This window comes from Dermochelys coriacea, chromosome 7 (genome assembly GCF_009764565.3).
Source record: "Dermochelys coriacea isolate rDerCor1 chromosome 7, rDerCor1.pri.v4, whole genome shotgun sequence".
NCBI lineage: Eukaryota > Metazoa > Chordata > Testudines > Dermochelyidae > Dermochelys > Dermochelys coriacea.
In genome coordinates this window covers 97,597,012-97,885,369 of record NC_050074.1, presented here as the reverse complement: position 1 = coordinate 97,885,369, position 288,358 = coordinate 97,597,012, and the positions used below count along the sequence as shown (strand labels likewise).

General features: G+C 40.7%; 2 protein-coding genes and 1 long non-coding RNA gene across 6 annotated transcripts; 1 reads left to right on the top strand and 2 right to left on the bottom strand.

The window, feature by feature from the left end:
* Positions 1-63,977: 63,977 nt before the first annotated feature.
* On the top strand, positions 63,978-87,375 carry LOC119858661 (vertebrate ancient opsin-like). Its single transcript, XM_038409807.2, has 5 exons — positions 63,978-64,341; positions 74,411-74,621; positions 75,960-76,077; positions 85,354-85,593; positions 87,116-87,375. Exons 1-5 carry the CDS (start codon positions 63,978-63,980, stop codon positions 87,344-87,346), a joined length of 1,164 nt encoding a protein of 387 aa, XP_038265735.1. The 3' UTR covers positions 87,347-87,375.
* Positions 87,376-120,404: 33,029 nt separating this feature from the next.
* Positions 120,405-281,374, bottom strand: CFAP46 (cilia and flagella associated protein 46). 4 transcript variants are annotated; one of them, XM_043519351.1, is made up of 60 exons: positions 281,021-281,374; positions 280,251-280,332; positions 279,532-279,656; positions 278,267-278,398; positions 272,976-273,040; positions 272,330-272,494; positions 260,471-260,594; positions 258,240-258,334; positions 256,758-256,868; positions 255,538-255,637; positions 250,973-251,071; positions 247,261-247,451; positions 239,335-239,563; positions 236,098-236,218; positions 234,708-234,831; positions 234,032-234,162; positions 229,570-229,715; positions 228,871-229,004; positions 223,505-223,717; positions 221,374-221,593; positions 220,938-221,087; positions 220,011-220,115; positions 215,119-215,300; positions 211,137-211,268; positions 209,226-209,391; positions 186,430-186,514; positions 186,186-186,324; positions 184,100-184,283; positions 183,089-183,248; positions 181,128-181,357; positions 178,108-178,224; positions 177,654-177,821; positions 170,618-170,766; positions 169,719-169,817; positions 169,252-169,381; positions 168,551-168,697; positions 166,845-167,045; positions 166,203-166,309; positions 159,546-159,728; positions 158,618-158,753; positions 153,207-153,395; positions 151,107-151,295; positions 149,019-149,153; positions 147,648-147,827; positions 146,525-146,695; positions 145,739-145,836; positions 144,861-144,940; positions 143,994-144,175; positions 141,484-141,605; positions 140,955-141,037; positions 138,770-138,934; positions 134,625-134,701; positions 133,036-133,096; positions 132,914-132,949; positions 130,045-130,147; positions 128,779-128,891; positions 126,269-126,350; positions 124,064-124,200; positions 123,113-123,199; positions 120,405-120,803 (listed from the first exon to the last, which is right to left on the bottom strand). In XM_043519351.1, the coding sequence occupies exons 1-60, from the start codon at positions 281,024-281,026 to the stop codon at positions 120,667-120,669; spliced, it is 8,010 nt and encodes a 2,669-aa protein (XP_043375286.1). In that variant the 5' UTR covers positions 281,027-281,374; the 3' UTR covers positions 120,405-120,666. The 4 variants fall into 4 exon arrangements, with proteins under 4 accessions (XP_043375286.1, XP_038267088.1, XP_043375287.1 ...); XM_038411160.2 differs by lacking the exon at positions 281,021-281,374 and adding an exon at positions 280,468-280,811; XM_043519352.1 differs by lacking the exon at positions 177,654-177,821.
* LOC122461130 lies at positions 252,286-252,551 on the bottom strand. The gene is made up of 2 exons (XR_006282882.1): positions 252,505-252,551; positions 252,286-252,422 (listed from the first exon to the last, which is right to left on the bottom strand). It is a non-coding gene; the product is annotated as an uncharacterized LOC122461130 (long non-coding RNA).
* Positions 281,375-288,358: the final 6,984 nt, after the last annotated feature.

Here is a 288,358-nt window from a genome sequence, read left to right as displayed (position 1 = left end):
GAGCGTTCCTTCAAAGTAGGGGACCAGGTCATGGTCTTAAAGACGCTCCAGGCCCATAAAATGGAAGCATCATGGGAAAGGTCATTCATGGTCCTGGGAGCTGTTAATTATCTCATAGCATTCCCCACCTCAAACCGAAAGCCTAAGGTGTACCATATTAATTCTCTAAAGCTCTTTTATTCCAGAGAATTAAAGGTTTGTCAGTTTACAGCCCAGGGAGGAGATGACGCTGAGTGGCCTGAAGGTGTCTACTGTGAAGGGAAAAGTGCTGGTGGCATGGAAGAGGTGAACCACTCCATGACCCTTGGGCGTATGCAGCAACAGCAGATCAGGGAGCTGTGCACTAGCTATGCGCCGACGTTCTCAGCCACCCCAGGACTGACTGAACGGACATACCACTCCATTGACACAGGTAATGCTCACCCAATTAAAGTCCAACCTTACCGGGTATCTCCTCAAGCTAAAACTGCTATAGAACAGGAGATTCAGGATATGCTACAGATAGGGGTAATCCGTCCCTCTGGCAGTGCATGGGCAACTCCAGTGGTTCTAGTTCCCAAACCAGATGGAGAGATACGTTTTTGCGTGGACTACCGTAAGTTAAATGCTGTAACTCACCCAGATGACTATCCAATGCCACGAACAGATGAATTATTAGAGAAACTGGGATGGGCCCAGTTCATCTCAACCTTGGACTTAACCAAGGGGTACTGGCAGGTACTGCTAGATGAATTCGCCAAGGAAAGATCAGCCTTCACCACACGTTGGGCTGTATGAATTTAATGTACTCCCTTTCAGGCTGCGGAATGCACCTGCCACCTTCCAAAGACTTGTAGATGGTCTCTTAGCGGGATTAGGAGAATATGCAGTCGCCTACCTTGTTGATGTGGCCATATTTTCGGATTCCTGGGCAAAACACCTGGAACATGGGAGGCAGGACTAACTGTTAAGGCTAAGAAGTGTCAAATAGGCCAAAACAGAGCGACTTACCTTGGACACCAGGTGGGTCAAGGAACTCTCAACCCCCTACAGGCCAAAGTGGATGCTATCCAAAAGTGGCCTGTCCCAAAGTCAAAGAAACAGGTTCAATCCTTATTAGGCTTGGCTGATTATTAGAGGCGATTTGTACCTCAATACAGCCAAATCCCCGCCCCACTGACAGACCTAACCAAAAAGAAACAGCCAAATGCCGTTCAGTGGACTGAAGAGTGTCAGAAGACCTTTAACCAGCTTAAAGCGACACTCATTCTGACCCTGTACTAAGGGCCCCAGACTTTGACAAACTGTTCCTAGTAACCACAGATGCATCTGAGCGTGGTGTGGGAGCAGTTTTAATGCAGGAAGGACCAGATCAAGAATTCCACCCTGTAGTGTTTCTCAGCAGGAAGCTGTCTGAGAGGGAAAGCAACTGGTCAGTCAGTGAAAAAGAATGTTACGCCATTGTCTAAGCTCTGGAAAAGCGACGCCCATATGTTTGGGGATGGCGTTTCCACCTGCAAACCAACCATGCTGTGCTACAATGGCTTCATACTGCCATGGGAAATAACAAAAAACGTATTCGGTGGAGTTTAGCTCTCCAAGATTTTTATTTCGACATCCAACACATCTCAGGAGCTTCTAACAAAGTGGCTGATGCACTCTCCCATGAAAGTTTCCGAGAATCAACTGGTTAAAATTGTCCTTGAGATGTGGAAAATATTGTTAGTCTTTATATACTTGGTAGTATATTTAGAGGTGCATGTGTCTTATTAACTCTGTTTTCTCCTAGAGCTCCAGGAAGAAATCACAGCCAGTGTTTCACCCTATCTGTGATTTGGGTGGCGTGTCATAAATATAAGGGGAAGGGTAAACACCTTTAAAATCCCTCCTGGCCGGAGGAAAAACCCTTTCACCTGTAAAGGGTTAAGAAGCTAGGATAACCTCGTTGGCACCTCACCAAAATGACCAATGAGGAGACAAGATACTTTCAAAGCTGGAAGGGGGGAAAAACAAAGGCTTTGTCTCTCTGTGTGATGCTTTTGCCGGGAACAGAACAGGAATGGAGTCTTAGAACTTAGTAAGCAATCTAGCTAGATATGCGTTAGATTCTGTTTTGTTTAAATGGCTGATAAAATAGCTGTGCTGAATGGAATGGATATTTCTGTTTTTGTGTCTTTTTGTAACTTAAGGTTTTGCCTAGCGGGATTCTCCATGTTTTGAATCTAATTACCTTGTAATTTACCATCCTGATTTTACAGAGGTGATTCTTTTACTTTTTATTCTATTAAAATTCTTCTTTTAAGAACCTGATTGCTTTTTCATTGTTCTTAAGATCCAAGGGTTTGGGTCTGTGTTCACCTATGCAAATTGGTGAGGATTTTTATTAAACCTTCCCCAGGAAAGAGGGTGTAGGGTTTGGGAGGATTTTGGGGGGAAAGACATTTCCAAGCGGGCTCTTTCCTGGTTTATATCTGTTAGATGCTTGGTGGTGGCAGCAATAAAGTCCAAGAGAAAAAGGAAAATAGTTTATACCTTGGGGAAGTTTTAACCTAAGCTGATAAAAATAAGCTTAGGAGGTTTTCATGCAGGTCCCCACATCTGTATCCTAGAGTTCAGAGTGGGGAAGGAACCTTGACAGATGTCAAATAGGATTTCTCCTCAGAGAAACAAGGAAACGTGGCTATGTTATTTTAATATGTGATATTTTCTTTTCAAATGCTAATATTTATGAAAGGGCAATATCAGCATGAAGAATATGAAAGGAAATTAAAATGAAAAATCAAAGCTGTCTGTAAAAATGAGGACCAGTGTATCTTTTAATGCATTTCAGAGGGAAAAATCATGTTATATTCTAATTAAAAAATAAAAATAAAGACAATTTCAAGATCATGAAAAGTGCCAAACTGAGAGCCCAGGAGAGCGACCTCCCACGTTACCCACAGCAGCTGCACTGCTGTATGTAGATGCTCCCTACACTGATGGGAAGGGGTTTTTCTGTCAATGTTGATCCACCATCTCTCTGAGAGGTAGTATGTAGGCTTCGGGAAGAATTCTTCCATTGAACCTAGCTGCCTCTACAGCGGGGATTAGGTTGACCGAACTAGCTCGAACAGGTTGTGAAATTTTTCACAGCCCTGATGTAGCTAAGCAGATCTATGTTTTGGGTGTAGACCAGGCCTAAATTTCCCCAAACTGTTGCACAAATATGCAAGCTTAAATGCCAAAATTTGGTGGTTCCCTTTGAAAAGGCAAGATATTTGGATGGCAAAGCTATTTTCTCCCAAAACTTTAAGGGTCCCTTTTCCTCTCCTTTGGCTCCACCTCCTTCACTACCATTCTCACTAAAGGCTCTCAGGAACTTGCAGACATCTTCAATTGATACTATTACTCACTTGCAGACAAAACTCAGCAACCTATTGCCTTCCAACTTCTATAATCCCTTCTTCATCCTGAACACAAACCTTGCAACCTCCCTTTCTCTGATTCCTAACACCCTCTTACACTGACTTCCTAGCCCTTCCCACAGGTTCCTTCCCACTGACCCCCAAGTAAGCTGAGAACTTCTGGACTTTAATGTTATGACTCTGCAGCTTTTACTGTCAGGGATGCTGCACATTTCACCCCCCAACTTTCTTAAAGAACCTTGGAGGAAAGAGGCATTTTATTTATTTAAACCTTTAGAAAAGTATGTCCAAAGATCAAGGATTGGTTTGAGTTTTTATTCCTGCCAATCTGCTTTCCTCTTCTGAGATATAGGAACAGTAGTTGTGAGTTATTAGGTTATACACTGTAGGTACTATCTTTGAGATGAAAAGTAAAACCATGACACAGACTATTAGTATTCAGGACAGAATTTGTAAGAGGAGGGGTGGCTAGTCCCATGGCCAGATTCTAATGCAGGTAATTAAATTCTGCTTACTAAATTCCTTCTGCAGTTTCAGTTTGATTTGGAGTTCTTCTTCATTGCCTGTTTCTAAATGTTGTGTAATGTTATTGTGCGTTATTAAACAACAACCTGTTTCATCTCAGAGGTGACTACATTTAACCGATGATTGAAATGATCATGATATGTAGTTTGCACAGAGAATAAGTTCCTGTAGCAATTTGATTTCCTCTCTTAAGAAAGAAATCACAATAAGTTATTTTATTATTAACAGGTGGGTATGAGAGATTTTTGAACAGGAAAATGGCAAGGTGTACTTAGCTTTCCTTTAATTTACAACTAAAGTATAAATTAAAAAAAAGCATTTTTTTTCTTAAACTAGCTACTTTTAGCTTGATAGTGAGAGACAAAATATTTTAATACATTAGTTATATTTAATGTGAATGCTTTAAAGCATTTTCTCTTTTGTATATTTTGCTATATGCTATACTTTACTCAGTGTATGTGATAAAGGTAATGTATAGGTGTTTGGATCAAGGTAAAAACTGCTAAACCCCAAAAATATATTACATTAGGGTTTGTTGACGCACTCTTTATAGCGATACTTGGGGTTTTGGATGCTTATGTGTGACCTAGGGGGTGGACTAGCTCGATGACATAGTCCATTAGAAACACTGATCAAGCAATCTATGTTTTTTCCTTAAATGGGAGGATCCAGCACATCCCATCTTCTGCTCATAAATTTCCAGAATTTTTTTTCCTCATCTCATCAAACTACAAACATTTCTAATTATTTAACAGCCAAAACCTAATTCACAAGGACAAGAGTGTACTTGAGTATGTGGATGAAAAGATTCTATGGTGTCAGTGAATTCAATCCCAGGTCATTATAAAGCTAAATGGAAGACTGAAGTATGAATTGTGATTGCTTAATTCTCTGGAAATATCTGGTTCAGCAAAATGGGTGCTATAATACAGGGTTGGGTGATTTCAGAGAACAAAATGGTTAAGGAAAGTAGGAATGCCCAATCTCCGCCTAAACTATAATCTGCGTTAAATAACAGTATTGGTGTGTAATATATAAATGCCATATATCAATGCCACTCACTCATTAATCTCTTGCCAGCTGCATTATTTTTTGTAAAACAATAATGGCTTTGGCAAGGGACTAATGAGTGGGTGGAGTTCATAGATGGAGCTATTTATAATTATATGTGGAGCTTGTACTGCTGCCTGTAGTTAAGATTACCTGTCACTTCCCATTAGAAGACCCTGTTTTCAATTGTTTATAACTTGACAAACTTTACCCATTTGGGCTTAAATTTCTATACAAGGTCTTTCCCTCAGGCTGAGTATTTAACTGGAATTTTTAAGCTAAAATAATTCAGCTTGGTGTCCCCCCTGTTTTCCTAACTGGGAAAGGGACTTTCATTAGACATTTGTGATGCTTGATCCTTATTTATAACAGTCCTTTTTATGGCCAATTTGTCACAGTAGTAGCATTTAACTGAACAGCCTCCCTTTGTTTTTGCAAACTATGTCCCTCGTTTTAGAATTATATTTTTTTCTAATTGTTTAAAAATGTTATGAACCAGATTATAATCCCCTTTTCCATTGTACATATTAGACACAGATCTGTATTTGTACGCTTCCCTCTTCCACCATAGCGGCTGCTTCCTCTTCTGGTGCACTGCTGCAAGGAAAGATTCAGGTTCTGTGGCAAATTCCATAACCTCTTGGACCGTCTTTAGCTTCCTTTTGCTGATTTTGATCTGCAAGTCCAAATCCAGCTAAGCATCTATAAATCAGTCCATGGCCAATTTATCCTTGAAGTCCTCGCTGGTCTCTGTGTATACCAGGAGCACAAGTCTCTGCAGGTTCTCTGCTTTTTCAGGTAAAGTCTCTTCTTTCCCTCTTTCTTGCTTTGAGTTGTGACCTGGCTAGCTCAGATTGAAGGCTGGCCCCAAATATATCAAGGGCTTGTACTAGATATGCAGAACCATCAAAGGTGTCAAGTTAGCTGCTAGAAATGCCGTCCTTTTGTCCACCTCCCCAACCATTCCTTTAGTCTGTGAGGTTGAACGGAGCCAAAAAAAACCCCAGTGAATCATTATTTGAGCTGGGACAACCCAAAGTCTCCAATCTTACTCAAGTCCTTCAGCTGACCCAATTCCACATCCAGGTGGCTGCCTTACGCTGTGGTCTGCAACCCTTTGATTTCCTGGTCAAGGTGACTTCTGAGCTTCTAAAGTTTCTACTGCAGCTCATCCATGTTAACAAGTGCCAAGCTGGTTAGGGCTTTCTGGGTCTTCCCTATTTCATGGAAAACCTTCTGATCTTTGGCAGTCAGGTTGCTAGTCACCTCATTGATTTGTCTTGTCATCTCTGACTGAAAACCCCAGTTTCAACACTTCCAATTTGTCTTGACACTTTGTAATTCCTGTCCCAAGAGAAATTTCATCTCTGTCTGCAAGTCATCTCTCAGCACATTCTAGGAAACCTCCAAATGCTACTTTAATTTCTTTTGTGAGGCCTCCAGCTCTTTTTTTTGGTTCTTATTTTAATTCCTTTTGCAAAGTCCCTAGCTATTTCAGGTCTTGTTTTACTTCTGTTTGGCCTCAGCTGATTTCTGTTACTATTATCTGTTCCATCCTAGTTCAACAGAAATACTAGCTCAGCACTTCTCTTTGGAAATTGGATCTCACTCTTAACACCAGCATTACCTCTTTTTGACCTGAGCAGTTAATAAGCGTTATGGGCCTTGTGTGTTGTTTCTGCTAGGAGAACAAACTGATGGAGAATGTATAAAGTCCAGTTTGCCTGAATACAGGAGGCATGAAGCAGCAGGAGATATTTTCTTTGCTCACAATTACAAGCCTCTTTTAGCCAATATTTAGTCCAAAGATCTCTCTAGGTTTTCTCAGGGCTATGCATCCAGTGTTTGACTGCATTCTTGGCTTTCTACACCATCTGTCTATTTCTGTGGGGTTCTCTGCTACTTATCCCTCTCTGTCTCTTTCACACCCACCCACCCCTCTAGTCAAACTGTATTTAGCAAAACCCCTTTGTTCACATGTGCCTTTGTTGTGGGTGGAGGCTGCTAGTGTTTCAGCTATCTGGTTCCATAAAGCAGTGGCTCTCAACCTTTCCAGATTCCTGTACCCCTTTCAGGAGTCTAATTAGTCTTGTGTACCCCCAAGTTTCACTTCACTTAAAAACTACTTACAAAATCAGACATAAAAATACAAAAGTATCACAGCACACTGTTACTGAAAAATTGCTCACTTTCTTATTTTTAACTACATAATAAAATAAATTAATTAGAATATAAATATTGTACTTACATTTCAGTGTATAGTATATAGAGAAGTATAAACAAGTCATTATCTAAGAAATTTTAGTTTGTACTGACTTCGCTAGTGCATTTTATCTAGCCTGTTGTAAAAGTAGGCAAATATCTAGATGAGTTGATTTACCCCCCTGGAAGACCTCTGTGTACCCCCACGGGTACATGTATCCCTGGTTGAGAGCCACAGACAAAGGAGCTTAGTGGTTTCTTATAACTATCTAAAATGAAGAACAGTGGTTACACCTGCTAGTTTCAAGTTGATTTAACACAAAGCATAACAATATGTGGAAACAGGGTTAAAGGATTTAAATATAGGCCTCTCTGCTGTAAGAAACAGAGCAACTGTCATGCTAAGTCTTAGCCTAATATCGCGGGACCTGTAGAAGCAGGGCTCACGTCAGAAGCGGGTGGGAAGACAGCAGAGTAGAGTCAGCATGACCCAGCCTTGAGATAGCGACATTTTGAGAACAGAAGTGAGAAAATACAGGAATGGTCAGGACATAACATAAACAAACTGCAGATGTTTCTAATTAATCCATGCCACTAAAATGTAGAAATGCTTGTGTGATATTCCTTGTACTTTGAAGAAACTGAGGCAGAGATGCTCTCTGTCAGCTGTGTTCTTCCCTTGCAATTGCATGTCCTGAATAAAGCGGTTTCTGATTTTGTTGCTTCCAACCTGAGAGTGAGGATTTAATTTTCTTCCACAAATATGACATGCTATATAATGCTATACACTTTGAAAAATTGGATCCTAGGCATGTCAAATTGGGCACTGAAAATTAGTGGATTTTTTGACCTTAGCTCTGTGCCTCAGTTTCTGATTGTAAAATAGGGCTAATAATACTCTCTCTCATTTCACAAGGTGTTGTTAAAATAACTTAATGTTTGTGAAGTACTAGGATACTAGTGATAAGCACCATAGAAAACCTCATGAGGAAATTAATAATTGTGTCTTCAGTGCAGGATTTGACTAGTGTGCAGTAAATAAGTCATGGTGGCACAAATTCAACAATGTTGAATCATTCTATATGCACAGTCTACACTCTGTTCTAAATGAGGCAGGGTCCTGTGTAAAAAACAGAATGTGATCATGTAATTAAAGTCTGTATCAGAATGCATATACACAAGGGGACTGAATTAATGTTGCATGGGCAGTCTTAATTCTGGCATTGCCACAGTGCTTGACTTTTAAACTTTAACATAAAAAGCTGTGTGTCAATATTATATATAATATAAAGTATTGGTACAGGATTAGTGAATAGGGTGGGGTTAATGGCCAGAGGCGGCATTACTAATTTCTCCCCCATCATCAGTTATAGCACCTCAGTCCCCCCCCACCTTCCCACCCCAGCCGCATTAAATTAATGTTCCCTTTCTCCAAAGAAGTTACAGAACTAAAGGGAACTTTACTTTAAACTTTACTTCTCAACTTCTTTCTTCATTTACATGGGGTTGGAGGTACTCAATTGTTTGTCACGCCTTTCTGTCCATGGCATGGGTTTGTAGGTCTCGGGAGTTCTAGCATCTCTCGCTTCAAACTTTGCTTGATAGAGTATCCTTGATCTTCCACAACATCTCTTACTGTCCTCTTCCTCTCACACTTTCTTTGCTCGCCTTTCTTGTCCCATTCTTATATCATGTTCAGCCTGTCTCAAATGTGCACTCCACAGCCTATTTATCACTGAGTGTTCCAAGTACATCTTCCCCTAATTTTTTTCATGTGTACTCTTGTCTGCCCTCTGTTTGATTGCCTTTCTCCTCAGCATATTATTTTCTACTAGCTATATCTTCTTTTCTTCTTTCTGTGTAAGACCCACCTTTTCTAAATCATACAGCAGGCAGGGACCAATGCATACAGCATACATCTTTCCTTTCAGTCTGTTACTTAACTGTCAGCCCCACAGGACTCTTGCCACCTTTTTCACTGCTGCCCATGCACTTTGGATTTTTCTTTTCAGATCTCTCTCTGATGGTCCTAAGTGTCCTTCCCAAATATACAAATTCAGCTTCTCTCCTGAAACTTCAAACAGCATTTCTTCCACCTTCCCTACTTGCATTACTTCAGTTTTCTTTGTATTTACCTTCAAATCATGATCTTCAAACACATATTTCCACTCTGATACTATGTTTACCAATGATGTGGTGAAGGCCAAAACTATAACAGGGTTCAAAAAAGAACTAAATAAATTCATGGAGGATAGGTCCATCAATGGATATTAGCCAGGATGGGCAGGGATGGTGTCCCTAGCCTCTGTTTACTAGAGGCTAGGAGTAGGTGACAGGGGATGGATCACTTGTTTATTCCCCTGGGCACTTGACATTGGCCACTGTCAGCAGACACGATACTGAGCTAGATGGACCTTTGGTCTGACCCAGTATGGCCATCCTTATGTTAATGCCTCTTGGCTGCCAGCCAAAAGGGTGAGATCAGCAGCATACATTAGTTTTCACTGTCTCTTCATAGGTTCTGTTCTCTTACTAACTAAAATCAATAACTAGGAGGAAGAGAAGTGGACTTAGCACATTGCATTGTCTCACTCCCACCTTCACCTCAAAACTCTGAAATTCACAGTATTGGTGCTATGCTAGCACTGTTGATTCAGCTCCTATGTCATCTCCACTTCTTGCAGTCCACTTCCCACTCATCTCAATACTCCAAACTCCCAGGGAACCAACTCATATGCTTTTTCAAGATCAATAAATGCTACACAGCAGTTACACCTTCCTTTCATCATTCTTTCAAACTTCTGTCTCATTGCAAATATTGTGTCTACAGTATTCCTTTCCTTCCTCCTCTCCTATATTTCCTCCCACTTTGCACCCCAACCTTGCCTCTAAAATTCTCTCAAGGACTTGAAGAAGCTGATTTAACAGACTGATGCCCCAGTTGGTGATTGGTAAGTGTGATGTAAGTGATCCAAAGAGGCACATTCAATCCCATTCTCCAGGCATCTGCTATCCTAGCTTGGTCCCAGTTGACATACAGTAATTTATGAAGCCATTTTACTCCAGTATATTCAACTGCTTTGATCATAACAACAGTTATTTGTTCTTCACAAGCTGCTTTACCATTCTTCATCTTATTCAGTGCTTCTTCTACCTTCTTAACAGAGATTGATACCTTTTGAGGCTTCCCTGTAATTGTCCACGCTGCTCAGACTTGCAACTCTCCCCTCATTTGGAAATATTTGTTTCCATACTTCTACCACCTCTTTCACGTTAGTTAGCAAACAGTTCCAATCTTTTACACAAAGATTTCTTCATATCTTGGATTTCATTGTTTCTCTTTTTTGCGAACCCCAAAGCAAATTTCTGACCATCACAGTCCTCCGCTTTTCTCTTTAATTCCTCTTCAGTCTCCGTTCTGACCTTACCAACTGCTTTTTTTAAGCTTCCTTTTTTGCCTGTTTATATGTATTTTTCACACTTTCATTAATATGACCTGCTTTCTTAAATTCTTTGAATAATTCTCTCTTTGTATTTTCTCTGGTATATCAGACTACCACCACCAGCTTGTTCTTTGAAAGGACCCCATTGAACCACTTATGCTGCCATGTGTTACCTCCACCATCTTAAAGAAACAATCTATAAAGTGGCTCCATTCTTCCTCCACTGACTTCTTTGTCACTGGCAAAGCTTTAAAGCCTTCCTTTCCTTTTTGGCAGAGCTCTGCTTTTCTCCCCCTGTGACAGAGTGCTGGGCAACAACAGCTGAGCCAGTACTCTGGTCACTGCAGTTCCAATTAAATAGTGCAGAAGAGACCTTGTTAAGAAAAGCAGTGCCTGACTGGTAGGTGGAGGAGAGCTGGAAGGCTAATTAAGTCATTAGGCAGAGGATACAAAAAGGCACAGGAAAGCAGTAGGAGAGAGGAAGCGAAAGATTACTCTTCCCGCCTTACCTCACGAGCGGAGGACCCCTAAGACCTGGAGAAAGGCTGTATAGTGTTTTAGGGTGGTGGGAACCAACCTCATAAATAAATCACACTAGGTGTTTTAGCAGCATAAAGCATGAGATTTGTGGACTTGAGGAGAGGCAGGAGCAAGTGGGCCCTGACACTCTTTCTCTGCCCTTACGTAATTACCAATGCAATATCATCCTCAATTTCCTTTCCTTTCCCATTTTCTCAGGTTGCAGTCAGATTTTAATGATTAATATCTTATGTGGTCTTCCACATATTCACTCAGTACAGCCTTTATCTTTCACCATTTTCATATTTCTCTTCTTATCAAAATATAGTCTCCTTGGACTTTACTTTTTCCTCTATAGCATACACCATGTCCAATTCTCTTCACCCCCCCCCAAACATGTATTCATCACTGAAAAACCAGTAAAAAACACCACCCATTTCTTTCTGTGGCGGGAGTCACTCACCTCACCACTGACTGGGGGTATTTGCACCTGTACTCCGTCTGCTTTGGGTGACCCCTAATGGCTGTTAATCTTCTAGACAGGCTTCAGTGACTCAGCCATCTGGCTGAGTGACACACAGTCTGTTAGTGTACAAACAAAACAGACCCCTTCCAAAATAGAAGTTCAACAGGGCCTATCATAGTGCCCTTCAGTTGCAGATTAGCCACTGGACCAACAGGGCCCATGTCCAGGGGCCCTGGCCAATCGGGGTGCCCCAGAAAAATGAGCACTCCTGCACCCTGACCTGCTTTGCCTGGTGCTCCTGCTGGGGAACGGGGCAAACCTCCATGCCCTGACCCCACTCCCTAACAGGAGCCGGGGGGGCAGAGGGAAATCTACAAGCAGAAGGGGCGGGGAGGGGACCCCACTTGCTCTGGCCCAGGGCCCCATGAAAGCTTAATTTGCCTCTGCACTGTGTCTATCTGTAGCCCTGTCCCTGGGCTTAGTTCTAGTCTAACAGGGCCTATTATAGTACCCTCGATTGGTATCTTTAGCCTCATCCCCAGCTCAGCTTTCAGTCAGTCTAACAGGGCCCATCATAATATCCTGATTATCCTTAGCCACTCCTGGGCTAGCTTCCAAGCTGTGTCTCAGCCTGACTTGGGCTAGCTTTCAATGGTCCCTGCTCTGTTATGGAGCAGTGCCCCAAGGGCTCCCTCGCTGATGACTCTTCACCCTGTTGTGAGACTTATTGACCCCAGATCTCCAGATGAACCACTAGTTCAGTTCAATCCCCTTCCAGGGGTAACAAGGTCAATTAAATGCTGACTCTCTTTGGGGTCTTATGCCCCCTTCTCTGGGTCCGGTTAAACTCCCTTTTCTGGGATGAGGCCCCCACTCTGCAATGTGGGAGGGGGCTGGAGAAGAGACCCAGGTCTGCCCACTACTCCATGTTCCAATCCAGTGACACTGTAAGTAGCAGCTGCCTGCTGCTTCATTTTAGCTACTTGTTGCTGCATTTCTATTGACCACTTCCCTTCTTAGCCCTGGTACTTCCAGTTTCACCCTTACACCTCAGGGATAAAATGTTGCTTGAGTACCAATAATCAGCCAGGAGCACTGTGCTTGGTCCTCTAGCTCTAGCCAGCAACTGTTCTGTCCAGGTACTGACGCTCCTGCACTTCGCTATGAGCACCTTTCTTACTCCCTTGGCTCCAGCCAGCAACTGATCTGGTCTGTCCAGCAGCTCCTTTTACATGAACCTGTTAGGCTCTGATTGGCTACTTCCCTGCAGCCTCTCTAGGTAGCCTGGAGGATCCACCTCTACTGTTCTTTCCTGGGGCAGGGCTGCAAGGCCTCCAGCAGGGGGCCTCCAAGGGCCTGATACACACCATCACACTCTCCTTCTGCATTTCCTTAGCCAAAACCAATTTCTGGGCTCCCTTCACCAGTACGGCAGTTTAAATAACCACCAACCACTAACAAGGTGTTACTCTCAACCATAACCACCAACTCTGCCAGCTCATTTCTAAAGCTCACCTTTTCTTCCATAGGTCAACCTTGTTGCAGAGCATGTGTTGACATCACACAAATAATCCTACTCTCTATCATTAACCATGCTGCTACAAGTTAGTCTCTTCTTTGATGATAATGACCCAATTCATTTTTTCCTTCAAACCAAATAATTTTAAATCCACCTCTCAAGATTTTACTTTTGTCTCCACAACATCTAGTTTCCTGTAGCTAGTATATGGATTTTCCTTTTAATTATTGCCTCAGTCACCTCTCCTGACCTACTTGTAAGTGAATTTCCAGGTTAAAAATTCTCAGATCTTTGCCAATTTGTTACTATTGCCCAGAAATTGGTGTGTTGGTTACCTCTAGTGTGGTAGCATGTTTTAAATGAAAAGAGCACAAAAAATCCATAATACACAAAGAACCTAGGAGCTAAATTGCCTGGTGGTGCTGCCCCACTTTGCTAACCCTGTGACTGTTTTCATTTGCAGTTTACTTTCTCCTAGATCAGCTCCATCCAAAGGTTCTAAGCCTGAACCATCTGAAGCGGAGAGTCATTTCCTGTTCTCAGGGCAAAAGCTGCCCTACATCTAAGTGCTCCTCCACCCAGTTAGCCATTGGCCCTTTTTGGGATTGACTGCTTACACCAGGCACACAGAGCCATATTTGCCACTCAGTGAGTGTTACCACCCTCTACCATGTGGAGTTTGTGGTTGGGATGTCTGTGATGAATATATTTATAACCCACACACCTCCTGGATGTGGTGTTCTGTCCCATCTAGTGGCACCGAGACTACTGAGAAAGAGACAGGTTCATGAGTCTGCTCTACAGCTTTAGCTAACAAGCAGTTGTTTTTAGCTCATGTGGTAGAGGCTCATGTGCTAAGCTCCAGGGGTCCCAGGTTTGATCCCATCTGCCAACGACAAGGGTCTGCCAATGTTACATATTTAAAATGATTTCCTTGGTTTTAATACATGGTAACAGAGCACCCAACAGAGGGAAACTTTCCCCATGAACCTCACAAGAGAAAAGTCTAGCACAAAGTATAAGATGTCTCACACGCTATCCTGTTCACAAATTCCATTTTGATTATTACATTCTACCTAACCTAAATTCATCCCATATTTTAATTGGATATGGTATTCTTAATCACTTCCTGTCCTAAATTGTTTTTGGAGCCAAGCTTTATCCCCGAGGTGCCTGCACTTCCAGCAGGAGATACAGTGATTCTTGTATCTATGCAGTTTATAAAATACTTTGGGGTTGTGTGGGATGAAAAGCACTATGTAAATGTAAGTTATTATAATTGGTTTTTTATTCATAACACACTAGGATAGTTTTGGTCTTTGACATAACATTAGATTGTTGCAGCAATGCCAAATGTAAAGTAAAACACTTGAGAATTCCATTAACAGAGACAAGAGAAGCACACATTTACATATGTGTCAGTGAGATGAACCTTACAATACTGTCCAAGGGCACAAATAATATGAATGAATAGAGCAGAATGTAAGCTCCTGGAGGAGTAACAACAAGAAAATGACAGCTGTTTCACTAGTGTTCCTTTCAATGCAGCTCATTTGACATATTAATTTATGGACTGTCAAACTTGAAAAAAACCTGCATGGTGAGCATGTTCCTCACTTAAAATAAAATAATCAAAAACCTGCCAGACACCTGATTGTATAAAACTGAAGATAAAACAAAAATCAAATCCTCTTATCACTACTGCAAAGAGAAGAAGTGGGGTTGAGGGAATTGGAAGCTTAACAAGAACATACAGCCAGGTTTGGGGTGGGCAGGGGGAGGGAGGGAATGGCAACAAAAAACTAAAACAGAATGAGTTAATGTTAACTAAAGGGATTTAGGAGATAAGAAGGGCTTTTACTAATATATCATAGGCAAGACAAGCAGTAGGTAGAAGGCAGGTGCATTAATAAATGAACTAGAGGAATGGAATTGATATGTCTTTTTTACCTCTCATCTAGGTCCCAATCCTGCAATAAATTCAGGTGCAGGGGATCCATCCCACAGAGCTCATTATCATATTGGGCTCTTAGGGCCAGATTCTGAAAGATATTTAAATGCATACAGATGCTGATAGATGCATTCTTTTAAGTAACTTTATTGAAATTACTCCTGATTCATAAATGAGAGGAAAATCAGGTCCACTAACTCAACAATGTTATAGTTATCTATCTTTAACAAGAAAAATAAGGAAAAGTTTGCACTATTACCAAGCAAAACATTCAAATATCATAAATCAACCCCTTTTTTCAATCCCCCTTCCAAATAATAGATTTTTGGATTCTTTTTATTTGCCATCAGGCTTTTGAGCCTTTAACGTTCACATTTTCAAGCTTGTCTCTGTAACTATGAAGGCTAGAAACTTACTTTTTTACCCTCTAGAGCTGGGGCTTGAAGAAAAACACCAAACACCATGAGACTCAAGATAAAATCCTGATAGTTGGCAAGATTGAGTTCAGACAATTATCTATTAAATTAATTAATATAGTTGTCATTGAGTCATTAAGAGAAGCAAGAAAAATTACAGCATACGTATTTGCATTAATAAAAAGAAAAGGAGTACTTGTGGCTCATCCATTCCAGTCTCTATACTAACAAATTTATTTGAGCATAAGCTTTTGTGAGCTACAGCTCACTTCATCGGATGTATTTGGTGGAAAATACAGAGGGGAGATTGATATACACACATAGAGAACATGAAACAATGGGTTTATCATACACACTGTAAGGAGAGTGATCACTTAAGATGAGCCATCACCAGCAGCGGGGGGGGGTGGGAAGGGAGGAAAACCTTTCATGGCGACAAGCAAGGTAGGCTATTTCCAGCAGTTAACAAGAACATCTGAGGAACAGTGGGGGGTGGGGTGGGGGGAGAAATAACATGGGGAAATAGTTTTACTTTGTGTAATGACTCATCCATTCCAGTCTCTATTCAAGCCTAAATTAATTGTATCCAGTTTGCAAATTAATTCCAATTCAGCAGTCTCTCGTTGGAGTCTGTTTTTGAAGTTTCATCCAGATCATACCACACGATCCATTGTCTACAGCCAAGCTCTACAATATAACCGCATTTGCTACAACCCCTCAGACAGAGACAAACACCTACAAAATCTCTATCATGCATTCCTACAACTACAATACCCACCTGCTGAAGTGAAGAAACAGATTGACACAGCGAGAGGAGTACCCAGAAGTCACCTACTACAGGACAGGCCCAACAAAGAAAATAACAGAACGCCACTAGCCATCACCTTCAGCCCCCAACTAAAACCTCTCCAACGCATCATCAAGGATCTACAACCTATCCTGAAGGACGACCCATCACTCTCACAGATCTTGGGAGATAGGCCACTCCTTGCTTACAGACAGCCCCCCAATCTGAAGCAAATACTCACCAGCAACCACACACCACACAACAGAACCACTAACCCAGGAACCTATCCTTGCAACAAAGCCCGTTGCCAACTCTGTCCACATATCTATTCAGGGGACACCATCATAGGGCCTAATCACATCAGCCACACTATCAGAGGCTCGTTCACCTGCGCATCTACCAATGTGATATATGCCATCATGTGCCAGCAATGCCCCTCTGCCATGTACATTGGTCAAACTGGATAGTCTGTACGTAAAAGAATAAATGGACACAAATCAGACATCAAGAATTATAACATTCAAAAAGCAATTGGAGAACACTTCAATCTCTCTGGTCACTCGATTACAGACCTGTAATCTGTAATCTGAGTGTGGCTATCCTTCAACAAAAAAACTTCAAAAACAGACTCCAACGAGAGACTGCTGAATTGGAATTAATTTGCAAACTGGATACAATTAATTTAGGTTTGAATAGAGACTGGGAATGGATGAGTCATTACACAAAGTAAAACTATTTCCCCATGTTATTTCTCCCCCCACCCCACCCCCCACTGTTCCTCAGATGTTCTTGTTAACTGCTGGAAATAGCCTACCTTGCTTGTCGCCATGAAAGGTTTTCCTCCCTTCCCCCCCCCCCCGCTGCTGGTGATGGCTCATCTTAAGTGATCACTCTCCTTACAGTGTGTATGATAAAACCCATTGTTTCATGTTCTCTGTGTGTGTATATAAATCTCCCCTCTGTATTTTCCACCAAATGCATCTGATGAAGTGAGCTGTAGCTCACGAAAGCTTATGCTCAAATAAATTTGTTAGTCTCTAAAGTGCCACAAGTACTCCTTTTCTTGTTGCGAATACAGACTAACATGGCTGCTACTCTGAAACCTGTCATTTGCATTAATGAATCTCTCTGTGTCATTTATTTCTAAAAATATTATACTTTTTGTTGGCTGCATAAACACACCCGGATTTTTTTTAGTGCTGGGCATCACCAGAATTATTATTTCTTTCTCAGAGCCAACTTCTTATCTAGATCTGGTAATAAATAAATAGAATTTCCCTATATTTAGAAAAAGTGTGCAATTTACAATCCTTAGTACTCACATGAGGAAATCTAAGTACTTTATTGCAAATTATGAATTTTAAAATGCACTTTTCTCAATCATCAAAGTGCTGTACAAAACCATGACATGAAGGCACAAAGGAACTGCATATGCTTCAAGCCTGCAGTGTACAAAACTTCACTGGGAGTTCCCTGGACGGAGGACCTGTATGATTGAACCTGATGTTACAAGATACTAACACCCTCATCATCCTTTCACTAGATAGTAAATTATGCAAGTCTGGTAAAGAACTCCACATCAATTAAAAAGCTCTCACAGATTTGGCAAAAATGCTGATATTAAAAGCAAACTAGAAGTTGAACAAAAATTCTGATTAGGTCTATATATAGAACCAAAACTAGACAGGTAAAAGGGCAAACGGGAATGAAAGACCTTAAGGGACCTAGAGGCAACTTCAGTAGGAGTTCAGCGCTTAGCAGAATCAGGTCCTAAATGCCCAGGTTCTGTATAAGAACTTTAAACTGTATACAAAGAGAAACATGACACTAGTGAAGGAGCTTAATGAAAGGAATCACATAAGAAAAATGAAAACAGTAAAAGGTGAAATGATTTTCAACAGGTTGGAAGTTGAATAGGATACATGCCAGCAGACCAGTGAAGAGTCTAGTCCAACAGTAATAGAATCAGGGCATGCAGCCAGGTATCAGTTATAGCAGTTTTCAACGTGAAATAGTGACAGGTCTTGACTACAGACTCTTTCCCCATAATGCATGTCCCAGTTAAGAGGATTATTCGATATTACTGTTAAGAGGAAGAGTTACAATAACATAATTAATCAGAGTAACTGATATTTAGAGAAAAAGGTTTTAAAGGATTTTCCTTCCCATACAAAACCAGTACTGAAGAAGACTACAAAACGCTTCTTGTTTTACACTCTCTTTTCCTGAATGAAATCTAGGCGCCTGAGGGCTTGTCTATATTCAGTGATTTAGTGTGCAACAATTTGGGATGTAAATCTACAGTGCACCAGACTGCCATTGCATGAAGTGACCATGTGTATCCTGCTGCTGTGCTCTAAAAGCTCCATTGTGCATTTTGACGCACTACTGTTTAGAGTAAAACACTCTGTGGAACTCAGTGCGCAGTAGCAGGGTCCATATGGCCACTTAGTGTGCCACAGGTCAGAGTGCTGTAGATTTACACCCCAACTTGCCATGCACTATGTGGCCTTAAATATAAGCCCTGAGTCCCCTTTGCAACTTGGGTATTTATTCATTTCCGCCTGTGCAAAACACAATGGTGAGTATGCATACATTCTGTATAGCTGTAAATACCATGCCAGGTACAGGCAGTGGAGAATCGGGCCTTGTCTGTTTTAAATTACCAGTGTCCAGCCTACTATCTCCCATCAGACCCTTAGAAGGAAGGTCTGTAGATAATTGTTAGTACTATATACTATCATCATCATTAAATACATTTAGATTTTAAAATAAAAATCTAGGATTCAAGTCCATGAAGACAGACATCTAACATCACTATGTATCATTCAAGATCTGTTTGTGCTAATAATATGTATGCCAAGGCTTATTAAAAAATATAATCAGATAAAACCAGGCATGCAGAAAATGTCTGTTTCACATGATTGCATACCCAAGCTTAATCCTATCATAAATATCTGAAGAAGTTACTAACTACTTGACAAAGTATGAAAATAATATCTCCAAGAATTCAAGGGCTACTCATAGACAGTTGAGGGCTTGGAAGAAACATACAATACACGCTACTGACCTATCTCTCGTCACCTCTCAAAAATGATCTTCCATATTAATTTTCCACATAAGAAACCTATCTGTAAAGTATAGTGTTGACAACTCTATTGCACAACTGTAACAATGTATTAATACTTAACTACAAGAACCAAAGGAAGAAAAATGATCTTTGAACTAAAATGTTCTGTAGTGCTTATTGAGTTTAAATATGATTATTTCAGTATAGTTTACAAAAAAAATTACACAAAAGAACAGTCTGCATTTTATTTATAGACCTCTTGAACCTGACAATATTAAACAATAATGTTTTTCTGACCATAGCCAATAGTCTGCAGGATACTTGAAGAATATTTACTTGTGAATGTGAGTGGAAAAATTATTTTGCATTAATAATCATTCCACTAAGTTTCTGTACACTAGTCTCAATATTGGAAAGGTCCAACTGAAGGATTATATGACATATAATTCAAGGTATGGTACAGTGTAATAGAAATACCACCGAATGAGTGCAATCCAGTTTCTGTGTGCATATCAATTTTCAGTTGACAATTCATTGGTTACCTGCTGGTGAGTTTAAAAGGGCTGGTACTGCAAGATGCTTAGCATCCTCAACGTGCTTTGAAATCACAGGGAACTGAGGGTGCTGCATATAACAAGAGGTGCTTACTGTGTCAGAGCATCAGGCTATGAGAAACTATAGTAGTTTCTAAACAAACTAAATGAGAACACCCAATTCCTCTAGTACCCATAAAAGTGAGAGATCATTATCTCAAGCTATGGTGAGATTCAGAATGGACATTGTTATTTTGTTTTAACTCTGCCTGTACACCTAATAATTGTGCTGTTTGCAATTATTTCTTACACCGAGCCCTTGCTATCTCCAGTTAGATATTATTAATTATTAAAACAATCACAATTAATAACAAACAACAACTGGACAATTTGTATTGTATAGCAGAAGCAAATTTATCTGAATTAAGTTTTAAAAAATGTATTTTTAGCTTCTTTTCACCTGCTGTCTATGGTATGAACAAATATTGTTGCATATGGGTACCTACCCCATAAAGTGCTGAGTACCTTTCAAGGGTTGCTGAGTGCCCTAAATTCCTACTGAAGTCAATTGGAGTTGAAAGGATGTGGATTTCTGCATTATTTTCCTCACCTAGGTTCCAATCCTGCAAACATTTAGACACATTGTTAATTTTACTATTATGAGTAGTCCCATTGAAGTCCAGAGGACTACTTGCAGTAGTAAAGTTAAGCATGTGTCTCAGTGTTTGCAGGATCAGGGCCAGAGGGCCTGCACTTTTAGAGAGAGGTAGGGATTGACTCTGTGTACACAAATTTGCAGAGGGACAATAGGGTTGAGGCCTGTTATTTCTCGCCTCTATATATTATTTAAAAACATTTTTGCTGTTAACAAGCATGTTATCTCTGGAGACACAAATCCACAGTTTGAGAACCGCAAAACTAAGCATAATGACAGGTTTCAGAGTAGCAGCCGTGTTAGTCTGTATTCGCAAAAAGAAAAGGAGTACTTGTGGCACCTTAGTGACTAGCTCACATAAGCTTATGCTCAAATAAATTTGCTAGTCTCTAAGGTGCCACAAGTACTCCTTTTCTTTTTGCAAAACTAAGCATCTCTGATGGTATCTTCTAGACAGAGCACTGAGTCCCATTGGGTAGATAGAAAGATTAACCTAAATAATCTATACAGAAGCCCCTGGAACCCCATAAGATTGGGTCCCTAATCCATGAACTCTTGGAACTCATTTACAAAACTTTTCTTAAACATTACATGAATATATTGTCTCATACTATAGAATTAGAATTTATAATCCCTATTCCATGATGAGATATCTTTGAGCTATATTGTATCTTTAGATAGGTTTTTTCCTCAAAAAAAGCACTTTATCAAAAAAATCCTATTTAAATACAAAAAATCCATTTTTTTAATTTTTTTTTTTAAATCATTGATTTTTATCCACCCTGCTTCCCCCCATGCTCAGCAGTCTTGCTTGCAATTCTCTGGCAATTTTTCCACTTACCACTAGCCCATCTCCAAGATACTTAAATGCAGAAAGCTTGTTTAGGTGCTGGCCCTCTTTGTTGATGTTCACCTAGCTTGGTTCTGCATGGGTCCTCCACATGACTTCAGTCTTTTCTTTACTCATTTTGAGGCCGTAGTTTGTTAGTTCCCTATTTCAGGCATCAATTGCCTGGACCAAATCTTCCTCAGTATGCACCATTAGCACAATATCATCTGCATAAAGCAACTTCATACCACCATCCATTTGGATTTGCTTACTTATGAAGTCCACCACAATTATGAATAGTAATGGACTAAGTGCAGATTCTTGGTGGACTCCAATGTTTATCTTGAAACTCTTCATTACACCAAAGGTTGTCCACACTTTTGTTATGGAACCATTATACAAACTCATCACCATCTGGAGAAGTTCCTCTGGTACCCCTTAGAATTGTAGCAAAGGCCTCAGAAGTAGCCTAGGTCCTTTGTTGTGTGCTTTCTCCAAATCAAGGAACGCCCATCTGTGCCCGACATTTCTCTATAGGTTCTTTTCCACCAACTGTCTAGTAATGAATGTACCATATGTCATAGGATTGGTTGTATATGTTACTCCTAAATGATAGGTACAATTTCAGCAGTTTAATTACTTAGGGCCTGATCCTGCTTAAGTGTTGAGCGTCACTGACTGCAATGGTATCTATGCATGCTCAGGACCTCTTAACATCAGGCTCTTGGTCAAGTAACTTCTGTGAATAAGGAAAGAAGATATTGTGCTGGTAAGAGACAGGAGTAAATTGAAGGGAGGATTAGACTGGATACACAAAAGCAGAGTTAGTGAACTATACAAGTGGATTTTTTTAAAATGTGAAAAAAAGTTTTATAATATACCTTGGTAATTGGGAAAACAGTTCCTCACCCCCTCATTCACCACCTCCTCCAAAAAAAGTGACAGCTTCTCGTATAAGTAAGAATAATTACTTAGGGCCCAGTTCTGTACTTCATGTTGCTGGCCCTGAATTCTATGATTCATGTTGTAATGCACAATCATAGGAGATGCTGTATAACTGCTGTAAGATGCTCCCATGTAAACCAATGGAGATAAAAGATACCCTATACCTTCTCAGATATACCCCTGCCTTGCGTGGCTGAGTCCCTAATCATTAATGGCCTGATCCTGTGAAGCTAATGAGTGCCTTCATTCCCCCTTGAAGTCACTAAGGGAGTTCGTGAATTCACAATAGGAGTTAAAGTTGTGCAGAACCTCTGTCCCCAGTGGATTTCATGTGAAGGCCTCATAATATACAATATAATTACTTCACACTGACACTTCTACAGAATTTGATTAGAAACTCTTCTTTCCACCATCTGGACTAAGCTTTCTCTTTTATATAACTATTTCGCCTTGTTCATCTGTTCCTTTTTCTCATGACATGTATATCTGAAAAGGAGGAAAAATTCACAAAAGGAGCCATAAAAAGAACAAAAAGTATTTGAGTGTGTCTAAAGTTAATGAATCCTTTGGCTTTCTGCGTAAAGTAGAAGCAGCAGCAGGGGAGGATGGAGAGGAGAGGGTATGTGAGGATTAATTGGACTGAGACTGACTTCGTGCAACTGCTCTGTGGTGTGCCAAGTCTTGCTGCTCAGTGATGTTGTTACTAAAAAGTAGCTTGTACATTTTGTCCCAGATGATGATCCGTGTTAAGATTCATTCTCACCACAGTCTGAATGAAAGGAGCATCAGACATTATTATTTTCAAATAACAGCATCGAACCAAAATGTTTTCTCTTTTGAGCTAGTGTTATATTTTCTCCCCTTCTCAGTCCGTAATACAATATTTCTTGTCCTGCACTAATTGTACATGCCCACTGCTAAGTTTTTAAAGTGAACCCCCCCACCCTTAGTGGTTTCAATGCAATAGCAAGACACGCTTTAATAACACAGATCAGGAGGGCCATAGCTGCAAGAGCAATGCAGCATTGTAGTATGAATAGTTTGGGGCTCAAGATTTACAAAAGTGATTAGCAACTATGGATGTCTCAGTTTTTGGGTGTTCAACTTGAGACACACAAGCACAAAAGATATTAGTAATTAAGCATGAGTAAAAATACTTCCTCTTTTCACAAGAAAATAAGAAAACATATCAGGATCCAAACTTCTGGGGCTTTTGTCCTTAGAAAATATTTTCCAAATATCAGTCATTCCTTACCTTAAATGAATTTAATTCCAATACTGCAGATTTTCACCTAAACAGGTTTTTATCCAGTTCTTAGTTCAGCCCAAAGTGATCTAATTAGATTAGATAGCAACTCAAAAGGGCAGTGGGGTGGGATTTTTCCTCCTCCTCTTTCTCTCTTTCTGAGCTTTAGACTGCTACTGCACTCACATCACATGGGATACAGGCAAAAGCTATGCCTCTACTATCGTAAGGGAATGTGATGATGATGATGGAGTCTCACGTTCATGTTGACATACGAAGGTTCAACAAACACTGTAGGTGAACATGTATAGGAGATCAGATCAATCCAAGAATCTCAAACAATCCCAAGTGGAGTAGACAAGATTGTCCATGGCCATTGCAGGCTGTTGTAGCTTTGTCTTGTGCTGTTCATGCTTTTCACATAAGGTGTTAATGTGCCTTGCTTCAAAGTGGTTAACAGTAACATGACAAATATGCCATTTAGGAACATGGACCTACATTAGGCTGAAGTAAATTATGATTTTAAATTGAGTTTGAATGTTCACATGATCAAGAAGCTCAAAGTGTGAGACCAAAAAGAATAAAATCATGAGAAAGAAAAAATGTGTTAAATTTGTATGATCCTGGAAATAGCAGCATCATTTTATGTAAGGCTTGTGAAATAAGTTAATTGCACCTGATTAATTGGAAACCAGGTGCAGATGTAGCCCTAATACTCCCTTTTTTATTTTTGGCTAGGGTTCAATAATGTCACTTGCTTGTTATAATATATTAAAAGCAAGACTTGTGGAAGTTTGTTTTGTCAGAGCTTTTTTCCTTACCCTGTTGGAGTAATATCCTGATGGGAAGGAATCTCCTGGGTCTGACGGTATTGTGAGTATTTTGGTCAATGTTTACAAGTGTATTGCTGTTAGGATATACAATACAAGTGTGTATATGCATATATAGATATTTTGGATGTAATCAATACCAAGTGACAGTTGAACTAATAAAGTAATGCTTGTATGGAAACTGAGTCATGGTAAACCTTAATAAACTTAAAAGGGAAATTATTTCCAACATGCCACCACATTGCTCTGTAATGGTCTGTTGCTTCCCAATTGCTGGGGTCAACCTGACATGCTTTCAAGTTTGACTTCAGTGTGTCTTTATATCATTTGTATTGGCCACCACAGGCACAGGTGCCTCATGTTTGCTGACCATAAAATATGGCCTCGGGTATTCTTGAGTCATCCATATGAAAGTGATGCCCAGACCAGTGCAGCTAAGCTTTCATGAGCATGCTTTGAATGCCAGACATCCAGCAAAGATTAACTATTTTGATATTGGGACTCTTGTCCCAACATAAGATTCTTCAAAGAGACCAAAGACAGCACCTATAGAACTGATAACATTTACTAATGTGGCAGTGATATGTTGTCCATATCTCACAACCATATAGAAGCATTGTAAGCATGACTTCCCAATAAATATTTACCTTAGTGCTTATTTTTATGCCCCTAACATTCCAAATGCAGAGCTGGCCTTGGCTACACAATGGATAATCTCATCATCAGTTGTGGCACTCTGTGACAGAATACTCCCTAGGTAGGAAAACTTCTTTCCAGACTTGAGAGGAGCCTTGCTTGCTTAATAATTGGGTAGACATGCATGGCCCCAGCACAGGTTGGTACAATGTTTCAGTTTTCTTTAGGTTGATTGTGAAACCAAAATGATTGACTGTACAAGTGAGGGAATCAGTTATAAATTGAAAGTCATCAATCAAGTGAGCTATCTGTGCAGTCATCAGCAAATAGAAGCTCCTTAATGTGTAAATCTGACACTTACATGCGAGCATGGAAGCGTTGCATATTGAACAACTTCCCATCACTGCCAAACTGGATAAATACTCCTTTGTCAATGTCATGAAATGCATTCATAAGGACAGCTGAAAAAAAGGATAGAAAAGCACGTGGGAGTCAGCATGCAACCTTGTTTGGTGCCATTGATGACAGGAAAGGGGTCCTACATCTTATCATTTTCCAGCGCTCTGGCCATTATCCTATTATGGAAGGACTGAATGACAGAAACAACCTTCACAGGACAAAATTTTCCCAAATCCCTCATTATTTACAGACTCAAAAGCTTTAGTGAAGTTGACGATCACGATATAAAGACCACGGTTTTGATCTCAGCATTTTTCCTGAAGCTGGAGGGCTGTTAAGATCATCTGTCTATTGCCTCTACCAGACTGAAATCCGTATGGAGATTCAGGAAAATAAGAAGAGGATAGGAAGGGACGATGGTTTCCAAAAGGTAGGTGTTATGTCTATTTAATATTACCTGTGAAATAATTTTCCCAGAAACAAAGAGTAGGGAAATGCCGTGATGATTATCACAGTTCGTGCTTTCACCTTTGCCCTGATAGGGGTGGACAGTGTTGGCATACTTGAAATCCTGTGGAACTGACTCTTGCTCCCAGAGAATGTGGAAGAGCCATGTGAGTGCCTTGCAGTGTGATAGCCACCCTGCTTATAGATCTCTGCTGGAGTGCCATCCAGTCCAGGCGCTTTCCCTTGTGACATCTGCTTGATTGTGTTATGGTCTTATATAAGGTGGGGACTAGTGTGAATTATTTTAACAGGTGTTGTGGAAGAACATTACCTGTAATTGCTTCCTTGAAAACGTTGGAAGGGTGATTAAGAAGCAAACTGAAATGTTCTATCCATTGGTCAAGTATTTCTTTTTTGTCAGTTAAAAGTTGATTGCCATTCAGTGTGCATATAGGTGTGATCCTGTGCACCTAGGGCCATTCACAGCCTGAAAGCCAGCAAAAGAGCTTTGGTGTCTTTGCGATCTGCTGCCATTTTTAACTGCCACTCTCTTGTCTTTCATTTGCAGAAGTCTGGTCTGAAGATTCTATTTTGCTTGAAGACATGTAGCTTTCCTAGTTGCCAAAACTTTGTCCGCTATGTAGGCTCTATGGGTGGCACGCAGTGAGTTCAAGAGCCTACGTGTTTCGGGGCCATTCTCATCAAGCCTGTCCTGATGTTTCCTCTTAATGAAGCCAAGAACTTTAGCAGCCATATTATGTCATGTAAACAAATATGTAAACTGGGTCCAATACAGTATAGTTCTAAAGTGGGCACTTAAATCATGAGGTTTCATAAAAAAAATAATGATCAAGCTATCTGGGGATCTTATTATTTCTCTTTCCTACAAAGTTCACATATCCCAAAGGACTTGTTAGTGGATACTAACTCCCTATAAGATTATGTAGATCTAGAGATGTTTTAAGACTTGAGAATCTTTTTGGATATTTCTGTTTGTATTAGAAAAAATGTTAACATAGAGGATATAGCGTTTGAACCTGCACGTGGAATATAAAATGTACAGTAATGGTTATAACAACACCTTCAAATGATTTATGATTATTTTCTTATTCTGGGGAATCCTATTTTAAGATTTTAACTAAGTTGTGTAAGGATGCAAGTATTTTACCAGGATGGTTACATATGTGCAGAAAATATTATGATGTATTTTAACTACAAATATTTTTATTTTGTAATGTTTGTAAACCATGCAGAATTGAAAGCCCTGGAGAGTGGAGTGTTGTGTATATCATCAAAGGGTCTGATCCTCTGGTCTGGTCAAACCATGCATGAGGCATGACTAGAGATTGGACAATGGTGGCTTTAAGATCTTCATGTCCCCCAGCCAGGGACAGGCTCATCCCTGGTAAAAGTTAGAGCAAGCTGAAGACTATGCTTATGTCTCGGGTTTGTTCTGAAGAGCCTGTTTTGGCATCTAGGGCCTTGTCTTCACTACAGCGTTAGCTGTAACTTTAGTGTTGCCCCAACTTGACTATTGTCATCACACAAAAATCTCTAGCTGGTATTAAGCTGACCCATGAGGGAACGTGGGTTGAAGCTTGAGTGCTGCCGACCCTTGAGCTAGTAATGCAGTGGGAATGCAGCTGCTCTGTGCTGCTAATCCAATCACACTATGCTGCGCAAGTGCTGCTTTCCAGTGCAGCTGCTCTCACTTGAGAGCTAGGCTAATACAAGAGACTTTAACTCAAGCAGTGATAACATGAGCTAACTCTGCAGTAACCAGGGACACTGTCAGGACATAGGGACATTCCTTGTTCATGCCCCTGCATTGGTGAAGCAGCCCTGACCACCTCCGGTTACCCCCAACATAATGGAAATTGTTAGGTGGGACTGATCTTCTGGGTTTATGGCTTAGCAGTGCAAAGCAGCTGGAGTGCACACAGAATCAGGCCGTCAGAGGTACAACATAAGCAGTGGCAGTGCACGCTGCTTCAGTAATGTGCTTCTGTCCTGACCAGGAGTGACCACCTCTTTCAACCGTTGGACGCTTTTCTGAGATTGCCAGTTGTGGTGGTGGTCTTGTGGTGTGGCACCTCTTCACTAGGACGTGTACTTAGTGAGATTCCATTTAATTTGTGTTGTGATCTGGCAGATCTTTCAGAATTGTGAAAAGTATAACATCTGTGGTAAGCCACAGCTGTTAGCTTGCACTATATAACAGCACACAACTGAGTATCTGAGATGCATTTTAATTCAGTATGCCATAGTGTAACTTTTTGAGCAAACTGCTGCAACATATATTGGTCAGATTTATTATATTGGTGGGTGACAGTCTGATTTTATGGATTTTTTGTCATATTTAGGATATGAGGTTTGGAGGACAAAAGATGTTTACTGACTATTAGGAGTGTAGCAAGGTCACGACTCACTGGTGCAGTGCCTCCTGCTGGTCGTCTTGGGAATTAGCTCTTTCAACACTCAGAGTGTCCTCTGTTGGCTGGTGTCTCGCCTGCCTCAGGCCCCGTGTCCCTCCTGGACCCCAGTGCCCCTTTACCTCAGGGCTCTGCCCCAGCAGCACCCACTCTCTAGGTCTCTCCTCCCAGGGGAACCCCCAACCCTCTAACCCACCTTGCCTCAGTGGCTACTGCCAGTCATCATCTAGCCCCCTTTCACTGGGGCAGACTGCAGTCTATAAAGGCCACTCATCATTGGCAAGGGGGGGTTGGACCAGCTGCCTCTGCCTAACCCTGGACTGCACTTCTGCAGACCCAGTACCTTCTTTAGGCCTTGCACAAGGCCTGCAGCCTTGGGAGTTGCCAGGCTGGAGTTCCCCAGCTCCTCTTGCCTTTCCCTAGCACTACTCTATCTCTGGTACCCTGCTCCCAGGCAGCTAGGTCTGTCTCTCTCTCTCTTTACCCACTAGAGAGAGATGGACCCAGCTCTTCCCTGAGCCCTTATAACAGGGCCAAGTGTGGCCTGATTGGGTTGTGTCCCCAGCTGTTGCTGCTTCCCCAAAAGGCCTAGCCTTTTCTCTCAGGAGTGGGGTAACTGCCCCGCTACAAGGAAGTATTGGCTTAGTTAGTCCTTTGTATATGGCAATTTCAGCTAAAAGTTTAATCATCTTATAATACCAATCACAGGTTCTAGAATGGTCTGTTATGTCCACACAAGATATGACTATAAAGCAGAGAGGGAATAGATCAGAGCCAAATTTCTGCAAATTGCTGAGACCAAACCAAAATATTGGAAAATATCAACCCCCACCACAATTTTGGGAGGCCGGGATGTGTTGATGCAGTTCTGAATATTGCAGCCTGGGCTATTACTTGTTATTAATTTTTGAATTTTGACTAGAATTTCTTAATTTCTATATACTACTTCTATACATACGAGAATTAATATGCATTACAAAGTTTATCATGTTAAATAAATGCATCATCTGTGTTCAGAGTCTATATTTCATATTAAATATAGCTAGACTGGGCTGTTCTTACTTCCAAAAGTGCTAGACTATTTCTCCAACTGATACCACAGTGTTAGCTGTGTGTGTCAAGTGAGATAAGAAAAATTAATAAAAAAGGCAAAATAAAACTTTCTCTGGCAGACATATTCATAAATATAGAAGACTGCTCTACCTAATATGCCATCCAAAACAGACATCAATTTTTTCTTAGTCAGTGAAGTGATGAAAGCATCCAGAGAGATTAAGACTTCCACAGATAGTGTCTAGAAGCAAATCACAAGCTAGGAAAAATTAGCAAATTGGGACAAAGTTTACTTTTTGATACAGAGACAAATATATTTGATACGCATTAAAACCTCCAATTTCTTTGTATTTTAATAAGCAATCCAATTACACTTAAGTGACAAAAAGGTTTCTATGACCCAGTTTCTATAACATAAATTAATGGGTAAATTGCCTTGCCACTAAGTTATCATATCAAGGCTCAATTTACTTCTTTTGCTTTGAATTTAATAATTTATAACAACAAACTGTGTTAAAAGGTCTTCCTTCTTATTCCTTTGCTTTACAAGTAAAAAAGCCTGCTTGATTTCCAATTCTAATTTATATTACATGATTGAAAACCTGTAAAATTACCATAACATGACCAAGGTCAGTTTAGGCAGAAGAGAAAGCAGCAGAACCATATTAATGGCTCTGTGCTATAATTGTTTTAATAGGGCTGTCAATTAATTGCAGTTAACTCATGTGATTAATGCAAAAAAAATTGCAATTAAAATAATTAATCACAGTTTTAATTGCACTGTTAAACAATAGAATACCAATTGAAATTTATTAAATATTTTTGGATGTTTTCTACATTTTCATATATATTGTATTCTGTGTTGTAATTGAAATCAAAGTGTATATTATTTTTGATTACAAATATTTGCACTGTAAAAATGATAAACAAAAGAAATAATATTTTGCAATTCACCTCATACAAGTACTGTAGTGCAAGCTCTTTATCATGAAATTGCAACTTACAAATGTAGATTTTGTTGTTGTTACAAAGCTGCACTCAAAAACAAAACAATGTACAACTTCACAGCCTACAAGTCCATGCAGTTCTTCTTCTTGTTCAGCCAATCGCTAAGAGAAACAAGTATCAGGGGGTAACCGTGTTAGTCTGTATTCACAAAAACAACAAGGAGTCCAGTGGCATCTTAAAGACTAACAGATTTATTTGGGCATAAGCTTTCATGGGTAAAAAAACCCACTTCTTCAGATGCAAGGTTTTTTACCCACAAAAGCATATGCCCAAATAAATCTGTTAGTCTTTAAGGTGCAACCGGACTCCTTGTTTTTTAAGAGAAACAAGTTTGTTTACATTTACAGGAGATAATGCTACCCTCTTCTTATTTACAATGTCACTAGAAAGCGAGAACAGAAATTTACATGGCATTTTTGTAGCTCTCATTGCAATGTATTTACATGTCAGATATGCTAACCCTTCATGCTTCGGCCACCATTCCAGAGGACATGCTTCCATGCCGATGATGCTCGTTAAAAAAATAATGTGTTAATTAAATTTGTGACTGAACTCCTTGGAGGAGAATTGTATGTCCCCTGCTCTGTTTTAACTGCATTCTGCCATATATTTCATGTTATAGCAGTCTCAGATGATGACCCAGCACATGTTGTTCATTTTAAGAACACTTTTACTGCAGATTTCACAAAACACAAAGAAGGTACCAATGTGATACCAATGTGAGATTTCTAAAGATGGCTACAGCACTTGGCCTCAGGTTTGAGAATCTGAAGTACCTTCCAAAATCTGAGAGGGACGAGGTGTGGAGGATGGTTTCAGAAGTCTTAAAAGAGCAATACTCCGCTGCAGAAACTACAGAACCCGAACCACCAAAAAAGAAAATCAACCTTCTGCTGGTGGCATCTGACTCAGATAATGAAAATGAACATGCGTTGGTTTGCACTGCTTTGGATTGTTATCGAGCAGAACCTGTCATCAGCATGGACGCATGTCCTCTGGAATGGTGGTTGAAGCATGAAGGGACATATGAATCTTTAGCACATCTGGCATGAAATTATCTTGCAACACTAGCAACAACAGTGCCATGAGAATGCCTGTTCTCACTTTCAGATTTCAGAGTAGCAGCCGTGTTAGTCTGTATTCGCAAAAAGAAAAGGAGTACTTGTGGCACCTTAGAGACTAACAAATTTATTTGAGCATAAGCTTTCGTGAGCTACAGCTCACTTCATCGGATGCATCTCAGATTTCCCCACTGTATTTTCCACTGAATGCATCCGATGAAGTGAGCTGTAGCTCACGAAAGCTTATGCTCAAATAAATTTGTTAGTCTCTAAGGTGCCACAAGTACTCCTTTTCACTTTCAGGTGACATTGTAAACAAGAAGTGGGCAGCATTATCTCCTGCCAATGTAAACAAACTTTTTTGTCTGAGTAATTGGCTGAACAAGAAGTAGGATTGAGTGAACTTGAAGGCTCTAAAATTTTACATTGTTTTATTTTTGAATGCAGTTTTTTTACATAATTCTACATTTCTAAGTTCAACTTTCATGATAAAGAGATTGCACTACAGTACTTGTATTAGGTGAACTGAAAAATACTATTCCTTTTGTTTTTTTACAGAGCAAATACATGTAATCAAAAATAAATATAAAGTGAGCACTGTACACTTTGTATTCTATATTGTAATTGAAATCAATATATTTGAAAATATCCACAAATATTTAAATAAATGGTATTCTATCATCATTTAACAGTGTGATTAATCGTGCACTTAATCATGATTAACTTTTTTAATCACATGATTAATCATGATTAATTTTTTTAATCACTTGTCAGCCCTAGTTTTAATAGTTGTATCTAACTACAGAAAAACTTGCAGTTTAGAAAAAAACCCTGTGGTAGAAATCATTTATATGTGACTAACAAAAGTATTCTTCTTATGAACATTCATTACTATTGCAAGGCTTTGTCCTTCTGTATTTGTAATGAAGGCATATTGGTAATCTCATGCTGTAACAACATAATTAGATCATTATGGCATCATACCAAGGTATTTTAATAATATACCATGTGGGAAGAGGAGTTCTTTAGACAACCTTATATTATAATAGCTCATAACCCTTCATAATCTCATACCATAACATAGCCTGCTATGGTCTGTTTAAGAAGCTTGCATTGAGACCATATTTTCATAAGAAGAATCATCAGGTCCAATAAATAAATTAGAATTGTAATAATGACTTTTCTAACTTAAATATCTTAGCTATTCTCCATTTTTCTGCTTACAGAAAAAGTTCTGTTTCTGTAAAATTATATGCAGAATTTAATGTTGTAAAATAAATTATTTTTTATTAGAATGTGACCGAATGTGTCTGAAACTGTGTTAAATATACTGTTTACCTGCTGACAAAATGTATACAACTTCTATTGTATACAACTTTATTGAAAAAACACCCTCATATGATAATATTTGAGATTTCATTTGGATATGATTATCAGAGAGAGAGATCACAGATGAGCTAGGCCTGAAAGATGCAGTACTTGCAGTTTATCATTGCCATTTCAAATTTACCTTGACTATCTGAAGACATACTAAACCTGTAAGAGACAATTGACATAACTTCTAGAATTATCATCTCCAGAATCAGAATGTGGTACTTCCAGAAATCATAAAATCAGGTGATCTATTTGGTCATTTAAGATACCCATTTGCCAGAGCCAAATAGTTCCTCATAGTATGTTTTCCAGTGATTTGTCTGGTTTAGTTTTAAAAATCACAATCTATGGGGCTGGGATGTACATAATAGTGTTGCCAGCTAGTATTCCATAATATTGTGACATCTGCATAATGTTGTGACATTACTGGAAAAAGATAGAGGCTTTTGTCATTAAACTTCCTAGAAAAGCCCACAATGCTAAATTAGATGAAACAAAACTATATACAAGAGGAAGTGGAGTGATCAGACTCTCATTCTTTGATTAAAGAATGTAGAAATTAAAAAAATAATTAATGATATTTCTCCTCATGTGTCTGATGAGATGTCTAAGTCTTCACCTGACTCTCCTTGGGAGCATTTAAGGTCTTATTCATAAGACCGATCATTTCATAAGCAAACAATAGAAGCATTAAATATGTCCATTAATTCTAGTGCAGATAACTACTTTGGGGAGGCTCTAGAATTTGTATCTGTATTTTGAGGGGAAGACAGAAATAAAAAGCTTTTATTACTACCTGTTCAATCAGCTATAAATTAGAAGAAGAATATTAAAAGATACCAGACTCCACAGTATAATTTTGTATGCATTTGGGAAATTATCTGTCCATGCATGAGTCTAGATTAGATATATCTAAATGCAGACTGATAAATGCAAGCTAAATAAATGCTTAAATCTCAATTGGATTCTATGGCATCACCTACATTAAGAATTAAGTGATGTGTCTGGACAGCTACATTTCTCCCGAAGATTTCTTTGATAAGAAATTAGTGGGTACTTCAAGAAAAGAATTTAAATTAGCAGTATGGCAATTAGGTTCAACTATTTACTCAGTTTCTTATGTCAGGGCACTGCAGAATAGATTTTACATTTGTTATCTGATCAAAAGATGTTATTACATTATCCCAGACACGTTTGAAAGACATTATACCTAATTCAGATGTAGAATTTCTTATGTGATTTTTCAGAAGCCACAATTAGACCATATGATAATGATCTGCCAACAAAATCAGACTGACCCCATGAGGGGCAAAGCTGGGGGAGGGATTGTGGGGGCTATAGCCACCCCAAAAGTTGATCACCTCTTCCAGCGCAAAGATCAAACGCAACACAGAAGTAAGGGTGGCACGGTATGGTATGGCCACTCTTACTTCTCCACCACTGCTGGTGGCGGTGGCACTGCTATCAGAGCTGGACGACTGGAGAGTGGTGGCTGCTGGCCAGCAACCAGCTCTGAAGGCAGCACTGCCACTCCAGCAGCAGCAGAGAAGAGACAGTGAGAGGAAGCAAACCAAACCTAGTTCTGCTGAGAAGGCACCAAGGGAGCCCTGGGAGCAGCTGCACTGTGAGACACACACCAAGCAGAAGTAGGTAGTTTGCAACTATGCTCACAGAGCTATGAACCTTTCAGGTGCCTGGAGGCTGGGAGTCATCTCACCTCTGCGGCTCCCAGCATCAGTGTCTAGGGGTGGGGGTTCGTAGACTGCAATCTACTGTCTGACTAACACAGAGGCACCTTGCTCAGGGATTTGTGGAGTGTCCAGAGGCAGAGCAACTGACAGTGGAGCTATTGGGATCCTCATGGTAAAATGCACACAGCTGCACTGCCCAGCTTTGCTCCGCTCTGTCTTCTTCACAGTTCAGCCACGACTGTGGGGTTTGTGCTTCTCCCCAACTCTGTGTCTCCAAAGGGCCCAGCAGCCTCCCACCCAGTTTTCTGTCTAGCCCACCTCAGTTCCCCCCACACCAATTGAGAAGAGGCTGGCACTGCTCCTGGACCCACCAAAGACAAGGTTATTTGGCAAAGGGTTAGATTCCATTCTTAAAGGTATTACCGAAAGCAAAGTCTCTCCTCCATCATAAAATAGATTAGAAGCTCCCATTAAAAACCAAATGCCAACATTTAAAAACCCAGTTAGGCTTCTAGAACTATAGTTAGGTGCCTCAATATATTTTCAGGAGCCTAGCATGATACACATTGAATTTAGCCCACAGATTTTTTTTCTCCCATCCCATTATAACAAAGTTACGAATTCAAGCCAAATTGCAGTGTAACCAAATTGTCACTTTTGTCCTTGTAGGTACACATCAAACAAGTGAAAAATGGAAGGGTAAATGTACAAAAATCAGCAGTCTGGCTGGTTTGTCACCACAAGGAAATAGGACATTTCTCATCTGGGAAGCATGGAAAACAGTAACATCAGACAGGTGGATTCAGCTTTAGAACCTGGATATTTAAAAGAACAATTGGATTCTTTTGATTTTAAACAATTGATTATTATAGAATTCATTCTCTCCTCCTAATATGACCATTTGGAAACTTCCCCTAAATATGAAAAGAAGGATCAATAAATCTATGATAACTATGGGGGAGGTGCTAGCGGTCATTTCAGAAATCAGGTTCCTGGGAGTTTGTGTGTGCTATTTTATAGTCCCCAAAAAGACAGGCAATACTATAAAAATGGCACTTTAATTTCTTGTCGCTGAAGGGCATCTAAGTTTTCCAAATTGAAACCCTACATTTCATATTGCAGTAGAACAAATGCAAAATCTCCTTTCCAGGAGATAACTTTAACAGACATTTATCTTCAAAGTCCCATAACAATAACATCAGAAGTTTCTTATGTTTGCAGTTGAAGATCAATATTTTCAATATGTTTCCCCAAAGCACTTCCCATTGACTTAGCAAAATGTATCAATGACTATCACAAAAATAAAGGCAGCCATACCACATTATAGAAACCAGGGTATAACAATATGGTCAAATTTATAAAATTTCAGTCACTGAAAAGTCTCAAAAGGGCAGTACAAAAGTTTAGGCCTGACTTTCATCTCACTTTGTTGTAAATAAGAAATAATTCCACTGGAGTCAATGGTGTTGCATCAGTATAAAACCACTCTGAGGAGAGTTCAGAATCAGGCTTACTAGCTTCTATTTATCTTTAGATTTAATAAATCAGCAAAAAAGCTCATAAGTTGCTTCTCAAACAATTAATGAATTCTTTCAAGAGCAGTAATAAATCCACCAAACTACGGTAAATAAAATACATAAGAAATTTAGAATAAGTGGGGGCAGGGAAGTTTAGACTCATTGACAAGTGGTAGAATGGGGTTATAGTATTTTTGTTTTAGGGTAGAAAGGGTCCATTAAAGTGAAAGGAGAAGGGGGTGGAGAGAGGGAAATAGGCTTTCTTCAGAGTCGAGTTCATTGAGTCTAGTTAAAACAAATTATAGAAACCAACACTAATCATTTTTACCATTTTTCTTAAACTAAAATTCAAAACAGATTATATGTAAAAAAAAATAATGGCAAGTGGAAAGGGCTAGTTAAAAAAAGAAATATTAGCCACATTAAAATGTGACAGATACTGCTTGCATTCTCAATAGGTCCCATCATACACAGTCAAGGGATATGCCTGCAAGATTTTGTATTCTCTCAGCTCCCTTTGACTTCAGCAGAAGGTAGGAATGCTGAGTACCTTCTGGAATTTGGCTCATAGGTATTAATTAATGCAAATGAAATACTAGCTGTGGTAAATGATGGATGGAAGATATTAAGAAGATTAGTCCCTGAGGGGTGTTTAATGCTAATCTTAGGGTATTAAAAAGTCCCATGCTTAACAACTGAGGGTTAAGAACAAGCACTTTTAATTAGAGTCTCATTTTACAGTTAACTTTTTAATTGACACTAGAGATCTACTACATGCTAATTAAGCTGCCAACAGTGCAAAAATTTTAATCTCCTTTCTCTTAGGTCAATTGTTGAAAATGACTGAAATTATTGTGATTGGTCCTTCTCTCTAGAGTTCTTTCTGCTGCCTGGTACCATAAATCAGTTTAATATGATAAAACCTGTCAGCAAAAGTTACTCTTCGCTTTTATTGACCCTAAAACCAGCTATATTAAATCATGTACAATAAGGGCCAGATCTTGCACTGGCCAAAAAAGTAGAAAGACACCTATAGAAAAGTCTTGTACCTTGCCTACACTGGGCTTCTAGCCACTGTTTTAGCTGCACTGGTCCAAACCCCTAGAGTAGACACAATTTACAGCAGAGCAGGTTATGAAAGTTTCCAACACAGTGTATATGCAAAATGTGCAGCTGGATATATCTAAATATGCTCTCTCTCTTTTCTGTAATACCTTGCTATTATATTGTATTCCTCTCTTACAAAAAGAGCAATATCAATTAATTCCTTTTCAATCTTTACATACACGGTCAACTTGCTGATTTTAAAAAAAGGGAATTTGTTCATAAATTCAATGAGGAATCATAACTTTTGGCAGTTTCAATAAAGAGCAAGAAGTATGGAATGGTGATTCAAAAGAACACTTTAGGACAATTTAAATCCCTTCTTAGAGGTCAATTGATACAGTTTTGGCTTATTTTTGTCTAACTATATTATATACTTAGGGTATTCTTTATTGCTTTTCCCATCAGCTCTCAGAGAAGAGCAAGTGACTAATAAAGCATTCTGTGGAATTCTCCATTCCTTCCTTCTACGTACACCCCTTAATCTATGATTTTACAAACAAGGGCACTTGTCTTTAACATCCTGAATAATTCTAGAAAGACCACCTCACTTTAATGTCATGTCAAAGGCTCTTGTGGAAAGGTCACTCAATCTTATCCATATGCAAAAATCTTCATAAATTAATATAAAATAAGGCAATAAACCCTTTAAAAATTATATTATACACTGAAACTAATTCTGAAGTGGTTTCACTGTATGCATACTGGTATCTACTCAACTCTAATGACAACTTTTCTTGTCCCTCCCATTTGATATATAAGCAGATTCGGCGGAACAAATGATTACACAGATCAAAAGAATTTTAAATTTTCAAGGGATTCAATTCTATTGACAGCAGGGAGTAAATGCCTAGACAACAGGGGAAATCCCACTGCTAGTTTTCAACTCTGGGACAATCCATGCGATTTTCAGGATAATCTCAGCGGGGAACATACAGGAAAACATATCTTCCATTTAGTTATGTGATACATAAAATGACTTGGATATTTATTTAAAATGTTATAAAACTGTCCTCCTTCTGTGATACTTCAGTTACAATAAAGGATGCATTTTTCAGAGATATACAGTTGGCAATTGCTTGACTATTTGGGCACAGGATTGCACTTGCTCATGCTTTAATGTTTTCCATATATGGCACCTACGAGCCCTAAAAATACTGTATAGCTCATATTCATTATAGTCAGGCCTAACTGGGCAGCTGCTATTAGATGATATGTAGGGTTTGCCCATGATTGCTTATTTAAAAATTCTCTGCTTATAACACTTTGCTGTCTAATACTTCCAAATAAAGGACCTGAGATGAACTCCAAAATACTTTAAAATAATCTGTTTCGGAGTAGCAACCGTGTTAGTCTGTATTCGCAAAAAGAAAAGGAGTACTTGTGGCACCTTAGAGACTAACAAATTTATTTGAGCATAAGCTTTCGTGAGCTACAGCTTATGCTCAAATAAATTTGTTAGTCTCTAAGGTGCCACAAGTACTCCTTTTCTTTTAAAATAACCTGTGTTACAATGTTGGAAAAATAAAACAAATACATGTTAGAGCAGCTGAAAAAAACTCACCAATGGAAATACCTCTGTGGTGTATCTTACAAAAGCTTTGGGAGTCTTGAATCCCATGTTTTTCCAAAGACTCATTTTTTTTTTCTTGGTGCAGGTTATATATTTTGAAGCATCATGTCAGGATGTCACAGGCTTTACTAAACTTCCTGGGGACATACTGCAAAATGACTGGACACAAACCAACATAACACTAAAAATGATACTAATAATTCATGTCTACTTATATTCACACTCCAGGACCCATTTTAAATAATTATATTTATAGCTTTTTAGGACAATGTATAAACTAGTACAGTTGAGAAGATTAGCAGCCACAGATGCTACTTAGATGTCATAGGCTAGCTATGAGACTTATGGCTCTAGGTGTTCAGTTATTGCCATACAGGATCCCAAAAATTGCACAGAGACCAATTTGGTCAAGTTTCAAATAGAAAATTTTAAAAGGGAAACCTTCTTCCTTTAAAACCTAATTCATACAGCTGCACTAATTAGTTTATTGGAACATTAGAACTGTGCTTCACTAATTGGAGCCCTGATGGTGGTACTCTCCCAAATTATGTACTGGTAGAAATATAATAAAACATAATAAATATGAATAGCAATATGCAATACTTTTATTTCTAAAATTGTCACTCCACTGTCATGCTCATGGGGCTGTACAAACAACTCAGGGGGAGATTTTTTAAAGGCATAAAGGGCAGTTACGCATCCAACTATCACTGGCTTTCAGTGCGGGTGGGGGCCCAGATCCTCAGAGGTATTTAGCCACCTAACTCCCATTGATTTCAAAGGGAGTTAGAGGCCTAAATACTTTTGAGGATCTGAGCCTAAATGCCTAGCTGCCTGTTGAGTTTTTGAAAAAACATTTAAGTAAAAGGCTACTGTGCTAAGCTTTGCACAACCAATCAGGGAGGTAGGTCTGCAAAAAGGGACAAACAGTCAGAAGGATCAGGGAGGTAATATAGAAGAGGGCCATCACTTATCAAATTGAAATGCACCTTTAAGTGGAAAAGTTTTATGCTTACACTTTTTAAAAAAAAAGTTGAGGAGATGTGAACTGAAATAGGTGTCAGGAAAGTACAGGTTTCACACCGCAGGGCACATCATAACACAGACTCGATCTTGGCCAATTTAAGATGTGATGGTGGGAACATAAATCAGTGGATTGTGACAGTGCAATTCCCCCATCAGATTTGGGCTGAAACCCAGCTAGTTTCAATAATAGCCAGCATTTAGACAAAAGTAAAAAGATGATTGAAGAGGATGGGAAACAGAGATTATGGCCTAAACCTGCTGTCCTAACTCAGGCAACACTTCTATTGAAATTGAGTCAATCTGCCCTGCAGCATCAAGGGCCCTTATTATCAGATACATGAGCACCTGGGACTCTCCTTGAAGTTCCTGAAGTTAGCAGTTCCTAAACTCTAGCAAACACACAATGAGTTAAGGTAAATGTTCTACTCTGGACAGAATTGAGAGTTGGAAGGAATATACAATCCGAGAAACACTTGCTTGAGAAGCTGAACAGAACTTAGCTACAGTAAGACTGAAACAGTCAGGTACACTAACTTCTCCTGATGAACAGAAAGGAAAGCTACTATCTTGGAGGTCAGAAAGTATAGTGATAAAGTGAAAAATGCCAAAAAGCCAAGCAGAGTTGGACTTCGCAAAGGAAATTAAAACCAATAGTAAGGGTAATAAAGACTGTAGGGGCAGTAGCAGGGAGGCTAAAGGGAATGAGGATATGGAAGTAGAATTTACCACATCTGAGGTGAAAGTCAAACTCAAATGGGACCAAATCAGGGGGCCCAGATAATCTCCACCCAAGAATATTAAAAGAACTAGCACATGGAATTACAAGCCCTCAGCAAGGATTTTCAATGACTCAGGGTTGGGGAGTCATATCCTATCACTGGAGAATTGCTAATATAGTGCCTATTTTTAAGGAGGGGGAAAAAGTGATCCAAGAAACTACAGGCTTTCTAGTTTGATCTCATTTGTATCAAGATCTTGGAACAAATTTTGAAAGGGAAAGTAGTTAAATACATAAAGGCAAATGGCAATTGGGATAAAATAAAACATGGTTTTACAAAAGGTAAATGTGCCTGACAAAAATGGCTTTTTGATCAAAATGAAAATTTGAAAATTAGTAAAAATTTTCCAGTTTTTCAACCAAACCTGGTAACATTTCTTTTCTGATAAACATTTTAATTTTGTAAAAATAATAATTTTTGGTTTGGTTTTAACCTCAAAATTTTGATGTTTGGTTTTGAAAAATCAAAAATGTTTCTAAACCAAACATTTTTTAACCTAAAAAGAAAATATTTTACTGAAAATGTTTTTCAAAAACTTTTTTTTTTCATTTTTCCCCCCCGTGGTTGAAAGCAAAACCATGGAAAATTGTGAAAACAATTATTTAAAAATTTTTGCCATGAAAAGAAATTAGTATTTTTAACCACCTCTGGAAAATCTTAATAATTAACATTTCTAAAACACTCTTAGATCCTTGGATGAAATTTTAAAGTATAAATTATTATTTAGTTATAGTGCAATTTCTTAAAGAAGCTGGTTTTGTACTCTTATACTTATTCAGATAGAATGTCTTCCTGAATATTTATTTAAACACTTTATAAAGGTTCAGAAGGTGAGAGGAGAGCAAAACTTGTTAATATTTTGACTTGCAGGTCTTTCTCAGAACATTGCAGAGCTATAAAAAAAAGCAATGCAATTGATAGCCAACCAATGTGATCATAGAGACAGCTTTCTGAAACAAACATACTCTTCTTCTGTGGAAGGTAGTTAGTAAATTACCTAACAGGTAAATTATGCCTATCTCATATAGCAATGACCTGGGCAAATAAAATAAAAAATAAAATAAAATAAGTTCTCAGGCAAATATACAATTCAAAACTCCAACCAGAATAAATATCAAAAGGTATGTCCTGATATATTTAAAAAGAAGACAGAAGACATTGTGGACATCTCAAAACATATATATCTGAACTCCAGTACTCAAAGTGAGATCAAATTCTTTCATAAGTTAATAAAGCAGAAAGATTGCCAAACAATAAGGTGGATCAAAAGGTCCAAAGACTAGCAATACTCCAGTGATTCTCAAATGCTCAGTGAAAATATCATTACATAGCAAGCTGAAAAGCCATCCCCATGGTACAAAAATAAAAATCTCTGATATTTAACTATTTCCTTCATTTCACAGTTAGGTCAAATGCAGCTTCTATTACAAGTTTCTCTGATGCACAGGGTTCTTTCATGTAGAATGAAAGAGGAGACACATATAGCTACAGTACTCGTTCTCAGTGAAGTTTAGTAGAGGTTGGGGGTTCTCCTTATTCATATCTGACTTTTAGAAAGAAATTTAATGAATGAAGTATCTGCCAGCACTTCAGGTATAATAGCATAGATCATAAAAATCTACCCAAACTCAGACCATGTTCTTTGTGACTATGCCTCCAATAAATCTTAATCCGCCTCTGACACAAACAAACAAGCATGTTACTCCATTTGATCCCTCAGACAAGGGTTACAGGCATCACAGCAGCAGTAGGTCTTGAGAAGGGATTTGCAGGAGCAGAGAGTAGAACTTTCCAGCTTTCTGTACTAATTTCAGGAATGGGCATCTGTGAGTTCAGCGGTCCAACACCTGGGTATCAAAGTCATTTGCTGCTCCTCCTTCAAATTTGTCCTCACCACTTCCTTTTACTGTGATGCCTACAAGGCATCAGCATCTTAGTTTATACTCATTTATTTAATAACTGGATTGTGGCCCAACCCTCTGTGGGGTTCCCTTTCATGGCCTACCTGCATCTCCACTGCAGGCATGGAGTGGTAGTCTGGGGTTGCACACCTAGTACTCCCATGCAGATGAACAGGGATTGCTAAAGCAGGATAGGGACATTCATTCACTGCCTCCAGTGGGCTGGCCAGCATAACTGAACCTGTGCAAGGATTAGTACTTTGGTACTGGTCAGGACCAATAGTCAATTACTACTTCTATGGAGCAAGGGGAGAACAGGGAAGGAATTGTGCCTTTGTGGGTACTTCCTGGGCTCCTGCTGGGGCAGCACAGCTATGAGCTACCCTTTTACATAGGCTTGTGCCTAAAAACATAACCCTTATGTATTTCTATTAAAAAACTCCCATGCTTTTTACTGAGAAGTTATGCACTGACATTCTGCACACTTCTGTTGTGAACTGGTTATTGTTACCCTTGTCCTCCCTTGCTGCTCCTCATCTACTGTTTGTCACACCTGTTTAATCTTTTCTTAAATTACATTGTAAGATCTTAGAGACATCAACTATTTCTACCTTTGTATTTCTCCAATGCCTGGAATAATGGTGGCCTGATCATAATTTAGGGTCTGAAATACAAACACAATACAAATGATAAATAATTAATACCAATCAAATGTTATCACACCACACCCATCATGTTAGGTTCAATCCATGATCTGGAGCCAAATTTCCCTGAAGTTCAGTCATATCTGGGTCAGAGTTTTTGGTTACAGTTCATCTTTATTAGGAACTACTTTTTAAATACTGATATGAGAGAGAGGCCCTGAACCAAAACCCTTGATCGAAACAGCCCTGAACTTTGGGGATGTTTGGATCTGGAGCTGAACTTCATGGCTCAGGCCCCTTTCCAAATGGGACACAAATTGACTCCCCTGCGCAGACATGTGGTCCAAATTGCAATGTAGCTCTGAATACTTCTGCTGCTCTGAGCCTTCACATTTGCTTCTGTCATCCCCACTAGTACGTTATTATGAAATAATTGGGATCTTTCTGTATGGAGGTGGTGTAGCTGTATTGGTTCTGATGTATGAAGCAGCTTGAATTTCCTGGGGGCTTGATAATGACTTTCTTGACACATTTTAAGTCTGGATTAAAAATGAGTTCAGTGAGTGAATGACAGATTGTTTGAGTTTTGTTTGGAGGCTTTTTATTCACTCTTTATTGTGAGCCTAACAGACCAATGAGCATGCAAACTAAAAGCTTGTGAACCCAGAGGGACTTTTTTGCTAGGTCTTGGCTTGTTGTGATTTAGAGCCAGCTGTAGATCCCACATATAAATCTCCATGAATCCAATTTTAAAAACACATATGTTTGATTGTTCCCCCTTGAACAAATAATAATAAACTGAAATGAATGTGTATATTACAGAAGCCTACATCTGTAAAATAAAAAAGTGTTGTCTCTACTGTGCCAAGAAAGCAAATTCTGCTTCGTGAGAGACTGCTGTTTCAAGCAGAGTCTGATCATAAAAATAATCTGACTTTGTTACAAAAGTCAATTAAAGTTACAATTGCATGTTGGAGAAAGAGCTTGTGATAATTACAGGAGAGATAGTGGAATAATTGTTTTTCTCCATATTTTGTCCTGGCGGTTGATAGCAGATTAATCACTGCCCACTGCCTCTTCCTCTGCAAAGGTTTAGTCACATAAATTGCTGAGTAGCCAGTTGCTATCACATTAAATATAGTCAATAACTCTTGTCTACCTGCAATATTTGTACTTTGAAGATGATAAAGACAGTCCTGTTTAACCATTGACTTTTAAACTCTGATCAAGATGGACATGGTTGAGAGGTAAATTTTGTCATTATATATTTTCACTGTAGGTAAATATGATGAAAAAATGCAATGTACTGATTTCTGACTCTGATTTTCACTTCTTCATAGCTTTGGTCTCAATATAATGCCAACATTTAGTGCAAATATCATATGCAATGCTTAGAGAATGTGAAATATAAAGCAATGTTTGAAGTATTTGCAAAGGATTGTAGATATCTAATGTCAAATTAAATACAGACAGTCTTTTTCTTTTTAAACACAACGAGGAACCTGACTAAGGATTAGATTCTACAACCCTTAGTCTTATGGAATCATACTGAACTCATGCATGTGATCTCACTGAAGTCAGTGGAACTTGAATGAGTAGGAACTATCTAGTGAAAGCGAGAATTCCAAAATCAGGCCTTAAAAAAGAACATGGTGTAAGTTTTGGAACTATATCTTAAATAAAAACCACCACATGAATAAAAACACATTTATTTACAGTTCAACGATTAAAAAGTAAATATAATTGATACAAACTCTTTCTGATCTTTTGGTGTTCTCTGTGTGTATGCTCTATGTCCTAATTCTTGCCTGCAATTTGATATGCACTATCAATTCTATCATATTTTGCGATCTTATTGATAAATCAAACATAATGCTGGGAACTGTGAAGTATCTACCTATGGAATTTATTCTCTATCTGATAGTGCATGATCTCAGGCTAGGTTCAGAGCTCTTGAAAATCTGCCATGTGAGGCAAAGACCTGGATTACAGAAAGCACCCTTTCATTTTGTTATCCATCTATTCTTTGCTTATCTTTAGTAGCAGATAAGTGGATTTTAACTGTATAACATGGACATCTGAATCCTCATAGAATATGAATCCAGGACAATGAGATCAGACATCAACAAGATGTGTACATGAGAATGCTCAGACAACCGGCTGATGCAGCATTAGAGCCAAACTGGGCTTTGAAAAAAATCAGTTTCCAATCCAATGATGCACATTTTCAAGTTTTGCCAGGAGTCAGAAGGTTGAGAGATGTCATGTTACAGAAGACTGGCCACCAGACTAGAAACCCGGAGCTCCTGAGTTCCAACCCAGCTCCAGTATTGCCTGGCAGCATGGCCTTTGGTAAGTCATTTAGGCCTTATCTACACTACACAGTTTTGTCAACAAAAGTCGACTTTCATCGACAAAACGTCTGAGGCCTTTAGTGAAAGCTGGCACTTGGCCTGCCAGCATCATAGTGTGCTCCTAAGAATCTCCCATCTCAGAGAATTATAAAGGGTAATTGTCACCCTATTGATTTGGAAAATGTAGCAATAGGAGCTGAACCCATTGTAGGTTAACATAGAATCATTAATTCAGTTCAAATAAAGAAAGGCTACATCTTCATGCAGACCATCTGCAGACTTCTCTCTCCTCAGCAGGACAACTCAGGAAGAAACAGTGATAACAGAGAGTGACTGTTTATGTGCTTCTCCTCAAAAACTGCAGAGCTCCCAAGGAGGGAGACAGCACCCTGGAGAAGGCACTCCTTGCCTCCATGTCCCAAGGAGGATTGCCACCTGTGTTAAGTCCCCTCTAGTTGCATAAAAGCAAAGGAGGTGATCTGGGCCCATGTGAGTTCAGTGAGCATTGATTAAGGATGAATTTAATCCACTCAGACTATATTTTAATAGGTGCAGATGGCTTTTTAGACGTATAAAAGCATTAGCATTATTATATTTTAATTCCATCCTCCCCATTAACCTACACATAGGCTCTTAATATATTTGTAGAACCTCCACTAGCTCTCTAAATAAGCAAAAGGACAAGATCCCTCTCCATCACTCAAGAGAATGTTAGGACTGAACCTAGTTCTGTGATGGCTGAGGCATCATTTTCTATAAGGTTGTGCTATGCCATATTTGATGGATACAGTGAATCCCTCAGCTGGCTGATGTGCATTCTGCAGTGGGTCAAATATTCTCACCAGGGAAGCATTTTTCCCCCACCAGAGGAGCAGCAGAGTTCACTGAACTTCCTCTCCTGCCCAACTAATCCCCACTCCATGAATTCCTACCCTGGCCAACACAATTTGAGGTGCAGATGTAGATGTATCTGCCAAAATCCCTGCTCTTCTAACAGTGTGGGCAAGGGTAAGATTTAGCCTTTATGGAACTTAGGACATGATCCTGTGAGGTGCTGAGAAGCTCCTGACTTCAAAGTGAGATGAGGGTGAAGGTTGTCTCACAGGACTGGGCCTTAAAGTAGACCTCATCAAATCCTATTAGAAATGTCTCCATGGGTTGAATACAGTATGAATTACAACTATAAGCTCCTAGAAAAATGAACTAAGGATCATAAGGTGAGACTGAAACAACAGATCACATATCAGTTGTGGATATTTGGCACATCTCTCTCTCTCTCTCTCTCTCTCTCCCTCTCTCTCAAACTCACACACACACACACACACACACACATATTTCAAAGAGGGCCCAATCCTGCTCCCATTGAAGTCAATGGCAGTCAGACTTCAGTGGGAGTCTCTGATGTACCCTTTACCTCTCCAGGGACATGTGACAGTTGAAGCACAGAAAACTTTGCAAAGCCTGTATGTTATAACACAATTACTCTTTAGATAGCGCAAGAAATGTACAAATCTGGGCAAAATAATAAACACCTATATGCTTTTCTCTGCTTCAGTTTCCTCACCACTCTTAAGCATTCTTTGGGCTCAGGTCAGAGTCTTTATAATGAGTCCAGAATTCTTCCTCTCCCCTCTCTTCGCAAATGGAACATGGAGTCTCCCCTCATGCCTTCTGGTCTCTTCTCCCTAAAATGGCCAGTGAGCGATCCTTTCTTTTATAACCTCCACTCCTATGTGTCAGGTGACCAGTGATTAGAGTCCTCCACTAGTGATCCATTGCTTAGTTACCTCCCCACTGGAGTTCAAGCTTGAAAAACTGGTTTGCCCTATGTGGTAGCCACCTTTGTCTCAGGGGGCTTCCATTGGAATGGAAGATTATCAAGGTTTAATGCTTCATTGTTAGCCTTCTTGGAATTTCAGTCCAGCACTGAGGTACCAAGACAAAAGAGACAACAGACAACCCCACATTCAAAATGGAGTTTGCAGTTGGACACAGATACAGTTAGAAAGTCCCCAATATAAAACAAGAATTCATAAACTGTACATAGATTCCCCAGACTGTCACACTGAGGTTTTGTTTTTGTTATTGTGATCTGTTTTTCCACACACTGTGTAGAATATAACAACCTCAGTGGCTAAAATCTAATATTAGCCCGACAGAATGCAATGTCAAAGAAATTTCAAATGAATAAAAACATTGTAAAACTATTACACATCAGCCTGAATATGGGTGATGTTTCTTTTTCTGCTGAACTTAGGAATTGTCACATTAGACTTTCAAAAGTATGACAAATGGCAAAAGTTTATGGCAGTTGTTTTCTAGGGTACATGTGGACACCCATTTTACACAAATCTTTATTTATAATCTTTTTATACTCATAAAAGAGCTTGGTGGACCCACACAAAAAGCCCAGGTGAAGCACACATGTATGATCAGTACACAATAACATATCTACATTTTAATTGCAACACACTTGAATTAGAAAACTTTCCAACCTCAACACACTTATACTGTACTTATATTTATTGCAAAAGGACTGAAAAAACCCAAACCAGTTCTTCATTCATCATACCCTTTGACGGCAGAGGAGCTAATTTTTAAAGTTAAAATGATTCTCTTTGAAATGAGAGATTCTGATGAACAGAGGCACAGATTGATGATATCCTGCTTCCATAAATGTTTTACTTTAGCTCAGAGTTCATACTAATTAATCTCGCTGTAGATTTTATAGTTTGAAATTAATTATGCCCTTCAGATTTTCTCCATAGATTTTTTCATTGTGGATTAGATAACAAATAATTTACTCATTCAAGCTTTAATGTGATCTTTAATTTGACATTCAAGGATGAAGGAATATGTTTTTACTGAAGATATTGGACCAAGTTCCGAGTTATAAAGTCACAGACATCTATTTTTTTTAGAACTTCTGAAAATCAACTCACTCCAATACATCTTCAGTATTTTGTGACAATCTGTAAGTAAATATAGTTTGTTTTCATTCTTAGTATGATATTTCGAGAGAGCATATTATATTCTTATCACTTTCGAGAATATTTTTAGTCTTCCTAAAGCCAGGTATATGTCCATTCACAAAGGTTAACAGCTTTTCCCCTTAACCTTTTTGTCACCTTTGGATTATTTCCCACAATTATTCCCTTTGGGTTTATTTTTCCCCACTCTAAGTGAAATTAAGTAATTTTTTCATATTTCACCTATCTCTGGCTGTTATTTAAAAACATCAGGTATTAGCACTGTTGTCAGCAGTGGAGTGTTCCCATCCTGAAGAGATGTTCCTTATTTTAAATTTAAAAAAATGCTGTGTTAGATCCCTGCCCCTCCTTCACCCATGCAGAAGCAACTGAAAGCTGCTCGACAGGAACAGCTGGAACTCCCCTGATATAGTAGAGTGGCTGTGATCAATACAGAATTAAAGGAGAGTAATATAATTAATGATGGTAGTATGGGCTTATGGAAAACAGATCCTGACAAACTAACTTGATATCTCTTTTTGATGAGATTTTAAGTATGGCTTATAAAAGCAATAATGTAGATGTAATATACTTAGATTTTGGTAAGGCATTTGACTTGTTGTCACATGATATTTTGATTAAAAAATTGAATGATATAAAATTAACATGGAACACATTAAATGGATTCAAAAATGGCTAATTGACAGTTCTCAGAATATAACTGTAAATCCATCATTGAGCAGATGTATTTCTAGTGGGGTCCTACAGAGATCAGTTCTTGTCCCTATGCTATTTAACATTTTCATCAATGACCGTGAAGAAAACATTAAAGCATCACTGATAAAGTTTGCGGATAACACAAAGACTGGGGGAGTGGTAAATAATGAAGAGGACTGGTCACTGATACAAAGTAATCTGGATTGTTTAGTAAACTGGACACATACAAACAATATGTGGTTGAATGAGGCCAAATGTAAAGACTGTAGGCCATACTTACATGGTGGGGGTCTCAATTCTGGGAAGCAGTGACTCTGAAAAAGATTAGGGGGTCACGGGTAGTGATCAATAGCTTGATGTCTAGTTGGCAGCTGGTATCAAGCGGAGTGCCCCAGTCGTTGGTCCTGGGGCCGGTTTTGTTCAACATCTTAATTAATGATCTGGATGATGGGATGGATTGCACCCTCAGCAAGTTTGTGGATGACACTAAGCTGGGGGGAGAGGCAGACATGCTGGAGGGTAGGGATAGGGTCCAGACTGACCTAGACAAATTGGAGGATTGGGCCAAAAGAAATCTGATGAGGTTCAACAAGGACAAGTGCAGAGTCCTGCACTTAGGACGGAAGAATCCCATGCACTGCTACAGGCTGGGGACCCACTGGCTAAGCAGCAGTTCTGCAGAAAAGGACTTGGGTATTACAGTGGATGAGAAGCTGGATATGAGTCAACAGTGTGCCCCTGTTGCCAAGAAGGCTAACGGCATATTGGGCTGCATTAGCAGGAGCATTGCCAGCAGATTGAGGGAAATGATTATTCCCCTCTATTCGGCTGGTGAGGCCACATCTGGAGTAGTGCGTCCAGTCTCGGGCCCCCACTACAGAAAGTATGTGGACAAATTGGAGAGAGAGTCCAGCAGAGGGCAACAAAAATGATTAGGGGTTAGGGCACATGACTTATGAGGAGTGGCTGAGGGAAATGGGCTTATTTAGTCTGCAAAGGGAAGAGTGAGTGGGGATCTGATAGCAGCCTTCAACTACCTGAAGGGAGGTTCCAAAGAGCATGGAGCTAGGCTGTTCTCAGTGGTGGTAGATGACAGAACAAGGAGCAATAGTCTCAAATTGCAGTAGGGGAGGTCTAGGTTGGATATTAGAAAAAACTATTTCACTAGGAGGGTGGTGAAGCACTGGAATGGGTTACCTAGGGAGGTGGTGGAATCTCCATCCTTAGAGGTTTTTAAGACCTGTCTTGACAAAGCCCTGTCTGGGATGCTTTAGTTGGGATTGGTCCTGTTTTGAGCAGGGGGTTGGACTAGATGACCTCCTGAGGTCTCTTCCAATCCAAATCTTCTATGATTTTATTCTATGATAGTCTGCTGAACAGGAGCTTACAGGGTGATGCTGTGGCCAAAAGGGCTAATGAGACACTTGTATGTATATATATGTAATGTTGTAGCTGTGTCAGTCCCAGGATATTAGAGAAATAAGGTAGGTAAGCTAATATCTTTTATTGGACCAACTTCTGTTGGTGAGAGAGACAAATTTCAAGCTTACACAGAGCTCTTCTTCAGGTCTGGGGAATGTACTCAGTGTGTCACAACTAAATAAATGTAGAAGCCCTCTACACCAACATTCCACACAAAGATGGACTACAAGCCGTCAGGAACAGTATCCCCGATAATGTCATGGCAAACCTAGTGGCTGAACTTTGTGACTTCGTCCTCACCCATAACTATTTCACATTTGGGGACAATGTATACCTTCAAATCAATGGCACTGCTATGGGTACCCGCATGGCCCCACAGTATGCCAACATTTTTATGGCTTTAGAACAATGCTTCCTCAGCTCTTGTCTCCTAATGCCCCTACTCTACTTGCGCTACATTGATGACATCTTCATCATCTGGACCCATGGAAAAGAAGCCCTTGAGGAATTCCACTATGATTTCAACAATTTCCATCCCACCATCAACCTCAGCCTGGACCAGTCCACACAAGAGATTCACTTCCTGGACACTACGGTGCTAATAAGCGATGGTCATATAAACACCACCCTATACCGGAAACCTACTGACCACTATTCCTACCTACATGCCTCCAGCTTTCATCCAGATCACACCACATGATCCATTGCCAAGCTCTATGATACAACCACATTTGCTCCAACCCCTCAGACAGAGACAAACACCTACAAGATCTCTATCAAGCATTCTTACAACTCCAATACCCACCTGCTGAAGTGAAGAAACAGATTGACAGAGCCAGAAGAGTACCCAGAAGTCACCTACTACAGGACAGGCCCAAAAAAGAAAATAACAGAACGCCACCAGCCATCACCTTCAGCCCCCAACTAAAACCTCTCCAACACATCATCAAGGATCTACAAACTATCCTGAAGGACGACCCATCACTCTAACAGATCTTGGGAGACAGGCCAGTCCTTGCCAACCTGAAGCAAATACTCACCAGCAACCACACACCACACAACAGAATCACTAACCCAGGAACCTATCCTTGCAACAAAGCTTGTTGCCAACAATGTCCACATATCTATTCAGGGGACACCATCATAGGACCTAATCACATCAGCCACACTATCAGAGGCTCGTTCACCTGCACATCTACCAATGTGATATGTGCCAGCAATGCCCCTCTGCCATGTACATTGGTCAAACTGGACTGTCTCTACATAAAAGAATAAATGGACACAAATCAGACATCAAGAATCATAACATTCAAAAACCAGTTAGAAAACACTTCAATCTCTCTGGTCACTCGATTACAGACCTAAAAATGGCAATACTTCAACAAAAAAACTTCAGAAACAGACTCCAACGAGACACTGATGAATTGGAATTAATTTGCAAACTTGATATAATTAACTTAGGCTTGAATAGAGTCTGGGAGTGGATGGGTCATTACAGAAAGTAAAATTATTTCCCCATATTTATCCCCTCCCCCACTGTTCCTCAGACTTTCTGGTCAACTGCTGGAAATGGCTCACCTTGATTATCACTACAGTAGGTTCCCTGCCCTCCTTCCCCCCCCACTCTCCTGCTGGTAATAGCTCACCTTAAGTGATCACTCTGGTTACAGTGTGTATGGTAATACCCATTGTTTCATGTTCTCTGTGTATATAAATCTCCCCACTGTATTTTCCACTGAATGCATCCGATGAAGTGAGCTGTAGCTCATGAAAGCTTATGCTCAAATAAATTTGTTAGTCTCTAAGGTGCCACAAGTACTCCTTTTCTTTTAGCTAAATACAAGGTGGAACAGATTGTTTATCATAAGTAGTTAACACACATTTCAAGGGATCATTCAAGGTGAAGTGGCTTGTTAACACCCCTTCATTCACAGGGGGGAAAGAAAGGTGGTGGAAGTCACCTGGGTGGCGGGGGGAGGGGTTGTTAGTGAACGATAGCCATAAATCCAGTGTTTCTATTCAGACTATGATTTTTAGTTATGAATTAAAGATCCCAGACTCATCTTTTGAAAGTTCTATCTTGGTTTCCTTTGAGGATTAGGGGAGTTAACCAGCAATTTCATCTTGAATGGTCCCTTGAAATATGTATTAACTACTTATGTTAAACTATCTGTTCCACCTTGTATTTCGCTGGGACACTGAGCACCTTTCCCACACCTGAAGAAAAGCTCTGTGTAATCTCGAAAGCTTGTCTCTCTCACCAATAGAAGTTGGTCCAATAAAAGATATTATCTCACCCACCTTGTCTCCCCTGTCGGTATAAACAGGGGAATATTGAGTAGGAATAAACAGGCTGTATTATCTCTGTATTTGGAACTGGTATGACTGCTACTGGAATACTGTGTACAGTTCTGGTGTCCACAATTAAAGAAGGATGGTGATAAATTGGATAGGATTCAGAGAAGAGCTACAATAATGATTAAAGGATTGGAAAACATGCCATATAGCGATAGACTCAAAGAGCTCAAATTGTTTATCTTAACAAAGAGAAGCATAAGGGGTGACTTAGATCACAGTCTATATGTATCTAGTTGGGGAACAGAAATTTGATAATGGGATATTCATTCTAACAGACAAAGATATAACAAGATCCAATGGCTAGAAGTTGAAGCTGGACAAATGCAGACTGGAAATAAAGATCCAAATTTTTAACACTTAGGATAATTAACTATTGGAAAAACATTCTTCATCACAGGAAATTTAAAAATTAAGATTATATGTTATTCTAAAAGATATGCTGTACTTTGAACAAGAATTAATTCAGGGAAGTCTTATTATGCTTTTTTCCATTGATTCTAATGGGAGCTTTGCCCATACAGGTTAAGTACTGCAGGACACACATTTTAAGAATGGGAAAAAGCTATCAAGACAAACAAAATTATCTTTTTATTTTTGCATTATTTTAGTTACACCTCCCTGCTTGTTCATAATTTTAGGACATAGGATGGTCATGTTTTCTGCCATTGTAGAATTTTATCAAACACAAATACAGTAACTGGATCGATTAATCCATGGAACAATAATACTGACTCAATGGATTTACATGAGGGTAAATTTATCCTTTGGTTGAACCAATGACATAATGGGGAAAGATCATCTCCTTAAAAACATCATATTGTTGACCATATGGAAACTGCTTGTAAGTCAGTTGTATTAGGCAACTATAAACAGAGCAATTGGCAATATTTTTCTGGTGAGATTACATATTTTATTTTAATGAAGAAACAGAGGGAAAAGAAAACAAATGGAAGCATGGACAAGAGGAAGGAGGAATATACCCAATATCAAACAAACTGCTGTAAATACCAGTTAAAAAACTGATCAAGTGAAAATACTGTAACATCTCAAAGAAAGATTAATTTAAATATGCATTATTGGGTATCTAGCTGGGCATATACTTCCAGAAACAATGTTCTTTCCTCCTAAAATACGATGGACAAAATACACTAGTAGAAGCCAGTGCAACCTAGGTTAGTCCTCTGCGGTAGTAAGTACAACTAGAGTAAGACAGCAGTTATTATAATTATGTATTTGTATTACTGTAGTGTCTAGGAGCTTCTTCTCATGGACCAGACACATTGTGCTAGGTGCTGTACAAACACAGAACAAAAAGATAGTCTTTGCCCCAAGAAGTTAACAATCTAAGCAGTGGCCAATCAATACATAACCTCTATTCTGCCAGGCATATGCCCCAAAAGTGGGTAGGTCTGACTCAGGAGTAGGTAGGGCCAGACTTATCAGACAAGGACCTGATTCAGCAAAATTCCCAGGAAGCTTCTGCCAGCAGATTTTATAGCTTCCCTTCTTCATGGGTGAATCCTTTCTTTGCTGAAGCTACCTCTCCATGCACAAATAGGCAAAATTTAGGACAGTGGAGGTAAATGTGGTTTTATAACTTTCCCCTTTGCATAATGTAAAATAACCCTCAGCTGTTGTAAATCAGCACAGCTCCAATGAAGTCCATCAATGTATGTTTATTTACATCAGCTGAGGATCAGGGCAAGGTTTTTAGACTTGCAAAGTAATCTATAACAATCTGAATCCAGGAAACACCACTCATTCTGCCATTAGATGCGTAAACAGCTTCCCTTTGTGTGTGCATTTGAGTGCAGACATTGACTTTACAGCTGCAGACATAATAAGATGTAGCCCCACTCTCTGCATTTCTTTAAAACACTTCATGAATATTCTCTCAATGAAGTATGTTGCTGTTTTCATACCAGGGATGCATGATAGGGAATGACATTATCAATATACTATTCTAGAAATTCATCATCAATATAATTATGTCAAACTCATTCATATTTCTTCCTTGATGCCTCTTCATATTGATATAAATGATGGTGTTTTATTTAACAATATCTCAATTAGTAAGGTTGATTTCTACCTGATGTTTAGTAGAATCACATTTTGGCTCCCAGTGGAAGGTTCCCCTTTGTGCTTGAGTGTTTTCTATCAATCTTCCCCTTGTCCCTTTGATCTTGTCCTCCTTTTTGTCCTTCTGAGGTGGAATCATCCATTCTGAGTAGCTAATAAAAAAAAATATCCTAGAATGCAGAGTCCTCTTTGCTTGACAATCATTGGAAGGGATTCAGAGACTGCAATCTGTTATTCCTGTTTAGAATACTACTTTGCTGTATCTTCTGTGGGTTATTATATCAATCCCACAGCAAAATTTGGGGCTTCCATGTAGACTTCATTATCTCTTCCCTTCTTCCCACCCCAATTCCTTTTTTATTTTTATTTTTCTCTACACCATAGACTTGTGGAAATTAGAGATAAAAAAGCCGTGTTAGAGTGTATACTTTGGTCCCTGCCAACAGTTTCCAATAGGGCATTGTGAAGTGCTATTCCCAGTGAGGTTTCCACAACATCTCTTAGGAAATAGGTCCACATTTTAGTTCCAAATGTCTGTTTTTACTGCATTATGTGTTTTACTTCATCTTTTTCACTTAATTCTTTACACAACATGTTTCTTAGTAACGGTAAGTCCAGGAACATTTGCGCAGCTCTTTTCCCCTATTGTCATATGTTTTGATAAACAAAAGTAAAAGTCACAGTTGAATATTCTTACACTTTCAGTCCTCTTGAGCAAACTGTTCTCAGATACTCAAGAAGAGATGAACTGTGACAAGTCAAATTTAAGGCCCCTCTTTGTTTCGCCCTATGTCAATGTATCTTGTATTTATGGTCCCCTATACTGATTAATGGATGAACTGGTGTTCAGTCCCCTTCAGTTTTAAGGAGGATGAGCATTCCGGCGGTTGTAAAAAATCTAGGAGGAGAATGGATGTTATTATTTTGCTAAGTCACTGTCCCTCAGTAAGACCCTGTGTGAGACACAGGATTCCTTCTGCCTCCATATATCACTGCAGATAGAAAACTGAGTTCTGCAGCATTTCTTTGTAAACCAGGTACTGCATCTACAATGAGTTCCCCTGGGTTAATAATTTGCTGTTTATTTCCAGACTAATCTTCTTACTGCACAAGAATGTTAAGCTTGAATGTCACTATTTTTCATATTCTATTTTTAGATAACGAAAAGCAAGGTCATGCTTGTGATGGTTCTCAGGGTACCCAGGTCTGCGAGTCACTTCGTTACCCCTGCCTCCAGAGTGAGGGAGTCTTGCTTGTTGTAAAAGAATGTTAGCTCCCTAACACCGGTAGCCTTTCAGCCACTCAAGCCCTCTCCTCCAGTCTATGCCAGCACTGTCATTGTCTGACAAGTTAACAAGAGGTGCACTCCAGTCCCTGACACCCTTGAATTGTTCCCCTATGATATCTAGCTGCTGCATTGGCTACCACAGAAATCCCAGCTCCTCTGCCTCCAAAGGAGCAGTGTATCCCAGTTTACCAGTTTTACCTTAAAACCACGGGTCCGGTATAACACACAGCACTTGTAATGAAACAAAAGAAGGAATAGAGATTCACTTAGAAATGAGAGAGTGATGGAAACAAATGCTTACAATACAAACCAAAATAATAAAATGCAAACTATGGCCTGTACTTATTAATAGTTAACTTTCCTATCTAATAAACTAGGGTTTCTCTCCAAAGTTCAGTCCATTGTAGAGTTGGCAGGCTTCATAGGAGCAAGGATCCAATCTTCCATGAAAAACACCTTGTTCAACAAAATGGCTCCTTGGTAAACAGATCCAGAGTTCTCTGTAATACTGAGACAGTCTTATCTTTTTTCATAGACAGGGTGATCTCTGTCTATTATAATGGTCCTTTTTAAAAAAAAACCTCCAAGTGGTTTCAATTGTTTGCAGTTGTCTTTGGTGGTTTTCCATTAGCAGTTCTGTGATAATGCAGCAACTCCTGCACAAACAAGCCATCACCAAGAAGTATCACTCCTTTGTGAATCCTTTTAACCTTAAGATCATAAGGGCATTAACTTCAATATAGTTACATTACCTGTACACACATCACAGTATGTTTATGAACTTGATAAGTTGCAAACTACGTTACCATTTTAGGACAAATGCTCTGTAAGCAATGTATTTGATGTTGTCAGTTTGCGAGGTTTGAGACAAGAGTTGTTTCAAAAGAATAGGGGACCCTTTTCCAAGGGCCCTCTGTATCAGTGTTCATCTCACCTTTTGCCATCTGTCAGGATGATAGGTATACAAGCAGGTGCACACCTCTGAAGACAGGTGAATACTGTCTAATGAAGTTGTATAGGTAATCATAGGGTTACAGAAGCTGCCATTGTCAGTTTCAGTGGTCCCAGCATTATTATGCCACTGGTATTTGGAATAATGGATTAGATGAAGGGTTATTGGAAACAAAATTCTTATACACATTATAAGGGCCAAATCCAGAGATAGTAAGCAGCTGATGAACATCAACAATTCTCATTGATTAAAATGAGGCTTATTAAATTAAATGCATACAAATCACCTACCAAATCTCTAAGCACTTATACAAATACATTGAAAATCCACAACTATCAAAAACAGTGTGTCTGGCTTGACCCCTTCATAGATTATAAATCAGTTAGACAGCTAATGATAAACTAACCCTTCCTTGAATGCCCAACGATCATGTACCCTGCAACTTACCACCTTATTAAAACTCTGGGACAATGAGAAAGCATTGCAGAACATCCAAAAATTGCACAATTTCAGGCTATTTCAGACTCAGATGGGTGATGACAGAATGGAGCATCCCTTATGGAAGTGGCCTGCCCACTAGGGAACTGGTACCTTAAGCTCCTCTATTAAATACAACTGAGGCATCACAGCACAAGGAGAAAAGTGGTCTATAAAAGAGGCAGGTCCCAAACCTTTTGCGTTGTTATAAACTAAAATCAACATCCTAAACTACACCCAGAAACTAATAGGCAGCCAGTATAGATACAGGGTACTGGTATAATGTATTCTAGACCAGAAACTTTACTTAACAGGCAGGCAGCCACATTCTGCATTTGCTTGAGTTTACAAATGGTCTGATGATACAGGAACATGTAGAGAGCATTCCAGAGTGTAATTTTAATTTGGAAAGGCACAGATAATTGTAGCGAGGTCCACATCCAAAAGAAAGGGTCATACCAGTCTCAACAAGCAAATTTGGAAAAAAAAAGCAGTCGATCACATTTGCTAACTGATCTTCCAGCTTTCAGAGTAGCAGTCGTGTTAGTCTGTATTCGCAAAAAGAAAAGGAGTGCTTGTGGCACCTTAGAGACTAACAAATTTATTTGAGCATAAGCTTTCGTGAGCTACAGCTCACTTCATCGGAGCTCCGAATTGTGAACTTGTATTAATCTTGACATGAAAGTGGTGTCCTGATTTGTCAGCATCACACTGGGGATGCCTACCTGAGAGAACATTTTTAGCAACTCATCAACAGTGGAATTACACTGGCTCTGCAAGGGGGCCTCCACATCCATGGAGCTGAAGAGTGGATTAGTCCCCCTGATGAAGCTTTGAAAATAAAAATTAACTAATGGGGTGGTGAGGGCATTCACTGACATGGTTAGCATCACCAACATTGTAAGTAGTTTGGTCCTATCAAAAGTAAATTCCTCCACTTTTTCCAGATTTACACTGAACCTCAGCAGAACTAGGAGCCCCACCTGCTTTCATAAACACTTGATTGGACAAAGTAAATGCTTCACAGCCACTTATGTGACTGAAGGCCATGGCTGTTTACAGAGTAGTATCCTGTGGGACTGACTTTCACAGACTCAATTTTAGCATACTGAAGTAATTCAAGGATACCATTACTAGTATCACATTGATTTAATATCCCATTTCCTTCTCTAGGTCTCCTGGGACTGGTAAATTTAACCCAAGTTCAAAAACTGCCATGTACAATTCCAGACAACAGACTTGATCTCAGGTAGCACAGTTCTTATCACCCTGAATTTGTTTTACAGTTGGAATTACTGAGCACATTTTACACAAATGTTATTTACATCCGCTCCTTACCTCTGACCTTATGTTACCTGCTCAAACCAACAGTAATTTAGCCACAGACTGAAGGTCTTGTCCTGCCTGCAATCTCCCCTCTTTGTTTACTTTATATAAGTAGTATTAGTCACCCGGGTCTTTGGTAAAGAAACAAGTCAGTCCCTAGCACTTATTCCAAGTAAAGCAAAGACTGCAGGAATGGGCTAAAAACCTGGAACATGATAAATTCTTAAATGGCAGGGCAGTTCACATTATGGTGGAAATGTTATCAGTTTATGTATACAGCAAAAGAAAAGACTCCTGAAAGGCCAGGAAGAAAAGACTGACCATTAACAGAAGTGGAAAAACCTAACATCAGGAAAAAAAAAACAAACAAACCCAGGAGTACTTGTGGCACCTTAGAGACTAACAAATTTATTAGAGCATAAACTTTCGTGGACTACAGCCCACTTCATCGGCTGCATTGAATGGAACATATAGTAAGAAGAAAAGGAGTACTTGTGGCACCTTAGAGACTAACAAGTACTCCTTTTCTTTTTGTGAATACAGACTAACATGGCTGCTACTCTGAAACCTGTCATATAGTAATAAGATATATGTATACATACAGAGAAGGTGGAATTTGCAATACAAACTGTAAGAGGCTGATTAATTAAGATGAGCTATTATCAGCAGGAGAAAAAAAAACCTTTTGTAGTGATAATCAAGATGGCCCATTTAGACAGTTGACAAGAAGGTGTGAGGATACTTAACATGTGAAAATAGATTCAATATGTGTAATGACCCAGCCACTCCCAGTCTCTATTCAACCCAGTGTGTGTGTGTATATAAATCTCTCCTCTGTTTTTTCCACCAAATGCATCCGATGAAGTGAGCTGTAGCTCACGAAAGCTTATGCTCTAATAAATTTGTTAGTCTCTAAGGTGCCACAAGTACTCCTTTTCTTTTTACAGTTTGTATGGCAGATTCCACCTTCTCTGTATGTGTGTGTATATATATAATCTTCTTACTATATGTTCCATTCAATGCATCCGATGAAGTGGGCTGTAGCCCTAATGCACTAAGTGAGCTGTAGCTCATGAAAGCTTATGCTCAAATAAATTTGTTAGTCTCTGAAGTGCCACAAATCCTCCTTTTCTTTTTGTGGATACAGACTTACACGGCTGCTACTCTGAAACCTAATAAATTTGTTAGTCTCTAAAATGCTATAAATACTCCTGGGTGATGGTGGTGGTTTTTTTTGTTTTTTTTTTCTGCGGATACAGACTACATGGCTTCTACTCTGAAACCTAACATCAGGAGAAAGGATTAAGGGTATTTGTTTTATAAAAGGAACTAAAAAATGTTGTACACTTTCTGGTTGTGTAAATATAAGTAAATAGCTGCATAACTGTCTCTTTAAATGACAACGATGAAGAACAGCCCCCTGCTGACCAGGGTTCTTAGAGCATCGCTTTGGCTTTTTAAATTTAATCATTATTAATTTTCAAGAAAAATAGTCTCACAAAAAAAACCAACAACAACAACAACAGAAAAAGCACATATAGCTGTGTTATTTGGATGAAAGCGTGATGTGCAAAATAACAGCCATAAGTAGAGCTGGATAAAATAATTTTATGAAAAAAAATTTCAGTGGAAAATGCAGACTTGGCAACACCAAATAGTTCTATGAATTTGTGTTGATGTTGCTGAATTGTTTTGGTAAAAACTAACCAACCAAAAAACAAAACAAAAAAACTCTAAAAACAAAAATCTAAAATTCAAAATGTTACATTTTGATAGTTTCTAAACAGAATGTTTTGCTTTTTCAATTCAAAACTACTTATTGCTTAGAAATTTTATTTTAAAAAATTTAAAATGCTCAAAAGTGCTCAGAATTGAAACAAAGTGTTTCTTTTTAGGTCAAACAAAACATTTTGCTGAAAATTTTAAAAAAATATTTTCAATTCTATCTGAAACTGTTTTTCCCACCAGAGAATTTCCAGTGACCAAAAATAAAATAAAATAATTTTAAAAAATCCAATATTTGCTCATCTCTTCCTGTAACACACCAAGACAGGAGAACCACTCCAGGATACAGCAAGTGTATATTGTAAAAATTAATAAAAATACACATCATGGGGAATCATATTCAGTCATAAAGTAGACGAACCAAAGAAGAACAAGACAAACAAAATATAGATAGCCAAGACAATGAGACATGTGAAACCAAATTTCTGAGAATGTTGAACAGAAAAGAGTAACACAATATCAAGATAGAAGAGAATACATTTAAACTGTAGCTAAAGTTACCAGTGATACAAATTAGCAGTACAATACAGCAACAGCATAAAAATGCCCAAACAGTGACGATCAACATATAGCCAAGGAATTTGTAACTGTCATGCAAATCTAGCTATGAACTAATTTCCTCCAATGTAAGTTAAATCTCACTTACAAAAATTACTTTTCAGGATAAAAACCTCACTCAGTATGAGGAACAGCATGCAGTGTGTGAAAAAGAGCTAAAGGACAGTATCAGGATTTGGTTTCATTCTCACAGCTAACAGCATTTAAAGTGATGTTACATCATTTTAAATAACATGATAATATGAAACATTAATTATAAATTCCTAGGCCAGATCTTCAGCTGTCATGAATTGGCATAGTCAATGGAGCTATGGTGATTTATACCAGCTGAGCACTTGGATCATCAGTTTTAACCAATGTATTTTTATTTTAATTATGCCACTTTTTGCTTTTTAATATTTTAGTTAGCTTTAAATTATTTATGATGTTTGTGCTATTAAATTCGATCTGTTTGTATATTGCCCAACCACTTCAACTGAGTGTATGCTGATGCTTTGTAAATAAAAATATTATTTTAAATGATGGAAGATGGCTTTGGTACTTTTGAGTTAAAAATATTCTAGTATCTTCCCCACCATCTTTCCATCATCATGTCCAGAAATTCTTATAATTCACTCTCTTAAAAAAATAAAAACCAGTTCTAATTGTTTTAGACAACAATATACAAAAATCCCACTGTGACCAGTAATGCCACATATGAAAATGCTATGAAAAAAGTGAATGGAAAAATGAAATGAAGTTAAACTTAAAATTCCAAATCCAATCTTCTGTGGCTTCTTCTGAGGAAAAGGCATAGAGAACCTCTTCCCTTGCATTACCTACAGGGAAGACTGTTTCCAGCACTTGCCAGTACAGACAGCTGACCCTTTTATCATGTCCTCCTGGGACTTAGACCCTCATATTCCTGTGACTACTGAAACCACTAACCTATGCAGATGCATTTTTATATTATTTTGTCCTCACTGCCCCCTAAACCTTGCCATTTATTCATGTTGTACAGTGTCAAAATCCTGCACTGTGAGCTCTTTAAGAAGAACTGTCTTTGCTTTTGGGTTTGTACATTGGTGCTCTGATTCCTGATTGGGATCCTTAGGCACTATCTCAGTAGAAACACTAATAAATAAATAATCTCTATATTCTCGGGCTGTTCAGGGGCATCCCAAACTGTGGTATAATTTAGAGCCGCTTCAGAGACCCATCCATATGGTACCAGATCACTGGCTTGAAATGGGGAACTGAGCAGGCCAGCCTGGAAAGAGTAACATAACTAATAAATAATCAAAATGGTGATGAATAAAGATGAATTAGAGACTGGGCATCTGATCATCTTTTTTAGAGGTATATGACTGATTATTAGGGTTCCTCTATATGCTACTGTTCAGTGGTCATGACATTTCAATTTCATTTGCTCATGTGTGTTTGTAAATTCTGTATTTGCAGTTACTAATGTGTGTATATGAGATTTGCTGTTTCTTTTTGCATATTGTATTAGAGCTTGAACTGGTATAAACTGACGTAGCTGCAGTGCCTCAAAGGAACTATGCCAATTCACAACAGTTGGGGAATCTGATCCATAGCATATGGTGATTGTGTCAAGTTATTTTCCCCAGTATTTTACAAAGTTAATGATTTTAAGCAATTAAATCATAAGTGTGTGACACACACAAGACATCCCGGTGCCACTTGCTAAAAATATCTGGGAAAAACATATATTCTTCTTGAGGAATAGAGTCTGCCACCCTTATTCCTGCTGAGTAGTAGCCTCACTTGTCAGGTAGCCTCAATGGGTGCAGGAGTATATTACTCAGGAAGTAAGATGCAACTCAGCGTGAGTAAGGGAGCAGAACTTGACCCTTAATTAGTATGTGCTGGTTTGGTGTTGAAAATATAACTTTTTGTATGTTTTTATTACAAAATCAGTAAAAACCCCTTACTGGAAAAAAAATGTGTACAGTACAGTGGAAAATGACTAAGGAAATTATGATGAATACTACGGGCAACTGGTCTGATGTCGCTTCAGTTTTAGGGAATGTAAGTTAGCAATCAGAGTATCTTAGATTTGGACAATTTTACACTGCAGTATCGTTGCCACACTTTACGCCTGCTCTGGCATTCCATGTAATGTTGTCAGGTCTGCCCTCTCTCGAGCAGAGGGAAGTAAGAAAGGAGGCTCCGCTCTGTTGTGCTTCCAGCAGAGAGAGATATGAGGAAGATCATCCCTCCCTCATTAACAAAGGGATTGTTTCATTTTTACTGTTGGCAGACAGGGATTGGCAGACAGGGATTCCAGCCACAGCCTCATCTTCCCCCACAGAACAGGGATGATCAGAGGTGTGTTTCTGTATTGCTGTTGGCTGTGTCAGAAGGAGAAATCCTGCTGCTCCTGTAGTTGGGCTTTATTGCAGACATGTTTACAGTAACAGCTGCCGTGAGAGGAAGACTACATTACTTGTCAGAGATCCCCCTGCTTGGACTTGTTCCCACTTCCCATGCACAGCACTAAACTTTCCTCTAGCCAAAACTTTTACTTCCTAGACTTCATTTGGAAAGGAAGATTCATGGAGCTTTTGTTTAAACGTCTGTTGGGGATGGCAAATTCCTCCTTTTAACCTGAATATCTACCCCTTATACGATCAAATACTATCTGAGATCCTTCCCTTCTCTGTCGAGGGAAAGAAATGGATGTGTTCAGAGCACCTGAAAATGAGTCTCTGCTCTCTGATTCCACTGCAAGCTCCACACCTTGGGATTCCTTCCACCACCCCCTGGAAATCATCCAGCCCTGGAACTTCCAGCTTCTAGCTGCATTAATGTTCTTGGTGACATTTCTATCACTCACCGAGAATTTTGCTGTCATACTGGTGACTTTTAAGTTCAAACAGTTGAGACAACCTATCAATTATGTCATAGTAAACCTGGCTATAGCTGATTTTCTGGTCTCATTGATTGGTGGCACGATCAGTTTTTTTACCAATTTAAAAGGCTATTTTTATATGGGACATTGGGCTTGTGTACTGGAGGGATTTGCCATCACATTCTTTGGTAAGCTTAACTTTGTTTATATTTTCATATTCATTTGTCTTAATATGAAGCCTTAAGAAAAGAAGTTTCCCTCAGGCTGAGGTCTGTGTTGTATAGGTTTAGAATCAAACAGGAACATCAAAGTGGTTGTGTACATTGCAACTTTATAAAGTCACTGCTTTTACATGCAAATGATTTCACTGGCTCTTTCCCATAAATTATGTTCTGTAGTTGCTGTGGCTTGCTGAGTGCATGTTGCTCATTGAATGTCTTCATCTTTAACATATGTTCAGTTATATTTTTCTGTAAAACAAGGATAGTAAAATATTTTAACAATATTTAACAATTTTCATGGTGTGTATGTGTGAGAGAGAGTGAGAGCAAGCACGCACCTGTTGTTCATAAAGTATGAAAAAATGTTTTGATAGTAAAACTCCTCTTATTTTATGAGGATCTTCCTACAGTTTGGGCAGGATTGTGATACTGCTGCAATAGTAATCTCTGACATACTATGCAGTGTTATAAACAAAGATCAGAAACTAATTTTGACATTATCTATTTCAAATCAGTCATTTTTCATGACCCTTTCTTGTTGTGTTACTTTACTAAATATAAGAAATATATTAAAAACTGAAAAAGAACAGTAAACCTAGCAAGTTATAGCCTTTCACCTCCCAGGTCTTCAGCCCAGATAGGAAATTAAAATGAGACATCCTATACAAAAAATAAATCAATTCCTGCATTCTAACTGGATTTTTCTCTTTTTGCTGTTTTATAGCTGGGTATCATTTTTTGGAAGTCACATAGCAGTGGTAATCTCCTAACCAGGTCAGCTCTCATACTCAAAGACAGTGCTAGAGAGTGAAGTCAGAAATATTGGTGTGTAGCCGTAACCATCCATACTGATGGATGAGAGCAGCTCGCATAAGGAAGGTCCCTTGAGTGACCCATAAAGAAGGTCCCTTGCCCTCCACTGACAGCTCGTCCATTCTAGAAGTTGCCAGATAGCATAAGGGAGACTGGAAATAGCTGAACCTGCCAACTTTCTTGGATTATTCTGAAATATTAAGTACCTCAAAGTGTGAAAATTATATAGTCAGGGGATTATATTTGTTTCTAGCAACCGTACTTAGTTGGGGATTGGTCCTGCTTTGAGCAGGGGGTTGGACTAGATGACCTCCTGAGGTTTCTTCCAAACCTGATATTCTATTATTCTATTTTGCCAAATAGAATAAGTCCAAACCCCACAAGATCATGTACAAGCCCTTAATAGGTAATTAGTACTATTATTTAGCAATTTTGTAATTTTTTTCTTCTTCCTCAAAGTGCTTTACAAAAATTGACTGATTAAACCTTTCCACATACCTCCCTATGAGGTATTATCACAGATGGGATAATGGGACAAGGAATGTCATGGCAGAGCAAATGTCATTAACTCAGGAGTTGGCTCCAGGTCTTGAGCTCAGATGAGGAGATATCGGAGGACTATGGCCTGCATTACAACTTAAAAAAAATCCATATATCTTTGGGCATAGAGTTCTGCAAACGTAATTGGCAGTGTGCGGGGAGTCAAAAGCTTTTGGGAAGGATTGCTGTGAATGTACAGGGCCAGACCCGTAGAGATGTATTTGTGCAAGATTACAATTTAGAAAGGCTCAGTCTTAAGAGACAGTATTATGAATATAGGAATTTTGAGATGTGCCCTGGAAAGAGATTTGAGGACACACTGTAGATGTGTACAGCAGTTCACTACAGACACTCTAGTTTTTTTAAATAGAAGTTGTATACCTTTCTCATTCACTGCTTTATTGTTTAATGAACCCCAAGATCATTACATGCTGTCAGAACTGCTGAATGAGAAAGAAACTGCAGTAATTTTAAGGTTAACTCCTGTGTTTGAAATGAAACCAGAGGAAAGGGGAGCACATGGAGAAGTAAACAGATAAGAACAAAGGCTTTTGGATGTATTTTATGAGCACAATAGTAGCTTGTCTAGCTTAAGAAGAGAAGAAAGCCAAATATGGGTGTGTTGCAACCTCCACCCAATCTACAATTGTCAGGAAATATTGCAGAGAACTGGAATCAATTCTGACAGAGATCTGAATTGTATTTGTCTTCCATAGGAGAAGATGAAAAAAATGATAAAGTGAAATCAATCTTTTTGCATGTTGTTATGGAAGAAGCACCGAATATTTATAACAACTTTAAGTTTGAAGAAGGTAAAAGCATGAAGTTAAGTAAAATGTTGACTACATTTGTGGAACATTGCATGCCAGAAAGGAATGAGACATTTAAAGAGAAATTTTTACCTATACGCAAAAACCTGATGACACCATAGAGCAATGTGTCACACAATTAAGTAAACTCAGTAAAACCTGTGTCTTTGGTGAGTTCACAGAGTCACTGCTTAGAAACAGGTTTCAGAGTAGCAGCCGTGTTAGTCTGTATTCGCAAAAAGAAAAGGAGTACTTGTGGCACCTTAGAGACTCTCTTTTTCTTTTTGCTTAGAAAACAGAATCATTTGTGGCACTAAAGACAATGTGTTAAGAGAGAGACTGCTCTGTGAAGGAGATTTAACTTGAAGAAAAGCCCTCCAGATATTCAGGGGGGCAGAAATTGTGAAACCAAACCAAAGAGCTGAATTCATCAAAAGGGGTTATCCACGTACTAAGTACAAAAGAATATAGCCAGAAAGGGTCAAATTAAAAAGTGGAACTACCCAGCTATGAAAACCACTGCTAGCAGGGAGACTGGGTACAGGTGGTTATGTGGAAGATTTGGATCTCAGAAAGACCCCAAACATTGTTTTGCCTTTGGGAAACTCTAGCATAAGTGTGAAAAAAATAATCATTTTGCAAAATGCTACAAATCCCAGAAAAGTCAAGTGCATGTAGTTGAAAACATGGTTGGGGAGTTTCACATAGACATGCCTGGATCAAGCAAAACTGATGAGATGGACTGGATGCTGCCAATGAAAGTGAATGAAGCAATTATTCCACTCATACTGGACAAGGGAGTTCAGGTTAATAGTCTGTCTGAACAAGATTATGAGAGAATGAAAATAGACCAACAAATATAAATATAATTGGTTATTCTGGAACAAATATACCAGTGAAGTGGAGGAGCATTGCTCGCATCAAATATAAAAGCACCACATACAGGCTCCCGTTCCTTGTAGTACCAAAGCAGGTGCACCAATTTTAGGTCTGGCTGCCTGTGAAAAACTCAGTCTGGTAGAATGGGTGCTCTCATTACAAGATCATACTGAACCTGGCTATGAGGTACTCATTCGGTAATATCATGATTTGTTTCAAGGATTGGTTGCTTGCAGGGTGACCATATAATCCAGATAAACAAGCTGATCCCTCCAGTTATCCATCCATGTAGAAAGGTGCCATTTCAACTCTGTGATAAATTTAAGGCGGAACTCATAAGAATGGAAGCAATGCACATAACACAAAAAACTGAGGAGCCAACAGAATGGGTGAGCTTCCTAGTCACTGTGAGAAAAAACAACAGCCAGCTACACATAGGCTTAGATCTGAGAGACTACAACAAAGCTATAAAAGGAGAACATATCAAACTGCCAGCCAGACAGGAGATTATCGCTCAATTAGCAAATGCACAATATTTCAGTAAATTGGATTCCTCCTCAGAATTTTGGCAGGAACAATTAATGGAAGAAAGCTCAACATTATGCATATTTAATATCTCATTTGGAAGATACAGATTCTTATGCCTACCATCAGCATAGCTTCAGCACCAGAAGTGTACCACAAAACCATGCCTATGATATATGAACATATGAATGGTCTCAACATGTCAATGGATGATATCATAATCTGGGGGTTCAAATAACGAAGAGTGTTATTTCAGGAAGTCTTGGATGCAGCTAGAGTTGCAAACTTGAAACTAAATAGGGAGAAACATGTTTTAGGGGTCCCAGAACTGACTTTTGTTGGAGATACTATTTCCAACAAAGGTGTAAAACCTGACAAGAGGAAGGTTTCAGCCACTGAAATAATGCCATGTCCCCAGTTAAAGAAAGATGTCCAACGGTTTCTGGGAATGTTCATGATCTTGGAAAATTCATATCTAATCTCTCTACAAAAGCAGCAGCTCTGAAGAAACTTCTAGAAAATAAAAATGAATGATACTGGGGTGCAGAACAGGAGGAATCATAGAGAAGGTTTGAAACAACAACTCATACAAGAGCCAGTGCTGAAGTTCTATGCACCAAGCAGGCCGATTAAAATTTCAGCAGATGCTTCATAATCTGGGTTAGGTGCAGTGATTTTATAGAAACACGATGATTGTTGGCAACCAGCGGTGTACACATCCAAGTCTCTGATTGATGTGGAAACCACATATGCCCAGATTGAGAACGAGCTTTTTAGGAATATTGTTTGCCTGTGAGAGATTCAAGCAATATATTTATGGCCAGACAGTGGATGTTGAAAGACAGGAAGCCTCTCATAGCATTATTTGGCAAACTGCTAAATTACTGTATCTTAAGTAGTCAAAGAATGATGATAAAGCAGCAAGACTATGATTTGGTTGTGACCTAAACACCCAGCAAATTCATGTATACTATGATGCACTTTCCTGAGTGGTGACTCTCATTATGAAGCCAGAGAAGACCTGAGCGATAGAGATGCAAGCCTGTGTAGATCTGATTGTAAAGTCAATTCCTGTAGCTAACAAAAACCTGCAAAAAAATCAGAGGGTAAACGATGAAAGATGAATCATTGGAGATCCTTAATGTGACAATTAAAGGGTGGCTTGAAGAAATATGCAGTTGCTGTCCAAGTATAAGAGACTATTGGTAGAGCCCTGCGCAGATACAAATTTATACTCACAGATGCAGATATCCACAGATATAAATCAATATCCATGGAACTGCAGGGCTCTCCTGGGAATCACAGTGGTGAAGGGAGCAGAACATGGGGCCACCATTCCCAGGAGCCATCGCTCTACATTGGCAGCTCCTCCAGCATGGCTGTACTGCCCCCAGCTCCGCTCACTGGGGTGGGCACCAGGCTCACCATCAGCTTTCCCTGGTCAAGTTAGTGTGTGCAAGCAGACAGCAGATGCAGACCCCCCAGCAGCATGGAAGGGACAAGGGCAGGGGTACAGCTGCACCGGAAGAGCTGCTGGCATGGGGCGCTGGCTCCTGGGATCAGCAGCCCCACGTTCTGCTCCTTTCACCGCGGCAGTTCCTGGGAGAGCCCTACGGTTCTGCGGATACCAATTTATATCCACAGATATCCGCATCCGCGGGTATAAATTTGTATCTGCGCAGGGCTCTAACTATTGGAACTGCAAATATGAACTTATTGTGATAGACTGAGTGATTTTCCAGGGCAGCAAGATTGTAATACCAATAAATCTTCAGAAAGAAATGCTATAGAAGATCCACAAGAGTCATTTAGGAATTGAGAAGTGCAATCAATGGGCATGAAAGGCAATGTTCCCTCTAATTTTTCCATCTAGGTACGGAATAAATTTTGTTATGTGCACTGAGGTAGAAGTGTGCATGTGCACCACCAGTAGAAACAAAAAAATCTAGATATATATAGGGATAATTACTTCAGCCAGGACAGGTTAGGCATTTTAGAACTCACTACTCAAAGAACTAAATTTAAGTGTAAGAGAGAAATAAAAATGATGAAATGCATAGACCAGTCAAAAAACTAAAATAATACACTTTGAAAGAATAAAATTACAGAGAATATATGTGCATTGCAGGAACTACCAACTACCAGATTCTGTGTGTGTGTGTGTATATATATAAAGAAAAGGAGTACTTGTGGCACTTTAGAGACTAACAAATTTATTAGAGCATTGTTAGTCTCTAAGGTGCCACAAGTACTCCTTTTCTTTTTGCGAATACAGACTAACACGGCTGCTACTCTGAAACCTGTGTATATATAGTCAGAGATACACACAGACTCTCTCTCTCTTTGTGTGTGTACAGAGACACACAGACTCTCTCTCTCTCTGTGTATAGACAGAGACACACACAGTGTGTATGTGTGTGTGCGTAAGAGAGAGAGAGAGAGAGAGTCAGAGATTATGTGTGCTGGGGAAGTCTGTGAGAGACTGAGCGCTGTCTCTTTAAGGTAAAGGCACTCACTCGCTGCCCAGTGTTCAGACCTCAGACCCTCTCTTGCTTGGAGTCCTGGGTGAGGCTGTTCTGTCTCCCCTGCTGGGGTACAAGGGCGGGTGTAGGGGAACACCCTGACATCAGCACCCCACACCCTCCGCTCTGCATAGCCAGCAGGAGGGTCCCAGGAGCAGCAGGGGCTCCAAGGCAGAGGGCAGGAGCAATGTGAAGCAGCAGGGGGAGGGGCACATGAATACACTCTGGCTCTGTTAATCAACTGCCCGGCACTTCAAACATTCCTGGGTGGCCACCCCAATGTGCAGTTTAGAGGGAACACAGACGAGAGGTGATGTATTGACTGTGGATCAAGCACAAGATTACTAATGCAGTAGGAAACTGCTTTTTGTGATTGAACTAAAAGCCATGCCTTGCACAGTGCCACAAAGGCCTTATGAGAAAGTAGGCACTGATTTATTTACTGAGCAAATCAAAGAATTATTCAATAGTCACAGATTATTATTCTCTGTATCCAGAAATTTGCACCCAGCACACTACTAGTAGTAAGTCAGTGATAGCCAGCATGAAGGGAATATTTTCAAGACACGTCATTTCAGATGAAGTGTTTAGAAATAATGGACTGCAATTTTCCAGAGCAGATTTTAGTCAATTTGCCACAAATTGGGATTTTCATCACAAAACATCAAGTTCAAATTATCCCCAATGAAATGGACTTGTGCAAAGGTCTATATGGATAGTAAAGAAGCTTATGAAAAAAGACTTTTGATAGTGGGGGCATTTGAATAGCTCTTCTTCTGCTCAGCTGTTAATGGGAAGGATCAGATCTAATTTACCAACCTCTGGTAACTTGCTGAAATCTCCTGACAATGAAACCATATGGATGAAAGAAAATGAGAAGTGGAAGCTGAAATATTTTGAGAAAAAAGCCCATGATCTCCCATCTCTTAACCTAGGTAGCAGAGAATGCCTGAGGAATTACACCTTTAATATTTGGAGCCAAAGGGATACCATTAAAAAACTGCTGCATCCAAGGTCTTACATAGTCCACACAGACTAAGGGGACATATTTTGGACTAATCAAAAGAATCTAAGATTAATTGCAGAAGTTTCCGAAACAGTGAATGTGAATTCTGGCATTTACTAACTGACTGATGGTTTATCATCAATGGACAAAGGACAAACTGGAAAGCAACAAGAGAACTCAGACACTAATGAAAGGCTGATACTGAGATGATTAGAGAGTGAGATCAAACAACCTGAAAGGCTCAAAGAGACTTGCTAACCTGGCTGGAGAAGGGGTTGTATCATTACCCTTTTTATAAGACTATGATAAATTTTGTACAAGGTATGCCTTGTGAGGTTTCATTTGGAAACTCATAATCTGCTGAACATTATTTTCCTGGTAAAATGTGTGTGGCAACATTGTATGTAAAGTTATAAGATTCTATTGTATAACTTTGCTATGGTAGGCTCCAAGTTTAAGACAAGCAGGCCCAAACTAGTTTTTCAGAGACAAAGACACACTTGTGTCCCATCAAATATCAGCATAATCAGATAAACTATTATAGACTATTACCTAGTTAAGCAGCCATTCTGTAGCAGGAAGAAGGGTGTCAGTGAGAACTTTACATATTGACAATGGAACAGCTGGGAACAGGGCTTAAATTCAGCAGCGCTTCGGTAAATATTTTCAAACCCACAGCAGCCCCGGTGCCTCCCACGGGGCTGATGCTCTGAGCCCTGGCATGCCCTTCCCACACAGGGCTGAAGCCCTGAGCCATAGCTCCCCCCCAGCTAAAGGCCCAAGAGACCCCCCTCCCAGAGCTGAAACCCAGAGCCGCAAATAGGATAGCACGTGTGGAGCTCCGGGAAATAGTCTCTGAGAATTTAAGTCTGGCTGGGATCTTCCTTGTAAACTGACTGCCTGTCACCTAAACCCCAACTGCAGATAATCCTCAAAGAGCAGAGAATGGTATAAGAATGGAGGTCACTCACAACACAAATTACATCTCTCCACCATCTCTACTCACAGCAGCTACAATGCTTGAAAGACAAAGGAAACATCATTGAACTGGGGAAGGGGTTATGGCTGGGAGGCTTTTCATCCAATACAGACGCTGTAAGCATATGGTGAGATTAAAACCTTTTCTTTGAATCTATTTAGTTTACTAAATTAGGTATTAGTTTGCATATTATCTTTTAATTTCTTTGTAACCAATTCTGATTTTATACCTCATTACACGTAGTCCCTTAAAATTCTTCTTTCTGTAGTTAATAAACTTCTTTTATTGTTTAACCTAAACCAGTGTGTGTTGGGATTGAAGTGTTTGGGAACCTCCACTTGCGATAACAAATCTGGTCCATATCATGTTCCATTAATGAAATGACAGACATTCTATGATCTTGTATTGTCCAGAAGGAGAGAGCTGGGCAGAACAGGATGCACATTTCTGGGGACAAGTCTGGGACTGGGAGTTTGCTGGTGTTGCTCTATATGTAATTCATGAGTGGCTGGTCAGAGCATTCATTTAATTTAGCTGGGAGTGATTTTGCATGCTAGAGGCTGTGTGTGAGCAGGACTAAGAGTGGTTTGTTCTCACAGCAAAGTGGTGTAAAAAGCACTCCAGGTTGGACACTTAAGGGGATACAGCTGTTCAGCATTCCAGATTGTACCCTGTGTAATGTCACAAGGGTATTTGAGGAAAGTGAGTGGTAAAGAGTCATGTCAGAGTGATATGCAGGTAACCCTTCTCTCTAGATAGTTGATACATTTTGTATACGGATTATAGTTTATGGAAACATATTAGTTGGGTCAAATTTAATGTATGTGTTATTAGATAGTTCTTCTATATACAAGAAATAAGAGTTAATTTTCTTTTAGGAGGGAAGATGTAGAAATAAGTTTGTGCAACATTATAATTTAGAGAAGCTCTCTCATGAGGGACAGTATTATGAAATAAGAAAAGGAGTACTTGTGGCACCTTAGAGACTAACAAATTTATTAGAGCATAAGCTTTCGTGAGCTACAGCTCACTTCATCGGATGCATCCGATGAAGTGAGCTGTAGCTCACGAAAGCTTATGCTCTAATAAATTTGTTAGTCTCTAAGGTGCCACAAGTACTCCTTTTCTTTTTGCGAATACAGACTAACACGGCTGCTACTCTGAAACCTGTTATTATGAAATAGGAATTCTGAGATGTGCCCTGGAAGCAGGTGGTCTGAGAACACAGTGCAGCACTGTACAGCAGTTCATCACAGACACTCTCTAGTTTTGTTAATAAAAGTTTTATTGCTTTCTCATTCACTAGTTTGTGACTTACTGAATCCCAAGATCACTACAAGACCCTCAGCCCAACCAAGACTGGTTTAACTGGCAAGCATGGGGGGAAGCTCTGCATGGTCTAGGTCTCCCATGACAGCGCCTACCCTCACTCTCTGGCTCCTTAATGCATGAAGTACACGTCTGGGGGGAAAGGAGTATTTATGATCCATGGGTAGCAGAATGGTTCCTTGAGGTGGCAGACAGCTGAATGTAAGAAAGAGTTGCATGACAGTTTGAGTTACAAATGGGCTAAATCTGTTTCAGACTTTTGAAAAGTCAGCTTTCTAAGATTGATCTTACCCAATTATTCTTACAAGCCACACATGGCTGCCCTTGCACTCTGATAAGAAAAATCTTTCTGTGGCACACAAGGAACAAGAGGAGAAATCCGATGCAATTAAAACAATCCACACTTTGAGTTGGGTTTCTAAATCCATGTACAGCAGGCTAAAGCTGTAGTCCAGTCTAAGAGCTTTTGCACACTTAAAATGAAACTCATATATGGGGTAATTCTTTTACACATCCAACCTCTACTTGAACTAATAGCAAAGGTTTGTGATGTAGGATGGAGTTTGCTTTTTGATCTACTGCTAAGATGGTATTGTAATGTCCCCTTTTTGACCAAAGCACATTTTCATTACAGGAATCGTTGGTCTTTGGTCTCTTGCTCTGCTGGCTTTTGAGCGGTACATTGTGATCTGTCGCCCACTGGGAAATATGCGCCTGAGGGGGAAGCATGCAGCCCTGGGAATTATTTTCGTCTGGATCTTCTCCTTTATCTGGACCATCCCTCCTACCATGGGCTGGAGCAGCTACACCACCAGCAAGATTGGTACTACCTGTGAACCCAACTGGTAAGGTAATTCCCATAGCACATCAGTGAAAAAACAAAACCAGAGACTATGCTAACTTAGGGCTTGGCTACACTTGCAAGTTACAGCGCAATAAAGCAGCCCCAGGCACCCTAGCTCACTCCACATCCACACTGGCAAGGCACGCAGAGCGCTTTGACTCCGCAGCTACAGCGCTGCTGGTACTCTACCTCAGCAAGAAGATTAATGCTTGTTGTGTAGCGGCTGAAACGCCCGGACGTCAGTGTGAACAAGGTGTTGCATTACTGTGCACCGATCAGCCTGCGGAAACGTCCCATAATCCTCTTAAGTCAAGTGTCTACTCTTCTCATTGTTTTGAACTCATCCTTTGAAATGCGGATATGCCCTTTGAAAGCTCCTTTTCTGACAGCCATCTCTGAGACAAAGCAAGCCATTACTGTGGAATGCTGTGTGAGGGAGAGAGAGGTGGAGAGGAGGGGGAGGTCTGCTGCTGTTTGAACTTACAAGACAGCATGCTGATATGCTTTAAGCCCCCCCAAAACCCACTCTCTCTCCCCCCACATACACACAACACGCTCCCTGTCACACTCCACCCCACCTGCCACCCCCCCATTTGAAAAGCACATTGCAGTCAATTGTATGCTGGGATAGCTGCCCATAATGCACAGCTGCCAATGCCACTGCTGGTGCCACAAATGTGGCCACGCCAGTGAGCTTGAAGCTGTCAGTGTGGACAGATTGCAGCGCTTTCCTTACTGCACTCTATGAAGGCTGGTTTAACTCAAAGTGCTCTACATCTGCAAGTGTAGCCATAACCTTAGAGTCTTAAAGTACACACAATAGATTGTGTGCCCATTTATGTGCACCTCGTTTGTGCTCACACAAACTGATTTGTGCATGCACAGAAGTATTTGCCCACAATATTCATGGAAATGTTTATGTACCAGCAAAAGAGCATGATATGTAATGTGTACCCTTTGAAAATTTAAACCAGAATATCCAGTAGATAGGTGGCTTGAGCCACCTATAATAAAATGTTACATTTCTATAGATCCCTGCATTTCAAAAGGTCACAAAATGTTTTATAATTACATTCTGTTTATAAAATATATCTGTATGTGAGAGATACTGATACTCAGTGCCTTGTTCATAGTGTTAGACTATACTGATCTCTGAAAGCATCAGCCTTCTTACAGCACAACATATAAGGTTTGCTTTCTAATCAAGACACACACACCACACACAAAGTACTCCTGATATCACTGGAGAACATGAAAGGATACTTTTCCTCTCCACAAAACAAACTGAAGAAGTAATAATGTAATATTAAAAATATAATACATTTTGTGTTTTATACAGGTATTCAGGAGCCTATAATGATCATACCTACATTATTACATTCTTCACCACCTGTTTCATACTGCCATTACTTGTGATTTTGGTATCCTATGGAAAATTGATGAGGAAACTAAGAAAGGTAGGTTCAAACACTACAAAGTAAACAAACAAAAAGGCATAATTACACAGTTGTTTGGAATTTTCAGCACATAAGCACTGTTCCAAGACCACCAAACTGTGAGCAGATTGAATTTCCAGACATAGTGTATAGTCAGCAGATTTATCATGGCTTGTTAAATACCCATTCTTCCATAGAGAAATTCATACAGATTAGCAATCACTCTTCAAAAGTCTGACGTTTGAATCATTTATCAGTACATCCTGTAAGTTAAATATCAGAGGAGTGAAAGAACATGCTGCACTGTGAAAACAAACAAAGAAACAGAACAAGCCAATAAAGCTTTATTTACAGTTTTACTTCAAATCAGTGGAGTTTCTTCAGATTTAAACCAGAGTAAGTCAGAATCTACTCAAAATTTCCAGTTTTTGGAAATGTTAAGAGCTGTGTTGTGGAATCTGACACTAATGTTTAAAAACAGCACTACTTAACACTCTGACACAAGATATTTACATGAGCTTGTAGAAACTGTAAATTACAGAATACTATGCAGCACATATCATGGAAGGCAATAAACTGAATCCAGAAGGTTTTCCAGGGACACTGGGACCTGAAAAGGATAATAGGCTTAAAAAATGTTTTTGTCCGTTACTTAAAAACTATGCCAATTTTCTCAAAATAGTACACATACAAAAAAGGAATGCTCACAAATTTGCTTAAAGTGTGTTAATAAGCTACTCACTGTGTTTTCCACCTAGGAAGATAATATTACCACCTTTATTTCATCAACAATGCCGCACCATCATAATCCTTCATCTAAGATTTAACGAAAGCAGGCTACATCGTACTGGGATTTTTTATTTAGTGTTTGAATATTTAAATGTCTGCTTTTATTTATTCTGCATGTCAAAGCAGGTCCTGTGTGTAAAACAAGACAGAAGAGAAAAGTTAAGGAATGAGTATCTGAGCTTTCATCCCAAAGAAAAGTTTTAATTATCTACTGGGATAAGTTGGATAGGAAACTACATGTTGTGGGTGAAATCCTAGCCCTATTGAAGTCAATGGGAGTTTTTCCATTGACTTCAATGGGGCAGGACTTCATCCTGTATATATCCAGGGGAGGCTAGCTGAAATAGCTGCACAAAGATTCATGTAGGTCTTAAAACAAAAAGTGTTCTCAAACTTGGGTGTTAACTGCAGAAGAACTTGTGCTTCTACTGTGCACAGACACTCTGATGTGGAAGTGGACCTCTTCAGCAAAAGAGAGAAGTAAATTGCAATGTACTGGAACCCCCAAAGCATTTATGCCTGTGTTGACTTCAAAACAACCCAAAGTCTCTAAACATTGTTGATAAAGGTGATGAACCTCTATTTCCAAAATCCATTACTCGTGGTTCCCCAAACAGTTTTTTTATGCAGCTGCACCAATGGGGTTGCCTTCCTTGGCATAGTCAAAGCTGATTGCAGGACCAAGAGAATTTTTTTATTGACATCCAGAAAAGAAAATTAAAATGTGGAGAGGAAGACGGGTTTCCTTCAGCACATGCAGCAGCTTTGAGCAGCTGCTCTTCCTCCGGAGATGGTCACTCAGACAGGCATTTCTCCATAGAAAAGGGGTTTTTCTGTAGACTCCAGAAGGCAAAAAGAGGATATAAGATAGAAAAGGAAAATTACTTATTAACGAAGGGATGATAACAGGAACCTAAGACTCACATTACAGGTGCTGTTCAGGATTTAGCCGAAACTAGTGATGTTCCCTCTCTCTGCCTTGGTTTAGTCAGGAAATCTTTCACTATCAGGACAATGAAGACCCAACAGCGTCATGGTGGATTCTGGGGTTCAGGAATTATCTTCAAACAAGCAATGTCCAAATCTGTGACTTTACTAGGAGCGTTCAAGACCCCTTAGCATAGTTCTTTTAGTGAAGCCATTCAGTTTGTACTAATCTTTGTCCACAACTTTTGCCAACACTTTTATATACTGGACTGAGTTGGGGTTTCATTACTTTTGACAGGGTAAAATACAGGCCTCTGCACAGCAGTATGTTGATATGGTTTCTTGTGCAAGAAGCTCTGTAATTGCCATTAGATTGTACTAAATACAGCAATTCAATACAGTAGAGGGAAGCAAGCCTCAAAACTGGGATCCTGAATGTTCCTGAATGCAGGTGTTTGCAGTTAGTGATTTTGTCTGGGGCCATCTCTGTTTGGAAACATGCTGCTCTGGGGCCTCATCAGTTTCTTTCCAAACAGAGCCACTCACCACAGCACTCCCATCTCTCAATATTCATGTCTCTACGGATCCAACAGAAGGTTTAAAAAACCAGTTTGAAAGTTACTAAAGGACTGAACAATTTAAGGAAAGTTTTTGATTAGTGGTTTACAACAGAGATAAAGACCTTATGCTGCATTCCTTCATTTGTCAGATAAAGCACCACTTTAGCGCTCCTTATCAATTAATTGGTCCTGGGTTTAGGAGGAATACATTGTCATCTGTGACAAGCCAGAATTAGAAGGGACAGGCTAATGTGATACAAGTAGAGATGGAGCAGAGTCAAAATACTATCCAAACACAGTACCAGAAAAATGCATCCTAGCTGTCATTTGCACATGGGCACACAGTGTAGAGTAACCCACAACAGCTCCATTAGGATTAATGGGAAGGAGTGCATGTGTGGAAACAGAGTTTATAGCTACTGTCAAGACTGCATCTCTGTTTAGACACTTTGCATCATATGCTCATCTGTGGCCGAGAAACTCTTTGCATAGCTGAAGGGAGAATGAGGCAAAAAGGCATCTCTTTTGTATTTTCCCAGTCCTGGAGACACTGCACTGGGCTAGTTTGCTGGCCCAGGTTAGAGTACCTTTTGGCTTTCAGCCTGCTCTCATCTGTGACAGCTACCAAGAGCTCAAAGGGGACATTCCGGCAGCTAGGGATTGCAGAGGGACACCTCAATCATGCCATCGATGGCAGTTCTATGCCATCTGAAAAACTTACTTAGGTGAGAACCTCTGAGAACTGGATCTGCTGGGTTTATCGTCAGTTTGTGCCAGTAGAACAGTACAAAACAGCTGGAGCATGGCCCAGAATCCAAGCCTCTATTTATATACTGCAATACTGCTAATCCCAAAAGTTCAAAAAATCATGAGATTGGCCCAAAAATCAAAAGATTAAAAAAAAATTTGAATCATGTTTTCAATCCTTCTTCTGTTTTCTGAACTCCCCTGTAATGTTTGTGGGATAACCCAGTGTTGCCAACTTTCACAAATTAGAATCAGAAAGGTGATTTTGCCCCCTCCCCCCAGTAGAAGCTCTCACTGCAGCCCCCAGCCAAGTTTGGGGCCACATTCTCTGACTTGCTGTACAAACACAGAGTAAGGGAAAGTCATGAAGAATTTACAACCTAGTGCAAAATGTAGGGGTGAGTTAGCGGCGTGGGAGCTGGAACTGGGATTCGCTAAACGTATCGCATATAGGGGTCATCCAGCTTCCCTTAGATAGGAACAAGATCTAACCCCTGTTGAGCTAAGTAAGACACAAATGGGTGACCTACAAATGAAAGGCTCTGGAGCTCATTAGCAATATCCTGAGGCACCCCATAAGCACTAAAGTTACACATTCAAGAATGGGGCTGACTTTCTGGAAGGATAAGTTCATGTGAAATCAAGTTCTGATCTTTTATGGAGTTTACACAGGCAGGATCTTCTGCTTTCTGGGAACACAGGCAAGATCTTCCACACATGTGTAGTTTAACCAAACTAAATAAGAACAAAGTACTCTTGTTCTTAAGAGTGTTCACACATGGAGTTAATCAGGAGTAACTCCAGGTGTAGCCAAACCCTTGACAGTCTTGAATACATTCTGAATCTGCCACACCGTTCTTAAAAGGACAGCTCCCACTAACCAAAATAAAAGCACTAAACATACAACCATGAAACCAACGTTAACACAACATCCAAATTCACTTCAAATACATCCCGCAAGTCACTCCTTGGACTAACTATTACACAGACGTGTATACATTTTTCACCTCCACACACACATCATCATGGTTTGAACCCACAACTGTCAGCAACATAGCACCAAGCTCACCCACTTGAGTTACAGGAATAATTAATAGACGGAGAGTATGATATTTGTGGGTTATACAAGTATTTGAGAGAAAACAGTGGAATACTAAGAGAACAGGCTTAGGCTCTCCTCTTCCCTTTATAGCTAATACTGCTCCTCTTGTCTGGGGGCTACAGGATTCACCCTTCCTCCAGTTCTCGCTCCTAGCACCTGTTCATCTGTTTTCTCTACCTCTCTCTCACCCCATTTCTCTGAGCATCTGCCTCTCCACTTTTTCCTGCATCTGCTTTCTCTGTCCCTTTCTACCCACTCCTTTTTTTCAGTTCACAGAAATGTTGGGGAGTGTGACAGGGAAATGGGATGGAGAAAGGAAGAGAAGAATGGACATGAAGGGAGATGTGATTTAGGGTCATTGTCAGAGTTGTTGATGGAGTTGGTTTGTGAAAGGACTGCCATTGCATGGAGAGTGTGTGTGCCTTACACATTGTGTCACAAGCATCACCAGACCATTACACAGCCAGTTAAACATACTGTATTTGCCCTCTGCTCCTATTCTCCCTTGCAAGAATCACCACATGAAAAAATAGGACTGGCTTCTCCAACGTGCATCTTAGGGGTAGGTTCCCAGAGCTCAGGGCTCTTTTTTATTGGCTTCTTCCCCACACAGCTTGTTTGCAGTGTAAGCATGACCACCTATGCTCCAGGAAGTACAAACTTCTCTTGGTTGGCAACGCATGAAGATGCTGTCACATGACACACTATGCAATACCTCTGCTGAACTCAAACCCATCATGATTCAAAGGACTTTGGAAATGCATTTTCAAATATCCCCAAAGTGTTAGTCATGTCCTAGTAAAAAAAGAAAAGGAGTACTTGTGGCACCTTAGAGACTAACTACAAGTACTCCTTTTCTTTTTGCGAATACAGACTAACACAGCTGCTACTCTGAAACCTGTCATGTCCTAGTAGACACCATAGTCATAATGTATTAGCTCTGCCTTGGAATCAGGCGAACAATTTTTGGTACTGGAGATGGGCCTTGCTTGCAAAGTTTGGGGGATGGTTGGATCCTTCCCAAAATTTAGTGGTGCTTGGAACCGCGGTTTTGGGATGAGTCCCTCTCTATTTTGTATATTAGGAAATAATTAAAAGGAGACTTTGAAACTGCCAAGTACAGCGTAAGAAAAATGCAAAATATCTTTGAGCTCCTGTGGGCTGGCTTATATGCAGCTGAGACATCTTAACTGCATGGGGACAGCTGGTAGACCTTTGTGGAGCCTATAAAACATGTTACAGGTTAATTTTCCTTTGGTTTTGTGCTGAACTCCATTCTCTGTCTGGTTAGTCAGTACATTTAACAAATACATTGCTCGTAATGCAGCTAGACTTTCCATTTTGAACATACAGTTCATCTTTCAGAGGAAGGCTCAATCCTTGAAAAACAAACAAAACAACTCCCCCCCATCTCTACAGAGAAAAAAAACAGTACATCTCCCAAAACAAAATCTTCTCTGAAGGCTTGACTACTTAACCTTATTTAATTTGGCTTTACAGATCCGATCTGGCTAGAAAACAAACTCCTTCAGTAAAGCACAATATATGACTATTTCATTTAGGGATTTAGGTTTTCAGTTTAAAACTAAAAATAGCTGATAAAACAACATTGATTGTAACTGTTCAAGAATCTGTTTTTTAAAGAAATAAACTACTGAAAACAACTACCAAATAGAAAGACGCAAGGTTCCTAACTATGCACTCTGCTGATTTCACCCCTTATTACATCCAGTTCTTACTCTCTGTTCACTTGGTAATGTATAATAGCAATGCGGAAGCTCAACGTATGGGTGTATAAGTGTGGTTACACACAGTTTACAGCACACAATTCAAACAATAAATGATTGCTTTTATGATTATTTGTAAAAGTGCTACATCTTTCTAATTACCCAAATGATATTTGCTCAGATGCAGGCTGTCACAGTTCAAATAAAACCATAAAAATTGATTTATCTAGGAAGTTATAAGGCATTAAAATAGCCAAAATAAACAGAAATGAGTAAAAATAGGAACTGAGAACTGGAATTCCTAATTCCTTCTAGAAATCCGACTTGTTTGGAAGCGGTGCAGGAATTCAAATAACTTAATCCTTTAATCATCTGTTTCAAATGTGTATATTACTCTCCTTCACCACCTTTCCTAAACTGTTTCTATTGGTTAAAAAACTCTAGTGTTCTTCTTCAGAGGTGACTGTATTTCAGATATGGGTGAAGTGATTCCTAGGTTTGCCTGCTGGGTGTTGCACTCTGTCCCCCTTTAGTGGCACCCAGACCAGCCAGAGATTGATGAGCCCTCTATAGCCTTGGCTAAGAGACATGTCTTTTAGTTCATACAGTAGAAGCTCTTGCGTTAAGTTCCAGAGGTCCCAGATTTTATCCCTGCTGACAATGACCATTGTCTGTCAGCGTTACATAGGTACATATGAAAAGCACCATATAAATGTCATGGGCTCTTCGGGGCAAGGCCCCACTATCCAACCCTCCCTGCTCCCTGTCCCCTGACAGAACCCCCGACCCATCCCTGCTTCTTGTGCCCTGACCATGCCCTCCTGGGACCCCCACCCCTAACTGCCCCCCCGGGATCCCTCCCCTGCTCCCTGTCCCCTGACTACCCTGCCCCTTTCCACACCCCAGCCCCCTGACAGCCTCCTGACAGCCCCCCCGACCCATTCAACCCCGTGTCCCCTGACCGTCCCCACCCAGGACCCCCGTCCCTAACTGCCCCCCTGGGACCTCTCCCCTGCTCCCTGTCCCCTGACTACCCCACCCCATCCACAGCCTCCCTCCTGACCCATCCAACCCCGTGTCCCCCGACCACCCCCTCCCGGGACCCCCGTCCCTAACTGCCCCCTGCCAAGACCCCAACCCCATCCAACCCCCCCACTCCTGTCCCCTGACTGCCCCGCCCCTATCCACACCCCCGCCCCCTGACAGCCCCCCCCGACCCATCCAACCCGTGTCCCCTGACCGCCCCCTCCCGGGACCCCCGTCCCTAACTGCCCCCCCATCCAACCCCCCGCTCCTGTCCCCTGACTACCCCACCCCATCCACACCCCCGCCCCCCGCCCCATCCAACCCCGTGTCCCCCGACCGCCCCCTCCCGGGACCCCCGTCCCTAACTGCCCCCCCATCCAACCCCCCGTTCCTGTCCCCTGACTACCCCACCCCATCCACACCCCCGCCCCATCCAACCCCGTGTCCCCCGACCGCCCCCTCCCGGGACCCCCGTCCCTAACTGCCCCCTGCCGAGACCCCACCCCCACCTCCTGACCGCCCCCGCCGCCCCATCCAGCCTCCCCCGTCTGGCCCCCGGGACCTGCTGCCCCTTACCACGCAGCTCAGAGCGGCGCACGGGAAAGCCCGGGAGGGGGGCGGGCGGCGGCGCAGCCGAGGGGGAGGGGGAAGAGCGTGGTAGGGGCCGGGGGCGAGCCTGCTCGGCCGGGAGCTAAGGGGCCGCAGGGGGCCCGGGGGCCGTAGTTTGCCCACCTCTGCTTTCAGCAGTTGAATCCGAGGTGGGGAGGGAAGATGTTGCATTTATCTTTATTTGTCATGCAATTGCGTTTGCATGTGTAGTTTGCTGCCTCCTGGTAAAGAAAAAGGTGCTGCTTAAAAGACGAGCCACTCGAGAAGGACACGATCCTGCTTCCAACTGTTGATAAGAATACACCAGCGCTAAAGTCAGTTGAGTCTGAAGCTGTAAGAGGCTTTGCGCCAGATCCTCAGCTGCGGTAAACGGAGGCGTCTCTGTTGAAGCCAATGGAGCTACGCTGCTTTATCCCGCCTGAGGGCGTGCCCCTTGTTTCTAGTTCACAGCTTTACAGTACCCTGTGTTACACACGACACTTTGTAGCCGCTTGAATTTATGCTACGACGCCGTGCCTGAGCTTCCTAAGTATGGGGCCCTGCATTGTGAACAGAGGGTCGAATCCTGTGCACTTTGCCCATGACTGAAGGCAGTAGGATTAAGTATTCCACGGGGATTGTGTTTGAGTAAGGCCGGAAGAATGTGGCTGTGAGATTGTAAAATAAAGAATTAGTGCTACTCCTTTCAGAGTAGCAGCCGTGTTAGTCTGTGTTCGCAAAAAGAACAGGAGGACTTGTGGCACCTTAGAGACTAACACATTTATTAGAGCATAAGCTTTCGTGAGCTGTAGCTCACGAAAGCTTATGCTCTAATAAATGTGTTAGTCTCTAAGGTGCCACAAGTACTTCTTTTCTTTTTGCTACTCCTTTGTTATCAAAGATACTGTCTTTTAAAACCCCCAAACTTTAATAATGATACTACTTGTAATTCACATAAGTCCTCAGTGAACCTCACATGCTATGATCTAGTAACAGCAACCTTACAGGTTGTCTTCAAAAAAGCAGCTAGTTTTCGTACGAGATTTACAGATCCGTGTCTTTGTTTCTTATTGTTAACTAATATATGCTAGCTAGCATACATATATATTATACTGATAATACTACCCACAATATATAGTCCAAGCATTTAAGTCTATACATTATTAAAGCAGTTATTTAGCCCAAATTGGCCTGTATCTTTATTATAATCCTGTACACTTAGGCTAAGTATCCCATAACAACTTGCATGAGCTGAAGCAAGCCTTGGCTTGAGTAGATAGGAAAACTGTCAGTATCAGGACATATGATTATTTCCTCGTGGCAGCAGGAAAGGAGTTACCCACACGAACCTATGAGGTGTCTTGAGGCCTCTTGGTACCTGGAATGCATGTGCTCAGAACAAAGATAAGGGTACATCATGACCTGAATGCAGGGGTTCAGAACAAAAGATAAAGGGGTACCCCCATGGTACCAGAAACAAACAAGGTAAAAAGCTGATTAATTGAATCTAGTTTCAGGTGACATATATGGTACTTTTTACTGGTAAGCAGGTAGAGTATAAAAAGATTACTTTGGGGATGTAACTTCAGGGAGCACATATTCTGTATAAGGGGAATGTAAGATAACTGCACGGGACTGCTCTTCTGAGACTGCTATCATGTAGATTGTTTTTCCTGTACTATATTAATAAACCTGACACTGATTATTTCCTCTGTTGAGTATATTTCATAACAAAATAACAAACCAAACTGTAGTCAAGCAACTGACTATATAATTCATCAATATTATTTTCTACCAAATTTTCTGGAACCTTATATGTTTTTCTTTAAAGGTGTCAGATACTCAAGGCAGATTGGGGACTACAAGAAAACCTGAAAGACAAGTCACTCGAATGGTTATTATTATGATCCTTGCATTTCTATTCTGCTGGTCTCCATATGCAGCCTTTTCCATTCTTGTCACCGCATGGCCTTCCATTGAGCTGGAGCCTCGTCTGGCCGCAATTCCAGCTTTCTTTTCCAAAACAGCTACAGTTTATAATCCGATTATTTATGTCTTTATGAACAAACAGGTACTGTATGCCTTCAATACTCATATTTTGATATTTTGTTTGACTCATTCCTGAGTGAATGGCATTGTTTCAATAATTAATTAGCTACCTACATGTTAATTCATTTAGATAAATATTGCTCCACTTACATTACGTATCATTCCGAATTAAAATAACCCAATATTTATATCCATCTACTGTATATTATGTATTGTAGACTCAAATTTTAGGGCAAGGATCCCGAGCTTGCTGGTCTCTAAGCTTTGCTGCAATATAAATGTTAAATAAAATAACAATAATTAGTAGTAGTAGTTGTAGAAGTTAGGGTTGGAGAAGAATGGAAAATAATACCAAATTATTCTGGTTCCTTAATGAAAGTTCAGTTTGCAAGACTCTCCCATTCAATTTTTGTCATTTTCTGGGCATTGCGACATTGGTGGCTGTTGTGAGGTGTGTACATGGAGGGTCAATGCTGGGGTGTGTTTGCAGAATTTGTGAGAAGGGGAAATGTGTGTGTGTGTGAGTATATGTTTGTGGAGGAGGGGAAAATGCTGGTGTGCGTGAGATAGCATACATTTTTTGGGGGGGTGGGGAGGATTGGCTGCATGGAGCTGAAGGAGGGCTGACAAGGGGAAGAAACCTGACTGGTAGGTGCTTTGCTGATAACAGACACAGTAATAAGAAAGGTTTCAGAGTAGCAGCCGTGTTAGTCTGTATTCGCAAAAAGAAAAGGAGTACGTGTGGCACCTTAGAGACTAACATGTATCCGATGAAGTGAGCTGTAGCTCACGAAAGCTTATGCTCAAATAAATTTGTTAGTCTCTAAGGTGCCACAAGTCATAAGAAACTCAGTGGAAAGGAATGGTTTATGGGATCAACAGTAGTGGGTCGTGGTATTAAAAATCAGAATGCAGAGTATTTTATTATAATAAAGAAAAAAGGACTTGAAATGGATGTTGTATTTAGGTGAGATAATGAAAGAGCAGCTGATGCATTTACTGGCACTCATGACGTTATTTCAGAGAGAGGAGCAGCCATTCTCTTCACATCCTATTGAATGCTTACACTAGGCTTCTAGAGTGGGCAGGAATATGATGATGTCACCACATTTGTGCATGTGAACAGGAAGTACCAGGATGTATAAACAAGCCCTCTTAATTTGTCTAGGAATTAGCCTGTAGAAACAAGTTGTGAAACTGGAGAAATCACAAATCTTACTGGAAAATTAATTCCAAGTTGAGGTATCTAAGGGGCTATTAGTGTAATTCAGGGATAAGAGATTTTTAAAAATGTAATTTTCTAGTTGACTTTATCCCTTTAAATCATCATTGTTTCTTGGCATTACAGCAATTTGTTGTGTCCACTGCAAATCTAAACATTTTATGGTTCTGACAGCTATTTCCACACATTCCCAATCCTGAAATGTTGATTCATGCAAGGATTTCCAAGTGTTTTTATGCAAAACACAAACAACCTCACAGAGATATTTTAAGCTTCATGGTAAGGTTTAAAAAAATTAATCTTTTTTATGTTATAATTCTAGTTCAGGAGGTGTTTCATTCAGCTGTGCGGATGCAGTGACAGACAGACTGCAACATCCAATATGAACCCAACTTTGGAGAGAGTGGTGCTAACCCAGGACAAAGGTGGTGGTGAAATGTTCACAATAGCAGCACGCAACACCATTTCAAACTGGAGAAATGAGGATGAACAGAGGAGCTGCCATTCTTTTGCTTTGTTGACAGTTTCCGAAAACAAAGTCTGTCCGATGTAAACAGAACAAGTTTTGAGATAAGAAATGCAGCACTACAGAATGTTTCCTTGTTATCAGCGGTTCATTCAAATGGTTGTCAGCAAGACTGTAAGGGCCCACAGTCTGGCAGAAATTTGCCTCTGGGGTTGCTGAGCCACAGAAACACTACCTTGCATAATGACAGGTTTCAGAGTAGAAGGCGTGTTAGTCTGTATTCGCAAAAAGAAAAGGAGTACTTGTGGCACCTTAGAGACTAACACATTTATTAGAGCATAAGCTTTCGTGAGCTACAGCTCACTTCATCGGATGCGTTTGGTGGAAAAAACAGAGGAGAGAAAATCTCTCCTCTGTTTTTTCCACCAAACGCATCCGATGAAGTGAGCTGTAGCTCACGAAAGCTTATGCTCTAATAAATGTGTTAGTCTATCTCTCCTCTGTTTTTTCCACCAAATGCATCCGATGAAGTGAGCTGTAGCTCACGAAAGCTTATGCTCTAATAAATGTGTTAGTCTCTAAGGTGCCACAAGAACTCCTTTTCTTTTTACAGAAACACTAAGGGCCTCCAAGCTCTGCAGCTGTAGAGTATTCCTTGTATTCAGAGGGCAAAGAATCAGCATGCTAAGTGACAGTGGAATGTCCCACTCTTAACTGATTCCACACTATTCCTTTTCCAGTCCATCCACCGTCCTGGCTCCTGGGAATGACTCCAGTGAACATATACTGGGAGTTGACATGCTAACTGGGAAGCAGGTTCTCATTCAACTGATTGAACATTGTGAATTGGAAGAAAACAAAGGATCCCATGGCTCCAAATTAATAAAGATAAATAAATACTACTTAGTATTTGTCTGACTGGAACTCAAACAGGTAGAGTTAAGGAGGGATTATGAGCTCTAATAACTTCAAAAAAGAAAAGAATGCAGAGTACCCTGTACTCACTTATGATCTGTGGTATGGTTCCTTTCCCAAGCCACAACACTCTATGGCAATCAAGAGATGCTCCAGATTCCCAGCCACTGTTTCATTAATAGAAACCCAGCCAGGGAGACTTCCCTAGAGCCCTTCAAGTCACTCCTTTCCCTCCCATCCTTGCCATACAAGAAAGTCCCTAGAACCACCCGAGTTGGATTTGTAACAGCTGACAAAGATTGTGGTGGGGAGAGAGAATAGGGCTAGGATGTTGCGCAATAAGGGAAGTGTCAACCCCACTACTGTGCAAGTGACCTTTCTGAGGAGTTTCAGAGTAGCAGCTGTGTTAGTCTGTATTCGCAAAAAGAAAAGGAGTACTTGAGGCACCTTAGAGACTAACACATTTATTTGAGCTTAAGCTTTCGTGAGCTACAGCTCACTTCATTGGATGCATTCAGTAGGGGGGGAAATAGTTTTACTTTGTGTAAGGACACATCCACTCCCAGTCTTTATTCAAGCCTAAATTAATTGTATTCACTTTGCAAATTAATTCCAATTCAGCAGTCTCTTGTTGGAGTCTGTTTTCCCTCCCATACTGTTCTTGTCAACGGCTGGAAATGGCCCACCTTGATTATCGCTACAAAAGGTTCCCCCTCCATCCCCGCTCTCCTGCTGGTAATAGCTCACCTTTCCTGATCACTCTTGTTACAGTCTGTATAGTAACACCCGTTGTTTCATGTTCTCTGTGTATATAAAATCTCCCCACTGCATGCATCTCACGAAGTGAGCTGTAGCTCATGAAAGCTTATGCTCAAATAAATTTGTTAATCTCTAAGGTGCCACAAGTCCTCCTTTTCTTTTCATGGATACAGACTAAGACGGTTGCTACTCTGACAACTGCTCAGCCTGTGATCAGCAGCTAAGTCTACATCTCTGACCTTGGATTCCGGATCTCAAGGATCCTGCTGGCATCAGGCCCCATCTTTTCATTGTAGCATTGTATTCCTGGGCCAAACACTTCAAACCATTATCTTATCTAAGCTTAGATGTCAGAAGCAGGGAGTGCAATGTAAATACAATTTCCATAACAGTGAGAACAAAACTTACCAGCTTTGATCCTATGTGTTTTTGCATGTCAAATACTTAAAGTTATTTACTAATAATGCAGAAATAAAATCTGCTTCCCCTGGACAGCATACACGCTCACCCCCCAAAATCAGGCTAGCACTTGAATGCAATAAGTAATTTAGTTTTGATGCAATCTTTGGTGTACATTGTATGAAATATTACTAAAGATCAGGCACAGTAGATTTGAAATCCTATATTTTTTCTTTCATAACTGAGTGGAACTAGAATGATGTCAAATCAACATGCAGCGGCCGGCAGTGTTCATGGCAGTAAGATGTTGTGAGGCAATATGTCCTTAATGTGGAAAACCATTATTTCTTGAATCAAGTGTTTATAAAATGCTACTAGAAGACAGCAATTATTTCATGGCATCCATGCTAGCCATATTATGTACTGGCCATAGCAATGCCAAAGTGATAACAAAACCAGTCACCAAAACCCAGAGTTTTCATTTAAGTTTTGTTTTACTTCAGAGCAAAATAAGAATAAAATTCCTTCGCTGTAAATAAATCAGTGTTGTTTCTAGCAGATTTTTCCTCTTTTTTCTGTACAACACCAGATTACAAGCAACACAGTATGATAGAACCCTGAACAGTGAATGGATGTGTGACTGACACCAGCATGGCTGGTATATTAGCGATTGAATTGGGGACTTTCAGAAAGAAAATCATGAATCTCTTCAGCTTGAGCTAAAGTGCCAGTTTCTGTAACAGACCTGTACCTTTGGCAGGTATAACTATACCTAAAACTCAAAGTTCATCTCACAGCAGTCCTAGACAAGACTCCAATTATGTGATTACCATACCAGGGACTGAACCACAGAACCAAAAGCTTGAGTTGCCACAGCTTGAGTGAGAGTGCCAGACTCTCTAGCACTGGGATCCTCTGTGGACTGGGCACTGAGGGGGACACATCACATATACTGACCGGCGGGTACAGATGCATTGATTTTTCTTTCACAGTTTAAACATCAACATTTTTATAGAATAATTTACCATTCCCAAAAGCTGCTGACATACATTCTACACTAACTTCAACAAACCAGTGTGTTAGCTCATGAAGAAATACATAGCCAAAAGATGGGAAATGCATCATCTCTTCCTCATCTGTCTCTCTTTTCACCACAACCTTCTTGTCTGAAACTTCATGTTAACAGGATTTACAATGTATATTCTCAGAATACAGGTTCTACAGAACCAATGGGATGCTGTGGGTGTCCTCTAGTGGTCAATATAACACATGACCGTTAAAAGAATATATTACAGTACATGTATTTTGCGGGACATCTATCTAAACTTACATTTTTTTTTCTGTAAACCTTGTTGCTGGTGTTTTTTTTTTAAAATGGTCATGGTTCCTGGGCCAGATTCTGCCCTCAGTGACTTCTGTGCAGCCTTCAGTGATGATGCATGGGTGTCTCTGAGGGTAGAATTAGGTCCATTAGTTGTATTTCTGTCAGTTTTATTTGATAATTTAATCAGGACCTCCTTTAAACCCACACATAAGGAACTCAAACTACAATATTCAGTAAAACAAAAAGATTCTTTACATTTATATTGTTTTATGTGTAACTTTTTTCAAAAATCAATACAACAGAAGAAGGTCTGACATTTGCAACTTGAACCAATTTAGAAAAAGGGTTACTTGTTTCTGAACAGTATGTATATTATATTCAGGATTAGTAAGTCTTTCGTTTCATTGGTCATACACTGTTCTATCTAGCTGCAATATTTTTGGGGTGTTATTCTTAACAGGAGAGCCAGGGCTTTCTAGGGCAAGTAATTCCCATGTCGTGGGATGGTTTGCTCATTATGCATGGAGGAGGAAAACAAATATCCTTTTGGCAGCACTGTGCAATGTGGAGATGTAATTCAAGTTCCACTAACCTCAGTTTTTGATATGTACTCCTCTTACCTCCTGCTCAAGCTGTGCAGGGTGAGAAAAATTCTCTTTGCCTCAGGCTATTGTAACCTCTTCACATGTCCGCAAAGAGGGGGTAAATGGGTGGGCCCTGACCAATTTTCTTGGCAAAATTAAAAATGCACTAACCTGCAGCTGGGGTAGGTGGACTATTGTCATCAACCGGGGAAGGCTGGTTCAGAGACTTCTGTATGTTCCCTGGTTCTGCATTGTTGGGGTGAAGGGAACTTCCTTCCTTCTTCCCACCCTGAGTTTTTCCTTCCCCTTTGATTGTCACTGGGAGGAGGAAAATCTGTAGCTCAATAAGCTCCAGTCAGCAGCTGTCAGGCAGTGTCAGCTGGTACTCAGAATAAAGCTGGGCTCTCCCCAACCAGGAGGCAGTAGAGCCCTTGCTAGCCAAAAGACCACCCACTGTCAGGCAGCAGAGCCATTACAGCTCCCCCACAGCAAAAAGGATCCCTCCTCCCCGCCAGCCAAATGCTCCTCCAAAAAGCAGCAGAGACCTTACCCAGGCAAAAGCCCCCACCAGGCTGCAAATCCATGCAGAGGACCCCCTTTAGTACAGTGGCCAGAATGCCCCCCACCCGATTTCAGAGCTCCCTAGAGCTTCCTCCTTGCTGGATGAGAGGTTCTACCCTCAGACTCTCAGGCAAAAGGCTCTTGAGCTACCCTTGCGGCCAGCAGAGCCCCTAAATCTCACCTGTGCCTCCCCAATGGGCTGCAGCTCCTTGCAGAGCGCCCCCCCCCCCCCCGCAGCGAAGAGCAGCAGAGGCCTCTCCTTCTACCAAGCTCATTTGGTGCTGTTGCTCTTCAGATGCAAAGGATGGTGCTGGCAAGCTCCTTGGCCTCCCTGGCTATCTCCTATACAGGCTCCTGTGTAGCTCCTGAGGTGGGGGTGGAGCTCGGCACCATGACTGCTCAGACTCTTTGGGGCACATTCTTTTTAGCTGACATCATCCCTGTTCCATTCTTTCAGGGTACCCCCAGAAGTTTTTCCCATGGTATGTTATAGTCTGTCTTCCTGGAGCCATCCCTGCTGTGGCTGCTGGCCCTAGTGCCTCACCAGCTGAGTCACCACCATACTCAGTTCCTGCCTTCCAGCCTGGACATCCAGGTGCAGAGGCCCAATCCCTGAGAGGAAAATGGGCTGCTGGAAGTGAGGTGAGGCCCAGCAGGCCTTGGGAAGCCCTTGTGCAGGAGATGGTTGACTGGCAACAGTGAGAAGAAGTATTACTGTCAGACCCACTGCTGTGTGCGCCCACTCAGGTTTGCCTTGTAGCCCTCTAATTTGATGGAGAGGCAGTGGGACCAAACCTGGGCCTTGCTGCGACCCCCCCGCACGCATGGGGGTCACAATGTCACTCACTTAATTTTGGCCCCACAGCCCTGCATTGTGACAGAGGGCAGGCTGGGCCAAACTTGAGCAGGCAATGGGACGGCCAGCACTGCTGCTCCTTGCCACTGCCAACAGTGCTCACCATGAGAAATGTGCGTATGGCTATGGGTGCCACAGATGAGGAGCTTCTTTAGGATCAGGCAGCCACCAGCCTGTCCCTTCCTGGGCTGCACTTCACCTTCTTGTGATGGGACATGCCCGTTGTTAGCAGCCACAACTGCTGTCAGCCATGGAGAGGTGGTCTTGGGCCTGTGGCCCTTTCCAGTAAGATGTACAATAAATGAGTTGCTTGGAAAGATTTAAAAATGGTTTTAAAAAAAACTTTTCTTGCTGACATCTTAATGTGCAAATTCTTTTCATTCTGGAAAATAGAGAAGTATAAGCAGTAAGGAGTCTGTAAGTCGTGGATACCTTGTGTTACTAAGATTTCATAGACTTTTAGTAATATTTGCTCATCACACAGGTAAGAAGACATTTAAGGTCAAATACTAATATGAAATGTACATGCCAGAATAAGACCAGGAAACCTAGCTTCAAACCCAGAAAACAGAATTCTATTCTATATAGATTCTCAGATGGTGCTCATCATTATAGAGCAGGGGTGGGAAAACTACAGCCCGAGGGCTACATCCGGCCCTCCAGGTGTTTTAAATTGGTCCTCAAACTCCCACCTGGGAGTAGAGTCAGGGGCTTACCCAGCTCCGCGTGGCTCCTGGAAACAGCAGCATGTCCCACCTCCAGCTCCTACATGTAGGGGCAGCCAGGGGGCTCAGTGCACTGCCCCCACCCCAAGCACAGCCCCCACAGCTCCCATTGGCCGAGAACTGCGGCCAATGGGGGCTGCACGGGAGGTACCTGTGGATGGGGCAGCCTGGTCGCACCTCTGCATAGGAGCCGGGGAGGACATGCTGTTACTTCTGGGAGCTGCTTTAGATAAGCGTCACCCGGAGCCTGCACCCCTGACTCCCTCCCATGCCCCAAGCCCCTGCCCCAGCTCTGGTCCCAATCCCACCCTCTGAACCCCTCAGTCTCAGCCCAGAGCTCCCTCCTGCACCCCCAACCTCTCATCCCCAGCCTCACCCCAGAGCCCTCACCCCCACCCCAACCCCCAATTATGTGAGCATTCATGGTCTGCCATAAATTTGTGCCCAGATGTGGCCCTCAGTCCAAAACGTTTGCCCACCCCTGCTGTAGAATATGAGTTCCTACCAGTAGTGCATTAGGGTGCATGATTAATATCTGTCATGTGGTGTTTGTTCTGTCATCCTTTTCCCAGGGGGAGAAGTGGGGCCAGTGGAGTGTCTTCTTTTGATAGAGGGAGGGTTTTTGTTCCTATGTGTTTCTGTTAGAGAAGTAAAGGTCAAAGAACATTGCCTTCACTTGGAGCAGAAAGTCATGATGGTCCTTACTTCCTGGGGGAATTCATTCCACAGTCTTGGACCAGCCCTGAGAAGATTCTGTCTCATGCGCAGATAAGCCTTATCCTCTATTGTGCCTGAGGCATGAAGTTCTTGACCAGTCTTCATCCTTGAGGTTTAGGTGATCTTTTGAATATCCTGGGCCCAGGCCACTTAGTGCCTTGAGAATAAGGACTGAGACCCTGAACTTTATTAATAAATAAAGGGGAAGCCAGTATAGAGAACAGAGGACAGCTCTGATGAGCTCACAGTAGCTTGTGTTGCTGAGGAGATGCACTGTAGTGGTCTGTGCTAGTTGGAATTTCCTAAGTGCTGAAGGCTTCATGCCCATGTATACAGCATTGCTGTAATCCAGCCATGAGATGATGAAGGTGTGAATAACTAAGGCCAGAGGTCAAGGGTTGACAGGATTAACTGTGTCTCCAAGCATCATACAGCCTCTGGAAATGCCCCCTTTCACATGCTAAGCCCTAGACCAGGGGTTCTCAAACTGGGGGTTGGGACCCTTCAGCAGGTCGCGAGGTTATTACATGGGGGGTTGCGAGCTGTCAGCCTCCACCTCAAATCCCGCTTTTCCTCCAGCATTTATAATGGTGTTAAATATATAAAAAAATGTGTTTTTAATTTATAAGGGGGGCGTGGCACTCAGAGGCTTGCTATGTGAAAGGGGTCACCAGTACAAAAGTTTGAGAACCACAGCTCTAGACCTCTACAAGGGCAACTCCACAGGACTGGACAGCTAGATTCAGCACCCATGTTTCTCTCTTTAGCTGTCCAGCAGGTCCAAATTAGTTTAGACCCATGGTAGAGACTTTATTCCTGTAGGAAGCAGTACAACCAGTAGCTATTTGCAGCAATGCAAGACAGCATTTTCAAAACAAGACTGCAGTTACTAGTGAACTGAAATACACTATTCAAGCATCCTTAGGCGAGTATGGAAATGTAAAATTTCATTACGTGCCCCTCTTTTCCAAAGCCTTCTGGACTGCATCTCTGTGCTGTGCAGCAGAAAATCTTAGAACCAAGTGACCTCTCACCTAGTTCTTTGTCTCAAGGTCAGTCCTACTGTGTTCACAGGTTCTGCTTCCCTTGGCTCCTAGCTGTTAACAGTTAGTGTCTGGTCATTGGTCCTCCATTGTATCTCCAAAGAAACTTCATCCATATGTGGACAGTTATTGATAATTCATTCATACCAAGTCAGACCTGCCTATATAATGAAACCCAAACCCTTATTCCTCCAGCCCAGAGGAAAAATTAACTCTTTCACACTTACTGGGAAGCAATACAAAGTGAGTGGGTAAACTGAGTCATGCATATTTTCCATAAAATATTACCAAAAATTTCCACATTTCCCACACTAGGTCATTATCCACCAGTATGCGACAGACTTTCCTAGCCAACCGGAGAGGATAGAAAGCATTACTCCTGGATGCTGCTCTTTGAGAGCTTAGTGTTAGAAAGGAAACCAGGAGCAACCCTGAGCTATGGACTAAATGGACCAATTGTGGGTGTGCACCTTTAACCAAAGGAGACTGCAAACTCCTCAAAAGGCTTTCCCCTATACCCTAGCATTACCACTATCTTGCTGTGATTTAGCTTCAGCCAGCTGTTCTCCATCTATGAGCTGATCTCATGTAAGCACTGGGCCATCTTGATGATAATGGTGTTGACCTACAGACTGAAAATTTGCATCTTTGAGGTTTTATTATTTCCACGTTCATATGGTCTTGCAATTCTTGGCTTCACATTAGATTTTCAAGCTCATGGAAACCAGACAAAACTTAAAATCTTGGCAGAAAACCTGACATTTTCACTCTATAAGGAGTCAAAAAGAGTCATATACATGCCCACTGCCTATCTGAACAAATATGTTTTAATTCTGCTAGGACTGCTCACATGATCCATCTATTCACCCTCAAATAATTTCTGTCTATATTCTGTCCGCAGATAGCACAGCCTATGTTCTTTATTGTAAGGTCTTTGGAGCTCATCAAATTATCTGTACTGTGAGCACATTTTTGGGTATGATACAAATTAGAAATAGTAAATATATAAAGATACCTGAACTACCAAAAATAATGGGTAATATTTTCTGATCCTATCCTTCTCATGTTTAGTTATTATATTAACCCACAGTAAAAGCCAAAAGCCATTTTGCAAAGCTTTTTCTTCCTTAGCTGACTAATGTGAAAAATAAGTTATTATTTAGCGCTTTTACAAGTACTGGAAAATAAATAGGAAAACCTTTGTATCTACTTTTGTAAAAACTACATTTGATTGTAGTGCAGTAAATGCCATTCATGACATCCTGATCTAATTTGCATTCTTGTCGTTGCTGTGTTATATAGCTCCTGGGAAACAGCGCAACATTCTAGAAACTTGGTACAAAGATCCTCGTCAAGGCACTTAGATAACAAAAAGAGCAGAGTATAAAAACACAGGCCTGTCCACACTGGATATTTGCCCTGGTGCAGCAACTGTCCAGCATGGACAAGACTGCAGGCAAACAGATCACAAGAGTAACCTTTTCCTTTGTGCACTAAAAAGCAAAAACAACAATAAAACTGCAGCTATTATTGACCATTGCTAGATTCAAATCTCTGCTCTAGAAGAGACATACTCCAAAGCTAATTGCCAATCAATTTTGCTTTCTAAATGTACTGGTAAGACATTTTACTAAAATTCCCTACTGGAGACAAGACTACAGTGCATTTCACCCCACAGTCTTAAACTTTTGTTAATAAGCTCTCATCATTCATGATGTATATTATGATCCCTATTGTGCAGATGAGTAAACAGAGGCACAGAGAGGTTAAATGTCATATAGTAATACAGTGACAGTGCTTGGTAAAGAACCCAGGAGTTCTAATTCCATTCAACTCCTTGTATCAGTAAATGACAATTCATCTCTTAAAAGGTAGCAAACAACAACAACAAATCTAGTTCCATATCAACAGGGATAGACATTTTCTTTCTGACCACTGATCAGACAATAGTTCTTGGAAAACTAATATCTTGAAGAATTTATATTGGTCCAAACTGCTGTTTCTAGCACTGGTAGGTCAGAGACTATTGGATCTTACAATGTGATGATGCCTACATTTATTAAATTGATTTTTTCAGTATTCTTCAATTGTTGTGGAATATTCTAACTTTGCAAAAGTTCTATATCAGTAGCAACATGAAGCACACATTAAAATGTTTATCTGCCTCCACTGCAGTTCCCTTTTGAGTCCCATGCTGCTGCTGTTTCATAAGTAGTGTCTTGTTTCTATGTTCAAGAGAAGCCACGTTGGTCTAATAAAATTAAATTGAGAAAATTCAGGACAATAGATTTGCACAGGTGTTTCTGAGGGCAGATAAGACCAAGAAAGTCAATTGTGAAATGGTCCACTACAGAAAATATGTCTCTTATTTGTTCACAGTAAAGGTACCCATAATTCTCATAATAACTCAGTATTTGAGTGAATCTCAGCAGGTGGAGCAGGAACACACACAGAGACACTGATTTTTAGAAATGCTGAGCACCTACAGTTCCCATTGGACCCAGGTTACTAATTTCAATGGCAATTGTTTGAAAATAAGGTCTATAGTGTATATTGCACATCCTGGTATAAAATAGACATGATTTCATTTGCTCTGATTACAGGTCATTACTCGCATCACACAGGTGAAATGTAACTACATGGCGAGTTGTGAAATGAGGACGCTACCACTGCTTATTTGTTTGTTAAATCTATTTCAGGTCTAAATTCAAGTGCCACAAATGTACTGTGACCTTAGCTATTGTTAAATATTTCTATATAACACAATCTCAATTCTTTTAAAATAACAAGCCAGAGAAAATTAAACAAAAATATTCTATGATTTTCTATGGTGACACCTAATTAGTTCTATTACTTAATGACAACACAACACTAACGGTATGCCCTGCCATGTGCAAACAATTACTTGTGCTATAGATGGGGGACAGTCATGTCAAGAGTTCCTGACTGGAGTATAACCTATGCATGTTGCCAAACAATATTAGATTATTAAATAACTTTGCATGTAATTGAATTTATATTTTATTGTCAGAAGTTGTCATCAGAAATTACATAGATTTACTGAAAACTATTTTACAGCTTTAACCATGATTTGGAAAATTAGCATCCCAAAGCAACAACCTCCCTCTGTTTTGTGATCATTTATTACATTTTAATGATGCAGCCTAGACAAACTAACTGACCTTCTTATAAATCTTCCATGACAACAGAGGATAATTGCTTTGTGTTTTTCCTTAAAGAATGTGTCAGCAGTAATCCATCACTTTACTTGTTTACAATGGAAATAGTACTTTTGTTTTGCAGAATGCAATATATAAATTATCCTTGTCATGAGCCTTACTCTTCACTTAAAGCTGTGCCAGCATTCTTTTGAAAACTCAATTTTTAAGGGCTTATGTACCAGAGCAGTAAAAATTTGTTCCTGACTGAAAACTGGCATAGACAATGTTTCTTTAGAAATTAGTTATTTCAGCAATTCTGAAAAATGAATTTTAATGTATAAATTAAAAATTAGCAAGTAGCACTTTCACTTTTCAGTTTCTAGAACACTTCCACTCAAATACAAAATTGCATTTTAAAATCAATTTTTCAGGTTATTTTCCCATTACCTGGACTAATGCCTGGGGTATTTTGAGGGGCGAAAAGATAAAAATGAGCCAGGGCCAAATCATCCCCTACACGAGGAAAAACATATAGAGGAGATAGGAATCCATGGTTTGTCATGTAATGTTTCTGTGTGCTGTTAAATAGCTACCATAACCCACCCTAGTAGTAGATGATATAAGGCTCTGTATCGAGGACTTCACTAATACTTTTCTCAGTGGTAGAAATATTAACTACAGTCACTCAACTTGTGCACCTTACATAATCATATATGCCTGTGTAGAGTGGATGGATGTAAAATGTTGCCAGATCAAACTGCTAGTATTTTACTCCCACTTTGCACAGGTGTTAATGACTTATACATGGTGTGAGGGCTTGGTGAATAATACCTTGGGTTTTCATTAAGGATCTGCAGTATTTAAATTAAACTGTATGCAGTCCTCATTCCAGCAGTAGTGGCAGGCAGGTCTTAGCTGGCCTGTAAAGCACTCCACTTTGCCATATGTTAAACAGGTTGCCACTTTTGCAGCCAAAGGGACATTGCTTTATGGTCAGCATGCATTTAATCACTTGCAGGCTGTGACTCAATAGAAATGCACATCCAACCTTCTCAAAGCGCCATAAAATCAGTTGTCCTTCAGATATTTGCTATTAACTGATATGTTTGCCCCTGTGAGTAATTTAAACATCCCCACAGTGTTGCACACACACAAACTTTAATCAGATAAAATCCCAAATACTTTCAAATCAACTTCTTTCGTGCAAGCTGCATAGGCATGCTGCAGGAAGATGAACAATGCATTCACTAGACCTTTGTGAAAAAAGTCTTGGCACAGGTGAATGCTCTACCCCATATTCACACCCGACTACAATGATTTTTTGTACAAAATATGCCTTGTGAGATATCATTTGAAAACTAATCACACATTAGTCAATAATATCATTGTAAAATATTTGTAACAATGCCGTGTGTGAAATTATGGATACTCACTAGTATTATGCTTTAAAGTCTGTGACTGAAAGGTATTTCAACCGGGCATGTCAGGGTGAATTGATAAACAGGTTTTTTTTCCCTCGAGACACCTCAAACCAGAAATGGCCCAAATTCAAAACCCCATTCACTGTATCGGAGGTTGCAGCAGTAAGAAATATTGTGCATAGTAGTAACTACCAGTGGGGGATGAACTTGCACAGAGCCTTATCTTCTAGACCTCAGGGGTCCTTTACTCAGCATGAAATAATTAACTTAATCTGGGGCTACCCTTCAGAAGAATACATTTAAAATGTTCAAAGTATAAAGAGAGGGGTAGTGAACCCTCAGCTATCTTGCACTTTAAAGAGACAAAGAAACAAAGCAATTTGATCTCAGTGGGTTCTGGCCAGGGTGTCTAGTGAAAAGCTAAAAAGAAGTTGGGGGGGGAGTGAAAAACCATCTTGAACAAAGACCATCTTGCTAGATTGTTTTAGACTTTTAAATGTGTTTTCACTTTTATTTGCTTTTAACTACCTTTATCTTTAGCTCTTTTACTTGGTATCACTTAAGCCACGCTCTTTTGTTAATAAACTTGTTTTGCTCTCATTATAAATCACCAGAGCTGGGTAAGTTTGGTAAAGTGTGTGCTTCTACTAAGCTAACAAGTTAGAAATGTAAGACTATCTTTGTAAAGGAAGCCAGTCTACTGCTTTTTCTGGAAGGGTCCAGTGAGAGGGACTGGTCTCTGCAGTAGGACAATTTTGGGGTGAGTGCGGGGCTGGAAGGGTACTAAGGTCAGCCTGTAAGGAATAAACAAGTTGGGCAAAGCCAGGCTGTGGTCAGTGGGCTGCTGGTAGGCCAGTGGGGTCAAAGTGCTGAACCAAAGCTGCATAACCACAGGACACCCGAGGCTACAAAGCAGATGTTAACTGAACACCTTAGTGACCTGGGTGAACCCCAACATGTCATAGTGTACAAATAAGGAACTGAATGACAATGATTTCAATGAACAAAACTCCTGTCCACAGGAATCCCTGGGTGATGGGTACATCCATCATAGCAATCTGTATGCCAACATCCCACACCTGGCTCCTGGTGCAAGAGAAGTGTCTGGATGAAAGGGGACATAGACAGGCTTCCCTATGCCATAGTGATCCATAGCTGCCAATCTGGCCTGGGGCGTAATGGACAGCCAGGCATAAATTAGTGCAGTCTTCAGGCCTCTAACTTATGGCAGAAACTAGACTAGGCACCTTTGCCCACTCCTCCAGTTTCCTGTCAAGCATAGCTTGGCCAAACCAGAAAATCTGGCACCACATTTGTAATATACAGGATGTTGTCCAAATTGAATAGATTTATTTTATTAGTTAAATATCTTTGATTGGCTATTAAAACAGCTTGTTCTATTGTTTCATCTGTTAGAAACGCTTCCCCTTTAATGGGGACTTCTTTATAGAAAACCTTGGCTGGCCTCTTGCAGATAACCCACTGGGAGGCTTTGTTGATCAGTAAGGTGCTGTTATTGGACAGTTTTGTGGTATGACAGAATCAGTACCACTAATCATGTTATCTTCATCTTTTTCATTATTCCTTGAAGGTATTTCAGATAAGAAAGGACAAGAGAATGAATTGCCTGAAAAGCCGAATTTGCTGAGTAGAGGGAGTTATGAGCAACTTCTTCCACAACATGATGGAAATGGGGTCCAGACAGTTCTTGCTACTGCTGCTCTTATGATATTAATTACATCAGTGGAGTGATTTTGATTTTTCAAACATATGTTCATTTACTCTCTTGTTATCCATTACCATCAGGTGAATCATTCGCCTATCAGGGACCAGTGTTAGCCGCACTGTAAAATATGAGCTGTTCCTGAGTGGCTTGAAGAAAAGACTAATAGAAGCAATTGCAGTGATGGGAAGAATGGTATTCCATAAAGGAGAGACATGCGGGGAGGGAGGGAGGTTAAGGGGAGACATGAGCTAATACATTGGGGGAAAGGCAGAGAGAGGCTAAATGAGGATGGAGCAAAAGAAAGAAGAGCCACTAGTGATAAACCAAGTCCAACAGCCCCCTTTCTCTTATGTTTCCAGCATCAGCTTTCATGTATGTTCCTGCTTCTGCTTCATTTTCTGCTCCTACTCCACTGTTTCTCCAGGTGCAAACTAGTGCTTGGACTAGAACTGCTATGCTTCTCCTTTCTCTTCAGGCTCACTGTTAGCCTGGGGATTCTCAATGCCACTCTTGAGAGACCATGCTCTCACAATCCACTTATTTACATATTTGCTGTTGCAGGAGATGGCTTTAGATGGAAACTTGACTGGGGTTAGATGGGAGGAGTATTCCAGAATGGATGATTAACTGGGATAAGGGCTTTGGTCCCCTATGTATTTCTATGCACTGGCATTACAGTGGATACTGCTTCAGGGGTGTATGTCACTAAGAGTAAAACCTTCAAAGCTGATCAGTCAAAATAGTGGTGAAAGTATTTTCTATATATTTTGACCTTAGTGAAAATGATTATCTAAGAAAATAATGCTAATATTAAAAGGATTTTAAATTACTCTGTCCTCCACCCTACCACCTTAAGAGATCAACAATAATCCTCATCTCAAATGTTCAGAAACAAAGTTTTAAAATCATTAGTGAAGAAAAGATTTTTAGGGAGAATTTATGGTAATCCTCTTGATTATAGGTTTCAGAGTAGCAGCCGTGTTAGTCTGTATTCGCAAAAAGAAAAGGAGTACTTGTGGCACCTTAGAGACTAACACATTTATTAGAGCATAAGCTTTCGTGAGCTACAGCTCACTTCATCGGATGCATTTGGTGGAAAAAACAGAGGAGAGATTTATATACACACACACAGAGAACATGAAACAATGGGTTTATCATACACACTGTAAGGAGAGTGATCACTTAAGATAAGCCATCACCAACAGCAGGGGGGGGAAAGGAGGAAAACCTTCCATGGTAACAAGCAGGTAGGCTAATTCCAGCAGTTAACAAGAATATCAGAGGAACAGTGGGGGGTGGGGTGGGGGGGAGAAATACCATGGGGAAATAGTTTTACTTTGTGTAATGACTCATCCATTCCCAGTCTCTATTCAAGCCTAAGTTAATTGTATCCAGTTTGCAAATTAATTCCAATTCAGCAGTCTCTCGTTGGAGTCTGTTTTTGAAGCTTTTTTGTTGAAATATAGCCACTCTTAGGTCTGTGATCGAGTGACCAGAGAGATTGAAGTGTTCTCCAACTGGTTTTTGAATGTTATAATTCTTGACGTCTGATTTGTGTCCATTCATTCTTTTACGTAGAGACTGTCCAGTTTGGCCAATGTACATGGCAGAGGGGCATTGCTGGCACATGATGGCATATATCACATTGGTAGATGCGCAGGTGAACGAGCCTCTGATAGTGTGGCTGATGTGATTAGGCCCTATGATGGTATCCCCTGAATAGATATGTGGACAGAGTTGGCAACGGGCTTTGTTGCAAGGATAGGTTCCTGGGTTAGTGGTTCTGTTGTGTGGTGTGTGGTTGCTGGTGAGTATTTGCTTCAGATTGGGGGGCTGTCTGTAAGCAAGGACTGGTCTATCTCCCAAGATCTGAGAGAGCGATGGCTCGTCCTTCAGGATAGGTTGTAGATCCTTGATGATGCGTTGGAGAGGTTTTAGTTGGGGGCTGAAGGTGATGGCTAGTGGCGTTCTGTTGTTTTCTTTGTTGGGCCTGTCCTGTAGTAGGTGACTTCTGGGTACCCTTCTGGCTCTGTCAATCTGTTTCTTCACTTCAGCAGGTGGGTATTGTAGTTGTAGGAATGCATGATAGAGATCTTGTAGGTGTTTGTCTCTGTCTGAGGGGTTGGAGCAAATGCGGTTATATCGTAGCGCTTGGCTGTAGACAATGGATCGAGTGGTATGATCTGGATGAAAGCTAGAGGCATGTAGGTAGGAATAGCGATCAGTAGGTTTCCGATATAGGGTGGTGTTTATGTGACCATCGCTTATTAGCACCGTAGTGTCCAGGAAGTGGATCTCTTGTGTGGACTGGTCCAGGCTGAGGTTGATGGTGGGATGGAAATTGTTGAAATCATGGTGGAATTCCTCAAGAGCTTCTTTTCCATGGGTCCAGATGATGATGTCATCAATGTAGCGCAAGTAGAGTAGGGGCATTAGGGGACGAGAGCTGAGGAAGCGTTGTTCTAAGTCAGCCATAAAAATGTTGGCATACTGTGGGGCCATGCGGGTACCCATCGCAGTGCCGCTGATTTGAAGGTATACATTGTCACCAAATGTGAAATAGTTATGGGTCAGGACAAAGTCACAAAGTTCTGCCACCAGGTTAGCCGTGACAGTATCGGGGATACTGTTCCTGACGGCTTGTAGTCCATCTTTGTGTGGAATGTTGGTGTAGAGGGCTTCTACATCCATAGTGGCTAGGATGGTGTGGCTATACTTCAACAAAAAAGCTTCAAAAACAGACTCCAACGAGAGACTGCTGAATTGGAATTAATTTGCAAACTGGATACAATTAACTTAGGCTTGAATAGAGACTGGGAATGGATGAGTCATTACACAAAGTAAAACTATTTCCCCATGGTATTTCTCCCCCCTCCCCACCCCCCACTGTTCCTCTGATATTCTTGTTAACTGCTGGAATTAGCCTACCTGCTTGTCACCATGGAAGGTTTTCCTCCTTTCCCCCCCCCTGCTGTTGGTGATGGCTTATCTTGAGTGATCACTCTCCTTACAGTGTGTATGATAAACCCATTGTTTCATGTTCTCTGTGTGTGTGTATATAAATCTCTCCTCTGTTTTTTCCACCAAATGCATCCGATGAAGTGAGCTGTAGCTCACGAAAGCTTATGCTCTAATAAATTTGTTAGTCTCTAAGGTGCCACAAGTACTCCTCTTTATTATATTTCTCATTAAAGTTCATGTTATTCTTTTTCTTTATTATATTTATATTGAAGTCTCTCTCCCTTTGCTTGTCACAAAGAGTTAAAGCTGTAAGAATTTAAGAGCTTTTCAGTAATTTGGCACATCAGCTTTATCCCAGCTATTACCCAACTGCATCAAGATATTAATGTAGTCATCTCTCTTTAGTCTCAATGAATTGTGATAAAAATGTCAAACAATTAGATTATATTGGCCAACGTAGCCCTGTTTGATTGAGTATAGATGTAGGCCATGTCCCTTGAATCATACTGATGAAGAGGCAGAAAGGCATGTAGAACTCCACTGTATATTTATTTCAATATGCTATAGCCTTTAGGTTTCTACTGTCAGTAATGTAGAGAACTAAAATATGCTAAACAGATGTTTTCAGGCTGCATAAAGGTCAATGTCATTCAAGGCAAACAAAACTGATCGCTGCAGGAGGAAAAAAACCTGCCAAAGCCGCAAAAGATTATGACATAAGGGGTTAAGTTAAGCAGGCAGTAAACAGTTTATGACTACAAATTTACAGACAGCAGGTACATTGCACAAATTTGACCTCAACCACCTGAGCTAAAGAAGTCTCTGTTAGCCATAGGAGTATTAGCGCTTATATCCTCTTAGCCAGTTACAAGAGTAAATGGTATATATACACACATTCTAGCCATTGCAATACACAGCTTATAGATAATTGATATAGATATGTGGTTATGAACTTTTAATGCTAGATAATGTGTATTTACTGGAAGGGCAGTCAGATATCTAGGATGAAATTTTCAGATGGCCTCCCTTTTCTGCATGCACAAAATATGCGCCCTATAGCCTGTGGAAACAGTACATCACATACTGACAACTCTGAGCATCCACGTGGAATGCACATAACCATTCAATTTGCACATAGAACAGGTACTGATTCCTCAAGGGATAAAGTTACCGCAGAAACTTATTTTTATGATTTATTTAGGAGCTTACAATATGCTCAGTGCAGTCAGGACACTAAATCCAGACAGTTCATGCCTTCAAGAGATCTACACAAGACCCATTAGTAATAGATCCATTGTAGTAAGAACCATTGTTAACCTCACTCCCTTCTGCTTCAAGTGTAAGGTGAATTTCCATGAGCTGCCTTCTCCAATACAAACATAGAAGGGTGTGTACATATTTTAAAACAGACAAAAGCTCCACCCTAACATAATACTCCACTGGACACACACTTTCCCCCTTGGTAGAGGATGAGAGAAAGAATGAACCATAATACTTGTGGATGTGAGGAAGTGGTAGATGTGGTATATTTTGACTTTAGTAAGGCATTTGATACTGTCTTGCATGATCTTCTCATAAACAAACTGGGGAAATACAACCTAGATGGAGCTACTATAAGGTGAGTGCAAAACTGATTGGAAAACCATTCCCAGAGAGTAGTTATCAGTGGTTCACAGTCAAGCTGAAAGGGCATATCAAGTGGGGTCAGGCAGGGATCAGTTCTGGGTCTGGGTCTGTTCAATATCTTCATCAGTGATTTAGATAATGGCATAAAGAGTACACTTACAAAGTTTGCGGATGATACCAAGAGGGGAAGGATTGCAAGTACTTTGGAGGCTAGGATTAAAATTCAAAATGATGTGTACAAACTGGAGAAATGGTCTGAAGTAAATAGGATGAAATTCAATAAGGACAAATGCAACATACTACATTTTGGAAGGAATACTTAATTGCACAAATACAAAATGGGAAATGACTGCCCGGAAAGGAGTACTGAAGGGATCTGGGGGTCACAGTGGATCACAAGCTAAATATGATTCAACAGTGTAATATTGTTGGAAAAAAAGCAAATATTCTGGAATGCATTAGCTGGAATGTAGTAGGCAAGACACAAGAAGTAAATCCACTCTTCTCAATGCTGATTAGGCCTCAACTGAAGTATTGTGTACAGTTCTGGGTGCCACATTTCAGGAAAGATGTGGACAAATTGGAGAAAGTCCAGAGAAGAGCAACAAAAATGATTAAAGGTCTAGAAAACATGACCTATGAAGGAAAATTTAAAAAATTGGGTTTGTTAGTCTGGAGAAGAGAAGACAGAGGGGACATGCTAACAGTTTTCAAGTACATAAAAAGTTGTTACAAGGAGGAGGGAGAAAAATTGTTCTCCTTAGCCTCTGAGGATAGGTCAAGACACAATGTGCTTAAATTGCAGCAAAGGTAGTTTAGGTTGGACATTAGGAAAAACTTCCTGTCAGGGTGGTTAAGCACGTGAATAAATTGCCTAGGGGGGTTGTGGAATCTCCATCATTGGAGATTTTTAAGAGCAGGTTGGACAATCACCTGTCAGGGATGGTCTAGATAATACTTAGTCCTGCCATACGTGCAGGGGACTGGACTAGATGACCTCTCAAGGTCTGCTCCAGTCCTATGATTCTTTGTGACAGATGTTAGTCATATTGCTTAATGCATTACTGGAGGGTGCTCGGATACTATGAAGATGAAGGCTGTATTAGAATCAATATCAAACAAAACCAAATAGCTATGGCCATGGGGACTGAACTCCCCATTCCACCCAAAATCAGGGTAGAAGATTATTAACAGGAGGAGAGGAGGGAATCCTGCATTATCCATGCTGCATGTGTTCGATAAACAGAGGACTTCATTTTGCAGTAATATAAATCTGACCTCATTCACAAGCAATAAGTTCACACATAACCACACATTAAAGAAAAACACATATTTCTTAAATAATGGATCTGATTAACAATAGTGGATCTGATTCAAAATTCACAGCGGCAAATGACTTTAGGGGACTTAGCCCTGACTTACATGAGTGTAAATGAGACCCCAGAATGCTCCTGGATCATCTCCTAAAATCTAAAAAGATGTTATGGGCTACAGTATCTCTATAAAATTGATCTCTGAAACTTTCACTTTAGTCAGTAGCTTGTTGTGTGACCTTAAAATAATCCAAGCAAAGGAAAACAAACAAACAAAAAACCCAAATAAAAATATAGAATTTAGTAGAAAAGTGTTTTGGTTGCAGGATGCTGCTTAATGTATTTAATAACCCTCACTTTAGTGGTCAACTATAGAGGTATTTATTCATAAAAGAAAATAAACACAAAGTCCTAATTAGCACTGCATTATTGAAGATTTCTGGAAAGTCTTTTCATCCTTATTGACTTCTGGCCTTTCCTAATAATTTGAAATGGTAAACGCCAAGCTCAAGAACATTAAATAAAAATGATAGGATGTGACCTTCCAATTTGAAAAAAGAATGTATTCCTGGAGTTAAGTAGTGATCTCATTTTCAGTTTCACCTTGCAATTTTCTGCCCTCTTCTGCCATCACGTGTCAGGCCCAAGCATTATGTGAAATATAGAAAAAATAATTCAAGTTAAAAATTCAATGATAAATAACTAGATTTCTCAAAGTTTGACTTATTAATGCATACTGCCACCAAATTGAAAATCTAACTAAAAAAGATGACATGATGTTTAAAAACATTTCAGAAAGATAACAAAATAAAAATGTGGTAAACTCTACTTTTATCTATATTTTATTCTAGTAAGGGGAACACCCAGACACTTTAAGGCTTACAGCTATTTGCTGTGTTCATCTTCTTCCATTTACTCTGCTGAAATTACTTCTGAAGGATTTTTGCTTCTAAAAGGAATTTTTATTTTGTTGGCTGCCAGTACAATGCTAGAAGGTATCACATGTATATTCTCCCTACAATGCACATATACAGGGCATGCGCACAATGAGAGAATACACTCCAGCTGTCTGTACCAATGCTATTGTTATGCTGATATTTATTTTTAAGGTATATTATTTATATAGAAAATACAGACTGTGGGCTTTAGCCTTGGAGACTTCGCAGCTATTTTACACTCCAGTAGGGTTGTGTAAGGTGTTATACTGCACTTTGGTTTATAAAGAAAAGAAAAAAAAGGGGCCAAACTCAGTCGGAAATCAGTCTCTGTACCATAAGAGCTAAGCAGCCCTTCTATAACCTGCAATACTTAACATAAATGTTTCTCTTATTAGGCATTCTGCCTCACTCTCTCCTCAATATGCTGTAGGAAACTAACCCAAGCAGGGCTTTTGAAGATGACATTCGTCGGGCTCACTCATGTCCCCCAGATGTGCTAATGCAGAAGACGACTTTTACTGGGGGCTGCACATCAGCCAACCAGCAGACAGTTTTATGTGAGCCACAGCTTAACATTTACTGTTTGGCTCTACCTTGACTGAACAGAATGTTCTTGACGTTAGTCAGAGAGACCTCATTTATGCCAATCATTCAACCTCTCTCAGTACTGGAAAATGGATGGCATAAATATCTCACTGTTTGACCTCAGGAATGAATCTACCATATATGGATGAACAACAAAAGGGAACCATGGGTTTTAAAATTTGAAACCTTCAAAACATTCTGGTCTCTGACTCTGTATCTGCTGCCTCCCAAGCACTTCAAGTATGAGACTTAATGATAGGATGGTTAGAGCATGTCCATTCCCCTCACCCTCATCTATTGTTGCATGTGAGAACAATATGCTCACATGTGAGGGACGTAAAATCTATCACCATGCAGCATTGTTAAGTCTGGGTAAAGGGTTAAACTCATTTGTATGCACTCACCCTGCAGTGAGTTCCACAGTGGTCAGTCTTCACTGGAAATTGTTATAAATGTTTTAGGGAGAGGCTTCTATGTCAGCCCACCTTCTCTTCTCAGTTGGCAAGTTTCATTGTACAGAAGGTTGTGAATAGATTTAGCTTGATCGCATTCTTAGAATAGATGCATATACCACCTGGACAAGTTTTTGGTTAGTTATGCAGGTTCCTTAAAACTAGTTATGGGAGACTGTCACGGGGCAAATACACCCTGTCACTCTGGGGGTGGGGTAAGGACATGGTAGCCCCGAGGTTAAATCTACATGGCTGCCTCAGCCTCAGGGCTGCATGGTCCAATGGCTGATGCCAATAGGAGTCCCCTTGTCTGCAGGGAAGCACAGCCCAATGGCCAGAGTCAGTAGGACTCCCCTTGACTGCAGGGAAGCGCAGTCCAATGGCCAGAGTCATCAGGAGGGCATGTGCTGGGCACCTTTTAGGGGGGTGGCTGGGTAGGGGAACCTGGATCCTTCATGCTCCACTGGGTCCCAGCCCAGGTAGTGGCATGCCACTAAGTCAGCAGGGAATCCGCCTGCAATATGGCAACTGCTGCAAAGACACTGGCTAGTCCCTCCCTGGGCTACTTCCTATTGTGACTCCTGCAATTGAAGTCAGAGTGTCTTCAGAGTCTTAGGGCTCCTTGGGTGGTGACTGCAATCTCCCTGGGGTGTCTGCAGGTACCTGTGTGCCTGCCTGGGCCTTGGCATCTCCTGCTTCCACAGTCCAGGATCTTGGCTGCTCCTCGGTTGGAGCCAGCAAGGTGAGTCCTTTCTTCTCGGCCATCAGCCCAGACTGGGCTAGGATGGTCCCTTTTATACTGCAGCAGCACTTGGAGCATGCCCAGCAAGGCTGAGGGGGCGTGGCTTCCACTGCTCAGAGCGCTGCCTTAATCCCTTCTGCTGCAGTGCGGGGCAAGTATACCCCATCACAGAGACCCATACCATATCTATCTGACTCCTTTAATACAGCAGGATTAAATATTTGGTGGACAGTGTAGAATGCTCAAGTTGCTTGTTTTTTAGTTCACAGTGCTTCTTTGAACATGTGATGTTTCAGAAGAAATTTTTGGCAGAAAATATTTTTCACTGTTTGGATACCTGCAAAAATGTCGACAGCTTTTCACATTTCATTTTGAATAGTGAGTTGGGGGTAGGTTACATGATCAAAGTTGACACTTCTCTGTCTGTAAATCATTTACCTCCCAAGACATGTACTGTGGACATTGTGCAAGTTTTCAAATGAATATGCAACATGTACTGAGAGTACAATACAATTCATTGGTGCATTTTGTAGATTTATAGTGGTTGATTCCATGATTTGTATACAAATGATGGTAACTACTGCTTTCTGTGCTTCTAAGGTATCTGAGGTTCAATCTTCAAATGGGCCAAGTTTACTCTTGGTGCAGCTCAGGAGCGGTGGAAAGAAAGAGGCTCCTCTGATTATGGGCTGGCATAACTTAGAGCAGTCTCAAGGTTATTCTAAGTTATACTGGGTGCAACTCTCCCTCACACCCGCTGAGGATTTGCTGATGTGCTGTACCCCACTCCCTTTGGAAAGTGGAGGGGAGTATGCAGGAGTAGGGGGACAGACACCTATGTCAGGGGGAATCTTTGTCTGCCCCATTATGGCAGTTTTGTGGCAGCATAAAGCAGTCAGATCAGGGACGATTAAGTGCCTTATTTTTGTTATACCCTTCCCTAGCTAACTGGATGCATTTCTTCACTATGGCACATTTAGAGCTATGAAGTTTTGTCACACTTTTCTTGGACTGTTACCTACCACTCAAATTATGTTCTTGTCCTGTAATATTATCAATAAATTCAACATGATTTTTTTTCTCCTCACATTTTTTAGGTTACATAAATTTCAGCAGAGCAATTTTTTTCATGCTCGAATATATTATGGTATGTCACTTCTGTTATAAAAGCTAATTGATAATGTGATTTGTTATGTTGCTGAGACATAATTCAGAAAGTTATTTTAAAGCCTTTGATACATGGAATAGCACTAACTGTTTAATATTTCTTGTATGAATGGACACAGCATAAGGTAAAAAATGTGGTGCATGTAGATGAAATATTTCCAGAAGCTTTTATTCTTGTTGTTTGGGCTTGTGCCAATGTCTTTCTAGTGGAAAGCTCATATTTCTAAGAGGCTTCTCCTAGAATTTATTCCTTGGTCATTCGTTAGCTTTTTTTTTTTTTTGGTGGCTGAATAAAAATAATTTGAAAAAAATAATAGCTTGCAACCAAATATTGAAGCACATGTTCCTGCAATCTTAAGAACAAGCCTTCAAAACAAAACAAAAAAACATATCGAGCAAATGTTTTTGATTAAGATTATTTATAATACAGTATAAACATTTAGAAAGTGCACTTCTGAAAAATTACTGTATTTGTGTGCATCTAATAATAGGTTTGGTGTAATCTTATCAAAATCTTTCTATCTGTGACCATTCTCAGTGTAGTTATCCCCAGGGAGTACTTTTTCTATACAACTTGATAATGGAACTCAAGGTTAACTTTTATACTTGCACTTGAACAGTTTGGCTGAAAAGATTAAATTCACTCTTCATATTGTAAGATGCAGTCCCTGAACCTGGGACCCCACCTCAGTTCCCAGTAGTTCTCCAGTTAACCCACTTGCCACCAGGAGTTTTAAAATAACCTTTCCACTCTTGGGGTCTAAAGAATTAAGTCCTCTCAAAATAAATATACAATTCCTTTGGCCCTTGCAGATTCAAACTCTTATTTCCTCAGGGTTCTTTGTTTCACGGCTTCAAGTTCTGTCTCTCTTGGCTCCCCAGGTCCTTCGATTCAGGGGATCTCTGCCAGTCCCACTCTGGCTTCTTGATCCTCTCTTCCTAGTCCTGATCACTGAGTAGCTCAGATCCTTTTTTCACTTGAGGCAGGTTTCCCTAGCCCTCTTTGCTTGGGCTGTGCTTGTACTGTGCAAGTTTTCTTAGCCCACCATTATCCTAGTGATGACACCAGAGATCCTCCCTGTAGGTCTCCAGACTCTAGTCTCTCCTGAGTTAAGAGCACTCATTTTTAATTCTCAGCATGTGTCACATGACTTAAAACACCAGGCCCCCCATTTCCAGCTTGGTATAGTGATCCTTCCCTGAACTTAAAGGGGTTATGACTTGGAACAGGGTTGGTTGGTCCCAAGCCCCCCAGTGGGGAAAGCCCACTCTCTTAGACTTCAGCAGAGGTTTCTATAGAATGTTAGGTGCTAAACTTGCAAACTAAATTCATATGACTGCCCAGACAGAGAAGTAATTTCAAGAGTTATTTGGCTTGTTCAAAGTTAAGACTCTCTGGGCCTATCTATGCTACAGCCATGTTAAATGCAGCTAGGCTTTGACCATCTCAGACAGTCAGAGCTAGCACAACACATAGAGGGGCTCTTCTGCAGTGACTGGGGGAAGATGGCGGAGAAGCAGTTTGCGGCAATGAGCAATCCTCTGCTAGGATCTTTTCACAATCTCATAAAGAATAATATTCCAGTGACTGGTATATTCAGGGCAAGAGGTCAGTTTTGCATAGTTGGTAAGTGTAGCACTGTTCTTCTAAATTGCCCAGAGTCATTACAGTTCTTGAGTCTACGAAGGGTTGGTGATCTACAATTAAGACTGTTTGAGATGGTCAAAGCCTAGCTGCATTGAGTCACTGAGTCACTACTCATTATTTAATAAACTGTCTTTTTAAAAACAGACATTAAGCTTTTCTTAGCTTTAGTTTGTGTCACTTGTCCTGTATTAAATAATAGCTAAATTAGTCTTGTAGACCTTTAGATTTATTGTTCTTTCAGGAAAGTGTATGTAATAATGAGGATCATCTGTATTGCAAAGAACGTATACCTGGTTTCCTTAACCTTTTTGAGGAAGAACACTCCCTAATTCCTTCTATCATGCAGAGTAAGCTCTGTGATATTATAAACCCCTTCTATTCTTTTAACTCACCCTTTTACTAAGGGTCACCACAAGTGTGTACTACACACATAAGGTCTGATTCTCATTTACATTAAAATGCCATTACATAACTCTGGCAGGTTAAGGTGACCGTATACTGGCTGTAAATAATATTTTCCACATATTTTAAGATCCCTTTACACTTCCAGAGTGGTGTAAAGGGCCCTTAGCCTAAGTGAGAATCAGCCCCATAGAGCATTTATGTAGAATGTGACCTTATGAATTGTTTAAATATATACTAATTTCTGAAAACAGATAGGGATGGCAAAAATGATTTGGCCAAAATAAGAATCAACTTAACTTTCAGCCACAACTCAAGGAAAGTTTGGGAAAAAACTTCAGAAAAGCATTCAGGGTTTCAGGTGCTTAACCAACTCAAGCCTCTGAACCTGACCTTTTCTCCATCACTTTTTTCAACTGTTTGTACACCCCATAATTTGCCCACCCTCAATTTTTATTTACCAGCTTTATTGCTTAAAAACTCACCACTCTAGAGTTTTATCAGCAGTACTGATGAATTTTTTCCTTGTACAATGTATATTAGTTTTCCTTCTTGTTATTGTCCCCTAGTCCTTACATTTCTTTGCAGTGAAATATAAAAGCTATTCATTTGTCTGTGTTGTTTGGTTCTCCAAATCATTCTGAATTCTACCTGCTTGTGCCTTTGCACTGAGTGACCCTCTGCTTTTATAGTATCAGGAAATTTAATCGTGTTACTGCACATTGCTTCTACCTGATAATACACAGGGAAAAAAAACCCTCCAGATACTAATTATTGTGGCATTGACTAGTAATCATCCTATATCACTGCATGAGTACCCACTTTCATTGATATTCAAGGTAGTTTATTATCCAATCAAGCAGCTATACTATATTTACTGATCTTACTAAGTAGTCTTTAGTGCAATACTGCATAAAAAGGTTTTTTAAAAGTCCCAGCAACCCATGTTTATGGCTGCACACCATGGCCCCAAGTCAACTACTTTGATTACTTTCTCAAGAAATTTGATCAAATGTTATGCGTGCCCTCTGCTCTGACTATCCTTAATTAGTATAAATCATACATTTCTAGGTATTCCGCGCTGTATCCCTGATTAACGTTTCCAGTATCTTCCTCCCAAAAAATCAAGCTTACAGGTCTATAGTTTCCTGGATCTAGACATTATTCTTTATCAAAGTTTTATGATAAAGTAGCGCTGTCAGACTGCAGAGAAATTTTCAAACATACTCATTCATCTTTTTGACAGAGGTTGCCGCCTGGCAGTTAGGGACAAAGCATCCAATACCAATGGAAACATTTTTGGGAAAAGTAACTTCGAAAGATAAAATATTTGCATCAGTTTCATAAATAAAATTCACAATTGTAAACTACTGAATAAACTAATTACAGTTTGATAGTAGACACTGCTAAACAATCTTTCTTAACCTTTTCAGCATTGCACCTTTTATCTTGGGTTATTATCAAAGAATATCCTTTGTAATTTTCTGAATAGGTGAAGAAACTTTTCTGGCCCTGTCATAAGTCTGGAAAGCTGGTACTTCAAGAATACTAAAGTTAATGCAGTAAGTTCATTAAGACATAAGTAGCAAAATAGGAAAGGATTGGTGATCTACAATTAAAAAAAGAGTACTCTCTTTTTCAAGCCTTTTTACTATCCATTATAGACATAAAAGAAAAAATGAGTGGGTGGCACCATATGTTAAAAATATTTACAATGCTAACAAACTACAATTTGATGATAAATAAATGCGATGAAGAAAGAGAGAGAAAGAAGATTGAAAAAACTGGTAAGGAAGGAAGACTCTAAATGTAACTGTAGATAAGGCGCAGATAAAGGAGTACTGGGAAATTCTGAACATACACAATTAAGGTGGTCTGGATGATATGCACTGTAGGTAAAAAGAGAATTAGTTAATGAAGCGAGTGTATCACCAATTTTTTTTGAAAAATCATGTCCACTGGGGAAATATTGCAAGACTGGAATAAGGCAAATGTAATCCAAAACTACAATAAAGAAAAGTGTAACCCTGGCACTTACACTCCTGTAACTCCAATTTCTATACTGAGTAAATTAGAGGAAAAAAATCATGTTAAAAACATTGCTAAACACCTAGAGGATCAGGGAACCATGAGCTACAAGCAAGATGGATTTTAGGAAGAAAGTCTATAGAAAAACCTTGGCATTTTAAGAACAGAATTACAAAACTGGTGGGTAAAGGGAATGCGGCAGATTATGATTTTAGTAAAGCATTTAATACATCTTCACGCAAAATTTTGTAAAGCAGCAATTCAAATGGGCTTGGATATGAACATTCACTTGGGCTGAAAAGAGGATAATGCAGGTTGCTATCAGGATAACGCAATGTATCAAGACGAAGGGTAGTGTCTATTGGGTACCACAGGGATTGGTATTACTTTTGGTTTTGTGTAGCACCTCCACTAATGATCTGTAAGAGGAAGTGAATTGCAGAGTTGACCTTTGCATTTTTCGCTGGGCTTCCACCCACAGCAAAGATTAATATGGTCTGCCATGATTACTCTACTATGCTTGCCTGAGGATTTTGGAGAGGCTTAGAGAATTTGAGAAATTTCTTACCTGAAAATTCTCTTTCTGTATATGTATACTTTATTAAAATTTAAAAGATGCAAAAAATATTTAAAAGATGCAAAACAAAACTAAAACAATTCCTATACTTTCAAAAAGAAGACAGTCATTACATATTTAACTGTGACAGGGCAAGAGTAGCTGCATTTAGATACCTGGATTATCTCCTAGGACATGCATCCCCATGGGAGAGATAATTCGTGTTTCTGAGACTCAGGAATAAAAGAGCATAGGAGGTTGGGGGCTTTCTGTCTCCCGGACAGCTACACTTGCCAACGGGGAGCAGATTTTTCTGAGTGTGCAAGACTATGGGAAGTTGGGAAATATTTAAGTGGGATTCCATGCTAAATATGGCCATCTGCTGTGGCTGTCTGAATCTCGAAAAGTACAGAAGACTGAAGAGAAAACTTATTTTGCTGAATCAGTCCTACATTTTAACAGTGATAACTTAAAACAAATGTTATATGCCAACACTGCCTGGCTTAATTTTGGCATGTTCCCAAAAGCCTAGATGAAAGCAAGACAATACATTTACAAAATGTGACTGAGTCAAATATTTAACTTGAGAAGAAAATTAAATTTAAATGGAATACATTTGTTAAAGAGCATAGTGTGTTTAATAACAAATAATTTGATATAGAAGTTACAGGTCATATAAAGTTATCTGATAAACCTCTGGTAATGGAGAAGAATTTATTGATATTCTTGTATGAACAAAAAAGATGTTTTGCATGTCGTGATTTTATAATAATGTGCTACAAATCTTTAAAGCTCTATCAGATTCTAATTAAAGTTAGCACAGTATGGTAGCCAGAACAGTATCTTTTTAGTGACATTTTAATGCCTTAAAAGTGAGTACAAACAATTTATCACAGGGAACAGGCTTGGCTGCCTTGCTGGAAAAAAAAAGAGTATTTTAAAACTTTTTTGTTTGAAATGATGATCAAAGCTTTATATTTTCACTAAGTTCTAAATTATTTTGCATTTATTACTATTGGTACAAAAAAGGTTATAAAAACTTCCACCGGTGACTGACTAAGCATAAGGCAAACTAAATCTGCCTATTTACAATTATTTCGGAATGTGGTTAATTTAGTAGTTCTACATAAAAGATGCTTTTACATAATCAACAAAACCTATGAACAGACAGCACCAATTAAATGTTACATCCCTATTTTAGGTAGTGTAGGATACATAATTTATACTCATTTATTAGGTTTCAGAGTAGCAGCTGTGTTAGTCTGTATTCGCAAAAAGAAAAGGAGTACTTGTGGCACCTTAGAGACTAACAAATTTATTAAAGCATAAGCTTTCGTGAGCTACAGCTCATGCATCCGATGAAGTGAGCTGTAGCTCACGAAAGCTTATGCTCTAATAAATTTGTTAGTCTCTAAGGTGCCACAAGTAATCCTTTTCTTTTTACTCATTTATTAGTTAGCTAGTTAATTTTATTTCATTTATTTTGGAGGCCAGCATGTTATCCATGTTTACTGCATACATTAGGGAAAAGATCAATTACCTCATAATAGGATACCCTAGTAAAATTTTCAGTCAGGTTCCATGGAGATTAAATGGTCTGTCTGGGTGTTAAGCTTTTGTTTGATGTTAAAGTAATACAGGAGAGAAAAGGTTAAGTAATATACATGGTCCCCTAAAATGGGGCACAATCTACTAAGGGTATGTCTACACTATGAAATTAGGTCGAATTTATAGAAGTCGGTTTTGTAGAAAGCATTTTTATACAGTCGAGTGTGTGTGTTCCCACACAAATGCTCTAAGTGCATGTAGTCGATGGACTGTGTCCATAGTACCGAGGCAACAGTCGACTTCCGGAGCTTTGCACTGTGGGTAGCTATCCCACAATTCCCGCAGTCTCCACCACCCATTTGAATTCTGGGTAGAAACCCCAGTGCCTGATGGGGCTAAAACACTGTCGCGGGTGGTTCTGGGTACATATCGTCAGGTCCCCGTTCCCTCCCTCCCTCCATAAAAGCAAGGGCAGACAATCGTTTTGCGCCTTTTTTCTTGAGTTACCTGTGCAGACGCCATACCATGGCAAGTATGGAGCCCGCTCAGCTAACCGTCACCGTATGTCTCTTGGGTGCTGGCGGACATGGTACTGCATTGCTACACAGCAGCAGTTTATTGGCTTTTGGTAGCAGACAGTGCAGTATGACTGGTAGCTGTCGTCGATATAGTCCTGGGTGCTCTTTTAACTGGGTACTTGGGCAAATATGGTAGTGACTCAGACAGGTCATCTCCCTTGTTTCGTCTCATGGCGATTGAGTCCTATCGGCAGTGCACTGTCTTTTAATCTGCAGCTAGCAGAAGACGATGGCCAGTAGTCATACTGCACCGTCTTCTGCCGAGCACCCAGGAGGTGACGATGGCTAGCAGTCGTACTGTACAGCCTGCTGCCAGCATGATGTATAAAGATAGATGAAGTGGCTCAAAACAAGAAATAGACCAGATTTGTTTTGTATTCATTTTCTCCCTCCCTCCCTCTGTGAAATCAACGGCCTACTAAACCCAGTTTTGAGTTCTATCCTTGAGGTTTTGAGTTCTATCCTCGAGGCGGCCATTCAGTTTCTTGCAAAGCCACCCCCTTTGTTGATTTTAATTCCCGGTAAGGCAACCCTGTAAGCCATGTCGTCAGTCACCCCTCCCTCTGTCAGGGCAACAGCAGACAATCGTTCCATGCCTTTTTTCTGTGCAGACGCCATACCACGGCAAGCATGGAGCCCACTCAGATCACTTTGGCAATTAGGAGCACATTAAACACCACATGCATTATCCAGCAGTATATGCAGCACCAGAACCTGGCAAAGCGAAACTGGGCGAGTAGGTGATGTCAGCGCGATGACGAGAGTGATGAGGACATGGACACAGACTTCTCTCAAAGCACGGGCCCTGCCAATGTGGGCATCATGGTGCTAATGGGGCAGGTTCATGCAGTGGAACGCCGATTCTGGGCTCGGGAAACAAGCACAGACTGGTGGGACCACATAGTGTTGCAGGTCTGAGATGATTCCCAGTGGCTGCGAAACTTTCGCATGCGTAAGGGCACTTTCATGGAACTTTGTAACTTGCTTTCCTCTGCCCTGAGGCGCAAGAATACCAAGATGAGAGCAGCCCTCACAGTTGAGAAGCGAGTGGCAATAGCCCTGTGGAAGCTGGCAACGCCAGATAGCTACCACTCAGTCGGGAATCAATTTGGAGTGGACAAATCTACTGTGGGTACTGCTGTGATGCAAGTAGCCAATGCAATCAAAGATCTGCTGATATCAAGGGTAGTGACCCTAGGAAATGTGCAGGTCATAGTGGATGGCTTTGCTGCAATGGGATTCCCAAATGTGGTGGGGCCACAGATGGAACCCATATCCCTATCTTGGCACCGGAGCACCAAGCCAGTGAGTACATAAACCGCAAGGGGTACTTTTCAATAGTGCTGCAAGCACTGGTGGATCATAAGGGACGTTTCACCAACATCAATGTGGTCACAATGGAGCACTCTGGGATAGCTCCCAGAGGCCAATACCATCTAATTGCATCCACAGTACCCCAAATTCGACCCAGCAAAACCGATTTCAGCGCTAATCCCCTTGTTGGGGGTGGAGTAAGGAAATCGATTTTAAGAGGCCTTTAAGTAGAAAAAAAGGGCTTCGTCATGTGGACGGGTGCAGGGTTACATCGATTTAATGCTGCTAAATTCCACCTCAACGCCTAGTGTAGACCAGGGCTCAGTAGGATACGGGAAAGGAATTTTAGTGAGTTGTACCTGTACAAAACTCCATTGAGTACTTCTATAATTGCTGCCACATCACTGGCTTTAGAATGTACCCAAATCTTGTGTTCTCTAGGCTGTCACTGTAGGACAAAGCATCATCAGCAATATAATAAAAGTGTGACAAGATCAGGAGTGCTGGTAAGAGGCTGGCCTTCCCCATTGTTGGGGGTGGGGGGATCATAGGTAACGTTCATGGAACCACTTGCTATATTTATTTTATTCTTTATTCTTCTTGGACCTTGTGGTAAGACACTGTACGTACTTTCTGGCCATGCTAGTGGGGTCCATGTACTCCTTCCTTAGCCCAGAGATCCCGGGTCCTGCATAGAGCCCTTTGTGAAGTCAGGGGAAGAGAAGAATGCTGCTGTAGAGGAAGCTGAGTTCCCTTCCCACATCTGTGTGTGGCCCTGGAAAATCCAATCACTATTTATACTATTGTAGGTGAATAAAGAGCAAGTAATGCAAAAAAAAGTGGAAAATATACCTTATTTTTGCTCAGCACAACATAGTTGATTGCTAATGAGTTTCCTGGAATTTTGTGAACCACAGGAGAGATTTGAGAACTTCGTCAATGCTATTATAAATTATTCAAAGGAAAGTTACTCAATTAAAAAGTACTTTTGAGTCTCATTGCACAAGTTTATGACGTGAAAACCAGTATGTTTGCTCTTTTTAAGCAGAAGGTAAATAATCGAGTAATCATAAGCAGAAATCCAAGATTTGTTTTTAAAGACTTTAATCAACAACAGAAGAGCACAGAGAACTACATATTTTCAATAACAGAAAGCTCTGATGAAAACCTTCTTTGATACTTTAATATCACTAAACAAATCTAAAACAAAGAAAATTAGCTAACACACATTACATATTCTTAAACTCAATTCTTATTAGTCTACACAAAAAGTACTTAAGATGACTGACTAAATGCTAGCCTTCAAGATAAGGCCAATATCATGTATTCCTATTATACATATAGAAACCTGATATGAGTCACATAACAATTATGTTGGGTAGCCCATATAATATACAATTGAAAGATGATGGCTGAATTGCAGGAAGGTTTGACTGATTGGGAATGATTTGGTTTTCGATTTCATCACTAGAAGAATTCTTAGAATTCTCTTCCACTAGAAAATATTTAAAAAAATTGTTATTTACAATTATACCTGTTAGAATATTTTACAATATAGTATTTTTGCCTTCAGTTTGCTTAAATATTCTAGTATTTTTTGCATTCCTCTGTTTTACATTGAAATTATGATCAATACACACTAGGGACATTTGAGTACAGAACAGAGAGAACTCAGACAATACTTATGATTTTAGTCTTCCCACTACCCCAAATCATTACTACAATAAGTCAGCAAAATGAGGATTTTGTTGGCTTTTCACCAAGAACAATTAAGTTATTTTATTGTATTTTACAGGCAGAAGCCTTAACTTTGGCAACTTCTACACAACTTTGTAAATGGAATATGATTTATGATGCTATGTTAGTAACAACCAATAGACAGATAAGTCCAGAACTGCCCCTGTGGGGGGTCTCCCCCAAAGCCAGCAGGTGGAAATTCCTCTATAAATTACCCTGTACAGAGAAGAATTTCTAGTAGCTGCCTTCTACCAAGCAGGCTGAACTTATTTTGTGTTTGTAGAGATTTTGCCATGATCTGCAGCCATATCATTTTAATTTACTACATGCTGCAAAATGTAAAATTAATGAGTATATTTCATGTTTGTCATGCTCTTAGTACCGCTTGCCACTCACACAGTCTATGACACTCACACAAATGAAATTTTATACCAGTCAGACTTCATGGGAAATAATCACACTATGTTGGTGAGGATTTTGGCTAATTGTGGTAAAGCTACCAAACAGGAAATTTTACATAGGCAAAATGTAATTACCCAGATTAGATTTTGGTCATATTACTGGCGTTGGTACCCCTAACTTTTCCAAAAATTGTCACTGAATGTCAGCACATGGAGTCAGGGCCTTAGCTTTAGTTCTCATCCGTTAGACTGCACTTATACCAGCAAAACACCCCCTTTAAACATAATATGCTATTAATTCAATACTAACTAAGGCCCTCTGCCTGCAAACCCTTATGTGCAAGTATAATTTTAAATTTGTGTGTAGTGCCACTGACCATAATGGGACTGCTAAAGTGTTTAATGATAAACACATGAGTAACTGTTTGCAGGATTGGGGCCTCAGAGGGGAGAGTGCCACCAACTTAATCACCAACCATATTGTATTTTCCAGGGAGGTGTGACTTACGTATTGATCTGCTCTTACTTTAGTTAGTGTATGACAGCACACCCCAGGCAGTAAGACTGCACACAGTACATTGTTGATAAATACAGATTGGAAACTGCAGAGAACACTATAAAGAGTGAGTCACATTCATTACTTTCTACTGAGAATTTGCATTTTTATGGATGTAATTGTATATAATAGATTTACTTCATGTAGAGATAGTTCAGTTTACTTTATTACAAATACATACTGCATATGTCAAATGAAACCAAATTCAGAAATTGCTGGAATCAAGTGAAGAAGCTTTCATAAAATGTAAAGATTAATTAAGCTTTCTATAGAAACTAAACTTGAAAAGTACCTTACTAAATTATAGAAATTTTCCAAATATCTATTCTCCATGGCATATGCATAAATTAAAGCTTGATTTTCAGACTCCTGGCACCAGCAGCTCCCACTGCAGTCTATGACAATTGCAGGTGCTCAGCACCTCTAGAAATCAGGCCATTATGTAATAAGCTATGTAAAATGTACACCATTAGACTAAATAGAATGGATTTTTATCGGCATAAAAATAGAGTAATGCAGTGATTTATCAGGACCCAGATTATGAAGCAGAATCAACATCTTGTCCTGGATAGTCCAAAAATGTGAGATTAAGACTTATTTGTCTTAATATATGTTGAATTAATAAGTTTCTAATATATATTATGACTATATGGTGATGAAAACAATTTATGATTTGGTACATATTAGACACTCTAAGATATTAGTTCACCTTGACTATCTTGTGTTTGCATCTGTCTACGAGGTCTGACTTTTAAGCTCTTCTCTTTCCCCTAACTCGCTCCATGAACTGTGGATGTACGTATCAACTGCAAAATGTTTTAAAAATTGTTGTAATTATACATTCCTATCTCCTGGAGGCCTTTTTTCAAAACCACAATATTCTCCTGATGTTCCTTTGTTTAAAACATACTTATTTCCAACTTAGCTTTAGCTTTGCAGTAAATCAGCTGAGGGAGAAGTGCAACTGAAGTCAGGAGCCACTTGATGTGGCCGCATTTTTCCTCTCTTGCATTGTAACAAAGAACTGTAATAGTGGTTAAACTACAAGCATCTAATTTTTTTAATATCAGAGGCCAATTCCTGTACATTATACAAAAGTGCATTTCTTACCTCTAGTTGATGACTTTTCCACTCTAATCTTATACTTTTGAAGCACACGAATGGTCTGCCCAGTTGTTTTTCCACTTTGTAACAAATCTAAAAAGAACTAGTGTCATTTTTATGAACTTTTAATGAGAATTTTGAAAAACAAGAAGATACAAACCCTGGTTTTTTTAGACCAGTGCCTCAGCTTTTAAAAATTGAGCAAATCAAAATGATATATTTCAGAGTAGCAGCCGTGTTAGTCTGTATTCGCAAAAAGAAAAGGAGTACTTGTGGACCCTTAGAGACTAACAAATTTATTTGAGCATAAGCTTTCGTGAGCTACATGCATCTGATGAAGTGAGCTGTAGCTCACGAAAGCTTATGCTCAAATAAATATGTTAGTCTCTAAGGTGCCACAAGTACTCCTTTTCTTTTTGCAAAATGATATAGATCACTAAGAGTTAGTTATAGTTCTGTGATTGTGCTAGTAACTTTCAGGTAGTTTCCCTTTCTGTGCCCTAGCAGCACATACGATTGCTCTGTGGCTCTCATGATTCAAGACCTTGCTCTTAACTATAAAAGTCTTGCTCTTAATTTATAACCAACAGCTTGTCCTTCACTCACATTCATTTTACATTCTTAAAGCAAGAAGACAAGGTAAATGTTCTCCTTGAAGGCATCACAGAACATTTTCTCAAAATAGTAAACTGCTGCTAGTGTCCGGCAGCTCAAGGCCACTTCTCTCTCCATTAATGGGGGACAGATAGGGCTCTGAGCAGGGTTTTTAGAAGGAGGGATCAGAAAGCCCACATAGCCAGCCAAACCCTGCTACTCATTAGCATGCAGGTCTTCACAGCCTCTCTCTCAGCCCTCGCTCTACAGAGAGGATAGCACAAGACTTGTGCTATTCTACATAAAGCATCAGAAAATTTTAAGGACTAATGTGTTAAGGTAAGATTTGCCACAAGTACATACTTTCAGACAAGATTTCCAGCCTTTTTGCGTTCTCTTGTAGGGGTGTATACCACTGGTTGGCCATAATGGAACGAACACCAGTAAGGCTTAGAAGGATTGCTGTCTCTGTTGGTCTCTCTACAGACATATGTAGATGACTAAAGAAAGTCAATAGTATAAGAATAATAGAATCAATCAATTTTAAATATAGAGGACAAAAATGACTTTTATTCAACTTTCGCCATACAAAACGTATCAGTAAATTGTGGATTGCATTTTTCTCATACATTTTTAATTCTTAGTGAAAATGTGTTGGAATGTTTTGTATTAAGTATGGGATGCTATATAAACTACTATGTTAAGTTCTACTTCAACTTTGCAGGGTGTGAACTCTGACCTCGCAGATTGTGCACTGCCATGTTACTGTTTAGGAAAGGATAATTGAGTAAATTAAAGGAAAGAATAACAGACAAAGCACATTAGTTGTGGATAAGGGGCTGCAGTAGGCGTTAGGATCCCGCTGAGTTCTTTGGAGACAGGCATGCTGAGTTGTTGGCAATGCTTACCTTCAGGAGGAGGAAAAAGAAGAGAAGTGACTTCTCTTTACATGAGATGCATGTCTACGCTTCATCATATTTGGAGATAGGGCTGGTCTTTACTGCTAAAAAAGTTCTGTTTTGTTTCCCTTGTGGTAATAACATGTGTGAGCTACCCCAAGGTAAAACAACAGTGAAGACAAGGCACTTCAGGCTGCCCTTGCAGTTAAACTAGAGTCCCTGGTCTTACTGTATTTTTACCTCATCATAGGTCACACACATTAATTACCCATAGTAAAAAATGCTGATACTTTAGCAGTGAAAACAAGTGGTTAGAGCGAGTGCTGAAAAAGTTTGGAGACTCAGAAACAATAAACAAGGAAACACGTTCTCCTCCCTGGAGCTGGATTAAATGAAATTGCTGCAACTGAACACTTGGAGATTTGGAGTTTTGATAGATTTTTTTTGGTGAAATTTTACAGTATTGGAATTGTAGTAATTTAAAAATGGAATTTGGCTTTTTGTCAGTGTGCATTTCATGGTAATTCCTGTATAAAACAACAGTTAAGGTTTTCTATAATCTCTTTGGAGGATGCTATCTACTTCTTGGGGGAACATGAAGTTATGTGATTTAGCTTCTAATTGAAGTTATTCTAAACTTTCAGGGAACTGTCACAGTCAGAGCCATAAATCACCCACTTAAGAGATGCAGGATGACAGCAACAGGCTGGTAAATACAATAATCTATTACGATGAGACTGCAAATGTACACAGTTGGAAAACCTACATTAAGGAATTGTCTTTTGACTTAATTTAGGGAATGACTGTGTTTGGGGAAAAAGCGTTGAGGAATAAAGGCATTATTCTTAATTGTTTTCATGTAAAAGAGGGGGATTCAGGCTTAGTTACAGGATTTAAATATTTAGGGTTATTTTGTGTGTGTGTGTGTGTATTTATGTATTAGATATCTTACATCCAGCACATTTTAATTTGCAAGATGTACAGGTACTTTCAGTGAAAGTGGCGATACTCACTGATGACTCTTTATATTTTTAGGGGGACTTTTCTACATATTTCCTATTAGTGGGACATTTATCAGATGAAGTCAGAAAAGTGGAAAGGATTTTAATCTTTCAATAATTTGTATTAGGTATATAAAATAAATGTGTGAGCTTTGTCTCTTTAAATTTAGAAGCAAGGCAGATTCTTAGCCGTCTTCAAGATTAACACCTTTAATCAGCAATACTAAACATCTGGAAGGAAGTTAATTAGCATTCCAAAACAATTTATTCTAGCAAAAGACAAACACTTGGCTTAGTGTCAAAGTATTAATTGTGTAAACCTTCAGAAGGACTCTAAAGTATCTTTCTATGCTAGAAAGGCTGTATCTGTTTAACTAGATTGATTTAAAAATCCTGAATTCAGAAGATAGTGGGGAAGGTTTCTGCCCCGCTGCCTTTGTCTCCCCACAACCTTGATCTGTCCTCATCTGTGGAGCCCTGATACAATGCAGCACCTGCAAAAAAGGCTTCTGTAGGATCATAAAGAAAAGTGGCCAAACTCCCCACTCCAGACTCAGATCTGAGTTCACCCCACTTTCAGAAGCAGAGGAGACAATTTTAAATTTGCTTTTAAAGACAAAAAATGTGGCAGTGTGACTATCTGCAAGATAAAGTAAGATTTATGCTACCTTTTGAGTGTATCAAGCTTTGCCAGTCGTTGGAAACTCTGATTTGACTGCATCAGATCTAAAAGTATCATCAACTGGCATTCTGGAAAAATAAAGTTAGTTGTTTTAACAGCATTTACAAAATGAATATAGATAACGTGCCTTTCTGACGATATTGCTCTGGTGAAAGTATTTAACAAACAGTTTTCAATATAAACATTTATTTTTTCTTCTGCCATAATTGTATATTCAGCTATTTGTTAAGGAAAAGCATTTGAATAATCACTTTCTACTACTACAAGACGTCTTTTTGTTTTGTGTTTGTACAGCACCCAGCACAACTGAGTCCTGGTTCATGAACAGGGCTCCTAGGTGCTCTGGTAATACAAATAGTAAACAAATAATAATAATTAATAATAAATAATAAATTTACAGGACTCATTTCTGCAACCCTTTCAAGTTCAGTAGAACTGATTTCAGTAGGATTTACTTGCATGAGTAAATACTGATTAAGGTTGCAAAATTTGGTCCAATGTGATTTTTATCCAGAAGGGTCCTATATATTCTTACAAACAAATGACAGGGATCTCTGCTTCATTTATCAGTTTTCTGTCTGAAAACAAATTAAATTTAAATAAGATTTACAAATATTTCTACTATTCGGATAGATAATCACATTTTGCAAATCAAATGTGATTTTTCCAAATATGTTCAGTTAATTTACATTGTCAGTGAGACCAAATCAAGGAATATATAGCAGACTAATTCACTACCAATGCCTTTTCTGTACTGTTTTTGAATATTTGTTAAGGAAAAACACAAGAAGCTATTGTAATTCGAATAGCTAACGTATCCTTTCTAAATAAATATTCATGTCCTTTGGAAAACTGTGAAATGTGGATAATTGTAGCCAGGATGGCAAGAAACAATCTCCACTTACAGAAAATTTAGTGATAGAGAATTATAATGCCATGTTTGCAGATATAGGTCAGTGGAGGCTCATAAGAATTAATACTTATTAGCTTCCATGAAAATTAGCTCTATACCCGATTCAGCCTTCAGGTAACATTAAATGACCTCATGGGCTGTCAACCTGTGGCAAGTTGGGTAGATGACCAGAAAGTGGAAAGATTGTGCACTACCCCGACAGATACACTGTGTACAGGGGATATTTAAGGGCTTGAGGCCAGATTTATAAAGACATTTGAAATTAATGGGTGTTTCATGCATAAGTCCTTTAAAAATCCCACTAGGTGCCTAACTGCCTCTTTAGGTGCCTAAATACCTTGAAAAATCTGGTCTCAAATCCTTATATATCCCATGCCCCTAATGGATCTGTCAGGATTAATTCCCTGTAAAAAGTATACTGTGCAGCCTCTAATAGGAATAACTATATTTTAAAGGAATAGCAGCGGTAGCCACATGAAAAGAACATTAAGCACTTAGGCTAGGTGTTAAAGTCATTTTTGAAAATGGGACTTCGGCTTCTAAGATACTTGAGTGCTTCTGAAAATAGAAGACTTTGCTCTTTCAACAGGCTCAGAGAAATTTAACAGACACAGGAAACAGACTTGTTTTCTTTTCCAGTGAGGGTGAAAGTTATCACCACATTGGTAAAAATGCATCCGAGTAACTGACAAATCTACCAAAGCTTTCTGAGAAAATGTAAGATATTGTATCACTAGCCTCTGTGTTTTCCCTGCACTATGGTCTCTGTCCATGGAGAAGTGCTGGAAATCACACAACATCTGTCTCACATACTTTCTGTTCCAGTGGTATCTTTGTCAACATGTTTAGAATTTCCTGTTGATAAAATAGGGGGACTAGACTTTTCCTACCATTTGAAATTTGATTCAGCATTCAAGAAGCACCATCATTCTAGACACATGAAAGCATTTCCTTGCTTTTTCAGGGGACTATAAAACAAGATTACCAGAGACAGATCATTTAGGCCCCCCTTTTTCAAAAATAAACTCTAATTTTCAGTGCTCAACTCTAAACATGTAAAGTGTAATTTATAAATATCATCTCCAACTCTAACTCAACTCAACTCAGAGCTGTCAGCACTCAGAAACTCTGAGAATCAGATCTTGGACTCCCAAAATCTGACGTAATTTTTGAAAATTTTACTCCTAACCTTACAATATGTGGCTTTTTGAGAAATTTGGACCCAATGGAAAAAAACCTAAATTTCAGGAGGAAGAAAAATATGTCCAACATTAAAATCAGTCAAGCAAGTCTGACAGTAACCCCTCCGTCCCAAAAGTAATGTTAAATTCTCACTTCTTAAATTCTAAGACTATTCTAACAGATAACAACAGGAATTTAAATGGCTATTTGTTCCATATGCTGAATGAAGAATTTCTTGAATGAAGAGCATGGTCCCTTAGCTCTGTGTTAAACTGTATCTTTCATGGCATAAGCCTCATTCTCACAATATTCTCATAATTATTTGGCATGGAATAGAAGTTTATGACACTTTGCAAGGTAAGAGAACACAATATATAGTTTTTTCTGCTTCCTTATCTCACCTGGGATGTTCATAGCAATGAATCTGTTAAGTAAAATATGAGACAAGAATCTTTCCATTCCATAGAACAGAAATGCACTGCAGTTATTTAGAAGCTGCTCCCACTCAGCTTGACTGCAAAGAAAGGTAAGCTATTTAGACCAGACAGTTGTTTTACAGTAATATTTTTCTGGATACGTCTATACAAAATATTTCAATGTCAATTACACAACAAACAATTGTTTGAAAAGTAAAAAGACAAAAGAGAGAGAAGACTTCAGTTATGGTACAGAATTTGAATAGCAGTGTGTGTGAACTGTTACATAATAATTTACTTAGCTAAATTGTGTACTTTAACATAGTAATACAACACCGCACAGTAAATAAGACGGACTGTGCTTTTGAGATTTAAGGGACTATTCTACAGAGGAACAAGGGAGTATATACTGTGCAATCCCCAATTCTTTGAGATACAGTATTTATTTTAATGTTCAAAAGGAATGCTCAAGGACTAGCAGAGATACACTCATTAGGGAGCTAAGAAATTGGGGTGTGGAAAGAGATGATCCTAAAATTGAAGTAATTATAAATGAAGCTAAGTGAACCACCTATATGAAACAATATTAATTCCATCATCAGGTCTTCTTGAAATTGTAAACTACAGGATGAATCTGCACTATTTTATTTCAGAAGTCTGTGCTACAATATTACAATCCTATAGTTAGTGTGAAAATGATATAGTTTTCAAATATTTGGTTCCAAAATTGTTGATTTATTAACTCAGTGAAGATGAAAGTACTTGTAAGATGGACGGGTGGTGATCTGAATTACCTGAACTTGTAACCTCCTGTTATTTTGTCAGAGTGATATTGCTAGAATGCCAATGTTATAAATTTGTCTATGTAAATACTTTATAACTTTCTCTCAAACTCCTTGTATATGTCTTCTCCAGCTTTCCATTATTTTAGATAAGAAGGTTTTTTCCCAAGTTCCATTTATGGTAATTTTATTACAATCAAGGAGGACAGTGCCATTTTGCTAACAATAGAATACCCCTATACATACTAAAACCTTGCTTGTGATCAATATGGCAAAATGTATTACAGGTGTGTCTTCTGGATTCTCTCTTTAAATTCTTCCATCTATAAATCTGTAGATAAGCTTAGGGTGGGGCGATGTCTTCCTATGCATTTGCACAGCACCTAGCACAATGGGTTCCTAGTCATGACTGGGGCCTCTGAGAAATACCTCTTTAAAAAAAGAGAAATATAGAAGAGCTATAACCAACCTTGGAACATGCATGCTACCAATAACTCCTTCCCAGTGTGGTGTAAATTGGTCATGGTATTTTTCTAGGATTTCCTTTATTTTTTGGGAAGGACTTACTGCTTCTGTAACAAGAATTTAATCATTTAACATAATATAGAGTATGCAATGCAGCCTAAATTTCTAACATGCAGAGGCTGGCAATACAATTTTTTTATTTCTATCATCCTTCAGTCTAAAGGTTTTCATGAGTAAAGTCCAGTCGCTATGCCCTGTCAATTGTAGGTCTTAATCCTGACTAAAGCTAAAGGTGCGAGTTAGTGCCAAGTGTGATGGCACATTTTATGACTGAGAGGGATACAAAGATAACCTAGGAGAGAAGTCAAGGATAGAATAGGTATAAAAATGAGCTCTAAAGATGGTTCTTCTGTGTCAAGAGTTAATATAATGTTGTACTACTCATAATATTCCTGTTTTAGGGGCTTAGATACTCTGGTGATAGGAACCATATATCACCTATATACAAAATGGAATTCAATTTCCAGAGTTCTCAGTTTAACACATTTCACAAGACTAAACTCAAAACCAAACAACCTTTCAGTTTTAGTTACAGTTTAATTAATCTTTTCCATATTGATATTTTCTATGCACATGCAGCTATAATTTCCTATGTGGAGTTCCTCCAAAACTTCAGAATCAGTTATTTCTGCTCTGCTATCAAAGAGAAATTAGGTAGAGCAAAGTGTCCCAAAGTCATAACATTTGTTATATGCTAAGGCTGGAGCAATATTTTCCCCTCTGTTAAAGATTATTATTTTATAACTTTCTCTGGTTCAAATTCCAAATTTAAGTATATTTTGAGCATGCTGAATAAATTAGCTTTTGCTAATAAATTTGAATAAAAATTAAATTAAAATTATTGTCTTCAGGGGGAAAATAGGTGACATTGGTAGTTATGAAAATATTGTGTGTCATACTGTACAAACACAGTAACTGACACACGTAGCCTTGGTAAATACATTCCACAAGAAAGAAGTGGCCATTTTTAAATGACCTTACATTGACATTCTTGATTATTGTTGTATCCTTGACCTCTTATAAAGAATCACAAGATAACATGCCACTTCAAGGCTTTCATTACTACATGAGTTTTATTTATAATATTTGGCTAGAGGACTTCTAAATATAACTCTTGTTAAAAGTGATAAAATATACACAGAATTCTAGCATAATGGCTTTTATTTATCAATAGAATGCATAGAATTTTGTTTTTCAAACTTTAACTAGAAAATGTTATTTTCAATTTTAAATGATTAGTTCTAAATCACAAATATGAAATTTCCAAATGTACAGCAAACTGGTATCACATTTCTAGGAGGTTATTTGGGAGGTAAGTGTCTAAATGCTTTTGAAAATCTTAATCCCAGCATTTATGTAAGTTTGAAACCAGACAATTTGATTTTTTTTGTCTTCTATTTCTTTACACAGGTTTTAAGTGTCAAACCTCCAGGCTGGATGTAAGTGATACAGTTATATTATTATACCAAACATTTCAGATACTTTGAATGGATACTCAGGGTCACAGAAGATTTTATTTCAAAGATTGCATTTCAAAGAACGCAGAATAAACACCGATTTTTAGAAATGTGCTGATTCACTATTTGCTGTCACTTTTAGATAACCATTTGATACTTATGAAATGCTGCTTTTCTATAAATTTAGAAAACATGAAACTATTAACACCAATTGTTAAGGGAGGAAAAGGGCTACATACTAAATACCGTAAGAATTTCAGTTTTACATTAATTATTTAAAAAAGAAAAAAGGCCAGCTTATTCCCCTGGGGTGAAATTCTCATCATCAACTTGAAGTGAGAGTGATCAGGCTCTGTGCAGGTGAAACGCCAAGGGACAGTGGGTTTGGGAGCTGAAATTTGCCCTCACAACCCGATGCGAGGGTATGGAGTTGCAGCACAGACCTCCACTGCAGCTTATGAACTGGAGTAGCAGCTAGAGCTCCTCTGTATCAGTTGCATGTTATCTAAGTATGACTGGCTCCCAATGTAGATCACTCTACCTCTCCTCTACCCCCATCCCACCACTACCCTTTGCTCTAGCCCAGTGATACTCAGACTTCAGTGGTTCTGGAGCCAAATTAGTGATCAACATTACCCAAAAGAGCCACAGTAGTGTGAATTCATTGTTTCATTTACTATTTTTATATAACATATATATTATTCTCCCAGCAAAATGTCTGACCAAGTACTCTACAATTGCTTAATAACATAGTAAAAGCATCCTGATTGGTTAATAACTTAGATTAGTTAATAATTAAATCACAGTGTTTTAATATCATGTGCTGGAAAGAGCTGCAGGAGACACATTCAAGGGTCAGTTGCAGATCGAGAGCCTTAGTCTCTGTTCTAGCCTATGCAGGGCCTGCATGGAGATCTCTTCTGCAACACATAGGAAAATCACACAGCACTCATTCTTGTGGCTCCCCATGAACCTCCAATGCACGCTTAAGTAGTGCTGAGGCCTTAAGTTTACCAATTAAATCCAAAAATAGCAAAACAAATTCTAGTTAAAGAGCTATACATTTTGTGGGGAAAATATAATGAGAAAGTTTATTTCAATAATTATTTTCTGGGAGATGTTGGTTACATATTTTATTAGTTATATGAAGATGGAAGAATGTAGCCTAATTTGACTGAATCTGAAACAGGTTTTTATTTTTATAAGAAGCTGAGAAAAATAATTAAAACATAAGCAACATTATGAGGATGAGCTGTTATGTCAACTACCTCATCTTAAGTTCATCACTTACTATAAAAATGTTCCAAACCCACAAAACCTTTAGTTTGTGGAGAAAATATTTTCTAAATATATTACCTGCTTCTTTTGCTTCATTATATGGATCCACAACATCTGACCTATAACTAAGGAGGTGTAAACAATGAAATCTATCATCTGAACTGATACATTCTGGTTAATAGTTCCTTTTGAAAGGATACATTTAAAATTGTGTGTATCAACAGACAGGCAGTTAGGCGGTAGAATACGGTTAATGGGTACCTACAATTAAATAACAAAGATTATTTTTTTTGCCATGCAAAAATATTCAGTAGTTATATCAACATTGCACAACATTGTGTCCGACAAAATGAGCTACACTAAAATGCTTTGCTGAAGTCTGGGGGCTTAGACCAAAAACGGTACAATATGCCAGTGCCAACTGAAACCAAAAACATAAGCACATTTTGTTGGGGAGAAGCAGTTCAAGTCTGTTTGAAGCTGCTTACTTTGATCTAATGCTGGATACTTTGCTCATACACAGAATATGAATTTAAAGGAAATGGAGGTTAGTTACCTGTAACTAGACTAGCTTCAAGATGTGTGGTCCCTGTCTGTATTTCACATGTGGGTATGCATACGGACCATGAGCCTGAGTCGAGAAATTCTAAGCAGCAGTGTCCATTGACCCACAAATGTGCAGTAGATCTCTCCATATCCAACTGATGGCATAAGAGGCAGTGTGGGTCAACACCTCCAGTTCCTCTTCTGATTGCAAATCCAACAGGATTTGAAGCAGAGGAGACGAAGGGTGAGATTTGTGTAATACAGATAGGGATCACAAATCTCAAAAAACTTCCTGTTACAGGTAAGTAACCTTCATTTCTTCCTCATATGGGTGGATTGACAAGCCATGCTTAGACTGGAGGGGAGTGAGAAGCTGGAAGCAAAGATGCTTGCAGTACTGCAGTTCCCACAGGTGCATCTTCAGCAGAGGCCTGAACTAGCTCATACTGTCTGCACTTTCCAGAGATACACGTCTCACCCAAGCAGTAGAGGGAGCACTGATGACTATCATTCGTGGAGAAGGAAGAAGGACAGGAGACGCAATTCTTCAACCCTGGGACTCTGGGCATAGTTCCAGGCCACGGGGAGGGAGTCCCCAATACAGGGAAAGACAAGCTATAATAACAATACTATAAAACTCTAACTAGACTAATATAAAAGTTATGAAACATAGAAACTATTAAATATTTATTTACAGGTTCTATCAAGAGAAAAAGCTGCAGAATTCTGTGGACACAGAGATTCTGACTCAGGCCATGCGGCAGTAAGATGGAACTGGAGAGGTGTCAGCCTGCACTGCCTTTTATGCCCTTAGTCGGGAACACAAGAAGATCCACTGCACACAGGTGGGCCAATGGACACTACGGGTTAGAATTTCTGGACTCGGGCACATGGCACTCATGCATACTCAGGTGTGGAATACACATAAGCACTAGCACTCAAAGAAGAACTAGCTCAGCAGTTACTGGCAAAGATTAATAAAAAAGATTCTAATAAATTCTGTGGTTTTCACTCCATCTCACACTTACAGTAACAAAGACCCTGATAAGAACAACAAATTACCCTATTGCTTTTCTTAACTCATGTGTCTTAGGAAAAATTAAAGGAAATAAATTAAAAAAAAAAGGCTGAAATACAACTATGCTCCATCTGTTTGTGAGATAGCTTGCGATTACGGTCCTAATATAGGGATGAATGTCTCACTACACTTTTATGTAAAGCAGTATGAATTTCTCTTGCTTACCATTTTGACATTCTTTTTCTGATCCACTTTTGGTTTTGGCTCCTTTGTACTTTTAGGGTCTTTTTTTACTTCATTCTCTGTGAAAGTTCAAAGAATAAAAACTTTAAAATATAGGTAGTATTTGCTAAACTGCTGTGCAAATGCTCCTTCACTGGAAAAAAAAAGGTAATGATTTTAAAAGATAGACAATATGAGGAATGTTTTGTATCTGAATAGGGACTGCTGAACTCAGCGTCATCCCTGGCCTGCAGAGTGATAGCATAAGGAGCTGTGAATGTGTGGACAGAGGACCATGTTGAGGCTTACGAAATGTCCTGGATAGGGATGTGTGCCAGGAACACCGCTGAAGATGCCTGAGCTCTAGTCAAGTAGGCTCTGACAATTGGAGGATGCTTGCTACTGCCTAAACAACAAGAAGAATAAGGCAAAAGAAAGGTTGAGAGCAAAGAGAACTGCTACTGATCATTGCCACAGGGGCAGATGATCTGGCAGTAGGCTGGAGAAGGTGATGTTGGCTAGTACAGGCTCTGCTACAGCTTTGAACTGCCTCCAGAAACTGTAGACAGGAGGGGATTAGTTCATAGGTAATAAAGTGTGGGAGACCCGGGGCTGCAGAAGAGATTTAGAAGAATAAACATTTCCTGAAAGATTACTTGTTGTTTCTGAAGGTCTATTCTGAGAGATAGATTAAAAACAGGAAACAATTTCATTCCAGCGAATAACAATGCATAACTATCTCTACTACCCACTTGTCCAAGGCTGACGCTTGCCAAATGGGAAAAGAAGTGAGAAAGGTGGTCACCTAGGCATACAAAAGTTCCAAAAAAACCCACACATATTCACTGATTATTGTACTGCAGATTTAGGAGTGGCAGGCTGGGGAAGAATTGTAGAAGCACTGTCTAGGCTTATTATAGGACCAAGCGCCAGTACCTATCCCTGGAGTAACTACAACCTTTTAAAAAGAACTGGAGTCTTTGTGAGAGAACTAAAGTGAAGTACAAGGAAACAAGGACTGCCTGTGTTTATAAGAGGCACTGCATTTTTTCTTTAAGTGGTTTTGAAGGATCAGGAGAAAAGAGCTTTCATTTCTCAGTGCACTCTGTAACAACTACCTGAGTCTGCTCTAAACTATGAATAATTGGTTATTGTCCCAAGTGGCTGTACAGCAGTCAGGTATTGATGGAGCACACTGCAGCATGGGGATAATTTGAGGTGCCCCTTATTACTCACTAGTTGCTTTTTACTCCTCTTTCCTCACTCTCAGTGGCTGCTTCCATAATTGCATAAACCAAGACCTTTCCTTCAGGTTACACACCCTCATTCGTTCAACACCCATGAAAATAGCTTTCCATGGACTCTGGAGTGTGTGTTTGGGGATGCGACTCTCTCCTCCCTCCCACCAGTGGAACACAGCAGCAGCAGCAATGGGCACCAGCTCTAGCTGGCCCCCTACATGTTGCTAGCACCATCAGAAGCAGTAGGGCAGTGATCGCCAGTCACTTATGAAAATTTAAAAACAAAAATTAAAAAAAGACATTTTCTAAAACTGCCTTCTAACAAACATATGGCAATGTTTTTGTGTATCTGTGTATTATACAAACATTTGAAAAAACAAAACACTTCTACCCCTGGGGAGAGGATAAGAGAACAAATGTGACAGATGTCAATCACATTACTTAAAGCACTAGTGGAAGGCACATGGATACTACAGTGACAGTCATGGTACGTATTAGAACTTATATAGAATACATTCTGCTTTCTTGGTTTGGAGCTAGGTTTCCTGACCTTACGCATACTTAAGCCCCTTGTTTTCAGTTTAAACCGATTTTTACCGAAAATTCTGGGTTTTACAAAAAGTGTTATTTGTTTTTTTCCAATTTCCACTCTACTTTTGTATCATTCAAATATATAAAAATGACTTGTTTTATTAGGAAAATAAAATACATTGCATGAGATATATGTATTACGATAATACATTAATCTGCATATATGTGCAAAGATGCCTGTTGAAATAAGGCTACGTATTAGTCTATAAATTACACAATAAACAAACATGCACGCATGCACGTTCTGAAGTGCATATGCATCTGAACATACTAATGAATCTCACACCCACCACATACACATTTCAAGCTGTTAGCAGATAATGTTTTACAGATTTGATATACTAAAATGTGAAGAAAACAAAAATCTGTATCAGAGTAAGTTTTAGAATGCAAGAAAGTATTTGAAAGTTAAAAAAACCCAAACAAACAAACCAAGAGAAAAGGATGAAATTGAATGTATGCACTGCAAATGGTGTGGCCCAATTATTAAATGTAAATATTTATAGGCTAATAGATCTTTTATTTACAAATCTGCAAAGGCTTATGATTCTTCTTGTTCACCAATATTTCATACTGACAAAGTAGTAATTGTTTTCAGAGCATGTTGTGAAGATTGATTTTTGCAACACACAGAACTATATTCGGATAACAGAATATGAGATGTTGTCGAAGCAAGGTCTACGTTTTATAATAATGTCTTACGCTGATAAGTGCTTTTCATACAAACATCTCAAGGTGCTTAGTTGTAGTCCACTCCTGCATGCGTTTTCTCATGGGCTTCAATGAGAATAGGATTAAGCCAACTGTGCTCCCTGCCACATCCCAGTAACCCAGTTCTTGACCTTATCCTCAGCATCTCCTGTAGATTTCTCTTCCAGTATCTCTTGCAACCCCTGCTTTTTGCTCCTTCCTATGACCTCCATTGTGTGTTGCTGGGACAGAGTCTTCTGCAGCCCTTCTAAACCCCACTTTCAATAGCTGCCTACAGCAGCACAGAGATTCACAAGGCCCTGTGCTTAAGGTCATACTCTAACAAATAATCAGATACCAGCCAACCAGCTCCACATGGCTAGGTTTAGCTCTTTGATACCTAGAAAAATACTGGAACAGATTATTCAACAATCAGTTTGTAAGCACCTAGAATTAATAGGGTTATAAGGAACAGATAACATGTATTTGTCAAGAATAAATCTTGCCAAGCAAACCTAATTTCCTTCTTGACAGGGCTACTGGCCTAATGGATGGGGGGAAGCTGTAGATGTGATATATCTTGATTTCAGTGAGGCTTTTGACACAATCCCACGGACACTCTCATAAGCAATCCAGAATAATGTGATCTAAATAAAATTATTATAAGGTGGGTGCACAACTGGTTGAAAGACCATACTCAATAGTTTGTTTTCAAACTGAGTGGGGATATCTAGTGGGGCCCTGTAGGAGTCAGTCTTGGATCCAGTATTACTCAATGTTTTCTTTAATGACTTGGATAAAGGAGTGGAGAGTATCCTTATAAACACCAAGCTGGGAGGGACTGCAAGCATGCTGGAGGACAGGAGTGGGATTCAAAATGATCCTGACAAATTAGAGAATTGGTCTGAATTCAACAAGATGAAACCATTTTCCTTTATATTTATCTGAGATTACACTGTGAGCTACATATTTTTTTTGATCCACTGAGCTGTTGTTGCAAAATCTGTGATCAGAAAATATGGGAGACTTGTGTGAAAAGGATGGCTTGTATTACGTGCCCAGAGAACTCAAACCCAGTTGAGAGGGCTGTTCTGATTTCTAAGGGTACCCACTGAATCAGATCATCTCCTGATTGATTTGCATATTCCTCTGTGCAACCAGCATTCATAGAATCAAAAAAATGTAGGACTTTTTTTATGCCTTTGTTCATCTGAGATTGGCACTAGGCTGGCAATGCTGAGCATGAACAGCCGCTGCCAAAGATGTTGCAAAATCAGTCATGCAGAGACTGCAGGTAAAGTGGCTGTACATAGAACTTGGATAAGTTTTTCAGCTGTATGGTCAAAAGGTAGGTTACAGAGAGGTGACAGACTCCTTGCGTGGATTCAATCTTGGTGGCTTTTTTTTTTTTTTTTAAGAAAAAGAAAAGCTCATATTGTAATATTATAAATCTGAACATTACGGAAAAACTATAGTATGTTTTCCTATACTTTTCTCAATAGATATTCCAGCCAATATTACTAGGAAACTTTTTGTTATGAAATTTTGTCTCATAGTCAAATGTATTCCATGTAAAAGAAATGAATAACATAATAAATAATTGATTTTATGATATCATCATTGTACCTGGTTCGTCTACATGTATTCGATTGTAGAGAATTTGGAGAGAAAAGTCTCTGGATACAGAACTTATTGCCTCCTCTTGAAAGATACTTAGAGCTTCCAGAGGTAACTCCATAAGTAGTTTGTCGGCTAGTAATATCACACAATCACCTAAATCTGTAAGTCCACCTGATATAACAAAAATGAGATATTTAGTAATTTTTCTTAAATATGTTAATAATTAAAATTACCTGGGAATATGGAGTTTCTTCTTTATCCCACTGCACAAAAAGCTTTTTAAATAATGTTATATTATATTTTTAATATTAATAATTCAATAATAATCTGGATAATTCTCTTCATCCAAAGAGAGGCTCTGCAAATTTCCTAGGATATGCATTTGTGGAGCCTTCTCCTTCTTCAGAGAAGAAAGTACTTCATTAACAACCATATAAAATCATAGAATATCAAGGTTGGAAGGGACCTCAGGAGGTCATCTAGTCCAACCCCCTGCTCAAAGCAGGACCAATCCCCAATTTTTGCCCCAGATCCCAAATGGCCCCCTCAAGGATTGAACTCACAACCCTGGGTTTAGCAGGCCAATGCTCAAACCACTGAGCTATCCCTCCCTCCATATTGAACCTTGAGCAATGTCACATGAATTTGACATATATGCAGTTTCCAACACGGGAATAATATTAGGAAATGCACAGACTTGCCCATTCTGACATGCAACATCCTAACAAAAAGGCAAGTTAAACGAATTTCAGTCAGAGTACACTTTCAAAGGAGCCTGTTATCCAAAGACAGCAGTGTCTTTCTGTATGAAACAAAAAGGTTACTTACTTTCTTGTAACTGTGGCTCTCCCACTGACATAGTGCTGTTCACACTGATGTTTATGTCAGTGTAATTTATGTCGCTCAGGGGGGTGATTTATTCACAAGCCTGAGCAACGTAAGTTATTCTGACCTAAGATGTAGTGTAAACACTGCACCCATCTACTTAGCTAAGACTAAGAAACTAACAAATTTATTAGAGCATAAGCTTTCATGAGCTACAGATCACTTCATCGGATGCATACAGTGGAAAATATAGTGGGGAGATTTTATATACACAGAGAACATGAAACAATGGGTGTTACCATACAGACTGTAACAAGAGTCATCAGGAAAGGTGAGCTATTACCAGCAGGAGAGCGGGGTGGGGTGGGGGGGAACCTTTTGTAGTGATAATCAAGGTAGGCCATTTCCAGCACTTTACAAGAACAGTAGGAGGGGAAATAAACAAGGGGAAATAGTTTTACTTTGTTTAATGACACATCCACTCCCAGTCTTTATTCAAGCCTAAGTTAATTGTATCCAGTTTGCAAATTAATTCCAATTCAGCAGTCTCTCGGTGGAGTCTGTTTTTGACGTTTTTTTATTGAAGAATTGCCACTTTTAGGTCTGTAATCGAGTGACCAAAGAGATTGAAGTGTTCTCCGACTGGTTTTTCAATGTTATAATTCTTGACGTCTGATTTGTGTCCATTTATTCTTTTACGTAGAGACTGTCCAGTTTGGCCAATGTACATGGCAGAGGGGCATTGCTGGCATATATTACATAGGTAGATGTGCAGGTGCACGAGCCTCTGATAGTGTGGCTGATGTGATTAGGCCCTCTGATGGTGTCCCCTGAATAGATATGTGGACATGGCTGCTACTCTGAAACTTAGCTAAGACTATCTTCCATCGGCATAGCTGCATCCACACTGGGTTTTTTTTGACAGAACTATGTTGGTCAGGGTTTTTTGTTTTTTTTTCCCCATACCCCTGACCAAAATACCTATGCCGCTGTCACATTTCAGTGTAGACCAAGCCTAGGACAGTACTAAGTCATACAGACTGTGAGGACCCTCACAGCCTAGAAGAGTGGAGGAGAAGATGAATAAGGAGACTGATGGACCCCAGAGAAGTTCTCTTTTTTTGACCTTCTGCAATGGGTCATCTTTTCTCCCAAATAGATTGTCTTGCTATGGGCTTGTGCAGCTTTGAAGGCAGTGGATAATCTAAGCTATTTTGCAGGCATAATCAAGTACTTGGATATGTACAGTGAATGGCCTAAATTGCACTTACAACTATTTGTACTTACAAACTGTTGCCGGCGGGGGGGTTTGTGTGTCAGTATTTCAAAATTTGTCCCTACATATTATTTTCTAGATATGACATACCTTGTAATCCAGTATGTTTTGTCTCCTTATCTTTGGCTTTTGTTTTTCCTGATTCTGCTGTTGAAACTGATGGACTCTGCTGTCTGAAAATAAGAATTATATCTCAAAATACTACATATATCATGGCAAACTTGGATTTTCAAAGCATTGTAAAGGAAATAAGTATCTCAATGTCATTGAAATTTAGTGGATGTTGGAGGGCCTATCTCCCTTACGTTCCTTGGAAAATGCAAACCTTAAATAGTTTAATGATGATGTTTCAACTCTGATTTTAACACTATATAACTTTTGTTATACATTAACATTTAACAGTGATGGCCATTAATCCTATTTAAGACCTGATCCTGCAAAGACTTACATATGTTACCTTCAAGAACATAAGTAGTTCCTTTCATGGGCCTATTCCTGCTTAGAACTAAGCATGTGTGTATGTTTTTGCAGGATCAGGAACTAACTTCATAAATATTTTTAATATTAATTTTAATATGATTTAGGAAAGGAGATGATAAAACATTTGTAAAAATCTTACCTAAAATCAGTAAAATCAAATACTGGCAAAACTGGTTTCAGATATTCTTCCATGGCTTTTAAAATATCACAGAAATCTGATGTAGAATTTTTCTCATTTTCATTTACATTTTCTGTTAGATTCTATCATACAAATAAAAAAATCATTAGAATTCTTACAAAGTTAAATGACAACAAAGATGGGAAGTACAATAGGTTAATCAGGACTAAATTGAATCATCATAGTTTGTAACTAATTGAAACATCATAAAATTAAAATAAACAATTTTCCTTAAATCACTGAATTAATTATGTTTCAAAATTGCTCTCTCTGAATGCTTTATTAATGTCAGCATTTTGTTGACAATCCTTTCTCTAATGCAAGAATCAGTGCAATAATGCCTGGAGATATAAAATGAGATATTTTAGCTACAAATACTTTATACTGAATAACACATGAATTGCTGTAAAGAAGCTAGCTGGAAGGAGGAGGAGAAAGAAGAGAGAAGACCAGAAAAAGACAGAAGTAAAGTGATGACACAAATCAAGGAAGGAAAAGTAAGAAAGGGGAAATGTGAATAGTAGATGGGAGTAGAAGAGAAAAGGTATGGCTCCAGAGGGAGAGAAGTTGATGAGGGACTCGAACAGGCTGAGGAAAACAGATGGGAAGAGAACTGACAGGCAAAGATGAAAGGAGGTGAAAGAAGAAATGGACAGAGAGGAGGGAGAAAGTAGATTAGAAATAAAAGGAAGAGGAAAATAACTGAATAGCATAGAAAGGAAAAGTTAAAAACACATACAATTTTAATTTTACACTGAGAGGTCCATTTTTATAGCTATCTCACCCCAGTCTCCATTTGTGTGGGTGTAACTATGTGTGTGCATGAACACTTACACATGCAATTGTGAAGTACTAAAAGTCTGTATGTACAGTTGATAAATGCTATCATATCCATATGCAGCAGATGGGTTCTGTGAAGTAAATTCTATCCTTTGCAGGCAAGTGACAGCATTTATTAACTGAACAGGCAGGTGTTAGACTTTCAAGTTCATTATAAGTATCTGAATACATACAGTTCATATGCACACATGGAGGCCAGTGTTTTAAAACTCTGGCCGTGTTCATTCTAACCTATGTTATCACGCTATTGCGATTTCTATTGGTCAAAAGGAAGGGAGAGGAGAGGGAATCAAAATAATTATCACTTAGGTCTCCATGACAACTAAGGCTGGTTATGGCTACAAACAAATTCATCAATATTTTGCCCACCAGCTTTAATCAGGATTTTTGCTAAGGGACACTGGGATGGAAAAGATAAGGTTCTCCTTTTAGTTTTAAAATTCCTTCCTGATAATTGATGGTATTCAAAGATTTGTTTTAAACCAAAATAAGCATTTAAAGTTTTTAAAAAGCAAGGGTTCTCGTTTCAGACATGTTATTTATCACCCAGTTACATATGTATCGTCACCTAATCACTAGAGGCCTGCTTTTACTAGTAGTGATATAGCAACCTCCATGAAACTTGTAGAAGTGCAGATTGCAGGAAAGAAGTATCTGGAAAAGGTACTAAGAAATTAGTCCGTGTGCAAATGGCTTGAATGCTAGCTGCAATTGCAGCAAATCTGTAAATAGGTGCTTTAAAATAAACTACCATTTCAGCTTTACAAGCATGCAGTCTTCTCACATTATTATGCTGCACACGGAACATGAAACACTGACAATCTCAGACAAAGATTTATTTGATCAACCTTTTTTATTAAACTATAGATATTTTTCAATGCTTTTGTTAGGAGGCTATAAATTAAGAAAAAAGTTTGACATTTGAACATCACATATTGTATGCCTGTAAGAAAATTAACTACTGTGTGTAAAAGCATATCTAATCTAATAAAGCGAGAGTTCTTGAGTTGACATCAATTTCCTGTGATCTTGCAATCTAAACACAAATAAATGCATACTAAGGACCCAATCCTGCAATTACTTATGCAAGAGCTTTAACTTTATGTACTGTGAGCAATTCCATTGACTATTTAAGGTTAAGCACTACGTAAATCTTCACAGGATTAGGGTTTAATAGGAACCTAATGATTTTCAGGAATGCCTAAGGGAATTAAAGCCAATGGGGAGCTTGGTACCTAACTCCTATAGTTTCTTTTCAAAATCTGTTCCCTAATTTTTATATACAAGTATAAATGAAGACCTCTTAAGATATACAATATTCCATTTGGGGAAAAATTATGAATCTCATTTTACATCAACATTCCATCATTCTAAATTGTTAAAGAAGTTCAAAGCTGTTGAAAAAAAATCTCAACAAACAACACTCTACTATTTAGAGCAAAGAAAATAACGGTAAGTTTCAAAGTAGAGCATACACAGGAGATAACAGTTACAGAGCTTATAAGAAGTTGCATTTGGAATAAATGTTAGGAATTGTAGATGAGGGCTATTTTGCCCAGCTTTTTGTTTTATCTTCCGTATATATTTTAATGTCTATTTTAAAAATAAAAATCCTGAATCAAATATATTACCATATCTATTTTGGGAGTAGTTTCTTGCCATTTTTGAAAGTCAATTTTCTCTACATGGAATTTCTTTTCTATTTCATGTCTGAAGAGATTGTTCATCCTTTCCTGTTTGTAAAGATGTACTTTTCCCAACAAAATCAAGATTGTATCAGGATTCACAGGAAAACGAGAAACTTTAGCCCGCACTAATAAAAGAAAAAAAAGTCTTTCTTTCTTAAAAAAATAATTTCCACATAGCCACAGATTTTTTATATTCCACTTTGAATAATTCCAGTATATAAAGTATTAAAATATAGTATTAAATAACAGCACAATTATTTAGGTATAGTCAATATCGAGGAAAAAAACAGTAATACAAGTCTGTCGTGAACTTGGAGACACAGTGGCAGAAAGAGAATCAAGTATCTAAAAGCACATTCCCTGGTGCTGCAAGAAAAATGATTTCTCCCCCACGCTATTAAAGATGTGTTTGCATTTTATTATTGTGACATATAATACTTTAAAACACACAAATCACACCTGACCTATAAGAAGGGTATAACAATAAAAAGCTTACAATAACCATTATTGTGACTTTGACCATTTTTTGGCCCTCATAAACAACGTGATTAGGTTATTGTAAATTTGGACTAGTGATAAGCACAGAAACAGTACAGTTATGCATACAACTTCCATGGGCATTAATGGGATTTATGTACATAAATTTCCAGGTATCAAGATAAGACTATACCCTTTAGCACACTGTCTTAAAATTATATCAATTGCTTTACAGCATGAGTTGGATTTTCTTGTACTGAATGCAACAGTGAGAGCTATGGATCTCCTAACATCACCATTTTGATCACTTTATTTCTAAACAGAGACACTCACCCATTGGCTGACCTGGTTTTCCTTTCTGTTGTCCGCTACTGAGTTTTTGCTTTTCAATCATTGCACTATACAACATTGATCTATGGAAAGTAATAAAAATACAATGGAATATTTGACTATTCACATATTCAGACCTTTCAGCCTTTCAAAGAAGTAATTATTGCCCTCTAATGTTACATGTTCACAGATGCCCCGAGAGGTATTAAGTGCTCCCGAACTTGGGTAAGTGCCCAAATCTTGCAAACTAAGTCCAAAGTTGTCAAATCAGAGACTGCCACATGTTCAGATCCACTCCTGATTGCTTTTGAGGGATATAATCCTCAAACAGAAGGGGATCTAATAGACAGAAAAAAATGGGATTGGACTGAACCATGAAGTGGTTATCTTGTGGGCTTCTCACTCAAGTAGACTGCAGGGGTGGCTCGCTAGTATTGCTTCTGCCATTAGCATTTGCAAAGACCCACACACAAGTGGCTGATTAGCTGGCTTCATCTGATCTCGTCAGAGCAGGAAAACCGATGAGACAAAGCACAATGAGCCACACTTACTCAAAATTGTTAAGATGTAGAGCCAGATCAATGAGCACTGTTTAATCCACCCACTACTCTGGTGGTCTTTGAATTGCTGCACTAATTTTCTTGTCTGCCCCCTTTCCCCATGCCCCCGCCCCGACACTTTCTCAGGGTATGTCTATACAACAGCTGGAAGGATGCATCCCAGAGTGGGTACACAGATGCACTAGCTCTTCTTGAGCTAGCATGCTAAAAATAGCAGTGTGGCCATGGGCAGTAATTTGGGCTAGCTGACTATGTACCCAAGGGGTTGGGTGGACTTATGCTTGGGTGGCTAATTGAAAACAAAATGATAAAGTTTTATACCTGTCGTTTGAATGCTGGAGAATGAGTATATGGAAGTTTGGTGGCAATTCATTTACGATGTTAAAATGTTGTATAAGAACACAGAGATTTCCCCATGCCTGTACAATAATTTAAAACGGACATTACTTTTCCTATCTTTTTATGAACAACACTTACAGTGCATTCATCAAGAGACTGATCTATAATAGTTCCAAAAAACAAGACACTGTTATTTCCAGAAGGCATACTTAGAAAAGAATAGTGTAGTGCACAATAAATGAAGTTAAAGCAATAATTCATGGCTAACATTAACATGAGTTATTTGCCTACTATACTGCATATTAAGCTAAAAAACTACCAAATGCTGAAACCGATTTATATCATCAGTAGAAGGAATAGCAAAATATTTCAACTCAACATTTATACTTTCTAAAAACTATGCAAGCATTTCCATCGGAATATACACCTGGACCATTTATACTCCTCTGTAAAAGGAACTGTATAGACTATAATACAAATGTACAAATATTATACATAATAATGTATAATTTGGGAGAAAGAATAAGATCTTCCAGAGCAAACATTTTGCCTACCAAACAAAGGAACAGACCACAGCTCTAATCTTGTAAAAAGTTAAATATATATGATTAACTTTAGTTTAAGTGAAAGGAACTTTTCACGTGCTTAAAATTAAGCATGTACATAAGTGTTTATAGGACCAGGGCCAAAGGAATTAAAGGGAGGGGCCATTATTTTGCTCCAGAGTAACTTCATTCCACTCATATATAGTACTGTTCAAAAAGTTACCTTTGAGGTAGCAGTTAGCCTCTGCTCCACATTTTTGAGAAGATTACTGGTTATGTCCCCTTTTTGTTTTAAGTGATGCTGAAGATGCAATAGTGCTGCCAGCTGAGAGCTGCTAGTATTAGAAGTGGCTGCTAGCAGGATATCCTTCATCATCATAGATGATGAACAGCTCTGTAATATTTTAATATTCGTTTATTTTCCCAAATGTTTCATACAAATAGTTATTGAAAAAGCTAGTCAGATAAAGGTGAAATGAAATGGCAAACATATTACCATTATTTACAGTTACAAAACAGTGTAAAAGCTTTGGTGATAAATTATGAGGACTGGTAGATTTCTTAGCTATTAATTTCCTTTCTGAAATTGATCTCTCCATCAGTCCTGATTGCTGGAATGCTCCTCCCTGCACTGAGCTGGGGAGAGATCTAATGAGTTTATGGGAGCCTGGGCCTCCACATCAGGCTCACTGGGATTGTGTCAGAAGAGTACTTCCAAAGATGTGCGGAAATTTATTTCAGCAATTCAGTATCTAGTAACTATAAACACAAAGTAACTAGAAGAAGACAGCTTAAACCACCTTCAGGAAGCCTGAAAATTAGTTGCTGGAAAATGGTCAGCAGTGCCAAGGATTAGACATACTGATGTTGATATCAATCTGACAAACCAAATGTACAGGTAAAATTTTCCAATCTGCTTTAAAACAATGAATGCAGAAACCCAGGGCATCATTTTCACAATCCTAGAAACCCAGCCATTTTTACACTCACTTTAGAGGGAAAAATTGCACTTTTTACTGCAGTATAGTTTTCTTTCATTTAATTTTATTATATTTTATACATAGTAAAATGATACAATAATGGCATCTACCAGTGAAAACCTGAAGTCCATACTATGAAAATTTTCAAGGTTTTACAATGGTCAGATGTCAATAATACACTGACAAAAACCACTAAAATCAGCAAACGTATTTTATATTTAATTATTATTAATAATAATAGCACTACCTAGTTCTTACATAGTGGGTTAGTGGTCAGTTGTCATGCTATCCAAATAGACAAATTTACTTATGGTACTCAAAGCTCTTTTTTTATATTGTAGAGGTACTTAAGCACAGTTGTGTTACCTGATGAAGGGCCAAAAACTGGCTACTTGAAACTGGATCAAATCGTCCAATGCATTCAATGATGTCAAGACTAGCAGCAGCAAGAATATCAATTATGTTGTTACTGAATGCAACATTCATGCACTGAAGCAAAACTTCACTGGACTGAGAGAGGTATCTTTGGGCCAAAATCCGTTTTCTCTAAATAATAAAAATAAAAATGTTCTACATTAAAATATTTGTTAAATTACATAAATACATTATTGATGCATTTTTGATCACTACAATCTTGGCAGAAATATCTGGTCTTGTTCTTGTATAATTGTATTTTTTTAAAGTTTGATGAAAAATTGTACAGGTTTAGTCTCCTTGTAAGGAATACATTTAATATCTATTAACATCAGTGAGCATTAATAGTGTGCAATCAAGAGACTAGACTGAATGATCAGTTAGTAGAGAGCTATACCGATGAAACTATTCTTTTTAAAAACATCAAATCTTAAACAGCTAGTTTATATTTTTCTTTTAAAAGAGAAATTTTGTCTACAATAAAACATCCACAATTATGTGCTACCTAGTATTATATCAAAATGCCAGTCATTATTAGCCAATCAACACTTTTGGCATATGTATAATCACTATAGTTGTTTCTCACTAATCACTTATGAATGAGAGTAACTTCCTACTCTGACTGGCTTGTGTAATTTTCCAGCTGTTTGCCAGAAATAAAGACACCAGCCCAGCTTCTTGATCCAGTCACCTGAAGCAGAAAACTTCAAAATGTTCAAGAACAAGAATGTACCAAAAATATGCCAAAAGTAAAGAATATGGGATCGTACACACTCAGTCAAGTTAAAAACTCTTTAGTCTCAATTCCCTCTTCTCCTCAAGCGGGTTTCCTCTCATATAATTCAAAGTTCTTACAAGAAGAACAGGCACATTTACGTTTGCCTTGTTTATTTACTGTACATTGAGCAAATCCCAGATACTCTGTCCCAACTCAGTTCTGAATACAAATTAAACCAAATGACAGCTAGTTAGGGAAGAAGAGGTTAGCTAACCTGTAGCAACCAGGGAGATGGGGAAAAGAGGTAAGAGTGAAAGAAGAGAAAAATGTGAAGGGAGAGAAGGGGCATGACGAGAAAGAAGAATCCAACAAGTTTTGTAACTTGCATTTGGAACAATATGCCTTTGGCAGCTTGCCAACCCCATCTTCTGTTTGCTTCTTTACTTTGGATATTTAATTAAAAGCTTCAGAATTAAAATGTTAATTCTCTGTAAGAGTGAATTCTTCTACAACACTCATTCTTCAGCCTCAGATTCCATTTGCTAAAAACACCTCACCCATGAGGCTAATCAGCCCCGGCATAAAAATAAATCTATGTAAAATACCTTTAATTCATTTGCTTTCTTCCTTTGCTCATCGTGTTGGTTTTTACTAATTGGAGAACTGCTACTTGTCATTTCACGTTCATTGCATTCTGCTTTGGTTGTGGGAGGCTTCATGGTGTTCAATGGAGTTTCTTCCTACCCACCAGTAACAGAGAGGATTCATTAATATATTTATCCCACTAAAATTAAGTGGATTAGTTATTGTGCTTAAAGTTAGGAGGAGTGAAATTCAGCTGGATAAAGAGGAAGCTAGTTTCAGTCTTAAAAATGGAGAGAGGGTGTATCTCACCACAATAATACCTTTATAATATCAAGTGAATTAGCAAGTTTATGAGGCACTAAACTCTGGTTAGGATGTGATAGTGATGAATCTGCTTAGTACCTAACATTAATCAGGACTCGTAGGAGAATGAAACACAGACATGGGGATGGATTTTTAAGCAGAAGACCACAACTTTATTAACTTTAATGGTGGGCCATAAACTGCCCACCAGAGCATGAGGTACTTACTCAGGTCTCATACTAAAAACCTAGGTTTCAGAGTAGCAGCCATGTTAGTCTGTATTTGCAAAAAGAAAAGGAGTACTTGTGGCGCCTTAGAGTCTAACAAATTTATTTGAGCATAAGCTTTCGTGAGCTGTAGCTCACGAAAGCTTATGCTCAAATAAATTTGTTAGACTCTAAGGCGCCACAAGTACTCCTTTTCTTTTTACGAAAAAACTAATAGTCCAGGGTTGTCTCCTTGCTTAAACCCTAGAATCTAGCCCATCTCTGAATCTTCTCACCCTCCTCCCACAAGCGGGAATGAGAGTACACTAGGGGATGGTGGGGAGGAAGTGACTTCACTGGTTTTGGTGGAATGCCAACAGTAGTTCTATCCTCAAGCATTCAAAAATCCTGAGGCAGGTTTCCAGAAAACACGAGACTGTCTTAAATATCATGAGATTTTAAAAAAAACAACAAAAGAACAATTGGGGTGGGGGGTTATATCTGCCTTCTGGGTTTTGAGAATTAGGGTATATATTTTCAAGTTTCTCTCTACAACCATGAGAGCTAGAACCTTACTTTTATATTTTTAAATGAAAACAGATTCTCACATATTCCCTTGACTCCAGGACCTAGGGCTTTAAGGAAAGCACCAAATATCATGAGACACATTATAAAAATCACAATAGTAGGCAACACTGTGCTACACAGTAATGTAGTGGGGAAGCAGTGGTGAAAGAGTTAAAGAAAACCTTCTCCTCCAGGCCCTGACATCACTATTTTACATTCTGGTAAATGTTCTGCTCAATTCAGCTCTCATGAACATTTTTATTCAGGATTTGAAGAGGTTCAACTCTTTTCACCCAGTGGTCAAAATACTGTAAAAAGACGTAAACTCGAGCTTATCAAATAACATTCACTGCATTTTATATATTTTCATTCAGAATCAGATTCTGCCTGGCCCATACAGACATGCACAGAAGTCTCCCTCTCACTGCACAGCCTATGCAAAAGACATACACAATTTTTACACCCTGTGCTCTGGGCGTGCATGGACTGCTAAGTCCCTCCCAGGATTTGTCTACACAAACAGTGCATTGCAAGCTGGGATGTAAATCTACAGTGCACTAATGTGCTGTTCAATAACTGTTCATGTGGACCTGGCTAAAAGTTCCTTAGTGTGCAATGACCTACTCCCATTTAAAAGTGGATTAGATCAAACTGCACTAGAGAACTTTTAGTGTGCAGTAGCAGGGTTCACGTGGACAGTTACTGTGTGGCATGCTACTGTGTTGCAGATTTACCCCTCAGCTTGCCCTGCATTAACCATTTGTTTAGACAAGCCCCCAGGAACACATCTCAAAGGGAGTGAGGAAGCAGGGCTACAGCAGAGGTGGCCAGCCACATGGAGCGGCAGAATACAGGCAAAGGTGTGCACCTGGGAGCTCTGGGGAAGGCAAGGCTCCTTTTACTATGGGTTCTGATTAATTTGCACAATCTATCCTTCAATTAAAAAAGCATTAACAGTACATAAAGAGCAACATTCTAGTAAGCACTTATCAATATATATCTAATAAGCTTAATTTAGAACCAAATTCATACCATAACAGTTTCATTCCAGTAAATATCTGAATTTAAGGGGTCCACATTAACCGCAAGTAAACGCAGAGTTTTCCCAGTGAGATACAGGTACTTGGCTTTGATATCAGGACATCCTATATAAAGACTCTGTAGACTTGCTAACTGAGCCAGCGCAACGTGACCCACAGTCCGTCCGATGTCTATCCATCCCTGGTAAAATCAAAAATATGTTAAATCAAGTCACATTTTCATATATAAAATAAATGTTCTCTAAGACATCATGAATGAATGAACGATTCATAGATGTATACTGTCCTTTAGCTTGAAATATTGGGTTTTGGGGTTACATGTGAAACCTAATAATTAATTCTTCAACTTCATGTAACCTTCTTTTCTCTGAAAAAATAAAGATAGGGAGGAATAGAGCTGGAACTTTTTTGAACCCTGAAGCAATAACAGAAAATGAAAACAGAAAATAAATCTATTTTATTTTGAATGCTGAAATTCAATATACTAAAATTTATAAATTTGAGAATTTCCAAAATTATCAATATTGGAAACTAATTTCCACTATTTGCTTTACCAAAGCATGTCAAGGGCTCTGTTAATTGTCAAGGCCAAATGGGACAATTTTGATCATCTCTGCTCACCTGCATAATGCAAGGTATAGAATTGCACCAAGTGATTCATACATCAAGCCTATACCTTCTGGACGAGTTATAGCCTGTCTTTTAAAAAGACATACAATACTGATTTAAAGATTTCAAGTGACAGAGAATCCACCACATCTCTTGATAAGTTGTTTCAATGATGAATTACCCTCACTGTTAAAAATTTGCACCTTATTTCTGGTATGAATTTGTCTAGCTTCAGCTTCCAGGTATTAGTTTCTTAGAACAAGCCTGCTCTTGTTTTGTAGAGAACCATTGATTTTTTTTTCTAAAATAACTACATATCTTGCTGGAGTGTGCAAGGTTAACTTCATACACTCACTAATGGACTAGTAAGAGTAGACAGTGTCAGAGGGCCAGATTCTCAACTATGGTGAACCATTGTAGATCCATCTACTTAAATGGAGCTATGCCCACTTACACCATTCAGATAACCTAGCCAAAAGAGCAGGGGTTAATCTAGGGGTTGATCCTCTAAACTCACTATAGTAAGCACTATACCTGAAGGTACTGGGTGGCCAGTGATGCAATATTTATGAGGATTCATAGCAGACAGTTACAGCAGGAGTGTTGATTGGGACTATTAGGTGGAAGATGAGCAAAGCCCATTCTATTCAGGTTTATTACAAATATTGAAAAATGAGTGAAAATTGGTGCACAAAGTTAACTTCATGGTTTTCAGGATAAATTTTGGGGTTAATATTGGGGAATGGGAGGACAGAAAAAAAGCAATAAATAGAAAAAAGTAACAGCCCTGAAAGTAAACGTAGTTAAATACCATGGTTTATTTCATGAAGTATATTAATAGAACATATACATATGCATATGCATGTGTGTGTATCTTCCATTATATTGCCTTACTTTAACAGACAGCCCTACATTTGCATTAAGACTAATTTATTATTACCAAACCTAATGAAATATATTGGATTTTCTTAAAATAATCAGTATTTTCATGTTGTTGAGTGGTCCAAAATTCAGGTGAAAAAAATCTGTAAAAAAACCAAGTTGTTTTTTAAAAAACCTGGGAATTTCTCAATAAAAAACTGAAAATGAAGGGCCTTCAGGATGAAGTACAATGCTGCAGTCATAGTATGTGTATGGGTTGTGAAAAGAGTGTGATTTAATGGGGATAATGTAGTTCAGCGAAGACAGCTCAATTTCACTCAACTTTTGCTTCTGACAATAATCCTCAAGCCTTTGCCTTGTAGAGACAAGAGCCTTTTTGGCACAGAGAATGGGCAAGGTCTTAACAAGCTAGTGAAAACCCATACTTGAATGTTCTGTGCCCCCGTATTCAAATGAAAGGTTTGCCAGCCCTTTCTCCTGTTTAGCAGTTATTAATCAGTTATTAATTGCTGGCTAAGGCGATCCCTCTAACCTAACACAAGGATTTTTTTTTAAACATAACATTTATAGCTAAATCACAGGAAGGATCATATGTAATTACCTGTTCCACAGAAGCACTATCAGGTGTTAACCTGACAAATTCTTCAACAACTTGATTAAGTGATCCCTCTCTCAGCTCTTTCCGCTTTTTTTCCGCATTAAGAAGATGAAGAATATCCAAATTAATTTCCACAAAACTTAGCTTCAGATTAGCAAGCCGTCTCATTAATGGCATACTAATATTTCTAATCTGAAATATAAGGAAATTGAGTGGAAGTCCATCTTTAAATCACCTTAATCGATTGGTCCATCAGCCCTCACAGAGAGAACATTGATCACAACACATCAGTCGCATTGTTCTAGCCAGTCCTTCAGCCACCTGCTGGCCAGGCTGTCAGTGGCTCCGGACATCCGATCAGCATAGCGCGCCACAGCCCACAACCCCTGAGCAATCCGCCAGCCTCAGCCTCCCAAGCAGCTGGGGTTATAGGCACACGCCACCGCGCCTGACCTATCTTTAAATATACAGTGTAAATATTTTTGTTAACTTATTGGATTAAAGTTAGAATTTCAGAACTCCTTTAATTATTTGAGGCACACATTTTAAATAAATAATAATGAGATCACTACACTATAGCACACTGTGATATTTCTATGAAAATAATAAAGCAGGGAAAGAAATAAGGGTACAATGGACAAGTAAAGTGGACAGGGAGCAACTGCCCTCATCTAGATAATACAACCTACTTTATTTTTATACACAAAAATATACAGACTATCCTAAAATTCTTCATATCCTTGCCAAAATCATTTACATCACAGCAGAAGTGGGTCTTCAGGCGAGGTCAGAGGATAGTGACATTTCAGACCAGCTCACAAAATTTTTTCCACATGTAAGAAGTCACAAAGGAAAAATCATGGAGAAACCTATAGGAGAACTGGACAAGTAGGTCAATTAGATCTTTGATTTTTTTTAATGTGTCCTGCTCTCTTCTAGATTTTTGCCCCATACAATAACTCCTTGCTTAACGTTGTAGTTATATTCCTGAAAAATGTGACTTTAAGCTAAATGATGTTAAGCGAATCCAATATCCCAGTAGGATTTAATGTAAATAGGGTGGGTTAGGTTCCAGGGAAATTTTTTTCACCAGACAAAAGACTATATATTATATATATATACATACACACACACACACACACAGAGTATAAGTTTTAAACAAACAATTTAGTACATAGCAATGATGATTGTGAAGCTTGGTTGAGGTGGTGAAGTCAGAGGGTGGGAGATTTCCCAGGGGATGCCTTACTGCTAAATGATGCACTAGCAATCAGCTGAATCCTCAGGGGTTAACCCATTGTTGTTAATGTAGCCTCACACTCTACAAGGCAGCACGAATGGAGGGAGGGGAGAGAGCATGGCAGACAGAGACACAGAGAGAGAGAGAGAGAGAGAGTGTGTGTGTGTGTGTGTGAGAGAGAGAGAGATGCGCATTGCCACTTTAAGTACGCTGACCCCACTGCCTTTTTAAGTAGATCAGCAAGTTGAGACAGAAGCTGCTGCCAGAAAGCTTCCTCTGTCCTGAGCCCTGTCGTGTCCCCCCCCCCGCTCTATGGAAATGGGGTAAGTGGGGTGCAGGAACAGGGGAGAGGGGGACACCCTGACATTAGCCTCCTTCTTCCTTCCCGCATAGCAAGCAGGAGGCTCCGGGGAGCAGCTCCAAGGCAGAGGGCAGGCACAGCACATGGCAATTGATAATCTGCTGGGCGGCTGCCACACAGGGAACGGGGAGCTGATAGGAGGCTGCCGGCCCACGCTGGTTCCAAGCGGCCACCAGTTAGCTCCAATAGGCTGCTCTTTCTGCAAGCGGTGGACGAAGCAGGTGGCTGCCAAACCAAGTTATAAGGGAGCATTGCACAACTTTAAACGAACATGTTCACTAATTGATCAGCAATGTAACAACAAAACAACGTTAACCGGGACGACTTTAAGTGTGGAGTTACTGTACTTATCGCTATAGTATCTGAGCACCTTTCAGCAACTTTGTATTTGTTAGACAAAGTAAGATCAAAGAAATGGACCTTGCACTTGGAGTAGAAAGTGGTGAAGTTTATAATGGTCTTTAGTTCTTATCTGTGTCTTATTTTAGGGTTTATCCCACAGTGTATTCATAATATTAGGGAGTGACCCATTTTGACTAGTTAGGTAACTATATAATGGTCTTCCCTTATCCTATATATTTCTGACAGATCTAGATATTATTTTTGTATCATGACAAACCATACAGAAGAGTATATTTCTCACCTAATAAGTTACTGTATGCTAGTTCAAAAAGAAAAGGGATATATTTCCAAATACCCAACACAATGCTTACTTCCCTTCCTTGACATTTCACTTCTAGCTGATCTAGACAATTCTAGCAGAGTAAGCCCCCACAGCAGGGAAGCACAATTCTTCTTGGTACTGTTTTAGCCAGGAAAGTGCTTTAGCCAAGTAACAGCTAACTGTGGTGTCAGAGTAGCAGCCGTGTTAGTCTGTAACCACAAAAAGAAAAGGAGTTCTTGTGGCACATTAGAGACTAACAAATTTATTTGAGCATAAGCTTTTGTGAGCTACAGCTCACTTCATCTGCTGGAAATGGCCCACCTTGATTATCACTACAAAAGGTTTTTTTTTCTCTCCTGTTGGTAATAGCTCACCTTACCTAATCACTCTCGTTACAGTGTGTACGGTAACACCCATTGTTTCATGTTCTCTGTGTATATAAAATCTCGCCACTGTATTTTCCACTGCATGCATCCGATGAAGTAAGCTTTAGTTCACAAAAGCTTGTGCTCAAATAAATTTGTTAGTCTCTAAGGTGCCACAAGTACTCCTTTTCTTTTAGCTAACTGTGGTGTCCATCATAATTTATCATTTAACAGCAGGAATGTGTCTATGGGCTAAAAACAACTTGGACAAATGAAAGCAGCTATTCTTCTAAAAATGGTACAGATAGCATATTTTTGAAGTACTAGCAAAAGTCAACTTATCTCAGTATGTCAGACTTCTGGGGGGAAAGATGGGGGAGGATTCTTACCCTCGTATAGATCCATTTTGCAGGATTAGGACCTAAATATTTACTCCGTACTAAGGGCCAATTCTGCTCGCAATTACACATGTGCAACACTAACTGCTGTCTAAACAAACTGTTAGTGCATGGCACAAAGGGGTGTCAATCTATTTTACACTAGAGTGCCACACACTAACTTTCTGTGTGGACCCTTCATTAGGGTTGCACAGAAGTAAACTAAGGATGGAATTTGGCTTCTCGTTTCATAATGAAAATGAAGAAATGACAAACTGAAGTTATGGTATTTAACAGGAAAACTTGGTTTCATGTGCTCTGTGCTGGTAAAAGGCTTCTGAGTCTCAAACAAAATCAGGCAGAACACAGGGTTAGGCAAATATAATAATACTCCTTTGAATACCTAAACACATTTTTCACCTCACAGATTAGAAGTGGTGTGTTGGGGGAGGGTAGATAATCTATAGTGGAGGGAACTGGGGAAGTTTGGGCACCTTCTTTTTTTGCCCCTGCCCAGTGCGGGTTACAACAGCCTGGAGACTACTCTAACTTTTGGCAGCTATAAGTAGTCCCCAAAGATCTGCTAGCTGGGATCCCTGGCATGAACTGGGGGCTGCAGGGAGGAAGGTGTAGGAACTAGCTATCCTTGATCCATGCCCGATAGCATGCATTTCTAGCTGGTAGTTGTGAGCAGGGGCTGGCCATACTGTGCTACTTAAGTGGCACAAAGGAAGCAGAGTGGGTTGGAGAATCTAGCCCATAATATTTAGAATAATTGGGATAAATGGGAAATTCAATTTCACATGGGATTTTTTTTCTTTTCTGCCTTATACGAAGCATAAAATAAAATAAAGTCTTTTAAATTTTGTGAAAAATTTATCCCGTGCTCATTTTTAAAAAAATTCATTTCCACTTTTTTTATTTTCATTATCTGACAAATCATTTATTGAACTCTGGTGAACTAGTTTACAGCCTGATCAAAAACTGTCAATATAAATTCCTTATAGTTTTTTTTAATCTGAGTTACGATGATTTTTCATTGTAAATGTCATATTTTTTCTTTTGAAAGGTTTCGTGAAACTATCATTTATCTTTTAGAATGTCTATTAGTTGGCATTCCTAATTAGCTTTTTCTTCCTCAAGTTTGCTGTAGTTTATTAAGCAGGGTTTCAAATTTATGATGGATTTATAGTGAATGTTTGTGAGAATAATGTCAAATTCATGTAGTTCTGTTTTTGATTGATTTCTTTAGTATCTGGATAAATATTGGAATTAAATGCTGAAAAAAAATAAGTGGGAAATTAGCTTACTTCAAAAGAAAGAATATATTTGCAATACTAGTGTCTAATTTCCGGTCAAATTTTACAAAGAATGCTATTGATGTAAAAATATTTTAACAGGATTTCCAGGAAACAGGATTGGCAGTAGTGCTTAGTGGACAGGGCACTGACTGTGACTATGGAGACCTAGATTTGATTCCCAGCTCTGCCAGTGGGTGACTTTACACCAGAGGTGGCCAAACTACAGCCCGTTGGCCACATCCAGCCCATGGGACCCTCCTGCCCGGTCCCTTTCCCGCACAATGCTCTGGGTGGTGGGGCTGCGAGCTCCTGGGGCAGCGCAGCTGCAGAGCCCGGACTAACCCGGTGCTCTGTGCTGAGCAATGGTGTGGCTGGGTCCAGGGGGCGAGCGCAGCGGTAGCGCCGCCAGCCACCGGTGCTCCAGGCAGTGTGGTAAGGGGGCAGGGAGGGTGGGGGGTTGGCTAGAGGGCTGGGGAGTTCGGGGGGGGGGTGTATAGTGTTCGGGGCATCAGAGGGCGGAGAACGGGGGGGGTGAATGGGAGCAGGGGTCCTGGCGGGCAGTCAGGAAGGAGGAGGGGTTGGATGGAGCAGCGGGGACAGTCAGGAGCATGGGTTCCAGGAGGCAGTCAGGGAGAAGGGGTGGTTGGATGGGGCAGGGGTCCTGGGGTGGGGGGAGTCAGGAATGAGAGGGGGGAGAGGAGTTGGATGGGGCGGTGGGGGGCAGTCAGGGGACAGGGAACGGGGGGGCTGGATGGCACAGAAGTCCCGGGGGAGGCGCTTCAGGGGGCGAGAAGCGGAGGGGAGATAGGGGGTGGAGGCCCTCCATACAATTTCCAAAACCCGATGCAGCCCTCAGATCAAAAGGTTTGTCTGCCCCTGCTTTAGACAAATCATCTAATCTCTCTGTGTCTCCATTTTCCCTTCCATCTTTTTTGTCTTGACTATTTAGAATCTAAACTCCTTTGGGCAGAGACTGTCTCTCACTTTGTACCCTGCCTGCCACAATGGGGCACCATCTCAGATGGGGATTGCAGGAATTTCTGTAATACAATTAATAATAATCCTAATTGAACAGATTTCACATACAGTAAAAGTATCCCATATACCTCGTGAAGTGGAAGCAAGCTCCAGATATTGTTAAACACTTCTTCTTCTTCATATACTGCTCTCTGAGCTAACTTGTATGCATCTAGATAACAACTATGTTTTTCTTCTTCATCTTCTGTATGTATTGCAATTGTTCTGTAAAAGAGCAAAACAGAGTTTTACAAGAGCAGTAGTATAAAAGATTATTACTTCTATAATGTTATAAATATTCAAAATGCTCAATGAACAACTAACTTGCATTATTTGTGTATATTGTTTAAGACTCAAATACAAAAAGTAAATATTTAAGCATTAATTTTTTAAAGGCCTTATTCTTGGAACAGGTTAAGTCCCTTCTGCAACATAAAGAGGACTTAAAGCTGCCCTAAATGGATAGCTGGAGAGTCTTCTGCCAGAAGGTATGCCCCTGTGGCATAAGGCTAGCATAGCTGGCTTTATTCTTCCCATTCTCCCAGTCTCTGAATAGGGGTATCCTGGGGAAAGCTGGAAGTTGGAGCACACTGTGCTCTGGCAATCTCTAGCCATAATAGCAGACCATAGGGAATTGTTCAAGAGACAGCAATGAAAGGAATCCTGTGGCTACTTTAACTTATGCCAAGGGTGCTGGTTCAGCAATCAAATGGTCTTAAAATAGAAAGAATCCTTAGTGCTTTATTCTGACCTCAAAGGTGGTGAAGATCATCATAAATCTTGTGAGAACAGCTGTTACATGCACAGGAACAGTAAATCCTTGATTTTACAGAATATTTGTTGATATATTACATCAAGAATGACAATGTGAATCCAAAAATCAGGATATAGAAGTAGGTGATATTATTAACTCTCATGCACTTTTTCCGAGACAGCTGAAATCTTACTCTAAATCAGCACCTGATGAGTATTTTAACGAAGGTGTAATAAACATTTCCAGCAAATGTGTAAGTTTACCTGTGAATATTTGCACGTTCCAGCAGAATCTCAGCACTATGATCTTTATATCCATAACGAAGGAAGTCCTCTTCAATTCGAATTAATTCGTCATATGGTTCCTGTAGCATACTTGATAACTGAGAGGATTCAGCATTAACCTTCATGAAATTTTGGGCATATTTTATTTGAATAAGTGTTCTCCTTTGGAGAATAATAGAATATATGATAGCATGGGATTAAGAATTCTGAGAAACAGTTCAAGTATCAACCTCATATTTGACAGATTTCAGAGTAGTAGCCGTGTTAGTCTGTATTCACAAAAAGAAAAACGAGTACTTGTGGCACCTTAGAGACTAACAAATTTATTTGAGCATAAGCTTTCGTGAGCTACAGCTCACTTCATCGGATGCATTCAGTGGAAAATACAGTGGGGAGATGATTTATATACACAGAGAACATGAAACAATGGGTGTTATCATACACACTGTAAGGAGAGTGATCACTTAAGATGAGCTATTACCAGCAGGAGGGGGAGAGGGAAGGAAGAAAACCTTTTGTAGTGATAATCAAAGTGGGCCATTTCCAGCAGTTGACAAGAATGTCTGAGGAACAGTGGGGGGGGGAGGAAGAGGGAAATAACATGGGGAAATAGTTTTACTTTGTGTAATGACCCATCCACTCCCAGTCTCTATTCAAGCCTAAATTAATTGTATCCAGTTTGCAAATTAATCCCAATTTCAGCAGTCTCTCATTGGAGTCTGTTTTTGAAGTTTTTTTGTTGAAGAATAGCCACTCTTAGGTCTGTAGTAGAGTGACTAGAGAGATTGAAGTGTTCTCCGACTGCAGGTGCACGAGCCTCTGATAGTGTGGCTGATGTGATTAGGCCCTATGATGGTGTCCCCTGAATAGATATGTGAACACAGTTGGCAACGGGCTTTGTTGCAAGGATAGGTTCCTGGGTTAGTAGTTCTATTGTGTGGTTGCTGCGCATCTACCAATGTGATATATGCCATCATGTGCCAGCATTGCCCCTCTGCCACGTACATTGGTCAAACTGGACAGTCTCTACGTAAAAGAATAAATGGACACAAATCAGACGTCAAGAATTATAACATTCAAAAACCAGTCGGAGAACATTTCAATCTCTCTGGTCACTCGATTACAGACCTAAGAGTGGCAATTCTTCAACAAAAAAACTTCAAAAACAGACTCCAACGAGAAACTGCTGAATTGGAATTAATTTGCAAACTGGATACAATTAACTTAGGCTTGAATAGAGACTGGGAGTGGATGGGTCATTACACAAAGTAAACTAATTTCCCCATGTTATTTCCCCCCCCCTCGCCCTCCACTGTTCCTCAGACATTCTTGTCAACTGGTGGAAATGGCCCACCTTGATTATCACTACAAAAGGTTTTCTTCCTTCCCCCCGCCCCGCTGGTAATAGCTCATCTTAAGTGATCACTCTCCTTACAGTGTGTATGATAACACCCATTGTTTCATGTTCTCTGTGTATATAAATCATCTCCCCACTGTATTTTCCACTGAATGCATCCGATGAAGTGAGCTGTAGCTCATGAAAGCTTATGCTCAAACCTCATATTTGTGTTCAAAAACTGCTGTATTATTTTTCTTTCTTTAACTTCCCAGATATAGACTGGAGGACAAGTGCTAGTAATAATAATAGGGCTCAGATTTTCCTAGATGCAACAGTTGATGGATTTCTTCATCAAGTAGTTGCTGAACCGACTCAAGGGGATGCCATTTTAGATTTGGTTTTGCTGAGTAGCAAGGACCTCATAAAAGAAATGTTGTAGGGGACAACTTTAGTTCAAATGATCATGAGCTAATTCAGTTCAAACTGAACTGAAGGATAAACAAAAATAAATCTGCGACTAGGGTTTTTGATTTCAAAAGGGCTGACTTTCAAAAATTAAGGAAATTAGTTAGGGAAGTGGATTGGACTGAAGAATTTATGGAACTAAAGGCAGAGGAGGCCTGGGATTACTTCAAGTCAAAGCTGTAGAAGCTATTGGAAGCCTGCATCCCAAAGAAAGGGGAGAAAATTCATAGGCAGGAGTTGTAGACCAAGCTGGATGAGCAGGCATCTCAGAGAGGTGATTAAGAAAAAAGCAGAAAGCATTCAGGAGTGGAAGATGGGAAGGATCAGCAAGGAAAGCTACCTTATTGAGGTCAGAACATGTAGGGATAAAGTGAGAAAGGCTAAAAGTTAAGTAGAGTTGTACCTTGCAAAGGGAATTAAAACCAACAGTGAAAGGTTCTATAGCCATATAAATAAGAAAACAAAGAAAGAAGTGGGACCACTAAACACTGAGGATGGAGTGGAGGTTAAGGATAATCTAGGCATGGCCCAATATCTAAACAAATACTTTGCCTCAGTCTTTAATAAGGCTAATGAGGATCTTAGCGATAATGATAGCATGACAAATGGGAATGAGGATATGGTAGGTAGATATGAGGAGGTAGATATTACGATATCTGAGGTAGAAGCGAAACTGAAACAACTTAATGGGACTAAATCGGGGGGCCCAGATAATCTTCATCCAAGAATATTAAAGGAATTGGCACATGAATTTGCAAGCCCATTAGCAAGAATTTTTAATGAATCTGTAAACTCAGGGGTTGTACCGTATGACTGGAAAATTGCTAACAGTTCCTATTTTTAAGAAAGGAAAAAAAAAGTGATCCGGGTAACTACAGGCCTGTTAGTTTGACAGCTGTAGTATGCAAGGTTTTGGAAAAAATTTTGAAGGAGAAAGTAGTTAAGGACATTGAGGTCAATGGTAAATGGGACAAAATACAACATGGTTTTACAAAAGGTAGATCGTTTCAAACCAACCTGATCTCCTTCTTTGAGAAAAGTAACAGATTTTTTAGACAAAGGAAATGCGGTGGATCTAATTTACCTCAATTTCAGTAAGGCGTTTGATATGGTGCCACATGGGGAATTATTAGTTAAATTGGAAAAGATGGGGATCAATATGAAAATTGAAAGGTGGATAAGGAATTGGTTAAAGGGGAGACTACAGTGGGTCATACTGAAAGGTGAACTGTCAGACTGGAAGAGATTACCAGTGGAGTTCCTCAGGGATCGGTTTTCGGACCAATCTTATTTAATCTTTTTATTACTGACCTTGGCACAAAAAGTGGGAGTGTGCTAATAAAGTTTGCAGATGATACAAAGCTGGGAGGTATTGCCAATTTAGAGAAGGACCGGGATATCATACAGGAGGATCTGGATGACCTTGTAAACTGGAGTAATAGTAATAGGATGAAATTTAATAGTGAGAAGTGTAAGGTCATGCATTTAGGGATTAATAACAAGAATTTTAGTTATAAGCCGGGGACTCATCAATTGGAAATAACGGAGGAGGAGAAGGACCTTAGAGTATTTGTTGATCACAGGATGACTATGAGCCGCCAATGTGATATGGCCGTGAAAAAAGCTAATGCGGTTTTGGGATGCATCAGGCGAGGTTATTTCCTGCAGAGATAAAGAGGTGTTAGTACCGTTATACAAGGCACTGGTGATACTTCACCTGTAATACCGTGTGCAGTTCTGGTCTCCCATTTTTAAGAAGGATGAATTCAAACTGGAACAGGTACAGAGAAAGGCTACTCGGATGATCCGAGGAATGGAAAACCTGTCTTATGAAAGGAGACTCAAGGAGCTTGGCTTGTTTAACCTAACCAAAAGAAGGTTGAGGAAAAATATGATTGCTCTCTATAAATATATCAGAGGGATAAATACTGGAGAGGGAGAGGGATTATTTAAGCTCAGTACCAATGTGGACACAAGAACAATGGATATAAACAGGCTATCGGGAAGTTTAGATTTGCAATTAGACGAAGGTTTCTAACCATCAGAGGAGTGAAGTTCTGGAATAGCCCTCCAAGGGAAGCAGTGGGGGCAAAAGACCTATCTGGCTTCAAGATTAAACTCGATAAGTTTATGGAGGAGAGAGTATGATGGGATAACATGATTTTGGCAATTAATTGATCTTTAACTATTCATGGTAAATAGGCCCAATGGCCTGTGATGGGATGTTAGATGGGGTAGGATCTGAGTTACTACAGAGAATTCTTTCCGGGGTATCTGGCTGGTGAATCTTGCCCACATGCTCAGGGTCAGCTGATTGCCATATTTGGGGTCGAGAAGGAATTTTCCTCCAGGGCAGATTGGAAGAGGCCCTGGGGTTTTTTTGCCTTCCTCTGCAGCATGGAGCTCGGATCACTTGCTGGAGGATTCTCTGCACCTTGATGTCTTTAAACCATGATTTGAGGACTTCAATAGCTCAGACATAGGTGAGAGGTTTATTGCAGGATGGGTGGATGAGATTCTGTGGCTTGCATTGTGCAGGAGGTCAGACTAGATGACCATAATGGTCCCTTCTGACTTTAATATCTATGAGTCTATATGAACGGTAAAATGAAAAGAGACAGCCCTTAGTCTGATAGACAGGGCTGTCCTTAGCTGGGTGCAGGATCCAGGGTGGAAGTTATGGATTTGTCTCTTCTGGGACCGACCACGCTGGCCAATTGCACTGGCCTGTGGGACCCCTCAAAGTGCTGGGTGCGGAGCGGTTGCCCAGATTCACCCCACCCAAAGGACGGCTTTGCTGATAGATTTGTGTATTCTTCTTATCTAAAAAAAATTCAAGTAAGAAAAGGACCCAGTTAATAGGTCCATTATATCTTGCCCATATAATCCAAAAGCTACTGGACTTTGGAAATTTTTTGTATTGATCTGAATATTATGGACATCCCTCCTCTTCCTACCCACCCAAATTCATACTTTAACATCTCAAATAACACCTTTCAAGGAACATGATTTAAAATATATAACAGAGGGTAAAATAAATATGGGTTTCATTATCACCAAATTAACCCTTACGGTATGTCTACATTTGAGTTGGGAGATGTGAATCCCAGCTTGGGTAGACATACCTGCGCTTACTCTGCTTGAGCTAGTGCACTAAAAATACCAGTGTAACCTGGCTAGTAGCATGGGCATCAGCTCAAACTAGTATCCAGTGTAAATTCCCAGGAGGTCCAAGTGGGTTTCTATTTGGGTGCTTAGCCTGAGCTGCTGCTCAGGTTATCCCGGCTACACTGCTATTTTTAGCATGCTTGCTCTAGCAGAATGAGCGTGGGTACATCTATGTGAGCAGGGAATCACACCTCCCAGCTCAAATGTAGATGTATGCTCTGTTTCAGGGTTTAAATTCACAGGGCAAAGGGCTTCTTCCTGGATCCCTCTAACTTAGATTAGATTATAGTGCTCGGTAGCACACTCCAAAAGTAGTCATAATAAACTACATTTCTGATCTTAGACTATTACTTTTGTTGGTTCAAACACATCAGCCTCAGGCAGGTAGGGCAAACTATATAAAAACATAAGGTTCACAAGGGTATGTCTATGCAGCAGCTCGGAGGGTGCATTTCAGCTCTCATAGACGGATATGCTAGCTCTGCACAAACTCGCACAGTCAAAATAACAGTAAAACTGAATGTTTAGCTACCTGAGGGGTATGCAGGCTTGTTCTTGGGCTGTTAACCTGAGCCACTGCCTGGATTGCTGCAGCTGCCTTGCTATTTTAATCTACTAGCTTAAACAGAGCTAATGCATATATATCTACCAGCACTGGGAAGCATGCTTCCAGCTGGGCTACGTGCGATATATAAAATTAGGAAAGGAGAATTAGGCATTAAAAATTAATGCCATCAGAAGAAGTTAACTAAAGAAAACACACTTAAGCATGCATAGAAAATATCAAAGTAAAGTTGGGTTGAATGATAAATGACATCCATATTCCTATCTAAAAGTCATAAAATAGGTTATTTCTTACACAAATGTTCTGGGCTGGATCCTCAGCTAGAATAGACAGCACTGCCATGGAGAATTTGAGAAGGGACAGTAGTCAAACCCACAATGTAAGCTGTTATTTGCTTCCCAATGAGGAAAACGGCATCATTAAGCTAAGAACTCAGTCTTTCATTCCAATGGGGACGAGTTTTGAAATTTGCCTTTATTCAAAATATGTTCTCTCAGACAGACAACTTTCCCCAGAGAAAAAATTCCAGAATGTGAATCTTGTGCACATCATTACTTGATGGCTTGTGGCTAACATAACACTTTGTGGCACATGCTTGTTAAACAGCACACTGATGTCTATAAAAAAAACCCCGACCTGTGACTCATATATAATAATTTAAAAGACAAAACTGGCAGAAGGAAAGAAGCAAGGCCTACTGATTAGATCAAGACATTGGGTGTTAGGACTTGTGATTCCTGATTCTACTAGAAATATTAACCAAGCTGTATAAAAAATATAACATTATGTACTGAGACAATGTTTTTAAGGTGTTTTTAGGTTCTTGGAGGAAAAACACTATATAGTTACAAAGTAGTAGCTGGACAAAAAAAAATATGACGGATATACTCAGGGAATAGTAAATTGTATAAAACTCTGATAACAGAATGTCCATAGCAAAGGCAAACGACTTTATAATTTTAAAATGTACATCTAAAATAAAGAAGCTTCTTTACTAAACGTAACATATATAGCTAGTATCATATTCCCCCAAAAACAAATACTACAGACATAATGCATATATATATATATATATATATATAATTATATAAAAAGTTACCTGGCTTCAAGGGATGCAATTATAAAACCCAGGTCAGACTTTCTGTTAGGTCTTTCCTCTAACGTAGATCTAAACACCTTTACAGTTTTTTGCAAAATTTTGCATGCCTGCAGATAACATTATAATTTATGTAACTATCTTTTTATATTTCTATATAAGTTAACCATTATTTTAGAACACACAATTGAGAAGAAAATCTTTGTTATTTTTTCCTAATATTCTCCAAGATTATCGAATTTATCTTGTACAATTTGCTCAGAATTTTAAAAGGTAACAGTATAGACAGGACTAAATTTAATTAACTACTGATTTAATTAATCTATAAATATTCACCTAGGGACAGATTCTGATGCCCTTATGCTCTCTGAGTAGCACATTACTCTACCACTAGCCACACTGGGTTAAATAAGACTACTCACAAAGTGAAGGCTTGTCTACACATGACAGTAAATCCAGAATTAGATAGGGTGTGAATTTAAAGCTGATTAACTATTCCTGATTAGCTCCATGTGTGGACATTCTTGAGAATACAGCACTCTTATTCCAGAATAAGAGCATCCACACATGGAGTTAATCAAGAAGAACTATTCTGGAACAGTTTCCTGTGTAGGAAATGGAACAATATCCATTTTATTTTCTTACCACTCTCTCTTTTCCTTCCTTATCTTCCTCTAGAACTGCCTGTATGAGACTCAGAGTGCTATTGTACCAAAACTGTTCATTTCCTCCTATCTGTTGTGCCTTCTCAAGAAGTGCCTTAGCTTGCCCATGGTTCTTTTCCAGGTTAGCCACTACAGCAAGAAGGTACAAGCATCTTGACACTGCATGTACATCATTCATTTCCTAGGGGGAAAAAAGATATTTCAGATATATTTAAAAGCAGAGATTCTACCTTGTCCTAGTAACATTTAAAGACAAATACTGGGATAGGCACTGAAGCACAAAATCAGTGAGAGTTTTGTGCATGTATCCGGCAGAAGAATTTGCTCTTTAGTATTCATGCTACTTCCTAATGCTTTTTCAGGCTACAAAAATTTGCCAGCTCATTTTAAGCATATTTTCTATTTCCAAACTATTGCCTATTTTCCTTTATCTCCCCAAGTGGATTCTTCTACACCATAGGCAAAATAAATCTTCTTTTTCCCTTTTATTAGATATTATACGCTGTGTTGTCAGAATCTGAGGCAGAAGAAATGTGATCACAGAGAAGAGTTTCAATGGGTCATATCCTCAGTTGGTCTCAATCAGCATTTCTCCACTGACTTCAATAAAGCCCCCCAATTTATACCAGTTGTGAATCTGGCCCAGTATCTTTTATGGTATAACAAAATATTTTTTCATTTCACTGGACTTTGTTCACTGCCCAAAACTAAACTCGTGCTATATGTAAAAGAAAAAATATTTGTTTAAAATATAATTAAAAGTATTAGTTGATATTTATATTTGTCTAAAAATATAAAGACTTATTTGAAATGACGATGAAGGGCAGAAACAACTATGACAGATTAACATGATCTTCATGAGGAGAAAGCCACACTGCGCACTGGAGAGCAGCAGGATGTAACAAGACAGGACTTGAAGATATCTTTCATGCAGATCCTTTACATATTGAATTGGCAGGGGTCAGAGTGGTGAGTGCATGGTAGCACTGTACTTAAGCTCTGCCCAAAATTATAAGTCACACCCCCACCCTTGTGCACACACTATTCCTGCATAACTGGATGTTTCTTTCTTTTATTTAAAAAAAAGACCAGCAGTGAAACAATTAGCAATATTGACTTTATATTGCCATAATCAGTTTTCAGAGTTATTACACACACACTGAGATGAGTAGGGGCAGGTCACATCTCTCAAGAGCAAATATTGAACTCCTATGCAATAGCTAAATAAACAGATCCTAGATTGATACACTGCTTCCAGTAGTCCTAGAGGAGCATACACAGCTGCCACCACTACTTCACAGGGTGCATTGCATGGTCCATCCTATGCCCCCTCAGCAGTGAGGACAGCCTCTAGAGGATAAGAGTTATAGTTGTTTGGGTGTCATAACTCTGAATCTCCATACTTTCAAATGTTTGGGGTTTCTTTTAAGTTCTTTTAAATACAAGACCTAGATTTCTAATGGATGTAGTCTTTTTTAAAATAACTTTAGTGTTTTTTTAAGGATTTTGTAGCTTTAAGTATATGATACATACTCTCAGTTTTACAAGGTTTATAAATTTAAACTCTGAGAGGTAATTTTCCAGCCTTTGGACAGTGTTTTTGCATTTTGACTACCATTAACATAAGTGACATTTTAATCATGCTAAACATTTTGTTTTTACAGGCTTGAATTATTTCTGATTGACCTGTGTTGCACTGTGTGCCTCTGAAAGGAGTAGCCTTGCTGGTTGATATAAACCCAGCTGAATTAGTACTTCAGCTTTGTCAATCCACAGGTATGGGAAAGAAAGTCCACTCAGCCCTTTTCCAGTTACTGCATCTAACTCCAAAATCTGAAAAATAATAAAACTTTAAATTATTACAGTCTTTCAGAAAATTAATCCAAATTAATATTGAAAATCCTACTTAATATTATACCTCATATTCATCTGACTATTTTATAACCTAGAAATTATAAAAGTGAAAACAGTATCCAGTGATGTCAGTGGAGGGAAAAGAAAGAAGTGAAGAGTGATATTAGAGATGGGAGCTCCTTTTCCTGTTCCTCAATCTTTGCTGTTGAGCTGGGCTAGCCTTAGAGAAACAATATCACTGCCAGATACTGGAAAGAGCAGCAGTGAGTGGCTTTAAATACAGCTTCCGTTCTTCTTGCTCTGCCTCAGTTCTTGATGATGAGCAGCTTCAACTCACATGCTGGTAACCTAGGTCAGAGGAACCCAAGTAGCATACATTTGTAAAGAACATCTAAGGTTCAAGAAATATGGTTCCTACAGTAGAAAACTGTAACTGATTGAAATCAATAGTGTATCATAATCTGTCTAGAAAAAAACACAGTGAAAATAGAAACTTTGTTCAATATAGCACGTGTGGAATTGAATTAAATAACCTTTTCCTTTGCAGAAAGTGAGTTCTTATATCCATTATTATGTGATTTGGTACATTCAGATAATCCATTTCTTTCCTCCTCCTTAGGTTGCACATTTTCCCCATTTTTTAATGCAATCTCTTGTCTATACCTAAATTGTAGTGGCAGAGGGGAGGGAAGGAAATTAAAAATATTGTTTAAAATATCTTTAATCTGAAGTGTTATTATACTACACAGATTTATGACAGTAATTCTGTAAATTTGTGTGAAATGCTTCATAGACAATGTTGTGCTGTGTCACAAGTATATTAAAAGTGGTGCGAGAAGATGGTGTTTTAAAAATAAAATTATTATCATTCTAACTTTATAATGCGCTGCATAGTTTCCATGTTACCAGATGACTAGATGACTTCTTGAGGTCCCTACCGGTTCTATGATTCTATGAAAACAAAAAAGCTACACAAAGTAAGAACAATAAGAACACATACTTGACCTGTTCCACTTCGTTAATGTATGCTTCTCCAACTGCTTTCTCATGATATGAGAATGCCTGACTCAATTTTATATCTGAACATATCAGGGAGATTCTGTGAAAATAAAAAGATTAGTGTGCATAATGATCACAAAACTGAAAATATTGCCTGATAGAAACAAAATTTCTGAAAAAGTGTATTTTTATGCTTTCCATTTTTTTTTGGTAACTTTGACTAATATAGCCAATAACAACAGAATTCTGTGAAGTTTAAATCTGGAAAAAATTCAATACATTTTTGAGAAAGTTTTTAACATCTAACATGGTAGGTCCTTAACAGATTTTATGCTCTTAACAGAAGCATAAAAAAAAAGTGGGGAGCTGAGAATTTTTGCCATCTGAAAATGTATCCCTTAAAACGAGAATTGTTGCTTCAAATGAGCATGCAAATCTGAGTATAGCAGTTAGAGAGAAAGACACAACTACTCAATACATCGTGTGGATGCAAGCAGGCTTCGAACTATGTTAAACTATTTAATTAGTATGTCTCTTTTTAAAAAAATGAGGTTGTTTCCTAATTCCTCAGCATTAAAAAAACTACGAACACTTTTCATTTGGAGATTTGCCTAATCCTGTAAACACTTACTTTGGGACATAGCACTTAATAATATAGGTACCCTTATTGGATTTCATGCCAGAAGAGAAAAAACAAACCATACTGAATATTGTTAAACATTATGTATGTTAATAAAGAGGACAAATCAATTTTAAAATCATGAACAAGGTAAAACAACATAAATCATAAAAGGGACGGTTTACATAGTGTAATTGAGGATCAGTGTACAAAACGGAGGGGGCTTGTATGGCTTTTCATAAACATCTCCCATTTAGCCAAAGCAAGTAACTTATACAAACCGAAGATGGTACAGATCAGACAGACTTTTACTTTCCACAACATCGTGAGCAATAACCTCAGCCAGCTGAAAGATGGGAAGAGTAAGGTGGTTGCAAGAAATTTTCTGCAGCTCCTTAGCCAAAAGGTCCATAAAATATAAAGTGTAAGTCTAAAAATAAAAAAACATATAATAAATTCTGTTCCAATTGTTGGTATTTTTAATTTAAACTATACATTCTTCTTTCTTCAACTGTACAAGCTAAACAAAAATTCCTGACATAAATCTTATCCTCCAGACATACATATGGCTGTATTAAGACATGCTTAATTGTACTTCAGTCTTTGATGCCCAACAGATCAGAATTTTACAATTCTAAGTTTTGAGCCACTGAAATACCTCAGTTACAGCTCTGTGCAGATCGCTGGTTAGTGCTTTAAAAGACAAAAAGAGTATTAAAGAAAATAGTCAGCACTTAGCTAAGGAACTGGCAGACAATCACTAACTCCCCTATCTCTCCCCACAAAAAGCTGATGTAAAAAGGAGCAGTAACTGAATGCAATTCTGAACCCAAGCGCAGGCAAAGAGGGACTGAGGAATGAGAGTTATTTGGTAACGAGTTGTACAAGAAACAAACATATTCTTCCTCCTGGTATGGAAGATGACATTTGAAGTTCTGACCTCTAATGAACCAGAGCTATGAGACCCAGGTAGTGGGCCATCTGTTACCACTAGCATTTTGATGAAGAGGTTACTCATGTTGTGCAGTAACTGGAGTTCTTCAAGATGTGTGTCACTGTGAGTGCTCGACTTCAGGTGAACTCATGCCTTTCTTTGACTCATGCCCTAGATTTTGGGTAACAGTGCCCATTTGACCCAGGCAAGCACCCCACACATTTTCATGACCCGCACTGAGGTTACCTGGGGCAATGTGGGCAAACTGCCCTCAGTTTCTCCTCCATTGCAAAGTCTCACAATGGAGACTCTGAAGCAGAGGGGAAGGAGGGAGGGTAGCGGAGCACCCAAAACGACACACATCTTGAAGAATTCCAGTTACTGCACAATGTGAGTAACCTCTCCTTTTCTGAGTAGTGTGCCTGTGGGTGCACCACTTCAGGTGCTTCCCAAGCAATACCCCCGCTAAGGAGGTGCAAGGTTCAGAGAGAGTCCAATACAGAAGAGGGAACTGCACTGCCTACAGCCGCATTTGATCTTGCGACAGGCACCATGGCACAATGACTAGACAAGGTATGCAAGAGGACCATGTTGCTGCTTTACAGTTGTCTGCAATGGATACATCCTTATGTCAGGCTATAGAAGTAGAAAGTGCTCTAGTGGAATGTGCTATCATTCTTGAAGGGGGTTGAAGCTGAGCTTGGTCATAACAGAGATCCACTTTGATAACCTCTGTTTTGAAATAACCAAACCCTTACTTCTGTCCACAATGGAGACAAATATTCAAAGAGATCTTCTAAAAGTTGTGGCCCTATCTAAGTAAAAAGCTAAGGCTCTTCTACCATCTAGGGTACGGAATATGGTTTCTTGACAAGTCTGAATGTGGTTTTGGGGAAAAAAACTGGGAGATGAATAGTCTGATTAACTCCAAGGATGCCTTCGGTAAAAATCTGGAATGGGCCTTCAGCGACACTTTCTCTCTGGTGAATGCTGCAAAGGGGGGGGGGATTGAGTGTTTCCCATTAAAGCCCCCAGTTCTCCAGCCATTAAAGCTCCCAATTCTCCAGTTATAGCTACCAAGAAAGCCATCTTCATTAACAGATCTAACAAAGAATATGTAGCTGATGGCTCACAGGCAATTAAGCACTATGTTCTGGTCTCAGCTAGAGCAGGGCTTCTGATTTGTGGGAAGAGATTTGACAAACCTCTTAGGAATCTTACCATGGCTTGGTGAGGAAGAGCGGAAAAAACAAAAAAACAAAAAGCAACAGTGTGTAAATGAAAGGTTGTTATTGTTTCTAAGGGTTCCCCAATAGAGCTCACAGAAAACACACTATGTTTCCAATTCCAACAAGTAATCCAATACTCTGAGAAGGGAGGAAAGAATAGGTGAAATCTGATGACTGCTACACCAAAGAGAATAAAGCTTCCATTTCTGGAGATAAGTATTTCTTGTAGATTGTTTTCTACTATTTAATAAAATGTGTTGTACCTCTGATGAACACGAAACCTCTTCTATTCCTAGATTCATTGAGGAACCATGCTTGGAGCCTCAGAACCTGCAGGCTGCGGTGAAGTGTTCAACTGAGTCAGGAGGAGAGAAGTGATCAGAAGTCTCCAATGAGGGCAAAAGGTTAGTCTGATTAGATAGGAATACCAAACTTGTCTTGGCCACGTTGGTGCAATCACTATGACCCTGACGTGACCCTGATTGAGGATCTTTAACAGTAACAGTATTGCTGGAGATACACAGGGAAGTCCCTACTTCCTTGAAATGAGAAAATATCTCCTAGGGGCTGGGGATTGAGACCCCCTCTGGAACAACAGCTGATGCATTTTGCTTTAGCTACCATGGCAAACTGATTGACTGCCAAGACTCCCCAGACTAGGAATATCATGTGGAGGATTTGGGAGTTTAATTCCCCTTTGTAATTTCAAGAGAAATGTCTGCTGAGGTCATCTGCCATGGTGTTCTGAATACCTAGGAGATATGAAGCTAAGATGACTATCTAGTTGGCTGTCTGCCAATTCCACAATTTTATTGCTTCAGCACAGAGAGATGGGGAATGTGCTCCTCTCTGACAGTGATGTAATATATGCCTGCCACACTGTCTGTCATTATCTTTATAGACTGGGACCTAATTAGCAGTAGGAAGTGTAAGCAAGCATTTTTGACTACTCTCAATTCCAGATTTATGTGAAGAAGCTGCTCTTGTAGTCACCATTTGCTCTGAATCAGATGCATCCTCCAACCCAAAAATGAAGTGTCTGATGTTATGACTGTCATAGACAGATTCTGGAAGAATGGAACACCTGCACATGTTTGAGCTGGGTCCTTCCACCAGTTTAGTGTTTGTATAACCCACTGGGGGAACAGATAGTAACCTGTCTAGACTGTGCTTTCTTGGTTTGTAAACCATTTGCAGTCATCCCTGTAAACTTCTGAGATGTAGTCTGGCAAGTTACACTACAAAGACACAAGCTGACGTGTCCAAGCAGCTGAAGACAATCTCCTACTGTTACTTGAGGACTTCCCTGAATCCTGGATATGAGATTTGTTAGAGCAAGAAGTCTGCTGCTCTGTCTGTGCATTCAGAAAGCTCCTATTAAGTCTAGATGCTGTGTTAGAATAAAAATTGACTTTCTGGGATTTATTTGGAGGCCCAGGCTGCCACACAGAGTATACATCATCTTTATTGCTGCCAACACTTCCTGACATGATGTGCCCCGATCAGTCAATCTTTCAGATAAGGTAATACTATATCCAAATGATATAGGTGGGTGGCAACTACCACCAAAATCTTTGAGGATATTCTTGGGGAGAAGATAGATTGAAAGAAAGCACCCTATATGGGCAGCGCTCATTGTTGATCAAAAATTGAAGAAATCTTTTGTGTGAAGGGTAAATAGCAACATGAAAGTGTGTGAGTCTTGTTGGCTGAGAGTCGTAAACCAATCTCCTAATTTTAACGAGGGAATTATTGCTGCAAGGGTCGCTATCTAAATTCCTCTAAGCTGAGCAGCTGCACAGCAGCCTATTAAGTGCCATGCAGGTGCTCAGGGCTGTGGCAGGGAGAGGTGCCTCTCCCCCAGCCCCAATCCAGCCCGGTCCCGGAGCTTCCGCAGCGGGGAGAGGCCCCTTGCCCCCCCCAGCCCAGTGCTGCTGTGGGGAGAGAGAGATGGGGGGAGTCCTCTCTCCCTGACATAGCCCCTCATCCCCGGCCCCACCCCCAGAGCAACCCTCTGCCCCAGCCCTGAGCTCCTCATCACTGGCCCAACCCCAGAGTCCGCACCCCCAGCCAGAGCCCTAACCCCCTGCAACCTAACCCTCTGCCCCAGCCCTAAGCCCCCTCCCACACGCCGAACCCTTTGGCCCACCCCCATCACATGAATTTTGTTATGTGCACCAATATGGAGGTGATGTGTCAAAATTAGAGGGAATGCTGATCACCATCCTGAATTTCTGCTGTTTTACATATCTGAGGGGGGCCCAAATGGAGGCATTCATGTGTGTGCCTGCCATGTGGGTTCCATCTCAAATTTATCTTGCTGTACTACATCAGTACAAGAGGGAAAGCAGCATGTACGGGAATAGATAAGGGAACCCTAGACACATACATGAGAGTCTGAAGATTCCTCCTCCACATATACCAACAGTGGAGATAGCTGTTCCATTTACAAGAAAAATGAGGGTGAACGTGGTGGTTTAGGAGATAGCGGGGTCAATGAACAAGAGAGTCTTGATGTTGACAAACCTCCAGCACTCATTAACAGAGGAGAGTTCGGTTCCGAAGATAGTATCAGTCCACAGGGTACCTACATTCGTGCGGTAATGATGGTGTCCAAGAGTGGGTTGAGTGAAGAACTGTGGAGTGTGACTCTGGGGGATGGATCACTTGATGATTACCTGTTTTGTTCATTCCCTCTGGGGCACCTGGCACTGGTCACTATTAGAAGGCAGGATACTGGGCTAGATGGCCTGTTGGTTTGACCCAGTATGGCTGTTCTTATGGTATTGAAGAAGCTGGTACCAAGCCCTTTGCATGGGAGATAGTCAGTGTCAATTCCCTTGGTACCATAAGCACCTGAGTGGTCTTTGCTACCCCTGACTTTCCTGTTACTGGTACTGAATGTTGTTCATGGCTCAGCTTAGAACTCTTCACTACCTTGTCTCTGCTGCTCTGCATAGTGGTGCCTGAGCTTGGTACCGTGTCTGTCTTAGACAATTGACTCCTCTTTGCCTTTGTGGTATCAACATGGTTCAGAGTCTGCATGGAATTCTCCTTGGGACCTGAGGTCTCCATACTCTTCTTGTGTGTCAGTGACTGAGATTTTCTTGGAGTTTTACTCATTCCCTTCTGCTTAGAGGCAGGTATTGGAACTACCTTTGCTGAAGTCTTTGGTACCATAAATGTATTCAGTATCACGATACCACCTATGTCTCTAGCTTTGTCCAGGGACTGAGATGTCGATGTGGATGGGGGCACTAGTGATAGTGGGAGGCCTATGTAAAGGAAGGTCCACCAAAGCTCCATCATCAGAAATTTAAACGTGAGCTCCCTATTCTTTTGGGATCTACTCTTGAAGGAAGTGCAGATCTTGCACTTATTAGGAATATGGGTATCACCCAAACAGCAAAGGGGGGGGATTACCTGATAACTCGGACAGCCTCACAACAAGAGATTCACCTTTTGAATCCCAGGAAGTCTGGCATTCCCAAGCAAATTAACAACAAACTGACCTCTACTGAAGGCAAAACACATTTAACACTATCTAATAATATGCATGAATAACAAATTAATTTTTTTTTCAAAGGAAGGAAAGAAGGAAGGAAGGAAGGAAGGAACAGCTGTTCCAACAACTACAAACACTATATACTAACTAACAAACTGAATTCTGAATACTAGTAGAGAATAGGCACAGTTGTAGACTCCGCCTCAGGCCAAAGGCAGCTGAGAAGGAACTGAGGTGGTTTGTGCGAGTGGCCCCATATAACCTCAGTATGAGGTACCAGGATGTGTGGAGTGCATGCACAGGCCAAACAGGCACCGCTACCAAAAATCTCCAGTAAAAGGCACAAGGTGCAGATCACCTGAAGTGGAGCACCCATAGGGACACTCCTTGAAGAAGAATTAAAAGATCCTCAGGCCAAAATGACTGTTATCATTAGCATTTTCATAATTACTATACAGCACTTATAGATTTGCATAATTTTCCATGGATTAGTTTGTGAACTTCTTACTCCTATTGATGAGCACTTATTCATATGGCCAGTCCCATTGGTTTCATCAGTGGGAATAACTGGTCCAAATCTGGTTCATTATGTTTGGTATACACATCTTCTCTGATGAAGGATAAAATCTACCAGAAAAATGAAGCTGATGGAGATTTATATTTGATGAAGAAAATCGTATGCATTGACTATTTGTTGTACATACATTTTCAGTTATGATGAATAACAGCAGAAATTTTTTAAAAATATTTTTTAAAAAACTTGCTAGCATACCAGATCCACTGAAAATTCACCTCTACCAACAGCTGAGGAGATATAAGGTTGTTTTAAAGATATATATCAACAAAAGAATATGCAATTGGTGTGAACATTTTTCATGAAGCTGTCACTCTACATCTGACCAATCAATCCTCATTCTCAAAGGAAACCTGCACAATAGTTTCAAAAGACAAATCTACGAGGCTAAATTCATAACTTTGCTACACACTAAAAATCATTGACTGAATAGAGACCCTGGATTTATGGTTTATTATAACAAACTAACCCATTAACAACCCCCATACCTCGCTGACTTTCCCCCTCCCTTGTTTTTCTCCCCTTTGACTGGAGAGGTGTTAACGGACCACTTCACCTTCAATGGTCAGTCCCTTGAAATATGTGTTAACAACTTATGCTAAGCAATCTGTTTCACACTGTATTTAGCTGTGACACTCTGAGTATATTTCCCACAACTGAAGAAGAGCTCCATGTAAGCTTGAAAGCTTGTCTCTCTCACCAACCTTGTCCAACTGGTATAAAGGAATTTTAACTAAAGACCATTTACTTAATAATATTTGATTTAAAGAAATCCAAACAAAAAAATTCAAATGGCACAAAATCTAACACTATGTAAAGTTTCACGTAATATTAGAACACCTACAGAATTAAAAGGACTGTGTTGCCCCTTTTAAGCCTGTTTCAGAACATTATAATTATGGAGTTGCAAACAGCACCTTCATAATATAAAAGCAGACAAGGGAAAGAAAAAAAAGTCTTTTTAAAAACTGTCTGCAAAAAACATTGACTATATACAGACAAAAACTAATGTCTAGGATTGGTCTCAGCTTTTGTTTTCCTAAAGTAGAGCAATGATTTTGAAATGTTTACTTACAGGTACCAGAATATTATCCTGGTTAATAACATAACAGCTTGTTTCCTGTTTAAAAGCATCTCTAACTTCATCAGGGCAGTCATAGCTAGCCCATTCCTCCACACTCGCTGGTAATGCTTCAACTGGTCCTTTTCGTTTAGGTTTCTCCTTCATAACTGAAGACTGCACCTTTAATTAAAGGAACTCTTTAGAGAGTTTATTTTTCTATAAGCAATAAATATTTACTTAAACAGAACTGTTTCAAAGAGAAAAAATAAAGATCATATTTGTTTGGCATCCTTTTGGGCTTGGTTATTTTTAAGGGTGGTTGTTTGTGGGGTCTGGAAAGCAGCAGGTGGTGAGTTTTACCACTGTAATGCCAATTTCTATAATTTTGTGCGTGAAGAACTGACCTAAGAAACACTATTTATTGAAGTAAAAATATCTAGATTTTTCATAAAGAGGAGTGCCTTACTTGTTTTGCATCCTTTTTGCCTTTATCTTTCTTAGGTGTGGCTGACTGTGCATTCTGGGAAGATGGTGAGGATTTTGGTAATGCTTTAATAATAGATCCTGCTGCAGACAATGAAACCTAGAGAAAAATAATTACAATTATTTAACTTTAAAGTGCTGTCCTTAGCTACTAGAAACGGAATCACACTCCATTATGTTCACTCAAAACTACTCTCCCAGAGACAGAAAATTTCAAAGACTCCTAGAACCCTCACATTATGATTATTTCTACAAGCATTTATGGAAGCGTGAGTCACCACAGTGCACTTAAACAGCTCATGTGTTATGATTGAACACAGCTTTCAGTTTGGGTACAGAAAGTGACAGTCTTTGAAATAAATACCTAGATCATTTAGGACTTTACAACCATCACCTTACTTTCACAGCACCATGAATTGGGAACCTGTGCACAGATGAAAGACAAATATAACGTGCTCTTCCAAGTCTGCCCTGTTGCAAAAGTGTAGTGTAGCATAATGTATGCTGCATTAACTGAAGCTCCAGAATATGAAGTATCTGGAGAAAATCTTTCTCTCTCTTTGTCTTGTGGAAGCAAAGCTTTGATGTTCTGATTCTCAAGGAAGGAGAGAACTCCTTACTAAACTCTTTTTATTATTGATCTTGACTAAAAATTACGATAGTAATTTGGTAGGACATTTGAACAATAATTTTTGTTAGAGGTGATCAAAGTCCACTAGACATCCTGTGAACTAAAACTGGAACACTGGCTACATGTTCCATAACTTATCAGGATCTCACACTGGGTCTTTACCATATGGCACTATGTATTTTTTTTAAAGGCATCTAACATTTCATGGTTTTTTTTAAGCTTTCAGAAATTACTCCATTGCCTAACAGATAGTTAAAGAAGAGTGTTAAGATTCTAGAGTCTCACCTGGAAATGAAAACAAGCATCAGGATCCCCGAAGAGTTCAAAAGATTTTAACATGTCCTTCTCATTCATCTTCAATCAAATCTGCTCTATTTTTAATCCTAAACAAGCCTCACATCACACAGTCTAGAAAGCTTTCCTGTATCTCTTTATAAACAACTTATTTTCAATCCTAAAATGCTTTATATGAAAAGTTTGAAGCTCACAGCAATGTTAATATATAACAGTGAGACTCAGACTGAGGCTTGCAAGCAGCTCTTTACAGCACATGATATTAAAACTCTGTGTGATTGAATTATTCATCACCCTAAGTAATTAAGCATTCAGAAGCTTTTACTATGGTATTAACCAATTGTAGCTGATAAAATAATAATACTTGGTCAGTCATTTTGCTGTGAGAACTTGTATATATATATATATATATATATATATATATATATATATATATATATATATATGTGTGTGTACACGAACCCACCCACCCACACTATTTCCCATCATACTGTTTAAATATGAATATGTAGTACTATAGTAAATGAAACAATGAATTTACACTACTGTGGCTCTTCTGGGTAATGTTCGCTAATTTGGCTCCTGAACTGCTGAGGTCTGAGAAGCACTGATCTATAAGCATTAGCTCACAGACAGCTACTGCAATTGTCCTATAACAGACACTGATATCTGCACTAGCTACTTTTGATGTTTATTCATCTACTATCATTATCTAGAAATCATCCTGTTTTTCTTAATCAAGTACAGAATATTAAAAATTCTGATGATGTGAAATTTGGAAATGTTAGTCAGAATTTTATTTTCTAAAACTCCGGTTTTCCAAATGTTTATATGTTACATAGTTCAAACTAATTTCACAATGAATGTCTGATAATTAGCAACACATGTATATAGTAGGATTCAGCTACAAACTTTTATATTAAGCAATTACCAGCATTTGTAATCACTGGAAAAACAATAATATAACCTGGAACATACTGATTTGGATACTAGCTTCATTTTGGAGATCTCTCACCTACACCACTCAGGTGTCACTTACGATGGCATGTGGCATATACTGAGGTCAAGTACAGCTTTCACCATTTCGAATATTTAAATAAATTAAAAAAATTTAACATGCAGTGCAGTCCTTCTGATGTTTTCCATAAATGTCACTGGAAATTAGGCAGCCACATCAATGAGAAAATACAACATTTAATGAGGTTCATTCAATTTGATCTGAAATGCTGCAGAACACCCAGAAGTGATTACTTTAGAGAATTACAACACTCAGTGAATATCAGTGTTATGGTTTCATCACAAAATGTAATTGACAACTCAATTCACAGGGTTTAATAAGGGCTTGTCTATATTACCCGCTGGATCAACGGGTAGCGATCGATCCAGCAGGGGTCTATTTATTGCATTTAATCTATGCGTCTCCCGTCAACTCTGGTATTGCATAGGACCGAGATGCGCAGGCAGAGTAACGGGGGAGCATCAGCTGTTGACTTACCACAGTGAAGACACCATGGTAAGTAGATCTAAGTACATGGACTTCAGCTGCGTTATTCACGTAGCTGAAGTTGTGTAACTTAGATTGATCCCCCCCACCCAGTGTAAACCAGGCCTGAGTCAGATAATTCCTGTAGTTAAATGACATACCTTTGAAATGATCTAAGTCACTATCTATCTATAATTATTGTTCCTCACCAATAGTATTGTGAATTCTGTAAATCACCAATCCTGGTTCTTATTCTACCCTGGCTATTTAGATAGTAAAGATTAGAAACCATTCATAGAAAAAGTGGATCCCCAGGCTCCAAAGAATATACACACCAATAGAGAGTAATAGCTTTAACTGAGCACTGTCTTTCTCCCATATGGTTGTTGGAAGAATATGAACTACACAGAGGTACTCTCTAGTTTCTTGTGATAATTTTCTAATTTAAAGCTTAGAAACTGTAAAACTATATCCTAACAATATTGTAAAATTGGATGTATTATAATAAAGACAGTTAAAATAACAAAATACTTTCTCCCTATGTATTAATATAGTAGATAAATTAAATGTGATTGGTAAATTCTGATCTTCTCACCTGCCAGATACGAATGATGTAAGTATAAGCCATCAAACAGTGTTGTTGATGATAAGGTGAACTATGGCCAGAAATTATAGCCATTAAAGTATGTGCTCTAAACAAAGTTTCCAATTGCCTTATGTTTTTTAAATCTTCATTAGCAGTTTGGGGAATTGTAACATTTACTTCACTTTTGAAGTCTGACTTCAGCTTTGCTGGAGATGGTATTTCTTGTTTGATGTTTTTCTCTGTTAAAAAACAACAACAAAAACAATGTCAATGGTCTGACATTGTACAGTATTTCAAGGCTTATTTAAAGTTGCATTTCTGAGATGGAAATGAAAAAGAATCCATTGACAGCAAGATGACATTATTAGAAAAATGGAAATCCAACTTACCAAAGATGACCTTGCTATGATAGAATAATATTACTTCTATCATAGTTTCAATTATTAATAAAACATAACAATATACTTTAAAATGAACTTTAAGCAATGACAAAGCAAAGAAATGCAGAGTAAGGCTACCCTCATCTAATTGTGCCTAGTTTAAGCAGCCCACAGGGTGGATATTCTAATATATTCTCTCTGTTCTGGGGCCCCTTAAGAGTGTTGCTCTAACTGTTACGAGTTAAATGTGGAAGATTGTGGGATCTGAGATTTTAACAAAAATATCCATATTCCCCTAAAGGGGCAGGAATAACTTTAATAAGTTCATAATCTGATCTGCTTTTTTTGTTTTATTTTTCTCAAAATCCATTAAAATCTATATATACATTTTTATACAAAATGGTTAATGCTTTTCTTCTTAAAAGAGAACTGATGAAAGGGGCCCAGCATTCATCAACAACCAGCAAGATTACGTGGAATGGAAGGGAAATACCATGAAAGAATAGAGATTAATTTTAAATTGCCATTACACAAACAATGATAAGTAATATTTAAAGAAAAAAAATATGAATAGGACATTTTCAGTGCCATTTTAATTATGCATGTTAACAGAGGAATCATGCGTCTTTCACAACTGCATCTCATCACTTGTTCTTTTTTGACCCATCTCATCTATCTATATAAGAATACGACACAAGTGGAGAAGATGTCAGTTAATGTCACACATCATTCGTCTAGAAATTAGTTGTTTTCTTCAAATAGACTGGAACATTCTATCAAACTAGTCACTGAGGCATTAGCAATGTAAATGGTTACAAAGGGTAAAATCTTAGGGGTCTGAGTTGCTTCTTCAAAAATCATGCTGGTGCTTAGGAGGCTGACTTCCCATTGACAATCATATTTTAAAATGGGACTTAGGCACTTTTGAAAATTTTACCCAGAGATTTCATAAAGCAAGGGAAATAGGGTAAAGGGATAAAGAAATGGGGTGTAGTTTCATAGTTGTAATAAGGGACTGGGTGTCAGAACGCCAGATTCTATCTCTGGTCGTTGCATTGAACATTTATGGGAAAGTGACAGTCTCTCTATGCCTCCATTTCGCAATCTGTAAAAAGGGTACAAACCAGTTATTTACATCAACACTGGTTCTTGAGAGTCTCTGGCACCTATCTTTGTGTCAACCTGTTCCATTTCTTCTGTGATTTGTTTAAGGGCCTGATGCAAAGTTCACTGAAGTTACTGACGTCAGTGAGTTTTGAATCAGGTCTTAAGTGAAGAAGCTCAGGTTTTTCATTTTGAGTTCCTCTTTAAGTCTTTTGTAGATGAAGAAACATGTTCCCTATAAAGAAAAGGAGTACTTGTGGCACCTTAGAGACTAACAAATTAGTCTCTAAGGTGCCACAAGTACTCCGTTTCTTTTTGCGAATACAGACTAACATGGCTGCTACTCTGAAACATGTTCCATATAAGGTCTTTTTATATACTGAAAATGATCAGGTGCTTTTATTCTGTAAAAGACAGTAAGACAAAACCATATACTGCATTCATGTACTGAAATTATTTTGAAGGATAAGTACATCAATTACACACCTTCTTCCTCAAGAGGTCCTTTGGCAAGTTTCAAATGTAGCAAGATATCTACTGCCCAGTCCAGATGTTTAATAGCATCATTAAGAGGAAACTTATTGCAGTATAACCATTCTGCAAATTCCATTAGATAATCAACTTTCTGCCACTGACTTTCTTGTTTCTACAGAAAAGACAGAATGATTTAGTTCATATATTGTAGTTTGTAACATCAAAATTACTGATACTAAGATCTATATAGATTTGTCAGTTTTTTTGGAAGCAAAAATTTAATTTTAAATAGGTAGCAAGCAATTTACTGACATTGCCTAATCAGGGAAAATGTCTAACTGAATGTAATAAAAAAAATCAGTATTAGTTAAATTTCTTTTCTTTTATTAAAGTCTCCATCAATTAGTCACTGTTAGGCCTTTTCCGCCTTGAGAGAGACCAGGCAGCAGTTCAAATGTGTTGACACAGAGTCCCAGGACTTAAACTACATCCACGTGGTTTTCCATCAGAAAAATAATTTAAAGTTGTGAAAAATAACCCTCACCAAATTAACAAACTGACAAAATAATTTGCACAACATTTATTCTTTCTATTAAATTGAACTATTTTAAACTATGATGAAAAGTAATGCTAAATGAACATGTAATTAATGGTTTACTCTTATGTGTAATTCTAAAGTGATGGAGATATCAAAGAAATTAAATTATGTAAAAAAATTACTCTCTTTTGCTCATCGTCCATCTCTATTGGGAAAGAGCTAAGCAGAGAGACAGCAGAATGGAGGACTGAGAGAAGATGACTACAAATGGAAGATAAAGAATTGAAACTAACAATGACCAGGTGTTGCATTAAAAATGTCCTTGACTGGTGTTAAAAAAAAAAAGAGTACTTGTGGCACCTTAGAGACTAACCAATTTGTTTGAGCATAAGCTTTCGTGAGCTATAGCTCACTTCATTGGATGCATGCAGTGAGCTGTATATTCTATTCTATTAAGAGTCTATTAAAATTAACAACATAGAGACCTGTAAAGCTTCAATGGCATTCTGATAACAGGTTAACTGCCCAACAATGTCTTTGGAGATTGGTGCCAGACGATGCCACATATGTGACAAATAGTCCTCACTTTCATCCTTGAATTTCTGAATGTCCATCATAAAATTACGTCCAAGTCTTGCTTTCACTATAACCATATGTTTGAAAATCAGGCTAAAAAAAAAGTTTAGAAATTATTCAATTTCTTATCTGTAAAATTATGCACCGTATCCTACAGTATGTTACAGTTGTGAAGGTAACTGCACTTCACTACTCATTTTTCTTTTATAGAAAAGTCAAATTCCCTGCTCCTCTGGATATTTATAAACCTTAACTTTAGAAAATAAATTAGACCCTGATCCTGCAAAGATGCACATATGTAACCTTATGCACTATGATCAGTTCCTTTGACATCAATGAGACTACACATAGGGGAGATCCTCAACTACTGTTACTTGTCATAATTCTGTGCTTAAGCCTTTGCACATGTGTAAGTCTTTGCAGGATCAGAGCCTTAGGCTGCTTATAGTCTAGTTTCAGAGTTTTATCCTATCTGGATTTAGAGCTGGGGAAAGTCCAAATTCCTGTTATTTTATCTTAAAAGGTGATAGGACCCCCTCCTCCACCCTCACTCATCTAACATGAAATAGACATTCAGACATGTAAAAAGAAAAGGAGTACTTGTGGCACCTTAGAGACTAACAAATTTATTTGAGCATAAGCTTCATGCGATGAAGTGAGCTGTAGCTCACAATAGCTTATGCTCAAATAAGAAGTGAGCTGTAGCTCACAAAAGCTTACGCTCAAATAAATTTATTAGTCTCTAAGGTGCCACAAGTACTCCTTTTCTTTTTGCAAATACAGACTAACACAGCTGCTACTCTGAAACTATTCAGACATGTGAAATTGTAGTCCTGCCCCAAGCAACACACTTAGATGTAAATGTTGTCATGGATTTTTATGCAAAACAAACTGAACAATAACTAATCATTCAATTAGCCAAACAATGTTCTTCAACCAGACAACACATGCCTTGATGTTCAACAAGCCTGGTCATTAAATAAAAGATAGGTTAAATATAATGTTTTAATATAGTATTTTGACTTAATTATGAAATAAGCTATGTGAGAAGTCACCCCCTGCAAAACAACCTCAGCTGAATCCACTGTAACCAATGAAGAGACCTGACCTCAAAGTCAGGAACAAGAGACATAAGAATTTGACGGAGAAATATGAAACGTACCTCTGATGGGATACTATCTTAACTGGTTAAGCCACAGTGTTTGCTTGTCAACATTGTCTGGAAAGTTTACTTAGAGAAGTAACATATCATTAGCAAGCTCCTATCTTGGCAGATGATATAAAATAGACAGGTGTCATGAATACTAGTCAGGACAAAGAAATAATAAAGAGGGGAGCTGGAGAGGTTAAAACATGTGTGGAACTCTCATTGAAAAATGCAAGGATAACAAAATCGGGGGGAAATAACTGAGATTATATATTTTATATTATTATTTTATTACAGTAGTGATCAAAAGGAGCACAAAGTCTAAATTAGAGGTACATATGCATAGAGAGGGAAGACTAAGCTGCCTGAGATCTCATTCTCCTTAGCTCAACTTCATTTCAATGGGTAATTTGAATCCTAACTCATCCTGTGATCACATCTAAAAAGCTTTTCTTACAACATCTTGCTTTTAAAATCTGGACTTTAGATAGTAATTAGAAGAGAAGGAAACAGAGCAAAGTAAGATCCATAATCAAATAGTTGAAAAGGTTATATAGAACCTACTTAGGAACTTTTTTAAAAATGACCTATACAAACATTATAAACACTTTAATTACAAGAAGCAATCAAAGATCAAGCCTTTCTTTGATACTCAAAAGCAGTGTGAAGAAGCAGGCAAAGATATAATATTGTCTTCTGTTATAAAAATTGTCAGCTCAACAAAAAGGCAACCTCTATACTATTTTATTAATGTAAAATATATATTTAAATATCATCCATATTTTTATATTTCTCAAGAGTCAGGATGCTTAAAATGTTTCAGTAAAAAAAGAGATCAACCAACTTACAGTCTATGTTTAGTTCGAGGCAGAACTTGAATGGCTTCATCTAACACTTTTAGCCCTGTCTCCCAATCACTTTTATCAGCATACATGTGGAATAATAACCCATACAGGGATGTTCTTAATGTCAGATCCTCTTCAGTACCTTTGAAATACATTCAAATGATAAATTAACATTGTGAAATTAGTGCAGCCATCTCACAGAAATATTAGACTATTCATTTTTGCATGACAAAAATAAAATACATGCCTGGGAGAAAATGACCTTCTGATGATCCACTACTTTGAAAATCCTTTGTAGGCCACTGATGAAGCTGCAATGTATTTTCTGTTCCCTAAAAAGAAAAAAAAAAGTAGTGCATACATTTTTGTTAGCACAACTCTTCAAGCTCTGGTACTGTTTTCTATGTATAAATAGGATCAATTCAATTATAATATTTAAACTATTAATACACTAAGAGTAATAATCATTAATTGAGAGGGTGATTAGATCAGTTAATAAGCATATGGGAGTTGAAAACTACAACAACTATTTTCCTCTAAATCAATGTTTTTAATGGCATATTGTATTACACAATTGCACTGATTAATACAATGAACTACATAATACATTTCCATACCATAATGTTGCTTGAGGTAACTAAATTTTATCAGTCCTGTCTTGGCTTAGCTGGCTTTAGTTATGTAACTGGATGACCACAAATATCACAGAATTAAGGGATTTTTGGATGGATTTTTTTCATCTTGTTTCCAATGTGACCAACTCCAAAGATAATATTCTTTAAGAACCTGGCTGTTTCCATATGCAAACCCCAAAGGTATGGTTCTGCTGGTATACCAGCCACAAATTACATAGGGACTACACTAGTAAATCCTCTAGAGTTATAGCTGTTGGACAACGGATCAGTTTTGGACAGGCCAACACATGTCTTCCTAGAAGTGATGGAATATCTAGGCTTTACACTGAGAGTTGAGGAGAACCCCAACATAGCTTACAGAAAATTGGACATTGTTTTTAAAGCTCTTAGTCCTTAGCAGAGTTGGTCCTTATCTCAACTTCAAATTTTGTTTTGATTCAGATATCTCTCACTTTTCCAGGATGGTACACATTTTAAACTAGCTGTCAACTGTGCCTTTGCAGTGCTGGATCACTGAATTACCCTGCCCACCTGACATATATCTTAGGAACATATGAATTACTATACTGGATCAGTATACACAAGTTGTTAGTGTGTGCACCATTTTCTGTCTCTGATAGTAGCCAGTACAATATGCTTCAAAGAAATCCTGAAGTGGACATCTATGGACTGACCTGCCTGTAAGGGCAACTAACCACTATCACTCTGTGGCTGGCATATGCTCTGAAGCATGAGGGTTTATAACCTTTCTTTAAAAAAAAAAAAAAAAGGTTTGTTCTGTCTAATGCATATGTGTGGACGTTTTCATGATCCACATAAATGTCTAAATCTTTTTTATGACTCCTATTAAGGTTTTAGCCCAAATTATATCCTCTGACAATGAGTTCCATAAGTTAATTATGAGTCATATAAAAAGCATTTCCTTTTATCACTTTTAAATGAATTGCCTTGTTAAGCTCTGGAAATAACCAAACCCTTAGCAAAAAGTGTCTAGTGGCAGTAGCTACTGTGATGGGGCTAGGCCAGATGGCTATAGAAAAGTAGTCTTATTGGGATCCGGGAAGTGGGTGGGCGAAGCCCGTCCACTGCTAAAGGATCCCCCCTAGCCTAAAAGGGGGATCCACAGGACCTAGATACCCAAAAAATTCCAGGGGACAACTAATGAAATAACAGGGACAGGAGTGCGGTCAAAGGGCCAAACGAAGGGAACTGGATGGGGACACCGAGCAGAGAACCCTGGACAGCGCCCACTGCTCCTCAAAGGCGTCAAGGGAGTCAGAGGACGACGCCCAGAGGAACTCTGCCCGGATACGTGAACGGACCGAGGATCAGAAATAGGCCCCACAGTCACAGGAGACTCCATCGGCCAACCTCCTCACTCTGGTTTTGTAGATGGCCATTTTTGCTAGGGCCAGGAGGAGGTTGACCAGGAGATCCCGTGACTTTGTGGAGCCACGGATAGGGAGTACATAAATGAGAAGGTGAGGGGAGAAGTGTAACCAAAAATGTAATAAAATATTGGTGAGGAGCCGGAATAGGGGCTGCAGCCTGACACACTCCAAGTATATATGTGCCAGGGTATCCCTCACGCCGCAAAAGGGGCAGGTGTCTGGGATTGAGGTGAACCGCGCCAAATACATGCCCGTGCTCACAGCTCCATGAAGGAGCCGCCAACTGACATCCCCAGCGGGCCTTGGGACCAAGGTGGAATATAGGCTGGCCCACAGGGCTCCTCACCCTCCGAAGGTGGCAGGAGGTCCCGCCATTTTGTATCAGGGCGGGACACGAGGGTGCGGGCGTGAAGGGTGTGGAGCACGAGCGTGTAGAGATGTTTTCTTGGAGCGATTTGAAAGCAGACCAGCTGCATCATAGAATCATAGAATCATAGAATATCAGGGTTGGAAGGGACCCCAGAAGGTCATCTAGTCCAACCCCCTGCTCAAAGCAGGACCAAGTCCCAGTTAAATCATCCCAGCCAGGGCTTTGTCAAGCCTGACCTTAAAAACCTCTAAGGAAGGAGATTCTACCACCTCCCTAGGTAACGCATTCCAGTGTTTCACCACCCTCTTAGTGAAAAAGTTTTTCCTAATATCCAATCTAAACCTCCCCCATTGCAACTTGAGACCATTACTCCTCGTTCTGTCATCTGCTACCATTGAGAACAGTCTAGAGCCATCCTCTTTGAAACCCCCTTTCAGGTAGTTGAAAGCAGCTATCAAATCCCCCCTCATTCTTCTCTTCTGCAGACTAAACAATCCCAGCTCCCTCAGCCTCTCCTCATAAGTCATGTGCTCTAGACCCCTAATCATTTTCGTTGCCCTTCGTTGTACTCTTTCCAATTTATCCACATCCTTCCTGTAGTGTGGGGCCCAAAACTGGACACAGTACTCCAGATGAGGCCTCACCAGTGTCGAATAGAGGGGAACGATCACGTCCCTCGATCTGCTCGCTATGCCCCTACTTATACAACCCAAAATGCCATTGGCCTTCTTGGCAACAAGGGCACACTGCTGACTCATATCCAGCTTCTCGTCCACTGTCACCCCTAGGTCCTTTTCCGCAGAACTGCTGCCGAGCCATTCGGTCCCTAGTCTGTAGCGGTGCATTGGATTCTTCCATCCTCAGTGCAGGACCCTGCATTTATCCTTATTGAACCTCATTAGATTTCTTTTGGCCCAATCCTCCAATTTGTCTAGGTCCTTCTGTATCCTATCCCTCCCCTCCAGCGTATCTACCACTCCTCCCAGTTTAGTATCATCCGCAAATTTGCTGAGAGTGCAATCCACACCATCCTCCAGATCATTTATGAAGATATTGAACAAAACGGGCCCCAGGACCGACCCCTGGGGCACTCCACTTGACACCGGCTGCCAACTAGACATGGAGCCATTGATCACTACCCGTTGAGCCCGACAATCTAGCCAGCTTTCTACCCACCTTATAGTGCATTCATCCAGCCCATACTTCCTTAACTTGCTGACAAGAATGCTGTGGGAGACCGTGTCAAAAGCTTTGCTAAAGTCAAGAAACAATACATCCACTGCTTTCCCTTCATCCACAGAACCAGTAATCTCATCATAAAAGGCGATTAGATTAGTCAGGCATGACCTTCCCTTGGTGAATCCATGCTGACTGTTCCTGATCACTTTCCTCTCCTCTAAGTGCTTCAGGATTGATTCTTTGAGGACCTGCTCCATGATTTTTCCAGGGACTGAGGTGAGGCTGACCGGCCTGTAGTTCCCAGGATCCTCCTTCTTCCCTTTTTTAAAGATGGGCACTACATTAGCCTTTTTCCAGTCATCCGGGACTTCCCCCGTTCGCCACGAGTTTTCAAAGATAATGGCCAAGGGCTCTGCAATCACAGCCGCCAATTCCTTCAGCACTCTCGGATGCAATTCGTCCGGCCCCATGGACTTGTGCACGTCCAGCTTTTCTAAATAGTCCCTAACCACCTCTATCTCTACAGAGGGCTGGCCATCTCTTCCCCATATTGTGTTGCCCAGCACAGCAGTCTGGGAGCTGACCTTGTTAGTGAAAACAGAGGCAAAAAAAGCATTGAGTACATTAGCTTTTTCCACATCCTCTGTCACTAGCTTGCCTCCCTCATTCAGTAAGGGGCCCACACTTTCCTTGGCTTTCTTCTTGTTGCCAACATACCTGAAGAAACCCTTCTTGTTACTCTTGACATCTCTTGCTAGCTGCAGCTCCAGGTGCGATTTGGCCCTCCTGATATCTTTCCTACATGCCCGAGCAATATTTTTATACTCTTCCCTGGTCATATGTCCAACCTTCCACTTCTTGTAAGCTTCTTTTTTATGTTTAAGATCCGCTAGGATTTCACCATTAAGCCAAGCTGGTCGCCTGCCATATTTACTATTCTTTCGACTCATCGGGATGGTTTGTCCCTGTAACCTCAACAGGGATTCCTTGAAATACAGCCAGCTCTCCTGGACTCCCTTCCCTTTCATGTTAGTCCCCCAGGGGATCCTGGCCATCTGTTCCCTGAGGGAGTCAAAGTCTGATCTCTTGTGCAGCTGGCTTCCGCTGCATCTCGTGCAGCTGGCTTCCGGTGAAGGGGTCGGTTGGGTCCATGGGGCAGGGGTCCAATTAAAAGGTCCGGTGGGCCTGGGGTAGCAGGTGGGCGGGGAGTGCCCTCGTGCAGGACCCGGTCGAGATAAACCCGAGCAGCGGGCGGCAAAGCGGCCTTCACCTCCTGAAGTATGCGCCGGGGAATACAAGGTCTGGAAAGCCCCATGCGCTAAGCGAAGGTCAGGGGATCCAGGGGAGCCAGTCTCCCCAGTCATAGTCCAGGAGGTCTCCGACTCTTGTGACCTCTGCCAGGACCAAACTCTGGCGCACCGAGCGGGACTCCGCCACCTGCAAACGGAGCTGGGGGTTGTGTAGCAGGGGCTCCGCGAGGAGATCTGCCCCCTCCGTGGCCGCCACAGACCTGGTCGTTGAAAAGAGTTTCCAGGTCCGGAGGAGGTCCTGATAGAAGACCTGCAGCCCGGAGAGGTCTCACAGAAGACCTCTCGGATGGAGATAAAGGAGCTGCCGGTCGTATCGGAGCCCTCGGAAGCGGCGCAGGAAGGCGTGCGCCAGTATGCTCCACGCCGGACTACCTGCACCAAGAAGCCTCTGCAGGGTCTGGAGGCGGAAGACATGGACCTGAGTAAGCAGACATTTGAGGCCCTGCCCTCCCTCCTCCAGAGGTAGATGGAGAACCCCTGCAGGGACCCAGTGCAGTCCTGACCAAAAGAACTCCAGAATCGATGTCCGGAGGTTGGTCAGGAAAGCCGGGGCCGGGACCAGGGTGTTGAGCCGGTACCAGAGTATGGACAGGACTAGTTGATTAAGCACTAACGCTCTCCCTCGAAGGGAGAGGCACCGGAGTAGTCCTGTCCATTTCCGGAGCCGCTCTATCACCCCGCCCTCTAAATTCTGCCAGTTCTCCGGCGGAGAGGGATGCGTGGCAGAAAGGTAAATGCCCAGATAGAGCAGCGGACCCGTGCTCCACCGGATGGCTTGAAGCGCGGGTGGGAGGGAGCTCGCCTGCCGCCAGTCCCCTACCACCAAGCCAGAGCTCTTGACCCAGTTGACCCGCGCGGAGGAGGCTGCTGAATAGATGGCCTGGCAAGCCTCCACCCGCACCAAGTCGCCCGGGTCCTGGACCACGAGGAGCACGTCATCAGCGTACGCCGACAGGACCGGCCGCAGCTCCGGCTCCCGCAGCACCAACCCTGTCAACCTCCTTCGGAGGAGACAGAGGAAGGGCTCGATCGCCAGAGCGTACAGCTGGCCTAAGAGGGGGCACCCCTGCCGTACACCTCGCCCGAAGCTGACCGGTTCGGTCAGGGTCCAGTTGAGCCTGACCGGACACTCTGCGGAAGCGTACAGCACCCGGAGAAAGTTCACAAACCTGGCTCCGAAGCCAAACGCATGCAGAGTGCTCAGGAGATACCCGTGATCCACCCTCTCAAACACCTTCTCCTGATCTAAGGACAGGAGGGCGAATGACAGACCATCCCTACACCCAAGTTCCAATAGATCCCGGACCAGATATAGGTTGTCGAAGATGCTGCGGCCCAGGACGGTGTAGGTCTGGTCTGGGTGGACCACGTCCTCCAGCACGGACCCTAGCCTCAGGGAGATGGCTTTTGCCACGATTTTGTAGTCCGTGCTGAGGAGCGAGACGGGACGCCAATTTCGTAAATCGCGGAGGTCCCCCTTCTTCGGCAATAAGGCCAGCACGGCTCGCCTGCACGAAAGAGAGAGGACCCCGCTCTGCAAAGACTCGGCCCAGACGGTGACTAGGTCTGGGCCCAGGACGTCCCAGAACACGCAGTAGAACTCCACGGTCAGCCCGTCCATGCCCGGAGATTTATTGGTGGGCATGCGACGGAGGGCTTCCGAGAACTCGGCCAGAGTGAGAGGCAGCTCTAGCCAGTCTCGGTCGCCCACGCTCACCGTCGGAAGCTCCTCCCAAAGCACTCTGCAAGCGTTAGGATCGGTTGGATCCGGCTCTCGCCCTCTCGCACATCTCCACCGGATCCGTGAGGGGGGTGCCATCTTCTGCCAGTAGGCAGATGATATGTTTTTTAGCCCCCCTCTTTTTCTCCAGGGTGTAGAAGAAGCGGGAGCCGCAATCCATCTCCCGAAGGAGACGGATGCGGGATCGAACAAAGGCACCCCAGGCCCGAAGGTCCTCGAGGGTCCGGAGCTCCTCCCGCTTCTCCCGGCACGCTCCGCAGAGGGGTGGATCCTCGGGGCTGGCGGCCAGACGCCTCTCCAGCTCTAAGACCTCCCGTTCCAACTGCTCTATGGCCGCATCCCTCCGTCGGTTGGCGCCCCGGGTGTAGTCACGGCAGAAGAGCCGGGCGCGCACCTTCCCTACGTCCCACCACCGCCGTGCCGAGGGAAAGGCACGCCGCTGCCCTCGCCAGGCCAGCCAGAACTCCCGGAAGGACGCCACGAAGCCCGCATCCTCCAGCAAGCTGTTGTTAAAATGCCAATAGGCCGGCCCCGGCTTCTCCGTGCAGAGGGAGGCTGTCACGGTGGCTATGTGATGGTCAGAAAATGAGGCCGGCCGGATGCTGGAGGAGTGGGCTCGTGAAAGATGAAAGCGTGATAAATAAATGCGGTCCAACCGGGAGTGGCGCGACCGATGGGCCTCCACCCGGACAAAGGTGAACGTGGAAGTGTCATCCGGGTGGTGGTTGCGCCAGACGTCCACCAGGGAGTGGCGTTCCACTATCTCCTGGAGGACGGCGACGGCGGCCGAGCTCTGCTCGGTCCCCGAGTGGTCCCGCTCCTCAAGGGTGATGTTAAAGTCCCCTCCCAGGACCAAGCACTCCTGAGGATCCAAGGTGCCAAGGAAGGCGGATGCCTGCTGATAGAATTGCAGCCGCTCCGGGCTCGCTGCTGGGGCATAGATGTTGACGAGGTTGACTACGAGCCCCTCCATGCGGACACGGAGGTGCAGCAGGCGACCCGGCACAACCTCGGTGACCCCCAGCACCTCGGGCCGTAGGTCGGGGGAGAACAGGGTCGCCACTCCAGCCGTATGAACTGTGAGGTGGCTAAAGTAGACCCTGTCCCCCCAATCCAGCTGCCAGCTGTCTTTGGTGGTCGGATCCGTATGGGTCTCCTGCAGGAAAACCACAGAGTACCTCCCCTCTTGAAGGAAGGAGAGCACCTGGGACCTGCGGAGACCCATCTTACAGCCACGGGTGTTCAATGTTGCAATGGTAAAGGGTGCCATGAGGAGGGCTGGGGGGGATCCTCGCCGGCAGGGATGCTCGTGGCTCCCGGTGGGCCGCTCAACAGTCCGTGACCCACCCCGTAGGTGAGTAAGGAGTCACGGAAGTGGCGGACCCGCTGGTAGGCCGCGGCGCCCTGCCTCCCGGTCCTTTTCCCCTCCCCCATGAGGGCCCTTGCGGCCCGGAGGATTTGATTAAAGTCCCCCCATCGCTGGAGGGCAAGCTGGACTTTGTTGCGGGAGCTACGGATGTCTTCTAGGAACTCCCGCAACTCCTCTCGCAGCGCATGGGGGGCTGGGGTTATGGTCTGGTTGCTCTCCGATGGGGCCCTTGGTACAGCCCCCTGGCCCAGCGAGATGGGCAGACAGGGTGCGGACTCCCGACGGGGCTCTTGATGGGTTGACCTGAATGCTGGGGCGATAGGGGGCAGCGGAGGGAGGATAGCAGCCCCTGGTGGGTCGGGACGGGTAAACACAAAGGCCACTCCCTGGGAGTCATCTGTTGGAAAGGGGAAGGAGACTGTCCCAGGGGTGGCAATAATATCTCGGGAGGTGGGCGGGAGAAGGGCAGGGGCAGGGGTAGAGGTGAGAGTCTGGGTCGAGAGAGGGCTCTCACCGATGCCGGGCGCAAGCTGTCTGGTGGATTTGGCAGCCACGGCATCAGGAGGTGGACTTTCTTCTGTAGGGTCCTCTCCCGGAAAGGAGGTCGAATGTTCCTCACCAGCGAGGGATGCCCCTGGTGGCTCAGGTTCCAGCCGCGTGGCACTGGCCGTCGCCTCAACTGGCTCGGTGGCTCTCAGCAGGGTGCCTTCTGCAGCCGGGTTGATGGAGGAGTCCAGGGGCTCCTCGGAGGTGGGAGCAGAAGCAACGGTTAGGGGGAAGGAGTATGGGGAAAGGGGGGCTGGAAAGAAGTCGCCCAGATCGAGGCCCGCTGGCATAGGATCGTCCTCCCCCTGGGTGACCAGGGTCAGACCCAGGGCCTCGATCTCCTCATATATAGATAGGAAATTGTTTTCCGCTACCCCGGGATTCTCCCCGCCAGCACCTGACGCGACGGTTACTTCGGGGCACACTGGGGTTTCAGATGGTGCCTCGGGGGTCTTGGAGGGGAGGGACTCCCGTGGAGGGGAGATACTGCCTCCCAGTGCTGCCACGTCTTCCCCAGCCGGCTCTAGTGGATGGAGCACACCCGTGGGTAGAGCGGAAGGCTCGGCATTGGTGCCCCCCTTCCTGGTCTTCCGGGGGGCCTCCGCGTCAGGTGGGACGAGCGGAGCTCGAGCCTTCCGCTTGCCCCGCTTCCCCTGGACTAGGGCCCAGCCCTCCATGACATCATCCAGGGGCTGGCTAGCAGGGGTTGTGTCAGGGGGCAGAGGCGATGGCTCAGGGACTCGAGGGGGTAACGGTGGGGCAGCACAAGGGAGGGAAGATTCCCCTTGGGGCTGGCCCTCTCCCATGCTTGGCGGTGTCCCTGCCGCACCCTCCTCCACAGGCCCCGCCAGATTGCATACAGGGGGGGCGGGGTTCTCCCGCTCGTCTGGGCATAGTGGGGGGGGTGCCCCTTGGGCCTGAGCGGGAGCAATGGTGGACTGGGAAGGAGGAGGGGCGGTTTCGGGCGCCGGGCAGCCAGGGGCATCGGCGATGACGGGGCCGGTGCCTTGCCGGGGCTCGGGGGTCCTGGATGCCAGATGGTAGCGGAGGCGGTGGGCTGGAGAAATGATGTAGCGGCAGGCGGGGGGGCTGCCGCCACCTGGGCGTATGCTCTGGGGGCCGGGGGAGGGACACCTGCAGAGCTGGTGGAGGGAACAGCAGGGAGGGGCGCCCCAGCTGGAGATGGGGCCGGGGCATTGGGGGCAGCCCCTGCCATGGAGGGCCTGGTCTTTTTAGCGGGGCCCTTCCCCTTCTTCTTCCCCTGGCCCTTCCCGCCGGCTGGGAGGACTCCCCCCAAATCTGAGGGGGTGATAGACGTGGCAGCAGTGGAGGTCACCCTGGTGCCCGTCGCTGCTGGTGCCCCAGCGGGGGCGATGGCAGATGGTTTGGCAGCGGAGGTAGAAGCTTGGGGGGGGTGACGGAGGGGCAGGCGGGGGAGGGGGAGCTCGGGCTGCTGGAGGGGTCCCACCCGTCTCATCCCCCGCCATCATGAGCAAGGAGGAAAGGGGGGACACCAAAAGGAGGAGGGGAGAGGGGAAGCAGGTCGACCACTCCTCCCCGCTAGGCTGCAGGCAGGGGAGGAGGGCGCGAAAAGGGGTGGGCTGGACGGGGGGCAATCAGGGGTTAGGGTCAGTTACCGACACAAGATGGAATTCCGGCTCCTCTTGGTGCACTACGGGAGGGGGGGATACAACAACACTGAGGGTACAGTGAAGAGAGTTGCAACTAAAATGGGGAATTGCACAAGCGCATGGGAGGGGGCATGGGCACACGGAGCGAGGGGCTAAGCGGTCTGGGGGTAGAACAGGGAAACCAAGGGGCTAGCTTCAGAGGCTGGGGCGGGGCAAACAAACAAAGGCTGCAGAAGGAAATGGGCGGGGCAGGCAAACAAACTGAAGCTAGTAAGGGGGGCTGGAGCAAAAGAGAAGGCAAAGCTACAAGTGGCAAATGGGGCAGGTAGTAAAGGGCAAAGCTGGGGGGTAGGCAGTCCGGGGGGGGCACATGTGCCCATGTGCACTTGCACAAGTCTTTTTTTGGCTGGCTTCTGGCCCAAAGGGTGGAAAATAGGGCGTGGCAAGCCAAGCAAGCAGCTGAGTCCAGAGGCAGGAGCTGAGGCAGATGGTATACAGCCAGTGGGGGGGTGGAGGGGGCAGCGGTGGTGGTAATAGTGGTGGGGGTTGGGGGGACACACAGATGGATCGGGGGGCAGCTCCACGCCACACCCCCTGTGTCCCTACAAACACAGTCAAAACCCCCACCACAAGAGCACAGTTTGAAAATTACTCAGTCTTAGGGCCCCCTCCACGGTGGTCTGCAAAGTCTCTAGGTGCTGCCCCACTGGCAGATGATCCTCTTCTTCTCCTCCTCGGGCTTCAGCAGCTCCAGGCAGCGGCCTCTGCAGCAGCAGCAGCTCCAGGAACTCCAGGTGGTGGTCCAGGCAGGCAGAATGGACCCCTCGCAGGTGGTGGTGCTGTTGGTGGTATCCACAACAACAGCAGTGGCTGGGGTCCCTCACTCCTCCTCTCTGGGGAGTGGGCTAGCAGCCCCCCCCAAGGGCTGCAGTGGCAGCAGTAGTAGCACCCAAGAGTGGGGGGTCCAGCAGCCAAGTAGCAGAGAATGGGGGGTGTCTGGCCCAGCCAGGGGAGCAGCTGGAGCAGCAGAGAGAGCTCAGGGCCTAGCAGCAGCAGCAGGAGTAGCAGCTTCCCACCTCCCTCCAAGCTAGAAGGCTATGGGAGAGCAGTCTTATTGGGATCCGGGAAGTGGGCGGGCGAAGCCCGTCCACTGCTAAAGGGTCCCCCCCAGCCTAAAAGGGGGACCCACAGGACCTAGATACCCAAAAAATTCCGGGGGACAACTAATAAAATAACAGGGACAGGAGTGCGGTCAAAGGGTCAAAAGAAGGGAACCGGACGGGGACACCGAGCAGAGAACCCCGGACAGAGCCCACTGCTCCTCAAAGGCGTCAAGGGAGTCAGAGGACGCCGCCCAGAGGAACTCTGCCCGGATACGTGAACGTACCGAGGATCGGAAATAGGCCCCACAGTCACAGGAGACTCCATCGGCCAACCTCCTCACTCTGGTTTTGTATATGGCCATTTTAGCTAGGGCCAGGAGGAGGTTGACCAGGAGATCCCGGGACTTTGTGGGGCCACGGATAGGGAGTGCATAAATGAGAAGGTGAGGGGAGAAGTGCAACCAAAAACGTAATAAGATATTGGTGAGGAGCCGGAATAGGGGCTGCAGCCTGGCACACTCCAGGTAGACATGTGCCAGGGTATCCCTCACGCCGCAAAAGGGGCAGGTGTCTGGGATTGTGGTGAACCGCGCCAAGTACACGCCCGTGCTCACGGCTCCGTGAAGGAGCCGCCAACTGACATCCTCGGCGGGCTTTGGGACTAAGATGGAATATAGGCTGCCCCACCGGGGCTCTGCACCCTCCAAAGGTGGCAGGAGGTCCCGCCATTTTGTATCGGGGCGGGACACGAGGGTGCGGGCGTGAAGGGTGTGGAGCACGAGCGTGTAGAGATGTTTTCTTGGCGCGGTTTGAAAACAGACCGGCTGCATCTCGTGCAGCCGGCTTCTAGTGAAGGGGTGAAGGGATCGGTTGGGTCCACGGGGGAGGGGTCCAATTAAAAGGTCCGGCGGGCCTGGGGTAGTGGGTGGGCGGGGCGTGCCCTCGTGCAGGACCCGGTCGAGATAAACCCGAGCAGCGGGCGGCAAAGCGGCCTTCACCTCCTGAAGTATGCATCGGGGAGTACAAGGTCTGGAAAGCCCCATGCGCTGAGCGAAGGTTAGGGGATCCAGCCAGTCTCCCCGGTCATAGTCCAGGAGGTCTCCGACTCTTGTGACCTCTGCCAGGACCAACCTCTGGCGCACCGAGCGGGACTCCGCCACCTGCAAACGGATCTGGGGGTTGTGTAGCAGGGGCTCCGCGAGGAGATCTGCCCCCTCGGTGGCCGCCACGGACCTGCTCGTTGTAAAGAGTTTCCAGGTCCGGAGGAGGTCCTGGTAGAAGACCGGCAGCCCGGAGAGGTCTCGCGGAAGACCTCTCGGATGGAGATAAAGGAGCTGCCGGTCGTATCGGAGCCCTCGGAAGCGGCGCAGGAAGGCGTGCGCCAGTATGCTCCACGCCGGACTACCTGCACCATAAAGGAGCCTCTGCAGGGTCTGGAGGCGGAAGACATGGACCTGAGTAAGCAGACATTTGAGGCCCTGCCCTCCCTCCTCCACAGGTAGATGGAGAACCCCTGCAGGGACCCAGTGCAGTCCTGACCAAAAGAACTCCAGAATCGATGTCCGCAGGTTGGTCAGGAAAGCCGGGGCCGGGACCAGGGTGTTGAGCCGGTACCAAAGCATGGACAGGACTAGTTGATTAAGCACTAACGCTCTCCCTCGAAGGGAGAGGCACCGGAGCAGTCCTGTCCATTTCCGGAGCCGCTCTATCACCCCGCCCTCTAAATTCTGCCAGTTCTCCGGCGGAGAGGGATGCGTGGCAGAAAGGTAAACGCCCAGATAGAGCAGCGGACCCGTGCTCCACCGGATGGCTTGAAGCGCGGGTGGGCGGGGGCTCGCCTGCCGCCAGTCCCCTACCACCAAGCCAGAGCTCTTGACCCAGTTGACCCGCGCAGAGGAGGCTGCTGAATAGATGGCCTGGCAAGCCTCCACTCGCACCAAGTCGCCCGGGTCCTGGACCATGAGGAGCACGTCATCAGCGTACGCCGACAGGACCAGCCGCAGCTCCGGCTCCCTCAGCACCAACCCTGTCAACCTCCTTCGGAGGAGACAGAGGAAGGGCTCGATCGCCAGAGCGTAGAGCTGGCCTGAGAGGGGGCACCCCTGCCGTACTCCTCGCCCGAAGTTGACCGGTTCGGTCAGGGTCCAGTTGAGTCTTACCAGACACTCTGCGGAAGCGTACAGCACCCGGAGAAAGTTCACAAATCTGGGTCCGAAGCCAAATGCCTGCAGAGTGCTCAGGAGATACCCGTGATCCATCCTGTCGAACGCCTTCTCTTGATCTAAGGACAGGAGGGCGAACGACAGACCATCCCTACACCCAAGTTCCAATAGGTCCCGGACCAGATATAGGTTGTCGAAGATACTGCGGCCCGGGACGGTGTAGGTCTGGTCTGGGTGGACCACGTCCGCCAGCACGGACCCTAGCCTCAGGGAGATGGCTTTTGCCACGATTTTGTAGTCCGTGCTGAGGAGCGAGACGGGACGCCAATTTCGTAAATCGCGGAGGTCCCCCTTCTTCGGCAATAAGGCGAGCACGGCTCGCCTGCACGAAAGAGGGAGGACCCCGCTCTGCAAAGACTCGGCCCAGACGGTGACTAGGTCTGGGCCCAGGACATCCCAGAACACGCGGTAGAACTCCACGGTCAGCCCGTCCATGCCCGGAGATTTATTGGTGGGCATGCGACGGAGGGCTTCCGAGAACTCGGCCAGAGTGAGAGGCAGCTCTAGCCGGTCTCGGTCGCCCACGCTGACCGTCGGGAGCTCCTCCCACAGCACTCTGCAAGCATTAGGATCGGTCGGCTCCGGGGAGAAAAGGCTTGCGTAGAAGGCTCTCGCCCTCTCGCACATCTCCACCGGATCCGTGAGGGGGGTGCCATCCTCAGTCAGTAGGCAGATGATATGTTTCTTAGCCCCCCTCTTTTTTTCCAGGGCGTAGAAGAAGCGGGAGCCGCAATCCATCTCCCGAAGGAGACGGATGCGGGATCGAACAAAGGCACCCCGGGCCCGATGGTCCTCGAGGCTCCGGAGCTCCTCCCGCTTCTCCCGGCACGCTCCGCAGAGGGGTGGATCCTCGGGGCTGGCGGCCAGACGCCTCTCCAGCTCTAAGACCTCCCGTTCCAACTGCTCTATCGCTGCATCCCTCCGTCGGCTGGTGCCCCGGGTGTAGTCACGGCAGAAGAGCCGGGCGCGCACCTTCCCTACGTCCCACCACCGCCGTGCCGAGGGAAAGGCACGCCGCTGCCCTCGCCAGGCCAGCCAGAACTCCCGGAAGGACGCCACGAAGCCCGCATCCTCCAGCAAGCTGTTGTTAAAATGCCAATAGGCCGGCCCCGGCCTCTCCGCGCAGAGGGAGGCTGTCACGGTGGCTATGTGATGGTCCGAAAATGGGGCCGGCCGGATGCTGGAGGAGTGGGCTCGTGTAAGATGAAAGCGTGATAAATAAATGCGGTCCAACCGGGAGTGGCGCGACCGATGGGCCTCCACCCGGACAAAGGTGAACGTGGAAGCGTCATCCGGGTGGTGGTCGCGCCAGACGTCCACCAGGGAGTGGTGTTCGACTATCTCCTGGAGGACGGCCACGGCGGCCTGGCTCTTCTCGGTTCCCGAGCGGTCCCGTTCCTCAAGGGTGATGTTAAAGTCCCCTCCCAGGACCAGGCACTCCTGAGGATCCAAGGTGCCGAGGAAGGCGGATGCCTGCTGATAGAATTGCAGCCGCTCCGGGCTCGCTGCTGGGGCATAGATGTTGACGAGGTTGACTACGAGCCCCTCCATTTGGACCCGGAGGTGCAGCAGGCGACCCGGCACAGCCTCGGCGACCCCCAGCACCTCGGGCCGTAGGTCGGGGGAGAACAGGGTCGCCACTCCACCCGTATGAACTGTGAGGTGGCTAAAGTAGACCCTGTCCCCCCAATCCAGCCGCCAGCTGTCTTCGGCGGTCGGATCCGTATGGGTCTCCTGCAGGAAAACCACAGAGTACCTCCCCTCTCGAAGGAAGGAGAGCACCTGGGACCTGCGGAGACCCATCTTACAGCCACGGGTGTTCAATGTTGCGATGGTAAAGGGTGCCATGAGGAGGGCTGGGGGGGATCCTCGCCGGCAGGGATGCTCGTGGCTCCCGGCGGGCCGCGTAGCAGTCCGTGACCCACCCCGTAGGTGAGTAAGGAGTCACGGAAGTGGCGGACCCGCTGGTAGGCCGCGGCGCCCTGCCTCCCGGTCCTTTTCCCCTCCCCCATGAGGGCCCTTGCGGCCCGGAGGATTTGATTAAAGTCCCCCCATCGCTGGAGGGCAAGCTGGACTTTGTTGCGGGAGCTACGGATGTCTTCTAGGAACTCCCGCAACTCCTCTCGCAGCGCATGGGGGGCTGGGGTTATGGTCTGGTTGCTCTCCGATGGGGCCCTTGGTACAGCCCCCTGGCCCAGCGAGATGGGCAGACAGGGTGCGGACTCCCGACGGGGCTCTTGATGGGTTGACCTGAATGCTGGGGCGATAGGGGGCAGCGGAGGGAGGATAGCAGCCCCTGGTGGGTCGGGACGGGTAAACACAAAGGCCACTCCCTGGGAGTCATCTGTTGGAAAGGGGAAGGAGACTGTCCCAGGGGTGGCAATAATATCTCGGGAGGTGGGCGGGAGAAGGGCAGGGGCAGGGGTAGAGGTGAGAGTCTGGGTCGAGAGAGGGCTCTCACCGATGCCGGGCGCAAGCTGTCTGGTGGATTTGGCAGCCACGGCATCAGGAGGTGGACTTTCTTCTGTAGGGTCCTCTCCCGGAAAGGAGGTCGAATGTTCCTCACCAGCGAGGGATGCCCCTGGTGGCTCAGGTTCCAGCCGCGTGGCACTGGCCGTCGCCTCAACTGGCTCGGTGGCTCTCAGCAGGGTGCCTTCTGCAGCCGGGTTGATGGAGGAGTCCAGGGGCTCCTCGGAGGTGGGAGCAGAAGCAACGGTTAGGGGGAAGGAGTATGGGGAAAGGGGGGCTGGAAAGAAGTCGCCCAGATCGAGGCCCGCTGGCATAGGATCGTCCTCCCCCTGGGTGACCAGGGTCAGACCCAGGGCCTCGATCTCCTCATATATAGATAGGAAATTGTTTTCCGCTACCCCGGGATTCTCCCCGCCAGCACCTGACGCGACGGTTACTTCGGGGCACACTGGGGTTTCAGATGGTGCCTCGGGGGTCTTGGAGGGGAGGGACTCCCGTGGAGGGGAGATACTGCCTCCCAGTGCTGCCACGTCTTCCCCAGCCGGCTCTAGTGGATGGAGCACACCCGTGGGTAGAGCGGAAGGCTCGGCATTGGTGCCCCCCTTCCTGGTCTTCCGGGGGGCCTCCGCGTCAGGTGGGACGAGCGGAGCTCGAGCCTTCCGCTTGCCCCGCTTCCCCTGGACTAGGGCCCAGCCCTCCATGACATCATCCAGGGGCTGGCTAGCAGGGGTTGTGTCAGGGGGCAGAGGCGATGGCTCAGGGACTCGAGGGGGTAACGGTGGGGCAGCACAAGGGAGGGAAGATTCCCCTTGGGGCTGGCCCTCTCCCATGCTTGGCGGTGTCCCTGCCGCACCCTCCTCCACAGGCCCCGCCAGATTGCATACAGGGGGGGCGGGGTTCTCCCGCTCGTCTGGGCATAGTGGGGGGGGTGCCCCTTGGGCCTGAGCGGGAGCAATGGTGGACTGGGAAGGAGGAGGGGCGGTTTCGGGCGCCGGGCAGCCAGGGGCATCGGCGATGACGGGGCCGGTGCCTTGCCGGGGCTCGGGGGTCCTGGATGCCAGATGGTAGCGGAGGCGGTGGGCTGGAGAAATGATGTAGCGGCAGGCGGGGGGGCTGCCGCCACCTGGGCGTATGCTCTGGGGGCCGGGGGAGGGACACCTGCAGAGCTGGTGGAGGGAACAGCAGGGAGGGGCGCCCCAGCTGGAGATGGGGCCGGGGCATTGGGGGCAGCCCCTGCCATGGAGGGCCTGGTCTTTTTAGCGGGGCCCTTCCCCTTCTTCTTCCCCTGGCCCTTCCCGCCGGCTGGGAGGACTCCCCCCAAATCTGAGGGGGTGATAGACGTGGCAGCAGTGGAGGTCACCCTGGTGCCCGTCGCTGCTGGTGCCCCAGCGGGGGCGATGGCAGATGGTTTGGCAGCGGAGGTAGAAGCTTGGGGGGGGTGACGGAGGGGCAGGCGGGGGAGGGGGAGCTCGGGCTGCTGGAGGGGTCCCACCCGTCTCATCCCCCGCCATCATGAGCAAGGAGGAAAGGGGGGACACCAAAAGGAGGAGGGGAGAGGGGAAGCAGGTCGACCACTCCTCCCCGCTAGGCTGCAGGCAGGGGAGGAGGGCGCGAAAAGGGGTGGGCTGGACGGGGGGCAATCAGGGGTTAGGGTCAGTTACCGACACAAGATGGAATTCCGGCTCCTCTTGGTGCACTACGGGAGGGGGGGATACAACAACACTGAGGGTACAGTGAAGAGAGTTGCAACTAAAATGGGGAATTGCACAAGCGCATGGGAGGGGGCATGGGCACACGGAGCGAGGGGCTAAGCGGTCTGGGGGTAGAACAGGGAAACCAAGGGGCTAGCTTCAGAGGCTGGGGCGGGGCAAACAAACAAAGGCTGCAGAAGGAAATGGGCGGGGCAGGCAAACAAACTGAAGCTAGTAAGGGGGGCTGGAGCAAAAGAGAAGGCAAAGCTACAAGTGGCAAATGGGGCAGGTAGTAAAGGGCAAAGCTGGGGGGTAGGCAGTCCGGGGGGGGCACATGTGCCCATGTGCACTTGCACAAGTCTTTTTTTGGCTGGCTTCTGGCCCAAAGGGTGGAAAATAGGGCGTGGCAAGCCAAGCAAGCAGCTGAGTCCAGAGGCAGGAGCTGAGGCAGATGGTATACAGCCAGTGGGGGGGTGGAGGGGGCAGCGGTGGTGGTAATAGTGGTGGGGGTTGGGGGGACACACAGATGGATCGGGGGGCAGCTCCACGCCACACCCCCTGTGTCCCTACAAACACAGTCAAAACCCCCACCACAAGAGCACAGTTTGAAAATTACTCAGTCTTAGGGCCCCCTCCACGGTGGTCTGCAAAGTCTCTAGGTGCTGCCCCACTGGCAGATGATCCTCTTCTTCTCCTCCTCGGGCTTCAGCAGCTCCAGGCAGCGGCCTCTGCAGCAGCAGCAGCTCCAGGAACTCCAGGTGGTGGTCCAGGCAGGCAGAATGGACCCCTCGCAGGTGGTGGTGCTGTTGGTGGTATCCACAACAACAGCAGTGGCTGGGGTCCCTCACTCCTCCTCTCTGGGGAGTGGGCTAGCAGCCCCCCCCAAGGGCTGCAGTGGCAGCAGTAGTAGCACCCAAGAGTGGGGGGTCCAGCAGCCAAGTAGCAGAGAATGGGGGGTGTCTGGCCCAGCCAGGGGAGCAGCTGGAGCAGCAGAGAGAGCTCAGGGCCTAGCAGCAGCAGCAGGAGTAGCAGCTTCCCACCTCCCTCCAAGCTAGAAGGCTATGGGAGAGCAGTGGGAGGGAGAGAGATATTAGCTCCAGGCTAAACAAATCTCTGGTACCAGGTAAGTGAAATGGCAGATGCTCCAAATCAATTAAGACACCTAGGGCCATTTAAGAACCTTCCAGAAGGCAGGGTTGATTGGGAAACCTGAAGCCAATCAGGGGCTGGCTGAAACTAGTTAAAAGCCTCCCAGTTAGTCAGGTGGGAGTGCATGTCAGGAGCTGTGGGAGGAAGTTGTGCTGTTGGAGAGGCTGAGTAGTACACACTTTATCAGGCACAAGGAAGGAGGCCCTGAGGTAAGGATGAAGTGGAGCTTGAGGAAGTGAGGGCTGCTGTGGGGGAAGTAGCCCAGGGAATTGTACATGTCATGTTTCTAAAAGGTCAGCTACCATAGCTGATACTACTAGGGTCCCTGGGCTGGAGCCCAGACTAGAAGGTGGACCTGGGCTCCCCCCCTGCCCTTTGCCCCCTGATTAATCACTGAGACTAGGAAACAACAGAGACTGTGCAAGGAAGGATAACTTCTCCTCACCTCCCTCGCTGGCTTATGATGAAAATGGCTTAGTAGACTGTGACCTTTGTCTCTAGAGAAAGAAGGGTTATGTGGAGGGTCAGAGTGAACCTCTGAGGCTAGTGAAATCTGTCAGGAAATGCGGGACCCACAGAGGCAAGGACAGAGCTTTGTCACACTACCTTATCTATAAGACAGCAAAACTCTAAGTTTACAACTGTTCTCATCATTATACTTTCAAGTACAGAGTAACACTCATCAATTTTGTCTTCTAATCACTTTGAAACAGCAGACCAGACATCACGCTTCTGATTACTAATGATTTATATATTATTTGAGGAGGAAATAAAATTCAGTGTTTTGTTCTTTATTATACTCTGTTACTACATGATCAAAGATGCAGGCTGAGACTGAAATGGTACACTCTGGTATTACTGAGCCTGAATGCAAAAGATATGAACAAGATTTTAAGGGCCTGATGCAAAACCCATTGACATAAAAGGAAAGACTTCAATGGGAAATGTATTAGTTTTCTAAAGAAAGAATTCTAAAAACTCCAAGTGCTTTTGAAGTACAAAAAGAAAAGAAAATTTCTCAATAAATAGATGATTATGTTTCATCATGACAGTGTGCACATATCAGGAGATGATCTGGTGGTCCCTTCTGGCCTTAAACTCCATGGCTCTATGAGATTTGAAGAAAATTAATGTGTTACCATCTATTATGCAGCAAGTATTTCCTATCTACCTACTACTACCATCTACTACTAGATGGTATTTAGAAAGGTGCCTATTTCCACATTGTGTAAAGAGTTTTACTGAAAAGCTTTAAAAAGTATTTCGTTTTATTATTGACTCTTAACACCCTTTCGGTTATAGTTTTCCCCTCAAAACTGTTGAATATTTTGTTGAATACCAGCTCCCTCTGAAGAAAGTATGTGCAATAAAAACTCTTTCAGGCAGGTGGAAGAGAAATCAGATATTTTGCAGTTATGAGGAAAAAACGGTTACTCACCTTCTCGTAAGGTGTTCTTCGAGATGTTTTGCTCATGTCCATTCCAATCAGGTGTGTGCGTGCCGCGTGCATGCCAGCCGGAAGATTTTTCCTTTAGGAGCATCTGTAGGGTCGGCCTGGGCGCCCCCTGGAGTTGTGCCTTCATGGTGCCCAATATAGGGCCCTGCCGACCCACCCCCCCCCAGTTCCTTCTTGCCAGTTACTCCAACAGAGGGGTAGGAGGGTGAGTATTGGAATGGACATGAACAACACATCCTGAAGAACAACAGTTACAAGAAGGTAAGTAACTGTTTTTTCTTCGAGTGATTGTTTATGTTCATTCCAATCAGGTGACTCCCAAGCCCAAGTTTAGGAGGTGGGGTCAGAGTCATCCACTGATTGTAGCACTGCTCTCCCAGAGGCCCATCGTCTCTGGCTTGCTGAGTGACTGCATAGTGCATGGTGAAAATGTGTATGGAGGACCACGTTGCTGCTCTGCAGGTTTCCCTGGGTGGGAACCTGCACCAGGAATGCCACTGAGGAGTCCTGAGCCCTGGTGGAGTGTGCGGTGATGGAAGGAGCAGGCACCTTTGCCAAGCTATAGCATTCCAGAATACATGACATGATTCATGACGACATATGCAGAGAGGAGACAGGAAGACCTTTCATTCTGTCTGCCACTGCCAAGAATAATTGGACAGAACTTCAAAACAGTTTCGTTCTCTCAGTGTAGAAGGCTAGCACTCTGCAGACATCCAATGAAGCCTCTGCTCCCTGGCGCTGGAGTGCGGCTTAGGGTAGAATACAGGGAGGAAGATATCCTGGAAGATGTGAAATTGGGAGACAAGCTTTGGGAGAAAAGCCGGGTGAAGCCTGAGCTGACCCTTGCCCTTATGGACTACGGGTAAGGGGGCTCTGATGTTAGGGCCCTGAGTTCAGACATCCTTCTGGTTGAGGTTATCGCTACCAGAAATGCCACCTTGTATGAGAGAGAGAGAGCAGGGCTCAAATGGCTCAAATGTCGCCAAGGGCTCAAATGGCGGTCCCGTAAGTCTGGAAAGGACCAGATTGAGGTCCCAAGCCAGGATAGGCTGTTGGACCTGTGGGTATAGTCTGTCGAGACCTTTAAGGAAACAGCTGACCATCTGGTTAGCAAAGACCGAGCAGTCCTCTGCACCTGTGTGAAGGCAGAGATGGTGGCCAAGTGAACCCTTATTGACGACATGGACAGCCCCTGCTACTTGAGATGGAAAAGACAGTCCAGTATAAGTGGCACCGAGGCGAATGTTGGGGACAGAATATGCTGCGCCGACCAGAATGAAAATCTCTTCCACTTGGCAAGGTAGGTAGCTCTTGTAGAGGGTTTCCTGCTGCCAAGGAGAACTTGTCTGACTTGATCAGAGCAAGAGAGCTCCACTGCATTCAGCCATGGAGCTTCTACGCTGTAAGGTGGAGTGACTCAAAGTTTGGATGTTGGTGGGGGAGCAGGAGTCGACGAGACCCTGGGAGGTGGAAGAGCCGAGGTGATGTGGACTGAATCAGGTCTCCCTGCTGCAGGTTCCTTGGGCTTGGAAGGGGGAGAGCGACCCCTCTCCGGCCTTTTCTTTTTGTGGGGCACTAGGGACTGAGACTGGTGCCTCACAGAAGACTGTCTATGGATGGAGCTGTGGCGGTGCTGTGACTCCTTGGGGTCCTTCCTTGGCACCAGCTCGCACACTGTCAGCGCCGGATCACTGCACACAAACAAGGAGGTGCTGGGTGTGGGTTCTGCTGACCCCAGGTCAGATTGCGGCTGGAGTGCAGCTTTCATTAAAAGGATCTTGAGTCTTTGATCTTGGTCCTTTAAGGTCCTAGGGTGGAACCTTTTGCAAATTCTGCACTTCTCCTTCTGGTGGCTCTCCTTAAGAAACCACAGACAGGAAGAGTGTGGGTCACTCTTAGGCATAAACTTTCCACAGTCCTCACAGAGCTTGAACCCTGGGGATCAGGCATATCCTGGACCCAGGGAAGCGTTGGTGAGGGGAGGGCTGGGGGAGGACCCCAAAAGGAAACTTAAGAACTACTACCTATCTACCTACCTAACACACACACACACACACACACACACACACACACAAAACTACTACAAACTATAAACACAAAGAGTGGACACTACCCAAACGCGCTTGCAATGCAAGAGCAACAGTTTGTTCCAGCTAGCCACCACCGGCGGTAAGAAGGAACTAAGGGGCTGGCGGTAGGGCCTTATATTTGGTGTTATGAAGGTGCAACTCCAGTGGGTATCTGGGCTTATTCCACAGACACTGCTAAGGGAAAAATATTCCAGGTGGCGTGCATGCGGCACGCATACACCTGATTGGAATGGACACGAATGAGCACTTGAAGAAGAACCTCTGTTCACTGGAGATTTTCTTTGAATATATCCTGTAGATCAAGAGCAATATGACCAACTATCACCACCAACCTGCAAGTTACTGGCTGATTTTTCCCATATTTTCTTATATTAATATTTTGTATTAATACCATTTTGTAAACTTCAGAAAGGGACACCTGAAAGTCGTAAGTAGCAGCAAATCTTTTTGAAGAAAACAGTTCCAGTTGAGAGGCTATTGATGAGGTGGGTTGACATGTGTTCAGATGAGAGGAATATAAGTGCTCATAAAAGATGCTAGACTGATAAACTTGGAGTTTTCTTCTCTCCCGCAGGAAAGAAAATCCTGAAGTAAACATCGTAGTTTCAAATAAAGCAACATTTTGCTTCAAAATCACAACTGGTCAGTAAATTCTACTAACATATTGCTACTTATTAGATAATCTTACCTGCTTAATTTTAGATTCTGCTTTAATGATGTTTTTGAGAATTGTTTCTGTGGGCTCTTTAAGCTGTTCTCTGTCTAGTGAAGAACGTATAAAAGGTAAACATGCATTCCAGAAGTGTCTAGCTGCCAGCATTACAAGGGTACAGTTTCCTGTTTCACCTGCATATCTGATGAAGAAAAGTATGATTAAACTGAGAAAAGACTGCCATTCATACTAAACTGCATGTTGTACTTAATGTCTGCTAAGCATAACCATGGAACCACCCAACTCAGCTCCCTTTGTGTCCTAATCAGGATTTATATACGTCTCCCTCAGGTGAGAGGCTTTTGAATTAACCCGCTATAGAAAGCATTTTCCATATTGGGTAACGAATATGTTCACACCCACAAATAGCAGCAGTAAGAAATAAGTAAAAAGATATCCTTTTATATGATATCAGTAACATCTATGTGTTATATTTACTTGTAACCCATTTGAAGATTCTTTATTACTAAAACTGTTGAAATTGTACTTCAGAATCATAATAAAACTCTCTATTTTTAAACTGTTGAGTTTTGTCTCCCAACCATGTTAATTTCTCATTACTCATTTCTCATTTCTCATAGTATCATTTAAAAAAAACAACTCAAACTACTATGTGGTTTTACACAGTATAATGAAGTACTGAAGTAATACGACGACACAACTTGAATGTCCTTAGTTCCATACAAGAATAGTTTCTGTGATAATATTCCATACTATTGCTATTTTTGTGTCCTGAAGTTAATAATTCTTTCCCAGTTGTGATACCATGCCATCTTTCTACTCAGTGGCTTAAATCCCATCATCTAGCTGTAAGTGGGAATCTTCTGAAATAACAGACTGTTACCAGATGATGATGTCTAAGGCTTGCTCACTATGCTTACCAGAATGGTCATGGTTTCTGACAAAGTTATGCAATTTTAGCATTTTTTTTAAAAGTCTGTATTTCCTTTCATATAACTTGTCACTGGATATATTATTATAGCCAATATTTTGCAAACAATATCTCTTGCTTCCCTTTTAGAATCTCTATCCAGCTATGCCCAACTCAGTACAGAATACTCAATTTTGTATGAAGAAGTCTCTGTTCATCATTTGCATTTAAAAGAGCACAGAATTGTTTGCTTTAACTGGATATCCCAAATGACTCTGTTACACTGTTTCCTCGAACTTATCCCATCACACACTTTTTACTGGCTGATGGAAGGGAAAGAGCTGGAATATTGGCAGTCTCAGGTTAGAGCTTCAGATTTTCATCTATTAAAAATTAAAATCCTATCTACTTTTGACTGCCAGTGGGACCAATTATTTTCTCCTTTTGTTTGGAAGATTGATATTTTTTACTGTCCCCAGTACTATTTCCTACAAGTACTAGATCAGGGATCGGCAATCTTTGGCACGCAGCCCATCAGGGAAATCTGCCGGCACATCCCTTGGCCCACGCTGCTTCCCGCAGCCCCTGTTGGCCTGGAACGGCAAACCACGGCCAGTGGGAGCTGCAATTGGCTGAACCTGCAGGATGCTGCAGGTAAACAAACTGTCCTGACCCACCAGTGGATTTCCCTGATGAGCCGCGTGCCAAAGGTTGCCGATCCCTATATTAGATAATAGGTTCTCCCTCGCTTTGGATCTGTGGCTTCACCTTCATTTATTAGTAGTGACTTTAAAGATACTCATTTTGAAGCTCTAGTATCCAGCTATATGGGAGACATGAGTATTCAGTATTTTTCTGAACTGGAAGGTTCCACAAGATCGTTTGTTAAGTATTTCAACCCACAAGCCACCTCTTGGAAAAGAAGAATATGTTGATCTGGTTCCAAAATAGGAATTATATCAAAACTTAAAGCTGCATTAAATTATTCTGCTGAGCCCCATCAAAATACAACATACCTTGCACTTTGAACAAAGGCTTTCGATGCTGCTAAGCGCAAATATTTTTTTCCAGCCAAATTTTCCATAATACTTCTCCCCTGTATACAAGCAGCAGTGCTTAACATTTCTTGTCTTGCTGTGTAATTATCCCTGCATAAAGACAAATAATTCACAATGTGTTCTAATCTTTCAGAGTGAGAATGCATCCATTCCCATTGACTGTTTGCCTTTTACAAAATGGTGGTGTTACAGACTCTTTACTTAAACATTTATTCAGTTTCTACTAAAACTAAATTTGAAAAAAATGTTTATAATCAGATACCAAATTATGAAACTAATATGCTGTGTAGCTTCACTCAAACATTACTCTATACCTTTTATACTCTGCTTTTCTGGTTCTGTAAAATACTGTAATCATATTAGAGATACATTACAGAGATAAAATATGTTAGGGTTTATCACCTTACACACAATCAAAATCCAAGTCAAACAAAATCTTAATTCAGGGTTTTTTGTGATATAGCTAGCCTAAAACTTGTGTGTGTTTTTTTTAAAAAACAAAACAAACCAGTATGGAAAATTTGTTATCCTTCTTGTTCCTTCTGGGACTGACCTTCCCCAACTCTGTTATGTTTACACTACAGCCAATGTCAGCATAACTTTATGTCGCACAGGGGGGTGGTTTATTCACACTCCTGAGCACCATAAACAGAGCCTTACCAAATTCATGGTCCATTTTTGTCAATTTCACAGTCACAGGATTTAATCAATCATAAATTTCATGATTTTAGCTATTTAAATCTGAAATTTCACGGGGCTGAAATTGTAAGGATCCTGACCCAAAAAGTATTTGGGGGAGGAGGGGTTGCAAGGTTATTGTGTGTGGGGATTATGGTATTGTTACCCTTACTTCTGAGCTGCTGCTGGTGGCAGAGCTAGGCAACTGGAGAGCGGTGGCTGCTGACCTGGAGCCCAGATCTGAAGGCAGAGCCACTGCCAGCAGCACCGCAGAAGCAAGGATGGCATGGTATGGTATTGCCACCCTTACTTCTGCGCTGCTGCCTTCAGAGCTGGGCAGCTGAAGAGTGTCATCTGCTGACTGAGGGCCCATGAAATCTCTATAGTATAGGTAAAAGCACATGAAAGACCAGATTTCACGGGGGGAGGGGAAGGCCAGATTTCACGATCCGTGAAGCATTTTTCTTGGCCATGAATTTGGAAGGGCCCTATATATGTTACACCAACATGAACACTTCTCCCACAAATATAGCTTCTGCCATTCATAGAGGTGATTTTATTTTGCTGACAGGACAGCTTTCTCCTGTTGGCATAGACCATCTTCACCAGACATGCTGCAGTAGTGCAACTGCATTGACATACTGCGCCGCTGCAGCACTGTACATGTAGACATGTCCTAACACTAATGCAGCTTTCTTTCTCTCTCGTTCTCTCTCTTTATATATACACACACACACGCAAATGCAAAACCCTATTCAGACTTTTACTGGGGCTCCAAGATTAGGCCACAATCTTTAGACCTCCCACTGCAAAGTATTTCCAAGGCTGCATAATACAAAATGGGAATTGACTGCCTAGGAAGGAGTACTGAGGAACGGGATATAGGGGTCATAACGGATCACAAGGTAAATATGAGTCAACAGTATAACACTGTTGCAAAAAAAGAAAACATCATTCTGGGATGTATTAGCAGGAATGATGTAAGCAACACACAAGATGTAATTCTTCTGCTCTACTCCTGTCTGATTAGGCCTCTGGGCACCACATTTCAAGAAAGGTGTGGACAAATTGGAGAAAGTCCAGAAAAGATCAACAAAAGTGATTAAAGGGCTAGAAGACATGACCTATGAGGCAAAATTGAAAAAATTGGGTTTGTTTAGTTTGGAGAAGAAAAGAAGAATGAAGGGGGACCTGATAACAGTTTTCAAGTACATAAAAGGTTGTTACAAGGAAGAGGGAGAAAAATTATGTTCCTTAACCTCTGAAGATAGGACAAGAATCAATGGCCTTAAATTGCAGCAAGGGTGATTTAGGTTGGACATTAGGAGAAACTTCCTAACTGTCAGGGTAGTTAAGAACTAGAATAAATTGCCTAGGGAGGTTGTGGAATCTGAATAATTGGAGATTTTTAAATGCCGGTTAGACAAACACCTGTCAGGGATGGACTAGGTAATTCTTAGTCCTGCCATGCATGTATGGGACTGAACTAGATGAGGTCTCTTCCAGTCCTACCATTCTATGATTCTATAAAACATTGACATTTGTTAGTGAGAACTTCAAACTTAGGCAGCAACTTTAAACAATAGAACTATGTACAAGGCTCCAGATGAGTCCACTTCTGATCTTCTCCCTGTGAATTTATTCAGGGTGAGGTTGAATGAAAGAGGTCAGTTCAAGGAAAGAAAGAAATCAGGTAAAAATGTTCCATTCTGAGACATTTGGATCTCAAAGCTTTAAGAGAAAAAAGATAATATATGTATTTTTGCAGGGAAAAAAATTCTATTGTATCTATATTACGCAAACTTTTAAAAACCAAACTGTATGCATAGAAGAGAATAAAAAGAAATATTTTCAAAATGAACTTACTTTTACTGCATTACCGGGTCCACCTGGCCTAGCACCTACCCTTTAGAGCAAAAACTATTATGCAATAATGATTATGACCACTAGAGGTTACCAGTGTTCCACCATTCACTTTTACACTGAAAAAATGAAAACCAAAGCAAATTTAAGCCCTATTTTAAGCCTAATGTTGCTCTTTACCATACCAAAATGAAAAATGAGTATTGTTTGCATTTACACAGGAGAAATTATGACAAATCCTGGACTAAAGTTGTGTGTCAAAGATGAAAATATTTTATCCGTTCATTGTTTTATGAATTGAAAAGCCTTCAGAGAACTGCTCTCTATCTGTGGTATTCAAGAGCTCTATATATTTGAATATCTCATTTCGCTGAAAGATTTGAAAAAAATGTAGAAAGTCAATTTCCTAGTGAATGGCTGCAGATGATAAAGAGCACATGTTTTTCCAGTTAAGGTTAACGTCAGCATTTCATTATGCTCAAAATTTTCCATCCAGAATTACCTTTTTCCCCTGACAGTATAAAAACATTATTATTAACTGGGCTAATTTAATCCATTTTTGGTCAAACCACATTTCCTTTTTGGGCTGCATTTATACATCTTCCTTTCTGGATGATAGGACTGTATCAGCAGATCCTCAATCTAGTGTGGAAGTTGCCTTAATCCCAGATATGAAGCCAGTTTTCAGATTTCAACTCCTTTGTTAACATTCTCATTGCACCTAGGTACTGCAACATAAATGACAAAGCCCATCTTATATGGGCTACCTCCATCTCCATCCCCCATGTGGGGAAAGAGTAGCTGCCACTGGGCTCGGGTTCCTCCTCCTCCTTCCACAGAAGTGGTCAGGGAATGGATGAGCAAAGACGTGGGCAGTCTTGGCACTACCTCCAAACTGCATCAATTCAGTCCATGCATCAAACCCAGTGCAGTAAGGGACACAATCCTGCATCACCAGAAGGGCTAACACAGATTACCTTCCCCCTGGAATGAAGTGAAAGCAGGAACAAGATTGTGAATGTTAGAGGCCCTAATTTAGGTAAGAACTTAAGCACATGCTTAACTTTAAGCATATGATTTACTTCAATGGGCCTTTAGCATGTGTTTACACGTTTTCTTGAAATGAGTCAAGGACACTCAATCTGCTTCCTGCATTGCTCCTTACGCCGGCTGCATTGTAAGGTTATAATCTAGCTCTCAATGCTCAAACAGTGCTGGAACTGCTAATCACAATAGAGTAAGAGGGAAGTTTCAGCTTCTACTCTTAAACACAGTTTTTTACTCCTTAAACCAGATCCTTACCTTTAACAATTTTGATTATATAATCACAAAAATGTACGTATCTTAGTGAATGCTTTGAAGTTATTTTATGTTATCATGGAAAATTCTGTATACTTACATTTCATGTTTCTTCACATCTGTATCATACAAAACTGCATCATCTAGTTGCAAGGTTCTTTGGGAACAAGTCATCACTATTTCATGGTCATGTGATGCATACGCAAAATGTGTAAGTCGTGTCAATGTCTGCAATTCCACTAATGGATCTGACCAGTTGCATTCTAAAGTCATTTTCACCAACTGCAAATAATACCAAAAGAAATATGTTCTCTTATGCTATAATTTTGATTGTCAATCACTTTTCATACACAGTATGCAAGGATATATTAAATATTTTATATGTAATGCAACAACTTTGTAAAGATTCAAAGAAAACAACACATATAAAGGTATGATTACATAATTCTATTTCTGTCCTTCACTTTGTACTGCCCCGTATATGATACGACTTTCTCACGATCAGTGTATAAGACAAGCCCTGATTCAAATAGCAGTTTGCAGACCCACCACCCTTTTTCATTCAAATCATCCTGATTCCCACAAACACAAACTTTTAAAAAATGTATATACAGTAATTTAAAGTTATCTCATCTTCTCTTTGTTGGTCTTTTAGATTGCAAAATCTTTGGAACACAGCCCATCTATCTTTGCATCTTGTATAATATCAAACACACTGTTCACTATACAAACAAAAAGTTACTAATTACAGGCAAAGAAAAATATGGAATGTGACCTACAGAATTAGAATTGGGAAAGAAAGGTTATTTATGATGTTCTTGAAGAACACTGTTGGCATAGTATCAGAGGGGTAGCCTTGTTAGTCTGGATCTGTAAAAGTGGCAAAGAGTCCTGTGGCATCTTATAGACTAACAGATGTATTGGAGCATAAGCTTTCGTGGGTGAATACCCACTTCGTTGGATGCATGTTGGCATAGATTCCCACTCTTGGCATATGCCTGCACTCCATACATTGAGTCAGAATCTTCTAAAAAGACGACGTGTATTGGGGCTTGGTGCTGAATGCCAAACAGAAGGACTGAGGTTTCCAACTTTATTTTTAATTCTTTCACCTACTGGAACCTCTATTAGAGCCAAATAAGAGGAGTCAGATTTTAAAAATGGTGCATTCAACATTACATTCTGTTTCTGAAACTAACAGAATTATCATTTGAATCTTTAAGCTGGCCCTGAAGATCTGTGGGATAATTTACTCAAAGAACTATAGTTACTGGTATGCAACATTTCTGCAAACAGCAAGGATACTTATATATAGGCTTAGTTATATGTCTAGATAGTAGCTAAGGGTCTTCTTAACATATAGACCATGTAATCCGAATTCCCTGATATTTGAGTAAAGCTTAGTGAAAATTACTGAGTTAGTTGGTGGATTGGTACAGGGGAAATTTAGTCAGGATTTTGGGGGTTTGCAGCATCATTTTAGTTTATGAAACTGGGTATGGGAGCTCAGCCATCAAGACCTAGATCTCAGGAACTTTGTGGAGTCTTATGCCTACTAAGAATCCAATCTTTAGGGACAGTTGAAGAGCAACTGGATATGAACACAAAAACTAATAGCAAAGATTGTTTTAAGTAAACCAGTCAGGTTTTTAAAGTGACAAATCTGAGGAACTGTTCCAGACTGAGATGTAGAGGAGGTTTTGGAAAAACATGATAAATTAAAGAGCAATACATCACCAGGACAAGATGATATTCACCAAAGAGTTCTGAACTCTACTAACAAAACTACTAACTGTGGTAAATAACCTATCACTTAAATCACCTACTGTACCAAATGACAGGAGGGTATCTAATGTAATGTTAATTTTTTTAAAAAGCCACACAATTTCAGGCTGGTAAGCCTAACTTCAGTACCAGGCAAACTGGATGAAACTATAGTAAAGAACAAAATTATCAGACACACATAAATATGATATGTTGGGACAGAATCAACATGGCTTTTTTAACGGGAAATCATGCCTCACCAATCTATTAGAATTCTCTAACGGAATCAACAAGCATGTGGATAGGGGTGATCCAGTTGATATAGTGTACGTGGACCTTCAGAAAGCCTTTGACAAGGTCCCTAACCAAAGGCTCTTTAGCAAACTAAACAGTCATGGGATAAGAGGGAAGGTCCTCAGATGGATCAGTAACTCGTTAAAAGACAGGAAACAAAGGGTAGGAATAAATGGTCAGTTTTCATAATGGAGAGGGTAAACATAAGGGTCTCCCAAGGTTCTGTACTGGCACCTGTGTGTTCAACATGTTCATAAAATGATCTGGAAAAAGTGCTGAACAGTGAGGTGGCAAAATTTGCAAATGATGCAAAATTCCTTAAGATAGTTAAGTCCTAAGATGATTGCAAAGACTCACAAAGGAATCTCACCTAGCTGGGTGACTGCATGACAAAATGACAAACGTAATTCAGTGCTGATAAGTGCAAAGCAATGCACATTGAAAAACGTAATTCAAACTACACATACAAAACTATAGAGTCTAAATTATCTGTTACAACTCAAAGAAATCTTGGAGTCATGAATAGTTCCCTGAATACATCCGCTCAATGTGTAGCAGCAGTCAAAAAAGCTAACAGATAGGAACCATTAGGAAAGGGATAAATAATAAGACAGAAAATATCATAAAGCCATTGTATAAATCCATGGTACACCCACACTGTGAATACTACATACAATTCTGGTCGCCTCATCTCAAAATAGATATGTTAGGATTGGAAGAGGTATAGAGATGGGCAACGGGAATGATTAGGGATATGGAACACTTCCATACAAGGAGAGAGAAAAAAAGACTGGGACTGTTCAGCTTAGAAAAGAGACAACTCAGAGGGGATATGACAGTGGTCTATAAAATCATGAATGGTGTGGAGAAAGTGAATAGAAAAGTGTTATTTATCCCTTTCCATAACACAAGCACTAAGGATCCACCCAATGAAATTAATAGGCAGCTGGTTTAAAACAAACAAAAGGAAGTATTTCTTCATACAACAGTCAACTTCTGGAACTCACTGCCAAGAGATCTTGTGAAAGACAAAAAAAATTAGGTTAAAAAAATGAGGTAAGCTCCTGGAGGATCTCTCCATAAACAGCTATTAGCCAAGACGCTCAGGGACACAACCTCATGTTCCAAGTGTCATTAAACTTACAACTGCCAAAAGCTGGGACTAGATAATAGGTGATGGATTACTCAACATTGTCCTGTTCTGTTCATTACCTCTGAAGCATCTGGCAATGGCCACTGTCAGAAGACAGGATACTGGGCTAAATGGACCATTCGTCTGACACAGTATGGTCATTCTTATGTTCTTAATTTCTCACGGTAACCTTAGAAGACCTTACTGTACTAAGTTTATATATTATTGTGGGCTGTGATCATGTGTAACTTCTCTGGGGGCAGATGTGAGATTTGGGAATTCAAATGACTACACTGAAAATGTGCTAGACATGTACGGACTTTGGGACAATAAGTGTTAATTGGATTTCCTGGGCAATCCCTACAGCAAGGATAATGCAAATTTCCCAACTCTCGTTATACAAAAAACAAGACTTTTGAAGCTATGACCTGAGAAGAGGGTTTGTCTGCCAATTACCTGTTACACAAGGCCACGATTAAAGGCTCAAGGTTTTATAGGCTTTAAAGGCTAAAGGCTGTATAAAAAAAATGGCTGATCTGCCCAGTCTGGGATCTGGTTCTAAGATGGATATGTACTCGTAACCGCAAGGAAACCCACTTGTGGCTTTTAAAAGCCTGAAACTTACTAGAGCAAGAGGTTGGAATTGAGGGTGACCTCTGGTAAGCTTTTTAGCATGAATGTAGTTTTTTACTGTTTTAATATATTTTCTATGTAATGCTTCTACCTCAAGGATAAATGTGCTTGCTTATAAGGAGCTTAAAACTGCAGGGAATACACTAGTCATAGCCCTCTGAGGGAAAGCAAAGTGAAGGCACAGGCCTTTTGGGCAGTCTGGCTTGGTGGGGATATCCAAGCGTACAGCAGGGAACGGTGCCGCCTTTAAGTCCCTGGTCAGGAGGGAGAGAGATGTGGGTTTCCACCAAAAGAGGTAATTGCTGAGAGCCAGAAGCCTGAAGTCAGTGCCCTTGGTGGACCATGGAGGGGGAGTATAGGTGCAGCTGCCCTGAAACTGGGGGATATAGCTGATACCCTGTACTGTGGATGGTATACAGATATGACTACAAAATAGACTGACAGAACTCAAAGACAACTTTGACAGCTTGGGATATAGGCCAGATTCTGTCACCCTGACTCATGCTTAGTAACTCAATGGGGTTACATTTGGAGAATGGCACTAATCAACATGAATAATGGTGGCAAAATCTGCCCCAAAACAAATAGTCACATACTAAAGAAATTGTGGATAGTGATGCATTACTGCCTTCCTGAGACGCAAATAATGAAAACCTCTTCACGGTCCCTTAAATGGCCACAGGTTCTATTTGTGCCCCATTCTCAAGACCTCAAGAAGTGACTAGAGAATGCTTGAGGTATGTGTTGGTTTGGGTTTTTGTACAGTATTTTCAGCACAGAGCATCTGTTAAGTTGTCATCTTTGCCACAGAGATGAGGGGCCAGAAGTGTGGTCTGATATTGAATGCATCTTTACCAGAATCTGGCAGCTCCCAGCACAACTTGGTAGAATATTAGGTGGAATCTTGCATTCCCACTATTTTATTGTACCCATTTTGTGGTTAAATGCAGAGATTTAATCTCCAGGGATGTCAATTTACTAAATGTTATGATCATTACCTTAACTTTAAAAAGTTTTAAAAGAAAATAAAAAACAGTATAGCTCTCTAGCAGAAATAATTTTGTATCCAACTATGCAAAACGGAGATTACAGAAAGATACCGGCAACATCTACAGTATGTAGACATACATATTATCACAAGAAAAACCTAGTAAAATAAAGCTAAATACCTGAGACAAACTGGGAACAGTAAAGTCCATGAGACCCAAGCCATTACATGAGTACATTTCCAAAGCAACAAGAACTTTTGTGATTGGATTTTGTCCCTCGCCATTCTGAGAAGCAAGCAATGTCACATTTATTCCAAACTTTATGCATATATAAACATTATAAAATAATGTAAATTCATTAATGAGACAAAGGATATATTTTAACTATCTTTGGGAATATATATGTAGAACTCTCATTGGCATTAAAGGGTCATTTAGCTACAAGAAAAACTGTTTCACCTGTTTTTTATTGTGTCCCTAAAATGTAAATTGTTATAGTTTTTATACATTTCATTTCATTCATAATTCCTGTCAAATCAAAACTCCAATAGTTTCAATATGAAAGAGATTAGCAACTATACAATGAATATATATATATGCTACAAAGTTCTGAGATCATGGTTTTACTAGATATATTTTATTTTTATGTTTTTATTTAAAACAGGCATTCCCATTGAAATACACCAGCAAGAACAAAGATTCAAATTAATAATATGATTCAAATTAATGATAATATTAATAATTATATAATGAAAATATTATTATTATTATATTATATATTTATTGAAATATGCTTGAGGTCTCTTAGCATTTTATAACTCTATAAAGGTATATCTTTAAATGATGGTGTAGTTATGATGTCATCAGATGACAGTTACCACTAATTATTTCTTGTAGTTAAAAACAGAAGGTAGAAATAAAATAAACTCCAGAGAGTCATTTCTACACCCCATGCAAAAAACTAGCTGTCCTTTGTAATGTGTTAATGGGAACAACCAAATCTTATTTTCCATATTGCATTCAAAAAGTGTACATATTCTCATATTTTCCATAGTTAAGTATGTTATATGTATTCATTTTTCACATATGATTTCACAGAATCTATACCTCATCATCAGTTCCAAGTTTATGCCCAATTTGTTGCTGAAGTAACTGTTTTGCTTTCACCCAGGTAGCAATGATCTGTTGTCGTACAGCAATAGGTACCAGTTCATTAGGTATGTTTCCATTTGTCAAATTCAGGGCAAATTCACAAACCTAAAATCCAAGAATAAAATTAAACTTAGAACATGAATCCATAGCCCAGCACTTGTTATGAATACAATGCATTCCTCAGAGGGTATGCTGAGAATACTGCATATCTATCTGTCTAACATCTCTATGAGGCAACTGAGTTAAAGGATAAAGACTCCAATTTTCCAACTTGAGCTGTGCTCAGTAAAGAATGTGAGCGTGTGCTTGTGTGTGTGTATGGTGGGGAGAGGATTTTTCCCCCTCCAAATATAGTGGTTTGATAGGAAATAGAGCAATGAGAACTTTGTACCTCTAAGGCTGCTTTAATATCCGGGAGTCCATTTGGATCCAGTGACAAAGGTTGGACACAGTTTGTTTTTTCAAGCCCCTTTATTGAGGACCTTTTACTTTTGTCTGTTGCTGCATCTATCTTTTTCTTCTCATCAGTTTTCAAAACTGATTTTGGAATCCAACAAAGAATTAGGCCTCGAGCCAAAGCATTACATAACATCACCAAAACAACAGTATTTCTGAAAGATAAAACAAAAAGACTAAGTGTAAGAAACATCTCCCTAGAGCAAAATAAAGATGGCACAGAAAGATGATTAACACTTCTCTAAATTCTAAGTTTCCCTTGGAAAGCAAAGTTATGAAACATTTGCAAAATAACCTTAAAGAAACACTTTCACATTGGAGAAAGAGTTAAAATATACCGAAGTTAAGTTTAGATAAATTTAGCCTTCATGTTTTTTCATAATGTGCTTTCCAAAGTGTTCTACATTAAGAGCCGCCATTGCCTCCTGGAAAATATTCTATTTATGAAACTTTTTGTCTATGTATCAGTTCAAGATTTTTATTACTCCTCTACACTCTCACTTGTATTAATAAGAGTATTTGCATAAAAACATTCTTGTGTCAACTCCTCTTACTTGAAATCACACTTCTTTATTTGTAACATTTCATTAATTTCTTCAACAATCAATTGTTGAGTTGCAATTAACAACAGCTATAGCAGATATTCCTTCTGGTAAAGCACAGATCAACATCTGACTGAGGTATCTCACAGTAGCTGTGGTGTCCCATTATTAACTTTTCTTTCCCCATTAATGTGCATTTTACATAACTACATGAGGTCCTGGCAAAGGTGACTCCAGAACAAGAGATGATTACTGCTTCCTTGGCAACATGAAAAAATCTAATCTGACAACATGAAAAAAATGTTCTTCTGTGTAGACTACTGGAAACAATGTTAAGGCACATACTGTAGAAAGTGAGTACCAGAAGTAGTAAATGGAGTTTAATTTTTTTATTTTACTTTTTGCCACAAGTCAGGCATTCTTTTTTTTCTGCCACCTGTGGTTGTGCATAAAGTATTGCCACTGTCAGTGATGGAGTCCCCATCATCATTGTTGCATTCTTCCTAAATGCTAGCAGTACTGGGATTGCCATATTCCTCATCCAAAATTCCATTTCTCCAATAATCAATAGCATCCTCACTTCCTCCATATCACTATCAACAATACCTGTTTGTTTGTTTGTTTTTATTGAAAAACTTTCTTCTGGGTCTCCAAGATTCTACGTGATTAACTCAAAACTAAGAATGGCAACTATATAAGGTACAAGTTAGAGTTGACACATTTTTGCAAAGAGATAGTACAATAGCTTTAATCATTAACTTTTTGTTCCCATTCATGAGTTTTCAGTTTCAGAGGCAAGATGGGATTCTTTATACCAGATCTTATTAGAGAAGATATTCCTACACTGTGTTCCTCTCCTTACCATGTTCAATGAAGTCTGACTTGGATCTTTATTGATACTGATTATTCAGTCTTTAGTGATGATTTAATGGCAGTTACAGGTTTATGGATATCCCCTGGACTGCAACCAACTACTGTGTCTTTTTCCTTTTACTTTCTTTCCCTCCCCCCACTTTAAATTTTACAAAGCTTTTACATTCATAAAAAATAATAGACCACACTTACTTTGATTATTAAACATTTACAACGAATATAATGTACTAAATTTGAGAGAGATGGACATCAAGTGAATACATTTTAGGGCATCCTGCTTTGGAAAGACAGTGTGCAGAGTAAGCTTTTCCTTTTGATTAACCACAGAAGCCCTGCTGCCACTCCAAACTAAAAAGACCAGATCAGCTTTGTATAGTCACTCTTTAATAAGGTTTAGACTGGGCAGAGTGAATATCACACAGTGTTAGACTGGGGGACTTCATTTTAAAGCAACTAATCCACTATACCATCTCAAATATTCATGCACAAATCAAATAAAACACTAACATTTCTTTAGTGCTACTGGGATATGGCACAATGAAAAAGTGATTTATGATTAGTGAAAAAATATTTTTAGAATTTATTTTTAGCTTCATAAAAGGCTTAACAGAAAAGAGAAAGGTAATAATCAAACTCAACCATCATACTTACCCACTGTGTCCAGTATTCTTGATTGCATTGAGAAGACTCTGCAGGGACTCAACAATTTCTTGCTGTCTTCCTGAAGCTATAAGATGTTTATTGTGATTTAAGACATACACCACTGTGTTGTGAACAATCCAGGCCTCATTTAAGTCTTCTCCCATTTCTGCAGCCCGCAGAAAGTTTTCCATAGCATATTGGGATAAGTGGTCTACCCAGATACTACAAAATTAATATTAAGAAGCTATTATTCCAAAACTACAAAACCAAAACAAATAAATTCTAAGAGCTAGAATTTACAAGCACTCTTGCTTGACCCAGCAACCATTTTTAAACATAGTATTTTGTATGGAATTATCTAGTTGTTTGTTTGTTATTTAAGTAAGAAATAGATGGGGGGAAGAGAAAAGGAAAATTAACATAAGGAACATCAGTCTACAGAACGCTAAAACACTACTGTCATCCAAAATAATGCAAATAGTGTGTTCCATAATCCAAATCTAATGTCTGATTCCCAGGACACATTATAAAGTGTCCGTGAGTCCATGTCTCAGTCCCAGAGCTCATTACAAACTTAAGGTTAAAACTATAATTGAATATAGATTTTTAGTGTCCATTTTATTTTGCAGCACATTCCTAGCTTGCCTGGATAGTTAGGTTAAAGTGCACAGGAGGGCACTCCAATGCTGCACATGTATCAAGAATTCATAGATTTTTATGACCAGAAGGGACCATTATGATAATCTATCTTGACCTCCTTCATAACATAAAACACAGAATCAATCCAGTAATTTCTGCATCAAGCCCATAACTATTGTACTTTCTATACAGCAGGCTCATAATTACTGTTCTGTCTAGGTTGAGCACATGCATGGAAGCACATCCTTCTGAAAGGTTTCGTACATAACTATGCGCTTGCTGCCTAGGAAAGCATTCTCCCACTACTTCTAGTGTCACTGGTCTAGGGACAGTGAGGTGAAAAAGCTTAACTGCTCAGCATGTGTCTGGAACCGTCAAGGACATTTTGGTGCCACATCTCACATCTTTAAATTGCTTTTTTTTCCCCTCGTGCCATATAGTTGATTGAAAATGAGGAGTAAAGGAATTGATGTAAAACTAGCTTGGAACCCCAGAACTCCACAGAGGGGAATAGTCCAAAATCACTTGATAACACGAAGAAGATGGTCGAGAATTCTGCAGCAGCACAGTTAGCAAGTAGTTTGGAACCTGCAACAGCATACTTCTAAAAATAATTCTTGCATAGTAGACTATAAATTACAATATAAACACAAGTATCCTCAAAATAACAAAAGGAGAGGGATAGATGAGTTCAAGGTCAAGTCAACTGATGTAAAGAAGACGTTTCTGACACATATTGCCTATGACACAGGAAAGGAATTAAAGCTGGTTTGGGACACAGTCCCTCTCACGAAACACTCTAATCCCTGATGGGCTCTACATGTAGCCAAATGCTCACTACTTTCTAGTTGCAATCTTGTGGCACCAAGGCGCATACACTCCTAAAAGTAGAACAGCAACTTTTTATACTGGAGGAAGCACTACCTAATCATAGAGACTTTAAGCTTCAAATCATGATGAAATTGAATGTGGGTAGAAGTATTAGCATCCCTTAGTTGGTGAGTCTTTAATTATTTCTTTTTAGGTCCTTCTTTAATGAAAGCTTTTCTTGAGAGCATATTAAATAAAGACGGCCAGAGGATGCCCTAATTATTTTAATAAGGACCCACCACATACTTTAGCTTCTTCAGGGTCTATGCTAATTTATCTGAACTGAGAGTGTCCCTCCACTACTTGAAAGATTGCTGAGCCACTCTGACCTTCCTGCTGCAAACCGGATACATGGTGCCAGGAACTTCCAAGCAGTATTTTCAGTGGCAGGGGTTCACAATGTCATGTCCCATGCATCAAATGTATTTTTTATTTAACAAATGCAGGTCTCCATGCCTTCTAAAATATCCCCAGTTGTTTGGAATTCTTTGATTCATTTTTAATTAAGATAACATTTTCCCCAAAAAGAAAAGGAGTACTTGTGGCAAATTTATTAGTCTAAGGTGCCACAAGTACTCCCTTTCTTTTTGCGAATACAGACTAACACGGCTGCTACTCTGAAACCTGTCATTTTCTCCCAAGTGCTTCAGGGTAATACAATAATAAAACAAATCTTTTAACTATAAAATCAGTTTTAAGGATGCACACTCCACTTATTAATCTCAAGGCAGCATAACTCAAAATACAGCTAACATTTTTATACAGCCTTACATGGCCACATGGAATCTGATTGCTTCATTCATCTGACCAAAACATTTCATTGTTGTTAACTGTATTACTGCAATGCCTACAGCCTGCAACTGAAATCAGGGTTTTACTATGCTAGTATAGACAGACAGTGTAAGACACAGTCCCTTCTGCAATAATCTAATTGCACAAAGAAGACAAATGGTGGGATGGTACACAGAGAGATGGAGCAACTTGCCCAAGGTCACACAGCGGTTAGTGGCAGATGTGGGAAGAGAATCAGGTCTCCTGCATCCCCTATTACTTGCCTATTTCCAAATCTGCACACTAGTCAAAATATTTTTAAATATTCACCAGTATCAAAAATAAAAGCAGATTTTCTGCTGTCCTCTACTCCCTGTGCATTGCTCAGACAGTGTAAAGGGAGTAGAGACTGGCCATAAGCCCCCTGTCAAGCATACATCCAATAGAGCTCCTAAGTCCCTCTCCCGAAAACTATAGGAGAAGGGGATATGAATGGGCATGAAGTGACCAAGGAGAGGTGGAGTTAGTATGGCTGAAGCATTCCTCAACTGGTGGATTGTTCCCTGCGGACGATAGTCAGCTGGCACACTGGATCATCCCCTGGGCTGCTCTAACCTGTGCTTGGAGCAGGGAAGAGAATTAGAGATAAAAGCAGGGAGATAAAGGCAGAGATAAAAGCAGGATGACAGCAGTAAACCTGTCTCAAAATCCCTTTTCCTCCCTCCATTGCTTTTTAGAAAGGGCTAAAGTACTGTACTCAACTTGTTCTTACCACTAAGTTGCAACAAATACTGGTATTCTCAGGGCCATGATGTACCTCCGCATCCTTTCAGCTGACTACTGCATCTTCTCCTTTCATGTTCAACATGAAACCATAATTTCTGCAGCAAATTATCAGTCTAAAGCAGAGGTGGGCAAACTATGGCCCCTGTGCCACATCTGGCCCAAGAGACCATCCTGCCCAGCCCTTGAGCTCCCAACCGGGGAGGCTATCCCCTTGGCCCCCACCTGATATCTCCCCTCCCCCGCAGCCTCAGCTCGCCGTGCCGCCAGTGTGGGAGGGGCTGCACTGTGGGGGCAGGGGAGAGTAGGAAGGGAGGCCCACCTGCAACCTCAGGGGAGCAGGCGGGTGGTGCGGGTGGCGGAAGTGTGGTGACCGCGGGCGGAGGACTCGGGCGGAAGACTCAGGAGGAGCACCAGGTGGCCGCGCAGCCGGCCAGAGAGAAGTGGAGCTTTAAAGGGGAAACTGCAACTTCTCTCCGGCTGCGCGGCTGCCCTTGCTCCTCCCGAGTCCTCTGCCCATGTTCACAGGGCCGCATTTTGAAAGGGGCTTTAGAGGGGGGTTTGGATAGGGGGTGGGTCCCGGGGGGCCTGTCAGGGGGTGGGGGTGTGGATAGGGGTTGGGGCAGTCAGGGAGCAGGGGAGGTTGGATAGGGGGTGGGGTCCCGGTGGGGCGGTTAGGGGCAGGGGGTCCCAGGTGGGGATGGTCGGGGACAAGGAGTAGGGGGTTTGGATGGGTCGGGGGTTCTTGGGGGGGGAGTCAGGGGGTGGGAAGTGGGAGGGGGAGGATGGGTTAGGGTTTGGGGAGGCACAGCCTTCCCTACCCGGCCCTCCATACAGTTTTGGAATCCCGATGTGGCCCTCAGGGCCAAAAAGTTTGCCCACCCCGGTATAAAGGCTCAATGTCCATCCAAGTTTATTATTTAAAAGAGAACAGAAACAGAAGAGAGGGAAGGAAATGAAGGGAAGAAAAGAATTTACTCAGGGATATATATACTTGCTAGGAAATGGTTACTCTTCACTCTCAGTTTTTCAGAGTATAAATATATAAAATTGTAGTGGAAATTACTGTCCCTCAGCCTAAAACTTTCAGCATTATATAATAATATAATGAATGATGATGATAATCTTAACTTCTACAGATCTTTCGATCTGAAGATCTCAAAGAACTTCAAACATACCTAAGAAAGGTTGTCTTGTTTTCTACCTCAGTACCCATTCCTTCATTATGGTGTCATGATAATAATGCCATGGTCAAAGTTCCATTTTAAAAGAGATGATAAAATGTTTCCCCACACAACCTCCTCTAAAAAATATGAAAAAAAATATCTGTTTTACAGACAATTTCTCTTGTGTAATTTATGCCCAGAGGTGAACTTTTCTTTTAAATTTCGATGTTAAGCAGACATCTATTTTTGAAGCAAGAATTTAAAAAAAAAAAAAGATATTTTTTCACTTTGATTTTGATACTTTTTAATGTCTAATCATAATTCAGTACCAACTTATTTTAACAAATTCCATGTCTTTTTTTCATTAATTCTCAATGAGTATGAGCATACACTTTTTTGTTTTTGTTTTTCCCCCAAGTTTGAATGCCAATTTACTAGTTATTAGAGGTGGCCTTCAGGAACATTATAATCTCCTTGAAAGGACTTCAGTTCCAAAGGTAAAATTTATTACATAGATCCCTTTCTCCCCAGATTTTAAACAGAAACAAATAACTTAATAGTATTTATGGAGGTGGGAGAAAAAAAGAAACCTGAAATTAATTTCTCCTCATTTCACTCCCTTTGAATGGAGGGAATAGAGAGGAAGTTTTTCCAACTTAAGTCATTTATTATGTATTTATATAGATGCTCAGATATTATTACAGTGATGGGCATTGTACAGAAAAAGATAGAATGGAACACATTGGTTTTGGAATTTTAACAGAAAATTTTCTGAGTTTTGGCAATTACGTTATTTTTAAACTATGAAATCTTATTTTTTTTAAATGGACAGCACAGTTAACCTTAGCTTTAAAGAGTTTTTGTGTGGCTATAAGCTTCTTACGTCTGACAGTTAAAATGTTCATTGCAAGAGTGTATGCCAGTAGCTATTCCATAATGGAGCCAACTCAGAAAAGGCCACTTAAAACCGTTTCCTTTAGCTTCTCTCTCTTTTCCCACTGGAATCCATGCCTTTGAAAATGAATCATTTGATAACAATGGATTTTATTTTAAGAAGTAACAGCTTTTGAAAATATCTTCATGGTGTGATCATCAAACAGAATTTGCCAAAGGCCCCAGTGTTTAGTACAGATTAAAGAAAAACACCTGTATGTTATCCAATCTGGATCATGTTCAGGAAGTTTGGAAATATATCCTGTGGAACGCTGGCTTGTATCTTCAGGTGGAACCGCATGGTCATTCAGCTGAACACCCTCCAATCTTAACAAATGAATAGTCGCCTAGAAATATATAGAAAACACATATATGAAATTGCAATTTCATCAAACTATATCACATTGAAAATAGAGACTGGCTTCTGCTCAAGTCACAGTCTCAATTCTACAAGAAAATATTAACTGCACAATTTTGTCAAATACTGTCTAGGCTGATAGCAATTTATCACAAAATATATTAAATACAGTCCTTCAAATTCCTTATAACCTGACAGTGAATTTAACATAATTCCTGTAAAAAAAACCAACCACCACACTTTATCTCAGTGAAATTTTAAAACTCCAGGGCTCTATGGGCAGTTGTCAAACATTTGCAATATAATCACTGAGAAATACATTATCTGTACTGACAAGGAAAACATTAGTATACTTACTTTGAATGGAAACTTCTTAGACATTAGCTTCATGAAACTCTAATTTTTTTTAGTTTCTCTGCAAACACATTAGTTATTGTTTACAATCTCCAATAATTGGCACATCATTCTGTAAGATGAATGTATACCAGCACTATAGATAAAGCCAAGGATGGAGGACACAAAAAATGAATATCACAGCTGTAGCATTTACCAACCTCTGCATTAATGAATCTTATTTCTGCTAATGTTCTGAGTAAATCTCTTTCAAGAGAGAACGATTTAATGGGCAAGGATGATTCCATTTGTAGGCTTCCACCTCGATTATCATCCATCACAATTGTACTAGCATTCTTCTTTTGAACTAAGAAAAAGGAAGCTTTACTTATTATTGTTGTTATGTAAATCAGAAAGACTTTTTACTTTACTCCTAAATAAGAAAAATGCCTAGCTACATTAAAATCTATAAAAGGGATAGAATGAATCAGATTTAAAATTGCTGCCTTCAAAATCCTTATTCATTACAGTTTACTGCAACTGAAAATACCTCTCTCCAGGCAATGCCGGGAGACAGGTATGTAAATCAGTTAGATGGATGGTGGAGTGAGTGGGACAGCATGCAGTGATCAGGAAATGGCAGCTTTAAAGAGTCTTCTCTAGTCAAACCAAGCACCTTTCTCACATTTCTGGTTTGCTGGCATGAAGCTGTGACTACAGAAAACATAGGGGGACAGAAGCAGCTCCTTTGTGCTCCACTTCTTGCTTCCTGAATCTACCATTCTTCCACAATTGGGTTGTATAGGTTAGACATGTCTGAGTGCTGACACATTACAGTTTATTTCTTTTTCAAATTGGTTAACATTAGGGTTGCTAATTTTCTAATTGCAGAAACCTTAACACTCATTCCATCCATCACTCGCTGTCTCTCACTCACTAGCTCATTTTCACCAGGCTGGGGCAGGGTGTTGGGGTGAGGCCAGAAATCAGGGGTTCAGGGTGCAGGAGGGGGCTCTGGGCTAGGGGTTGAGGTGCGGGAGGGGGTGAGGGCTCCAGCTGAGGGTAGGGGCTCTGGGCTGGGGCTGAGGGATTTGGAGTGCGAGGGGGGGTGAGGGCTCTGGCTAGGGGTGTGGGTCAGAAGTTGGGCTGGGGATGAGGGGTTTGAGATGCAGGAGGGGGCTCTGACTACGGATGTGGGTCTCAGGTGGGTCTGAAGATTAGGGGCTTGGGGTGCAGGAGGAGTCTCCAGGCTGGGGCTGAGGGGTATGGAGTGTGGGAGGAGGCTCAGGGCTGGGGCAGGGGATTGAGGTGTGGGAGGGGCTGAGGGATGCAGGCTCCGGGTGGCGCTTACCTCAGGTGATTCCTGGGAAGTGACCAGCATATCCTTCTTGCTCTTAGGGGGAGGGGCAGCCAGGAGGCTCTGCGCGCTGCCCCCACCTGCAGGCACCGCCCCCACAGCAAACCTTGATTGCAATTCCTGGCCAATGGGAGCTGCAGAGCTGGCACTTGGGGCGGGGGCAGTGCACTGCCCCTCCCCCAGGAGCCGGAGAGACATACCAGCCACTTCCCGGGACCTGCGTGGAGCCGGGAAGGGAGTCTTCCAGCCCCTTGCCAACCGGACTTTTAACAGCCCAATCAGCTGACAACCCTAGTTAACATGCACCTTTATGTTTTGTAAGCATTACAGTTGAGATTTTGCTCCCTTTGGGCAGGTGCGAACTTTTCAAGATTTGCTCCAATCAGAGTGTGTATGTTTGGATTTCACAAATACGAGCCCGGCTCACATTTTCCAGTTCACTTCTTTCATTGTCTTACAGGGATCAGAACACTGGGCATTGTGTCCTGGCAGAGGAAGAGAAAATCTCAAACGGTGTTAAAATCAAGAAGGGGAATGATGGTCTGTCAACCCCACAGTAATTAAGAGAAAACAAATTTCTCTTTTCCCATGGATTAAGCATTAACCCAACATCCTGGAACATGGTAGTTCTGTCCCCTGTTGTGCCCTAACTCTTGGTGTAAAATTGTGAATGTCGAGATGAAGTAGCTAGGGTGGTACTGTAGGGCCGTTTAGGCAGGTATATTTAGGCACAAGGATTAAGTAAATCTGTTTATGTACAGAACAATTCATTGTGGTGACTGAAACAATTTACTACGGTTGAGGTGGACTTTTCATCACTGGCAATTTTAAAATCAAGATTAGATGTTTTTCTAAAAAGCTATGCTCTAGTTCAAACAGAAATTAATTCAGAGAAGATCTATGGCCTGTATTATGCAGGAGGACAGACTAGATAATCAAAATGCCCTTCTGGCTTTATAATCTATGTAGCATTCAGTGTCTCATAAGTGTCAAGGGGTGGACCAGTGACAGGCAGGGAGGCCATCATTTCCTCCCAGGACAAATTTAAAACAGTTTTATCCTTTTAAGTGTGAGTTGGTAAAGTTGCAGATTTTTGACCAATTTCTAGATAAACAGAGACTATCCTCTCTGGTGATTATCCTCAGCAATAAAATAGTCTTATTTCAGACCCCGTACTTTTTTCTTGAGATTTTCTTTACTAAAAATTCCAGCCCAGCATGTTATATTCCTGCATTAAAATAACAGAACACTTAGACAAAAGAATTCCAGTTTATAGGATATGTAATACTGTTTGTGCACAAGACACAAATGATTTGTATTCATTCATATGCATATAACAATTCTGATCCATCTACAAACCTCCCAAATGAACAATGATATAGCTTTAACTAAACATCCTATGAACTATTAAATGAATAATAATGCCACATAAATTTCATTTATATGCTGGAAAACATGCTTCATGGCCCGCTACTGTCTAACAACTGATTAATTGTACCAAATATTACCCTTTTACATCACTGCTAACTGTGTAACAAACAACAGTTATTCCATCAAATTCTCTGCGGGTAAAAACTAGCACAGTTCCAGAGATTAAATGGCACTGTACCAGTTAACACCCATAGAAAATTTGGCCAATTATTCCTATGTTACTTCCTCTTTCTAACATTTACCTGTATAAATAACTTTAAGTAGACTCTGTATACCTACTGATGAAAACTGCTATACAAGACCTACATATTATGATTATCTATATCTAACTGTATATTTGTGGTTTTACCTACAATTATCCCCCTGAAACACAAATAGATATTATTTAAGGAAAAGATAAACATGAATAAGAACAAAGTATGGTCACCCTTTTCCAACTGCCATGATTTCATGTTTCAGCACAGTAAATAGTGCTTCCCTAACACTGTAATGTTGCTCTTGGAAAAGCCTTGTTTGTGAGTATCTATAGGTTTCTATATGTACATGTGGTGTGAGGAAGAAAGTACACATTTACACCCTGGAATCTTGTTTTAAGTTCAATTACTGGAGAGAACAAATAATCTTATTGTAACACAAATTGTTTTGATTTTAACATAATGTAACATCAGAGATTTAACTAGTATAAGGAACAGCTGTGCAATTAGAAACGTGCTTGGTTCAGAATGTTCAAAATGCACTTTTATTATATACGTAAAAACACGAGACACATTACTGATGGCATTGATTTGTAAAAAGGACATGGTTGTTCAACTAATTTAAAAAGATGAAGTGTCTGAAAATTGCCATTAACACACTCACATAGCTCTAAATAAAATACATTCCTCAAATAGGACTGCTTTGTGCCAAGCTTCTCTATTTCTGCATTCCTGATGCCTCATAAAAACTATTCATGCTCAAACAGCTTTTCAATTAAAAATCAAAGGCACTAGAAATGAAAACTTTTGGAGTACATAGTACCCTCAATTCATGTATACAGTTGCCATTAATGGTGTTCTGCCTGATGTTTGAGAGCAATAGGCTATATATTCCTTAAATATATAATTGTCCACATAATGGAAAAATAACCAGGATTAAAAATTCACTTTTAAAAGGACATCATTGATTTGAAAGAAATGACTTGAAAGTAGTTTCTGACACCCTGTAAATCCTCCCTGACAAATCTATGAATTTTACTCTCACATTTACCTAATTTTTTAAAAATGCTTCTTCTCTCCCATGTTTTTGAGAGAAAGACACACACTAACAATAGGAAAAACTGACTACCACTCATAGTGGATAAAAACCTACTGCTAATAACATCTAATGGAATTACTCCTTTAGCTTGACTGCTAGAGTTCTGCAATTTGAAGTTGAATGTTCCAAGGTTCAAAACTTGAAGACAATTCATACATGGGGTGGTTATACACACAAACTGCTATCACAGTATGAAATAAATACACTGAAAAAAGAGACGCTCCATTTGCTCTAACCTCTTTCAGAGATCGGAACCTCAGGAGTTTTAACAGTACATAAAACAGTCTCAGATAGAATTCCAATTTTTAAATTGATGATGTGTTTTTAATTCTTTGCTAACGCAATATTATGGCAGCCTAATACCTTGTAAATTAGCAAAATAATAAGACTATCTCAAAATTTTGCAGACTAATTTAAAGTTCTATTTTACTACTAATTTACCAAATCAGAAGTGTTGAATTGTTTAATAATCAATTATCCCTCTGAGGTTAAAACAAATTTAAAGTAATTTATTTACAATGTATGACACTGAGTTCTCATTTAAAAATATTTTTAAAATATCAATTAAGAAAAGTTACAATGTAAGTAATGTGTTGACTTACATTTTTTAGATTTTGGTACCTTCCTCATCTGAGCATCATCATACAAGAGACAGAATCTGCATGCTGCCCGGCACACATCCCATACTCCTTGTTTCCGTGCAACTTTTGCCAAATCTGCCCAAAGTCTTATTCTATCACACAAAAAGCACATGTAAAAACTCTTTAATTAGCTAATTTATTTCCTAAATTCTAGATTCAGCCTGAAACTTCAGGTTAATTGAAAATATCCTTCATTATAATACAGACTTTAAAGCCCGTTAACAATTATTTTAATATTACTAAATTGAGGGTCAATTTTTATCACTAATAAAGATAACTTATAAATCATAAAGCATCGAGCATCAACTGCAGAAGGAGGATGCCAGTTACTGAAGACTCCTTACACATTGGAAATCAAGGAATAAAGCTGTTATTTCTGATTATATCAGCATATAGCTAAACAAAACAAAGCTAAACAAAATTTAATGGCTTATGATATGGCCACATTGATCCCTTGCTTAAAGGTAAATACATGCTTAAATGCTACACTGGATCTGTACCAGGGTGCTCAGCACCTTGCAGGATTGAGCCTCAAATAATTTCAGAGTTCTAATAGCAAAACTTTCCCCTTTGGCATTAGTAATACACCACTTTTAAAATGGAAAAAAACTATCTACACCTTCTTTATGGTAATTACCTCTCCTTGTCATTTCCATGCCCTAATCGTCTCAAATGTCCATCGGTTTTCTCCACACTCTTAGTATGATGCTGTGCTTTTGCACAGAGATAACTTATTTGACTCCTACTTTTACCTGAGGAAACTTAATGGAGACAAAGGAATGCAAGCAAATTTTGAAGCATTACAATGCATGTTTTTCATCACTACAATAACTTCATTCATAAGTAGGTCCTTATATATTTTAAAATATCTATATTATACTAATTAAAAAAATACTAACAATTTTGTTTGGAATTAGTATATAAAAATGTTCTATAATTTCCCAAATCAGCAAAAAATTGTTTGATTCAGTGCAGCCTGATTAAAAAGAGAAATATATCTATAATTGGAGACCTCTGCTGTATGGGGTATATGTGATTTGTGTGAGTATATGTGATTCATTCGTGTGATTTTGTGTGCTAATTGGAATTTAGAATAATATTTGCAATCTCATTGATAAAGCAATCTATGTCAAGTCAGTGAAAAGTATACATACTGGTTCACAACAAAATTTGTGAAACATTTGAAATTTTGCCTTTTATAGTTCTCAGAGCTTCCTTCAAAAGGCCCCAATTCAGCACTTTTACAAACTGTGCTCCAGCATCCAGGGACCACCAGGGCCATGACTCCCTAGCTATGCTCCCTCTCCCTTGGACACGATCTCTACACTGTGGTGAAGGAGGGGAATCCTCAGAAGGCTGCTTAAACTGACGTTATAGGTGCTTTCTACTGCTAGAGTGGCACAAAGCAGCTGGAATAGTATGGACAATCTATCTCCTGATGGACGCTGTTTAACGACAGAGTGGGTAGCCTTTCACAGGATAAAATGTCTATGGTATAACGTACAAGTAATGAGCTCAAATCCTGGGGTCCGTGTTTTAGAAGGTAAACTGTGAATTCATATTTAGTTCTTTGCATAATAAAGAAACAAGAGAGCACTCAAAACTGAAAGGCAACAAATTTGAAAGTAATAAAGAAAAATATGTATTTCAATGCCACAGAATATTATTGAGTCAAACAGCAACTTGAAACAGCATTCAATAGTTACCATGTATGACTAGGTACAGCTTCTGCAGTTACAAATTTAAAATAAAATTATACAAGACATCAAATTTTTGTTGAGAGCATAAGTTTATAGTGTCACACAGTTATATGCATCGGAAATGGGATTACAGGGTTTCCTCCAAAAACATGATGACCCTACCGAAGGCAATGGGAATTTTGCCACTACTGCAATGATTTCACCCAAAGGCATATAGTCTTTTAAACATTATCATTGGCCCCAGTGGTCAAATATCTTTCAGGCTGGGTAAAGAATCAGTAACAGACAAATCTTTGACCTATTTTAATCACAGCAAACATACCTTACCTTTAGCTTCATTTTCACTGTCAAGGACTATTTGAAATGCATCAGGAGCCAGTGCAAGACCTGCATTCACCAAAAGAGACCGCTTTTTCCTCACACTATCTTTCTGTTTCCCTTTTTTAGCCTACATAAAGAAAAAGGCTAACTGTCATGGGTATATTCACAGTTGTATTAAAAATAAGTACATTTTCACTAAATTGGCGTTTGTATATCTGTCAAGGCTGATTCCACACTCTGACACTTCAAGTGCAGAAAGTGGGGGCCCGCAAGGATTCTAAAAATTAATACTGGCCACTCCAGGCATGTATTAAACTCCCAAGGTTACAGCTTCTCTCTGACCTTGGATGGGTAGATGCTGCCATCACACAAATGCAAAACCCTTCTTTTTGGAACCCAGGAAGGCACCCTTGGGAATTCCTTCCTTTGGGGTACCCTCAAGCCCTTTCACCCCCCCCCCCCGGGGAAGATCTGAGAAAGAAAACAAAGGAAATTAGCTGTTGCCCCAGCTAATTAAACAACATGTGCACAAATGTCTTAGGACACCAAAAATCCAATCCTGTTCTTAAAAAAGGTAAATTTTATTAAAAACAAAAAAGAAAGAAAATACATCTGGAACGTAGGTGTTTGCTAGATTAAAAAATCCACTTACAAAAATTAAACATCAAGAATAACCTTCTTGAGGTCCACCTTAAAGGTTACAAGCAAAACAAAAAGCATTTGAGGTTAGCAGAGAGGAGTCCACAAGCCAATAAGAAATAAAAGAAATAACCCTACTCGCGTCTTCCTAGACATTCCCTGATTTTCTTACATATTTGGGGTTTCAGATAAGTAGGTTCAAGGTATGAATTGATGCTTTTTCATATCTGGTTTTAAAGCTGCTTACAGCATTGCTGTTCTGTGTCTCCGCTCTCCAGAGAGCAACAGACAGACAAAGGGAAAGTTTTTTTCCCAATTTTAAAAAGTTCTAGCCCTCCCACTGGCTCTTTGGGTCAGGTGCCCACTCCCTTTCTTTTACCTAGCCAGGGAGACTTTTTAATCTTTACAGGTAAAGCAAACAGAGACACCAAGACAGACTTTATAGCTAACTGGCTGGCTGGGTGTCCATAAAAGGGAGCTATCCCCATCTTTATTTATCACAACATCTCACCCATTAAATAAGGCACGACATTGGTCACAGGCTTATGTACCACAGGAACTGCATTACAGTCCAGAAACACTTATGTACTGTTCTACAATGTTATTATTGGATAGACTTACTCTGAAACCTTGGTTCTTGACATGACCATTTTGAGGCTAACTCAGAGCATATGCAGGTAGCTACATTTTAATGGTGCTCACATTCATGGCTGAATTTAATTTTTAATGTATGAACTATCACTATGATATATTCTCAAAAATAAAATGGTTCAGTTAAAAGAAAATTACAAACAGTTTGGTTATGACCAAATATAATTGAGAATTAATATGCAACATATCAACCAAAAAAGCATCAGTGATCCATTTCACAGCACATTGTGGAGCAAATGCAAATTAGTTATTCCAAAAACAGGTCTGAGGATGCAGACTGAGGAAATCCCTTCATGCAAATGATGCAGGTTGGTAGTCTGCAGGAATTGGAGAGTCATTGCCTTGCCAGGGGGAGCAGATGTTTAGGATAGTATGGTCCTTCAGGAAACCTGTATAATTTCAGCCAGAAATCCTTGTGTTTTAACATTAAATTATTATTTTCAGCTTCTGTTCCACATGTGGGGAGTAACTGTGCACATCCATACACTAATGGACCAGTAGCAACATACACAGGTGATCTTTGTAGTCTTTAAAGACTACATACATGTATCCATCTCACGTTGATTTGGACCTTCAGATCGAAAGGAAACTCTCAGCTTTCATCTACAAAGCATGTTTCTAGGCTTCTTCCTTGTGAAGCTAGCCTTGAAATTGTAACCCTATATAAACTGGTTGCTAGAGTTGGAAGCTTGTCACTGACTTGTCCTAAAGATCACATTCATAGCCTAACTGTAACTTCCCAGCACTAACTTCTAGGTTCTATGACAACCATGGCCAAGGATCTCTGAATTTCTGTGAAGACTCCAAATCTGTTTGTAGTTGTAGGAAGCAATGCCTCCAAGGTTGACAGTGCAAAGGCTGCTGCAAGTTTCCTCCCAGCCAACCTGCAGCTTAGCAAGCTATTATGATCCGTGATCACCATCAGCGGCAGTTTAGTAAAATGAAAAGCAACACAGGCTAATGGATGAAGCAATATACTCCTGTCTTCTATCCACAACTTTGACATCGATTCTCAATGTGGCTTTAGGTAGGTCACTTAAGTTCTCTGTGTCTTCATTTCTCCAATTGTAAAACTGAGGTAATAATTACCTGGCCCACAGAAGGTTGTGGTTGTTAGGCAGATGATCTTTGTAAAACAGAATATAAGTGCTAAAATTCACCAGAATCCACACAAAACCTCTAGGGGCTAGGTTCTAAATGCACAGGCCTTCAGTTTATTTAGACAACTGACCCTTGAAATACAATTTTAAAAGTTGACAACTATGTAGACACGCAACCATAAGCTGCTGAGCTGCACTTTTGCAGCACAAAGATATAAATGGGGAAGAAGCTTAATATTCTTAATATTTATATGTGTTTGTTGGTGCCTAAAACACAAGATTATCTGGGGACTATCACAGCTGAATTATCTGAGATGGTATCAGAGAAGTTGCTGGACTCCTGAAACTATGCTATAGTGGTTTAAATCATACCTAAAATACGGTAGTCCTCCAATGCTGACAATTGTACGCCAACACAGAGGGATCTGAAATGCAGTATTCCTTAATGTACTTTCCTATCTCCTTTATTGTACATGAGTGTTCTTAGTGTAAACATGGGATGGAATATTATCGGTATGCCGATACACAAGTTTATTTTCCCCATAAACCCTGCTAGTTCAGTCTCTCTTCTGACATGGGTGTATGGATGATATTGCCATCTGGATGGATCAGAACTGCTGCCCTCTCCTTTGAATACTGTCAGTAAAGATTAACATTAACAGTTATTTATTAAATAATTTTGCAAGAAATTACTCAAAAGGCCAAAACTTAATTATCTTAGAAATCTTGGATTTGAATATACACAACTCTTAGAATAGAATTATAAATGATTATTTCTTTTGGAGAATAAGCAATAAGCTTTTTAATAAGCAAACTTTTTGTTTCTACAAATGAAATTGTTCTTTATTATTACCTGTTCAATCATCATAATTGCTTGATCCTCTAGGCGCTCAGGTGACTTGTACAACATAGTGCATAAATGAAGACGATGAAAAGCCATTTTAAGATGTTCCTGGTATTGCCCATTGTTATCTAGATATATAGCCTTCTGAAAATGTTCCATGGCAGCCTCTATTCTATCTTCATCTTCTTCAATACGAGCAATTTCCATATGAACTTGGCAACGTAGCAAAATCAACAAGCTAGGAAATTGGACAATTTTATAGGTAAACTATTAAAACAGTAAGAGACAAAGCTGTCTAGACTTAAAATTATAAAAAATGCGTCTGGAAAATGAATAATGTATGTAAAAAGACTCCTTCACTCAACTAATCTGTTCCTTGCATGTTTTCTGTGTCATATCATCATACTGAAGTGACTAACATAACCATTTACTACATTTTGCTTTCCTTAGCCCTGAGGAGCCAACACAGCCAAGAAAGAACTGTATAATCTTGCAGTTGAGTTGTTTCTTGTGTATCACTGATAGAGTTGTTCAAAAAGAGCCAGATTTTCAGTAGTTCCTATTTAGGCACCTAAATGACATGATCATATTTTCAAAAGTGCCGTGTAGACATACCCTATGTGACTACGCAGTTACTTAAAGTGAAGCATGTCATTAAGCACCTTCCTGAATCAGGGATGGGACAAGACACCTCTAAGGAAAATGCCACAACTACTACAAAAAAAGGTACTGGCAATACAGTACATGGCACCCCTCCTTTTGACTAATGAATCAATACCCCAGTGTGGTGTTTGAGGACACTAGGCTGCAGGAAGTGCTGTCTTTTGTCTGAGATGTAATAGTCAAGCTCTCACCTCTTGGAAGAAACAGTTACTAACCTTCATATAACTGTTGTTCAAGATGGGTTGCACATGTCCATTTCACTATAGGTGTGTGCGCGCCCAGCACACAGTTGTCGTAGACTTTCTTCCCTCAGCAGTACTTGTGGGATGCAGTGAGCACTCTGCTACCTCATGCTATTCTACATGAGCGGAGCAGAGTGATCCCCCCGACCCTCCTCAGTTCCTTCTTACCAGACAGACTTTGATATGGTCCTTCAGGAAACCATATCAAACCGGTGTCATGGAATAGAGGGTGAGTCACGGACATACAACACATTTCAAAGAACAACTTACAAGAGGTTTAACCATTTTTTCTTCGTGTGATTGCACATCCATTCTTTTGCCCATGAATCACAAGCAGTTCAAACAGGGGTTGTGCTTGGTGTCTACTTGAACAAAGATTGGAGAACCACACAACTAATCTGGTATCATCCTTGGTTTGCTGAGAGATGGCACAATGAGAGGCAAATGTATGGCCTGACAACCAAGTTGCCACCTTGCAGATGTCCAAGATGGGCACATGAGCGAGAAAGGCTGCAGAAGCTGCATGAGACTTGGTTGCACCGGCTAATATTCTACTTGGGGGAATCACATTAGCCAATTGGCAATGTAAACAAGCTAGAACAAGCAGAAATCCAAGATGAGTTTCTTTGGGAGAACACTAGACTGCCCTTCATTCTGACTGCAACTCAATAAAAACAGTTGCAAGGTTGAGCTAAATTACTTAGTTTGATCGATGTAAAATGCCAGAGCTCTTCTAACGTCCAAAGTGTAGAGCTTTTCCTCATCTTTATGGTTATGAGGCTTTGGAAAGAAATTAGGTAATAAAATTGCTTGAGAAATATGAATATTGGAAACCACCTTAGAAAGGAACTTCAGCTGAGGGTGAAAGTAAACTTTGTCTTTATAGACAACAGTGTAAGTAAGTTCAGATATCAGAGCCAATAACTTCCCAACTCTCTTTGCTGAAGTAATGGCTACCAAAAAGGCCACTTTCATTGACAACAGCAATCAGGATGCCAGCAGCTCAAAGTGTGGGGGGGGGAAGGGAGGAACCCATCAGTTTTGCTAGTGTAGGTATAAGTCCCACAGGGGAATAAGGTCCTCTACCTGTGGGTAAAACCTGTCCAGACCCTTTAAACACCTGACAGACATTGGGATGGAAAAAATAGAGAGGTTACCCATAGAAGGACAGACAGCCAAGATAGCCACTAGGTGACCCATGATGGAACTAGCATAATCACAGGTTTCAGAGTAGCAGCCGTGTTAGTCTGTATTCGCAAAAAGAAAAGGAGTACTTGTGGCACCTTAGAGACTAACAAATTTATTAGAGCATAAGCTTTCGTGAGCTACAGCTCACTTCATCGGATGCATTTCCGATGAAGTGAGCTATAGCTCACGAAAGCTTATGCTCTAATAAATTTGTTAGTCTCTAAGGTGCCACAAGTACTCCTTTTCTTTTCATGATGGAACTAAAACTTGTTGTTTCAGGAACAAAAGATAGTCCAAGACATAATGGCTGGGAGCCCACACTGGGGAAACACTCTTCTGTAGGGACCAGATGGAGAATCTTTTTCATTTTGTTAGGTAAATACACCTAATCAAAGGCTTTCTGCTATTTCTGCTGCTGTCCTAAGCAACTGTTTTCCAAAGGCATCAGCCATGAAGCATGTACATTGTCAGTTGGACGACAAAGAGCTTGAGACGGAGGAAGTGTCCATGTCCTAGAAGATCACATCTGAATCCAGTGGGAAAGATTGTGGAGGTCTGACCGATAGGGCCAGGAGCACCGAGAATCTGAGTTGATGGAGCAATGCTGAGGTGAACATGGTCTTGTTTGACTTTGAACAAGACTCTGGGTAGGAATGGAATCGGAGTGAAGGCATGCAATAGGCTGTACAAACAGGGTAGCAGTAAGGCATCAGTCAAAAAATTCAGGCTCTGACTCACTTAGGAAAAAAACTGACAGCAATTTCTGTTGGCCTTTGTTGTAAACAGGTTCATTTCCCTACAACTGGATGATGGAACTGACCATGTCCAGGTTAAGTGACCGATCATGGTGAAAGTCCTGCTCAAGTGATCTGCCAGTGTATTCTGCACTCCTGGAAGGTAAGCAGTTCTCGGGGGGATGGAGTTATTATGCAAAACTCCCAAATCAGAATCACCTCTTGGCACAGTTGAGTGGACCAACTTCCTGCTGGGATGTTTACATAAAACATGACTGCCATATTGTCTGTTAGCACCAGCAGATTCCTTTCTTCATTGTGTGGAAGGAAGACGAAGCAAACTAAATGGATAGCTCTCAATTCCCTGACATTTACATGCATGTTCAATCAAAGACCTTATGTTTGTAGGAATCCAGGATGACTCCTCAACCCAGAGCTGAAGTGTCTGTAACTAAAGTGAGAGCCGGATGCAGCAAAGGGGAACCTCACACAAACTTGTAAAGAGTCCAGGGAGTATAAAATGTGTACTGGTATCTGAACCACCATGTTTAAATGATGACAAACCAGTGAATACATTGGACACTAGCCACCCCAAAAGTTTTCTGAGATATTAGCCTGGCGTGCTATACTACATAAGAGTACACGACCATGTGCCACAGGAGTATGAGGCAGTTTCACACTCTGCCTTTAGGTCTAGAGCAGTAAACTAGAATCTCAAATGTGGAAGGAAGGTGTTGGCCTTCGTTGAGACCAGGACTGCTCTAATGAATTCTATATTCTGTACAGTATTCAGAATCAATTTGTAGAAGTTGACTAGCCATCCCAGTGCATTGAAGTTGGACTGGATAATGGATATACTGAATGGTACCTGAGACTTGGACCAGTCTCTCACCAGCCAGTCATCCAGGTAAGGGAACATATGGACTCCTGACCTTTATAGGAACCTTTCCAGTGCCATGCATTTCATGAAAACGCAAGGAGCTGTTGACAGGCCAAAGAGTAGCATTATGAATTGGTAGTGAGATTTGCTCACTATGAATTTGAGGAACCTCGAGTTGCTCTGATGGGCCGCCATGTAGAAGTGTGTGTCTTTTAAACCAAGCGTAGCATACCAATCCCTGGGTAAAGGGAAGGAATAATTGAAGCCAGAATGACCATCCAGAATTGCATTTTTTTCAGAAATTTGTTTAGCTCTCTTAGACCTAAATAGGGTCTAAGCCCCCCTTTCAGTTTCAGAACAAGGATGTAATGGGAAATAAATCCCTTCCTCTGAGCAATGTGGGAACTTCCTCAGTGGCTCCTACATGATGGAGAGATTGCACCTCCTTCAGTAGAAGACGTGAGAGGGGTTCCTGAAGAGGAATGGGGAAGTGGGCCCAAGCCCTTAGGAAGTGGGATAAATGATTGGAAAATAGAGAGAAAGGAGAGGATGGTACTTTAGGACTAGGAGCTGTCCTCGACCAACATGCTTGTTGGCTTGTTTAGAAGAGCCAGTTCATCTAGGTAAACAGACTGCTACAGAAGAGGAGGGAAGTGGTGGATTCCTCTTGTGACTTCTGCCCCTCTTTCTGGACAAGTCTTGGATACAAGGCATAAAAGACAGATAATCGGTGGAGCTGCTGTGGGCAAAATTGATTTCTTTTTGTCACTAGTGTGTAGACATCAAGAGACTTAAGCATCACTCTTGAATCCTTGAGGCTATGGATCTATTGTCCATTTTCTCTGAAAAGTGTGAAGGACTCTTAAATGGGAAGTCTTGAATAGTTTTCTGCACCTTGGAGGGAGACCGGACACCTGCAATCATGAACACTGCTGCACTGTGATGGCAGAAGTCATGGCCCATACTGCAGACTCAGCTCCATCTAGACAGGTCTATAGAACCTTTCTGGCGACTAATTCGCCCTCATCTGCTATCACAGTGAATTCTTGTTTCACCTTGTTAGACAGCCTGTCTTTAAACTTTAAAATATTATCCCAGAGGCTAAAATCGTAACAATGCAGCAGAGCCTGCTAGTTCACAATTCTAAGCTGTAAATCTCCTGTGGAATAAAGCTTCCTTCAAAATAGGTCCAATGTATTTGTCTCTTTCCCTTTCAGAATTGAACCTGGGTGACCTGTCTCTCTTTCTCATTAGCAGCCATGACAACCAGGATGCCCATAGGGGGATGGTTATACACATGATCAAATCCACATGAGGGCACACAGGATCTCTTCTCCACCCTTTTAGCTGTAGCAAGAAGGGAAGATGGGGTCTGTCAAAGCTCCCTAATGGGTTCAAGGAAAACCTCATTAATAGGGAGAACCATAGGCGCCTTCCTCTGTAGCATGGTCACTTGCTGGAGGATTCTCTGAACCCTGAAGTCTTTAAAACATGATTTGAGGACTTCAATAGCTCAGACATAGGTGAGAGGCTTATTGCAGGAGTGGGTGGGTGAGATTCTGTGGCCTGCATTGTGCAGGAGGTCAGACTAGATCATAATGGTCCCTTCTGACCTTAATATCTATGAGTCTATGAACTTCTTCTGGCACCGGTGGGTGCTCAATCCCCCTCTGTACCCGCCCCAACTCCACCCCCTCCCTGCCCCTATTTGACTCCTTCCCCAAATCCCCACCCCGGCACTCCCTCCTCCCCTGAGTGCGCGACGTTCCCGCTCCTCCCCCTCCCTCCCAGAGCTTGCTACAGCTGTTTGGTGGCGGCAAGCGCTGGGAAGGAGGGAGAAGCAGAGATGCAGCGCTCGGGGGGGAGGCAGAGGTGGAGGAGGAGGTGAGGCGGGGCCGGGAGCTTAGCTGCCGGTGGGTGCAGAGCACCCATTAATTTTTCCCCGTGGGTGCTCCAGCCCCGGAGCACCCATGGAGTCGGCACCTATGGGAGAACTACTGTAGAGGGACCCTTCAAGGCCAAAATGTCCACCAGTGTGTGACTTTTCCTGGACTTCCTTCAGCTGGATATCAAGATCCGCAGCCATCCTCTTCAACATCTCCTGATAAGCTCTGTAGTCAACAGAGAGAGAAAACAGACTGTACTACTACCGTCTTCTCTGGTGATGAAGAGAAGGCCAAAGGCTGTTGAGGTATAGCCTCCTCCGACTCCTCTGCAGATCCTGAGAAGGAATTTCCTCATGTACAGTACTGGGTCCAATACCAGAGGTGCACAGCTGGTATCCCTGGTGCAGATGCTCCTGATGCCCAGTCTAAGATGCAGAGTGTGAAGGATGCAGGGATGACCTAGATTGCAGAGGAAAACCCCAAGGGTTCCAGAAAGCCACTGATATGACATTGGGACCCAATTATGCTCAAGTCATTCATGCTTGTGAGGTGGGCAATACTGATGCTCTGGGTGGAACCAGGATGGGTAGGCATTCTCTGGGGGCTGCTGTACCTACCTGGGTTGTGACATGTAACAGTCGATCTCAGAATCAGATAAAGAGTCTGCTTCCTCTGACCAAGAAGGGACAAATCCTGTCAAAGAGCCTCAGCCAGAGCCTGGAGATGGAAGTGCCAGTGAAATCATGGTCGGTTTCCCTCTAGTTGGTACCAATCTGAAAGACACATTAACTGAAGACTCTGATGGTACCACATGGTGAGCCAGAATGGAGTAGGAGCAGTGGACTTTGGTACCTTATACACCAGTACCAGGTGGGAGTTCAGAGCAGCCAAGGAAACCAGTACTGACAAGTCTATGAACTTCCCACCTGCAGTATATGCCTCAGGAGTAGATGGCACCAGGAAAGACTCTGGTTCCTGCAGTACCAAAAGTTGGGCTGACAAAGATGAGATAGACACTTCAGGTGTCAGTCTTGATGGGCCTGTCCTCGGCTCTCAGGATAACAACATGCCTGGACTCCAGGACTGTCCCAAGAAGCGCTTCTTCTTTGAGTGCAGCTCCATGCCCTTGCCTGCACCCAACATCTGTGGTGAGGATCTTGAACTCTCCAGTACCAAATCCTTAGTAGTCTTACAGCATTTCTTCTTTGGTATTGGTGATGAAGGACTTGTCTCTTGACTCAGCCAAACCAGGAGAGTATGCCTAATAGTTGCAGACCTGTTTGGTGCCTGCTTTGAGCAGGAAGCTCCAATGGTGGTCAGCACACGGACTTCATTAAGTGAAACTTGAGTCTGGCAGCCCTGTCTTTCTTGGAACAGGGCTTAAAACTCTGAAAAATATCCCCCAGGCACTTTAGACAGTTGGCATTAGGTCACTCACAGGCACTGATTTTCTGTAAGAGCAACAAGACTTGCAATCTGGAGACTAAGGCATGACCCTGATACCAGTCCCGATATCCAGGCAAAAACCAGAGAGTCCAAACTATCAAAAACTAAAACTTAACTCTAACTTTAAAACTATGAAAAACCTTCAGATTACTGAACATATAACAAACAGATACTATGTACAAGAAGGAGGGAAGGACTTGAAAAGGCAAGAAACACCACCTCTAACAACCGCCATAAGCAGTAAGAAGGAACTGATGGGTAGGTCTGGGCCACTCCACCTGTTCTACCTGTGCATAGTAGCACAAGGCAGCAGTTGTGCTCACTTCACCCCGACAGGTGCCACAGAGGGAAGAAAGTCTCCAAGAACTGTAATCTGGGTGCACACACCCCTATAGTGGAAGAGACATGTGCAATCAATCAAATTATTATATATTGTGCAGTATTTTTCCCAAATGCAGGGATGTTCTTGTCAGAATCCAGGCCATATTCCAACATATTTCATCACATTATGATGACACAATTTCCTCATATAATTTCAATTGGATACATTATTCTTCACTTCCTGTCCTAAACTGCAGTGTTTCTGTATACCATTAATCATTTGTGATATTTCATTTGAGAGAAGGCTGCATTTTAGTGATAGATAGGGTGAGATACAGATTATCCAGATAGTTTAATTTACTATAATCTGTTGGGAAATTTTTCAGAGATGTTTGAGAGCTACATAAGGGAAGGCTACAATAGGAATGCGATATTATTTAAGTGTCCTGTTCAAATATTATTTTTACCCACCTTTTACTGATGCCCATAATTACCTTTTAGTATTTACATTAGCTTTCAAATGAACACTATTTTCCAAAATAACAAATAACAACGTACATAGCATAGTAACTTACCTGTCAATCTTTTCTAAGATATCAGCAACAGATATTAATGGTTTTCGTACATGTTGATGCAAATTGTGTTGTAGCAGTGGAAGGCAAAGATTCCACTGCGTAGCACAAACCACCTGAATAACATTAGGGTCTCCCAGTCGAACTGCATGTTGCAATGCTTGTTCAAGTCTTCTTATCACTTTCAGCTGAGTCTGTAAATAAAAATGTACTTCACATTGATTACATATACATATAATACAAATGATTTGCTAAATATTACTGTAAAACTGCAATTTTAGGTTCTTTCCAACAGATAACACCCTCTGTAGTTTCTGATTTATGAAACTTTCACAGACCTCAAGTGTACCCCGTATTTCATGCACAGTACATGAATTCTTTTTTTTTTTAAAGTCTCATTTTGACTGCTAAAGAATGTCATTTTAGGTACTCTATAATGCTACAGATACTGCCACACTTAGCCAGGAGCCTGTCTATCCCTATTGCCTATGATAACAGAAATCCATGATTGTGGATTATTTGTGAATTCTGAGGATTTAGTAAATTCATCAGAGGCTGTGGTTCTAACATGGGGTAGAAAGAAGAGAAGAAACATTGTAAGTGGGATTTTCCAAAGGAATCAATGTTGGCTTAACTCTGCTCCATTCAAATCAATGGTAAAACTCCCATTGACTTCAATGTGAAGCCAACACAGAGCTCTTTGAAAATCCTAGCCTACATAAATAGGGCTCTACAGCAGAAATTCACAAGTTCTTAGCTTGAGTTTTAACACAGTAAAAACTAAAAAGAAATTTAGTAATATGCATTTGTTTTATGGATACTTCTTAAATATATCTAAATTTCTATTACATTTATTCAAATGATAATAGCACTGATATGTCTTTTTCTAATTATTCAATAATTGAAATAAGTGACTTATATTTTAGGTTCCAAACATGTGAACACTTCTATTCAGAAGCAACTTTACTCACGTGACTAGTCCCATTGAACTCAATGTGACTACCTATGGGAGTAAAGTTACTCCTTCATGCATGTATTTGCAAAATCTGGCCCTTAATGTGTGTGACATTGCACTCCATATGTTTATGTAAATATGCTTAGGAGTGTGAATATAAAGTAACTGGAATATGGTTTATGCAAAAGGTCTCTTTTAAGGTATCATTACAAAACTTATGATCTACTGAGTGTGGTCATCCTATTTGTATAAATGTATCATTCTTGTATCTGAAACTAGCAATACAAAATATAACTCTGAGGTCCTACCGTAATTATGCAAAGTGTGGGCCATTAATGGTGGCTTAGGATCTTGATGGCTCCCATTAACTAGAACAATTGGTTGTAAATGGCTATTTACTTGTAAATCTTCCTGTGTTCCTGTGAGTCAGGCCGGAAAGAATGGACACATGGGGTCTTACAATGACGTGTGATCATGTCACCTTAACTGGAATCCATCTTAAACCTGGTGCTTTTCCATTTAGAAGGAGGGGTGGGGATCCAGAGAGACAAAAGATTCCCACCTTGTGCTAAAGCTATAAAAGGGGGTGGAACAGAACAAAGGGGACTGCAGTCATAAGAAAACTCCTAGTTACCACCTGAGCTGAAACTAATAAGAACTGTACCAGGGGAAAGGATTGGGCCCAGACTAAGGATGAGTCTAGTCTGTGAAAGAAGCTTATTGGAACATCCCTGAGGGTGAGATTTACCTGTATTCAGTTTCTTAAATTTATTAGGCTTAGACTTGCATGTTTTATTTTATTTTGCTTGGTAACTTACTTTATTCTGTCTCAGGTTTCAGAGTAGCAGCCGTGTTAGTCTGTATTCGCAAAAAGAAAAGGAGTACTGGTGGCACCTTAGAGACTAACAAATTTATTAGAGCATAAGCTTTCGTGCGCTACAGCTCACTTCATCGGATGCATTTCCACCAAATGCATCCGATGAAGTGAGCTGTAGCTCACGAAAGCTTATGCTCTAATAAATTTGTTAGTCTCTAAGGTGCCACCAGTACTCCTTTTCTTTATTCTGTCTGTTACTACTTGAAACCACTTAAATCCTACCTTTTATACTTAATAAAATCACGTTTGTTTATTAATTAACCTAGAGTAAGTGATTAATACCTGGGGGAAGCAAACAGCTGTGCATCTCTCTCTATCAGTGTTATAGAGGGCGGACAATTTATGAGTTTACCCTGCATAAGCTTTATATAGAGTAAAACAGATTTATTAGGGGTTTGGATCCCACTGGGAAGTGGGTGTCTGGGTGCTGGAGATAGGTGATTTGCTGAACAGTTTTTGGTTAAAGTCTGCTGCTTTGTGGGCGTGGACCAGACCTGGGTCTGTGTTGCAGCAGACTTGTTGAGTGTGTCTGGCTCAACAAGGCAGGGTTCTGGAGTCCCAAACTGACAGGGAAAATGGGCTCAGAGGTAATTCCAGCATGTCAGAAGACAATCCCAAGGAGGTCTCTGCGACTGTACCCATCACAATTTGTATGCAAATAGTTTCCCTAGATATGATGCAAAATATGAGTATGACACAGCATTCCTTTGTCCCCTTTTGCCATTGAGTGCACACCTTTAAGCTGGGGGGAATTTGCCTGGTTGGCTGAATGAAGGGAACAGTGCTTTATGGGAGGCGAGGGAGAGGTCAAACTGCTGCAGAAGGGACCAGCATGGTGTCACTGACTCATCTCCTGGGAACTGGGTGGACATAAGGGCTTAAAAGGCACAGCCTGTGTAGTGAAGCCCCCTTTTACATGGAGCAGGTGGAGGCAGCACCCACCCTTCTTCCCCTTTATGTGGTGAAGTACCAGGTTTGGTCTAGACCTACTGTAGGCATTGCACTAGCAGACCCCTTTTAGGGAGGCTGGGAAGGAATTTTTTTCCTTTCCAAATTGGCATAGGTGGAGTTGGGTTTTCTTGCCTTCCCCACAGTGGCTTTGGGGAGAGCTTTGTTGATGTGTGGCACGAAGGGAGTTAGGCTATATGTCGCAACTCATTATTTAAGTGTGGGGCAGTTGTCCAGTGCAGGTATTCCTTAGGGAAGGTGTACAGTGATCAGATAAATGGCTTGGTAAAAGACTTTAAAAGGAGATATTGGTTAAATGAATGGAATGGGAATAGAGAGGAGTTGGGGTTCCTATGAATGGTACAGCAGGGAGCCAAACCGCCTTTCTTAAAGCCCACCTTAAACCCTCCTACAAGGGGGGTGGATAGTAAGTTGCAAGCAATGGGTTGGTTAGGAGACCTGGATGGAAAAAGAGAGGGTGGATGATGGAAGCCCCTTGGGAAGTTACTGAATAAACATGGGGTTACCGCCACTGTACACTTTTATCTGCCAGGTAGTTCCAGACATCTAATAGAGCTGCAGCATGATTAAAACCATATCAAATGTCTCCTATCCTTCTTTTGGTATAGCCAGGCAATTTGGTTCCTTCTTGTGGTACAACATGATATGACCCTGTTCTACTGAATTGTTGATATGATGGCAGAACAGAGGATTCTATTTATTTCACTCAAGGTTCTTTTGTTCAGGCCCATTAGAAAGATAATATATTAAAATTAATGTATATAATTGAAAATGATCTTGGGTTTTTTTTTGTTTTTGTTTTTTACAAAGTTGCATGAGATTGAGACACACAGTTAATGTGCAACTTTTGAAAATGTAACAGAAAGTTAATGTTCACCTTCTTCATAGAAATTAGTGCTAATTAAAGAACATACCTCAACAACACCTTTAGTATAAGTTGCAATTTTAGTGCCAAGTTTCTGGACTTCATATTCACATTCCAGACATTCTATTTCAATCAGTTTTCCTGGCTCCTATAAAATATGAATATATAAAATATATTTGTAAAATTAATTACAAGTATAGTGATTTAGACCCCCAACCTTACAAACAGATGTGCTGGTGAAGTCCACCCCGCCTCCCCATTCATATATATTGCAGACTTTGGGAGAAACTGGCACAGGAGATGGACATGACAGTACAAAGAGAATTCTCAAGTGGCTATCTCCAGTCATTTAAGGTTCACAAAGAGGATTTGGCAGCTAGGAGATTTCAACCCATTGTATTTGCAAAGTATAGTAGAAAGGGCAAATGGAAACACCAAAGATTTTGTGTTGATTGAAAAGGACAGGTACCTTTAATTATTTTTCCATTAGTTTATGTCTTAGGTTTTATTTTGAAAATTTTTGTTTTCCTAGCTTTGTGGTTTTACTTTGACAGTTTAAATTAAATCTTTTAACTGATAAACCTGTTCTATTACATCTGAAACATGTAATTCTCAAGAGTAAGACAAAAGAGTCAAGAATGATGGTTGATTGCTTCTGAGCAGGTACTGGACAAAATTATCTGATTTTACATGCTGGATGGGGTCCAATACTATTGTTGATATTTGATGCAGATGTTTGCTTCTGAAAGGTGCAAAATTAAATTCTATATGAAAAATTATTCCAAAAGGTCTCTCAATAGTACAGCAGGTCAAGAATTTTCCGACAAAACAGAATTTCAACATAAAATGCTGATTCATCAAAAATAAACTGTTTTGAAGAAATTTCTGATTCAACAAACTTTCGCCTGATCTCAGTTCCCCCCCCCATGCTCACTAGCTCATTGCCCCCCTCCACCAAGCAGACTTTACTCCCCAGCTCCCAGTGTCCTTACCAGGATCAGTCTTCACACACTAGGCTCCTGCTCCCAATATATTCCCCCAGTCCATCCCCACAATCCTCTAGGTCCAACACTTGTCCCCTCTGCATTTGAATCAGATGCTTTCCTCCACACTGCCTGAGTGACAGAAAGCATCTCACTGAAAGCATAGATGATCATTTTTCAGAGTAGCAGCTGTGTTAGTCTGTTTTCGCAAAAAGAAAAGAAGTACTTGTGGCACCTTAGAGACTAACAAATTTATTAGAGAATAAGCTTTCGTGAGCTACAGCTCACTTCATCGGATGCATCTGGTGGAAAAAACAGAGGGGAGATTGATATACACACACAGAGAACATGAAACAATGGGTTTATCATACACACTGTAAGGAGAGGTTTCAGAGTAGCAGCCGTGTTAGTCTGTATTCGCAAAAAGAAAAGGAGTACCTGTGGCACCCCAGAGACCAACAAATCCACTAGAGCACAAGCCCTCGTGAGCCACAGCCCACCCCATCGGATGCAAATCTCCCCTCTGTACAGTGTGTATGATAAACCCATTGTTTCATGTTCTCTGTGTGTGTATATCAATCTCCCCTGTTTTTTCCACTGGGTGCATCCGATGGGGTGAGCTGTGGCTCACGAAAGCTTGTGCTCTAATGGATTTGTTGGTCTCTGGGGTGCCACAGGTACTCCTTTTCTTTTTGCGAATACAGACTAACACGGCTGCTACTCTGAAACCTGTCATTATGCAAGGCACTGAATTTAGCTGTATAGAGTGGAAATCTGTCAACTTCATGAAAAAACTCGTACAGATACAGACAGACATCATCTTCCTCTCCAAATGCAAACAGATGGACATCAGACCGAAAGGACTGAAGGTAAAAAATCCATTACAATCTACATATCACACAGACTATGCTGACAGCTTGTGCCACACACTCTCAAAGAAACTGCGGAACCACCTGATCAACATCCTCTACAGCAAACAGGGAAAGATTAAGAATGAGCTCTCAAAACTGGATACTCTCATAAAGAACCAACCTTCCACACAAACTTCCTCGTGGCTGGACTTTACAAAAACTAGACAAGCCATTTACAACACACACTTTGCTTCTCTACAAAAGAAAAAGGACACTAAGCTATCTAAACTACTACATGCCAAAAGGGGCCATAACAGTGGTTCCCATAACCCATCCAGCAATATTGTTAATCTATCCAACTATACTCTTAGCCCAGCAGAAGAATCTGTCCTATCTCGGGGCCTCTCCTTTTCCCCTCCACCCCCACGAACATGATACAAACTGGATACAATTAACTTAGGCTTGAATAGAGACTGGGAATGGATGAGTCATCACACAAAGTAAAACTATTTCCCCATGTTATTTCTCCCCCCCCACCCCACCCCCCACTGTTCCTCAGATATTCTTGTTAACTGCTGGAAATAGCCTACCTTGCTTGTCACCATGAAAGGTTTTCCTCCTTTCCCCCCTCCCGCTGCTGGTGACGGCTTATCTTAAGTGATCACTCTCCTTACAGTAAAAAGAAAAGGAGTACTTGTGGCACCTTGGAGACTAGCAGGTTTGTTGGAGCATGGGCTTTCGTGGGCTGCAGCTCACTTCATCGGATGCATTTGGTGGAAAAAAGGAAGGAGGCCCTGAGGTAAGGGTGAAGTGGAACTTGAAGTCAGGGCTGCTGTGGGGGAAGTAGCCCAGGGAATTGTACATGTCATGTTTCTAAAAGGTCAACTACCATAGCTGATACTATTAGGGTCCCTGGACTGGAGCCCAGACTAGAGGGTGGGCCTGGGCTCCCCCCACCTTTGCCCCCTGATTAATCATTGAGACTGGAAGACAACAGAGACTGTGCAAGGAAGGATAACTTCTCCTCACCTCCCTCGCTGGCTTATGATGAATACGGCTCAGTAGACTGTGACCGCTGTCTCTAGAGAAAGAAGGGTTACGTGGAGGGTCACAGTGAGCCTCTGAGGCTAGCGAAATCCGCCAGGAAACCCATGGAGGCAAGGACAGAGCTTTGTCACAACTGGTGTCAGAAGTGGGATCTTGTTCACAGCGTGGCACCCCTCCAGTGGATGCAGCGGAACAAGGAAAAGAATGCAAGGGTCACCAGGTGGTTCTTATCCCTCCAACCATTCCAGTTCCGCATATGGCACAGGGCTGGATGCCACTATGGCAACACTGATGGTCTGTCACGAGCATACTGCCTGGCGTCCCAAGTTACCCAACTCTATGGTGTTGAGCGGGGGGGGGGGAGAGGATATGTGACGGGGCAAGGCCAGATGGCTATGGAAGAGTAATGGGAGATAGATATATTAGTTCCAGGCTAAACAAATCCCTGGTACCAGGATAAGTGAAATGGCAGCTGCTCCAGGTCAATTAAGACACCTGGGGCCAACTAAGAACTTTCCAGAAGGCAGGGAGAAGGCTAGGTTGATTGGGACACCTGAAGCCAGTCAGGGGCTGGCTGAAACTAATTAAAAGCCTCCCAGTTAGTCAGGTGGGAGTGCATGTCAGGAGCTGTGGGAAGAAGTTGTGCTGTTGGAGAGGCTGAGTAGTACACACCATATCAGGCATAAGGAAGGAGGCCCTGAGGTAAGGGTGAAGTGGAGCTTGAGGAAGTGAGGGCTGCTGTGGGGGAAGTAGCCCAGGGAATTGTACATGTCAAGTTTCTAAAAGGTCAGCTACCATAGCTGATACTATTAGGGTCCCTGGGCTGGAGCCCAGACTAGAGGGTGGGCCCGAGCTCCCCCCTCCCACCTTTGCCCCCTGATTAATCACTGAGACTGGGAGACAACAGAGACTGTGCAAGGAAAAATAACTTCTCCTCACCTCCGTCGCTGGCTTATGATGAAAATGGCTCAGTAGACTGTGACCCTTGTCTCTAGAGAAAGAAGGATTACGTGGAGGGTCACAGTGAGCCTCTGAGGCTAGCGAAATCTGCCAGGAAACGCGGGACCCATGGAGGCGAGGATAGAGCTTTGTCACACCTTCCAATACCAAGAAGAGAGAATAACCTGAGGTATGTTTTTGGCAAGCTCCTCTTGAACTGCCTCATACCTTAACCCTAACCAACAGCCTAACCTTGGCACATATGAATGCCTCACTTCCCTCTGAGCAGGGCTGGAATCCACCTGCTGTATCCTGAGGTTGATTACACAATATTTTATTCAAAAAGAGTGCTGTGAATATTAAGTAAAATATCACTGCTTCTACAGCTTACATATTGATGGCTGACAGAATCTTCCACAGCTGGGCTGGTTACATCTTTTCTAAAACTGCAGATATCGTTTTGGGAGAGAGATACCTCTCAAATGAGGAGTTTTGGAGGTATCCCCAATTAAGACTTTCCACAGGAGACAGTTTCAAAATATAGACAAGAATCTGTATTTAACATTTTATTTAACAAAACTTTTCTTTTAACTATTTTGAGATAAACTCTTTTCCTTAATTATTCATCTTTTCTCTAATTTAGGGACAGAAAATTTATGCAAGTATCTCCTATTCATATTAATGAGGGTTAATTACATCAGTACCTCAGTGTGAGAATAGGCCTCGATGCATACAGAATTGTTTTGAAGCATAATAACAATAAAGTATTTGACCAGTGTAATCCTAACACTTACTTTAATCCCAGCTCGCTTCAAATCATGTATGCAATCAAATGCAAGTTGGATGCAGTTTAATTTCAAAGAAAGACGAGCCAATTCTAGAAGCAAAGGAATTCTGCAAAAATAATAAAATCATTAAAAGATCATTTGTCTCATCCAATTAACTTGATATAATTTCTTGATTAAGGTGATAAATCTCACTTGGATTTCTCTAAAGTATCTGAATTAATACAGCAGGCCATTGTGATTTAATACTAGCACTATACAGAATCAATACAGCAAACAGTACATTAATTAAAAGCAGGCTAACTGATCAATACTTAAATGTAACTGTCTATGGGAAATTATCAACCAGTGAGGGTGTTTTAAGGGGATCCTGCATGGATTGGTTCTTAACCCAACACTATTCCTTATCATCATCTTCACTGATCTGGAAGAAATTATAAAATAATTGCTGACAAAGCTTGCAGATAACACAAAGACAGTCAAGGTCAAATCAATGTAATGAGGTCAAATCATTGATACTGAGTGATCCAGGTCAGTTGGCAAACTTGGTGCAATCAAATGTCACGCATTTTACTACAGCCAAACATAAAGTCATATATCTTGGAACAAAGAATGTAGGTTATGCTTTCAGGAAGGGGACTGTATTCTAGAAAGCTGTGACCCTAAGGAGGACTGAAAGATAACCAAATGAACATGAACTTCCAGTGCAAATTATGGCTAAAAAAGCTAAGATAGTAATTGGATGGATTAACAGGAAAATATCAAGCATGAAGAGTAAAAAGAAAATATTACCTCTATATACAACATTGGCGAAACCACTGCTGGAATACTGGGTCCAGTGTGGTGTCCGCACTTCAAAAATCGTGTTAAAAAATTAGGGAGCGTTCAGAAAAGAGCTGGAATGATTTAGGTCTGGAAAACTATATTAAATTGAGAGACTAAATTCTATCAGCTCAATCTATTCAGTTTATCAAAGACAAGGTTAAAAGAACATTTAATCATGGTCTATAAGTACATACACAGAGAGAGGATATTTGATACTACAGGGCTGCTTAATTTAAGAAAATGGGACCTTGATCCCTCATTTGAACATCTAAGTACTATTGCAAATAATGATGATGAAGAATAACTACTTTCACAAAGATGAATAGAAATTGTGCCATGGACTTCATGGGATCAGAATCAGGCTCATCATGAGTTTTCAGAGGGCTATGACCAATAAAACTTACTTTTCATCACGAACTGAAATTGAAGAATCCTCGTCATACTGTTTCAAAAGTTCAAACACAGTATTCAGACTTGTAGTGGCTTCTCTTGGAAACTCATTTGTATCCAATTGTCTGTAATTATATTAGAAATGGATGGTTATTTAATCAGAAAAATAAATATTTCAAATATTCTTCTGTAACACTCTGGGTACACCTACACTGCAAAAAAACTCCCCAGGCAGCAAGTCTTATAGCCCATGTCAACTGACTCAGGCTTGTGTGGCTCACACTGCGAGGCTAAAAACAACAGTGTAGACTTTCAGGCTCTGGCGCTGTGTGCTGGGCTCTGAGACCTTCCCTACTCACTTGGTCTCAGAGTCCATACCTTAGCCCAAGCTGAATGTCTACACTGACAAATTTAGTCCCACAGTGAAAGCCTTGTGAGCTCAAGTCAATTGACCCAGGCTCTGAGGCTCACTTCTGGGGGGGGGGTTCTCTGTAGATGTATGGTATGTCCCCTAACCACAGTAATGTTTCTACCTCACCATTTAAGTGGAATGTACTGCTGCTTATTGTAATAGAATTATTCAAAATGAACGTAAACATAGCAATGTGGCAAGAAATAGCTAAGGATTCCCAAGAAACAAGATGCCATATAAGAAAATATCCACATGAACACCATATGATTGGATATCTTGAATAATCTAGATTCAGATGGAATCTGGAAAATGTTTTGAATCCCAAGCAAGAAGAAAATTTCAGAGTGAGAGAAATGTTAGAGATGGAGAATGAAACTGAATGTATGGGCAAGGAAAAGGGGCTCAAAGAAAAGAGTGCTCAATTCCGCTCTTATTTACATAAGCAGAAGTTATTCGAGAATTACCTCTATCTACGCAAGAACAGAATTTGCCCTTAAACGAATGGCTCTTTGGTTGAGAAGTTGGGAAAATTAAGTGGTTAATTTTTTGGGACCATGGGCTCAGTTGTGTTTGGCAGTTGCTAAGAGAAAGCAAGGTCTAGATGCCTGTGTTTTGTTCTTTGTTTTTAAATTTTTAAAAGCTATAGGTAATAATTTCACCCTTTATGACTTGCCCCCTATATTTAAGATGTGACTTCCACAATTCTCTCTTTCTCTCTCTCCTCCTTTAAGATTTATGTACAGTTATCTGTACTCAGCTACATTTATGCAATGATGGCTTTCAGAAATCTTTAAATTCCCTCAGTTCTGGGGCCTCAGCATAATTTTCACACAATGGCACATTGTCCCAATGGATCATTTCACCTCTTTCCCTTGTGCTAAGAGAAGGGTGGCACTGGATCCATCATGGCTTCTCCACACCGCTCAGATTTCTAAGATTCCTTTAGGCAAGAGAATTCCTCTAATGAACAGCTAAGCTGGCTTTACAGCTGCTTTGTGCCACCAGAGCAGGAGCTAGGATCTGGATTTACATATTTATTGTCAGAAATCAAAATTCAAAAGGACAGCTGGATTCCAATACTTACGATTTTATTGTTTGAATTTTATAAATGACTGACAAACTGATGGAGCTTTGTATGTCTTCCTCTATCTGGGAAGTGTTCATTAGTTTGTGATGCACCTACAAAAATTGTAACAAAATAATTCACCATTTTAATAAACCACAAAGGAACAGGTCATCAGCTGGTGTAAATTAATGTAGGTTCATTGACTACATTTTTCCTTCCATAGATTTTAAGGGCAGAAGGGACCACTGTGCTAATCTAGTCTGACCTCCTGCATAACAGGCAAGAATATTTTACCTACTAGGGCCATGCCAATTTATGCCACCTGAGGATTTGGCCCATTAAGTTAAACCTCTACATACTATTAGGGTTTGATTTAAAGTACTAACTAAAGCCCTAACAGTCTCCTCCAGTTACTGTGGATGAACACTGTACCACTACTGTCACACACCTGTATATTTACATACCATTAACCACAGCACACAAATTCATTTGCTCTGATTTACCTTGATTTACTGCCTGTTGTACTCACCTTCCACATGCCAACAAACATGACCACCTCAAATTCTCTCACACCTCACTCTGCCCTCCCAACCATCTCACCCTTTGTTCCTCCTCTTTGTGAGGAAGACTTAGCTTCCCTCTACCTCCAACAGAATTTTTGGCTATTTTAAAAGCTCTTCCATTCCTGTATTACCTTCCTCCAATTTCTTTATCTCTGTCCCGACCCATCTCCCACTCAAGAATTCTCTATGTTTATCCCCTGTGGAGTATTTTTCCTCATGCAATGTTATTTAAAAGCTGAATGGGGTACACAGCTCCTGGAATCAATTATGCTATTACTAAAGCACTAAAGCTTGGTGGCACTGCTGAGACATTCAGTCCAGGTGTAATTTTAAAACCATTTTATGTTCATTTTAAGGTCAATGCCAGGCTGATTTTCTCAACAGTGTCTCCAAGCAGCTAACAATGCACAGCCTGGCTTTGCCTCCATTTTACTGCTTCATTAATATTACAATTGCAAAGAGTCCTGCACCCCTTTTAAAGATTTGGAATCCAATCCCCCATTTTGTAATTCCTCACTGGGGTACGAAGTCTTGCCAAACAATAAGGATGTGGAGAGCTCAGAATTATTAACATTAATTAGTGGACATGAGTTGAGATCTCATAGTTTCCTGGTTCACACACAGTGCATCTAATCCTAGGCCAATCAACATTTTGAAGATGAAGAGGATCCATCAGTGGCACTGTGAAGTGAGATGCTGGAGAACATGCTTAGGGTAGGTGCAATGGTGATCAATTTTAGCAGCAAGTCTCTAGCAAGCTCTATTAAGCAGAATGCAGATTGCAAATGACAATTTTTGACAATTTGAGACTTGGCCAAATCTAAACGGATTTTAAGGGAGACCACAAGAGGTACATCTGTGACCCCATAAACATCCCCTTGCCAAATTTCAGTTCTGTTGCAAACCATGGAAATGTTATAGCTCCCCAAGAAATGTTTTGGAAAAATTTGGATAATGGGAAATGTAAGGCACACTTAATAAAGAATTGTCCTATAGACTCATCTTCATTCATTCGTTTCCCAAAACACTTTAGCTGTTCTGGAATTTTTGCTTTTGGATAGGACTTTCTCATATTTAAATAGTTTAACTTGAGTTACTTTATTTATGAGCTTATAAATGTAAACTAAGCTTATTAACATATTGGATGAAGACAGTTTATTAACCCAGGTTATGCTTATTAAGTTATTAACATGGAGTATCCCCAAATATTATTATTAGCAGTAGCTATCCTTATAAGACTGTTTTATAAGAATAACCTGGTGTAAAACTCCAGTGACATTACCCCAGGGCTGACTTTAGCCTACAACAGCAAAATGAATAATTATGCAAATTATTTTCACTGTTGATATCTGCCTTTGTTATACATCAGTTCTATGTTGCTTTACCTTGCATTATTTGTTATTTCAGTTATATTCAAAGTTCTGAAATTTCTGATAAATGGAAAAGAGAAATTCAATAATAAAATTTACCAGAAACTGCATTCTGGGATATTTTGTGATCTTTATGTTTTGTGATAAACCACTTTTCAAAGTGCTGAAATCCTTTATTCATGATGCTGGCAAAACTCTCACTGACTTCACAGGGCATTTTGCTAGTTCTAGAATCAAATTCTGATCCTTAATTTAAATACTATAGATTCGATAGATACAGATATAAATATATAGAGATAGATATATTTAGAATTACCATTAGAGAAAACATGTGTTGGTATTTATCTGGAACATTATTTTTAATGAATGCAGCTGCTGTAGATGAAAAATCCACTGCTTCTTTAATTTTCGAAGCATCCAAGAAACATTCAAGTAGCTCTCTGCAAGACAAACAAAAATATATTATATTAAACATCTAATAACACTTTTTATTATCTAAAGAAAGTTTCAGTTATTTACATTCAATCAGGAGACTTTATAAATTCATGCTTCACCCAGAAGAGCTGCATGCTCCCCATTACAGTGATATAGAGAAGAATGGTACAATAAGGCAAAAATTCCCAAACAGGATGTTATACTACAGACCTCCTAGCTCCAAGCCCTTTCTTCATCTACAGTACCTTATAACTTTTAATCTTCTATTTAATGCAGCTTTTTCAAAATCAAAATTACAAAATTTTCTCACAAGTGACTAGATTTGAAGGTTTTTTGAATACTTTTCAATCAAAGAATTAAACAGAAAAATTCAGAAACTGTGAAATCAAATGAAACAGGCTGGCAAAACATTTCAGGGTGCTGTGTTCTCAGATTTCTTTTTCTCTACCTGATGAAAGGATTGGATTCACAAAGCTGTCAAGTCAGATAAGTCACTATACATGTCAGGAGTTGGATGAAGTATACCTGTTGCATTTTCAGTATTTTATCAGGATTTAACAAGTAGAGACCCATTGTTAACTCTTAAACAACGCATTTTAATGTTTCTATCAAATTAAAGTAAATGTAAAAGATGAAAAGGTTAATGCAAAGAGACTACTACTCCTGCAGGACATACATTGAATATGCATTCACAAGTTTCCCCAACATTCCCCAAAGAGAATATTTTCATATAATGTGATTTATTCATAGCATGCTATTTTTCACAGCCTTTAGCATAATCTTTGGATTTTTTCTCTGTTAGATTCAATTTTTCATTTCTCCCCCAGGGTCCACTTTAAAAAAAACAAAAAAAAAACCCAAAGAAAACAAAATAGACACTGTAGTACAATAAAAGATACTATCAGATGTAAATATCATGTTACTTAAATGTTATTTTCCCCCCAGTACTAAAGCAGAAGACTTGGTGGTAAATCTCCCACTGATGTCAATGGTGCAGAATCAGGACCCAAGTAAATGACTGCATAATCAAAATATTTTAAATTGTGTAACAGTTTAAAGACTATAACTAAAGGCCAATTGTGGCCTGTCTGGTACAGCAACAGAGGGGTACAATGCACAGCGTTGTGCAGACTATGCCTCTCCTCACACAGGTAGACAGGAAGGGACAGACGGGGGAACTGGGAGGAGCTTTAGCGCCACCCCTTCTCTAACACCCCTGCCAGAGTAGCTGTCTCAGCACAGAAGGGAACATATGCTGCACTGAATATATACCTGCATGATTTACTCACTCACTGGAGCAGTGGGGAGACCAGGATGGAAATTGTGTTTGAGTCATAAATCTCCCTCCTGGGCCACACATGGAGCAATGAAACATCATACTGTCCCTTACTCTGGGCTTGACTCCAAGCCATAAGTGTCTCTACATTAGAAGAAAACTCAATGGAGCAGCAATTTAATCCAAATTCTCAAAATGAAAAGTTTTCTGATTTTCATCACAAACTCCACAACAGAATATACCTCGCTCTTGGGAGAGACCGCTTCTTTAAATTCAATCTTTATTTTTTGCAAGTACAGTGAAAGCATAGTATAGCTTGTCCTACTGTACTGCTATATTAGCTCATGATAAATGGTGTTTGTGTGGTGGGGAGGGGAAGATATCAAACATTGATTTATTGCTTTCTTTAATATGAAAACTGGAAAAAATATCAGAAAACAGAATGTATTTATCTATAGTATAATTTCCCACAGCCTTATACTTCTTGCCTCTAGCTGGCTGGAGTTCAATATTCTAATTGCTCTCCAGTTATTCCATTTTACTTTTACTTCACAAACAAGAAAATTAGGCCTTTACCTAGAAATGCACTTAACACATGCATAACTTCAAGCCTTTAGCCTTTACTCTCATTGAAGTCAACGAAATTAATCCTGAGCTTAAAATTATGCATCTGCTTTCCTGGATCAGCACTTTAATGAGATTGAAAAGATGACAGCTGTTTAGTTGGCCCAGTAGCATGAGGAAGAATTGGTAATTGAACTGTAGGAAATTTTAAATTGAGCTAAATTCAGGGGGAAGGGCAACAAACATTTAAATTAGATCAGAGATATTTTAGAATGGATTTTTTGTTTGTTTTTAAGAACTTGCTTAGGCAGAACCAAGAAATGGTTAAGTTACTTGACTATAGGTCTCCTTACTCCCACACACTTCATATCTAGAGTAGCTATGTTTTCATCTTACCATTATTGTTTTGGCTCCTGCAAATATTGTTTAAAGGGTAATTCTAGTTTCCTACTCTGTGGCCCTGGAAGGACATAACAGAACTGGTAGGTTCCACTGCATAAAGTGGAGGTGCACGGTCCTTGAATGTTGCGAAGTCCAACTCCACCTGAGTTTCCTGTGCAACCGTTAGCCGGGGAAGGCCAAAGCATCAGCTGCTACACTGACCATCCCCATCCTCTCTGCCTTGGAGGGCACAACATTAGGGCAATTAGGTAGGAAAAAAGAACCACTTTCCAGAAGGAGGAGACCAGTTTTTGAATGAAAACAGTTTCGTAAAACATACCAGTGGTAGCATGAGTGGAACCCAAGAGTTTTAAAAGAATAGGAAGAAAGCCCCTGAGTCCCTGATGTAGCTTTTTAGCAAATCTTGGAACACTGTGGAAATTCTAAAGAACTGGAAAATTGTGCAAATATTTTAAAAGGCTGTACAGAATGGCCTGGTTAACTATGGGCTGGCAAGCCTGGCATCGATCTCGGGCACAGTTTTGGAAAAGCTGATAAAGGATGCAATCAGTAAATAATTAAAAGACAGTATTATAATTAAAGTTAAATGTGGTTTTATGGAAAATAGGTCTTGTCAACCGTAACTGTATCAACCAAATTTGTGATCTCATCAAAAATATCCAGTTTATTTGTCATAATAGGCTTCTGTGAGATATTTGACTTAATACTGTATTCTGTTCTAATTAAAATACTAGCTCTACACAAAATCAATATAGCAAATTTTAAATGAATTAAAAACTAGCTAACAGATAGATCTCAAAAACTGTAATGAGGAAAATTATAATCCAGTGGGGATACCTTTAGTGTCAGAGGCTCATTAATATTCTTTGCCAGGATGGCCTGGAATTCCTTGCAGTGTCTTTGGCTCATATTGCTAAGATCAATTACATTCAAAGAAGGGGGAACATTTTGAAACAGATTTTAAAAGATTAATTTTGTAGTCTTGTTGGCTAATGCTCAGACCTATTCACTGAAGGTATTTAGGGGACATCAAAGATAAAAAGCTTTTAGTTTCCCTCCCTAAGGAAGGTCCTCAAAGTAGGTAGAATGTCCTCATTTTCTCAATACTGAGCACCCTTAAATCAAGGTTCAGTTATACAAGCGGACTTCTCAGTTTGTGCTTATTGCTCACACCTCTGTGGTGGAGAGGGTGAATAACTGGACAAAAGACCATAGGAAGTGACTATAAGCCTCTTTTGCTTTCATCACACTGGCTTTCACTTTTTCCCAAAAAGAGAATTTTACTCCTCAACTTTCTGCTGCACTTCATTATAAATGCCAGAAAAATGCAGTCATGAATACTTGTTCACATCTATGCCCAAGGCCTGGTATTGCTACCCATTTGGGGATGGGGGCAGAAGGGAGAACTCATTTTCTCTCTGGGAGATAAGGTTAGATATTTGAGACCTATAGCCATTAGGACTGTCTGGGCTGGAATCAACATATTTGAATGGAAGACCCTACAGAGACAGTGGAAAATGACCACAGATTAGCACCTTGCTGCAGAGGCAGCTGAACATATGAATATAGCACGGCTGGAGCTGGAGAACAAAAACAAGGTAATAGGTGGCTGTATTAAAAGCTGAGCTTTCAAAGACGCAGACACATACCTGGAGCCAAAGACAAAGGGACAGAGCAGAGAGGATGAGCCAAGATGGTTTCACCAGCAGCATGTCTTCAGGGAGCCCTTGCATTGGCCAGTCTGATCTCTGTCTTAACCTTACCTCTCTTTGCTAACTTAAGGACTTTCAGAATTTATGTAGCAGGGGACTAATAAATGGTTACCTGGTTTTGAAAAAGCTGACTAGTACTGCTGCAAGTATTTATGGACAGCATTGTGCCCTGAAGGAGTAGAGGACAAGTCTCCCAAAGGAGTCTGGCTTGGCTGGATTTGCTGCAGGGAACCATAGAGAAAGACAGGGATCACTGGTGCCTAAAGGCCCAGTTTCAGAGCCTTAGAGGCTGAAGACCTGTGTGTGTGTCCTTGGGGTCTGGCACACTAAAGAGGTCATTCCCAAGGGCCTGATTACAGCCTGGTCATAGACCAAAACCTATAGATCCATATACCTGGCAAGTCCGAAAGCAAATAAGTGAACAATTTGTCAGTTTCTGTTGCCATACTTGTTCTTTTTTGGCAGGGATAATCTACATACTTGGCACTTTGTTCCTGTCAGCTTTCATTGATTTGCAAAGATTAGTAGTGCTGTTCCTTTACTGGACCTCTGATATACTGGCTCATCCAGACAAGGTATAGTTAGTTTGGGATCAGAAAGCCCAGCTGTGAAGGAAATTCAATGAAGTTATTTGTACACGCATGAAACTAGTGACATTTCAGAGGCTGATCACATTGGCAGAGAGTGCAAAGGGAATGAGTGTGCTCAGGAATAGCCAACCATTCTTCAGTTTTGGAGGTGATTGGCTAAGGTTTCTGGGTTTGATGACTCAGGCCCTGTCCAGGAGATTCCTAGAGTCATGACTGACATTTGCCAACACTAGACAGGATAAACTCAGAGTGCATCACCCCAAACCATGAGTTGGGAAGCTAGGTTGCCCGTGGGAAAAAGGTTTACTTTTTTGCAACAGCTGCCATCTGTGGTAGCTATGTCTTACATGGGCAAGGCACAGTTCAAGCTATGGAAGCAGGCTGATACCTAAATGAATTTTCTGCCACCTCCCAAAAAGCATAAAGATTTCAAGAACATTATCTGTTGTGTTTGGACACAGCCAGGCATCTGATGCACAATATCTTATGATGTTGGTGACACAATAATGAGGGTGATTAGGTACAGTGTCATAGAGACAGCTTATAAAAATATTATTACAGAAAATTCCCACATTTGTCACACCTGGTAAATGGAAGAACTGAAAAAGCCACAAAGAGATCAAGGGAGAAACAAGGCAGAAATGCATCATAAGCTCGAATGGTCTGCAAAATGGTTATTTCAGGAACTACAACAACAATAGTCAATGAAAAATGGGGGCAGCACTGGTACAGTTAGTTGGTGCACATATGGAACAGCTTCAACCAACTCAGTGCACAAAATCCTAAAGAGCTTTTGGAGTTTACACCTGGTCTTATTCAGGGAATCCATACATGATAGTTTACTCTGATGGATATCTTTGGATAAAAAATTCACTGCATTCATTAAGAATTTCCGTATCACTGGCCTAGGGGAAAAACAACACATTTCTATGTTTAGTTCTACAAAACTTCAAATGAAATACTAATCTATAGACAGAATTACAAATGTCAAAGAACTTCTCCATTTTTGTTTTCCTCATAGGCAATACACCGGACCCTCGCTAGAACGTGGGATTTGGTATCCATGACAAGTACCGTGTTATAGCGGGGACCGCATTAAAATGAATACAGTAAATGTCATATCCATAAAGTATAGAAAACCTTAGAAAATAAACTCCTACTTGAAGGAAACAATAAACGAGAAAAAAAGTGTTGCTTTATTAGAGATTTAAAGTTGACATTACAATAAACTAGTCTAGTTTTTCTTAAAAAAGTCGGTGAGTTGCTTTTGCTTCTTGCTGCTGTGCTGCTTCCGCTTAGCAATCTGCAAAAGACTACTTAGCTGCATAATTTTTATAGGCTCAATGTCTTGCGTCTCAAACCATCTCAAAGCAGTCTCTAAGCCGGCTATGTTGCAGTTGATGTTGGAACGACGTCCACTTCATCTTCCTCTTCTTCTTCCAAGGCGAAGGCCAATTCTTCAGCTTCTGGAATGTTGTTTGGCCATACTGCCTGAAGAATTTGGTCATCCGTTAGACTTTCAGCAATGGGACAAAATTCTTCTGCTTCATCATCACCTCTTATCCAGGACTCGATATTTTGTGGCAGTATAGTTACCCTGAGCCCGGACAGTTGCTCGCAAAGCTCCTGCATCCACTCCATGTCTGTTCTTCCAACTTCCCCTTCTGTAAATCCCTCAAAGTCGAATTCCTTGTCAGATTGTGATCTGCCTTCTTCATTTTCTTCCAGGAGCGGATGGCCAAACTACTCTCTCAGTCCCACCATCCAACAGTGGTTTATTGTTTGAGTATGTAATAAATTCCAGGAATCGCCACCAATGTAAAAGAAGTCCTTTATAGTCAACTTCTTCAGAAAATTGGTGACAGACAACTCGCTTTCTATCATTTGTTATACCAAGTTCCGTCAACAGTGCTGCTTAAAAAAGGCGGTAACACCTTGATCAAGCGGCTGGATTTTGGAAGTCATGTTTTTAGGTAAGTATTCAACCCGTATTTTACCGTCATAGGTTTTGAGACTTTTGGCCAGAGGATGCACTGGACAGTTGTCTAGCAAAAGAACGGCCTTTTCTTCTAAGCATTTTGCCCGTAAATGCTTTCGCACAGAAGGGACAAATTCGGTGAAGAACCATTGTTCAAAAATCTCTCTTGTCATCTGGGAATTTTTGGAGTTCTTGTACGAAAATGGCAGGCAATTCAAATTTAAGTGACGAAAGCACCAAGGCTTGCGAGACTTTCCAATGCACAATGGTTTTAATTTATGCTTGCCTGTTGCAGTCACACAAAACAATAAAGTAAAGCGATCTTTTGCCTATTTATATCCTTCTTTCTTATGTTCATCTGTTCTGACGGCCAGGGTTTTAAATGGGCAACATTTTATAATAAATTCCTGTAAACCTGTTCCTCCGAGTAACCCTCTGCCTGTAAAATTTCCCTCAGCTAGGCAGGGTCGTCGTCAGCAGAGCATTTTTGTCCCAAAATTGCAATCTGAGAGATTCCGTGTCTTTTCTGAAATCTCCATAGCCAACCCAAACTTGCCTTAAAATTGCTGAATTCGCCATTAAGTTCCTGGTCGATTTTTTCCGCTTGCATGGCTAAAGCAGACCAGAGATCGGAATGCCTTTCTGCTGTTCTTGCACAAACCACGTGTACTCTGCAGAATCAAGATCGGCATAATTCGCTAAATGGGCTCATTTTCTTTGAAGGCCATACTCTTCATCCAGGTTATGAATGTAAATTCCAAGCTTGTCAGCATTCTTTAGCCATTCACGAAAGGTGGACTTGTTAATGCCAGTATCATGGCTAATCTTTGCCTGGGTTTCGCCATTTCTAAGTCGTTCGACAGCATCCAATTTCTCCTGCACCAAGTAAGCCTTCCTTTTGCCTGAAATTTTTGACATCTTTCTAAAGATAAATACAGTACTGTACCTGTAAATTTTTATTACATTATATTTGTATGGCGTTCTAGGCCTACAGCAATCATCTTAGGGCTTGTCTACACTACTGTGCGGGGTCAATCTAAGATACACAACTTCAGCTACGTGAATAGCTGACACTCTCCCGTCAACCGCGCTTGCGCTCCTCGTTCTGGTGGCGTACTAGAGTTGACAGGAGAGCGCTCAGTGGTCGATTTATTGCATCTATACTCAAAACAAATTGTACTGTACTGAAATTTGGGATCCGTGGCCGTGACTGCGTTATATCAGAATTCGCATTATATAGACGCACAGTGAGCATCTGGTCTAGTGAGGGTCTGGTGTAAATCAGTTGGAAGAAGTTTCCTGTGCTATCTGTCTTAAGTATTTCAATGGCACCATGGCATCTAAGCACTGAATATCTTTCAAATCTTTTGAAAAATGTTACAATGTGGATACCATTAACCTAGCTTCAATTCTGCTTTACGTGGTAAGTTCTAGAAAAATGAACTGCTGATGATTTTCTACCTAAAACATTTTTTTCTCTTTGTTCCTACTGCTTTTCTTATTTATTTTTGTGAAGACTTCTGATATCACTTGCTTTTCATATAATTAGAAATACAGTAAACTATTCACAGTCTGCAAGTGTCTTAGCCTCTGTATGCTCTTCAACCCAGAGAGACCCTGAGAAAGTACTTTTCAACTCTATTGAACTAAAATGGAAAAAGGATCATGGCCTTTTCACTGAGAACACCAGATAACCTCTCTGTTAAAATCCAGGGCTGTTAGCTCAAGCAACCAAGCCAATCTCAATTGAGGAAGTACCAAACTAGGAGAGAAGTGGTCTTTTTAGCAGGATCCCATATTGTTAAAGGAATTAGGTCCCAGACTTATTTTGTTGGAACCCACTGTTGTGACTAGTTGAAAACTGCTTTAAAATAATATTTTAATATTATCCAACCACATAATTTTCCCTTTAATTCAGGAAATCTATCAGAGCAAATTTTTCAAAACTGACTTCCACCTGTCCCCAAAATACACCTTCATGTGTCCTTTTTGAGCACTAATACTTAGGAGCATGAGGGATAGAATTCACACACACAAAACACATTCAAATTCCATTTACATCCCAGTGTTAGTGCCAGAAAAGTATACATGCAGATGTCCTCACACACAACTTCAGATTAAGGCCTCTGACAATTCAGCCAGTGAAGTAACATTTGGAACGCACCCACTGAGCATTGTTTAAACTAGATTCTGCATGCTAATCAGGTAATGCTACAACAACCATGCATCTTTTTGCTGTTCTCATTGCATTTAAATGCGTCTTTATGTACTTTTTCTAAAAAAAATCTTTCTTGGTGATCATTTGAAAATTTAGTGGCACTAGCAAAAAACAAACAAATAAAAAAACCCAAACCAAAACAACAAAAAACACAACAACAATACTCTATCATAAGCTGGTTTGTTTATAAGCTGACCCCCACAAGATGGACAAGTAAAAATGGAAAATTTTTATGACCCGTTCATTAGTTGACCCTATAATTCAGGGGTCAGCAAACTTGATGGGCTTCTGGCCCATCAAGATAAGCCGCTGGTGGGCCAAGACGATTTGTTTACCTTGAGCATCTGCAGGCATGGAGGTAAACCTAAGTAAACAAAATGTCCTTGCCCACCAGTGGCTTACCCTGACGGGCTGGGACAGCAACTGGTGGGGAAATTTTGGGAAGGGGGGGAGAGGCTGGGGGTCAGAGGAGTAACCCCTGTGACCACCCCCCCACATTGACCCCACCACTAACCTGGGATTTCCCCACATGACCCTCCCTGTGTGACCCCTCCCTGCCCCACCCCTAGCCTGGGACCCCACACTCTCCCCATCCCATCCTTTCCCATCTTACCTGGGGAGTGCCAGGGGAAGATGCCAGCCCTGGAGCTACAGCTACTTCAGAGGCTATGGGGAGAGCAGCATAGCCAGAAGAGGAGAGACTTTGGCCCCACCTCTTCCCTTCTGGCTCTGCTGGCTGTGCTGCCCCCTCTGTTGGGGAGTGCTGGGGGAGGGGGTTGTGTCCCACCTCTCCATACCTGTTCATAAGCCGACCCCCTTCTCTGATGCTTCCCCTATTTACTGAAAAAATTCGGCTTATGAACGAGTATATGCAATATAACAAAATCCCATATTTTTACCTATCTTTTTAGGTGACATTCTACTTTCTTTCATGTTGAATTTTCCTCTACAAGCAATATGGACTTTTTAGATACCCTTAATATTTGCATCTCTGAAATAGAGATGATTATAGACTATATGGGACTACATCAGAATTTTTTTATTATGAGCATCAATAGTTAAATATTCTGCCCACAGATAATTGTTTAACCTAGTGCTCATTACTCTAATTACTGAACAGATAAGATGTACAGGAAAAAAATCTAAAAGTTATATAAATATGAAAAAAAATCAGCTGGTTTAAATCTGATCTATGGCGCTAGGGAACTTTTCAGGATGCCAAAATAACTAATCACTTCTCTCAATGTCATATGACTTAAAATCTAGGTCCACAGATAATTTCAGAGAATAAATTTAAGTATTAACTACTGAAATGGCTGAACACCACAATGAGTTCCTCTGCTACGGTCAGGGAAGATCAAAACTGCTGGTTTAAATCTAACAACATGGTATCTGAAGTTCTTTCCCTTCCTTTTTCTATTGGCTCCTACTTTGGAAAGGGGGGTGCTATAGAAATTGCAGAAGCTATGACAGCACTGCTAATGCTCATGCCAAAGGTGATGTTAACAAAAACTGTGGATCAAAATTTAGCTTTAGAGAATAATTAGAATGAGACTTACTTCTTTTATACTTTGGGATATGAGGCCTGTGGCTTTGTTTCAAATTAGTAAGAAAGAACCTTTAAGATACCATGGAAGAAAAACGCTACTAATACTCACTAATAAAAAATAAAAGCTTAAACAGAATCAGGTTACTTTGATGAGAATTTCCTTCTAATATATAATCCAGTAATATATGCATGAATTACAAATTGCAAAATGAGTTCACCATATTTTACAGTCATAAAATGTGCTTTCTGATAATGAAGAATAATGCTTAAACCCAAGGATGTCTCAGAAATATTATATCTCAGATAGCTCTCGTAACAAATGATACATAGCTCATTACATGGATAAAAAAACCCCACATACTTCAACTGATTGAACACTAGTATTCATTTGTGTGCTCTTTACTCTAAAATGTAGTATTTAGTATACATTTTCCAAGTGTCACTTGCTAAACACACTTATTTCATGCAATTTCATTTTGACGTACAGCTACATTAAATAGGAGAAAAAGTTAATAAGAAAATTTAACCTTTCACAAATTCACTTGACCGTTCACTCGTTCATCTGAGAGAAAGGGAGCCCCTCTGGCTACTGGCCAGACAGAACTTCAGGGCCTTCTTAGCTATGCAGCTAGAGATTGCCCCTATTCTTCCTCCTTGGTGACAGTTTGAATGTCAATTTTTAAGGGGTAAGGTCATACATTCTGCCAAAACCAACTACCATATAATGCAATCAGGCAAAAAAGAAGAAAATCAGAAGTACTGAATATGCTCCCCTCTGACTCTCCTGGCAGGGACAGGAACCTCCCACCCTCTCCAAGGATCAGGGGACAGGAGATGTGTCTGTTGCCCCAATCTAGGCTAGGGATTTTTATCTAAAGAAAGATGGTTCTTAAGCCATGATGTAGCTAGTTTGTCTCCTAACCTAAAAGGACACACACAACAGTTAATTCAGCACCACAGCTGATTTAATCCAACAGGTTATGATGCCTCAGACTGGAGCTGACTAGATATAGAGAGTAAAAGTTTCCTTCCAAGAGTAATTCTTTACATACAGAGATTTTTTAAATATATATTTTGACCACATGAAGCAAGACAACCTGTTGCAGAGACAGTGACTATAGCTTTCTAACTCTTGTGACGTGTCAAATCCATGGATGTCACTTCATTTTAACCACAATACAAATATCAAACTGGAGTACCTTTCGTACTATATATACAGGTTTTATTAAAGAACAGTTAAACAGTCTGATCCTGCAGTTTTCTCTAGACAACTATTGGTCTATGTACAAATTATGAAATTCTGCTCTATGATTTACAAGTTGTACCATACTCACAATATATTTAGAATAATATTTAATATGCCGGTTTGTGATCAAAGATAACCATAAATGGGAGCTACATGCACAAAAGGACAACAGGACCCTGGTCCTAAAATAACAGTTCAAACTTACATCATGAGTTCTGCTCGCCATTGCTTGTCTTGCTCTTCAGCTTGATTTAATGCTGTTACAATCTGAGATAGGCTGGGAATAAGAAGGTAGCGGAATCCAGGCTTAAGATACGGCCTTACAACCTGCCAGTAAAGGACTGAGGCATTATATATCAAAAAATAATATCTGAAAAACAAGAAATAGGATTTTATAATCTGAAATAAACGTATACTTATTTAAAAGGCTCTTTATGTAGTTTCTAAACAACAAAAGTAGGGACTGCGTCTTTCTATTGTTTGTACTGCACCTACCATCCCGACTGAGGACGGTGGGCACCTCAGGAATACATCAATGAGAGCTAACCCTGCACTCTCCTTCCCACCAGCAGAGTTATAAAATGGAGGGACATAAGCAGCCATATATATTACATTAAAGCACATTTATATTCATCTTGTTTCCCTAATACTGTTCCACGATTATTTTTCATATGGTGAAGCACTGACGTTGTTACAAGAAAGGAGTAGGACTGAGACAGATATGGTCCACAAAACGATCTGTGTTACCCAGAACCCCACAAAATGGAAGTATAAGAAGCAATTATCTTAAAAAAACTAGGTCAGTAACACTGTTGAGATTTGGAACTGTAAACCCTATCAGATAGTTTTACCTTGGATCGTGTATTGCAAAGTCTAATGCTTTCATAAGGTACATCACAAAGTTCTCAAACTTCTCCTAAAAAATAACAAAGAATTGTTAAAGCTCGTTTGACACAGATCTTTATTAATCACTGCCATATTACTAATAATTTTCAGCCTATTATCAAATTATTTTTATTGCTACAGGTGGGACTGCCAGTACCATATAATATTAAGGTTGTCTAATTCTTTCCATTAATAAAGATCCTACTACAGCTGCTTATAACATTGCCAAACTTTAACCATTTGGCTGAAATTTTTGCTGACATGTTTAGAAAATTTCAGCTTAAAACATTCTTTACACAAAGACCACTTTTCCGCACCCCTCCCCCATCCCAGGGGATCAGTCATTTCTGAGAACAAGGACAGCCTATACCCCATGTTCACCACTTTTATAAGATTATGATATATTTTGTACAAAGTATGCCTTGTGAATTATCATTGTAAACTCATACTCTGCTGAATATTATCATTCTGTTGAGATATGTGTAGTAACACTATGTGTAAAGTTATAAGTTTCTTCGGCATGATTGTTACTGAAATATGTTGTAATTCCAAGTAACGCCCACAAACCAGTTTCTCAGGGTATGGCTACACGATTAGGCTTTTAGTGACACTGCTGTGCTGCTACAGCCATGCTGCTAAAAGGCACGTAGTGTAGCTGCTGTTTGTCGGCAAGAGAGAGCTCTCTTGCTGACAAAAAACTTCCACCTCCCATGAGTGACAGCGGCTTTGTCAGCAGGAGAGCACTTCTGCGGACAAAGAGCTGTTCACACCAGCACTTTTTGGCAGTAAACCTTTTGTCATTCGGGAGGGGGGGGGAATTGGGGGTGTTAACACCTTTGAATGACAAAAGTTTTGCCCAGGAAGTGCCAGGGTAGACAAAAGCCTTAGAAACAATGACCCACTAGCACACCAGCAAGGTGTTAAGGGGCCATTACCTATTTAACTGTCTATTCATCAGCAGGGGGGAGGTATAAACAAGAAATTTACACTGCATCACAGGTATGTTTCTAACCTCAAGTCCACAAGGGACTGCCTGTCACCATGATTCAGCAAGAATGTTTCTAGCACAAGAAATTGAGTTACAATCTCTCTGCTCATGTCATCAATGAACACGTGAAGAACTGAACAAATGGGGGAATGGTCCCTAGCTGGAAAAGAAATCCAGCCTGTGAACTGTTGCAGTTTATGATGGGAGAAACATTTTACTTTTGAGTTCATTTAGGTATTAGCATGTGGTTTTATTTCTTTTGTAACCAATCCTGACTTACATGCATCTATACTTGTAAAAAAAATCTAACTTTCTGTAGTAAATACATTTATCTTACTGTGTTATCTTAACCAATGTGTGTTTGAATTAAAGTGTGTAGGGAACCTCTACTTGAGAATACAAGATTGGTGCATTATTACTTCCCAGTGTTGGAATGATGGACTATCTATAAGCTTGTACTGTCCAGAATACTGAGCAATGCAAGATGCACATTTCTAGGGAACAAGGCTGGGACTAAGAATTTGCGGGTAGTTCATGCGTGGCTGGGACAGCACTCATGTATTTAGCTGAGAGTGAATTTACATGCTGAAGGCTGCGTGACCAGATAAGGAGTGGCTGTTCTGGAAGTAAAGCAATAATAAAGGCACCCCAAGCTAGAGAGTTCTGGAGACATTGCTGTTGAACAGTTCAGATTGTACCCTGGGGAATCTGACACAGGAAAATACATTTTTTTTTGCTCACTTTAAAATTCTGTTGACCTTTTATTTGAAAGGCTCCGGTAAGTCTATAATTTGGAGCAAGCAGTTGAAATTTGGGATGGGGAAGGGGTGTGGAAGAGTAGCCTTTGTGTAAGAAATGTGCCTTTTTTCATCCCTGTAAAAACCCACCCAAATTTGGCCAAGTTATAAACATTTGAAAAGTCACCGTTCAAACACGCTAAGTAGCAACCTGTTAGATTTCAAAGTTTCCAGCCATGCTTGTCATGCTCCAACCCAGGGCTATGCAAAACTTTCCTTGTAATAAGAAAAGGAGTACTTGTGGCACCTTAGAGACTAACAAATTTATGTGAGCATAAGCTTTCGTGAGCTACAGCTCACTTCATCGGATGCATTTCGTGAGCTACAGCTCACGAAAGCTTATGCTCAAATAAATTTGTTAGTCTCTGAGGTGCCACAAGTACTCCTTTTCTTTTTGCGAATACAGACTAACACGGCTGCTACTCTGAAACCTTTCCTTGTAATGGGAAAGAGCTTTAGACTGAGAACCTGAACTGAGAGCAAGGACCCTATCTCTCCTGTGCTCTCAATGACCCTGTGCCTGGATGAGACAATTTGGAGGAGAAAGCTGCCTGATTCAAACTCAGAGGCGACAACACTGTACCAAGGGGTATGAAGATTGTGGGGAGTTGATTGGGACAAGACACCTGGAAGGCTGGGACTGGATGCTTGGGGGAGAGGGGGAAACTAGGACTGGGAGTTGGGGTAGAGGGAGAGACTAAGACTGGCTAGGCAAGGAGATTAGGACTGGGAGCTGGGGAGAGAAATAAGTGGGGGAACTGCAAGCCAATAAATTGGGGAAAGATTGCGATTGTATGAGGAAATGGGTGGAGTGAACTGGGACTCTGAGCAAGGATGTTGGGGACAGAGCACCAGTTGAGTGGGGAAAGTAAGTTTGGGGACAGAAGACAGATCTAATGAGGAGCCAGGGTGTGGGGGAACAACTAGGAATGGATGGGCAAAGAGACTGGGACAAGGAGAGCTCCGAGTTACTACAGAGAATTCTTTCCCAAGCGTCTGGCTGGTGGGTCTTGCCCACATGTTCAGGGTCTAACTGATTGTCATATTCGGGGTTTTGAAGGAATTTTCCCTGGGTCAGATTGGCAGAGACCCTGAGGGCTTTTTCACCTTCCTCTGCAGCATGGGGCACTAGTCATTTGCAGGTCTAAACTAGCATAAATGGTGGATTCTCTGTAACTTTAAGTCTTTAAATCATGATTTGAAGATTTCAGTAACTCAGTCACAGGTTATGGATCTATTATAGGAATGGGTGGGTGAGGTTCTATGGTCTACAATGTGCAGGAAGTCAAACTAGTTGATCAGGATGGTCTCTTCTGGCCTTAAAGTCTATAAGTCTGTGAGATGAGGGAGGTAGGAGGGGGGGCTTGTTCCCAGTCTTCTTGACCATGTAGTCCAAGGAGTTGCGGGGGTGGAAGGGGAGACTAGAACGGGGAGTCCAAACAGATGAGACTAGAATTAGCAGGGCAAGGAGACTGGGATTGGGAGGGAGAAGCCTGAGGAACGGAGACTAAGACTTGGTGACAACTTAGGAGTTGAGAAAATAAGGAGAATGGGACTGAGAGAAGGAGCCAGGGGTGGGAAAGAGTCAGCACAGGGACATACTGTAGAGGGAGGGACAGAAGGGGTCACTCTTTGGGGGTGGGAATAGGCAGAAGTGTCTCTGGACTGTTCCCACTGGAAGGTACTCCATCCAGAGCCTGCCCTGGAACCCAAGATTCCTGAGTCTTACCATTCTTCCACTGTCAGCGGATATCAGTGAAACTGACTGGCAATATGCCCCATTCAGCTCTAGGAATGATCTACTTACAGAATGACAACCTATGACAGTTATTTACTCCATTAGCTCAAGTGACAAAGTTTTGGGTGATGGATCTAAAGGTTCTAACCTTATGATATATGTAGGTATAAATGTGATGCAACATGATGGAATTTCTGTTTTTTCATTTAAGTTTTTCAGAAACCTGGGAAATTACACACAAATATGTTAAAAGAACATTTTTAAGGTTCCAGAGTTAAACACTCAAAGGCTAGGAAATGCTAGAATTTAAGGTCACCTGTGCAACTTAATTTGCTCCCCTTTTGTGAATGCTTTATGATACTGTCTTTAATTACTAACAAATTTATTAGAGCATAAGCTTATGCTCTAATAAATTTGTTAGTGTCTAAGGTGCCACAAGTACTCCTTTTCTTTTTGCGAATACAGACTAACACGGCTGCTACTCTGAAACCTGTCTTTAATTACGTTATCACATACTACTTTTTTTTCCAAAGGACTCCTGTCTGATTCAGTGCACAGTGAATAGACTGTGTCTGAAAACAGTGCTGTGTAATGAAGGAGACTGTTTGTAGGACCTCTGTTCCATTTGCTGCAGAAACTGGAAGATGCATACTGACAGACAGCGAATTGCAGGAAGAGTAAAGATGCTGGCCTGAAGAATTTCTGAAAATCTAAGTCAACCAGAAATCTGTATACTCACTGAAAGGAATTTTTAAAAAAGTAGTAATATAAAATTTCAGTGTCCTCCATTTTAGGAAGTTGTCACACACAAGTTACTACTACAGAAGGTCAGAAATTTTCTGATGAAACAGTTTAATCTGAAAATATTAATTCACTGAAGCAAAATGTTTCATCGACTCTCTCAGAGATTTGACAGAATTTCTGTTGAAACACAGGAAAACCTGCCAGTTTTCCAGCATCCACATCTCCAGCAGGGAGCATGCAAGACCCCAGAGCCAGGGCTTTTGGGGCTGGCAGGTCCCTGCTCTGCAGCAGCAACCTTGGGAACCCTGTCTGGAGTCAGCATTCTCAAGGCTGCTAGGCTACCAGCTCCATGGCAGGAATCCTGCCATTGTCCAGAACCCCAGCTGGAGCTAGGACTCTGGTGCCTGTTAGGCTTCCCACTTTGGGGCAAGGAGTTTGCCAGACCCCGGAGTCTCAGCTGGAGCTGGGGTCTCCACTCTATGGCAGCAGCCCTGGGAGCTCTGGCTGAAGCCAGTCCTATGACTTCCAGCTCCATGGCAGGGGCCCTGGAAGCCTTAAAATCCCTGAGAGCTCCAGCTAGGGGACTAGCAGCTGTGAGAGCTTTAGCTAAGAGAAAGCGACATTCTTGTCAGTTTCATGGCTGCTATTCAGTAAATTACAAGAATGTCAGTTTTGCATATTTGTTTGGGTAACACTATATCTTGGTGTTTCTAAAACAAGAATTTCATGTTATCTCCAGTTTGTGGAGAAATTTTGGTAAATATGCTTTTGTTCTAATTTGTAAAAATTTCTAAAAGTAAATATGAAAGTACCAAAATTTCTAAGTTTCAGACAGCTCTACTTACTACCCTTACAAATTTTATTTATATATATATATAAGAATTGAGAACAAACATTATTTAAGACACACAATTTAATTTAACATTGAACTATCAACATTCTTAAAAACTAGATGTTACCATAATGTTAAAATTCACAATATTTTCTCACCAAATTATCTGTGGAGAGTGGGGTGTACAACTGGCCTTGGCACAAGTAGGCTCTACCCATAAATTGGTTTACAGGATGGCTTCCTTTAAAGTACATCTGTAGACAGTCACTGCTAATTTCTGGATACCCCAACTAGAACAAAACATTATTTTAAAGTTTTTTGTTTTTGTTGGTTTTTTTTGTTAAATGAACAACAATCCAATAAACAGTTGGACAAGAATGATCAGCTTTTAAAAGTGTGTGTTTGGTGAGACAGCAGCATGTACATTCATAGTCCATTTACAACTGGAAGGTAAGGCCAGCACGAACAACTCAAGACATTAGGATTTTAAAAAGTTAACCATTTTTCTCCCCCAAAAATCTGGGAAATGGCAGCTTTTTACACAACAGATCTGGTTCCTAGGTTTATTCAGAGTCACACAACGGTTTACTATAGTATAAAAAATAAATAAATATTTATTATTTGTTATACTTAACACTGTATTGCATATTATTAAAAGAACTGTTGATTGAAAGGTCAAATTCTGAGTTGCATAAGCATAACCAAGAGCAGAATTTAGTCTATAGAATCTTTTTTTGCTGGCAATGATGCAGAACCCCCAAATAATTCACATTAGATTTCAGATCTCAGGTACAATTTATATGGATGGTAACTATGAAAAAGAAATAAAAATCTTTTACTTGTAAACTGAACACATTGGAACTTCAGATGCCACTTTTCAGTGCAGAATCATACCTTAAAAGTATTTTAAGCTTATAAAAATCTGAGTCACATTTTATATGACACTAAGAGGTAGCAGCAACAATCTCTTGTGATTAGAATGTTTTCCTCAGTTTCTGCATGACAACAACCATTCATCAGCAACTCCTCTTCCATTTTGTCCAAACAGCTCACACTAGCATTCTCATAACAAAAGAAACAATGATCACAAAACTATTAATATACATTTGACTTGTCTACCTCTCTTACTCTGTGCTAATCAGAGACTTCAGAAAGTGCAGCTTGCTGATGATGAAGTTTACAAAAATGCTAACTTTGGAAAGAGGTTGGGGCAAAGGATAGACTGGCATAAGCCAAAAAGCAAGTCTAAGCAATTGGTCTGTAAAGTAAGAAAATCGCAGCATAACACATTTCAGAATCTGTATTTCCAGTGGTCCTGGCAATATCTTTAAATATTAATTTACCAAAGCACTATCATAGTATAATTCTAGACAGTTCTTTTTATTTATTTCAGATAAATAGCCTACCTAGAAACTGTAGTTACCTGGAGTGCTTGTTCTGCACACAAGACATATAAATCAGAGCTAAAGCTCTCTGATGAATCAAGTGCAGATTTCCCTTGATTGGCTGATTTGATCAACTCATAAGTATTCTTCAAAGCTTGAATGTCTGTTAATAAAAATAATGTATAAGGAAGATAACAAATAATATTCTTTGCTTTATGCCAGAATGCACAGACACTTGACTGTATTATTTCAAGTGATCAACCCAACAGTAAGAGATCTTATTTTTACTCATAGTAAAGAATCATATATTTGCAGGGAGAAGTTACCAAAAGACATTGTGTAAAGCTAAGCACATTCTGGATGGGAGTTTTATTGAGTCTCTTGCAGTTTTAAATAAAAAAAAATCAAGCAGACAAGAAAACAAAGGACATATAAGGCCTGTTCTGAAACTCCTTGAAATCAATGAGAATCTTTCCACTGACTTCACTGGACCTTGGATCCAGTTCTTAAAGCTATTATATGAAATAAAATTGTTTTAAGTAAACTATTTGACTAAAAAGAGTGTTGCATTGTGGTATTTATTTCATGTCCTCTAACAAAGACATACAAAGTAGTCATAGAAAAATATTTGGTCTACAGTTCTGTATGTATAAAAACAAGAACTGATGAAGGTCCATGTACTGCAAGAACGTTTACAGTCCTCTTTTATTTAAAATAGATGCCAAGTAACGTTTCTATACATTATTCAAGCATTTACCTTGGTGGTTCTGTGCAGCAGACAACTGCTGTCTGATCACCAAATCCATGTTCTTAGTCGCAAAGTCTCCGACTGAACAAGTCTGCAATGAATGCAATAAACACAACTGTTTCAAACAAACACTATTTACATAGACGCTTGAATTAATCAAATCAGATTTAAAAAAAAAAAAAAAAAAAAAAACCGCTACATTTATTTTTTGATCCATAATTATTACCGTGCTACTAAATCTCCATGCTGCACACCGCAGGGTCTATTTCGATCACAAATACAGCTAAAGCAGCCAGAGGTGTATTTTAATTATCTTTCCGTAGATGGCCCTGGCCTCCCTTGGCTGATCACACTTCGCAGCCAGAGACTCTAGGAAACCAGCAAAACAAACGAACGACACATTTACAAACCGTCTAGTTCCTTGTCTTTAAAAAGCGCCACAATACTGTGCAGCGAGGGCACACGCACGGGGGGGGGGGGGAGGCGGCGGGGGGCTCCCTATAATGCGGGGGCCACTGTAGAGTCCGGGCACGGCCTTTAGAATAAAGGCCAGAACACAAGGAAACTTGTCCTGCCAAGGCGTCCACGCCGCCGTCCCCCAACACCGCCCCCGCCTGAGCCCCGACTCCGCTCGCTCCCCCTGCCCCGCGCCTCAGCGCCCGACAGCCCCCCTCCCAGGCCCGACCCCCTCGCTCTGCCCGCCCCAGACGCTATCAGCAAGCGGCGCCCTCCATCCCCGCCTCGCCAGCGCTCCTCACTCGCTGCCCCTAGCAACGCACCAACATACCTCGCTTCCCCCTACGGACTCCGGCCCGGGACACACTTCTCGTCCCAGCCCAGCGCTTTCCCGGCCGCGGGGGGGGGGGGGGTGTGTGTGTCTCCTCATTCCTGCCTCGCGAATTCTGGGGGAGCCCCAAGGCGGGGACCGGCCCGTCACTGGCAATGGAATTGCCCAGGAGCTGGCACCAGCAATAGGGATGCGGTGGACTCAGCCACCCAACTCCCAAGGCAGCCACTGCCAGTAGTGTGGGGCTGAATTCACACAGGAGGGACCCAGATTCAGAGCACCCTCTGCCCCAAACACTCTGCTTCCTTCTCTGCCTCTCAGGGGCGTGCTTGGGGTGGCCTGGAGGCTCACACAGTGCTTTCCAAGCTCACAGGATGCGTGTGTTTGGTGAGACAGCAGAATGTACATTTATAGGTCCACCCCAGCCCATCTCCCCATCCCCAGGTAGAGAACCAAGACAGACAAAAGGGGACAAGAAGAAAAGTATTAACTGTTGAGGATGTAGAAATAAACTAGCAGAATATATTACTTTAAAGTCACAGAAGAAGTTTCAGGGAAAGCAAACAATTTAGTAAAAAGGGCCTCCACAAAAGGATGTGCTACAAAACATCACAGTCACTCTGAAAATTGATATTTTTATTATAGAAAAGGTTATAGCAGTAGATATTTTCAGGGGGTTATAAAAGAACAATAGGAGCAGAGCCTATCCACATAATCAATCCAGTTAAGAAATTATAAAAGAAACATTCTCTCAGTGTGTCCTTCAAGAACAATCCTGCTCTTGTTTTTTAGCAGGATTCCAAAAAGCACAAGTGGGAGACCCTGCTCATGTCGTAGCAAAAACATCCTCCTAAAATAAATACATATGTAAAGCACACTTTCATGAAGAAACATACTCTATATAGATTCACTTCTGAACAGGAATTAGTTAGACAGTTTTACACTAAGAGTGTTGCCAAGAAAAGTGATCAGCACTGATGTACACCTTTGCCTTTTTTTCAGAGTAGCAGTCGTGTTAGTCTGTATTCGCAAAAAGAAAAGGAGTACTTGTGGCACCTTAGAGACTAACAAATGTATTAGAGCATAAGCTTTCGTGAGCTACAGCTCACTTCATCGGATGCAATGAAAGGTGCCTTTAGTACCTTTACCAGGGAATCTTTTGAAATAACAAGATATGCCACCAGTGTCCACAGCTTTAGGCTGAAATCACATGTAATGGCAAATGACATTATATCATATTTACCAATGTAGACAACAGCCATTGGGTATGAATAAGTGTCTTTTGAAATCTAAGGTTTTATTTTATCTAGACTCCTTTCACAGCATATCAGTCAAGCACATTTCCATTCTTCAGAGAACACCAGTACAGAAAAAAGATTCAGTCAGAAATGAATTGGTTGGAGTGGACCTTCAATGACCCTGCTTACATCAATTCAAAGATTTTTCAAAATGAAATGTTTAGGCTATTCCTATTTCCAAACACCCATTCAGCCATGCCAGGATCCATAGTGCTCAGAAGCCATAATGATAAAAACAATATAAATGCCTAGATAGGGTAGAAAATGAATCTAAGTCTCTTGCATTTCAGGCTGGTTGGAAATTCTGTAAAAGCAGCATGTTCCAACCTATGGGATAATAAGAGGAGCATTTAATATCATTCAGAAGTGCAATAGCACTGACAAGCTGCCAAAGGAAGTGTATTGAGTCCTTCTCAGTCTCACTGATAGAATAATGGTCAGTATGAGAGGCTACGCAGGTGAAAAGTGATAAAACTAGGGAGCATAACAAATTTTGTGGCAGGCAACAGATCCAGACCCAGTTACTAAATACATTACATATGTATGTGGGAAGTGAAGACTAGGACCCTTGTCTTTCAGCTCAAAAAGCATGGGCCTCTACCACTTATGCTTAAAAAAAAAAATCCTAAACCAGTGCTAGAAATATATCCCCATCCTCCAGGTTCGCCAAGAAGGCAAAATAGCATGCACTTACATAGTGAATCACAGGACAATCTCAAAAATACAACGGGATAGCTGAGAAATTCTCCTATCTGTCCTTCCCCACCAAAAGTATTAATGTGTCTATTATATATATAAATGTGCCAAAAAATAGGATTGCAACTCAACTGGCAGCCTGAGATAAGGTAATAAATACAGTGATGAAAGAAAACCCTATAGCTGAGCTTTAGAAAATGCTAAAATAGAGCAATAAATTAGATTTATGAAACTAATCCAAAATTGGAGGAAATCTTGCATGTAGTGAAAATGCAGGTTTGTACATTTCCTTCGAAGGATTGCTAGTCAGCTTTCTCTGGCTTTCCACATAACTGAACCAATACCACACTTCCACAGGAGCTGTATATGAACAGTGAATGCAAAAGACCAAAATGAATCTATCATGTGGAGTCAATGAAAGTGCAAAAGAGTTTTAGCAACTCTTTTAGATTCCCAGAATTCCAGTCAAGGAATGCAGATGTCCAAAATTGCACACTAAGAAAATGGTATGGTATTGATGTGCATTTCAAATATCTCTGAAAATATGACAGGTCTCAACATAAATGGCAAGTATCTGAGTTTTGAGGCATACAGTAAGAAAAATATAACTATTTTTAATAGTGTTCCACAACTGCATGCCCAGTTACTTGAACATTACAATTAGAGATGAACCTAGATTGGAACAGCAGGTATAAACCCTCCTCCTTCATGAGATATGGAGAAGTTCAGATTAGAAGCTGACCATTTCTAGTGCACAGTATGTTTATCTTTTTTTATTATCTGTCTAATGGCTGAACAAGAACACTGCATCTGAATCCACTTGAACATGGGTGAGTAGAGTTTGGATCCAATTCTAGCATCAGCATTTCCCAACTCAAGCATATCTCTATTTAGAGTATCTTGAACTGGCTGCTGAAATGGGTATTGGCCTGAAGAATAGCTTAGTTCCAAGTTGTGTAATACACATATATGTTGATTTATTTTTCAATGGATATAATACATCAAAAGCTCTAGGCCCATATACAATAAAAATTAAAACACATTTCAAGGTAAGCAAATGAAGTAATCTTATAAAAGATAAGGTTCACAGCCATACTCAGAATCCTCCACTGTTCTTAAAAGCTTGGGTTAATAGGCAGACTTTACAATATGTCCTGAAAGTCAACAAATTCTGGCTCTGTCAGATCGTAAGGTAGGTGACAGCCTATCACTGAGAACACTCTGCCTCCATTCCCCAATGTACAAATCTGAGGATGGTCAGTTCAAGCAATTCAGTTGATCTTTACCACTGGTAATGCAAAGAGAGAGAGACAGTCATTATAAGTTAAAATCAACAACTTGTATTCACTCAGAAATGGGCCGAAAGGGAATTCATTCTGTGTACCATTGCAAAAAGCACAGAGTAGGACAATCAAGTTTTGCACTATCTAAAGTTTTTGAATTGTCTTTAAGTGTAACCTAGTGTAGAGTAATTGTTGTAATCCAAAATCAAAATGAAGATGAAATGAATAACTGTGCTGAGATATACACCTACGAGAAATAGTCACAAACTCTTGGTCAATCACAGATGGAAAAAAATACTCCCGGCTACTTCAGCTATCTGACTAATAATCACTGCCATACTAGTGCCATGCATCATTTGATGTGGCCCTGGCTGTTGCTCTAATAACTTCCATTTATATGGATGATGAGAACATACAGATTTATATCGCATCAATAAGATTAAAACTATAACAGATAGAAACTCTCATGCTCCAGGGCATAAACCAACCACTTATTAACAGGGTTAGGGAAGAAATTTCCAATAAGGGTAGGTTATTCCCTATTCCAGTTGTTCATTATGGGGATCCTTTCACCTTCCATATAAAGAGACAAGGGAGTAAACTGATCCAACACCCATTGAAGACAATGGAAACCTTTCCATTGACTTCAGTGGAGGATGGATCAAACCCCTTATGAATCACTGGCTTTACCCATAAAGCAATTATTTCTAATATTAAGTATTTCCTGGTTCAATAATGCTCCAGTTTGCAAATGTAAACAGTTGTCCTCATGCATGGCAAATTAATGATTCTCTAATGACTTTCTGCGGGAGCTTATTTTTTAATTAAAAAATAAAGAACTGAGATGGCAGCATACCACTTAGCTTTGCTCATTTAGCAAGGAGGATTCTGTGACATGTTTCCCATATGTTGCTTCTTTCCTTTCTCCTCTGGGTCAGGCATCTCAGGGGAGGATTGGCCCACTGTGACGGCTGGGCTGCAGATGCAGATGCATCGCACCGTGAACAATGGAATTCATGTACAATACTCATGAGATCATACCTAACATACTGCATTTATTTCTGGTTTCCACAGTAACAGAAAGATATTGATCCACTGAAGGGAATGCAAAGAAGAGCAACAATATGATTGAGATGTTGGACAGATCAACTTACAGAAAGTGGAAGTATCTATTGTGGATATTATACTGTATGGATCTGATCCTTTATACTATTCACAAACTGACTGTGGATAGACAACAATTCTTATTAATTTCAACATAATTCATGACTGTTTTTAAGAACTTATTTGGGCCTATGGATTTTCATAGAGAGCAATTCTGTGAGCATTCCATACTTGGAATTTGGTTTGTGGGTATGGTCATTTTGTCACATGCTATGTTTTCTGTTCCCTTGATTGGATGACCTAACTTTATAAACAGGAGAAGTGTCTGAAGAAACAACTGGGCTCTTGAATCTCTCAGAGAAAGTAATGGTACACTTTAGGGAAAGAAAGATATAGAATCATAGAAATGAAAGACTGGAAGGGACCTCAAAAGATCATCTAGTCGAGCTTCCTCTTAGCCTGCCTATACCTAGATCATCCTCGATGGGCGATTAGATAATCTGTTCTTTGAAGCCTCCAATGATAAGGATTCTACAACCTCCCTTCATAGCCTATTCCAGTACTTAACTATCCTTACAGCTGAAATATTTTCTAATATCGAACCTAAATCTCTTCTTGTCTTAGATTCAATGGACATGAAGAACAATTGATCACCATCCTCTTTATAACATCCCTTAACATATTTGAAAACAGTTATCAGATCACCTCGCTGTCTTCTTTTCGCTGTCTTCTTTTCTCAAGACTAAATATGCCTAGCTTTTTTAACCTTTCCTCAGAGGTCAGGTTCTTAACTTTTTATCTTTTTTTTTTTTTTGCGCTCGCTATGGCTTCTCTCCAGTTTCTCTTCATCTTTCCTAAAGTGGGGTGCCCGTAATTGGACACAGCATTCCAGCTGAAGCCTCACCAGTGTCGAGTAGACTGGGACCATTACCTGCCATATTTTAAATATGACATTCCTATTCTACACCCTAGGAAGACATCAGCCTTTTTTGCAGCTGCATCACGTTGGATTATATTAAAATTTATGATCCACTGTAATCCCAAAATTCTTTTCAGCAGTACTACCACCTAGCCAGTTATTCCCCATTTTGTATTTGTGCTTCTGATTTTTGCTTCCTAAATGTAGTACTTTGAACTTTTATTACTGAATTTGATCTTGTTGATTTCAGACCAATTCTACAATTTGTCAAGGTCATTTTAAATCCTAATCCTGTTCTCCAAAATCCTTGCAATCCCTCCCACCATGGTGTCTTCCACAAATTTTATAAGCATGCTCTCCAAGTCATTAATGAAAATGGTGACTAGTACTTCACTCAGGACAGATCTCTTCAGGACCCCTCTAGATACATTCTCCCTGTCTGACAGCAAACTATTGATAACTACTCAAGTACAGTTTCTCAACCAGTTGTGCACCAGACATAGTAACTTCATCTAGATCAATTTTTTCTAGTTTGCCTCTGAGAATGTAATGTGTCAAAAGCTTTACTAAAAATCAAGATGTATTATGTCTACTGCTTCCCTCCTATCCACTAGGTCAGTAGCCCTGTCAAAGAATATAGCAGGAGATAAGCAGCCGCAGGAAATGTTAGGACAACACATTGCTGCTGATGCCCATGCTGCAGCACCCCCTTCCTCTCTGGTTCTGCTTGCCTGCAACAGAATGGACTAGCTGACCTATTATTGTCTCTGATGTCATCTCTAATGCCTCCTTATGGATTCCTACCTCAGTTTTTTGCTTTGCAAAACCTGATGCGAGTTTGCATGAACTAGGAAATTTGTCCACTACTGAAGATTAAGAAAAATTATGCACTTTCAAATATAAGTGATCTTGAGATGCAGATCTTTACCAGTACCTTTAATAATCATATAGCAATCTCCTCCTTTTTTTCCCATCTAGACAATGTGAGAAAAATAATTGGATTCTGGCATTACTAGGATAGACTTTGCTGATAACTAGTGTATTTCAGGAGAGAAATAAAAGCTAATGTTCCACATTTTTAAGATAGGATATTCTATTAAACCCATATATGCCTCTAAAGGATAGTACATCCAGTTGAAACCACTCAAGGAACCAAATAGTTTAGTCATTGTTTGGTTGACCTTTCACATTAGGGTATTCTACCATGGATGGAAATAAAGTGAGCTTTTGAGGGTTAAACAAAAATACAGAGTAAAGGTCAGGCATCACAAGTAGTTCTTACAAATACTGTACTGTCAGATTTATTAAGCATAAATATCTGCAAATAAGGAAAAGCAGAAATTCATCCAGGACAGAACAGCACACTGAACTGGAAATGTAAAAGGTACATCAGGCAAGTGGCACTGGAACAAATAGTAGTTTCATGGCACACAGTTTGTTGTAAATTGCAGTGCTAACTACCTGGTAGCCATAACACCTTTATTAAAAATGAAAAGCTCTAATATGTCTTATTTATTCTTAAACAAATATTAGTCAGCACACAAACTAGGCTAATAGATTTTAACATTTTTGTGGGCTGGTGAATGTTAAATTTATACTCCTGCATTTCTGTTATTGAGTGAAAATTCACATCCATTGTAGAAAGTTAATTTTTGAAATCTTTTTTTCCTGCTGTATCTCCTAGCACAGCAACAAATCTTTCAATAAATTTGAGTTATGAATACAAAACGAATAGATTTACTCTTTTGTCTGCCAATAGATCAAAGATACAAATATTCCTGCTTCAGAATATTCAGAAATCCTAAATAGGATTTTTCTACATTTGGGCTTTACCCTGTTTTGACTGAAATCCATGGCAGTTTTGCCAGTGACTTCAATGGGTTCAAGGCTCAGATCATACCCTGATCTGGAAAACCTAATGGGAGGATGATAGTTGGTGTCAAAACTCCAAATGTTTTGAGGCTGTGGAGATTCTGGGACATCCCTGGGGTTCAGAGACATGATTGTGAAATCCTTGGGATCAGATGGGG

What these genes read in the sequence shown, in the direction of transcription:
- LOC119858661 (XM_038409807.2), top strand. Translation starts at nt 63,978, where the DNA reads ATGGATGTGTTCAGAGCACCTGAAAATGAGTCTCTGCTCTCTGATTCC. An exon ending in TGATGAGGAAACTAAGAAAG is followed by an intron (nt 76,078 to 85,353) that starts GTAGGTTCAAAC and finishes TTTTCTTTAAAG; the next exon opens with GTGTCAGATACTCAAGGCAG. An exon ending in ATGTCTTTATGAACAAACAG is followed by an intron (nt 85,594 to 87,115) that starts GTACTGTATGCC and finishes TTATAATTCTAG; the next exon opens with TTCAGGAGGTGTTTCATTCA.
- CFAP46 (XM_043519351.1), bottom strand. An exon ending in ATTTCAGTTCGTGATGAAAA is followed by an intron (nt 255,638 to 256,757) that starts GTAAGTTTTATT and finishes TTATTTTTGCAG; the next exon opens with AATTCCTTTGCTTCTAGAAT. An exon ending in CTGTTCCCAGTTTGTCTCAG is followed by an intron (nt 215,301 to 220,010) that starts GTATTTAGCTTT and finishes TATTATTTGCAG; the next exon opens with TTGGTGAAAATGACTTTAGA.